The 208,009-nt window shown below is 42.1% G+C and overlaps 7 protein-coding genes, 2 long non-coding RNA genes and 2 gene segments (V, D, J or C); 6 read left to right on the forward strand and 5 right to left on the reverse strand.

Annotated features, from left to right (window-relative positions):
- Nucleotides 1-8,462: 8,462 nt before the first annotated feature.
- LOC139436021 (Ig lambda-1 chain C region-like) lies at nt 8,463-10,986 on the reverse strand. The segment is given in 3 exon segments: nt 8,463-9,011; nt 10,459-10,584; nt 10,896-10,986. A coding segment is annotated over 1 exon segment (315 nt).
- Nucleotides 10,987-20,421: 9,435 nt separating this feature from the next.
- LOC117467761 (Ig lambda-2 chain C region-like) lies at nt 20,422-21,937 on the reverse strand. The segment is given in 2 exon segments: nt 20,422-21,012; nt 21,375-21,937. Coding segments are annotated over 2 exon segments (324 nt in total).
- Nucleotides 21,938-37,919: 15,982 nt separating this feature from the next.
- Nucleotides 37,920-194,694, reverse strand: LOC117467748 (immunoglobulin lambda-1 light chain-like). Of its 5 annotated transcripts, none has more exons than XM_071207157.1 (4): nt 194,545-194,694; nt 194,129-194,452; nt 39,915-39,950; nt 37,920-38,468 (listed from the first exon to the last, which is right to left on the reverse strand). In XM_071207157.1, exons 1-4 carry the CDS (start codon nt 194,618-194,620, stop codon nt 38,146-38,148), a joined length of 759 nt encoding a protein of 252 aa, XP_071063258.1. In that variant the 5' UTR covers nt 194,621-194,694; the 3' UTR covers nt 37,920-38,145. The 5 variants fall into 5 exon arrangements, with proteins under 5 accessions (XP_071063258.1, XP_071063259.1, XP_071063260.1 ...); XM_071207158.1 differs by lacking the exons at nt 194,129-194,452; nt 194,545-194,694 and adding exons at nt 179,250-179,555; nt 179,648-179,887; XM_071207159.1 differs by lacking the exons at nt 194,129-194,452; nt 194,545-194,694 and adding exons at nt 179,246-179,555; nt 179,648-179,887 and having other exon boundaries at nt 39,915-39,946.
- tspan37 (tetraspanin 37) lies at nt 45,873-51,466 on the forward strand. Its single transcript, XM_034111596.1, has 7 exons — nt 45,873-46,079; nt 48,462-48,653; nt 49,162-49,236; nt 49,348-49,446; nt 49,862-50,011; nt 50,087-50,170; nt 50,796-51,466. The coding sequence occupies exons 1-7, from the start codon at nt 46,017-46,019 to the stop codon at nt 50,877-50,879; spliced, it is 747 nt and encodes a 248-aa protein (XP_033967487.1). The 5' UTR covers nt 45,873-46,016; the 3' UTR covers nt 50,880-51,466.
- On the reverse strand, nt 50,788-57,202 carry LOC139436022 (uncharacterized). Its single transcript, XR_011645233.1, has 2 exons — nt 57,123-57,202; nt 50,788-53,357 (listed from the first exon to the last, which is right to left on the reverse strand). It is a non-coding gene; the product is annotated as an uncharacterized lncRNA (long non-coding RNA).
- On the forward strand, nt 53,270-62,471 carry elavl1a (ELAV like RNA binding protein 1a). Of its 3 annotated transcripts, none has more exons than XM_034111591.2 (7): nt 53,270-53,360; nt 54,681-54,740; nt 57,126-57,318; nt 57,783-57,886; nt 58,387-58,549; nt 58,653-58,878; nt 60,995-62,471. In XM_034111591.2, exons 2-7 carry the CDS (start codon nt 54,705-54,707, stop codon nt 61,317-61,319), a joined length of 1,047 nt encoding a protein of 348 aa, XP_033967482.1. In that variant the 5' UTR covers nt 53,270-53,360; nt 54,681-54,704; the 3' UTR covers nt 61,320-62,471. The 3 variants fall into 3 exon arrangements, with proteins under 3 accessions (XP_033967482.1, XP_033967483.1, XP_033967484.1); XM_034111592.2 differs by having other exon boundaries at nt 57,138-57,318; XM_034111593.2 differs by lacking the exons at nt 53,270-53,360; nt 54,681-54,740; nt 57,783-57,886 and having other exon boundaries at nt 57,229-57,318.
- Nucleotides 64,863-91,924, reverse strand: slc1a8b (solute carrier family 1 member 8b). The gene is made up of 11 exons (XM_034111584.1): nt 91,757-91,924; nt 88,358-88,437; nt 77,309-77,524; nt 74,038-74,080; nt 73,733-73,946; nt 72,610-72,709; nt 71,167-71,400; nt 68,097-68,291; nt 66,817-66,951; nt 65,479-65,632; nt 64,863-65,119 (listed from the first exon to the last, which is right to left on the reverse strand). Exons 1-11 carry the CDS (start codon nt 91,922-91,924, stop codon nt 64,973-64,975), a joined length of 1,686 nt encoding a protein of 561 aa, XP_033967475.1. The 3' UTR covers nt 64,863-64,972.
- On the forward strand, nt 119,147-120,935 carry LOC117467744 (amelogenin, X isoform-like). The gene is made up of 6 exons (XM_071207240.1): nt 119,147-119,566; nt 119,677-119,814; nt 119,899-120,017; nt 120,388-120,749; nt 120,802-120,866; nt 120,919-120,935. The coding sequence occupies exons 1-6, from the start codon at nt 119,287-119,289 to the stop codon at nt 120,933-120,935; spliced, it is 981 nt and encodes a 326-aa protein (XP_071063341.1). The 5' UTR covers nt 119,147-119,286.
- LOC139436073 (uncharacterized) lies at nt 120,996-121,842 on the forward strand. The gene is made up of 2 exons (XR_011645285.1): nt 120,996-121,154; nt 121,272-121,842. It is a non-coding gene; the product is annotated as an uncharacterized lncRNA (long non-coding RNA).
- On the forward strand, nt 140,922-142,779 carry LOC139436072 (uncharacterized). Its single transcript, XM_071207258.1, has 3 exons — nt 140,922-141,328; nt 141,439-141,576; nt 141,661-142,779. Exons 1-3 carry the CDS (start codon nt 141,049-141,051, stop codon nt 142,122-142,124), a joined length of 882 nt encoding a protein of 293 aa, XP_071063359.1. The 5' UTR covers nt 140,922-141,048; the 3' UTR covers nt 142,125-142,779.
- On the forward strand, nt 152,560-155,026 carry LOC117467742 (uncharacterized). The gene is made up of 4 exons (XM_034111582.1): nt 152,560-152,995; nt 153,106-153,243; nt 153,328-153,446; nt 153,824-155,026. Exons 1-4 carry the CDS (start codon nt 152,701-152,703, stop codon nt 154,997-154,999), a joined length of 1,728 nt encoding a protein of 575 aa, XP_033967473.1. The 5' UTR covers nt 152,560-152,700; the 3' UTR covers nt 155,000-155,026.
- Nucleotides 194,695-208,009: the final 13,315 nt, after the last annotated feature.

Consider the following 208,009-nt stretch of genomic DNA (forward strand, 5'->3'; position numbering starts at 1 on the left):
TTTTAAATATTGACATATAATAAAATAAATGGAAATATATACACCAAATATTTAATATAAATACCTTGTGTGTGTATAGCTATTGCTTATCTGATTAATGTTTATTTTCATATGAAAGTCCATGATTATAAGTATGCAGTATCAATACTACATCTTTGATGTTTATAAAAACCAAACCGTTTGAAAATCGGTTGAAAATTGGCAAGCTATGGTTATTTAAATAGTAAACCATAATGTTATGAATGAGAGCACTGCCTGTAGCAAGATGGCGGCCAAGTGGCAACGCCGGTCTCCATTGGCCAGCAGCGCGTGTGAGCCATCTAGTGTATATATATATATCTAGGTCTGGATTGCTTCTGAGGAGGGGGCGGAAGTGTCCCCCCTAATGTAACCCAGATGTCACCGCTCACCTGCCAAAGGTTCCACCTTGCGCTACTTACTCGTACTGCTTCTCAAACAGTACAGATAACAGTGTTGGGAAGTTCACTTTCTACATGAACTAGTTCAGTTCACAGTTCACAAATTTTAAAAGAACTAGTTCAGTTCATAGTTCATAGTTCAAAATGTTGAACTAAAGTTCATGGTTTCAAAAATGAACTAATTTATAGTTTATAGTTCTTTTTTCAATACGTTGCTGCGAGCTATATTCTCCTGTACGATGTTAATGGGATTTGGGTGGTAGTGGATCTGTTTTGGCTCTCTTTTTTATTCGCCACTCACACATACCGTGAAAGGCTAGTCGTGTGCTTATTCTCAATGTGCCGTTTAAGGTTTGTTGTCGACGCCGTCGATTACGGACTTGCTTTTTCCAAACCGGGCGGACACAGTTTACAGGCAAACGTTTGATTTTTCCGTCTGAGTCAGTACTGACTTTAACGTAAAACTCGTTTAAATGCTCATACGCCGACGCCGGAGAGCAGGGGTGGGAACCTTTTTCCTCTCATGGCCATTTCAATTTTTACAATATCCTCAGAGGCCGTACAAGTTATTGACCTCTGCTTAAAAAAACTAAATCACAGCGCATTCATTTCATTCTGTGCAAAGAAAAAGCAACCTCTTAATCCAGATATCTCACCATGACTCGCGTATGCATGCACTGCAGGGTGTGGCGTGCTCCCCTGGGAAGATTTTTTTTAAATGTTGAAGTTAAACATCTGGTGCACTTGAGAGCAACATTAGGAGATCTATGGACACATCTCTCAACACCCAAACACAACTGTAAACAGATTTTTCTTTTAATTTATGGATATTTGACAAATCACTCCCCTTTCAAACTGTATTCTTCTTTATTAATAACTGTCATATAGTATTTATACCTACTTTATACTTATTCTCTTATTTTTTTTTATAACTATAATGATCATATAAGATGCGCGCCTTTACCTCACTGGTTGTAGAAAAAGCTTCTTATATTCGTTAGCATAGCTAGCTAACCAGATGCTAATGATAACAACACAGTTATTGGACTGTCTGATCAGTATGACAGATGAGCAGATCGCCACTGGGCTTTCAACTAAAGACACAGACACGCAGAAACTGCGGCATGTGTATGGATTTATCCGTACTGCAATTTCTGAAGTGCTGGAGTGGCTTTCTGGTGCTCTCCGTCAGAACTGCACCCCTGTCAGTCGAGACATATACCACGTGATGACACGTTAGGCTCGTGTTGTGTTCAAGGACCCTGACCTTGGCCAGGAAAAATAGGCACTCGCTTGTTTAATTTTTTGCGGTCTAGATTTCTTTAATTTTTTTTTTTTTGCGTGTGTTTATAAATTACCTCGAGGGCCGTACCAAATTGTTCTCGCGGGCCGTATACGGCCCGGAGGCCGGAGATTCCCCACCCCTACCATAGAGTCTCAATCTGAGCAAGTGCTGCTCCAGCTGCTCTCGGCTTCGTCCATACTAATTCATTCATTCATTCAATGCTCGCCGGTTCCGCGGCTCCACATTGTTTGTTGTGAGGAGTCTGATATATTAATATATTTATATTTTAGTGCGACAGCCAGGGGTGACAGGCGCGTACGCGTCACAGGCAGCTTGCTGTTGCCAGATTGGGTGGTTTTCCGCATTATTTTGAAGCCTGTTTACTGTGTGTTTTAACTGGGATTTCGGCTGAAAGGCATATAACTGGCACACTTTTGAACGCCGTTATATAATACAGTGCTGAGAATGAACGCACTTTTGAACGCCGTTTACAGCGCTGAGAATGAACGCGTTCTCAATTACGTTCATCTAGCGGAAATACAGTACGTTCAGTTCACGTTCGCCCAAAATATGAACGCGTTCATGAACGATCGTTCATTGAACGCGTTCAGGTACATCACTGACAGTAAACCATAAAATGATATGAATGTCACCAAAATAAATACAGATAATGTTCAGTTTCAAATTCACTATTTGTTTTGTTTTAAGATTAAAAGTTTTAAAAAAGAAAGAAATGTTCAAATTAGATATGAATATTCAAGAGGTCTTTAAAAATCACACTGATCCTCAAAAGTTCATAAAAGCTGATGAATATTCCAAAATATTCTGAACTTGCCACAATCATCCACAATTCATGAAATGCTCATAGTCATGAAAAGTTCATGAAATACTCATGCACACTTTTTGGGATTTTAATTAATGTTGTGATTGGCTGGATCATGAAAAGTTCATAAATTGCTCATAAAAGTCTGTCATGAGCTAAACAGGAACTTTATATGAATGAACAATGTTCATAAACATTTCATGAACTGCTCTTTAAAATGGTTCATGAGCATTTTAAAGAATTTTGGTTCATGACATGACAAGTGAACATATAATGAGTTGTTCATGAATGTTTCATGAGTGCTCATGAACAGCTCATAAAGTCATGAACTCCATCTCGCAGGGGTAGTGAGGACTCGAGCAGCGGCGTTCTGAATCAGCTGCAGCTTTCTAATAGATTTTTTAGTGAGACCTGTGAAGACACCATTGCAGTAGTCGAGTCTACTGAAGATAAAGGCATGGACAAGTTTTTCCAAATCCTGCTGTGACATTAGTCTTTTAATCCTAGATACATTCTTTAGGTGATAGTAGGCTGATTTAGTAACTGTTTTAATGTGACTGTTGAAACTCAGGTCAGAGTCCATGACTACACCTAGATTTCTGGCTTTATCTGTTGTTTTGAACATTGCACACTGAAGCTCAGCGCTAACTTTTATACGTTCTGACTTGGCTCCAAAAACCATTACCTCAGTTTTATCTTTGTTTAATTAGAGAAAGTTCTGACACATCCAGTCATTGATTTGTTCAATGCACTTACTCAGTGTTTGAATTGGAGCATAGTCTCCTGGTGAAATTGTTACGTACATTTGTGTGTCATCTGCATAGCTATGGTAACTTATTTAGTTGTTCTTCATTATCTGAGCCAGTGGTAGCATGTAGATGTTAAAGAGAAGAGGCCCCAAGATGGAGCCTTGAGGAACCCCACATGTCATATTTGTCAACTCAGATGTGTATTTACCTTTAGAAACAAAGTTGTTTCTATCCTTTAAGTAGGATTCAAACCAATTTAGAACTGTTTCCGAAAGTCCCACCCAGTTTTCCAGTCGGTCTAGTAATATGCTGTGGTCAACAGTGTCAAACGCAGCACTGAGATCTAGTGAAACTAACAGTAAGAACGTGTAACGTGTAAGAACGTGTAACGTTGCTGCCTTCTTGGCCAGGTCAGCATTGTAAATGAGATTTGTCTCAATGTTTTCATCTAGTTAAATAAAGGTTAAATAAATTAAAACAATGTGTTATAAAGCCATGGAAAGAGATGCTCGATGCAACTTAGAGACAAAATGAGCAAAGAGAGAGGAGAAAATAGACGCAACAAGTCCACAAAGAAATGCAAAATGATGAGAAAGAGGCATGGCGCCACAAAGAAGTGCTAAATTACTTCATAAAGATGCAAAACAACTACAAAGAGACCCAGACAGACTCTAGATTGTTATACAGGCCGACTGCAAAGCGATAAAGACTCACAAGACAACTTTGCTCCGATGAAGAAGGGACTTTTATGTCACTGTATCTCAGATTCTGTGCATGATGTGAAAGATTCAAATGTCTTTACCTACTCCTATGTCAACACAAGAGGGCAGCATTGTTGTTTTTTTCATGCAGATGTAACACAGACAACTCTCAGAGAAGATTTGTTGGGCTTGATGCACAATTATCCAGTTTTTAAATAAGGTTACAGCTGGTACTGGTAGTCTACATCCAGGGTGAGATACTGATTTGAGTCTACAGAGAGTGCATTAACCAGCCTTTACAGAAATAGGGTTAGTTTAGTTTAATGTTCAAACTGTTCTTCATATAAAATATTTTGCATTCAGTAGCTATGTTTTATTTCTCTGTCTCTGAGCTGTAGTGGATTAGAAATGAAAGTCACTCCCACCACCAAGAGCTGAAGATGCATGAAGTGACTGCTGTATGGGAGCTAATGTGGGCCTCATTGAGTCATCCAAGAAACTCCCTCGTATGAAACAGCGTACGATGCTGAGCTGTGACCTGACCTGAGGTTCTGATACGCACCACCGGCACAGATGCACAGAAACTACATGAGCCCCAGTCAGAGGGGAAGTGAAACTCAAATGTTCCCCTTTCCTAACCCAGATGTTCAATTATATACATTTAATTGATTTATTTAAAACAAGGGACAGTGTACATTAATCAACATATTAAAAACATGTAAAAGTACTCGAATTAGCCAAAAGGCTAGTTTTCATCGATAGTCCCTTTGCCAGATGGTGATAGACATCCTAAAAGCAATAATAAAAATACCACAACATTGTTATACCATTGTACACATTTACAATAGATTACATCACTGAATACAGATAGAAGCAAGTTATGATAATAAATAAATAAAACATTTACAATACACACTCATACACACACCTACACCCACACATCAGTGCTGACACTGTTGATTATTAATGAGCCACTTTTTAACACTGTGCTTGAATGTGTAGTAGGATGAGGATTCTCTTATTGGTTGTGGTATTGAATTCCATTGATGGGATGCGTGGAATGAAAAGACAGCCTGGCTGAATGCGCTTTTCCTAAATGGGATGGTGCAGTCTCCCCTAGCCGCACCTCTAGTAACCCTGGTTGAGGTGGACTTTAGGCTGATAAAGCCAGCCAGAGGAGGAGGAGCCAACCCACGAGTGATCTTATAAACTAAGCAGATGTTTTTGTAAACTATGAGATTTTCCCAGCTGAACAGATTATACTTTTTAACTATGTGACAATGATGATACCGGAATGGCTTTTTGTCTAGTGTTTTGAGTGCTTGTTTATACAGCGATTCCAGTGGTTTTAGAGCTGTAGAGTGTGCATTAGACCAGCTGATGAGACAGTAGTTGATGTGGGAGAGGACCATTGAGTGAAAGTATAGCTTAGCTGCTGCAAATGATAGGAAGTTTCTAATGTATCTGTAATTTGACAGATTGAACTTTACTTTATTGCAGACCTTTTTGATATGGGTTTTGAAATTGAGGTTTGTGTCAATATGTACTCCTAAGTACTTGTACTCTGAGACAACCTGAAGTCTCCTCCCAGAAAAGAAAACATCTTGTTCTGTTATAATGCTGTGGCCCTTGGAGAAGAACATACACACTGTCTTTGAGACATTTGGTTGCAAACAATTATTGTTAAGCCAGGATGTAATATTCTTCAACACATCAGTGACCTTGGTAGCAGCCTCTTCTGCGGTTTTGCCATGAGTAAAAACAACTGTATCATCAGCATACATTAATACATCACAATCTCCACACACAGAAGGCAGATAATTTATGTACATACTAAACAGGATTGGGCCCAATATAGAGCCCTGCGGTACTCCAGTTGACAAACATAGTGCACTAGACTTATGGTTCTCAATTTGAACACATTGGGAGCGGGATGAAAGATACGAATGAAAGAGGTTGGTGAATTCTATAGAAAAATGTAAGTTGAATATTTTTTGCAATAGGATGTTGTGGTTAACAATGTCAAAAGCTTTCCGTAAGTCAAGGAACACGAACCCCACAACCCCACGCCTGTCCATTGATGCCTTAACTTTCTCCATGAAGAAGCATGTTGCTGTTTCTGTTGAGTGATTAGCTCTGAATCCAAATTGCATTGGATGCAGTGGAAAGGAGCTGTTGTTAAGATGATTGATGATTTGTTTGAAAATCAATTTCTCAAATACCTTGGATACTATGGGTAAGATACTGATGGGCCTATAGTTGGATGTCATGAGAGGGTCCCCACATGGTCACTCAGAAAAAAGGGCATCTCTGATGAGAGATTAATGTAAAACAGGGTCTACAGTGTGACACTATGTGACTAGTACTGTGTTGCACATTTATTAACCAGGCAATACATTACAATGCATAGATCAGGGCTGTCTTGTACATTTTTAATTGGCCCTCATCGAATTCTAAAAGTATAGTGGAATATGGCCCACACCTGAAACTTCAGCTTGTCTTATATTATACTTCTTAAATATATATGTTGACATATATTACATAGTAGTATTCATGTATTAATAAGCCCACTTTTCAAATACATTTAAGTTGAAAACATTTTCTAACAAATCTTACTTGATAAAAAAAAGCCCAATAACTTATTTGCATAACAAGCTTGAAATATATACTTCATATTTCCCTTATCTTAAGCAATCTGAGGCTTCTGTTTTAAGGAATGAGCTGCCAACACTTGTTATAACAAAATAAATGAAACCCTATCGAGAGCTGTGCGCTTTTTTTCTTAAATCATATTCAGGTAACAAACATGATTTACCTACATTTGATTGATTTAACTTGTAACTTAACTTATGAGGCAGAATACCTCACCTCTAGTGAGTGGCCCAGCCCTTTGTATGTGTGTCTCTGTGTGGCCCCTCATTGAGGTAACATCATCCAGTCTTGACAGACCTGTTAGATATTAGATGTCTCTGTTGCATGGCATGCTGTGTCTCTATTCAGTGGGTTTGATAACAAGAAGGGACATCCTCGAGAATCAAACACTCAGTGGATATTGAGTTCAATGCAGATCGATTTGCCAGCGGGGGAACTGTTAAACTGTTCATGAGATACTTCAGAAAGAAGTGGAAACAAGGAAAGATGTTTGCAGAGAAAAGAAAGTACCTCGAAGAGCATTACCCTCACATTTCAGAGTGACTCTGAATGACCAAATGATGTTCAAGAGATGTTAAACCGTAACTAAAACTCACCTCAACTGCATTTTGGTTCCTCGAGGACAGGTGTCTGTGTGACGTGTGACATGTCATTTGCATGATTGTAATGCTTCACTGCTCCTCACAGCTTTAAGGTCTTGTGTCACGGAGAGTCTGAACCGTGTTCCTGCACTCATCCTGAGAACTGGAGATCATGTTGTCAGTAGCTCTGCTTGTCATGTTGGGCTTTCTGTGTCAGGGTGAGAGACTTTGAACATGTATCGTCTGAAATGATAGGAGTAATGAATGTGTGGTTCAATGTGTGTCTTTTCTTTTCATGTTTGCATCCAATGTGCTTTGTCTTTAACTCTTTCTGTTATCATTTAAACTGCTGCTCCATGTTGTTGGTTATCTAACATTTCACTTCTCGTTTCAGAGTCTTCTGCCAACAAGTTCCTGACTCAGACGGACACATCCAAGACTGCTAGTCCTGGAGGGACTGTGACCATCAGCGCTACAGGGAGCTCAGATATTGAAGATGATCTCAGTTGGTATCTTCAGAAACCTGGACAGGCTCCTAAACTTCTTATATACTCAGCATCATCTCTGTTCTCTGGGACTGAGCCTAGATTCAGTGGTACTAGATCTGGTGCTCAGTACACTTTGACCATCAGTAACGTCAAGGATGTTGATGCAGGAGATTACTATTGTCTTGGTGCTCATGGTGGTGGCGTGTTCACACAGTGATTTAGAGCCGTACAAAAACCTCCTTCAGTCTGAAGCAAAGCGTCCTGCTGCAGCTGCAGAGGTGAAGAGACTGAGAGGAGGAGAACTGGTCCAGTGAACACAAGAGTCATCAAGCAGAACCACCATGAATCCAAATAAAGCTGACACACACTCACAGACACTCTTCAACACCCTGTTTAAACTATATTAATGTCACCCTGAACACTGAGCTGACAGGAACTTCACCAAACACTAACTCCATATTCACACTATGTTGAAAAATAAATACTTAAAAATCTAAATATAAACTCTCAGCTCAGATTAAAGGCTGATCTTATTTATGAGCCATAAACTTTCTGTCTCACTAAAAATCAAGTTCACATTTGGATCAAATTCTTAATCACGATAAAACAGTGCAGTAACTTTCCTTCACCACCTCGTCAATTTCATTGCCAATTAAAAAATAACTATCCAAAGCTTTATCTTGTTCTGCTGATAGAAGTGCAGAATGTTATAAAACCTTTTAATGTCTTACTAATTTAAATAAAACAGCAAACACTTCATCATGTTATTTATCAGAGAAAGCTTTATTAGGAACATCCTGAATCATCAACATGACAGTTACTAAGCACACTCTCATCTCTGCTGAGCTTCACACATCACTCTCTCAGTTGCTGCTGTCCAACACTTTACAGCAGTTTGTTCTCGGCCACACAAAGCTTCACTTCCTCTACACACATTACAGCTCCTGATGATCAGAGCAGCATGTGTTCTCCTGGGCTCCAGCGGCCCCTCTAGCCCCCACACTGGCTCCTGTGGAGGGACTGGGTCTGGCTGTGGGCATGATGGAGGACCTTGCAGGAGTACAGCTCTCCTGACACCCAGCGCTCCTGGCTCAGGCTCAGGCTGCTGCTGCTGCTGTAGCGTCCGCTCTTCTCCTCCTCCGAGCTGCTCAGGACCCCCTCTGTCACCTGTGTGCCGTCCACCTCCCAGCTCACCACGGCTCCCTGAGGAGAGTAGCCGGTCAGCAGGCAGGCCAGCGTGAGCGAGCCCCCAGAGAGCTGCTCAGAGGAGGAGGGGGCCAGCAGAGAGACGGAGGGCCTGAGCATGGAGCCCGCTGCAGGGGAGAGAGACACAAGGAGCAGATGAACTTCCAGTGAGGGACAGACGCTGTGAGACAGAGTCCATACAGGACACATTCAAACATTCAGAGGCTTTACTGTCATATGCACAGTAGCTGCAGGGAATCAGAACCAGAGTCAGAATGCCTTTAGTAGTCCCTCAGAGGGGACATTCACGCTGTCACAGCAGAAAAGAGCCAGAGACAGCTTCATGTTACGGAGAAGCATGCATACAAAAGTACTCAAGTAAAACAAGTTATAATATAATAAAAAATACAATAAAAAGTTACACAATTTACAAAATACACATCCTGTAACAGTTCTGAGGATTTAGCAGCCAGGTACATATTGCACATATTGCACATATTGCACATATTGCACATGTTGCACATGTTGCACATGTTGCACATAGGCGATGTAGATAAGGCAATGAAAAGCCCAAGGCTCCTCCAACAATGCAACGTACAAATATGTAGGACATAAAACAATAAAACATATTTTAAAAACATTGAAATAGTGCCAGAACAAACAGGATGAGGAAGGAAATGAGGGTTGAATAAATAAAATAAAATGTTAAACTTGATGTTTGGAGTCAGAGTGTTATTCTGTAGCTCTCGTCAGAACAAGAATTATACATTGAAGGCACAGGACAGAGAAACTGGGGTCAGCTGTGAGCATGAGCTGTGATCACAAGAGGAGCTGAGGCCTGGGAGAACACGAGGGGTTCATTCATCAAATCAAACGGTGAGACTTGATATCATTCTGGCATTTAAAATAATGACTCTTCTTCTTTGGCGCTCATCAAAACTCCTGAAGAGCTACATGAAGGTAAGCAACGTGATGAAGGCGTTCATGGAATGATCATTATGTGAAAAGCTTTCTCTCTGCTTCACAATGTTTCAGAATGAATAACTAATCTCTGCAATCATTTACTGTTCAGAAAAACAAAAAGTAACATCTCATACAGTTGAAGACTTTGCATCTGTTTGTTTCACTTCCTTTGAACTCTTTTAAACTGACGGGCTGTGAACGCACCCTGCAGCGACTCTGAACGTACAGAAACACACTTTAACGTGTTTTAACGGATCCTCAGCAGATTTGATATGAAACACTTGTTGAATGTTAAAATATATAAAAATGAAAAATCACAATTAGATGTTACGACAGAGCAGCTGTTCTTTGGTCAACTGTGAGCTAAAAGTGTTTTTATATCTTATTAAAAAAGAAAAGTAAAACGTACATATAATTCACCGTAACATCTTCTTCAATATTAAATAAAAGTAACTTTGCTTAATGTTTTTAAATTCTTCAGACAAGCTTTAGAGATGTAAAAAAATATCAACATAATGTAAATTATCCAAAATAATGTCTTGATTTATCAAATTCTGATTCAAAAGTAAATGTAATGTTTTCTGTTAGAAAATACAAATCTCTGGTACTTACAGTGAACGATGAGTTTGGTTCCTCCACCAAAAGTCCACCACAGTGATACAAACTCATTGAGTGGCCGTACAAAAACCTCCTGCACTGTCAGCAAGCATGTATCAGTGAGAAAGCTCCCTGATCTCACTGATAACAGAGACACACATACAGGTTTCAAATCAACAAAGCTTTTCTAAAGATATGGATTACATCTCTGGAAGAATTAAGATGATTTATGTCATTTCTCATCACTTTTCTACACCTGCCAGAGAAACCATTACAGTCTTCTACACAACTAACTTTGTCAGTTTCATATTAGTTTCTACACGGTTAAATGAACACGAGGCTTTTCAATAATAGTTATTAACAAATGTATTTGAAACAGAACTGAAACATGTTATTTATCTACAGTGAATCTCTGCATGTATGTTAATGTCAGACAGACAGACATATCATACCAACCACAGTGGACACAAACTCAAATCCTCATCTCCACTCCTGATATAAATATGTTCTTCCATTCAGATGATAGACGGTGTAAATCCAGACAGTGTTCCTCCTGGTTTCGTGTCCCACGTTGCCTTCAGTGTGCTGAGAGCAGAGACATCATTTCCATAGAGAGGAGGCTTTGCATGGTCAGCTGATCCTCCAGTGAACTGAGAAGGTTTATAGTCCTGTGAGTTCAACACTGCAGGACTCACATGTGTCAGTCAGCAGAAAGCACCATGACTCTCATCACCATCCTCATCTGGACGCTGGCCTGCTGCTGTTTCACAGGTTCATTCACTCAGCAACATTTCAAACATCATGTGCTGCCTTTCCTCTCCTTTCTTTCTGCTGACAAATCAATGATCTGTTTCTGTGTGCAGGATGCAGCGGTCAGACTGTGACTGTGACTCAGCCTGCAGTCGAGACGTCTGCTCCAGGATCCACCGTCACTCTCACCTGTACAACCAGCACAGATGTTTACGTAGATGATGATGATGGTGATCAGGGTATGTTCTGGTATCAACAGAAATCTGGACAGTCTCCAAAGCTCCTGATAAGATATGTGAGCACACTTGAATCAGGAACAGAACCTCGGTTTAGTGGCAGTGGAAGCGGCTCTGACTTCTCTATGACCATCACTGGACTGAAGGCTGAAGATGCAGCAGTTTATTACTGTCAGAGTTACCACAGTGGTAACGTGTTCACACAGTGATTTGTCGTCGTACAAAAACCTCCCTCAGTCAGACTGCAGAGACTCTGAGCTGTTACAGCAGGAACCACCTGCAGCTGCTGAAGAGGAAGAGACTGACACAGCCCACTGAACTCAGAGCTGACAGGAACCCACCCAGCACTACTCACTTCTTATTCTTAAATACACATATGTTAATGGATTAATGAGATTAAACCCAGTCCAAAACACATTATATGTAAAAGCAGCATTACACACAAACCTTATTGTGATCTCTGCTTCCCCGAATTAAAACAACAAACGCTCTTCAGCTTTCCCCCACATGTCTCCACTCGGTGTGCTTCACAGCAGGAGCATCTCTGGCCTCTCTGGAGTTATTATTTCATCATTATTATAAAGATCCTGATTCAAAATGACAAAGATCAATCTAATGAAGTCTTTAAAATGTTAAACGGTGGCTGATTAAAACCCTCTTATTCACATCAATCAATGAACTTATCCATTAGTTAACCTCAAATTCACCTCTTAGTTAAAAACTTCAGGTTTTCTAACAAACAGTTTCATTGAAGTTTCTGAAATGTTTTTTTGTTCCATTATTGAAACCAAAAACAGCAGGAACATCCAAGAGACGTTGAGTTTGAACATGATTTGACCCCTGACCCCCCCTGAGACCACCAGTGCAAAGCAGAGGCTTTAGGACGAGCAGACGTACATCACAATCAGAATGAAGTTTATTACCGGATACTTTGACACATACAAGGAATTAGCTTTGGTGTCCGGTGGTACGAACATAAACAATCTAAGAAAATAAGTTGCCATCGTAGGTAAAAAATATAAAGATAATTAAAAGAAGTATTTACTATTACGACACATTTAAATTTAAAAGACCTTAAAAGCTAAAAAACGAAAAACACTTAGGGACAATTAATATATGACAATATATGGCAAACTACAGTGAATTATATTTAAAGTGGAGGGCTGTGCAGACATGTGTAAAATGCAGTCAGAGTTGAGCACGAACATGGCTCTCAGACTTAAGAAAGAAAAAAGAACAATATGTTGTTCACATGATGTGCATTAATGTAACTCTGTGTGACTGACGAAGCCACACACAGTCTACTATTCAACATACTTATTAGTGCGAATGCTGTTCAACTATTGTTCTTCAAATCTTTATTCTTCCGCATCTTATTATTGTGCTTTCTTCCTGTACTGTATGTTCCTGCCTGTGGACATGACATAAGCTGCTCACAACCAATTGCCCCTTGCGGGGTTAATACAGTTGTTGATTGATTATTTCAACCAGATTTCGCCGTCTAACTACTTCAGCATACTTTCAGCTACAGAGACCATTCAAATATTAAAATGTTCAGCTCCTTCAGGACATTTTGTGCTTTGAAGTATCTTGCTTTTCACATCTATACTTTTTAAAATATACTGCTTTTTAAACTTTTATTTTTACAATGTAACCCAATGGGAGTATCCTTCAAATCCTCTACACCGTGTTTAAAATTCTGCTCCTTCAGCATACTTTCAGCTACAGACTTCATTCCTACTTTGAAACGGTCACAACACATTCAGCTATTACATTTGCATTCAGCTTTTTGATATCTTTTAGAGTTTTTGACTCATCAACAATTAAGTTTTGGTAAATGTTCAGGCCGTTGTAGATTATATAATGGTTGTCTATGGGATGGACTCTTGGGGATGGGCTAGAGAGCGTGACATCATCACTTAGAGCGTAGAGGGTGGTGCAGCTGCCTGGTTTGGCACCCCCACTATAACTTTGTCAAGGGTGGTCTTACTCCCACCAAAACCACACTGGTGTTTGCTGTCCCCCTCTAGTTTGTGCACACTAAAGCATTTTACTCTGGGCTCAGCAGGTGAGAAACTAAAGAGGGGCTTCCACATGTGGCAGACCAGGTGTTGGTGCTGCCAGATTTGGCACTTCCACTATAAATGTGTCCAAGATAGTTGTACTGTCACCAAAATCCCACCGGTGTTGGTTCTTTACATCTTATCTGAGAAGGTTTTTCATCTTCTGTCTAATGTTATGTTGGTGTCTCGTTTCGGTCATAACGCCATTTGCTGGTTTCAGAGTTATCTAACCGACCGTAGTCAATGCGTCAGGTTGGGTAGTACTGTCTCTGAGCCTGTCACCTTGGAGAAGGGAGTTCCACAGGGCTCTATTTTGGGGCCCTTGCTCTTTTTAAACAATATTTGTAATCAGATGCAATTTTCTACCTATCATATCTATGCTGATGACCAGTGGCGAACCGTGTCTATCACAACTGGACCTTCTGTAGACACACACACCCCCGCCGCACCCCCCTCCCTCCCCGGCGTTATAGTGTCCGTCTTTTCACTGAATTGTCGTCTTGAAAACGGTACTCACAACAATTCCGCAACAACTTCATCTTCACCTGTTGCACTTGCCATTTCAACGTTGAAAACAATAAAACGGCATGAATTGCTTCGTCGCATTCATCTAGATCCTCTGTCTCGAGCCAGTTAAGTACCGGGCCTTCTAGAATACCCTGGAACTGAGGGGAACTCTGAAAGAATACGCTCATTGGCTACAAATCAATATATGATTGGTTGATCAAACTGTCAGTCCAAATGTACGCTCTCATTCAGTGCAACGGCCAGGGCATTCTATCAAGGATGTTGAATACCTTGGTTGAAGGATATTCTACCCAGAGACCCAGAACAAGATCTGATTGGTTGCTTTCTTTTCTAACGCAAAACCACTGAAATGCGTAGTGCATGGTCCGAGAAGGACAAACAAATCAACGTAACACTGTAATATTACAGATCAACAACACAGATACGATTCTCATTTATTAAATTGTATTAAATTGCATTACATTTTATTAAATTGTATTTATATAATCAAATCAATTTTTTATTTTTTTATCTGAGTGTTCCAGGGTATTCTCTGAACACCTTGAAGGCCCTGACGGTTCGCCACTGCTGATTACACTATTGTATACTCATGTGCTCCTTGTCTGGATATGGCATGCGCTTCTTGATTTTAAACTGCTATTGAATGGTAAGAAAACCAAAGCAATGCTTTTTGCGTCCTCAGCGTCCTCTTGCCTCTCCATTGACACCCTTGCTGCCGTCTCTGTTGAGTTTGTCGACACATACAAATATCTGGGCTTTTGGTTGGACAGAAATCTAAACTTTAAACACCACATTGAAGTTCTAACTAAGAAATTGAAATTCACTCTTGGCTTCCTTTACAGACTAAAACGTTGTTTTTCAACTTCTTCCCGTAAAAGGTTGGTCTCTGGCTTATTCCTGTCCCAGCTTGACTACGGTGATACAATCTATAGATTTGCCTGTCCCACTGTTTTGGCCAAACTTGACCCACTCTACCATGCTGCACTGCGATACATATCAAATGCACCCTATAGGACTCATCATTGCACACTGTATAGCCTGGATGTTCCTCATTTAGTATGCGTAGGATGCAGCATTGGTTTGTATTATTGTATAAAGCCATTTTAGGTAAGCTTCCACTGTACATATGTGCCAGATTTGCTCCAGTTTGTGACTCTTTCAACCTCAGACCCAGTGCCTGGATACGGTTCCAGGTTCCTGTCGTGCGGAATGAGGCTGGAAAAAGGAGTCTTTTTTATTATGGTCTTTGGTCTTTGAATGACCTTCAATCAAGCCTCACACTGAGGACACTTGTCCCTATAGCCTGTTTTAAATTGAAGTTGTCTGAGGTCCTTACCACCAGCTGCTCTTGCAGTAATAAGTGTACCTTTCTTACTTACCTTTCTTACCTTTCTTAAATTAAAACAATTTGTTATAAAGCCATGGAAAGAGATGCACAATGCAACTTAGAGACAAAATGACCAAAGAGAGAGGAGAAAATAGACGCATCAAGTCCACAAAGAAATGCAAAATGATGAGAAAGAGGCATGGCGCCACAAAGAAGTGCTAAATTACTTCATAAAGAGTCAAAACAACTACAAAGAGACACAGACAGATTCTAGATTGTTATACAGGGCGACTGCAAAGCGATAAAGACTCACAAGATAACTTTGCTCCGATGAAGAAGGGACTTTTATGTCACTGTATCTCAGATTCTGTGCATGATGTGAAAGATTCAAATGTCTCTACATACTCCTATGTCGACACAAGAGGGCAGCATTGTTGTTTTTCATGCAGATGTGACACAGACAACTGTCAGAGAAGATTTGTTGGGCTTGATGCACAATTATCCAGTTTTTAAATAAGGTTATTGCTGTTTTTACTGCTGGTACTGGTAGCCTACATCCAGGCTGAGATACTGATTTGAGTCTAAGAGTGCATTAACCAGCCTTTACAGAAATAGGGTTGGTTTAGTTTAATGTTCAAAATGTTCTTCATATCAAATAGTTTGCATTCAGTAGCTATGTTTTATTTCTCTGTCTCTGAGCTGTCGTGGATTTGAAATGAAAGTCACTCCCACCACCAAGAGCTGAAGATGCATGAAGTGACTGCTGTATGGGAGCTAATGTGGGCCTCATAGAGTCATACAAGAAACTCCCTCGAATGAAACAGCGTACGATGCTGAGCCTGACCTGACCTGAGGTTCTGATACGCACCACCGGCACAGACGCACAGAAACTACATGAGCCCCAGTCAGAGGGGAAGTGAAACTCAAATGTTCCCCTTTCCTAATCCAGATGTTCAATTATATACATGGTCACTAAGAAAAAAAGGGCATCTCTGATGAGAGATTAATGTAAAACAGGGTCTACAGTGTGACACTATGTGACTAGTACTGTGTTGCACATTTATTAACCAGGCAATACATTACAATGCAGAGATCAGGGGTGTCTTGTACATTTTAATTGGCCCTCATCGAATTCTAAAAGTATAATGGAATATGGCCCACACCTGAAACTTCAGCTTGTCTTATATTATACTTCTTAAATATATATGTTGACATATATTATGTATATATATATATAATATATATATAAATATATATTATGTTATAGTATTCATGTGGTAATAAGCCCACTTTTCAAATTTAAGTTGAAAGCATTTTCTAACAAATCTTACTTGATAAAAAGCCCAATAACTTATTTGCATAACAAGCTTGGGTAACACTTTATTTTGATAGTCCATATTTAACACTCTATAAGTCATCAGTTGACATTTAGTAGCATGTCAACAGCGTATTAACCAATATTCAACCTTACTATCTGTATATTGTGTCAACATCTTCAAAATTGACAATCAACTCAAAATCAATCTGTCAGTTGAAAGTCAACAGGGTCATGTGACTATCTGTTGATAATCTGTTGAGTCAAGATGTCAACTAAAGATTACATTAAGCTTTAGTTGATGATCAACAGATAAGCAACTTTAGAGTTTAGTTGACTATCTGTTGATCGTCAACTAAACTAGAGTTGACTATCAGTATACTTTTAGTAGGCATTCTCCACTAAGCGTTTGTAGGCATGTGTTAGGACTATCCAATTAAAGTGAAACACAGTTGAGAACAGTAGAAAGTCTCTAACCTATCAACAGAACACATACATTCATCCACTAATTATATGCAACAGACATGGGAATAAAGCGAAATGTTTTGCACAACTGATCACAAACTTTATTTATTCATTATGTATACGTAATGTTTGAGTTAGAAACACCTGTTCCTGTTTGATTTGACTAATATATAAGAAATACAGAAGCCTAATGCATTCACTTGAGAAAAAAAGGTTTTTCACAAGAACTCACAATCTACAGATAGTAAGGTTGAATATCGGTTAATAAGCTGTTGCAAAAAACATGTTGACAGTCAACAGACACTTTTTGTAAAATCTATAGATCAACGCTTGAGATGTACCTTATATTCTACTGGCAGTTAAATGCATGTTACTTGTCTGTTGAAACAGTGCTGTTGAATGTCAACTGATGACTTGTAGAGTGTTAACTATGGACTATCAAAATAAAGTGTTACCCAAGCTTGAAATATATACTTGATATTTCCCCTTATCTTAAGCAATCTGAGGCTTCTGTTTTAAGGAATGAGCTGTCAACACTTGTTATAACAAAATAAATGAAACTCTATGGAGAGCTGTGCGCTTTTTTTCTTAAACCATATTCAGGTAACAAACATGATTTACCTACATTTGATTGATTTAACTTGTAACTTAACTTATGAGGCAGAATACCTCACCTCTAGTGAGTGGCCCAGCCCTTTGTATGTGTGTCTCTGTGTGGCCCCTCATTGAGGTAACATCATCCAGTCTTGACTGACCTGTTAGATATTAGATGTCTCTGTTGCATGGCATGCTGTGTCTCTATTCAGTGGGTTTGATAACAAGAAGGGACATCCTAGAGAATCAAACACTCAGTGGATATTGAGTTCAATGCAGATCGATTTGCCAGCGGGGGAACTGTTAAACTGTTCATGAGATACTTCAGAAAGAAGAGGAAACAAGGAAAGATGTTTGCAGAGAAAAGAAAGTACCTAGAAGAGCATTACCCTCACATTTCAGAGTGACTCTGAATGACCAAATGATGTTCAAGAGATGTTACACCGTAACTAAAACTCACCTCAACTGCATTTTGGTTCCTCGAGGACAGGTGTCTGTGTGACGTGTGACATGTCATTTGCATGATTGTAATGCTTCACTGCTCCTCACAGCTTTAAGGTCTTGTGTCACGGAGAGTCTGAACCGTGTTCCTGCACTCATCCTGAGAACTGGAGATCATGTTGTCAGTAGCTCTGCTTGTCATGTTGGGCTTTCTGTGTCAGGGTGAGAGACTTTGAAAATGTATCGTCTGAAATGATAGGAGTAATGAATGTGTGGTTCAATGTGTGTCTTTTCTTTTCATGTTTGCATCCAATGTGCTTTGTCTTTAACTCTTTCTGTTATCATTTAAACTGCTGCTCCATGTTGTTGGTTATCTAACATTTCACTTCTCGTTTCAGAGTCTTCTGCCAACAAGTTCCTGACTCAGACTGACACATCCAAGACTGCTAGTCCTGGAGGGACTGTGACCATCAGCGCTACAGGGAGCTCAGATATTGGTGCTGATCTCAGTTGGTATCTTCAGAAACCTGGACAGGCTCCTAAACTTCTTATATACTCATCATCAACTCTGTTCTCTGGGACTGAGCCTAGATTCAGTGGTACTAGATCTGGTGCTCAGTACACTTTGACCATCAGTAACGTCAAGGATGTTGATGCAGGAGATTACTATTGTCTTGGTGATCATGGTGGTGGCACGTTCACACAGTGATTTAGAGCCGTACAAAAACCCCCTTCAGTCTGAAGCAAAGCGTCCTGCTGCAGCTGCAGAGGTGAAGAGACTGAGAGGAGGAGAACTGGTCCAGTGAACACAAGAGTCATCAAGCAGAACCACCATGAATCCAAATAAAGCTGACACACACTCACAGACACTCTTCAACACCCTGTTTAAACTATATTAATGTCATTACATTCAGTCTCTTTATGAGTGAGCTGGGAAAGTTAGATTCTTGTTGAACTATAGCCACTGATATCAACATATATTAACAGTAACTTTATGAATGGCTGTACAAAACAATTAATGATATTACCTCAGTCCAAACATACGCAACACCATTTAAATCATTTGAAGTAGTAAACAGACAATGTTGTTGTTTACACTCCACTGTGTATTTTAACAGATTGAGTATTTAAAAAACTCAATCTATTAAAATGTATTGAGAGAGTAAAGCTTAAAACAGTACTGATTATGCACAACATTTTCCATAACAAAATGCCTCCTAACATTCAAAAGCAGCTCCAAACCACAGTCAGGAAATACCCAGCTAGGCACCCTGACTGGTTGTGCAGCAAGCCCTGTAGAACAACCATCAAGTCACAGCTGATCCATAAAGGAGTTAGAACGTGCAATGGACTTCACCCAGACCTTTCAACTATCACTTGTCATCAACAGTTCAAAACATTTAATTTTTTAATTCTATTTAGAGATTTCTCCAGCTAACAAATATTGGGTATTCCCGGAATCCTTTTTTACTTTTTATTATTATTATTTTTTTAGAACTAACACCTTCTCAGTTTGTTTATTTATTTAATATGGTCGACATGACTTTACATTTAGTGTGTCCATCTTATTTCTTTTCATCGTTATGGGGTTGAATTATTATTTCAGCCCTGGACATTGCCTTGCAATATTTGTATTGGTGTATATGAGTGCATGTGATGTGTGTACTTATACACTTGAACATGTGTATATGTTGTGTAAGTGTGAACATATGAATGTAAACAAAGTCACTTGAAAATAAGTGTTCATAATATTTATATGCATATATTATATATTAATTTGCCTAGTACATGTGTACATATGTATATATTTATTTATAGTATTTTCATTTTCAAAAATGGAAGTTTGACATGTGCAGAAAATGACCCTATAGTTTTTCTTATATATATGCATTTATTGTTTTCTTACCCTAACTTTTATTTATTTTTTCTCCAGTTGTCTTTAGTTTTCTTTATTTCTTTGTACTCCTTCATTTCTATAGGTTTTTGACGCAATAATGCCAATGTTATATTAGGATGATTCACAGGAGACCTTCTTCCCATAAGCTATGCTTCAGCCCTCCCGCTTCTACTAATTGTGTTCATCTTTGTGTGTTGGAATTATAATTCTTTTTTTTGTATGAATTTAGTAGAATAAAAGAATAAAAAAAACTGTCCCACAATCATAAATTATATCAATATAATACGAGGTTTCATACTGAAGGTATTAATACATCTGTCTCACAATGAACATATGAATTAAAGAAATACAAAGACACGGTCTGATTTTAATCAACATTTTTATTTAATGATGGTTTAAAGCTCACGCCACATTTGAGATGAATGATGAGTTTCTGTTGGAGTGAAACAAATGAAATCCAGTTGAATTGTGAGCTGATGAACAAACAGGAGAATATGCAGGAAGTGAGGATTAGAGAGCAACACTAAAAACTGAACAGAGACAGCAGCAACATGTGAGCAGAGGAGATGTGTGTCTTCATGAAGATCTCTAGCAAAGCAGCTGCTTCCTCTCCAGACAGGAAGTGACGCTCTACTCCGAGCAGCGGGCAGGGTCCAGGCTTTGAGTGACAGTGCTCTGTCCACTCAGACTGGCCTCACAGCTCACTGAGCACGCCCCCCTCCAGCGCTCTGCAGAGAGGCTCAGGGTGCTGCTCCAGCTGTAGCGGCCGTCGCTCCCCAGGACCTCCGGGCTGTGGGACCCCTCTGAGGAGCTGCTGCTGTCCCCCAGCTTCCAGCCCAGCTTCCAGGCGGAGGGGAAGCCCCCGCTGGCCAGACACACCACGGTGGCACTGCCCTGCTGCAGCTCCTCTTTGGAGGGGGGGAGGACGCTCAGGGTGGGCTGCTGCACACCCACTGCAGCAGGGAGGGAGGGGGGAGGAAAAGGGAGGAATTAGAGTGAACACTTGATTATAAGGTCCTTTTTTGATGTTGTCATTTAGCTGCTGTCAAACCCTTGAGTCATACTTTACGATACCAGTCACCTCTGTGGAAACATTGGTATCACTGCCTTTTTTTATTTACATTTGAGTGTTGTACGTCTTTTAAAAATGGACCTTGAGTCTCTTCAATAAAGATGATGATGATGATGATGATGATGATGATGATGATGATGATGAGGAAAAGTAAAACTTGTGTTTTCTTTTGAAAGAACATCCATAACATTCATCTGTTTGCAACGTACACATTATTTATATATTAAATCATATTCCAATTACTTGTATCTAACTCTCCTTGCTCTCTTGTATCTGTGTTATTGTGCTGCTCTGTTGGAGGAGCCTGTGACCTCAGATGCTCATTGAAGTATCCGCACTGGAGCTATGTACACATGACAAGAAAAGCCTTGAATCCTTGAATCCTTATATTTCATCAAATGAAACAGAACAAGTTGTGCTGCTGTTACTCTCACAAATCACTCAGGATCAGACCCCCACGTGATTCAAGTGAATGACTGACTTTGTGTAAAGTGTGCAAGCTAAAGATTCATTGATAATAATGATTGAATATCTTCACATGTGTGATGTTCTTTAAACTGACGGAGCTGAACGTCTCAAGTGAAAACAGTTCAAACATTTATCATCTGTCTCTTTCACTTCCTTTTCACTGCATGTCAAATCAATGAACCGTGAACACGACGACAAGCTGCATTAACTGATACAATCACAAGTTTAACATGAATCCGTATTTAACTTGAATTCAACAAAATAGTTGATATTTTAATAGACAATAGATAAATAATGTAAATAAATACAATATTGTGAACTACAAATGTAAAACTGAATGTGGCGGAGACGTCACGCTTTAACAAATCTTAATGAATACAAAAATTGATATAAATTTGTTATGATAATAAAATATAATATAGAAAATAAACAAGTTATTTGCGTTAAAAAATGTATTTGTACGAAACGAACAATTGATATAGAAGTCTGCAAAGGTTCCTTTCCGATTACAAGAGGAGCTTAATAAAAAAATATAACAATGGAATCTAAGAAAATGTGAAGTTGAGTCTCATTTAATAATGAATGAAAGTTATATATTTGCTATAAGTTGTATACAATACAAATCTCTGGTACTTACAGTGAACGATGAGTTTGGTTCCTCCACCAAAAGTCAACCACAGTGACACAAACTCATTGAGTGGCCGTACAAAAACCTCCTGCACTGTCAGCAAGCATGTATCAGTGAGAAAGCTCCCTGATCTCACTGATAACAGAGACACACATACAGGTTTCAAATCAACAAAGCTTTTCTAAAGATATGGATTACATCTCTGGAAGAATTAAGATGATTTATGTCATTTCTCATCACTTTTCTACACCTGCTATAGAAACCATTACAGTCTTCTACACAACTAACTTTGTCAGTTTTATATTAGTTTCTACACGGTTAAATGAACACGAGGCTTTTCAATAATAGTTATTAACAAATGTATTTGAAACATAACTGAAACATGTTATTTATCTACAGTGAATCTCTGCATGTATGTTAATGTCAGACAAACAGACATATCATACCAACCACAGTGGACACAAACTCAAATCCTCATCTCCACTCCTGATATAAATATGTTCTTCCATTCAGATGATAGACGGTGTAAATCCAGACAGTGTTCCTCCTAGTTTCGTGTCCCACGTTGCCTTCAGTGTGCTGAGAGCAGAGACATCATTTCCATAGAGAGGAGGCTTTGCATGGTCAGCTGATCCTCCAGTGAACTGAGAAGGTTTATAGTCCTGTGAGTTCAACACTGCAGGACTCACATGTGTCAGTCAGCAGAAAGCACCATGACTCTCATCACCATCCTCATCTGGACGCTGGCCTGCTGCTGTTTCACAGGTTCATTCACTCAGCAACATTTCAAACATCATGTGCTGCCTTTCCTCTCCTTTCTTTCTGCTGAGAAATCAATGATCTGTTTCTGTGTGCAGGATGCAGCGGTCAGACTGTGACTGTGACTCAGCCTGCAGTCGAGACGTCTGCTCCAGGATCCACCGTCACTCTCACCTGTACAACCAGCACAGATATTCCTAATGTTTATTGTATGTTCTGGTATCAACAGAAATCTGGACAGCCTCCAAAGCTCCTGATAAGATATGTGAGCACACGTGAATCAGGAACAGAACCTCGGTTTAGTGGCAGTGGAAGCAAATCTGACTTCTCTATGACCATCACTGGACTGAAGGCTGAAGATGCAGCAGTTTATTACTGTCAGAGTTACCACTACATCAACAGTGCTAATGTGTTCACACAGTGATTTGTCGTCGTACAAAAACCTCCCTCAGTCAGACTGCAGAGACTCTGAGCTGTTACAGCAGGAACCACCTGCAGCTGCTGAAGAGGAAGAGACTGACACAGCCCACTGAACTCAGAGCTGACAGGAACCCACCCAGCACTACTCACTTCTTATTCTTAAATACACATATGTTAATGGATTAATGAGATTAAACCCAGTCCAAAACACATTCTATGTAAAAGCAGCATTACACACAAACCTTATTGTGATCTCTGCTTCCCCGAATTAAAACAACAAACGCTCTTTAGCTTTCCCCCACATGTCTCCACTCGGTGTGCTTCACAGCAGGAGCATCTCTGGCCTCTCTGCAGTTATTATTTAATCATTATTATAAAGATCCTGATTCAAAATGACAAAGATCAATCTAATGAAGTCTTTAAAATGTTAAACGGTGGCTGATTAAAACCCTCTTATTCACATCAATCAATGAACTTATCCATTAGTTAACCTCAAATTCACCTCTTAGTTAAAAACTTCAGGTTTTCTAACAAACAGTTTCATTGAAGTTTCTGAAATGTTTTTTGTTCCATTATTGAAACCAAAAACAGCAGGAACATCCAAGAGACGTTGAGTTTGAACATGATTTGACCCCTGACCCCCCCTGAGACCACCAGTGCAAAGCAGAGGCTTTAGGACGAGCAGACGTACATCACAATCAGAATGAAGTTTATTACCAGATACTTTGACAATACAAGGAATTAGCTTTGGTGTCCGGTGGTACGAACATAAACAATCCAAGAAGACAAGTTGCCATCGTAGGTAAAAAATATAAAGATAATTAAAAGAAGTAATTACACCAAATTTAAATTTAAAAGACCTGAAAAGCTAAAACACTAAAACACTTAGGACAATTAATATATGACAATATATGGCAAACTACAGTGAATTATATTTAAAGTGGAGGGCTGTGCAGACATGTGTAAAATGCAGTCAGAGTTGAGCACGAACATGGCTCTCAGAATTAAGAAAGAAGAAAGAACAAGATGTTGTTCACATGATGTGCAATAATGTAACTCTGTGTGACTGACGAAGCCACACACAGTCTACTATTCAACATACTTATTAGTGCGAATGCTGTTCAACTATTGTTCTTCAAATCTTTATTCTTCCGCATCTTATTATTGTGCTTTCTTCCCGTATGTTCCTGCCTGTGGACATGACATAAGCTGCTCACAACCAATTGCCCCTTGCGGGGTTAATACAGTTGTTGATTGATTATTTCAACCAGATTTCGCCGTCTAACTACTTCAGCATACTTTCAGCTACAGAGACCATTCAAATATTACAATGTCCAGCTCCTTCAGGACATTTGTGCTATGACCTTTCTTGTTTTTGACATTTATACTTTTAAACAATATACCGCTTTTTAAACTTTTATTTTTACAATGTAACCCAATGGGAGTATCCTTCAAATCCTCTTTTACCTACACCGTGTTTAAAATGCTGCTCCTTCAGCATACTTTCAGCTACAGACTTCATTCCAACTTTGAAACGGTCACAACACATTCAGCTATTACATTTGTATTCAGCTTTTTGATATCTTTTAGAGTTTCTCACTCATCAACGTTTAAGTTTTATATAATGGTTGTCTATGGGATGGACTCTTCAGGGCTAGAGTGCGTGACATCCTCACTTAGAGCGTAGAGGGTGGTGCAGCTGCCTGGTTTGGCCCCCCCCCACTATAACTATGTCCAAGATAGTCGTACTGTCACCAAAATCACACTGGTGTTTGTTTTTTCCATCTTATCGGAGAAGGATAATATGGAAACCTCATATTTGAATCGGCAGACTTCTAGAACAATTTGAAATAAGCAATAATCTTATGGACTTGATTCTTGATTTTTTTTAACCAATAGGACACAAAGAGTGTGCGTGAATGGGACCTTATCTGATCAAGTCAGCTCCTCCACTGGCTCCCCACAAGGATGTATCCTTTCGCCACTATTATTTATACTTAACACTAATATGTGTCAAAGTAGGTGGGAAAATAGGACTATTTAAAGTATACAGATGACTCTGTAATTGTTAGTGGGCTCCAGGACAATGAGACCAGCCACGGCCCTGTCTTTGACGACTTTGTCAGGTGGTGTGAGGAGTCCTATCTACAACTGAACATAAGCAAAACCAAGGACATGATCATTGATTTTAGAAGACATCCCCACATACAAGAAGTCTTAACAATCGCGAATCAGAAAGTAGAATTAGTGCAATCATACAAATATCTGGGGACAATTATTGACTCAAAATTGAGCTCTGATCCAAAATGTGAAGCTGTGTGAAAAAGGGGGCACCAGCGTTTGTCACATTGACAAAACCATGATGATTGTTGGGGAAATATTTTCCAAGGTCCATGATTTTCACCCAGTTTATCAGTTCAAACTGTCCTGACTGAGCACACGCACCTGTAACCTTGGCTGCTGTGCCCTCAGTGTTTTGTCTCCCTGTTCCTGCCTGTTGGCGTCAGCTGATAGAGGTGTTATGATTCTCTCTTGTTATGCACAATGTTGATTATTCTCTCTGAACTAGCTAAATACATGGGTCTGTGACTTGTGATGTGAATCCTCCGGCCGAACCTCCTAAATAAACCATCAGTGTTTGACATCAACGCTCCTGCTCTTCCGGTGTCTCTTTCCTGAGTCGGTGACTCCCACTGCATTGGTACACAGAAGTTTCCCTTACAATGATCATATTTTATCGTGCTTTTATCGAGTCGATTCTGTCTTTTTCATTAATGTCATGGTTTGGTAACCTGACTTTAAAGAGCAGAAACTCTCTGAGTCAGATCATAAAGTGGTCCAGCAGACAGATTGGTGAGCCACAGCTAAACCTGGAGACCCTGTACCTCAGGCAGTTACAGAGGTTATCCAGCTCCATATTAGACGATGACTCCCACCCTCTGCACTCAGAATTTAAGCTTCTTCCTTTGGGTTAATTGTCCCAAAGAGTAGAACGAAGCGGTATAAAAACAGTTTTATCCCAGCAGCTTTTGCACAAATTAACACATCATAGGAGTGTCACACAGATGCCAATTTATGTATTTAATTTTGAATTTTGAATGTCCATGTTTGCCCGAGACACGGGCCGAGGAGGTGGAGTTGCAGCAATCTTTGACTCAAGTTTACTTATCAATACTAAACCAAAATTAAATTATACCTCCTATCTGTTCGTGCTATAGCCAAATTTAAGGAAGAGATTCCACCAATACTTAACTCGATAGCATGTCTGCATGTAGGGGAGGAAACTTATACACAATGTACACCAACCCAAATTGATCATGTTGTTGATAGTGCTACAGATGCGCTGCGAATACAATTAGACTCTGTTGCTCCTTTGAAAAAGAAGAAAATAAAACAACACAGATTAGCTCCATGGCATAATGCCGAAACCCGCAAAATAAAGCAAAAGTCGAGACAACTTGAAAGGATATGGCGTTCCACTAAACTTGAAAAATCTCGTTTAATTTGGCATATTGCTCTCAATGAATATAAGAAAGCACTGCGTAAAGCGAGAGCAGCCTACTACTCTTCATTAATAGATGAGAATAATGCACGATTTCTTTTCAGCACTGTAGCCAGGCTGATAGAGAGCCACGGCTCGATTGAACCTTCTATTCCCATAGCACTCAGTAGTAATGATTTTATGTGCTTTTTTAACGATAAAATTGTAACTCTTAGAAACAAAATTAATTACCTCTTGCCTTTGACCAGTATAGTGTTATCAACAGCTCCCGGAAACGTAAGTTCTAATATTACACTAGATAGTAAACTAGAATGCTTTTCAGCCATAGATAGCTCAAAGATTCTTGAGAAAGCAGTCGCAAAACAGCTGTGTGATTACTTAAAAAACAATGATTTATTTGAAGATTTTCAGTCTGGCTTTAGAACACATCATAGCACAGAGAAAGTTCTGGTTAAAGTCACAAATGACATTCTAATAGCCTCTGACAAGGGACTTGTCTCTATTCTTGTTTTGCTCGATCTCATTGCTGCATTTGATACTATCGATCATGATATCTTATTGCAAAGACTAGAGCACTTAGTTGGCATACAGGGAACTGCTTTAGGCTGGTTTAGGTCCTATCTATCTGAATGCTCTTAGTTTGTATGTGTCAATGATGAATCTTCCACGCAAACCAAAGTTAGCCATGGAGTGCCACAGGGCTCAGTGCTCGGACCTATTTTGTTCACATTATATATGCTTCCGTTAGGCAATATTATAAGGAATAATTCTGTAAATTGTCATTGTTATGCGGATGATACTCAACTATATTTATCCATCAAGCCTGATGAAATTAATCATCTAAATAAAATTCAAGACTGCCTCAAGGACTTAAAAACGTGGATGACCTTACATTTTTTGATGTTAAACACGACCAAAACTGAAGTTATTGTACTTGGCCCGAAGAATCTACGAAACAAATTATCTAAAGATATACTAACTATGGATGGCATTAATTTGGCCTCCAGTGAGACTGTAAGGAATCTTGGTGTTATATTTGATAAGGATGTATCCTTTAACGCCCACATAAAATCAATTTCAAGGACCGCCTACTTCCATCTACGTAACATTGCAAAAATCAGGCATATCTTGCCTCAAAACGATGCAGAGAAACTAGTCCATGTATTTGTTACTTCAAGGCTGGATTATTGTAACTCCTTATTATCAGGGTGTACCAAGAAGTCAGTCAAGTCGCTTCAGCTGATTCAAAATGCTGCAGCTCGTGTACTAACCAGAGTTAGGAAAAGGGACCACATTACTCCTGTTCTGGCTGCCTTACACTGGCTCCCTATAGAACACAGGATAGAATTTAAAATTCTTCTTCTCGCCTACAAAGCCCTTAATGGGCAGGCGCCATCTTACCTTAAAGAATTCATTATACCCTACTGTCCTATTAGGGCATTGCGTTCCAAGAATGCAGGGTTGTTAGTTGTTCCTAGAGTCTCTAAAAGTACAATGGGAGCCAGAGCCTTTTCTTATCAAGCTCCACATTTGTGGAATCAGCTTCCAGTTTGTGTTCGGGCGGCAGACACCATATCCGTTTTTAAGAGTGCGCTTAAGACCTTCCTTTTTGATAAAGATTATAGTTAGGGCTGATTAGATTCAGCCCCTAGTTTTGCTGATATAGGCTTAGTTTGTCGGGGGACATCTTACTTCTTCCTTCTCTCTGTCTATACCTGTGTACTCTCATGTTCCGATTAACCCAGCTTCCCCAAATGTCTTTCTTTTTGGTGTCTATATACGCTGGGATCCGGAGTCATGGATGATCCTGCGGTCCTGTGTCCTACATTGCGAGCCCTGGATCTTGAGTCGTGGCTGTGGTCCTGGATCATAGGTCCTGGATGGATATCCTCGTGGATTCATCTTCCTATTATACACACATGCATTTCCAAACATTTGGACTACCTATGTTGCAAATGTATTATCTTTTCAATTTACACACGGCATCTATTGCACGTCTGTCCGTCCTGGGAGAGGGATCCCTCCTCTGTTGCTCTCCCTGAGGTTTCTCCTATTTATCCCTTTAAAACTGTGGGTTTTCTTCGGAAGTTTTTGCTTGTACGATGTGAGGGTCTAAGGAAAGAGGCTGTCATATTGTCATACTGATATTTTGTACAAACTGTGAAGTCCACTGAGACAAATGTAACATTTGTGATATTGGGCTAAATAAATAAACATTGATTGATTGATTGATAGAGTTTGTACTTGTGTTTTTCTTATTAAATGTTTTTGAAATATTTTGAGATTTGACGGAGCAGGGTGTACTTGTTATTTATCCTTTTATTATAGATATGTCTGTTGTTTGTGTTTGTTTTTAGAGTGTGTCAGGATGGATCCCTTGTCAAATAAGGAACCTGAACCTGAACCTGAACCCGAAGGTTTTTCATCTTCTGCCTAATGTTATGTTGGTGTCTCATTTCGGTCATAACGCCATTTGATGGTTTCAGAATTATCTAACCGACCGTACTCAATGCGTCAGGTTGGGTAGTACTGTCTCTGAGCCTTTCATCTTGGAGAAGGGAGTTCCACAGGGCTCTATTTTGGGGCCCTTGCTCTTTTTAAACAATATTTGTAATCAGATGCAATTTTCTACATATGTATGCTGATGACCAGTGGCGAACCGTGTCTATCACAACTGGACCTTCTGTAGACACACACACCCCCGCCGCCACACCCTCCCTCCCCCCGGCGTTATAGTGTCCGTCTTTTCACTGAATTGTCGTCTTGAAAACGGTACTCACCACAATTCCGCAACAACTTCATCTTCACCTGTTGCACTTGCCATTTCGACGTTAAAAACAATAAAACGGCATGAATTGCTTCGTCGCATTCATCTAGATCCTCTGTCTCGAGCCAGTTAACTAGCGGGCCTTCTAGAATACCCTGGAACCGAGGGGAACTGTAACGGAGGTGATCTCTGGGCCCATCGATCTCGGCCTCCGTTACGGGTAATATAGCACTAAAAACATTGCATGGGAATATATGTAATTTATGTAACTAGTTTGTCTGTCTCTGTTTCCTGGTTTCATGTTAAAAGTGTTCCCCTTCCCTCCCCCATGTCTGTGGCTGTTGATTGTGTGCACCTGGTGCCCTGTGTTGTCTCCTCCCCCCCCCCCCCCACCTGTGTCGAATTGCTGATTAGTGTGTGTATTTAGGGTCTGTTGCCCTGTCTGTTTGGAGGCTGGTAGTGTGTGTGAGATCCCGGTGGCTACAGGCTGTGCCCACATGAACAGCAGCAGGATTGAGGCTGTGTGTATTGTGTTCATGCTGTAATAAATGCCCAGACCGGGTTATATTTGGGATGTGCTGCCTCTGCCTCCTTGCTTGGTCTGGGCTGCTCAATTGTCAGCTTCACAGGAACTCTGAAAGAATTCGCCCATTGGCTACAAATCAATATATGATTGGTTGATCAAACTGTCAGTCCAAACGTACGCTCTCATTCAGTGCAACGGCCAGGGCATTCTATCAAGGATGTAGAATACCTTGGTTGAAGGATATTCTATCCAGAGACCCAGAACAAGATCTGATTGGTTGCTTTCTTTTCTAACACAAAACCACTGAAATACGTAGTGCATGGTCCGAGAAGGACAAACAAATCAACGTAACACTGTAATATTACAGATCAACAACACAGATACGATTCTCATTTATTCATTTTATTAAATTGTATTACATTTTATTAAATTGTATTAAATTGTATTTATATAATCAAATCAATTTTTTGTTTGTTTTATCTGAGTGTTCCAGGGTACTCTCTGAATACCTTGAAGGCCCTGACGGTTCACCACTGCTGATTACACTATTATATACTCATGTGCTCCTTCTCTGGATATGGCCGTTTCCAATTTAAAATCTGTTTGTATCACGCTGCAGCATGCACTTCTTGATTCTAAACTGCTATTGAATGGTAAGAAAACCAAAGCAATGCTTTTTGCTCCCAAGTCAGCGTCCTCTTGCCTCTCCATTGACACCCTTGCTGTTGTCTCTGTTGAGTTTGTCGACACAAACAAATATCTGGGCTTTTGGTTCGACAGAAATCTAAACTTTAAACACCACATTGAAGTTCTAACTAAGAAATTGAAATTCACTCTTGGCTTCCTTTACAGACTTAAATGTTGTTTTCAACTTCTTCCCATAAAAGGTTGGTCTCTGGCTTATTCCTGTCCCAGCTTGACTACAGTGATACAATCTATAGATTTGCCTGTCCCACTGTTTTGGCCAAACTTGACCCACTCTACCATGCTGCACTGCAGGGGCGGACTGGCCATCGGGACGAATCCCGATGGGCCGGTACTGAAGTGGGCCGGTCGGACGATGTGGGCCGGCCGGTAACCAGCAGGGCTCGACATTAAATGGCCCGCTGGCCCGGAAGCACTATTTAGACACCCCGGGCCAGCATAACGTACTTTACACTTGCCCGCTCGGGCCACTAAAAATATAAAAATTGTCTTGTGGTATTGGTATTTTGACTAGCAATTTAGTTAAATTGTTTCGTTTATCAAAGCTACAATATAGCGTTCCGTGAGCCGGTTGTCGTTGTTGTTGGGTGAAAAGCAAACAGCTGTTTGCTCCGGAGCGCAGCAGGAGCAGGCTCCGGTGAGCGGGAGCGCGCTGCTTCACTACAGACTATCGCGCCACCTAACCATTTGCCAAATGTTTTTAATACCAGCCGTAACCGGCCAAGCGCCGTGCAAAAAACAATCTTCAAATAAAAGAAAGTCACCGGAGGAGTTAAAGGAGAGTGACAGGGAGCATGAGAAGAAGAGGGAGAGGAAGTTTCAGCCAGCTTGATCGATGGAGTTGGCTGCAGTGACGCGTCCTAAAACCCTTTTATAATCTATCGATTATATTTATGATTCGAAAATTATAAAAGTAGGGTAGACATGTGGAGATTATCCGGCTGAACAAAACGTGCATTTATCAAACGGGTTTGTTTTCCACTGACCTTATTTCCAGCTATTTTCCAAAACCCTTGTCGAGGGAACCAGCAGCTTACTTCCTGGTTCTAGGACGCGTCACTGCACCTCTCAATATGATGCCAATATAAACAAGGTCTTCTGTCGGCTCTGTACATCAATGCCGACCTATGCTGACAAGTAAGTGAAGAGTAGACAATATAAAGGTATTGGCAAAATGTCCCAGCAGTTTAGGAGAATGAAGGTTCTAATCAAATCTATTACATAGTCATTACATGTCTAACTCCTAATGACAGGAAGGCAGAAAGTGCATTATACAAATAATAATAATAGCAGACATTTTTTAACAATGACCACAATATCATTATTTTAATAAACCAAATATGAACAATTGAGGAAAATGAGGAAGAACTGATGATTAAAATGTTGTAGTACAAGTAGTAATGTAGTTAGTGCATACATTACTATTGCAACAAATGTGTTAATTTTAGAGCCGGGACTCGATTAAAAAAAGTAATCTAATTAATTAGAGGCTTTGTAATTAATTAATCAAAATTAATCGCATTTTTAATCAAATATACATATTTGACCTTTTTTTTTTTTTTGACATTTTGATTTTTGCAGGTCTTAGATGCTGTCTGGTGCATTCTCTAGACTGAATTATAAGATGAACCACCACAATATTATATTGTACAATTTCAATTTTATTCTTCATTTCACTTGTTTGTTTGTTCTTGTTTGTGTTTGCTCGCTTGCATGCCCTGCATAGCTATAAGAAATACTTAAGTTGTTGGTCAAAACACTTTCCATCTGATGAAGGCAAATGCCTTCCCAGATGGAAAAAAGTAGAAAACATTACATTCAGTTATAACTGCCAAAACAAACATTATTTACACTATTATGGCCCCTGTTAAAAATGTTTGTAATGTTAACTACTGTAAATTGGTCGAACGAATGCCTCCTCATCCGGAAGCTGACCGAGCAGACCCGAGCAGCAGTGGAGAGGAGCCGAGCGCATCCGCGAAGCACACGTCAGAGTTCCCGTTAGCCGGCACATCTAAATATCTTCGGTCAAAATAATTTCCCTTTAGAGCAATACCGCTTCAGTTGCGCCACTTATGTGACAGACAAGAAGAGTATGTGACAGACAAGAATAGTCAACTCTAATGTCTAACACGTAATGTGGAGAAAGAGATGTCCTGGATGGGTTGATTGTGCGTTGATCTGTTGGTAATGCCTCGGGGTTCCGGTGGGCATGTAAACAAATGCATAATGCTGCGCTATACTTTGTGGCCTCATCCAGTTGCATAGCGACACTTATTGTGTAGTTGTCTTTTAATAAGCAGGTAGTCATATCATTAGCTAGAACTAGCTGGATCTGATCGATATGGACATTAAACGCGAGTGAAGTCTATTCTGACGGGAGAGAGAGATCAGCTGCTGCTGACGAGTCGAGACTCGACACGCAGCTCTGCATAACCACATGCAGCGGTGAGCGGAACAAAACACACACTTCAGGTTAGAATATCACACGTAGCTATTTTAATTACCTCTCAAACTACCTAAACGAGTTATAGATATGTTTAGTTGTACTGTCGGGTCACTCATTACTGGATCCGCGAGCTGCATGATACTGGCATAATAGATTGCCCGATCGGGCAACCAGCAGGTGAGGCTTCATTGCCCGAGCTAAATACTAGATGGCCCCGGGCCATCGGGCAGTCCTTAATGTCGAGCCCTGAGTGCAATCCAGTGAGCTGGTTATTTTCTCAGACGTGGACTTACTTATCCTGGCCCTGAAACCAGTCATCTGGTTGAGTGTGGGTTGGGTCAGGGTGTGGTTCCTTGCACTCGGAGTCGGGCTAACGTCCACGCTAGCTGCTACATGCTTTGCATTTAGGTGATACTTTAGGCTTGATGTGCTGCGGTGATATGCAAATTCCTTTTTGCATAATTTGCACACAACCGTGCTCTTGTCGACGCTTCCATCCGTCCGTTTTTTAAAACAAAATTTCCCATCCACGGGGCCGACCAAAGCGGTCTCATCAGCTTGTTCGTTCATGTTTGACTATTGTTCACCGTGGTTTGTTGTTGTTTGAAGTCCCATGCTGAAGTCATGAACGTTAGTTGGTGCTCCAGTATAATCGGTACGCCTGAAACTCATCCAGTGAGAAACGTTCCGCTGTGCAAAAATAAGTGCGATTAAAATGCGTTAATTTTTTTAACGCGTTAATTTTTGTGTAATTAATTAATCTTAATTAACGCGTTAAAGTCCCGGCCCTAGTTAATTTTCTTCATTATTAGTAGATTTTTTTTTGGACGAATGCTCTGGGCCAGTGGTTACAATGGTGGGGCCAGTGATAATACAAGTCCACCGGCCCGGAGGTAGACATTATTTACCCTTAATGTCTACCGCTAGTAAATTGTCTACCCCCCCCAGTCCCCCCGACAATTTACTAGCGGTATTTACTAGCGGTATTTACTTGCGGTACCGCGGTGGGCCGGCGGTACCGAAGTGGGCCGGTCGAGAGTCCCGGGCTGATTTGTAGTCCCAGTCCGCCCCTGCTGCACTGTGATACATATCAAATGCACCCTATAGGACTCATCATTGCACACCGTATAGCCTAACTGGATGGTCCTCACTTATTATGGGTAGGATACAGCATTGGTATGTATTATTGTATAAAGCCATTTTAGGTAAGCTTCCACTGTATATATGTGCCAGATTTGCTCCAGTTTGCGAGTCTTACAACCTCAGATCCAGTGCCTGGATACGGGTCCAGGTTCCTGCCGTGCGGACTGAGGCTGGAAAAAGGAGTATTTTTTATTATGGTCTTTGGTCTTGGAATGACCTTCAATCAAGCCTCACACTGAGGGCACTTGTCCCTATAGCCTGTTTTAAATTGAAGTTGTCTGAGGTCCTTACCACCAGCTGCCCTTGCAGTAATAAGTGTACCTTTCTTACTTACCTTTCTTACCTTTCTTAAATTAAAACAATTTGTTATAAAGCCATGGAAAGAGATGCACAATGCAACTTAGAGACAAAATGACCAAAGAGAGAGGAGAAAATAGACGCATCAAGTCCACAAAGAAATGCAAAATAAAGAGGCAAAACAACTACAAAGAGACCCAGACAGACTCTAGATTGTTATACAGGGCGACTGCAAAGCGATAAAGACTCACAAGATAACTTTGCTCCGATGAAGAAGGGACTTTTATGTCACTGTATCTCAGATTCTGTGCATGATGTGAAAGATTCAAATGTCTCTACATACTCCTATGTCGACACAAGAGGACAGCATTGTTGTTTTTTTCATGCAGATGTAACACAGACAACTGTCAGAGAAGATTTGTTGGGCTTGATGCACAATTATCCAGTTTTTAAATAAGGTTATTGCTGTTTTTACTGCTGGTACTGGTAGCCTACATCCAGGCTGAGATACTGATTTGAGTCTAAGAGTGCATTAACCAGCCTTTACAGAAATAGGGTTGGTTTAGTTTAATGTTCAAAATGTTCTTCATATCAAATAGTTTGCATTCAGTAGCTATGTTTTATTTCTCTGTCTCTGAGCTGTAGTGGATTTGAAATGAAAGTCACTCCCACCACCAAGAGCTGAAGATGCATGAAGTGACTGCTGTATGGGAGCTAATGTCGGCCTCATATAGTCATACAAGAAACTCCCTCGTATGAAACAGCGTACGATGCTGAGCCTGACCTGACCTGAGGTTCTGATACGCACCACCGGCACAGACGCACAGAAACTACATGAGCCCCAGTCAGAGGGGAAGTGAAACTCAAATGTTGCCCTTTCCTAATCCAGATGTTCAATTATATACATGGTCACTCAGAAAAAAAAAGCCATCTCTGATGAGAGATTAATGTAAAACAGGATCTACAGTGTGACACTATGTGACTAGTACTGTGTTGCACATTTATTAACCAGGCAATACAATACAATGCAGAGATCTGGGGTGTCTTGTACATTTTAATTGGCCTTCAGCGAATTCTAAAAGTATAATGGAATATGGCCCACACCTGAAACTTCAGTTTGTCTTATATTATACTTCTTAAATATATATGTTGACATATATTATGTATATACTGTATATATATATAAATATATATTCATGTATTAATAAGCCCACTTTTCAAATTTAAGTTGAAAGCATTTTCTAACTAATCTCACTTGATAAAAAAAGCCCAATAACTTATTTGCATAACAAGCTTGAAATATATACTTAATATTTCCCCTTATCTTAAGCAATCTGAGGCTTCTGTTTTAAGGAATGAGCTGCCAACACTTGTTATAACAAAATAAATGAAACCCTATGGAGAGCTGTGCGCTTTTTTTCTTAATTCATATTCAGGTAACAAACATGATTTACCTACATTTGATTGATTTAACTTGTAACTTAACTTATGAGGCAGAATACCTCACCTCTAGTGAGTGGCCCAGCCCTTTGTATGTGTTTCTCTGTGTGGCCCCTCATTGAGGTAACATCAACCAGTCTTGACAGACCTGTTAGATATTAGATGTCTCTGTTGCATGGCATGCTGTGTCTCTATTCAGTGGGTTTGATAACAAGAAGGGACATCCTCGAGAATCAAACACTCAGTGGATATTGAGTTCAATGCAGATCGATTTGCCAGCGGGGGAACTGTTAAACTGTTCATGAGATACTTCAGAAAGAAGTGGAAACAAGGAAAGATGTTTGCAGAGAAAAGAAAGTACCTCGAAGAGCATTACCCTCACATTTCAGAGTGACTCTGAATGACCAAATGATGTTCAAGAGATGTTACACCGTAACTAAAACTCACCTCAACTGCATTTTGGTTCCTCGAGGACAGGTGTCTGTGTGACGTGTGACATGTCATTTGCATGATTGTAATGCTTCACTGCTCCTCACAGCTTTAAGGTCTTGTGTCACGGAGAGTCTGAACCGTGTTCCTGCACTCATCCTGAGAACTGGAGATCATGTTGTCAGTAGCTCTGCTTGTCATGTTGGGCTTTCTGTGTCAGGGTGAGAGACTTTGAACATGTATCGTCTGAAATGATAGGAGTAATGTATGTGTGGTTCAATGTGTGTCTTTTCTTTTCATGTTTGCATCCAATGTGCTTTGTCTTTAACTCTTTCTGTTATCATTTAAACTGCTGCTCCATGTTGTTGGTTATCTAACATTTCACTTCTCGTTTCAGAGTCTTCTGCCAACAAGTTCCTGACTCAGACGGACACATCCAAGACTGCTAGTCCTGGAGGGACTGTGACCATCAGCGCTACAGGGAGCTCAGATATTGGTGCTGATCTCAGTTGGTATCTTCAGAAACCTGGACAGGCTCCTAAACTTCTTATATACTCAGCATCATCTCTGTTCTCTGGGACTGAGCCTAGATTCAGTGGTACTAGATCTGGTGCTCAGTACACTTTGACCATCAGTAACGTCAAGGATGTTGATGCAGGAGATTACTATTGTCTTGGTGATCATGGTGGTGGCGTGTTCACACAGTGATTTAGAGCCGTACAAAAACCCCCTTCAGTCTGAAGCAAAGCGTCCTGCTGCAGCTGCAGAGGTGAAGAGACTGAGAGGAGGAGAACTGGTCCAGTGAACACAAGAGTCATCAAGCAGAACCACCATGAACCCAAATAAAGCTGACACACACTCACAGACACTCTTCAACACCCTGTTTAAACTATATTAATGTCACCCTGAACACTGAGCTGACAGGAACTTCACCAAACACTAACTCCATATTCACACTATGTTGAAAAATAAATACTTAAAAATCTAAATATCTACTCTCAGCTCAGATTAAAGGCTGATCTTATTTATGAGCCATAAACTTTCTGCCTCACTAAAAATCAGGTTCACATTTGGATCAAATTCTTAATCACGATAAAACAGTGCAGTAACTTTCCTTCACCACCTCGTCAATTTCATTGCCAATTAAACAATAACTATCCAAAGCTTTATCTTGTTCTGCTGATAGAAGTGCAGAATGTTATAAAACCTTTTAATGTCTTACTAATTTAAATAAAACAGCAAACACTTCATCATGTTATTTATCAGAGAAAGCTTTATTAGGAACATCCTGAATCATCAACATGACAGTTACTAAGCACACTCTCATCTCTGCTGAGCTTCACACATCACTCTCTCAGTTGCTGCTGTCCAACACTTTACAGCAGTTTGTTCTCGGCCACACAAAGCTTCACTTCCTCTACACACATTACAGCTCCTGATGATCAGAGCAGCATGTGTTCTCCTGGGCTCCAGCGGCCCCTCTAGCCCCCACACTGGCTCCTGTGGAGGGACTGGGTCTGGCTGTGGGCATGATGGAGGACCTTGCAGGAGTACAGCTCTCCTGACACCCAGCGCTCCTGGCTCAGGCTCAGGCTGCTGCTGCTGCTGTAGCGTCCGCTCTTCTCCTCCTCCGAGCTGCTCAGGACCCCCTCTGTCACCTGTGTGCCGTCCACCTCCCAGCTCACCACGGCTCCCTGAGGAGAGTAGCCGGTCAGCAGGCAGGCCAGCGTGAGCGAGCCCCCAGAGAGCTGCTCAGAGGAGGAGGGGGCCAGCAGAGAGACGGAGGGCCTGAGCATGGAGCCCGCTGCAGGGGAGAGAGACACAAGGAGCAGATGAACTTCCAGTGAGGGACAGACGCTGTGAGACAGAGTCCATACAGGACACATTCAAACATTCAGAGGCTTTACTGTCATATGCACAGTAGCTGCAGGGAATCAGAACCAGAGTCAGAATGCCTTTAGTAGTCCCTCAGAGGGGACATTCACGCTGTCACAGCAGAAAAGAGCCAGAGACAGCTTCATGTTACGGAGAAGCATGCATACAAAAGTACTCAAGTAAAACAAGTTATAATATAATAAAAAATACAATAAAAAGTTACACAATTTACAAAATACACATCCTGTAACAGTTCTGAGGATTTAGCAGCCAGGTACATATTGCACATATTGCACATATTGCACATATTGCACATATTGCACATGTTGCACATGTGGCACATAGGCGATGTAGATAAGGCAATGAAAAGCCCAAGGCTCCTCCAACAATGCAACGTACAAATACGTAGGACATAAAACAATAAAACATATTTTAAAAACATTGAAATAGTGCCAGAACAAACAGGATGAGGAAGGAAATGAGGGTTTAATAAATAAAATAAAATGTTAAACTTGATGTTTGGAGTCAGAGTGTTATTCTGTAGCTCTCGTCAGAACAAGAATTATACATTGAAGGCACAGGACAGAGAAACTGGGGTCAGCTGTGAGCATGAGCTGTGATCACAAGAGGAGCTGAGGCATGGAGAACACGAGGGGTTCATTCATCAAATCAAACGGTGAGACTTGATATCATTCTGGCATTTAAAATAATGACTCTTCTTCTTTGGCGCTCATCAAAACTCCTGAAGAGCTACATGAAGGTCAGCAACGTGATGAAGGCGTTCATGGAATGATCGTTATGTGAAAAGCTTTCTCTCTGCTTCACAATGTTTCAGAATGAATAACTAATCTCTGCAATCATTTACTGTTCAGAAAAACAAAAAGTAACATCTCATACAGTTGAAGACTTTGCATCTGTTTGTTTCACTTCCTTTGAACTCTTTTAAACTGACGGGCTGTGAACGCACCCTGCAGCGACTCTGAACGTACAGAAACACACTTTAACGTGTTTTAACGGATCCTCAGCAGATTTGATATGAAACACTTGTTGAATGTTAAAATATATAAAAATGAAAAATCACAATTAGATGTTACGACAGAGCAGCTGTTCTTTGGTCAACTGTGAGCTAAAAGTGTTTTTATATCTTATTAAAAAAGAAAAGTAAAACGTACATATAATTCACCGTAACATCTTCTTCAATATTAAATAAAACTAACTTTGCTTAATGTTTTTAAATTCTTCAGACAAGCTTTAGAGATGTAAAAAAATATCAACATAATGTAAATTATCCAAAATAATGTCTTGATTTATCAAATTCTGATTCAAAAGTAAATGTAATGTTTTCTGTTAGAAAATACAAATCTCTGGTACTTACAGTGAACGATGAGTTTGGTTCCTCCACCAAAAGTCCACCACAGTGATACAAACTCATTGAGTGGCCGTACAAAAACCTCCTGCACTGTCAGCAAGCATGTATCAGTGAGAAAGCTCCCTGATCTCACTGATAACAGAGACACACATACAGGTTTCAAATCAACAAAGCTTTTCTAAAGATATGGATTACATCTCTGGAAGAATTAAGATGATTTATGTCATTTCTCATCACTTTTCTACACCTGCCAGAGAAGCCATTACAGTCTTCTACACAACTAACTTTGTCAGTTTTATATTAGTTTCTACACGGTTAAATGAACACGAGGCTTTTCAATAATAGTTATTAACAAATGTATTTGAAACAGAACTGAAACATGTTATTTATCTACAGTGAATCTCTGCATGTATGTTAATGTCAGACAGACAGACATATCATACCAACCACAGTGGACACAAACTCAAATCCTCATCTCCACTCCTGATATAAATATGTTCTTCCATTCAGATGATAGACGGTGTAAATCCAGACAGTGTTCCTCCTGGTTTCGTGTCCCACGTTGCCTTCAGTGTGCTGAGAGCAGAGACATCATTTCCATAGAGAGGAGGCTTTGCATGGTCAGCTGATCCTCCAGTGAACTGAGAAGGTTTATAGTCCTGTGAGTTCAACACTGCAGGACTCACATGTGTCAGTCAGCAGAAAGCACCATGACTCTCATCACCATCCTCATCTGGACGCTGGCCTGCTGCTGTTTCACAGGTTCATTCACTCAGCAACATTTCAAACATCATGTGCTGCCTTTCCTCTCCTTTCTTTCTGCTGAGAAATCAATGATCTGTTTCTGTGTGCAGGATGCAGCGGTCAGACTGTGACTGTGACTCAGCCTGCAGTCGAGACGTCTGCTCCAGGATCCACCGTCACTCTCACCTGTACAACCAGCACAGATGTTTATCCCAACTGCGGTGGTAGTGGTCATGCATGTATGTTCTGGTATCAACAGAAATCTGGACAGTCTCCAAAGCTCCTGATAAAACTTGTGAGCACACGAGAATCAGGAACAGAACCTCGGTTTAGTGGCAGTGGAAGCGGCTCTGACTTCTCTATGACCATCACTGGACTGAAGGCTGAAGATGCAGCAGTTTATTACTGTCAGAGTATCCACTACATCAACAGAGCAGACGTGTTCACACAGTGATTTGTCGTCGTACAAAAACCTCCCTCAGTCAGACTGCAGAGACTCTGAGCTGTTACAGCAGGAACCACCTGCAGCTGCTGAAGAGGAAGAGACTGACACAGCCCACTGAACTCAGAGCTGACAGGAACCCACCCAGCACTACTCACTTCTTATTCTTAAATATACATAATCTTACTACTCATTGAGATTAAACCCAGTTAAAAAACACATTTGATGTAAAAACAGCATTTCACACAAACCATATTATGATCTCTGCTTCTCTCTCCAAAGTATTATTTTAACTATTTACATTTAGGAGCAAGGCAGTTTAGTTTTTCTCAGCAGTTGGGGCTCCATTATCCCCCTGACCTCAGATCAGAGTGATATGATCTCTGTCTCCATCAGTGTTGCAATTCCTAATTCAGAAAATCACGTTTTTTTAAAGTTATTTCTTTATTTTGAAACCACCTACCCCAAAGCCAATCACAGTGTTGGTCTCATTACTGAGCTGAAAACAAATTAGCTTTTAACTCTCAAGCCATAGTGTTCAGACGAGCTATGGACTGTCCTTGCTACCAATTGACCGATCCCAAATGTTTTTTATACATTTCAAGACAATCTTTCTTTTATGGCAGCCATAAATAACCCAGAAACATTTGTCCACATGTCCCCAGGCAACACGTTCTCACTCCCAACCCGTCACATATTGACGGACGGTCAGGGCCCCTCCCCGTCACTCTATTACGTACAGGGTACCCCTTGAGACTCCGTTTTCAACGGGCAGGGCGTCCCATTAGGCGCATTCACACTGCGGTACTTTTCCCACAAAGGTTCATGCGAACTTAGTTCATGATCGCGTTCACACCAAAAAGAGCCGGTACTAAAATTAGTTCATGCGAACCTTTTTACCCCCTCGAAAGTCCCTGCGAGCGGCTCTTTTTTCTTTTGTGAGAAAAGAGCTATATTTCTGATTGGCTGGGCGGATTGCAAACCACGCCCCGTAAAACTCCCAAAAAGTGTTGTGAAGCCGCCATTTTATTATCCTCGCATTAGCATTATTAGCATTAGCATTAGCATTATTAGCATTAGCATTATTAGCATTAGCCCAGCGCAGAAACGCAGAGAGACTCACTTATGGCAACACAAAATAAAACATGGGAGTGGTGGAGATGAGGAGGTGTCGGCGTTCTGGCGATTTACTCGGAAGGCTTCAGTAGAAGCTGCTGGGACTCCCAGCAGCTTCTACTGAAGCCAGTCCCCAACTCCGGGGACTTTGGGCGGCAGTATACGCCATGAAGTGGTTTGCGGCCTGCCAGTAAACCTAAAGCAGAAGAAGAAGAAGTGACGTCAGCGGCTTAATTTGCCTAATCCTCCCCCGGGGACTTTTCCCGGTGTGAACGCGATCTGTACTTAGTTCATGAGAACTAAAGAGTTCGCATGAACCTTTGTGGGAAATGTACCACAGTGTGACTTTCATAGACCTCCCATTGTGTTGATAATAGACGCCATGAGAACGCTCCCCGGCAAATGCTACCCTGACGGTCGGTTGTTATTGTTAACACTTAAATAAATAAAGAAGAATGTGTATAAATAACTCATTATACCCTACTGTCCTACTAGGGCATTGCGTTCCAAGAATGCAGGGTTGTTGGTTGTTCCTAGAGTCTCTAAAAGTACAATGGGAGCCAGAGCCTTTTCTTATCAAGCTCCACATTTGTGGAATCAGCTTCCAGTTTGTGTTCGGGCGGCAGACACCCTATCCGTTTTTAAGAGTGGGCTTAAGACCTTCTTTTTTGATAAAGCTTATAGTTAGGGCTGATTAGATTCAGCCCCTAGTTTTGCTGATATAGGCTTAGTTTGTCGGGGGACATCTTCCTTCTTCCTTCTCTCTGTCTGTACCTGTGTACTCTCATGTTCCGATTAACCCAGCTTCCCCACAGGTCTTTCTTTTTGGTCTCTATACGCCGGGATCCGGAGTCATGGATGATCCTGCGGTCCTGTGTCCTGGATCGCGAGCGCTGGATCTTGAGTCGTGGCTGTGGTCCTGGATCATCGGTCCTGGATGGATATCCTCGTGGATTCATCTTCCTATTATACACACATGCATTTCCAAACATCTGGACTACCTATGTTGCAAATGTATTATCTTTTCAATTTACACACGGCATCTATTGCACGTCTGTCCGTCCTGGGAGAGGGATCCCTCCTCTGTTGCTCTCCCTGAGGTTTCTCCCATTTTTACCTTGAAACTGGGTTTTCTTCGGAAGTTTTTCCTTGTACGATGTGAGGGTCTAAGGACAGAGGGTGTCGTATTGTCATACTGATATTCTGTACACACTGTGAAGACCACTGAGACAAATGTAACATTTGTGATATTGGGCTATATAAATAAACATTGATTGATTGATTGATTAAATGTTCAAATGTAAAACAATTAAAATGCAAATCACAATTAGATGTTATGACATAGCAGCTGTTCTTTGGTAAATTATGAGCTAAAAATGTGTTTATATCTCATTAAAAAATGTAATTAAAACGTACATATAATTCACCGTAACATCTTCTTTAATATTAAATAAAACTAACTTCGCTTAATGTTTTTCAGTTCTTCAGACAAGCTTTATTTATGTAAAAAGATATCAACATACTGTAATGTATATTATCCAAAATAATGTCTTGATTTATCAAATTCTGATGCAAAAGTAAATGTAATGTTTTATGTGTTAGAAAATACAAATCTCTGGTACTTACAGTGAACGATGAGTTTGGTTCCTCATTCCTTGAACTCAGAGCTGACAGGAACTAAGCACTAAAACACACTGACACTAAAACAATCAGCACAATGACATGTGTTCTGGTTATTATAAACCTTCCTAAGACTTCTAAAATCTAATGGAATTTAAATTGCATAATGCTGAAACTCCCAATGATGCGTATTGTTATGGATCCTTTTGAAAAGCACTGTACAAAAGTATTGCTTCTACATCCACTATATTATACATTACTTATATATGTTTGACCTCACACATGATTATAAAATAATAGATCAAAAAATAAAGTAGTTAAATTGGCATGACCAGTTAAATCATCACTTAAAAACTAATATCATTGTAAATAACATTAAGTACTAGAAACATATAGACTTTCACATAGGTATGTTGTATGTAATACTTTCAATATTAAAGGCAGAGGTGGGAATTAACTCAGTACATTTACTTAAGTAGTGCATTTAAGTACACTTTTGAGATATGTGTACTTTACTTGAGTGTTTCAATTTTTTGATACATTGCACTTCTACTCCACTACAATTCAGAGGTATATGGTGTACTTTTACTCCACTATATGTATTTAATACCTTTAGTTGCTTTACAGATTTGGATGAATGATTAACTGTTAAATCTTTAGTTCCACCTGGAGTAAATCCACAAGCTACCCTGCAGTATACAAAGTCCTTCAAACTAGCTGCACCTTTACCAGCTTTGAGAACACTTTAAAGATCAATCATTATAAAACACATCATATATATTATTCTGAAATGGACCAATCTGCACAACGACTACTTTTAGTACATTAACTATATTTTCATGCTAATACTTTTGTACTTTTACTTGAGTAACATTTTTAATGCAGGACTTGTTCTTGTAACATAGTATTCCTACACTCTGGTACTTCTACTTTTACTTATGTACAATATCTGAGTATTTCTACTTTTACTCAAGTACAAGATCTGAGTACTTCTACTTTTACTCAAGCACAAGATCTGAGTACTTCGACTTTTACTCAAGCACAAGATCTGAGTACTTCTACTTTTACTCAAGCACAATATCTGAGTACTTCTACTTTTACTCAAGCACAAGATCTGAGTACTTCTACTTTTACTCAAGCACAAGATCTGAGTACTTCTACTTTCACTCAAGAACAAGATCTGAGTACTTCTACTTTTACTCAAGCACAAGATCTGAGTACTTCTACTTTTACTCAAGCACAAGATCTGAGTACTTCTACTTTTACTCAAGCACAAGATCTGAGTACTTCTACTTTTACTCAAGCACAATATCTGAGTACTTCTACTTTTACTCAAGCACAAGATCTGAGTACTTCTACTTTTACTCAAGTACAATGTCTGAGTACTTCTACTTTTACTCAAGTACAAGATCTGAGTACTTCTACTTTTACTCAAGTACAAGATCTGAGTACTTCTACTTTCACTCAAGAACAAGATCTGAGTACTTCTACGTTTACTCAAGCACAAGATCTGAGTACTTCTACTTTTACTCAAGCACAAGATCTGAGTACTTCTACTTTTACTCAAGTACAAGATCTGAGTACTTCTACTTTCACTCAAGAACAAGATCTGAGTACTTCTACGTTTACTCAAGCACAAGATCTGAGTACTTCTACTTTTACTCAAGCACAAGATCTGAGTACTTCTACTTTTACTCAAGTACAAGATCTGAGTACTTCTACTTTTACTCAAGTACAAGATCTCTGATTAAAGGCCATGTTCTTGTGGCCATCTCTCTTTTGGTAGTTATTTCGCTTAAATCCACAAGAGGGCAGTGCTGATCATAGGTAGCAACACCCTTGTAAATAACCACTCTGTTGCATGCATCCAAAAGCTTGCCTAAAAGCAGGATATGCAAACCGCGCATACAGTAGCCCACTAAACACAACTCATTAAGCAGAATTGCACATTTAAGAATAATTAATGTAACCGTGGAGTAGATTTACTAAGTAGCAGGAAATACAAAAAAAGCAGAAATGTCGTATTCAATAGTTCTTTGGGGAAGTTGATCTTTGAAACAGGAAAATCACGAGCACCCAACCCTCCCCCTCTTCGCGAGTCACGACTGATTGTATTTTCTGTTCCTGCATCTGTTGCATGTTGTGTCGGATAATGCGCAGTCACTTCTCTCCTTAAAAGTCTGAAAATGAGCGATCAGAGAAAAAACGCGTTAAAAACAATACTCCAGCTGACGTGCCAACTTTTCTGGGTATGTAAGACTCGTTTGTGTTTCCTGTCGATACATATTGCCAATGATCACATCAGCTTGACGCAATTATTGCTGAAGTAATGTTCGTCTTTTTGGGATAAAGCAAAGAGAAGTCTCCTCTGTGTTTAAATAAGACTCACATGTCACATGATACGACTGTGTGTGTGTGTGTGTGTGTGTGTGTGTGTGTGTGTGTGTGTGTGTGTGTGTGTGTGTGTGTGTGTGCAGGGGCGGACTGGGGGGGGAAAGTGACCCGGGGATTAATTGACAGACAGGCCCACTTAATGCGCGGCATGTATCGGCCGGCCGGCGACGAAAGTATGTTACTTATGGGCCGGGAAGATTTTTTTTTAAATGTTGAAGTTAAATGCATCAATTTGGTCCATTTTGAGAGCAAAATTAGGGACTAAATCTATGGCAGTCAGTAGAGGCTTGGACTGTGAGCCGCAGGGTCGCCGGTTCAAGTCCCCGACCAGACCTATTTGGAGTGTGGACTTCTACTTGGAGAGGTCCCAGTTCACCTCCTGCCCTGCCGTGGTGCCCTTGAGCAAGGCACCAGACAAGGCTGTACCTTTAGTAACACACACAGCACCGGCCCACCGGGGAAACTCCCGGTATTCCCAATGGCCAGTCCGCCCCTGGGGTGGGGGGGGTGGGTGTGTGTGTGTGTGTGTGTGTGTGTGTGTGTGTTTGTTTACAGGAAATAAGTAGGAGTGTGTATGTACTCATTTATTTTCATTTGACCTTAAACACCTATTTTGTATAAACTACTTTAGGCATTCCATTACATACCTGGAAGTGTATTTTCGGCTATGTTTAGGTTTTCTGTTTTTATCATTTCCATATTGTTTTCATTTTCTTATTGACATGTTACTGAGTCATATTGTAATAATTCAATAAGGTTATGTGCTGACTAACTGTGTTTTTGCTAAATTAGTTATTTTCAAGTAGAGTTTTAAGTCTTACAATTTCCCTCTTTCTGTTTTACTTTCCTTTTGGCTAAAGTATTATGCAGAACAATGAGATGTTTTAAGAGACTATAAATATTCCATTACATTTATAACCAGCTTTAATGGCCAAGTACACATACATACTTTGTATAAAAATCTAATTTCTCTTTAACCTTTGAGAGCGTACAGGTGTTGATATACAGTAGAGTAGGGGTGTTCAAACTACGGCCCGGGGGCCAAATGCGGCCCGCGGACCATTTTGAATCGGCCTCAGCAAATTAAAAAAGTTTAATGGAATACGGCCCACAAATGAAACGTGTGCTTGTCTTATATTATACTTCTTAAATATGAATGTAAAAATATATTACACAGTAGTATTCATGTGTTAATACGACCACTTTTCAAATAAATTCGGTCAATTAAAGTTGGAAACATTTTCTAACATTGATACGTTGAACGTTGATAAGAAAAAAGCCCAATGACTTATTTACATAACAAGCTTGAAAAAACCCTTCCTATTTCTCCTTATTATAATCAATCTGAGGCTTCTGTTTTAAAGGTCCCATGTCATGGCCATTTCTACTGATCATAATTCCATTGTTGAGGTCTACTAAAATAGATTTATATTGTGCAATGTTCCAAACTCACATGTTTCTCATACAGCATCTCTGTATAGTCTGTGTATTCACTCTCTGTTGGAGCTCCTGCCCCCCCCCTCCCTATGAGCCCAGTGGCCGTCTGCGAGACAGCGAAACCCAGCTCGAAACCAGCCCGAACACACACACACACACACACACACACACACACACACACACACACACACACACACACACACACACACACACACACACACACACACACACACACACACACACACACACACACACACACACACACACACAGCCTCGCCGCGAACCCGCCGTCTCAGGGAGGAGAAATTGGCGGAGCTGCAGCTGAGAAAAGATTGAGTGTGTGTGTGTGTGTGAGGAAGTCCGCGGATTGGTCCATTTGGGTATGGGCACGTCACTGTACCCAGGAATAAAAAGAGAAATGTCCAACGAGGCGTTCTGGGGCAGCATAGACAGGTCTTTTCTGTGTTAGAGTTTTACTCACTACAGGGTGTACTTTGAGGGTGTTGACTCTGCAGACCGTTTACATGCAGAAAAACCTACATAACACAAGGGGACGGGTAAGAACCGGAAAAGCATAACATGGGACCTTTAAGGGCTGAGCTGCCAACACTCACAAGCATCATTTACCTGCATTTGATAGATTTGGCTAACTTATAACTGAACTTATGACGTAATATACCTCTAGTGAGTGGCCCAGCCCTTCGTATATTTTTCTCTATGTGGCCCTCGGTGAAAAAGGTTTGGATACCCCTGATATAGAGCAAATGTATGTAGAAATATTGTGTCTGTTCCTTCACCAGGTGGTGGGGTTGGTGGTGGGCATGGGCGGGGTCTACCTGCTGATGAAGTACAAGCAGAGCAGCGTATTTCTCTCTCAAAGCCACTTCCCCCTGCCCGCTTACCTCGCTCTTGCCAGCGCTGTGTTGATACTCGTCTGCGGGGGCCTCGGCTCCTGGCTGAGCATCAGAGATTCCATCTTTCTGCAGGGACTGGTAGGTAGAGGTGTGTGGTGTGTGTGTGTGTGTGTGTGTGTGTGTGTGTGTGTGTGTGTGTGTGTGTGTGTGTGTGTGTGTGTGTGTGTGTGTGTGTGTGTGTGTGTGTGTGTGTGTGTGTGTGTGTGTGTGTGTGTGTGTGTGTGTGTGTGTGTGTGTGTGTGTGTGTGTGTGTGTGTGTGTGTGTGTGTGTGTGTCCTAGCATTACTATACTTGTAAATCTTTTTACACAGTCACTTATGGGGACAAATTGGAGGTCCCCATAAGGGGGATCATTAATTTTAGGGTGAATACTTGGTTAGGGTTAGGCATGTGTTGGTTAAGGTTAGGATAAGTCTCCAGGAAATGCATGTAAGTCAATGTAATGTCCCCTGAATTGATGTATACATGGTGTGTGTGTGTGTGGTGTGTGTGTGTGTGTGTGTGTGTGTGTGTGTGTGTGTGTGTGTGTGTGTGCGTGTGTGTGTGTGTCGGTGTTCCAACTGTACCTAATACAGTTTTTCTCCAGTTTGTTTATCTGCTAGTGTTGGTCTTTTGTCTGGAAAATACGGCTTCAGCGTTGGCTTTTTTTCACACTACAAAGGTATAAAAGTTACACAATGCACTGAACAGCTGTTCTCTCATGACACTGCAGATCATTCTGGCTAAATGCATGTTTATGTTTTCTTCTGTGTCTTCTGTTGTTTTTGTTTAGCTGGAGTCAGAGTTAACTCCTCTCAGTGGAGTGTTTCATAACTACACAGGCAGCGGCCATGACCCTGACTCTCAGGCTGTGGATGCTACACAAGCAGAGGTGTGTTCAGTCAAACTCATGTCAGCTGCTACATGTGAGCATCTAATACCCCAAGCATGTGTACAATGTGTAATATTGATGTATCACGCCACTGATCTACTTTTTAAATCATCCAAAGCAGAAGCGTGTATATTTATCGTACGAATAACCCAACTTACCTTCATGGCAATTTGGTAATGTGTTGTTATTTTTCATTAAAATTAATATTCCGTGTTAAAAGGCGTACGGTTGGGAGGATTTGTCATGCTTGACATGCGTCTTCATGAAAGTTGGTCCTCATTTGCTCGATCTCAATTCCTTTCCAAAAACGGATCTATCACAAATGTTTTTTCCAAACTAAACACATCACAATAACTCCAGTTTAGAAGACCTATTTTGGAAGTGATGGGGTGTTGTGTTGACCGATTCCCATTAGTTGCAGTGCTGTGGAGTGCATGGCTACAGGGACTGGCTGGAAACCTCCTGGTTTAACAGCACCGGAGGACTCGTTCCTCACAGCTGTTGTAACTCTACTTTCACCTCCTGCAATGGCGCTGTGGACCAACCGTGGCAGCTATACACACAGGTATTAACTCAGAAAACATCCGAACAATCCAGCAGGAATGTCTGTACACTCTTTTCAAATGTGTATCTCTTTCAGGGCTGCCAGGTGAAGCTAGAGAAGAGTTTACAGTTTGTGCTGAGATTTATCATCTGGGGCTCCCCGATTGTTTTTTTCGTGGAGGTGAGAAAGACTGCATTACATTTTTCCGCCTATTTATTGTGACTATACTTGATATTGAATGCACCCTGATTGGAAAACATCACACAGCATTATGGTAAATGTACTGTACTTATAAAGCAGTCTTTTCGACCCCTCCAAAGCGCTTTATATACTACGAGTCATTCACCCATTCACACCTCATTCATGCACTTGCTTTCGGGAAGCTAACACACACTCACACACCGTCGGTCACCAGGAGCAACTCAGGGTTCAGTATCTTGCCCAAGGATACAACCAACAACCTTCTGGTTCAAAGACGACCGCACTCCCTCACAGCCACGGTCGCCAATTAACATTAACATGCCTTATACAGTTGTTTGGGAGCATTTACAGCATATACTGAGCCATGGCTACAACTAACGATTATTTTCACTATTCATGAACCTGACAAATATGTTCTGGTTGTGTCTCTGACAAATCGACATCACAGTTTTCATAGCCGAAGTTGACTGCAGTCTTTCTACTTCATTTAAATATTTCATTGAGAAAAATGTGTCTGCTAGGTTTAAGAAGTTAATCGTTGAGCATTGTTTAAGTTGGCTGCTAACCTGAGCATCAACATGTGTTCTTTCCTCCCATCATGCAGGTTGTGTTGTTTCTGACGATGACACAGCTGATGACTCAGACTGACCAAACCGTCATGGAATATAGAATACTAGGCAAAAACTAAAGTCACCGTTACAGATGGGACTGCTTTGTACTTTGCACAAAAACTATCTAACTACATTATGTCATAGTCTAATGTTTGAATTATTGTAGATTGTGATTGTAAAGGATTTTCCCTGAAGCATGAGCTCTCCTCTGCCACACCACTTCTCACAGCTTTACTCCACTACATGTGACATCAAAGTAATGCATTTGTTGTGTAATGAATATGGATATTTCTGAAACCAAAAAGATGACTTTAGCTCAGGACAGACCCCTTTTTGCCTGTGCCTGAATTGTTTTCAAACACTCCGGTATAGCTTTGTTGAACGAATATAAGTAACATAATAAGTGACATAATGGATCGGATAATAAAGCAATATTTTGTTGTTTCCACGGTTCATGATCGTTGGTGTTTAAGCACTTTTTGACTGCTGCTGTTTTTAATAGCCATGATTAATTTCTAAGGAGAAAATCAACTGAAGCTTTGGTTAGCTTGAACAGTGCTGTGGATCACACTTGCACTTTATTATCTGAATACTAATATTTGTTCGACACACATTTCGTGTCTTGTTCTGCACACTGAGTGTCTCAATAAATATGTGCACATCATTTTTTGTCTTGCTCATTAAATCCAATATTTAAAGAAACATTTAAATTGTAACTCGTCCATGGCAAGAAATGTGCTCATGATTGATGAGTGTGATGACGACAGAAATCACCTTAAAGTATTGGTTGAACATGATTTATATAATATGAGCTTTACAAGTCTGTGTACCTTAGTTTGAAAAAAAACAAATAATAACAGACTTGTCTTAAAGGGGGGTAGGTAAGTTTCAGAAACCGGCTCGAGATACACTTTTTGTTATATTCCATGGAATGCTCTTAACATCCCGATAGCAATGAATATCTGAAGTGCTTTGACAAAAAATCCATAAAAAAATGTCATCTGTAGAAGCCGTGATACTGTAAAAAGTACAACCAATTGGATGGCCTACCTGCCTGTCAGCCTCCCATCGGGGCACACACTTATCTCGTGCCCTCATTGGTCATGTGCGCGTTCGTGTGTGTTGGAGGAGGGGCTCTGTAAGGCAGTGGCAGATTTTCTCCGGTTGTGTATTTTCAAATTCTAGCGATCTCGAGCCGGTTTCTCAAACTTACCTACCCCACCTTTAAAACATCAGAATCAGAATCAAGTTTTTTGCCAGGTACGTTTAGACATACAAAGAATTTGCTTTGGTGTCTGGTGGTGTGAACATAATCTAAGATACATACTCGTCTTTACAGTAAAGAATTGAAGTTAGTCTATTTTATTAATGTTCATGTTATACTAAGTCTGTTGCAAAACATTGTTAAACGCCTGGTATAGATTTCCAAAGTCAGTGGGACGAAAATAAATAAATAAATTTAATATCACTGTTTTGGTGGGATTCGTAACCTAAATTGACTATTTTATTTATTTTTGACTAAAAAGAAAATAAGCATCCTATCATTTCAAAAAGCTTTATTGGCATGACCATAATGACATACAGTATTGCCAAAGCTTTTTCCATACATGTACATATCATAGACTGGTACATATACATACATTTTGAACATGAACTACAAAATGTATTAAAAAAAACAGTGAAGGTGAGTTTTGATTATTGTGCAGGATAATTATGAGAATACATGTATATAATACATCAATAAGACAATAATAATACAACCATGAACTGTGTATTTGTTCTTATTACAACAAAATAACAATCCTATCTCAAATATGTATGTTTATTCAACTGATCAACATTTTTACCTTGTTGTTGTGATTAAGAATTACTTATATAATAGTATTTTTAATTGTATTATCCATGTGTGAACTCTTCTCTGTACTCTCCTGTATTTCCCTCGTACTCTGTTGTTGCTTTAACTCCTGAATTTAAGGGTATCAATAAAGTTCCATGTTATGTTATCACAACGTAAGCCACTGTTCATTTAGATCTGTAAAGTGCCTCCATAAACATGAATCTGTTTGCATTGTGCTACTTATTTTTCTATATATCATATTCCATTTATGTACAGACTTTTCTTGCACTATTTCTATTTTATTTGTATTTACTTGCACATCTTACAACAATCTCTTGCACTATTTTATTTCTATTCTGTTATTTCTTGTCTATTGTGTTGTATTTGTTTTATCTCCTATATATATTCATGTTGCATTGGTGGAGGAGCCTGGGACTTAAGTGTATCATTGGCATATCTACACTGTAGCTTCTGTGCACATGACAATAAAGCCTTGAATCTTGAATGTTGATTGATGTTGACAGTCTGGATGTTGTTGACCACGCTTCTTCTGCAGGGGCGTGGCGGGACGTGAGTGGGCGTGGTGGGCTTTGTAACGTAGCTGCTGTTTCTTCCTCCGTTTCTTCTTCTCCACTATTGACTTGGAGGGAAGTGAACGTCGCAAAGAAAAGGACTAAATAGAAGAAAGAAGCAGATACAACAACATTACCCCCAAAAGCTGGTAATGCTAAAATCTTGATACATGTTTTGCACCTGTATTTTTTAATCTTTCGCTGTGTTTTTGTGAGTCAAATGCCAATGAGTGGCATGCAGCTCTGAGGGCCGATGCTAAGCTAATGTTAGCCTCCGTGGCCTGTTAGCAGCAGGCCGCTGGGGTTTAAGCGCGGGGACACACGCACATTCATCCGCGTTCTCCAAAATAGGGCCACGGTGCTTTACGTTAGCTTACCGGCTAGACACAGCCACGACAAACATACACTTTACCTCCCATTAAGTCTATCTGTTTCGTATATATTTAGTAACATTATAACATTGTGTCGTGTTGTTGTCGAACCTGAGTGGACACATGTTTCTCAGAGGAGGGAGTGAGCGTGCAGCTGGTTAGCTGCTAATCAGGCCTGTGCACGTTTCCGAGTAGAAGACCCTTCAGCTGTAACAAATAATAAGAAATGCACGATCAAAACGTGTTCTATGCATGCAGAAGACATCCGTAGGCCACGTGGTTTGTATTTGTAGTGTCAGTCGTTATTATGGCCAAAGCTGTGACGTTCACGTGAAGGAAATGTCGCCCGTTTGCAGCAATGGAGAATATTATCCGGTTTTCTGACAGCTCCAGCTGCTGCCCATGCTCAGGTTACACAACGTCATGCTAGAGTAAGGTTGCTCATTGAAAAAAAAGCAGGTCAAGTTGTGAAACATCAGCTGATATTTCCACTATACTAAGCAGAATATTTGACATCCAAACCCTCATAGTACATCTTCAACCTGACACGCCTCTTTCCCTGGATGTGAAACACAAATGCTTGCAAACCTATTTTCCATTTGGCCTGGCCAGTGACTTAATAAAATCAGTATGGTTGATTCCTTGGAGACCAATTATATTTACTTTTGTATTCTCCTTAAAATGAGCTCTAACTGCAGATCCAGACATGTCTGCTTTTCTCCACAATGATCAGAGTTTGTAAAGTCCCCATCCGTTATGTTCACCTTGATCACAGTGTGGCAATGATTTACAGTCCTAAAACTGGTCGAATGGAACGGCAAATACAGAGGCGGATGTACCCTGCTTTTGCAATGTGAGCGGACAGATCCAACACATTGTTTTGATACAGTTAGTTGTACATCAAATACAAAAGTGTCTTCCACGTACACTTCGCAACACCCAGGAAACGATGTAAGCATGCAGTACTGTTACTCGTTTTAATTAATCAGAAAATCCCTCCCTCAAGAGTTCACAACCTTGTAGAACTTAATGTTGTGATTTTAGAACATCAACTTTGCTCACTTCCACGTTGATCGAGTTGTTTGATTTTGTCTTTAGCCTCTGGAGCAGTGAAGTGTCTTCATGGCAGTTCGTAGAGGACACATAAAGTACATGAAAGTGAGTATACACTGCAGTATGTGACATTAGGACTGGACAATATGACCAACACTGTTATCCCACTTTTTTTATATTGGTCAATATACATTAGTATGTTTTACGAGTATATAGCTTAGGGAAAGAACAGTGAACGTTCACATCTCACTGAAACATGGACTGTCCTGTCCTGAAGGATGTTTCGACTGTCAACGGGGATGTCTTTTAGTTTTCTGGAACTAATGACTGATCATTGAAATGAGATAACATTAAGAGAAATGGCAGGCCAGCTGCCACCAGCTTTGCCCATGTTTACTGGTTTATTACAGGACGCTCATTCATCCTCCCGCCTGGTGTGTCTAACCCACCAGAATACACAATCGCAGCCCTTCTCTTTCATGAATGGACCTCTGTCAGGTTGACCGCTAGCTGGGCTTCCTTTTCAGGCCCATTCCATTTCAGATCCCAGCCAATGTGTCTGCAGAACCGACAGCAGAAGCAACTTTCCAAAAGTATTATGAAGTCATGTTATCAGACTGGACTGCAGACTGACATGTGACTGAGATCATCTGGGGTTAAAAAGCTTTCAAATGTAAAACGTATGCACTGCATTCCCTTGTTTAAACTTCAAGGAGGCTTAGTGTTAACCGCAGACTTGCAGCTGAGATCCTGTCACATGCCTTTGTAATATCATCAGTTACCATTGTGTGGCCTTTAAAGCTTCAACCCTAGGTTTTCTCCTGCGTTAAAAACTGTAATTACACGGCATCCACGGTTTTCCACCGCAAAAATGCTTTGGACAAGTTGGTCACAGCGGGGAGATGCACACATTGCAGCTGTAAAGTACTGCTGACTTATACTCTCTCCCTCTCAACCGCACTTGCTAGCGTTACACACACATCCTATGCGCAGCGTATGCATTAAACAAGTCTGCTAATTGTATAACACACACGTTTTTATATCACATCTAAAAAATGAATTTGAATCTGGAATACTCAGAAGAACCATGAGGATTTGGCAAATTAAACTAATGAAGGTTTTATAAAATAGTGTCGTGCAAGTGAAGTATTTAAAGGAAAGAACAAAAAGAAATGTGTTTTTATTTCAAAGACAAAGAATGCAAAGATGTATTACGATTAGGGGTGTAACGGTATTCGTCCCGTACCGTCACGGTTCGGACGTCACGGTTCGGACGTCACGGTTCGGCACATGCAGTCACACGGCGAATATGCCTTTTTTTGCGAGTGGGAAAAAAGTCTGTCACTCAGGGCAGTATTACACTATATATAATCCAGGGGGCGGTGTTGCGCCTAAAAGCCAGCCGTCCGTAAATAACAAATGAAGAACAAGAACACAACAAAACGAACACAATACATGAAGAAGAACAGTTAGCTACGGCGAGTTCACACAACACACAGGAGCTAGAAGACCCACCTGCTTCTTTTAAATCAGGTGTGTGGGAACATTTCGGGTTCCCTGTGGACTACAACAATGATGTTGTGGATCGGACGAGGGCGGTGTGTCGGCGTTGTTCGACAGCTAGTGACAGCTAGTGGTAACACGTCAAACATGCTCAATCACATCCGAGTCAGTCTCAGTCCCCAGCGAGAGGGTTTTCTCGACGGCAGGTGCCATAGTTACCGCCAACAGATCTGCCCTCACTACTGACAACGTAGACAAACTCATCTTTTTGAAGAAAACCTTGAAAATAGAGTAAAGCTTGAGTACCTTTATTTAGGCATAATGGCCTCACACACTCACAAGTTAATTACACATGTTAGACATTGCTCCTAAAGGTACAGATTTTATTTTATATTTATGTTGTATTTATTTTATATTTTGACATCAGGAGATGTCATACAGTTCTGTATTGCCTTTTATTGATTGTGATTGAAACACTTTCTTATTATTTATTTTAATATTTTCAAGACATTCTTTTTAGTTGTTCAGCTTATTTAACCTTTTTGTTTGACATCAGCCATTATAAATAATATGGCCATCTGAATGTGTGTGTTACTGTTTGTATTTGTTTTTAACTGTGTAATACAGTTAATGATTCCAAATGTTAGAGTTCCTTATTTTCATAACAAAACTTGCACGACTGCTAAAAATAAATAACAGCAAACAAAAATTATGCATTTGGGACTTTTTTTTGCTTTTCCTTGTTATACCGAAACCGTACCGAACCGTGAGCCCCAAACCGAGGTACGAACCGAACCGTGACTTCTGTGAACCGTTACACCCCTAATTACGATTGCTGTACGTCTCAGTTTAAAAGCAGGGTACTGTGAAAGTTGGTCGACTTGTTTTACTGGTTTTACCATGGAGTAATTCCCAGCTACGGGTTTCAGCTCTAGTTCTGCGTACCTTGTGTACTTACCTCGTTCTGTTTTTGTTGCGCCCCACCTGGACGATCTGCAGGAGGCGTTTGACATGTCGAACGGTTACGAAGAGCACATGGGAGGGGACGAGGGGAAGGACTCCAAGACCAACCTGATCGTGAACTACCTGCCTCAGAGCATGTCGCAGGACGAGCTGCGGAGCCTCTTCAGCAGCATCGGAGAGGTGGAGTCCGCCAAGCTGATTCGAGACAAAGTCGCAGGTATGCTACTCTCTGAAGTGATAAGACCTGTGACAGACCAGAGGGACGCTTAACCGCAAGTTAAAAAAGAAGGAAATAGATATGGTTACAACCTCTCCATATGGCAGTGGTGGCTCAGCGTTATCACTTAAAGAAAATATTGGCCCATGACTCAATTTATCGGCAGGATATCCACCAAACGCCTGATTTCTGACTCCTGGCTTTTTATTATGCAATATTAAAAAAATCAAAACATTTATTTTCTGTTAGCGTTGGGAAGTAGTTTTCTCATTTATTTCCCCACCATATAGGCTTGTTTTATTTATTCCAACCAGTCCTGTAGACAGTCTCTTTGTTTGTTTCAACTACCATGCAATGTTAAGATTTGTTTTTGTTTTTAAATATTTCTTTGTTTGCAGACTTTTTTTTAAAACTATACAACGTTTTTTTGTTTTGTTTTATTGTTTTCCTTTTTTTTTCTCTAGGCCACAGTTTAGGGTACGGATTTGTTAACTATCTTAACCCTAGTGATGCAGACAGAGCTATCAGTACACTGAACGGACTAAGGCTACAGTCCAAAACTATCAAGGTAACGTGCAATAAGGTGTTCTACAATTGTCAAACCAAAGATGTCATGTCATGTAACTCCTGTGGCTCCCGTGCTGTCCGCTAACTAGCTAGAACATGTCAGTGCGAGGAGGTGATTCTGCTTTTACAGCTCACTTACTGCCCTACCCGACATGTCCGATACCTTTTGATTTTATTTGACACTTCTGACAATTCAATGTATTTAATTCCTTTAAAAATAACATTTTTTTTTGTTGCCGTAATGTTTTGTTATGCTTTTCATTTTTTTCTCAGAGTGAAGATACCTAAAACCGCTGCACAGATTATTGTATTTTCTACTAGAATAGTTTTGAAAAAACCTTGAATTAGTTTTATTTAAAAAATACAGATAATTGCCGCTGTGAATCCCGAGAAATCGCTTAAATGTTATTAGATTTGTATATCATCGTACTTCACTAGTTTTTTTTTGTTCGTGTGTAACAGTGGCGTTTTAATCTGGAAATTGTTGCTTCCTGTTGCTAGGTTTCATACGCACGGCCCAGCTCTGACACCATTAAGGATGCCAACCTGTACATCAGCGGCCTGCCGAAGGCCATGACCCAGAAGGACGTGGAGGACATGTTTTCACGCTTTGGACACATCATTAACTCTCGTGTGCTTGTGGACCAGGCCACAGGCACGACAGGTGAATAAACTCCTTACTTTTCCAACTCTTCTCAGTAACATAAAGCGCCTCGATTGGCTGTCAGTCAGAATAGACGGTCACCGCCCCGCTCTCCTGTTCCCAGGCGCTTCCCGCGGGGTGGCTTTCATCCGGTTTGACAAGCGGGCGGAGGCAGAGGAAGCTGTCAAAACTCTGAATGGGCAAAAACCACCCGGAGCCGCTGAGCCAATCACGGTGAAGTTTGCCGCCAACCCGAACCAGGTGAAGAACACGCAGATCATCTCTCAGCTCTACCACAACCAGTCCCGGCGCTTCGGGGGGCCCGTGCACCACCAGGCGCAGCGCTTCAGGTGAGAGAAGTTGTTCATGTTTGCATACTCTCAGTACATGATGGCTGCCATTGCTCTGTTTGTATATTAATGTCAGACTGAGCTGAGCAATTGATGATCGCTTAAAGGTCACCGATTGTGCAAAATACACTTCTTCATGTCTCTTCTACATCAACATGTGTCCCCTCTTCTTCATGTCTCTTCTACATCAACATGTGTCCCCTCTTCTTCATGTCTCTTCTACATCAACATGTGTCCCCTCTTCTTCATGTCTCTTCTACATCAACATGTGTCCCCTCTTCTCCATGTCTCTTCTACATCAACATGTGTCCCCTCTTCTTCATGTCTCTTCTACATCAACATGTGTCCCCTCTTCTTCATGTCTCTTCTACATCAACATGTGTCCCCTCTTCTTCATGTCTCTTCTACATCAACATGTGTCCCCTCTTCTTCCTGTCTCCTCTACATCAACATGTGTCCCCCTCTTCCTCATGTCTCTTCTACATCAACATGTGTCCCCTCTTCTTCATGTCTCTTCTACATCAACATGTGTCCCCTCTTCTTCATGTCTCTTCTACATCAACATGTGTCCCCTCTTCTTCATGTCTCTTCTACATCAACATGTGTCCCCTCTTCTTCATGTCTCTTCTACATCAACATGTGTCCCCTCTTCTTCATGTCTCTTCTACATCAACATGTGTCCCCTCTTCTTCATGTCTCTTCTACATCAACATGTGTCCCCTCTTCTCCATGTCTCTTCTACATCAACATGTGTCCCCTCTTCTTCATGTCTCTTCTACATCAACATGTGTCCCCTCTTCTTCCTGTCTCCTCTACATCAACATGTGTCCCCTCTTCCTCATGTCTCTTCTACATCAACATGTGTCCCCTCTTCTTCATGTCTCTTCTACATCAACATGTGTCCCCTCTTCTTCATGTCTCTTCTACATCAACATGTGTCCCCTCTTCTTCATGTCTCTTCTACATCAACATGTGTCCCCTCTTCTTCCTGTCTCCTCTACATCAACATGTGTCCCCTCTTCCTCATGTCTCTTCTACATCAACATGTGTCCCCTCTTCTTCATGTCTCTTCTACATAAACATGTGTCCCCTCTTCTTCATGTCTCTTCTACATCAACATGTGTCCCCTCTTCTTCATGTCTCTTCTACATCAACACGTGTCCCCTCTTCTGCATGTCTCTTCTACATCAACATGTGTCCCCTCTTCTTCATGTCTCTTCTACATCAACATGTGTCCCCTCTTCTCCATGTCTCTTCTACATCAACATGTGTCCCCTCTTCTTCATGTCTCTTCTACATCAACATGTGTCCCCTCTTCTTCATGTCTCTTCTACATCAACATGTGTCCCCTCTTCTCCATGTCTCTTCTACATCAACATGTGTCCCCTCTTCTTCATGTCTCTTCTACATCAACATGTGTCCCCTCTTCTCCATGTCTCTTCTACATCACATGTGTCCCCTCTTCTCCATGTCTCTTCTACATCAACATGTGTCCCCTCTTCTTCATGTCTCTTCTACATCAACATGTGTCCCCTCTGTGGAAAGAGACTCTGAAAGTTTCAGGAACAAAGATTCTCTCTCTTTTTGATCCATTTCTATAAAAACCTGTCTGAAAATGAGCTGATCAGATTTTGTCCACTTTGTGATGTCATAACGATGTGTTGTCTTGTGTAACCATTAGCCAATCAGCAACAAGGTAACCCCTCCCCCCACCTTATCACCTGAATCTCCTCTAGAGCTCCATTGAGTTCTTTCTAGCCAAATCTCTCTCAGAGGGGCGTGGGGAGGGGCTCCTTGTTTTCATCTAAAGTAACAGACAGAGAATCAGCACTTTGGAAACAGGGCTGAAACAGAGGGGATTATGGGTAATGCTGCAATGATCTGTTTGGTGTTTCAGCCAATCAGAGACAGGCTCTGGATATATCTGAGAGCTATAATATATTGATGAAAAACAGTATAATAGGGGAGCTTTAACACCAGCAGAGACTTCAGTCCTGTCGTATAGCAGGAGAGCCCATGCTGTTTGCATAAACGGGTCATTATATAATTAAACAGTCTCTTTGAGTTCAGAGTCATTGTTGAAGCCACAAGTCCTCTAAACTCTCCTGTGTTCCAGGTTTTCTCCCATGGGCGTTGATCACATGAGCGGCGTGGGGAACGTCAATGTGCCCGGGAACTCCAACTCCGGCTGGTGCATTTTCATCTACAACCTGGGCCAGGACGCCGACGAGAGCATCCTCTGGCAGATGTTCGGCCCGTTCGGCGCCGTCACCAACGTCAAGGTGATCCGAGACTTCAACACCAACAAGTGCAAGGGCTTCGGCTTCGTCACCATGTCCAACTACGAGGAGGCGGCCATGGCCATCGCCAGCCTGAACGGCTACCGGCTCGGAGACAAGATGCTGCAAGTGTCCTTTAAGACCAGCAAGGGCCACAAGTAAAGAGAGCGGGACAATCGGGTGTAGAGGAGAGATGGAGGAGACCTGCAGAGAGCAGAAGTACGCATTTTCAAAGTCTGGCACATCCCTTTGGTTTTTAGTGTATTCAGAGATGTTCACTCTTCTGCACCTTTGTACTTGTCTGAAAGAGTGTTGAGGCTTTTGTTTCTCATCTTTTTATACTCATGCTAGAGGCTTGAGAGACACTCGGTAGTTTTAATGTTTAGTGGGGGGGTGGAGAGGGTCAAATCCCATGATTCCCCCGGATAACTTTTTGAAAATTATCTAAAAATACTGTCCGTATCTGTTGCATGTTTAACTGTGGGGACTAGATAAAGGAGGCCGGCTAATGGTTCTGAGCACTGCACAAAAAAATAAGGAAGGTCGCACAAATCGTTCTCAAAGTGTTGACATGTTTGTGGATGAAAAAAAAAAATGCGGCGGACATTTTCCTTGCCAGTGGTTGTTTTGGAAAAGTAGTGCTGTGTTCTGGATCCTCGTCATAAGTAGAGCTCGAAGCCTTAAACGATCATCCAGTGGAGACTCAGACCTGCAGCGCTGCTCACCGTCTCACTGAGTCAATCTAAGAGCAAAGCACTTTTAACTTCTCTGCTTTCGGTTACTTTGAATATCAGTCTTTTTGATGTTAACCCAGGACTCATCCTCCAACCATTTGAAAACACGACTAACTCTGTAGGGAAATGTTTCTGTTGTTGTTATCCCCGTGTAAAGTGTCTTTTTAATATAAGTTGCATTTCAGGAGAAACCTGTTGAATATGAACCCAATGAGATGAGATGAGAATAAGATGGACCAAAGGCAGGGAGAGATTTGATCCCTTTACTGCAGACAAACCAGTTTAAGGTAGATTTATACCTTGTGTCGATGTTTGTTTTGAAAAGGTACTATGGTATATCTGACGGAGCAACATCACTTTGTCTCTATGCCGTTTTGTTTTTTTATTTTTATTCTAAAGGCAACGTTTTCTTATCTGTTAGCAACTTGTTTTAGCCAGTGCTCATCTCAAGTTTGAAGAGAAATGAATGGCCTTTTGTTAATTATCTCATTTTTTGATTTGCTTTCTTTTTCTTCCTTTATTTTGTTTTGGTAGTTTCACTTTGAACATAAACCATTAAATTTTATTTCTTTTTGCCGAAGGTTTGGTTTGTTTTCTTTTTTTAAATTAACCTTTTTTTTAAAAAAGATTTGGTTTGAATTTTGTTTCTATTATTTTTCGCGTACCAAATCTGCAGTGTTTGATAAAAGCTGTTACAGAAAGTGTTTCCTCTGGAGGCTTTGGCACCTCCGAGACGGCCTAAAAAAACATGGACCAATGTAAGTTGCTAAAAAATATGATGTTACCTGTACACAGACACTTGAAGGAAAGTCCTAAAGGCATTTCATGAAGCAACTTTGATATAAATTGCCGTTTAAACCACTGAATAATAACACAATCTGTAACTGTAAGCTGTCCTTTTGCATTTCAGTGAGTTCTACAAGACAATGGGGAAATGTACATTAAGATACATTTGATTGGTTAGCTTGAGGAATAGATATCGAACGCCACTGATGCACAACAGAACTAGTTTCACTTTCAATCGTCCAGTATGTGTAGTGTGCATTAGAAACACTTATATCATGCATTTAGCTGCATATCAAAGCTCCTCTTTAAATAATGTAGATCTTGGATTTTTAGCTTGTCTTGTTCTTTAAGGATGTTCAACCGTTTCCATTGGTACTGTAATTGTGTTTCATTTGACCCCAAGGTGAACATTGGAGCCACTTGGTGACGGTTACAGTACACTAAAGGAGTCACCTTGAAACCTTTTTCATTAATAATTCCCCTGACACTTAATTTAATGTGTGCACAATCTGAGGAGTATTCCCATAACAAGCTTCAGATTTCACTCTTAAAAGTGCTTTTTTAAATGTCATGTTATTTGTGTGTCACAATCCTTAACTTTGTGCAATATTTCGTGACTTGCTCAAAGCACTTAATAGAAAGTTGATGTAGTCTTGGGCTGTCGTCGTTTTTTTATCATTTCTTTTTTTCTACTGACGTTTGTTACTGCTTAGTTTTTTCAGCAGTTTTAGTTGGAATTGCATAATTCATGCAAGTACATTTGTTGTAGGGGCAGTCTGAATAAACTGCGATCCGCCTTAATTTATAAGTGGGAATGGTGTATCTTACACCAGAGGAGGCGCACATATTTATTTGACAACGTATGTGGTCATACTTGTTACTTATTCAACTGTTTGACTGGATTTGTTTGTTTTCTTGGTTTTAAGGGCACTACGTTGAAGTCCATTTAATGTCTTCTAACATTGGATCATTTCAATAAAAACATGGTGGCTTTTCAGAATTGAAAACAAAGTCTGTCTGGAACCTTATTTCAAATGTGTTGCAAGTGGTTTTCTTGACCAAATTATGCACAGTTGGACTTTAATTGTATTTCCTGTTTCTCATCAGCATGGCCCCTCATAGTTACCTTCTGGGACCAGATGGGGGAGACATGTCTCTACTTCAACCGACTCTACCATCAACACTGAGTGCACATTCTGCAGCATTTCACAAGGTGTCATCGCTGCTTTCTCCTCACCTCATAAGAACACTACTGAACACATTGGTTTGAAAGAAAGTGGAGAATGAAATGGTTGTGTACTTCCGGTTTTATTAAAAAAAAAACAGAAAATTAAAAGCATTGGTATAAAAAAACACGTGATCTCACTAGGCTGATGTACATATTGTTTTACATTAAAGGTGGGGTAGGTAAGTTTCAGAAGCCGGCTCGAGATCGCTAGAATTTGAAAATACACAACCGGTGAAAATCTGCCACTTCCTTACAGAGCCCCTCCCCCAACACACACGAACGCGCACATGACCAATGAGGGCACGAGATAAGTTTGTGCCCCGATGGAAGGCTGACAGGCAGGTAGGCCATCCAATCGACTAAACGGATTGGTCGTACTTTTTACAGTATTACGGCTTCTACAGATGAAATTTTTTTATGGATTTTTTGTCAAAGCACTTAAGATATTCATTGCTATCGGGATGTTAAGAGCATTCCATGGAATATAACAAAAAGTGTATCTTGAGCCGGTTTCTGAAACTTACCTACCCCACCTTTAATGTTGCTTTAAAATCTATCTATCAATACCATGTCTAACATAAAGGTTCACTTCAATGACAAACATTTGCTCAGTTTTTGTTTACTTTCAAGTCTTTCGAGCTCTCAGAATTATTGTCAAAACTGAGATCATGTTAAGGCAACTTACAACCTTGATCAAACTTCATTAGGACAGGCCTACCGTGAATGTCTAACTGTTACTGACACTAATACCCATTAAATGTATGTTGCCACCCAATATCCTGCCTACTGGTGCGTTAGGAGTGGTTACGTTTAAACATGACTTCATACATTTGTTCCGTTTCAAAACTGAATGGAAAACAATATATCAAGTATTAAAGGTTTTTTTTGTTTTCGGCATGGCACAGGCAAAATCCATTAAAGCCGCTAAACCCCGACACCTCATTACTCAAACGTTGGTTCCATTCAGAAGGGAAACCGACCAGGATGTTGATAGTTCCTTTGATCCAACGAGGTGAACTTGTGCTTCAGAAGGCAGTATCCCTGGCTGTCCGTGCTGTGAACGTGTGTCAGACGTGGTAGAGGTTGTAGCAGGCCACCGGTCTCTCCAGCACCGTCTCGCCCTCCACATCGTACACGTAGTCGCAGCGGTGTGAGAGCAGAGGAGAGTCAGACATCGCCACGCTCTGATTACCAAAGGAGATTATTGTGTCTCTCTGAGGAGAAAAAGTCACACGCAATACAGTTAGTTAACATGGTGGACGAAGACATTTTGAAATACATGAAAAAAGGTATATTGACTAAATCAGTTTAAAAGGAAAAAAGCCAACCACACACAACGTGTGTAAACTCAGTGTGCAGACATTGTTTGTATATTTCCTACAGGTGTCCATCTAGGACAGGGGGTCTAAACCTTTTTCACCGAGGGCCACATACAGAAAAATATATAAATATGCTGCTGTAACGCAAACATTTCCCACATTGGGATCAATAAAGTACTTCTTATCTTCAAGTTGTCAGAGGTTTAAAATCTTCACAAGCACTTGTTTTAAACTAATGTAAGTGTTCCTCTCACCCGGATGGAGCCGCCTCCGTTGCTGGGATTAGGAGTGGGATCAGGGATGGCAACGATACTAGCTGCTCTCTCAAAATCCTTCTTACATAAATGACACATAATCCCCGCAGCTAAGGCATCGCCGAGAACATTGATCATCGTCCTGAACCGATCACTGAGAACGAGAGACAACAACAGTTTGCACATCGTCCCAAAATCATCATAATAATATAATAATAATACACTTTATTTGTATAGCACCTGTCATGCACAAATCAGCCCAAAGTGCTTTACAGAGCACATAACAACAATATTAAAATGATTAAAGAACAAGATAACACAGCTACAGTGATCCCCGTGAATTAAAGCTGACAAGAAGTTAAAATAAAAGCAAAACAGTAAATACAGTAAAACATGGACAATGATATTAGTGACAATTGAAAGTTAACCCAAATTAAAAGCCATATTAAAAAGATATGTTTTTAATTAGCTTTTAAACATTTCAAGAGAGTTTGCTGTTCCACTAAGAACATCTACTTTAAGGCCCGGTCGGGCTCTGTTCATATTCAGTGTGCATCAGGGTTTCCGTTAGCCGGTAATTACCGGTTTTTAGCTGGTCAAATTTATTAAAAACCGGTAAATTCAAAACCTGACGGTCAACATGTCTGGTAATAATTAGGGAGGCTCCGATAGATCGGCCGCCGGTCATTATCGGCCGATATTCACTCTTAATAGTTTGATCGGTGCTCTCTATAAAGGCCGATCAGGAGAGCTGGATCTGATCGATATGGACATAAACGCGAGTGAAGTATAACCGGACGCGAGAGAGAGATCAGATCAGCTGCTGAGTCAGACAGAGACACGCAGCTCTGCATGAGCACCTGAAGCCCCGCCCTCTGTTTAGCGGGCTGCAGGAGCTGCATGAGAAACTGACGGGCTGTCAGGAGAGAGAGAGAGAGGGAAAAGAGAGGATCCGTTTCTCCCGTGTTATTATTCAAATGTAATGTAAACTTTTGAATAATGTACGTTATCTACTACAAGTAGTTTGTTTGAATGTAATAATTATGTTGTTTGTTGTTTGTGGAATCATTTATTGAAAAATGTATCTGAATTTTTCGATCTGTTACGATTATAAACTGAAGCAATATAAAAATGAGCCCGTGAACTGAGTTTTAAACTGAAGCATATCTGCTCATAGTCCGGTAATTACATGCTAACGGAAACTCTGCTACACAACTATTATTATTATTGAAATATGACCGGTAAGTTTCAAATTAGTCCGGTAAAATAAATTCTGCCCGGACATTTGACCGGCGAGAAAAAATCCTAGCGGAAACCCTGGTGTGCATTAGTACTCACAGGACCCAATCAATGGCCACGATCAGCGAGATGTCGGCAGGCGGCAACCCCACAGAGGTCAAGACAATCACCATGGTAACCAGACCGGCTTGAGGTATCCCAGCCGCACCGATACTGGCTGCTGTTGCCGTGATACTGAAGAGACAACAGTAGTGTGTAAAGTAAATTCACCCAGCTTTATTTGTACTTGTACTTTACTTGAGTATTTCCATGTATTATTACTTTAAAACTTCTTCTCCACTACAATTCAGAGGTGAATATTATACCTTTTACTCCTCTACATTTATTTTAACACTCAGAGTTACATTGTGCATTTAAAAACATGCTGATGTGGTATAATGCAGTACTGCACTACTTATCTACGCAATATTTCTAAATGTAGTCCACATTGACAAACTACACTGCTAAAATGCACTTACATGTATGAAAACAATGCTAATATGATAACCATACTAATATAATACTGTGAAAATATCTATTCTGCATAATGAGTTATTTTACTTGATATTTGAAGTTATGCGGTACTCTGTACTGTTCTGTACTTTATATCATTCTCAAATGGGCCTTTGTGCAGAATGAGTACTTTTTGATACTTTTGGGTCTGTACACACACACACACACACACACACACACACACACACACACACACCACACACACACACACACACACACACACACACACACACACACACACACACACACACACACACACACACACACACACACACACACACACACACACACACACACACACACACACACACACACACACACACACACACACACACCTACACTTACACACACACACACACACACACCTACACTTACACACACCTACACACACAAAAATATTGGTCTTCACTATAAGTAATGGGTTTTCTTTAGGCGGAGACAGGAATTTACATTTTTTTTCTATGTTCCATCTGAATTTACTCTGACACAGAAAAATCTATATTGATTCTGACACTTCTACATCCAACTCACAGATGTAACCTTGCTTTGACAACAACAACTATTCATATAAACCTTTTAGAAGTGAAGTTATAGTCATTTGTTCTGGGAATGTAATTTTCGAGCCTGAAACCTGAAAAACAGGCTCGGGGTTTAACAGGTTAAGTAACATTTTGAAATCAGTTTTAGTGGAGTATTTTGAGACCATGGTATTTGTACTTTGGTAAAGCATCTGAGTACTTCTTCCAGCACTGTGAGTAAGGGATTACAATCTAATTAGTTCTCGACACAACCGATGGGAGGATAATGAGCTCAGTGCTTCTTCTCACCTAATAGTGACCAGCTGGCCAAAGTCCAAGTCATACTCATTGACCTGAGCGATAAAGATGGCCGCCACTGCCTCGTACAGCGCCGTACCGTCCATGTTGATGGTGGCTCCCACCGGCAGCACGAAGCGAGCGATCTGCCGGTCCACACCACAGTTCTCCAGGAGACACTTCATGGTGATGGGCAATGTGGCAGAGCTGCAGAGAATCACAAACATACCATATGATACCATACGATATACTTTATTGTCCCCAAAGGACATTTGTTCTGGACTCCATCCTGCTGTTCCGCATACATGTACATATACACATATAATAAACATTAAAATACATGCACATATCATCACTCATCACTAACACAATACACAGACGCACATACTGACAATGGCGCCCTATTGCACAACCCTCATGGCCAACATTTAAAGGTCACCTATTATGCAAAATCCTCCTCTTCATGTCTCTTCTACATCAACATGTGTCCCCTCTTCTTCATGTCTCTTCTACATCAACATGTGTCCCCTCTTCTTCATGTCTCTTCTACATCAACATGTGTCCCCTCTTCTTCATGTCTCTTCTACATCAACATGTGTCCCCTCTTCTTCATGTCGCTTCTACATCAACATGTGTCCCCTCTTCTTCATGTCGCTTCTACATCAAAATGTGTCCCCTCTTCTTCATGTCTCTTCTACATCAACATGTGTCCCCTCTGTGTAAAGAGACTCTGAAAGTTTCAGGAACAAAGATTCTCTCTCTTTTTGATCAATTTCTATAAAAACCTGTCTGAAAATGAGCTGATCAGATTTTGGCCACTTTGTGATGTCATAAGGTTTTTTGGGCTAATGTAACCATTAGCCAATCAGTAACCAAGGTAACCCCCCACCCCCATCTTATCACCTGAATCTCCTCCGAGAGCACCATTGAGTTATTTGTAACCAAATATCTCTCAGAGGGGCGTGGGGAGGGGCTCCTTATTTTCATCTAAAGTAACAGACAGAGAATCAGCACTTTGGAAACAGGGCTGAAACAGAGGGGATTATGGGTAATGCTGCAATGATCTTCAGAGACATGTTTGTATCTAAGAGCTGTAATATATTGATGAAAAACAGTATAATAGGGGACCTTTAATGGACATAGGCAGGGATTAGTGGTTCAGCTTTGGGAACCCTGAATCTTCCACCAAATGGTAGGAGCTGGACTTCTGGGTGGAGTTTGTGAGTGGGATCAGACTTTTTTTTTGTGCCTGTCTAATAATGGACTGCTCATATATGTTTTGGAGAGATGGATGTTTTTTGACCCCCATAATAGTACCAGGGAAGCAATCTGTGACTTAGTGAAGTTACCATATGAGCAACCAGAACTTATGGTGCGTATTTTGTACTATTTATTAAAAACAACCTTACCCTTTGATAGGGTTTGGGACCCGTTTACTCAACTGTTAGGGAATGTTAATGTGTCAAACATGCTAAGAAATAACAATGGGAATCCATGAGAGCGATCTGGTTGAACGGAAAAGTAAAGTAAACTGCTGTGACTATGTACACTTTTTAGGATAATGTTGCTACTGCCCAATTTTTTTTGTTTTTATTTTATTTCATTTCATTTAATGTCTTGTATTTTTTATTATATATTTCAATTACATTTTTTTTAAATGATGTCCTGTCTTGTCTTTGCCTCTGTTTTTCCCATTTTGTATGCAAGGCAAGGCAAGGCAAGGCAAGGCAAGGCAAGGCAAGGCAAGGCAAGGCAAGGCAAGGCAAGGCAAGGCAAGGCAAGGCAAGGCAAGGCAAGGCAAGGCAAGGCAAGGCAAGGCTAGGCAAGTTTATTTATATAGCACCTTTCAACACAAGGCAATTCAAAGTGCTTTACAAAAAATGAAAGACATTAAGCATTAAAAAAGAAAAGCTAATAAAATAAACATTAAAAGAAAAAATACATAGATAAAAGTTACAGTGCAGTTTAAGATATGAATAGTTCAATTAAAAGCAGCGACAAAAAGAAAAGTCTTCAGCCTGGATTTAAAAGTAGTCAGAGTTGCAGCGGACCTGCAGGTTTCTGGGAGTTTGTTCCAGATATTTGGAGCATAATAACTGAACGCTGCTTTACCATGTTTAGTTCTGACTCTGGGGACAGAAAGCTGACCAGTCCCTGAAGACCTGAGAGATCTGGATGGTTCATAATTTAGCAGGAGGTCAGTAATGTATTTTGGGCCTAAACCATTCAGTGCTTTATAAACCAGCAGCAATATTTTGAAATCTATTCTTTGACACACAGGTGTAAAGACTTCAGAACAGGAGTGATGTGATCCACTTTCTTAGTGTTAGTGAGGATTAGAGCAGCGGCGTTCTGAATCAGCTGCAGCTTTCTAATAGATTTTTTAGTGAGACCTGTGAAGACACCATTGCAGTAGTCAAGTCTACTGACGATAAAGGCATGGACAAGTTTTTCCAAATCCTGCTGTGACATTAGTCTTTTAATCCTAGATATATTCTTTAGGTGATAGTAGGCTGATTTAGTAACTGTTTTAATGTGACTGTTGAAACTCAAGTCAGAGTCCATGACTACACCTAGATTTCTGGCTTTATCTGTTGTTTTGAACATTGCAGGCTGAAGCTCAGCGCTAACTTTTATACGTTCTGACTTGGCTCCAAAAACCATAACCTCAGTTTTATCTTTGTTTAATTGGAGAAAGTTCTGACACATCCAGTCATTGATTTGTTCAATGCACTTACTCAGTGTTTGAATTGGAGCATAGTCTCCTGGTGAAATTGTTACGTACATTTGTGTGTCATCTACATAGCTATGGTAACTTATTTTGTTGTTTTTCATTATCTGAGCCAGTGGTAGCATGTAGATGTTAAAGAGAAGAGGCCCCAAGATGGAGCCTTGAGGAACCCCACATGTCATATTTGTCAACTCAGATGTGTATTTACCTATAGAAACAAAGTTGTTTCTGTCCTTTAAGTAGGATTCAAACCAATTTAGAACTGTTTCCGAAAGTCCCACCATGTAAGTATGTGTAAGGTATGGCGTGTCTTGTAACTATGTTGTTCAAAAGAAAGAAAAACAACCTTACCTGGATGACGTGGCCAGTGCAATGACGAGAGCCTGCAGCAGCCCTCTGATGTAGGCGAAGGGGTTTTTTCTGGTGAAGAAGAAGTAGAAGAGAGGCAGCAGGATGAGGCCGTGCACGAACAAACCGGAGAGCACCGTGATGAAGTACATGCCCAACTTCTCCCCCAGATGGGCCGGGTCCTGCATGTCCAGGATCTTCCCCGCCACGAGGAACACGATGCCGAAGGGGAAGTACCTGCAAGAAGGTGAGATTATAATCATGAAGAAAAAGTGGAAGTGCATTAAACTTCCATTGTTTTAAATGAGCAGCAGGGAGTTATTCCACTAGTTCCACAAAACAAGTCCGATTGTGTAAAAGCCTACGAGGAAATGATAGGCCATATCACCTGACTAATTACCTCAGTTTACTGAATACGTTTATGGTCTCAATCGCTAATATATTTACTTCCGCAATGTGCTCACTTACACGTTACCATATGTTTGGTTACTTTATACTTCAACATTAACATTGTATATTATACAATTATATAAAAAGGCTACAGAAGGCCAAAGCAGGGGGCTATTCGTCTGGTTGCAAAAAAGGCGTCTGATTGTATAAAACTAAATTTGACTTCTCACTTATTGCCTCAGAAGACATTTAAAAAGGTTTATGGCCTCAATGATCAGTTTCAAGTCCTCTTCAAAACATAATTTTCTTTAAATGATGATCCTATTTAGACTAAAATAGATGATAATCGGGATCTGCTTTAGGCATGCCTTGTGATTGACAGGTTGCTTACACAGAGTAGGTTGCTTACACAGAGTAGGCTATGTATTTTCTATTTTCTATTTTTTAACCCTTTCACAGTGCTTTTTCGGTTGATATAAGTTACTCTAGTATTTCGGTGGCTTTACAATGTTGGCGTTTGCATGTCATTTATTCCACTCTATTGTGTCACGTCTGGTTCCAAAAAGCCAAGATGCCAAATTCAAGTTTTCAAAGCTTCTGTTCACAAACCAATGGGTGAATCAACGGTGGCTACGTCCACTTCTCAAATACCATCCATGGCAGAACCTCAAGACTAACACATCCTGCTTTTGCAACACGTATTATGTATGATCATGATATTTCCAATTCCCCTGTGCACAAAACCAGGCCATTGAGGAGATGTATATTGACTTATAGTGTCTGACCCTATCAGCTCGCTAATATTCTGAATGGGAGAAAGTGGACCCTCCAGCTCCTGTGAAAAGCAGGAAGCACTCTTCCATGAGCTGCGGTGAGACTTATTTTTAGACATGATCTGTTTGTCTTTACATTTACACGACACGTGTGTGTGTGTGTGTGTGTGTGTGTGTGTGTGTGTGTGTGTGTATGTGTGTGTGTGTGTGTGTGTGTGTGTGTGTGTGTGTGTGTGTGTGTGTGTGAGAGAGAGAGAGAGAGAGAGAGAGAGAACAGACGTACCACATCGCAGCATTGATAATCTTCATGACGCACTCGTTGACGCACTGGCACACGTTGACCAACGGAGCTCCGCGTTCTCCCATCTTCCCGAGCAGAAGACCTGAGACAACACAGCACATTTGGTATCATTGTCTTACAATTAAACCCTAAAAAGGGTTTATAACTACATCATTAATGGTTTATAAATAATTAACCAATGTTTTATAGATCAGATAAATTACCAACTTTGGCTGGTTATCATGTCGACAATCGAAAATGTAAGTTAGTCCTTAACTGAACATCTTTTTCAGCACTGAACTGACTTAAGTAATAATATGTTTTGGTTACTTTATACTTACTTCCAGATTAAGATTTGACATTAAACAATAAATACATTGACTGCTTTATACTTATTCTCCTATAGTTTTTAGTGAGAAATTGTGTACCTTTTTATTTCACTTCATTAATCAAACAGCTGATATCACTTTCCATTTAAAGATTAAATGTGAAATAAGAAAAAAACGAGTGCCCAAAGAAATACAAGTGTCCAATATTTCACAGAAATAGTATTTCGATTAGAAAATAAAGTAAAACTAAACAGGTCGTACAGCAGCACTAACCCTCTCCCTCCGAAAAGGACTGCACAACAACCAATGTATATAAAGTTATTTAAACTTCCCAGACCACATTAGCAAAAGGCTACTGAGATAGCATCTGGAAAAATATTATTATACAGGGGCCATTTGTCTGCATTATTAGTACATTTATTTTGAAACTCTCAGTACATTTTTCCAATATTACCTCTGTGCGTGTACTCTTTAAACCTCGGCAAGGGTACAAATATAATAAGCCTGTTTCCATCAAAATGAAAGAGCTAAATGTGTCGTAAACCACGGCCAAAGGGGTTTTCAAATCCTAACCAAAAGTTGCAATTGCTTATATTGTACTGAATGCAATAATGACTCATAACCAGGGGCGGACTGGCCATCGGGACGTGAATCATCATTGAAGCCATTCCTTACATTTTATAAACTCTTTAAAGAGCTTGACCTTAAAAAAAAAACAGTACCATTGTGATTTTACTTAAATAAATCAGGTTTTTGAGATGTTTTCTGTGGTATTCTCAGCTGTGTGATTGTCTTACCCATGGTGGCGGAGAAGATGACGATCCCCAGCACGTTCATGCCCTTGCTTGTACTCGGGACGATTTTGTACTTGAGGTCTGGCGCAGGTGTGATCTCCAGAAAGACCGGGTGTCCGAGTTGAGGGTTGTGGTAGTCGGGCATGACATACACAAAGTTGGCCTGAGATTCTTTGATATCCGAGTTCTGTACAATAGGTACCAGGTCCGTTCGGTACTGGAGTGTGGATGAAACAACCACAGAGGATTGTTAACATGTGACATTGACGTTAAAGTGCAACTCAAAATGTATCTTGTCCTCCACTCACCTGCTGAAAAGTGGCTTCAATTAGATTTGACGGGATCATGTTTCTATAAAAGATAATATACAGACAAATATATCACGTCATGTCTGTATTGGAATATACAGTATGGCTAGTGTATACTTCTTTTCATTTGACAAACTATTATTAGATACAAATATATAATGAATCATCCCTCTTGATGTTGAATATCTATGATTGAGATATCACCACAGCAATGGTTAGGAATTAGTTGTAGGGCCGCTATTCATTTGAAATGGATACAGGAAGTGTTTGACTCACTAAAACAAGGACGCTTCATTCAAATAATTACCAAATATACCAAGACATTTGAAATAACCTTTTAAAGACTCAGAGACCGTTTCCTCCCACAGGCCATCGAATGTTAAACACCTGAACTTTTGAAAGAACATCCATAACATTCAACTGGTTGTAACTTATTATATATATATATATATATCAATATCCCAATTACTGTACATAGACTATTCTGGACTATTTCTATTATATTATATTTTATTTGTATTTACTTGCACTATTATCTGTGTTGCACTGTTGGAGGAGCCTGTGACCTAAGCATAACTACACGGTAGCTACTGTATGTACATATCACTAGTAAAAGCCTTGAATCTTGAATCTTAAACCTTTTAAATCTGACCTTTCTTTCTACATGGATCATTTTATTTACACAACACAAAAGCCTTCACGTGGTGTAAGGTACATGGGGACAGCATCCTGAGAAGTATGTATTAAAACAGCATACGTCAATGACACTGAACCCAGGAAGAAAGCTCGTCAAAGACGTAAGAGGACTGAAACGTACACCTGACCTTTGGCTTACAGCATCAGATACACACCAGCCACAGCTCACTAATAATACTCAGGTTTAAGAAGGAGGTATTAGTCGACCTTTGACTTGAATGGACATGCAGTAAGCCTGAGGACACACGCCAGACTGAAGTCTCTGTCTTACACAGCGTAACACGGCACAAGGACCTTCTGCGAAAGTGCTGGATTAACAGATAAACACAATTAAGTGTCTCCCTATTCTTAGCCGACCCGCCTCGTAAGAGTTCCACTGCACTTGTGTCACAAGGACATTGTTCTTCCTTCTTTATCAATTGAATGTCGAGAAGTCTCCCCATTTTCACAAAAAGGTCTAGATTCAGATAGTGATTGATGTAATCAATTGTTATAATTTATTTCTAATTTGCTTCTATTTGATTTGTTTTCATTTAAACGTAATGTCCCAATAAACCACATTTTTAGATAGATATTATCGATATTATACGGATTAGGTTATTATATTTCAGGACCATTTCATGATTTCTGGCGTCACATTGTTTTGTTGCGAGTGCTTTATTTTCAGCTACCATGATTCGAAACTGATCCTTTTATATTTTGCAATTAGGGAGCTTCCTGTTCGTGAGGAAGCGAAGGGTCAGAACTGGGTCTGTATTGGATTTAATTGGTCTGTACTGGTTTCGCAAATCCTCACCCGAGAAGACAAAACTAACAAGATGGAGTGGAAAATCTGGATTTTCCTGTAAAGCCCCTTACCAAGAGGGGGATTATGTCCGTCTAATGCAGTGGTTCTCAAAGTGGGGGGCGAGGCATGACAGGGGGCGCGAGAGACCAGGAGAAAAAATGGTTACTAAAAAAAATAAATTATAATCATATTTTGAAAAATGATTGATTCGAAAATAATATGATACAGTACATTACTATTACGTCTGGGTCTCTGTGTTTCATTAAAGCTCGGCTCTGTGTATATGTGGAACGAGCCATTTTGTGTGCGTGTGCGAGCGAGAGAGAGAGCGCACCGGTACCGGAGATCGTTGTTGTTAGCTTCTGGTGCTAGCGAGCTACGCTAACGGATATAAGGACTTTTTTCAACAACAAAGTGGAGGAGAGTCCTCTCCTGTCAGACTGAGAGACTCAGTGAGCTAAAGGACTCTCAGTGTTATCTCAGTGGGTCTCAAACGTTTTGGTCACCATTAATGTAAACAATTATTTCCGAGGCACACGTTTATATGATCATTATAGTTATAAAAAAATAAGAGAATAAATGAAAAACAGGTATGAAATACTATATGACAGTAAAACAAGAATTAAGTTTAAAAGGGAGTGATTTGTAAAATATCCATAAAGAAAAAGTAAATCTGTTTACAGTTCTGTTTCAAATGGGTGTTGAGAGATGTATCCATAGATCTCTTCATTTTGCTCTCAAAGTGCACCAGATTGATGCTTTTAAATTCAATATTTAAAAATCTTCCCGGGAGAGCATGCCCCCCGGATATGTGAGGTCCACACACCACCTATAAAAATAGTACTTTACCCCTGCTTACACCTATATGCCGTGAGCTGATTATCGAGCCTTCATTGTAACAGTCGCGGGTACACTGTGTATATGCTTGGGGATTGTTGTAGTACATTAATGGGAAACCCTAAATGTTTGAGCACCCTCTATGAAACGTCAAGCTAAAAGAAATCCCTGGCGCCGCCACTGAGCCTGACTATTTGTGTTGGGGGGGCCTGGCTTTTTTTTTCTCCAAAGGGGGGGCCTGACAGAAAAAGTTTGAGAACCACTGGTCTAATGGATGAAGTGAAGGTGGGCAATAGGTTTCCAGCCTTCACATCTTCTCCAAAAATAGCAGAGCCCTCAAGTATGTCACTCTGTTCTCTATGTTTCGGAAATCAGCTTAGGAACATGCAACAAATGGGAGGGAATATTTTTGACAGATTGCTGCACAGTCCTACAATCTGCTCTCATGAAATGCTAACGAGGAAGAACATATTCGAAGAGACGTTCTTACGTTTTTAGCCACGCGAGCAGCCGGTTAGTCTTTAGGGTCTCTAATGTGGACCAGACTGAGATACCTCAACACCTATTTTAAGGATTGCCATAAGTATTGTGCACATATTCATCGTGCTAAAAGGATAACTTTGAATTCTTTTTTCACCAAAGTTTATGTAGAGATTGTTTATTTTTCCACTGTTACCTTGTCATTGTGTGCACGTTAGCATGCTGGCGTTAGCATTCAGCTCATAACATTTGATGTGTCTAAATACAGCCTCACAGATTTCCTCACATGGCTGTAAAACGTTGTTCCTAATAGAGGAGCCATATTAAATCATGTCAGAGGTCAGGTACAGAGCAGCATGTAGAGCGGGTAGGGAATTGTGGATTAAAGGCAGGTCAATGTTTTCGAATGACAGCATTTCCAGCACAATGTTCACTTGGTCAAAAAGAGAGATTATGTCTTTAAATCTTTACCTGATGAGGTCCAACAGAGCATCAGCAGAGGTCATAACAGGCCCTGAATGTGAATGGTGGCCATCTTTTTCTGTGCCCGTGCCCGGGTGAATGACGAGGACTAGCACGATGCCGACGATGACGGCGATGAAGGTCGTCCACAGGTAGTAGGTGATGGTCAGGAAACCCAGCCGACCGCTGGCCTTGGTGTCCATGGCTGACAGGCCGGACATAAGACTGGGTAGTAAATCAGAATGTCTCTTATTAACATAAAACTGTAAAGCGCTTATTTCTCTTAAAGGTCCTCTATTGGACTGTTTTTCATCAATATAGTATAGGTCTCAGATATAAATACAATTAGGGTGGTTCTTAAAATTGATAGTTGGAAAGTCTAAGCTCCAACCCCCAGAATTAATTATATTAGTCAAGAAAACTCTCCTGGTGAATTTTTGTTCTCAATCTGATAACATTAACCCCTCCCTCAGGGGTAAAGGTTGTCAGATTGAGGAAAACAATTCACCAGGAGAGTTTTCTTGACTATCATAAAAAATATGATCAGAAATATGATCAGCTCATTTTTATAGAAATGGATCAGGACAAAAAGAGAGAGAATCTTTTTTCCTGAAACTTTCAGAGTCTCTTTCCACAGAGGGGACACATGTTGATGTAGAAGAGACATGAAGAAGAGGGGACACATGTTGATGTAGAAGAGACATGAAGAAGAGGGGACACATGTTGATGTAGAAGAGACATGAAGAAGAGGGGACACATGTTGATGTAGAAGAGACGTGAAGAAGAGGGGACACATGTTGATGTAGAAGAGACGTGAAGAAGAGGGGACACATGTTGATGAAGAAGAGACATGAAGAAGAGGGGACACATGTTGATGTAGAAGAGACATGAAGAAGAGGGGACACGTGTTGATGTAGAAGAGACATGGAGAAGAGGGGACACGTGTTGATGTAGAAGAGACATGGAGAAGAGGGGACATGTGTTGATGTAGAAGAGACATGGAGAAGAGGGGACACGTGTTGATATAGAAGAGACATGAAGAAGAGGGGACACGTGTTGATGTAGAAGAGACATGAAGAAGAGGGGACACGTGTTGATGTAGAAGAGACATGAAGAAGAGGGGACACGTGTTTGATGTAGAAGAGACATGAAGAAGAGGGGACACGTGTTGATGTAGAAGAGACATGAAGAAGAGGGGACACGTGTTGATGTAGAAGAGACATGAAGAAGAGGGGACACGTGTTGATGTAGAAGAGACATGAAGAAGAGGGGACACGTGTTGATGTAGAAGAGACATGAAGAAGAGGGGACACGTGTTGATGTAGAAGAGACATGGAGAAGAGGGGACACGTGTTGATGTAGAAGAGACATGGAGAAGAGGGGACACGTGTTGATGTAGAAGAGACATGGAGAAGAGGGACACGTGTTGATGTAGAAGAGACATGAAGAAGAGGGGACACGTGTTGATGTAGAAGAGACATGAAGAAGAGGGGACACGTGTTGATGTAGAAGAGACATGAAGAAGAGGGGACACGTGTTGATGTAGAAGAGACATGAAGAAGAGGGGACACGTGTTGATGTAGAAGAGACATGAAGAAGAGGGGACACATGTTGATGTAGAAGAGACATGAAGAAGAGGGGACACATGTTGATGTAGAAGAGACATGAAGAAGAGGGGACACATGTTGATGTAGAAGAGACATGAAGAAGAGGGGACACATGTTGATGTAGAAGAGACATGGAGAAGAGGGGACACATGTTGATGTAGAAGAGACATGAAGAAGAGGGGACACATGTTGATGTAGAAAAGACATGGAGAAGAGGGGACACATGTTGATGTAGAAGAGACATGAAGAAGAGGGGACACATGTTGATGTAGAAGAGACATGAAGAAGAGGGGGACACATGTTGATGTAGAAGAGACATAAAGAAGAGGGGGACACATGTTGATGTAGAAGAGACATGAAGAAGAGGGGACACATGTTGATCTAGAAGAGACATGAAGAATAGGGGACACATGTTGATGTAGAAGAGACATGGAGAAGAGGGGACACATGTTGATGTAGAAGAGACATGGAGAAGAGGGGACACATGTTGATGTAGAAGAGACAGGAAGAAGAGGGGACACATGTTGATGTAGAAGAGACATGAAGAAGAGGGGACACATGTTGATGTAGAAGAGACATGAAGAAGTGGATTTTGCATAATAGGTGACTTTAACTCAATGTAAAACTATGAATGTATGAGTTGTATGCATTTGGTTTGTCTTCAGTATTTCAAAAACAGTGAATGGATGAGTGTGTTTCTATCTGTCTATCGTTGCAATAGAAAATTACATGATCAATACATTTGATCACTGAAAGTATTGAACATTTGCTGGTTGGAGGGTCACACAGGTTTGATCTCTCAAGGTGGTCACTGCATGTAAGTGTGGTTCTTGTTGATGCGCGAGATCAACCAAAACACATTCGTCAGCTGGTAAAAATGTAATGAGTCTTGAAACTTGATATTTTGCATATTTTCTCAAGGTACGATGAGTAACATTTCCCTAAAAAGCTATAATAAATAATCCTTCTCTATCATCACTTATCACCTGCTAGAAGTGAGTGGCAGAGTCTGCAGTGAACCTGCTTCTAGCTGTGTCTTTTTATGTTGTATTCGGGACGTTTCTTGGCGCCAACCTCGATAAAAAAGCAACACGGTGGCCAGTTCATAGCCACGTGACGTGCACAGTCCCGAAGAAACGTAAATATAGCGAGGTGAAAACAGCAAACCCTCCAATAAACTGATTTCACCTGGGTGAACCCTTATTTAGTCGGAGAAAAGGGGCCAACTGTGTTGGTTTCCTGCCCATTTAGTGACTTGTAATGGTTGTTATTCATATAATAATATAAATTATATTTATATAGCCCTTTTCTACAACTCAAAGATGCTTACAGTATGAGGGGAGGGTGGACAAACAAGGACAGGCAACAACATAAAATAAACAGAGAAGGCAGTGGAGAGGAAGTTGATTGAGAGGGGGAGGGGGCTTATGGGTAGACAGAGTTGAAGAGATGGACTTTGAAGCGGGACTGAAAGTCTGTGCTCTGCTAATAGTGCATATATTCTTATTTTGCAGTATTATGCTTTAATGATACTCGTTGTTTTTGTTTAACATGGTTTCGCTTTTTAGGTTCAGCTTAGATGTAGACATTTTAAGATTGTGGATTTCTCATGTTAAAAACATATTTATTTTAATTGAACAGAGATCTTTTCCAGTTATACTTGTATCTATCTCTTTTTGTTCTTAAAGAACAGAACTACAGGTACAAACATTAATATTCCAATTATTATTAAACAAAACAATACATACAATAAAGTGTAGATATAACCTGAGCGTTTCTGTTTAGAACATTTCAAAATATTACTTATATAAAGTGGTTAAACTTTATTCTACAGATGCAATAATAAAAAGAGCCGTTATAATAAATGTTCACAATTGGTTAGACAAGTTTAACGTACCACCTTTAATGCACTGCAGCTGTTTGCAGTCATATTTGACCTGAGGTGAGGACTTACACACAGGGGAGGACTTTTCTTACCTGGGAGGTGATGAGCGGCAGAATCAACATCTTTAACATCCTCATCAGGAGTTCTCCGGGGAAGGAAAAGTAGATCTTAGCCTGTGTGAGAGAGAAACACCTGTAGCAAACCACATTTCTAAAACAGCAAGGACCATATAACTTTAATTTACATTGAAATCAATCACCGGAGTTTAACTCATATGTTAAGATCTGTTCAAGACTCAATAATCAATAATATACCTAATAACATGCTTAGAAATCTCAGAGCAGCTGTTCCTTTGTGACAATTTGTTGTGTGTGTTTCACATATTTGTCTTTTGCTCAGAATAATTCAATGCTGTGTGTTTTGCCAGCTCCCAACAGTGACAGTGTCGAGCAGACTGGACACTAATCATTCATGTCTTCGCCAAAACACATACGCTTTAGATCAGCTACATAACACAATGTTACGATCACATGTAGCTTTGAAACAGACATTTAAACATTTCTACATGATCTGATGAGAGAAATGAAATCATAAATAGAAAACATTCTTTAAAACTGCATGACTGTTTTTTGAGGCCATTAGTAAAAACTAGAGAATGCAATTCCTGAAGAAATTGCTAGTGGGAATGCTTTATGCTGAAAAGCTGACACTGAACTGCTATGCTGAAATGTAATGTGTAGAAGAAAGTGAAGAATTTAGATTTAAAATGATACATGAACTCTGGGGGCTTGAATGTGTGATGAGAGAAGAAAAGAAAGTAAAAGGCTTGGAAAAGCAGCAGAATAGTTGAACTGCAAACTATTGAACTAAACTTGATGGCGAATGATCTGTCGCCAAGGCAACGGTATTTGATGACACCCCATAATACGCTTAGATATGTTGATGCCTGCATCGTTAGGCTTGCAAAATTCCGGGAATTTTCAAAGATGGAAACTTCCATGGGAATTAACGGGAATAAAACTGGACATTTTCTAAATTGAAGGTTGGCTCTTCATAGGGAACTTAAATATAGTTGGGAAAGTGTATTTTAGGCATAAATCTTGACTAAAACAAACAGATGCCATTCAAGTACACTTGAATATCCATGCCATAGCACACTGCTTACTGCATGGCTTTGAGACCACACGAAGGTTCGCAACAGGCTCACAAATATGAGAGTGGAAAAACTGGTTGGCATTCGGGCAAACCGAAGACTCTTGAGCCTGACACAGAGCCATTCTCAACCAGCTGGGACAGTGACACTGAAGAGCCCGTTGACTGCAAGGGTTTAGCAAAAAATGCAGAGGATCGCTTGAAGGAAGATTTGCATGTTTAATGGGACTTTTTGGGGATTTTCGGATGGGGGTGCATTTTTGTTCATTTTTTAATGAGTGGTGTTGGGGGGGATGAGTAATATTTAACTCAACATTCCTGTTTCGTTCTTCAATGAAACAAATAATTGTTCAATAAAATAATTAAAACTTGTTCTGTTCTACTTAAAAAAATAAATACAAATCTGTTGAAATGTCATGTTTTTTGTTTAATTTTGCATCGAATATTTCCAAAATTCCCCAGCTTGACTTCCCATGGAAACTTTCCCGAAATTTACCGGAAATGTTCCGCCCCTTTGCAACCCTAATCGTTACTAAACCTGTGAAGTTTTGGGCTGTTTGGAGCATTTTCACTGAAGTTATGAGAAACCCGTGTTTCATGGCGAGCATTGTGTTGCCATGGCAACATTTGAAGAAATCTCAAAACTGTCCCGTAGATGTCTTCACGGCTAGCACTTTTTGACAATTTTCATAGGAGCAATATCGTGTTTTATTGCAAGGGATGCGTTTCCATGGCAACAGCTTTTGAGGAAATCTCCCTAATGGCACATAGACATGTTGAGGGCTGGACCATTAACTGTCATCTGAAGTCTGGTGGTGTTTTGACCATTTTCATATCAGTTACGACAACATCGTGTTTTTGGAGAGGGATGCATTTCCATGGAAACAGCCTATGGTGAGATCTCAGATTTGGCGTAGAGCTGTTGAGGCATGGACCGGTGATATACAAGCGCAGTTTGGGGGACGATCGGACAGTGTCCATTGGAGTTACAGCGACATCTTGTTTTATGGCGAGGGATGCTTTCCATGGAAACGGCATATGATGACACACCATAATTGACGTACAGCTGTTGAGGGCAGGACCATTAACCATTATCTGAAGTCTGCTGCTCTGAGCATGTCAGTTGGTGATGACATCATCGTGTTCAATGACACAGGTGTTTATATTTGAGCTAACGATGTGTCCAGAGATCAAAGGTTTCCATGGTCACTTCATGCCCTCAAGAGGCATTTTGTTTAATTATTTTTGCTTAATTTTATTTTATTTTTCAAGCTACGAGATGTTTTCCTACGTTTCTCATGAAAGATTATCTCAGGAATGTAGGGTTTGGGAATTATGGCAGGTTTAAAAGAAAATCTGAAGTCAAAATGAAATCTGTCCTCCACTCTATCTGTGACATCACGCACTCTAAAATCTGAAGAAGGCCTCTTTGCCAAAGTCTGAACAATGTTTAATATTTCTAAAACTATGAATCAGATTTAAAAGTTGTTTAACACGAATAATGTCAGACAGATGTGTAACATGTTAAAGTTGGAATGAGGTTTCTGAGTGAAAGTATGAAGGAACAGTTAGCAGTTGAAGTTGCATGAAGATTGTTCAAGTCTGAAGAGTTTCTCCATTGACTTCCATGTTAAAAATTTGATGAATTATGGAATGTAACTCTGGAATTATGAAAGTTATGAATAAGAAAAGTAATAGCCATCGATTCCCGACCGAGCTGAATGTTTTGATGTTCGAACGGAGTTTCTGCGATGTGGAATGTGGGAGAAGAAGAGGCGCAAAATAACCCGGCGGAATAATAAAGAATTTCATGCGTAGCAGATAGTGGGAATGCTGTCAGCAACCACCAACCAGCTAAATTGTTAGCTGTTAACATTTAACAGCTAACAATGTAGCTGTTAAATATTCTGGTTTGTTTATCAGCTAGTTTCTTAAACTCTTTTGCTTTCTGTCTGGTGCTGAGCAGGTGGTGTGCAATATATTTTAGAAACCTCCAAGATAAAAACAGCTACACATATTGTAACACTTCACAAATACAATGCTCAGGTGACCCAATGTTGATCTAAATCTATTATTATTGCATCTTTAACTATATGCAATTCTTCCAACACCTTCCCTGTTATACCTGCTGTTCTGCGTCTATCTGCTTTCACTCACACTCTTACATAACATGCTTTCAAAAGATAAGTGAGCCGAGCAGACTGGCTGTTGCTTCACACCCTGAATGTTGAGTGATACAACCATCGCACCATATTACACCAAGGTAATGATATGCAATGGTAGTCAGAAAGATCCACTGCCTAATTTCTATTTATCTATTTATCCATACCTGTGTGGACAGGTTATATGTCCTGAGGACAAATCCAAGCACGCAGCCCGTCACTACGGCGAACACAGAGAGGGTCAGAAGGCCATTCCTCTTGCAGTAGTCCTTCACAAACGCCCTGACTTTAGCTGAAATCATTGCTTTCAGAAACTTTTTCAACCATTCCATCATCTTTCAGGCTCGGCCCGTATCCCAGCAGGCCCTCACCTCCACCCTGAGTGACTGCCGGTATCCGAATTCCCTGATGGAGTGAGGTAGATCAATATGTAACCCCAGATCTGCGGCGGAGGACAACCAGGGGGATCTGATCAAATGTGGATCCTGTCTCACTCTGGGGAGCTCATCCAGACTGAGAGGAAGTGTTAACTGAGTCATTCGTGGCGAAGCTTTGTCTAAAAGGATTATCCCTATGAGCGGGTAGGGAATTGTGGATTAAAGGCAGGTCAATGTTTCGAATGACAGCATTTCCAGCACAATGTTCACTTGGTCAAAAAGAGAGATTATGTCTTTAAATCTTTACCTGATGAGGTCCAACAGAGCATCAGCAGAGGTCATAACAGGCCCTGAATGTGAATGGTGGCCATCTTTTCTGTGCCCGTGCCCGGGTGAATGACGAGGACTAGCACGATGCGACGATGACGGCGATGAAGGTCGTCCACAGGTAGTAGGTGATGGTCAGGAAACCCAGCCGACCGCTGGCCTTGGTGTCCATGGCTGACAGGCCGGACATAAGACTGGGTAGTAAATCAGAATGTCTCTTATTAACATAAAACTGTAAAGCGCTTATTTCTCTTAAAGGTCCTCTATTGGACTGTTTTTCATCAATATAGTATAGGTCTCAGATATAAATACAATTAGGGTGGTTCTTAAAATTGATAGTTGGAAAGTCTAAGCTCCAACCCCCAGAATTAATTATATTAGTCAAAAAACTCTCCTGGTGAATTTTTGTTCTCAATCTGATAACATTAACCCCTCCCTCAGGGGTAAAGGTTGTCAGATTGAGGAAAACAATTCACCAGAGAGTTTTTCTTGACTATCATAAAAATATGATCAGAAATGATCAGCTCATTTTTATAGAAATGGATCAGGACAAAAAGAAGAGAATCTTTTTCTGAAACTTTCAGAGTCTCTTTCCACAGAGGGGACACATGTTGATGTAGAAAGACATGAAGAAGAGGGGACACATGTTGATGTAAAGAGACATGAAGAAGAGGGGACACATGTTGATGTAGAAGAGACATGAAGAAGAGGGGACACATGTTGATGTAGAAGAGACGTGAAGAAGAGGGGACACATGTTGATGTAGAAGAAGTCGTGAAGGAAGAGGGGACACATGTTGATGAAGAAGAGACATGAAGAAGAGGGGACCACATGTTGATGTAGAAGAGACATGAAGAAGGGGACACGTGTTGTGTAGAAGAGACATGGAGAAGAGGGGACTACGTGTTGATGTAGAAGAGACATGGAGAGAGGGGACATGTGTTGATGTAGGAAGAGACATGGAGAAGAGGGGACACGTGTTGATATAGAAGAGACATGAAGAAGAGGGGACACGTGTTGATGTGAAGAAGAGACAGAGAAGAAGAGGGGACACGTGTTGATGTAGAAGAGGACATGAAGAAGAGAGGGGACACGTGTGATGTAGAAGAGACATGAAGAAGAGGGGACACGTGTTGATTGTAGAAGAGACATGAAGAAGAGGGGACACGTGTTGATGTAGAAGAGACATGAAGAAGAGGGGACACGTGTTGATGTAGAAGAGACATGAAGAAGAGGGGACACGTGTTGATGTAGAAGAGACATGAAGAAGAGGGGACACGTGTTGATGTAGAAGAGACATGGAGAAGAGGGGACACGTGTTGATGTAGAAGAGACATGGAGAAGAGGGGACACGTGTTGATGTAGAAGAGACATGGAGAAGAGGGGACACGTGTTGATGTAGAAGAGACATGAAGAAGAGGGGACACGTGTTTATGTAGAAGAGACATGAAGAAGAGGGGACACGTGTTGATGTAGAAGAGACATGAAGAAGAGGGACACGTGTTGATGTAGAAGAGACATGAAGAAGAGGGGACACGTGTTGAGTGTAGAAGAGACATGAAGAAGAGGGGACCACATGTTGATGTAGAAGAGACATGAAGAAGAGGGGACACATGTTGATGTAGAAGAGACATGAAGAAGAGGGGACACATGTGATGTAGAAGAGACATGAAGAAGAGGGGACACATGTTGATGTAGAAGAGACATGGAGAGAGGGGACACATGTTGATGTAGAAGAGACATGAAGAAGAGGGGACACATGTTGATGTAGAAAAGACATGGAGAAGAGGGGACACATGTTGATGTAGAAGAGACATGAAGAAGAGGGGACACATGTTGATGTAGAAGAGACATGAAGAAGAGGGGACACATGTTGATGTAGAAGAGACATAAAGAAGAGGGGACACATGTTGATGTAGAAGAGACATGAAGAAGAGGGGACACATGTTGATCTAGAAGAGACATGAAGAATAGGGGACACATGTTGATGTAGAAGAGACATGGAGAAGAGGGGACACATGTTGATGTAGAAGAGACATGGAGAAGAGGGGACACATGTTGATGTAGAAGAGACAGGAAGAAGAGGGGACACATGTTGATGTAGAAGAGACATGAAGAAGAGGGGACACATGTTGATGTAGAAGAGACATGAAGAAGTGGATTTTGCATAATAGGTGACTTTAACTCAATGTAAAACTATGAATGTATGAGTTGTATGCATTTGGTTTGTCTTCAGTATTTCAAAAACAGTGAATGGATGAGTGTGTTTCTATCTGTCTATCGTTGCAATAGAAAATTACATGATCAATACATTTGATCACTGAAAGTATTGAACATTTGCTGGTTGGAGGGTCACACAGGTTTGATCTCTCAAGGTGGTCACTGCATGTAAGTGTGGTTCTTGTTGATGCGCGAGATCAACCAAAACACATTCGTCAGCTGGTAAAAATGTAATGAGTCTTGAAACTTGATATTTTGCATATTTTCTCAAGGTACGATGAGTAACATTTCCCTAAAAAGCTATAATAAATAATCCTTCTCTATCATCACTTATCACCTGCTAGAAGTGAGTGGCAGAGTCTGCAGTGAACCTGCTTTCTAGCTGTGTCTTTTTATGTTGTATTCGGACGTTTCTTGGCGCCAACCTCGATAAAAAAGCAACACGGTGGCCAGTTCATAGCCACGTGACGTGCACAGTCCCGAAGAAACGTAAATATAGCGAGGTGAAAACAGCAAACCCTCCAATAAACTGATTTCACCTGGTGAACCCTTATTTAGTCGGAGAAAAGGGGCCAACTGTGTTGTTTCCTGCCCATTTAGTGACTTGTAATGGTTGTTATTCATAATAATAATAATAAATTATATTTATATAGCCCTTTTCTACAACTCAAAGATGCTTTACAGTATGAGGGAGGGTGGACAAACAAGGACAGGCAACAACATAAAATAAACAGAGAAGGCAGTGGAGAGGAAGTTGATTGAGAGGGGGGAGGGGGGCTTATGGGTAGACAGAGTTGAAGAGATGGACTTTGAAGCGGGACTGAAAGTCTGTGCTCTGCTAATAGTGCATATATTCTTATTTTGCAGTATTATGCTTTAATGATACTCGTTGTTTTTGTTTAACATGGTTTCGCTTTTTAGGTTCAGCTTAGATGTAGACATTTTAAGATTGTGGATTTCTCATGTTAAAACATATTTATTTTAATTGAACAGAGATCTTTTCCAGTTATACTTGTATCTATCTCTTTTTGTTCTTAAAGAACAGAACTACAGGTACAAACATTAATATTCCAATTATTATTAAACAAAACAATACATACAATAAAGTGTAGATATAACCTGAGCGTTTCTGTTTAGAACATTTCAAAATATTACTTATATAAAGTGGTTAAACTTTATTCTACAGATGCAATAATAAAAAGAGCCGTTATAATAAATGTTCACAATTGGTTAGACAAGTTTAACGTACCACCTTTAATGCACTGCAGCTGTTTGCAGTCATATTTGACCTGAGTGAGGACTTACACACAGGGGAGGACTTTTCTTACCTGGAGGTGATGAGCGGCAGAATCAACATCTTTAACATCCTCATCAGGAGTTCTCCGGGGAAGGAAAAGTAGATCTTAGCCTGTGTGAGAGAGAAACACCTGTAGCAAACCACATTTCTAAAACAGCAAGGACCATATAACTTTAATTTACATTGAAATCAATCACCGGAGTTTAACTCATATGTTAAGATCTGTTCAAAGACTCAATAATCAATAATATACCTAATAACATGCTTAGAAATCTCAGAGCAGCTGTTCCTTTGTTACAATTTGTTGTGTGTGTTTCACATATTTGTCTTTTGCTCAGAATAATTCAATGCTGTGTGTTTTGCCAGCTCCCACAGTGACAGTGTCGAGCAGACTGGACACTAATCATTCATGTCTTCGCCAAAACACATACGCTTTTAGATCAGCTTACATAACACAATGTTACGATCACATGTAGCTTTGAAACAGACATTTAAACATTTCTACATGATCTGATGAGAGAAATGAAATCATAAATAGAAAACATTCTTTAAAACTGCATGACTGTTTTTTGAGGCCATTAGTAAAAACTAGAGAATGCAATTCCTGAAGAAATTGCTAGTGGGAATGCTTTATGCTGAAAAGCTGACACTGAACTGCTATGCTGAAATGTAATGTGTAAGAAGAAAGTGAAGAATTTAGATTTAAATGATACATGAACTCTGGGGGCTTGAATGTGTGATGAGAGAAGAAAAGAAAGTAAAAAGGCTTGGAAAAGCAGCAGAATATTTGAACTGCAAACTATTGAACTAACTTGATGGCGAATGATCTGTCGCCAAGGCAACGGTATTTGATGACACCCCATAATACGCTTAGATATGTTGATGCCTGCATCGTTAGGCTTGCAAAATTCCGGGAATTTTCAAAGATGGAAACTTTCCATGGGAATTAACGGGAATAAACTGGACATTTTCTAAATTGAAGGTTGGCTCTTCATAGGGAACTTAAATATAGTTGGGGAAAGTGTATTTTAGCATAATCTTGACTAAAACAAACAGATGCCATTCAAGTACACTTGAATATCCATGCCATAGCACACTGCTTACTGCATGGCTTTGAGACCACACGAAGGTTCGCAACAGGCTCACAAATATGAGAGTGGAAAAACTGGTTGGCATTCGGGCAAACCGAAGACTCTTTGAGCCTGACACAGAGCCATTCTCAACCAAGCTGGACAGTGACACTGAAGAGCCCGTTGACTGCAAGGGTTTAGCAAAAATGCAGAGGATCGCTTGAAGGAAGATTTGCATGTTTAATGGGACTTTTTGGGGATTTTCGGATGGGGGTGCATTTTTGTTCATTTTTTAATGAGTGGTGTTGGGGGGGATGAGTAATATTTAACTCAACATTCCTGTTTTCGTTCTTCAATGAAACAAATAATTGTTCAATAAAATAATTAAAACTTGTTCTGTTCTACTTAAAAAAATAAATACAAATCTGTTGAAATGTCATGTTTTTTGTTTAATTTTGCATCGAATATTTCCAAAATTCCCCAGCTTGACTTCCCATGGAAACTTTCCCGAAATTTACCGGAAATGTTCCGCCCCTTTGCAACCCTAATCGTTACTAAACCTGTGAAGTTTTGGGCTGTTTGGAGCATTTTCACTGAAGTTATGAGAAACCCGTGTTTCATGGCGAGCATTGTGTTGCCATGGCAACATTTGAAGAAATCTCAAAACTGTCCCGTAGATGTCTTCACGGCTAGCACTTTTTGACAATTTTCATAGGAGCAATATCGTGTTTTATTGCAAGGGATGCGTTTCCATGGCAACAGCTTTTGAGGAAATCTCCCTAATGGCACATAGACATGTTGAGGGCTGGACCATTAACTGTCATCTGAAGTCTGGTGGTGTTTTGACCATTTTCATATCAGTTACGACAACATCGTGTTTTTTGGAGAGGGATGCATTTCCATGGAAACAGCCTATGGTGAGATCTCAGATTTGGCGTAGAGCTGTTGAGGCATGGACCGGTGATATACAAGCGCAGTTTGGGGGACGATCGGACAGTGTCCATTGGAGTTACAGCGACATCTTGTTTTATGGCGAGGGATGCTTTTCCATGGAAACGGCATATGATGACACACCATAATTGACGTACAGCTGTTGAGGGCAGGACCATTAACCATTATCTGAAGTCTGCTGCTCTGAGCATGTCAGTTGGTGATGACATCATCGTGTTCAATGACACAGGTGTTTATATTTGAGCTAACGATGTGTCCAGAGATCAAAGGTTTCCATGGTCACTTCATGCCCTCAAGAGGCATTTTGTTTAATTATTTTTGCTTAATTTTATTTTATTTTTCAAGCTACGAGATGTTTTCCTACGTTTCTCATGAAAGATTATGTCTCAGGAATGTAGGGTTTGGGAATTATGGCAGGTTTAAAAGAAAATCTGAAGTCAAAATGAAATCTGTCCTCCACTCTATCTGTGACATCACGCACTCTAAAATCTGAAGAAGGCCTCTTTGCCAAAGTCTGAACAATGTTTAATATTTCTAAAACTATGAATCAGATTTAAAAGTTGTTTAACACGAATAATGTCAGACAGATGTGTAACATGTTAAAGTTGGAATGAGGTTTCTGAGTGAAAGTATGAAGGAACAGTTAGCAGTTGAAGTTGCATGAAGATTGTTCAAGTCTGAAGAGTTTCTCCATTGACTTCCATGTTAAAAATTTGATGAATTATGGAATGTAACTCTGGAATTATGAAAGTTATGAATAAGAAAAGTAATAGCCATCGATTCCCGACCGAGCTGAATGTTTTGATGTTCGAACGGAGTTTCTGCGATGTGGAATGTGGGAGAAGAAGAGGCGCAAAATAACCCGGCGGAATAATAAAGAATTTCATGCGTAGCAGATAGTGGGAATGCTGTATCAGCCAACCACCAACCAGCTAAATTGTTAGCTGTTAACATTTAACAGCTAACAATGTAGCTGTTAAATATTCTGGTTTGTTTATCAGCTAGTTTCTTAAACTCTTTTGCTTTCTGTCTGGTGCTGAGCAGGTGGTGTGCAATATATTTTAGAAACCTCCAAGATAAAAACAGCTACACATATTGTAACACTTCACAAATACAAGTGCTCAGGTGACCCAATGTTGATCTAAATCTATTTATTATTGCATCTTTAACTATATGCAATTCTTCCAACACCTTCCCTGTTATACCTGCTGTTCTGCGTCTATCTGCTTTCACTCACACTCTTACATAACATGCTTTCAAAAGATAAGTGAGCCGAGCAGACTGGCTGTTGCTTCACACCCTGAATGTTGAGTGATACAACCATCGCACCATATTACACCAAGGTAATGATATGCAATGGTAGTCAGAAAGATCCACTGCCTAATTTCTATTTATCTATTTATCCATACCTGTGTGGACAGGTTATATGTCCTGAGGACAAATCCAAGCACGCAGCCCGTCACTACGGCGAACACAGAGAGGGTCAGAAGGCCATTCCTCTTGCAGTAGTCCTTCACAAACGCTCTGACTTTAGCTGAAATCATTGCTTTCAGAAACTTTTTCAACCATTCCATCATCTTTCAGGCTCGGCCCGTATCCCAGCAGGCCCTCACCTCCACCCTGAGTGACTGCCGGTATCCGAATTCCCTGATGGAGTGAGGTAGATCAATATGTAACCCACAGGATCTGCGGCGGAGGACAACCAGGGGGATCTGATCAAATGTGGATCCTGTCTCACTCTGGGGAGCTCATCCAGACTGAGAGAGGAAGTGTTAACTGAGTCATTCGTGGCGAAGCTTTGTCTAAAAGGATTATCCCTATCCTATGCCAACAGAAGCTCCTCCACTGCGACGCAGGCTTATTCAATGGGCTCAGCACTGTTTAGCTTCCACACTTATAGCTTATTATGAGTTATTACCGCCTACCCGTTATTACTACCCGCCTACAAATCACCCCAATCATTAAGCAGTGACTTGCATTAATATGGCATATGGCATTTGCTGGCATGTTTTTTTTACTTCCACCAACAAAAGTATGCTTTGGGTTCATTACACCTCCAAGCATGTTTTAATGTAGGCCTATGACAAATAAAAAAACATGGCAATGTTGAAACAGCTTTTTTTGAAACATGGAATTCCCGCCTAAAAAGGAAAAACTCTGAAAATGAGCCAAAAGCATTTATTTTTATTTCTAGCTTAATAATGAGAAATTGTGGATTGGGCCCTGCCCCGCCAAACGCTAACGTGATATCCTGCTGCAGTTTACTTTTGATTCATTAAAGAAAACAGCAGAGATTCAGCCTCTTAATGTCCACTCCATTAGGAGTCTGTTGTGCAGCAAAATCCCATTAATGCAATTGGCTTTATTTCAAGCATCAGCAAAATTGTAAAACAACTTTCTAGAGCCAGACTTAATTATGCCAAGTGCCAAGTCAGCATATACTGTAGGTCAGATATTTTAGGGACAAAAGCATGTTTTCAATGCAAAGGAGACTTACTCAAAATATATTTATAAGGAATATAAAATAAGATAAAAGCTTATAGTTTTGATGTCTTGATGCTTCCTAAGGACAGAATAATGCTGGGTTTGACTCTCTGCTATGAGCGAGGAGTTGCACTGTGCGGGCAGGATTACCAGAGGGCAGAAGCCGGAGGTAAGACACCAGCATCATTCCTTCAAGTTCAGGACATGTGCTGCCACTTTGATCTTACTATGAGGTTAGGATGTGTCGTCTGCTCGGGGATCAGGGCGTGGCACTGAGGGCCTTTATGTCAGAGCTTGGCATCTTAATTGGCATGTTATGTCTTATTGGCCCAGAGAAGCAGCCTTAAATGAAGTTTAAACCTGCAGGTCGACGAGGAGAGAGCACTCTCTTTGCACTGCTATGAGACAAATTATTCCTGGCACGCTAACATGGTCTACATATTTGCTCTTATATCAGCAGAATCAAATCTCTAAAAGGTGGAATCAGATGTATTAATGAGTGGCAGTAAGAGATAGGAATCGTAGAATAAGGAAGATATAACACTGTGGGATATAATTTCACAGAAATCATGTCATGCCATTGTTATAAACTGCCCTATTTATTTCTGTCTCCTCTGGCGTGTTGTTTGCATGTCATGTTAAATCTGTGGTCGAGCTGCGCCTGCACAGCGTTCTTGCTGACCTGGGAACAGATCCAAGAGTTTTCTCTCTTAGACAATGTCTGCCAACGTCACCTGAAACTGATCCAATAACATTAATCCTTGACTTGAACAATAGTTCCACACAGAAATCATTAAAGCGGCTATAGTCAATTGTTTTTATAATAAAAAAAGATTCAGATGTCAATATCAGAGGGGTTGCTGAAACGGATTCATTTACGGGAAAGTTTGGGCGTTCAGTCGTTCAGTTAAAGAGGCCCTGTTCTGCTTATTTTCAGGTTTCAAAATAATATGTAGTGTCTCTACTGGGACATGTCTCCATGCTTTAATGTTCAGAAAGCTCTTTATTTTTCTCATACTGCCTGTGCTGCACCACCTCTTTTCACCCTCTGTCTGAAACCAGAGCCCAGTCTGCTCTGATTGGTTAGCTGTCTGGCTCCGTTGTGATTGGTCAACCACTTAGAGATGTCCCGCCCCTTAGCCTATCACGTACAATGTGTTGGAGCTCCTGCCAACAGAAGTGCGAGTGTTACATAGTAATGTGACTTACAGGGCCACTTTAAACTAATCAGATGTTGTCACATTCTCCATGAGTCATCATCTAGTTTCAGTGAAACATTAAAACTGTTTCTTTCTCTACTGCTGTCAGTTGTTATTTACATGCAGAACGTAACCCTCCTACCTTCCGATCTCATCACATGCAGTGCAGATACGCTTCCTTCCACTAAGCTCATCAGCTCTCTGTGTGTCGACACTCCAATGAGGGAACATCCCTGTCTTGCCATCGCTAACCCACTTAAGTGATGTTGTCTTAAAGGTCGGGTAGGTAATTTTGGAGAAACCAGCTGGAGTGCGCAAGAATTTGAGAATACACAGCCGGAAGAAATCTGCCACTTCCTCACAGAGCCCCTCCTCCAATACACGAACGCGCACATGACCAATGAGGGCACGAGATAAGTTTGTGCACGAGATGGAAGGCTGACAGGCAGGAAGGCCGTCCAGTTACTTTAGCCGGGCCGGCTCAGATGATTGGTCGTGCTTTTTACAGCGCTACGGCTTCCACAGATGATTTTTTGTCAAAGCACTTAAGATATTCATTGCTATCGGGATGTTAAGACTGCTAAATATTCCTCTAAAATGTACTGATGCACAGTCAAGTAAACTACAAGTAGTCTGCCTCATATATGTGTTCTGCGCTTCAGTGAATGTACTTTGTTTTTATTCTGGAAGAATGTCGTTTCAAAGTTTTTACTAAGGCTTCTTGGTATTTACATCTGAAAATGAAACATGCAAATACTAGTTTCAAAATGTGTGAGCACAGAAGAGATATATAGTTAATCTAGAACATTTCAAAGTCATTACATATTTTATAAGCACTTTTACTAAATCTATCACAATAAGTCAGAAAGACATATATTATTGTATATGTTTTTTTTAGTGCTGAGTTCCTGTCAGCTCTGAGTTCAGTGGGCTGTGTCAGTCCTGCTGTTTTTGGTTTCAATAATGGAACAAAAAAACATTTCAGAAACGTCAATGAAATTGTTAGAAAACCTGAAGTTTTTAACAAAGATGTGAATTTGAGGTTAACTAATGGATAAGTTCATTGATTGATGTGAATAAGAGGGTTTTAATCAGCCACCGTTTAACATTTTAAAGACTTCATTAGATTGATCTTTGTCATTTTGAATCAGGATCTTTATAATAATGACTAAATAATAACTCCAGAGAGGCCAGAGATGCTCCTGCTGTGAAGCACACCGAGTGGAGACATGTGGGGCAAAGCTAAAGAGCGTTTGTTGTTTTAATTCGGGGAAGCAGAGATCACAATAAGGTGTGTGTAATGCTGCTTTTACATATAATGTGTTTTGGACTGGGTTTAATCTCATTAACCCATTAACATATGTGTATTTAAGAATAAGAAGTGAATAGTGCTGGGTGGGTTCCTGTCAGCTCTGAGTTCAGTGGGCTGTGTCAGTCTCTTCCTCTTCAGCAGCTGCAGGTGGTTCCTTCTGTAACAGCTCAGAGTCTCTGCAGTCTGACTGAGGGAGGTTTTTGTACGACGACAAATCACTGTGTGAACTGCCAAGCACTGTTTATGTAGTGGGCACTCTGACAGTAATAAACTGCTGCATCTTCAGCCTTCAGTCCAGTGATGGTCATAGAGAAGTCAGAGCCGCTTCCACTGCCACTAAACCGAGGTTCTGTTCCTGATTCTCGTGTGCTCACTAGTTTTATCAGGAGCTTTGGAGGCTGTCCAGATTTCTGTTGATACCAGGACATACAATCCTTACCACCGCAGTTGGGATAAACATCTGTGCTGGTTTTACAGGTGAGAGCGACGGTGGATCCTGGGGCAGACGTCTGGACTGCAGGCTGAGTCACAGTCACAGTCTGACCGCTGCATCCTGCACACAGAAACAGATCATTGATTTCTCAGCAGAAAGAAAGGAGAGGAAAGGCAGAACATGATGTTTGAAATGTTGCTGAGTGAATGAACCTGTGAAACAGCAGCAGGCCAGCGTCCAGATGAGGATGGTGATGAGAGTCATGGTGCTTTCTGCTGACTGACACATGTGAGTCCTGCAGTGTTGAACTCACAGGACTATAAACCTTCTCAGTTCACTGGAGGATCAGCTGACCATGCAAAGCCTCCTCTCTATGGAAATGATGTCTCTGCTCTCAGCACACTGAAGGCAACGTGGGACACGAAACCAGGAGGAACACTGTCTGGATTTACACCGTCTATCATCTGAATGGAAGAACATATTTATATCAGGAGTGGAGATGAGGATTTGAGTTTGTGTCCACTGTGGTTGGTATGATATGTCTGTCTGTCTGACATTAACATACATGCAGAGATTCACTGTAGATAAATAACATGTTTCAGTTCTATTTCAAATACATTTGTTAATAACTATTATTGAAAAGCCTCGTGTTCATTAAGCTCCTCTTGTAATCTGAAAGGAACCTTTGCAGACTTCTATATCAATTGTTCGTTTCGTACAAATACATTTTTTAACGCAAATAACTTGTTTATTTTCTATATTATATTTATTATCATAACAACTTTATATCAATGTTTGTATTTATTAAGATTTGTTAAAGCGTGACATCTCCGCCACATTCAGTTTTACATTTGTAGTTCATAATATTGTATTTATTTACATTATTTATCTGTTGTCTATTAAAATATCAACTATTTTGTTGAGTTCAAGTTAAATACGGATTCATGTTAAACTTGTGATTGTATCAGTTAATGCAGCTTGTCGTCGTGTTCACGGTTCATTGATTTGACATGCAGTGAAAAGGAAGTGAAAGAGACAGATGATAAATGTTTGAACTGTTTTCACTTGAGACGTTCAGCTCCGTCAGTTTAAAGAACATCACACATGTGAAGATATTCAATCATTATTATCAATGAATCTTTAGCTTGCACACTTTACACAAAGTCAGTCATTCACTTGAATCACGTGGGGGTCTGATCCTGAGTGATTTATGAGAGTAACAGCAGCACAACTTGTTCTGTTTCATTTGATGAAATATAAGGATTCAAGGATTCAAGGCTTTTCTTGTCATGTGTACATAGCTCCAGTGCGGATACTTCAATGAGCATCTGAGGTCACAGGCTCCTCCAACAGAGCAGCACAATAACACAGAGCAAGGAGAGTTAGATACAAGTAATTGGAATATGATATAATAGATAAATAATGTGTAAGTTGCAAACAGATGAATGTTATGGATGTTCTTTTAAAAGAAAACACACGTTTTACTTTTCCTCATCATCATCATCTTTATTGAAGAGACTCAAGGTCCATTTTTAAAAGACGTACAACACTCAAATGTAAATTAAAAAAGGCAGTGATACCAATGTTTCCACAGAGGTGACTGGTATCGTAAAGTACTGACTCAAGGGTTTGACAGCAGCAAAATGACAACATCAAAAAAGGACCTTATAATCAAGTGTTCACTCTAATTCCTCCCTTTTCCTCCCCCCTCCCTCCCTGCTGCAGTGGGTGTGCAGCAGCCCACCCTGAGCGTCCTCCCCCCCTCCAGAGAGGAGCTGCAGCAGGGCAGTGCCACCGTGGTGTGTCTGGCCAGCGGGGGCTTCCCCTCCGCCTGGAAGCTGGGGGACAGCAGCAGCTCCTCAGGGGGGTCCCACAGCCCGGAGGTCCTGGGGAGCGACGGCCGCTACAGCTGGAGCAGCACCCTGAGCCTCTCTGCAGAGCGCTAGAGGGGGGCGTGCTCAGTGAGCTGTGAGGCCAGTCTGAGTGGACAGAGCCCTGTCACTCAAAGCCTAGACCCTGCCCGCTGCTCGGAGTAGAGCGTCACTTCCTGTCTGGAGAGGAAGCAGCTGCTTTGCTAGAGATCTTCATGAAGACACACATCTCCTCTGCTCACATGTTGCTGCTGTCTCTGTTCAGTTTTTAGTGTTGCTCTCTAATCCTCACTTCCTGCATATTCTCCTGTTTGTTCATCAGCTCACAATTCAACTGGATTTCATTTGTTTCACTCCAACAGAAACTCATCATTCATCTCAAATGTGGTGTGAGCTTTAAACCATCATTAAATAAAAATGTTGATTAAAATGAGACCGTGTCTTTGTATTTCTTTAATTCATATGTTCATTGTGAGACAGATGTATTAATACCTTCAGTATGAAACCTCGTATTATATTGATATAATTCATGACTTTGGGACAGTTTTTTTTATTCTTTTATTCTACTAAATTCATACAAAAAAAAGAATTATAATTCAAACACACAAAGATGAACAAAATCAGTAGAAGCGGGAGGGCTGAAGCATAGCTTATGGGAAGAAGGTATCCTGTGAATCATCCTAATATAACATTGGCATTATTGCGACAAATACCTATAGAAATGAAGGAGTACAAAGAAATAAAGAAAACTAAAGACAACTGGAGAAAAAATAAATAAAAGTTAGGGTAAGAAAACAATAAATGCATATATATAAGAAAAACTATGAGGGTCATTTTCTGTCAAAACTTCCATTTTTGAAAATGAAAATACTATAAATATATATATATATGTACACATGTACTTGGCAAAGGAATAATGATAATAATAATATATGCATATACATATTATTATTAACACTTATTTTCAAGTGACTTTTTTTACATTCATATGTTCACACTTACACAATATATAAACATGTTCAAGTGTATAAGTACACAAATGCACTCATATACCAATACAAATATTGCAAGGAAATTTCCACGGCTGAAATAATAATTCAACCCCATAACGATGAAAAGAAATAAGTAGGACACAATAAATGTAAAGTCATGTCGACCATATTAAATAAATAAACAAACTGAGAAGGTGTTAGTTCTAAAAAAATAATAATAATAAAAAGGAAAAAAAGGATTCCGGGAATACCCAATATTTGTTAGCTGTAGAAATCTCTGAATAGAATAAAAAAATTAAATGTTTTGAACTGTTGATGACAAGTGGTAGTTGAAAGGTCTGGGTGAAGTCCATTGCACGTTCTAACTCCGTTTATGGATCAGCTGTGACTTGATGGTTGTTCTACAGGGCTTGCTGCACAACCAGTCAGGATGCCAAGCTGGGTATTTCCTGACTGTGGTTTGGAGCTGCTTTTGAATGTTAGGAGGCATTTTGTTATGGAAAATGTTGTGCATAATCAGTACTGTTTTAAGCTTTACTATGTCAATACATTTTAATAGATTGAGTTTTTTAAATACTCAATCTATTAAAATATACAGTGGAGTGTAAACAACAACATTGTGTGTTTACAGTACTTCAAATGATTTAAATTGTGTTGCGTATGTTTGGACTGCGGTAATATCATTAATTGTTTTGTACAGCCATTCATAAAGTTACTGTTAAATATATGTTGATATCAGTGGCTATAGTTCAACAAGAATCTAACTTTCCCAGCTCACTCATAAAGAGACTGAATGTAATGACATTAATATAGTTTAAACAGGGTGTTGAAGAGTGTCTGTGAGTGTGTTTCAGCTTTATTTGGATTCATGGTGGTTCTGCTTGATGACTCTTGTGTTCACTGGACCAGTTCTCCTCCTCTCAGTCTCTTCACCTCTGCAGCTGCAGCAGGACGCTTTACTTCAGACTGAAGGAGGTTTTTGTACGGCTCTAAATCACTGTGTGAACGTGCCATCACCATGGTTGCCCAGCCAATAGTAATCTCCTGCATCAACATCCTTAACGTTACTGATGGTCAAAGTGTAGTGAGCACCAGATCTAGTACCACTGAATCTAGGCTCAGTTCTAGATAACATAGATGATGCTGAGTATATAAGAAGTTTAGGAGCCTGTCCAGGTTTCTGAAGATACCAACTGAGATCAGCACGAATATCTGAGCTCCCTGTAGCGCTGATGGTCACAGTCCCTCCAGGACTAGCAGACTTGGATGTGTCCGTTTGAGTCAGGAACTTGTTGGCAGAAGACTCTGAAATGAGAAGTGAAATGTTAGATAACCAACAACATGGAGCAGCAGTTTAAATGTTAACGTGTTAATGATGAATCTTCCACGCAAACCAAAGTTAGCCATGGAGTGCCACAGGGCTCAGTGCTCGGACCTATTTTGTTCACATTATATATGCTTCCGTTAGGTAATATTATAAGGAATCATTCTGTAAACTTTCATTGTTATGCGGATGATACTCAACTATATTTATCAATCAAGCCTGATGAAATTAATCATCTAAATAAAATTCAAGACTGCCTCAAGGACGTGGATGACCTTAAACTTTTTGATGTTAAACACGACCAAAACTGAAGTTATTGTACTTGGCCCGAAGAATCTACGAAACAAATTATCTAAAGATATACTAACTATGGATGGCATTAATTTGGCCTCCAGTGAGACTGTAAGGAATCTTGGTGTTATATTTGATCAGGATTTATCTTTTAACGCCCACATAAAATCAATTTCAAGGACCGCCTACTTCCATCTACGTAACATTGCAAAAATCAGGCATATCTTGCCTCAAAACGATGCAGAGAAACTAGTCCATGCATTTGTTACTTCTAGGCTGGATTATTGTAACTCTTTATTATCAGGGAGTACCAAGAAGTCAGTCAAGTCGCTTCAGCTGATTCAAAATGCTGCAGCTCGTGTACTAACCAGAGTTAGGAAAAGGGACCACATTACTCCTGTTCTGGCTGCCTTACACTGGCTCCCTATAGAATACAGGATAGAAAATTCTTCTTCTCGCATACAAAGCCCTTAATGTGCAGGCGCCATCTTACCTTAAAGAACTCATTATACCCTACTGTCCTACTAGGGCATTGCGTTCCAAGAATGCAGGGTTGTTGGTTGTTCCTAGAGTCTCTAAAAGTACAATGGGAGCCAGAGCCTTTTCTTATCAAGCTCCACATTTGTGGAATCAGCTTCCAGTTTGTGTTCGGGCGGCAGACACCCTATCCGTTTTTAAGAGTGCGCTTAAGACCTTCCTTTTTGATAAAGCTTATAGTTAGGGCTGATTAGATTCAGCCCCTAGTTTTGCTGATATAGGCTTAGTTTGTCGGGGGACATCTTACTTCTTCCTTCTCTCTGTCTATACCTGTGTACTCTCATGTTCCGATTAACCCTTGATTGAAGGTCATTCCAAGATCAAGGACCATAATAAAAAAGACTCCTTTTTCCAGCCTCAGTCCGCACGACAGGAACCTGGAACCATATCCAGGCACTGGATCTGAGGTTAAGACTCACAAACTGGAGCAAATCTGGCACATATGTACAGTGGAAGCTTTCCTAAAATGGCTTTATACAATAATACAAACCAATGCTGCATCCTACCCATACTAAGTGAGGACCATCCAGTTAGGCTATACAGTGTGCAATGATGAGTCCTATAGGGTGCATTTGAAATGTATTGCAGTACAGCATGGTAGAGTGGGTCAAGTTTGGCCAAAACAGTGGGACCGGCAAATCTATAGATTGTATCACTATAGTCCAGCTGGGACAGGAATACGCCAGAGAACAACCTTTTACGGGAACAAGTTGAAAAACAACATTTAAGTCTATAAAGGAAGCCAAGAGTGAATTTCAATTTCTGAGTTAGAACTTCAATGTGGTGTTTAAAGTTTAGATTTCTGTCCAACCAAAAGCCCAGATATTTGTATGTATCAACAAACTCAACAGAGACAACAGCAAGGGTGTCAATGGGGAGGCAAGAGGACGCTGACAAAGCAAAAAGCATTGCTTTGGTTTTCTTACCGTTCAATAGCACTTTAGAATCAAGAAGTGCATGCTGCAGCGTGATACAATCAGATTTTAAATTGGAAACGGCCATCACCAGAGAAGGAGCACATGAGTATACAATAGTGTCATCAGCATAAATATGATATAGAAAATTGCATCTGATTACAAATATTGTTTACGTATAATAAAAAGAGCAAGGGCCCCAAAATAGAGCCCTGTGGAACTCCCTTCTCCAAGATGAAAGGCTCAGAGACAGTACTACACAACCTGACGCATTGAGTACGGTCGGATAGATAATTCTGAAACCAGCAAATGGCGTTATGACCGAAATGAGACACCAACATAACATTAGGCAGAATATGAAAAACCTTCGGGTTCAGGTTCAGGTTCAGGTTCCTTATTTGAAAAGGGATCCATCCTGACACACTCTAAAAACAAACACAAACAACAGACATATCTATAATAAAAGGATAAATAACAAGTACACCCTGCTCCGTCAAATCTCAAAATATTTCAAAAACATTTGATAAGAAAAAAACAAGTACAAACTCTATCAATCAATCAATCAATGTTTATTTAGTTAGCCCAATATCACAAATGTTACATTTGTCTCAGTGGACTTCACAGTTTGTACAAAATATCAGTATGACAATATGACACCCTCTTTCCTTAGAACCTCACATCGTACAAGCAAAAACTTCCGAAGAAAACCCACAGTTTTAAAGGGATAAATAGGAGAAACCTCAGGGAGAGCAACAGAGGAGGGATCCCTCTCCCAGGACGGACAGACGTGCAATAGATGCCGTGTGTAAATTGAAAAGATAATACATTTGCAACATAGGTAGTCCAAATGTTTGGAAATGCATGTGTTGCATGTGTGTTTGCATGTGTGTGGAAGATGAATCCATGAGGATATCCATCCAGGACCTATGATCCAGGACCACAGCCACGACTCAAGATCCAGGGCTCGCAATGTAGGGCACAGGACCGCAGGATCATCCATGACTCCGGATCCCAGCGTATATAGACACCAAAAAGAAAGACATTTGGGGAAGCTGGGTTAATCGGAATATGAGAGTACACAGGTATAGACAGAGAGAAGGAAGAAGTAAGATGTCCCCCGACAAACTAAGCCTATATCAGCAAAACTACTGACAGCCTACTACCAGGTAAATACACACTTCTACTTGTATAAAACTGACCTTTGTACGATGAATACTTCATAAAATACTGCAGATCCTTTATCTCACCTCTTTCTAATCTATTCTACACACATACAAGTATTTAACTGAAGTTAACAGTGTTGTTGATACAGAGTTGGAGTTTATTCACACGTCACACTAATGTTTAAGAAACATTGAACAGTGCTGCCACATATGACACAGGAAAAAACTCTGAACCCTTTCTTTGCCATTATTTAAAAATAGTGTTGCTACAAAAGTATAAATTAGTCTTACTAATAAGACAACTCAGATATGAAGCTACACAGGAATCTGATGCAACAGTGCAATAAAAAAGACAAAATTAATAGAATCAAACCCTTTTTTTTGTTGCATTTTAGTAGATTATAAAAATAAATGCCTTTTAAAATAGGATGCAAGCAACACTAGTTTCTTAACCTGAATAGACTATAATCAATTTAAGTTTGCATTCTTATACCATGTTGTACAATAATTAGAATGAATAAGTTCAAACAAACTCAAACTTACAGCTGATTAATAACGGTATCTAACTTGAGTTTTTATCATATCAAAAACCTGTTGAAATGCTACTGTTATTTTTATTACGCATCGGCAGCCTCCAGGAATGCTTCTTTCACAACTTTGCCGTCTTTGAAAGACTTCATGTGTTTCGCAATAACGTGACTGACACGATAAGATGCTCTGGTAGCAGCCTTGCTCTTGTTGTTGGGCCTGGTGAAAATGGACTGCTGTGCATTTAGCTGTCCTTTCAGGCCCCTCCCCTTTTGGGAGCATAGGGCAGAATCAGGAGGGAATTCCGTCTTGTAGCGTTTGTGCACTGTTTTGAAATGTCGCTCCTAAATTACCCTTCTTCGATAAAGCCACACTCGCATTGCAGATGAGACAGATGGACTTTGAATTGGAATAGATCTATACAAACATAAACATCCTCCCACTCGGAGTGAAAATTATATATGTTTTGCTTCTGCCATAATTGCGGTCTTGTGTGTGTGCGGACTGTCACTTCTGTTGACACGGACAACGTTAGCAAACTAGTGCCCACTGCGGACCAGCCACGCCCCGACACACGCCGGCCAATCACAAAGCTTTGATGCATTCAAGTGCATTATTCTGGCACAGGAAGATTATGTTATAGGACATTAACGATAAAACAGAATATTGTTGTTCTATTTTTAGACACATCTCGCGATCGACTGGGAATCTCCCCGCGATCGACCGGTCGATCGCGATCGACTGGTTGGGCACCCCTGCCCTAGAGGGACAGTAGGGTATAATGAGTTCTTTAAGGTAAGATGGCGCCTGCCCATTAAGGGCTTTGTAGGCGAGAAGAAGAATTTTAAATTATATCCTGTGTTCTATAGGGAGCCAGTGTAAGGCAGCCAGAACAGGAGTAATGTGGTCCCTTTTCCTAACTCTGGTTAGTACACGAGCTGCAGCATTTTGAATCAGCTGAAGCGACTTGACTGACTTCTTGGTACACCCTGATAATAAGGAGTTACAATAATCCAGCCTTGAATTAACAAATGCATGGACTAGTTTCTCTGCATCGTTTTAAGGCAAGATATGCCTGATTTTTGCAATGTTACGTAGATGGAAGTAGGCGGTCCTTGAAATTGATTTTATGTGGGCGTTAAAGGATAAATCCTGATCAAATATAACACCAAGATTCCTTACAGTCTCACTGGAGGCCAAATTAATGCCATCCATAGTTAGTATATCTTTAGATAATTTGTTTCGTAGATTCTTCGGGCCAAGTACAATAACTTCAGTTTTGGTCGTGTTTAACATAAAAAAATGTAAGGTCATCCACGTTTTTCAGTCCTTGAGGCAGTCTTGAATTTTATTTAGATGATTAATTTCATCAGGCTTGATGGATAAATATAGTTGAGTATCATCCGCATAACAATGACAATTTACAGAATAATTCCTTATAATATTGCCTAATGGAAGCATATATAATGTGAACAAAATAGGTCCGAGCACTGAGCCCTGTGGTACTCCATGGCTAACTTTGGTTTGCGTGGAAGATTCATCATTGACACGTACAAACTAAGAGCGTTCAGATAGATAGGACCTAAACCAGCCTAAAGCAGTTCCCTGTATGCCAACTAATTGCTCTAGTCTTTGCAATAAGATATCATGATCGATAGTATCAAATGCAGCACTGAGATCGAGCAAAACAAGAATAGAGACAAGTCCCTTGTCAGAGGCTATTAGAATGTCATTTGTGACTTTAACCAGAACTTTCTCTGTGCTATGATGTGTTCTAAAGCCAGACTGAAAATCTTCAAATAAATCATTGTTTTTAAGTAATCACACAGCTGTTTTGCGACTGCTTTCTCAAGAATTTTTGAGAGGAACGGAAGATTAGAAATAGGTCTAGTTGGCTAAAACCTCTGGATCGAGGTTGTGCTTTTTAAGAAGCGGTTTTATCACTGCTACTTTGAATGATTGTGGAACATAGCTTCATCATAAAGACATATTCATAATATTTAATAAAGAAGCGCTAATTAATGGAAAAACTTCCTTCAACAGCTTAGTTGGAATTGGGTCTAACATGCACGTTGATGGTTTAGAAGAGAGAATCATTGAATTTAACTGTTCAAGGTTTATGGCTGAAAAGCATTCTAGTTTACTATCTAGTGTAATATTAGAACTTACGTTTCCGGGAGCTGTTGATAACACTATACTGGTCAAAGGCAAGAGGTCATTAATTTTGTTTCTAAGAGTAACAAGTTTATCGTTAAAAAAGCACATAAAATCATTACTACTGAGTGCTATGGGAATAGAAGGCTCAATAGAGAACCGCAGTGACGCGTCCTAAACCCCGGATGTAAACTCCTTCCGGTTCCTTCGTCAAAAACGCAATGCAATTTCTCCATAGGATTTTGGAAAATAGCTCGAAATAAGGTCTGTGGTTGACACACATTTAAGAGACGGATCACGTTTTGTTCAGCCGGATAATATCCACATGTCTACCCTACTTTTATAATTTTGAAATCATAAATCTAGTCGCCAGAAGCAAAATGCTAACGTTATGCTATAAACGAACTACAAGCCAGTCCAGCAGCAGGGTCGCACGACTTCAACGTCACGCCAACTTAAGATCGTTTCAACTGACTTTCGCGCGCTTGCATATTTTAACAAAGCTTTTCATTTGAGCCACACTGAATTTCATTAGAAGTCATGGCTGTGTCAATTGCCAGTCTGATATCATATTACAAAGATGACAAGAAGAGTGTAGATAGAGGAGAGAACCACTACAAGTCAGGACACGTACAGCAGTGCAGCCTAGATGAAGGTGTGCTTACCGGTGTTGTCAGGGCCAGCATGAGAGACAAGGTTTATAGAGTGTCGGTGAGTAGTGATAGCAAGAGTACCGTTAACCTAGAGTTAATTTATTCACATTAGTGACATTAATTCCCATCAACACATCCATTTTATGTGTCACATGAAATCTTTATTACAAATATTACACACCAGAAAACACAGAAATATCCATGAAATAAACATACAGTTTATATATATATTATATTTATATATATTTATATAAACAATTAAAGGGATAATTGGGAAGGCATTACAAATGTAAATATATTTTAAATAATAAAACAATCCCATCACCACAGGTATCTACAGGAGAAGAGGGAATTCTCTCCACAAAATGTGAATGCCCACGTGGAGAATGGAAATGCAGTCATGCAGCTGCATTAGCCATCTTTGCCATCCACAATTTCAGCTGCACTGACACCCCCTGTCAGTGGAAGAAGCCAAAGGCAGCTAAATGTACACATTCAGTGGAGGAGCTATTTCCTCCAACCAATAAGTCATTCAACCCGCTGACAAGAGAGCCCACCTCCGCAGATCGTGACTGGCTGAGGGACAGACTCGGGGGCAGGTTCTCAGGAATGTCTTGGCTTCTCTCCCCCGAGCCAGAAGAGGAACACTACAGCTTGGAAACACTTACTGTTCCTGAAATTATCAAATCTGTTGGGCATCAGGGACGTGAGGCAATTGTGGGAAGCATGGCATTGTCTGAGGAGCAACAGAGGGCAATTCAGGTGGCTACCACTGGTCAGCGAACCAACCCAAACTGGCATATTTTCAGGAAAGGAAGGTTGACTGCCAGCAACTTTGGAGCTGTCCTGAGGTCAAAACGTGTGACTGCTTCCCTTATTGCCAGGGTGCTAGGGCAACAACAGGCCCTGGATGGTGTTTTGTCTGTACACTGGGGGACTATGAATGAATGTGAGGGCGTCAGGGCATTCACCACTGCAACCCAGATGCAGGTCCATGAGTCAGGTTTGTGGCTCTCCCAATCAGGAGTGTTGGGGGCATCTCCAGATGGTCTGGTAGGGTCTTCCGCTGTGCTGGAGGTAAAGTATCCCTACGGAGCCAGGGAAATGACAATTAGTGAAGCATTGCAAATCAAGGGCTTCTGTGTCAGTAAGGAGGGAGAAACATTCAGCCTGCGTGAGGAGCATCCTTACTGGCACCAAGTGCAAGGTCAGCTTCACCTCACTGCAAGAGAGACTTGCTACTTTGTGGTCTGGACTACGAAAGACAGTGTCATCATTCCGATAGCCCGAGATGACAATTGGCAGCCTAACCTGTTGGCTCTCGAGGACTTTTTCAAGGCCCACATGCTTCCAAAGCTGGCACTGCCGGAATAATCACCTTTATCACTGTTGTGGTTATTTTCTGAAAAAGACAGAAAAACAAAAAGGCATATTAATTGACTTGTTCTGAGTTCAGAGAGCACTGTTGTTAAAATTAAATTTTTTTTTTTAGAGAAAACTCATCTTCAGGATGTTATGGTTCCCCTTTGAAGATCTTTCTTGTAGCTGCTGCGATCCTTGTTTGAGTTGTTCATATGTTCGATGAAAAAGATCATTAAATCTATCATTTTCAAATATAGTAATTTTAAGAAATTGTGAATCGTTTTTAATTTACATTTACTCACCTTTGCAATGTTGTGGTTGTTAGAGTGTTAGGTTTCTGACTACAGAGAATAACATATTTACAAAATAATATTTCTTAATAAAAAAAGGCAGTCCATGCAGAAAACTATTGTGGTTTCTTGATTCAAGCCTGCCTCTGAATCCCAAACCACAAACCATTCTTTGGAGTAACGTTTTTGATAAAGAAAGACAAAAAACAGAGCCTACCCGAGAGGCCAGACTTCAAGGTAAAAAGACAGTTTAAAGATTTATATTTGCAGATATTATCAGCACATCTGAGTCAAATTAATGTGTATTAAACAGAACCTAAATAAAAGAAATAAAATGCACCCAGTTTAAAAGACATTGTTTGAGTTTAATGATGAACTCAAAATGTAAAACAAAGTATGAAACATGTTTCTGGATTGATTAAACAGCAGATTCTAAATAAAAGAAATAAAATGCACCCAATGAAAAGACAGTTTGAGTGTAATGATGAACTCAAAATGTAAAACAAAGTATAATAATAATATACATTTGATTTATATAGCGCTTTTCTACAACTCAAAGATGCCTTACATTATGAGGGAGGGTAGAGAAACAAGGACAGGCAAACAAATAAATATAGTAAAATAAAATAAACAGAAAAGTCAGTCAAGAGGTTTTGATTGAGAGGGGGGAGGGGGGCTTACAGAGTTGAAAAGATGTGTATGAAACACATGTGTTTACATGTGAAAAGACACTATTTTTCTGCCACCTCTTTTATGAGAGGACGTTGGAAGTTCACTCGTGCGCAATATACCTGCACCAGTTTATCTGCGAAGTGCCTCAGGTGAGATGGAATGAACTTTAGGATCCTAAATTCTTTCAAACGAGCATTTGCTCTCTCGACGTGAATCCTATTTTGTGCGATAAGCTTTGTAGCCTGTGCTTCACTGTGTGTCAGTTGGCCATGACAGAGGAATGGGGGAATGTTGACAGTGACTCCTTTAGGAAGAATGTTCTGGATTAAGAATCCCTTGTTAGCCAATATCAGATCTCCAGGTTTGAAATGCTGAAGAACACCAGAATCCCGTACTATCTCTTTGTCACTTGTTGATCCTGGGTATAGTTTGCTGCAGTATGTGATCACAGCATTTGGTGCTACCCCGAGCAGTAGTTTGAAGGAGTGCATGCCACGGTAAGCAGAGTAGGTCTCTTTCTGGATATCCATTTGCTTGGGGATAGCAATTTTGATGTCCGTACAATCCACTATCATTCTGCAGTTTTGGATGTGCCGAAATGAAGAAGGCAAGCTGGTTTTATTTTTCTCCCGGCTGGGAACAGTACTCATTATATCCTTAAAAAGTAATTTATGGAGAACCTCTATAAATGTTACTATCACATTTCTGACAGTGCTTTCACCGCAGTGAAAGAGTGCAGCCAGATGAAGGTGTGTGTAATTATGACGCAGTTTCATGAGGGTCATGAAAACTTGGTCTTCAAGACTCAGTGATTTGGGGAACCAACCTTCTGGGTATGTAATGGAACCCTCAAAACGAGCAACATACTCACACACAGCACTGAATGTGTCTCTATCTGGCAATCCTGTCTCCATCCGAAGAACCTTTTCACTCAGCTGAGAGGCAGAATACTTGTCACGGCAGTAACTCTGCTTTGCCTTGGACTCCTCTAGCTGGATCTCTAGCTGCATTATGTGTCTTTGCTGAGATTGAAGTTTTTCTTCTACCGTGGTTGCTTGCTCCTCTGCATTCTCAGATAGTGGTTGAGGATCTTCATTAGCAGCCGCCTGTGTTGATGGACCTGCTTCGTCCTCAGTCATTAGACACGCAGCTCCTTCCTCCATTCCATCAATTATCCCACTCAGACAGTAGGAATGCTCTTCTACATTCTGTGCTTCAAATGAAACAGGCCTTTTTCTCTTTTGTAAAGGAAAATGACAGCTGCAGATGCGGGAACAGGCATTGGGCTTCCTGTCAGCTCGTCTGTTGGGAAGATATAAAATATTAGTTTCATGGAAGTCACACCGTCACATATAAGAGCATTAAGACATACAGTACATATGTCACAGTCTTAAGGAGAACCCAAATGCAGCACTCGAGAAACCAAGGAGAATTGGTAATATCCTTTATTGGAGATTCCACTGGATCGGAGGAATACCAACCGGGCAGTATAACGCACCGGAGGACAGCGGGCAGAAGGTGAGTCAGGGACAGGCAGAGGGTCAGGGAGTAAGCGAGGCGGTCAGCGTGGATACAGGCAGGGTCGGATAACAGGCCAGGCAGGATAGTCGAGGGACAGGCAGGATCAGGAAACAGGCAGAGCAGGCAGGTCGGGGACAGGCAGGGTCGGAACCGGGTAGGCAATCTAGTGTTGAACGCGGGAGAGACAAGCATGAGGCAAAGTACAATCTGGCAAAGAGTGTGTGTCAGGTGCGAGTTTAAATACTGGCAGAAGCTAATGGGTGCAGAAGAGAAATAGAGTGAGTTAACGAGTGGGTGTGGAAAACAGGTGAGACAGGTGAATGGAAAACTACTGGTGAATGATGGAGCAGACTATGACAGAACCCCCCCCTTAATGGACGGCTCCTGACGTCCCTAAATGCTAATCTACAGATGAAGGTGGGAGGTGGGATTAGTACTCATCTGAAAAAGTTCTTTCCGCCTCCCTCTCCTGCCCCCTGTGGGAATCTGCATCCTCATCAGAAGCCTGCCCCTCGCTGTCCTCCTCTGACGAGCTGACGGTAAGAGGAGAGACTCTCCCTGTGTCTCTGCCCGTCAACGTGACGGTCTTAGACGGTTGCTCGGGATTACGCCGATGGAACTCCCTGATGAGCCGGGGGTCCAACACCTGACGAGCTGGAACCCAACACCTCTCCTCAGGGCCGTAACCCTTCCAGTCCACCAGGTACTGGACTCCTCTTCCTCTGCGACGGGAACGAAGAAGTCGTCGGAGAGTGTACGTAGGCCCGCCGTCAATCATCCGGGGGGGTGGTGGGGGAGGGATCGCAGGAACCAAGGCACTCTCTCGGACAGGTTTGATCCTGGAAACGTGGAAGGTGGGATGGATCCGCAGAGTCCGAGGCAGTCTTAGCCTTACTGCTGCGGGATTGATTATTCTGACAATCTCAAACGGTCCAATGAATTTAGGTGCAAGTTTCTTTGAATCCACCCGTAAAGGAATATCCCGGGAGGAAAGCCATACCTTTTGGCCCACCTGGTAGACAGGTGCTTCAGAACGTCGGCGGTTGGCAGAGGAGGCGTACCGGTTGGCCAAACAGACGAGAGTTCTCCGGGCTTGATTCCAGGTCTGTCGACAACGACGGATGAAAGCCTGGACGGACGGACAGGTAACCTCCCTCTCCAGGGCCGGAAACAGAGGGGGTTGAAGCCCGTAAGCACACTGAAATGGGGACAGCTTGGTGGCCGAACTGACCAGAGTGTTGTGGGCGTACTCGACCCAGAGCAGCTGTTTAGCCCAGGCCGCTGGGTTCTTGGAGACTATACATCGTAAGGTTGTCTCCATCTCCTGGTTCTTTCTTTCTGTCTGACCGTTGGACTGCGGATGGAAACCGGATGACAGACTGACCGTGGCCCCAAGGAGCGTGCAGAATTCCCTCCAGAACACCGAGGAAAATTGAGGACCACGATCGGAAACCACATCAGTAGGCAGCCCATGGAGCCGGAACACATGGAGCAGGACCAGCTCTGCCGTCTCTTTAGCTGAGGGGAGCTTGGGTATCGGCACAAAATGAGCCATCTTACTGAATCGGTCTACCACCGTCAAGATGGCAGTGTGTCCGTTGGACGGTGGCAGACCAGTAACAAAGTCCAAAGAAATGTGAGACCAGGGGCGATGAGGGATAGGCAGAGGTCGTAGGAGACCAGCAGGAGCTTGGTGAGAAGACTTGTTCTGATTGCAAACGGGGCAGGCATTAACAAATTCCCTGGTGTCCTCCTTAAGTGTTGCCCACCAGAACCTTTGCTGGACTACCTCCCATGTGCGTTGGATCCCAGGATGGCAGGTGAGTCTGGAGTTATGAGCCAACTGGAGAACATCAGACCTCAACGTCTGCGGAACGAACAGGCGGTTCGGAGGACAGGCACTGGGTCCCGGCTGGTCCTGCTGGGCAGCCTTGACCCTCTCCTCCACCTCCCAGATGAGGGCGGCGACGAGCTGAGAAGTCGGAAGGATGGTGTCCAAGCCCCTGGGAATGTTACCTCCCTCTCCAAACTGACGAGAAAGAGCGTCAGCCTTAATGTTCCGAGAACCAGGGCGGTAGGAGAGGGAGAAATTGAACCGAGTGAAGAAAAGGGCCCATCTAGCCTGTCGGGAATTCAGTCTGCGGGCCGACCGGATGTACTCCAAATTCTTGTGGTCGGTCCACACCAGGAAAGGTTGACTGGTCCCCTCGAGCCAGTGACGCCACTCCTCCAGAGCCAACTTCACTGCTAGCAGCTCCCGGTTTTCCACATCATAATTCCTTTCCGCTGGAGTCAAACGCTTTGAAAAGAAAGCACAGGGATGGAGTTTTTGGCTGTCCATTGCTCGCTGAGACAGGATGGCTCCCACCCCCATATCAGAAGCATCCACCTCCAAAACAAACTGTCTTACAGGATCGGGTACTCGGAGGATGGGGCCGGAGGTGAACCTCGCCTTAAGGTTCTGGAATGCCTCCTCAGCCGAGGAGGACCACTGGAACATGACCTTAGAGGAGGTCAGGGCTGTGAGAGGAGCGGCCAAGGTACTGTATCCACGAATGAACCTCCGGTAGAAGTTGGCGAACCCAAGGAACTGTTGTAGCCGCTTCCGGGAATCTGGAACCGGCCAGGAAGTGACTGCATCAACCTTGGCAGGATCCATCTCGATGCTCCCTTGTCCCACGATGTATCCCAGAAAAGAGACAGAGGATGTGTGAAACTCGCACTTCTCCGTTTTAACAAACAGCGAGTTCTCGAGTAATCTCCTGAGAACCGCCTGGACGTGGTGCACGTGTTCTTTCAGTGTCTTGGAAAAGATCAGGATGTCATCCAAGTAAACAAACACGTGTCGGTCCAACATGTCTCGGAGCACATCATTTACCAACGCCTGGAATACTGCAGGGGCGTTGGTAAGCCCAAAAGGCATGACTAGGTACTCGTAGTGCCCCGAGGTGGTGTTGAAGGCGGTCTTCCACTCATCCCCCTCGCGAATACGTACCAAGTGGTACGCGTTACGCAAGTCCAGCTTCGTGAATATGGTTGCTCCCTGCAACAACTCAAATGCAGAAGAGATAAGAGGCAGTGGGTATCGATTCTTGATTGTAATGTTATTAAGACCCCGAAAGTCGATACAGGGCCTTAGGGTCTTGTCTTTCTTCTCTACAAAGAAGAACCCTGCGCCAGCAGGTGATGAGGACGGGCGAATAATCCCAGCCGCCAGAGCGTCATTGATATAAGTCTCCATGGAAACTCTTTCCGGAGCAGACAGGGAGTACAATCGACCCCTGGGAGGGCTGGTGCCGGGATGCAGGTCGATGGCACAGTCGTAGGGCCGGTGTGGTGGTAGGGAAGTAGCCCTCGACTTGCTGAATACTTCCTTGAAGTCCAGATATTCCGGTGGAACTCCTGTAACATCCAGAACTTGGCTGGGGTTCCCCGAGCGTTGAGGCGCGGCAGCCTGTTTCAGACAGATCTGATGACAAGAGGGGCTCCATCCCAAAATGGCTCCCGTCTCCCAGTCAATGTTAGGGTTGTGGCGGCGGAGCCATGGGTAACCCAGGATAAGCGGGATATGTGGAGACCGGAGAACATGAAACTGAATAGTCTCGTGATGGTTCCCAGACAGGAGCATGTGAACGGGGACAGTCTGATGAGTCACTGTCCCCAGCAGGTGACCGTCTAAGGCGTTGGCTGGAACTGGGCGAGATAAGGGAACCCGGTCTATACCCAACTGCAGCATAAGCTCTTCATCCATAATACTCGCGTCCGAACCAGAGTCAATAAAAACTGCAAGAGCCTGAGAGCTATCCGGCAATAGCAACCTGGCGTGGCTCAATGGTCTCTGAGTGGGAACAAATCCAGGGGTTTGGCTCACCAGTATGTTCCCCATTACTGCTGAGCCTTGCCTTTTACCGGGCAGTGAGAAACGAAATGGCCGGCCCGGCCGCAGTAGAGACACAGGTTACGACGTCTGCGATGCTCACGTTCCTCCAAAGTGAGGTTGGTGCGACCCACCTGCATGGGCTCATCCCCCCCTGGTTGCGGCTCTGGAGTGAGGTGAGGAGTCGCAGCCAAACTCGGACGTCGGGGCGCCCAGGCATGTTGAACTTCCGCCGATCGTCGCTCCCGTCTCCGTGTCTGGATGCGCCGATCCATGCGGGAAGTCAGTTCAATCAACCCATCCAGTGAATTGGGCAAATCAAACGACACAAGCTCATCTTTGATGTAATCCGCCAACCCACGCAGATAGGCGTCACACTGGGCTGCAGAATTCCAGTTGCTGAGGCGGCTCCGGGTGCGAAACTCAATGGCATAATCCACTATAGATCCATTACCCTGGCTCAGGTTCAATAGTCCTCCTGTAGCGTCTGGACCCACAGACACGGGTCCAAACACCTTGCGCAGCTGCGCAGAAAAAGCGGGGAACGAAGAGCAGGCGGGTGTTTGTTGCTCCCATTCCGCTGTGCCCCACAGTCGGGCTTTCCCAGTCAAATGATTGACCGTGAACGCCACACGAGCAGCTTCAGAAGCGAAAGTGTGTGGCTGCAGTGCAAACAGGATAGAACAGTTCGTAAGAAACGGGCTGCAGCCCTCCGGTTCCCCGGCGTAGCGCTCCGGAGTTCCCACCCGAGGCTCCGGGGTAAATCCCATCAGAGGTGATGCAGAAGCGGGTGTCGACAGCATAGGAAGAGGCGCTGGAGCAGCCACTCCTGCCACTAGCTGCTGCACAGTAGCCGTTAGCTGCTGTAGCTGCGCAGCTAAATAGGTTAGCGTCTGGTCATGTGAAGATGTAGCATGATGAGCCTCGGTGGCCAGGGCGGCTATCGAGGCTTCCTGCCTCTGGAGAGCGTCCTCAACTCTCTCGAAACGGTCTCTTGGTGAAGAGGAGTGCGCTGGGTCCATGTTCTGGCCAGATTGTTCTGTCACAGTCTTAAGGAGAACCCAAATGCAGCACTCGAGAAACCAAGGAGAATTGGTAATATCCTTTATTGGAGATTCCACTGGATCAGAGGAATACCAACCGGGCAGTATAACGCACCGGAGGACAGCGGGCAGAAGGTGAGTCAGGGACAGGCAGAGGGTCAGGGAGTAAGCGAGGCGGTCAGCGTGGATACAGGCAGGGTCGGATAACAGGCCAGGCAGGATAGTCGAGGGACAGGCAGGATCAGGAAACAGGCAGAGCAGGCAGGTCGGGGACAGGCAGGGTCGGAACCGGGTAGGCAATCTAGTGTTGAACGCGGGAGAGACAAGCATGAGGCAAAGTACAATCTGGCAAAGAGTGTGTGTCAGGTGCGAGTTTAAATACTGGCAGAAGCTAATGGGTGCAGAAGAGAAAGAGAGTGAGTTAACGAGTGGGTGTGGAAAACAGGTGAGACAGGTGAATGGAAAACTACTGGTGAATGATGGAGCAGACTATGACAACATAGGCTAAAACAAAACATCTAAAGATATAACCTTGCACTTTGATAAGTCTCGTGAACATTTTCACTATTTTGACATTTGTATAGATCAAAATTGAACTAAAAGAAATAAATGGTAGATTAATCCATATTGAAAATAGGTGTCAGCTGCTACACTAATTATAATAGTTTGATTTCTTAATTAAGATAAGATATTACTGTATTGATCCCAATTTGGGAAATGTTTGTGTTGCAGCAGCATAACAAGAAAAACTAAATATAAGTTGTTATTATATATACAAAAGTATGTGAGGGATGGAATATTAAATTGAATATAAATGTAAAATGTACATGTGATTTTACGTCCAAGAGAAGCTATGGAGCAGAGAGTTCTCTGCCAGACAGAGGTGATTTGTTATTAGTTCAATATGTCAAACTGATTTCCCTGACTACAATCTTTAGTTACATGGTGAAACGTTATGCTGCTTGTACTAATTAGACCTATCATATAAGCCACACAGGTTTTAATAGGATGTATTCATTATCTTTACTTATGTTGCGGTCTTTTCATCAGCGCCATGTCTAAAACGGCCATGCAGTCACTACCCATCATTTACATTTCACTGTGACATGGACAAAAATGTAATGTCAGCTTACCTCATGGCACGAATCCAGACTCTCCTTTTGAAAACATTGGCTGGGAAACGAAAGAACGAGCACGTTTCATGCGAAGACCTGTGGCTGCAACCCGGAGCAAAGCAACAAACCATTGCGTAGCTAGTAGCGCTAGCCTTAGCTAACGTTAGCTAACGAAACAAACTGCCGAGTAAACTTGGAAAACACTGGTAATTAATTATTCTATAATTTGTAAAACTACGGTGTTCAAAAAAAAATACAGATTCTAATGGTCAGATATACAGATACTACAGATACTAGAGATAGGCAGGTACTTGCTTTCAAGCAGAACACGGGGGAACACAAAGTTAGCTGGAGTGTTTACATGTTCGGCGTAATGACGTACAACGGCCTCGACCATTTCTGTAGTCCTATTCAGCCACTCGGTAACGACCATTGTTTTTCAGACACGTAAACTCACCAGTGGGGTCACTGCTGATGTATTTAATGTCGTAGAACAAAACGTGATTTATCTCTTAAATTTGTGTCAACCACAGACCTTATTTCGAGCTATTTTCCAAAACCCTATGGAGAAAATACATTGCTTTTTTGACGAAGGAACCGGAAGTGCTAAAAATGCTAACTTACTTCCGGGTTTTAGGACGCGTCACTGCGGTTCTCTCTCGAGCTGTGGCTCTCTGTCAGCCTGGCTACAGTGCTGAAAACAAATCTTGCATTATTCTTATTCTCATCTATTAATGAAGAGTAGTAGGCTGCTCTCGCTTTACGCAGTGCTTTCTTATATTCATTGAGAGCAATATGCCAAATTAAACGAGATTTTTCAAGTTTAGTGGAACGCCATATCCTTTCAAGTTGTCTCGACTTTTGCTTTATTTTGCGGGTTTCGGCATTATGCCATGGAGCTAATCTGTGTTGTTTTATTTTCTTCTTTTTCAAAGGAGCAACAGAGTCTAATTTTATTTGCAGCGCATCTGTAGCACTATCAACAACATGATCAATTTGGGGTGGTGTACATTTTGTATAACTTTCCTCCCTTACATGCAGACATGCTATCGAGTTAAGTATTGGTGGAATCTCTTCCTTAAATTTGGCTATAGCACTAACAGATAGGTTTCTGCTGCAGGAGCTTTTGACTAATGCTTTGTAGTCTAGTAACAGTACTTCAAAAGTTACTAAGAAATGGTCGGATAAAGCAGGATTATGCGGTTCGACTAATAGTTGCTCAATTTCAATACCATAAGTCAGAACAAGGTCGAGAGTGTGATTAGAGTGTGAGCAGAGTTGTGTTACTTCTATGAAATGGTTGGCCATCAACAATTATATTAGCCATGCCCAAATAAATACTGTATTGTTATGTGTCTATCATTCTTGTGACTTCATTTTGCTTCAGCTGCTGCTGGTAGTCCCTAAAACCAACCAAGGTGTTTGCGAGACAGCGTAGACAGAGGCTTTTTTGTATTTGGAAGAACACTTTTTGTCATCTCTGTAGGTTGAACAGTTTGTATATTGAGCCTTCTCAGCGGTAGCCCCAAGCTCTGGAACGACCTACCCCCCATTTCAAATTGTCGCCCACCCTCCAAACTTTTAAGGCTCACCTAAAGACCCACCTCTTTTCCCTCGCTTTCGAGTCAGTCTGAGCTATGTTTTATCGATTGTTATGCTTTTATTGTATGTCCATACCCTGTATGTACTGTGTATTAATTCTTATGTGTGCCTTTCATCTATTATTATATTTTATTATAATGTTATGTTTGGTGTGAAGCACATTGGTAAACCCTCTGTTTTTCAAATGTGCTATACAAATAAAGTGGGTTGGATTGGATTTGTAATAGTTGGTTTGCCTTTGAACCCAACGGTGCTAGTGAACTGTGAGCGCGGAACCTCACAGCGGCGGAGAAACTGTGGAGCGCTTACACCAATAGCGCCTCTTAAGCGCATAAAGGTGCGCCGCATTTGCGCTTCAATATCATGCAATCTACCCACACTACCTTTGCGATCGACATATTTGGTAGTGATGTTATGTATTGCGCCGAGGCTTCGGAGCGTGTGTCGAGTAATCCCCGAAGCTTGTTGTGAAGCATGTACCGAGGCTTGTATTGTTTTGGGCCAGTGACGTCACCGATGACAAACGAAGCCTCGCTGCCTGTCGATACCACGTGACTGCTTCAGGAAGCGATTCAGATCAGTTGAACCGTTGAACCACAACGCTCATAATACCCATGGATGTATACTAAGAACCATATTACCCCTACTGTACCCGGGCCCGGTGACACGATGGAATCAAGAGAGCTCAGACCCTCACTCATATAGAGGTCGGAACATGTCATAAGTAGGCTATAAATAGATACAAGCATAAATAAATGTAGGAATAAAAACATCAATAAATACAGGAATACATATCTTACAGTGTTTTCAAGGAGATTCAGCGTGTGTGCTGTTTATAAAAGCTACAGCTAAATGAGATAATGTAGTTAATAAATGTATTCTTTGATATGGTTTAGCCTTTCTCAGGCTACAACATGGTTAAGTTTACGAATATTATTAAGGAATATAAATCCCTCTTTGCAATGTTTACCAGCCTCCTTAGGATTTTCAATCACAATCATTAAACTGTAATAAATACAATATTGCTAACATGAAAATATGATTTTATGTTCGTTATTTAGAGTTATTCTAAGGCTTTACTCATTGGGAACTCGGTATGATAGAGCACACTGTTGAGATGTCCAATCTGCCTGTTTTACACACTTTGACCAACAGGGGGGTTTGTGTTCAAATGAAGCCCATGATGAAGCCTCATGAGATGAACCCTTTTGCGAACCAATTGGCTGGAAAGCTTCAAAGCTTCATAAGGCTTCATCTCGCCATCACTAGTATTTGGCACCCCTGATCTACATGATCAATATACAGGGCTTACTTAGTAGACGTTAGACAAGTTTTAACGAGGTCCACCTGTTGCAAGCTCATTGAACACAGGTGCAAGCATTAGCTGAGGCTGCCTTGTTGATTGGCTGCCTGGTGATAATATGTGTCAGTATTAAAGCCCTGTCTCATGCTTCATTGCTCTCCACCCGCAGTGAGTTTGATTTTACAGAATGGGAATCCTATGAGCACCTATCACAGCTGTATTGCTTGTCACAGCACCTGCTGATGCTCAAATAGTTGTGGCAAAGAAAGTTATCTCATCTCCTCACATTACCAGCAGTCATGTGCAAGAGAAAAGGCGCTGGTGTTTACCTGGCTGCAGCTGTTATTCTGACGTGTTATTTTGCGCAAACTTTAGACTGTTATCGTCTGAAGAAAACAGAAAGACGAGATGGGAGAAAAGATGCCGATACAACAAATGGGTTCCGAGAGGGGACAATTGTTTTTGGGAGAGCTTTTGAAAAAGGGTCAGGACTTGATTCTCAAGTCACAGACGGGACCAATAAGTCATCCTCAAACGCTTATGAGGAGGATGAAGGTGCTTATCAAGCAGACGCTGCAGGTAAAGATATTTTGATTATGTATTGAAGGGTTTGTTATTTTGCTTGAATTGTTTTACGTCTCTTTAAAGTACAAACTATTTTAAAATATGTATATTATATTCGCCTTCAGGCTGGATGAGCCCAACACAAGTTGCCAGTCCCAAAGACTCATCATGGAAGAGCATGTCGCCCTCACTGCAGTGTGGTTCGGGCCAGTTGAAGTTCAGAGCGGTGGAACCAGGAGCATCGCAATTTGCAGTAGAACAAGGTAAATTAATAGCCATAATATCCTAAATGTAGACTTGATTTATCTCTACCAATGATATAAACACTGAACCTTTTTACCCCACAGGAAATGCACCTCCAATGCCTCTGTCCCAGGTCCCGTCTACCTGTGGCTACAGCATGCAGAGGAACTCGCATGCATTTGTCATGTTGGTTCCCTATGATGGCTGCAACATGGTTCAAGAGGTAATGTGAAACTGATTTAAAGAGTGAGGAAGTGAGTTTAAAAAAAAGATGGCTAGTGCTGTGAATTGTTATAGTCATGAATGGTTTAACGAGAGCCAAAACAATTAAATGTTTAATCTGCATCATATTGATCTCAAGCAAAAATGTGTTTTCAGCTTTTCAAATGCGAGTTGTTTTTCGCTTGCTTTCAAATGTACTGATTAACTATGTTTTTTGGATGGGGACCGACATTCAAATATGTTGCATCATGATGATCTATTCAGAAGATATATAACATGAGATTCATCTTTTGCCTTGTACAGTCGGATTGTAACATTGACAGGTTTGTGTGATTCCTTTCTGTTTCTAATTGTATGTTTTTCTCCCAAAGGGTGGAAGTTATGTACTCCCGATGCGTTGGCAAGGAATTCCAGTATCTCTCTGGTGTTCCAAACCTGCCTCAACTCCTGCTTCCAAAACGACTTCCCCCAATTCCCCTGTAGCTCAGATGCCTCAATACCCTCAGAATCCTCAATTCCCTGTGATGCCTCAGATGCCTCAAACCCCTGAGATGCCTCAAACCCCTGAGATGCCTCAAACCCCTGAGAGGCCACAAACCCCTGAAAGGCCTCAGAGGCCTCAATACCCTCAATATCCTCAGATGCTGCAAAATCCTCAATTCCCTCAGAGGCCTCAATTCCCTCAGAGGCCTCAATACCCTCAGATGCCTCAATTCCCTGAGATGCCTCAGATGCCTCAAACCCCTGAGATGCCTCAAACCCCTGAGATGCCTCAAACCCCTGAGATGCCTCAAACCCCTGAGAGGCCACAAACCCCTGAGAGGCCACAAACCCCTGAAAGGCCTCAGAGGCCTCAATACCCTCAATATCCTCAGATGCCGCAAAATCCTCAATTCCCTCAGATGCTTCAATACCCTGAGAGGCCTCAAAACCCTGAGAGGCCTCAATTCCCTCAGGGGCCTCAGCTCCCTCAGATGCCTCAATTCCCTCAGATGCCTCAGATGCCTCAGTTCCCTCAGATGCCTCAGTTCCCTCAGATGCCTCAGATGCCTCAGTTCCCTCAGATTCCTCAATTCCCTCATATTCCTCAATTCCCCGAGATGCCTCAATTCCCTGAGATAACACAAACCCCTGAGAGGCCTCAATACCCTCAGATGCCTCAATACCCTCAGATGCCTCAATACCCTCAGATTCCTCAATTCCCTGAGAGGCCACAAACCCCTGAGAGGCCACACACCCCTGAGAGGCCTCAGAGGCCTCAATACCCTCAATATCCTCAGATGCTGCAAAATCCTCAATTCCCTCAGATGCTTCAATTCCCTCAAAACCCTGAGCTGCCTCAATTCCCTCAAAACCCTGAGCTGCCTCAATTCCCTCAAACCCCTGAGAAGCCTCAAACCCCTGAGAAGCCTCAAACCCCTGAGAAGCCTCAAACCCCTGAGAAGCCTCAAACCCATGAGAAGCCTCAAAACCCTCAGATGCCGTTTCCACAATATATGCCTATGTATCCTGCCTTTAATCCTCTCTATCCTCCCAAATATCAAGCTACAAAGCCAAAACCTACTGCGGCGACAACTAAACCAAAGGCTAAAAATCCCTCATTGCAGCTTCCACCATCTATGCCTTACTATCATCTTTACCCTATGACCCCTCCCTATTCCCAATATCCAGCCACTCCAGCTACCACTGTGAAACCAGATTGCCCGCCCACTCCGGCACCCCATCCTCCTCTTCATCCCCATGTCCACTTGCCCATACCAATGCTGCCTCCTTTTCCTCCTCCACGCTACCATACTTAAACAGTTCTAATAAAAGTTTTGAACAGAGATGCTTTATAGTTTGTGCTTTTGTTAACCTTCAACTACCCAAGAGGCTTTTTATTCCAGGCTCTTCAAGAAGTCTAATTTGGTTTGTGAATGAGTGAACAGTCCATATCGAGAAATGACATTTCATTTAAACAGAAAAATTGTGCGGACAAATTAACTTAAAGTGCACACTTTAAATTCCTACATTTATAAATGTAATTAATGTTTGGCATTTGAAGTGTTGTCATAGTGTGGCTTTGTGTCCGCATGGTGACATCATTGCTCAACCATTTCTTAGTAGGTTTTGAATTGGAACATTTTGTGTTCACACTAGCTTTCCTTGTGTGAACAAGCTTTAAAATGGTTGTTTTTTTGAAAACGTATTTCAGTCAATGGTAAAGTTCCATCATGTCATTTCCTAAAATACGTAAAATAATTCTGTGTGAGGGATGCTGGCTTCACTCATTACATACACCAACTCTGAAATGAAGCATTTTCTACTTTGGGCAGTTCTGCAAAACATTGAACCTTCAGCATTTGTCTCTTTTTGGTTTTGTAAACAAGCATTACTAAATGTTTGGTCAATCACTAGGTCATAAGTGTTCAAACTACACATGTAGATGTTATATTATAAAAGTAGAATGAAAGTATGAAATGTCAACAATGATAGAAGCAAAACCTTTAATCATACAGGGTGTCCTTAACACCTGTGTATTGTGTATTTCAAATTATGGATCTGACCATGAAACGACATCTCTGGTCAAAGTCAGGCTGGGACACTGATACATGTTCACCATCCCGTTACCGTCCGATTGACTTTCCTTTATGTGAAAATAAATGTTGTCTTCTAAATAAGGGAAATCATTGTTATACATATTGTGTGTCAATGTAGATTAACAAATCAAAATAGTCAGACTCTTCGCTTGCATTCATTGGTTTGTTATCGAAATCAAACGGTATGATATACAAAATTATGAAGAACCAAGAATCGGGGGATATTTTTATCAATCAATGTTTATTTATATAGCCCAATATCACAAATGTTACATTTGTCTCAGTGGACTTCACAGTTTGTACAGAATATCAGTATGACAATACGACACCCTCTGTCCTTAGACCCTCACATCGTACAAGGAAAAACTTCCGGAGAAAACCCACAGTTTAAAGGGAAAAATGGGAGAAACCTCAGGGAGAGCAACAGAGGAGGGATCCCTCTCCCAGGATGGACAGACGTGTAATAGATGCCGTGTGTAAATTGAAAAGATAATACATTTGCAACATAGGTATTCCAAATGTTTGGAAATAAATGTGTGTATAATAGGAAGATGAATCCACGAGGATATCCATCCAGGACCTATGATCCAGGACCACAGCCACGACTCAAGATCCAGGGCTCGCGATCCAGGACACAGGACCGCAGGATCATCCATGACTCCGGATCCCAGCGTATATAGCCACCAAAAAGAAAGACATTTGGGGAAGCTGGGTTAATCGGAACATGAGAGTACACAGGTATAGACAGAGAGAATGAAGAAGTAAGATGTCTCCCGACAAACTAAGCCTATATCAGCAAAACTAGGGGCTGAATCTAATCAGCCCTAACTATAAGCTTTATCAAAAGAGAAGGTCTTAAGCGCACTCTTAAAAACGGATAGGGTATCTGCCGCCCGAACACAAACTGGAAGCTGATTCCACAAATGTGGAGCTTGATAAGAAAATGCTCTGGCTCCCATTGTACTTTTAGAGACTCTCGGAACAACCAACAACCCTGCATTCTTGGAACGCAATGCCCTAGTAGGACAGTAGGGTATAATGAGTTCTTTAAGGTAAGATGGCGCCTGCCCATTAAGGGCTTTGTAGGCAAGAAGAAGAATTTTTAATTATATCCTGTGTTCTATAGGGAGCCAGTGTAAGGCAGCCAGAACAGGAGTAATGTGGTCCCTTTTCCTAACTCTGGTTAGTACACGAGCTGCAGCATTTTTGAATCAGCTGAAGCGATTTGACTGACTTCTTGGTACACCCTGATAATAAGGAGTTACAATAATCCAGCCTTGAAGTAACAAATGCATGTGACTAGTTTCTCTGCATTGTTTTGAGGCAAGATATGCCTGATTTTTGCAAAGTTACGTAGATGGAAGTAGGCGGTCCTTGAAATTGATTTTATGTGGGCGTTAAAGGATAAATCCTGATCAAATATAACACCAAGATTCCTTACAGTCTCACTGGAGGCCAAATTAATGCCATCCATAGTTAGTATATCTTTAGATAATTTATTTCGTAGATTCTTCGGGCCAAGTACAATAACTTCAGTTTTGGTCGTGTTTAACATCAAAAAATGTAAGGTCATCCAAGTTTTTAAGTCCTTGAGGCAGTCTTGAATTTTATTTCGATGATTAATTTCATCAGGCTTGATGGCTAAATATAGTTGAGTATGCAGCATCTGATATTTAAGAAGTGTGTTACATTTGAAATGGCAGAAAGTCTTGTTGCAATTTCCAGATATTAAAAGAGGTCCCTTGAGTTTCTCTGGTAATTATCAATAGTAGCAGTTCAGTGAATACTGTTCAAACAATACTTGTGTTTGTGTTTTATATTGATTTCTCTGTTTTATCCTTTCATAAAGGTGAGGACTAAAATGGCTCTAAACAAAGGGCTGTTTAGAGTAAACAGGGTTGTATTGCCCTGTGGGGGAGGTGTAGGCATGCAGGACAGGGTGCTAGGTGGGGGAGAGTATATTCTGCTTAAGATCTCTAGCATGTCATGTTTCAGGGAAGTCTACATATCTTGAATAGTATATGTGTGGGTTTAATTACTTTGTATTCTGTGTAACCAGAAGTTGGAGATATGAGGGGGGTGTGTGGAGGCTGAGTAAACTCCACCCCTTCCTGTTTCTGTTGGTATGAAACCCTATTTAGCTTTTTGTTCTGCCTCTCTCTTCTCGCGCCGCCCGGACCGGAAGGTCGTGGCAGCCCGTGAACAAGGGCCAGGAGTAGGCATACTCCTGACATTACGCATATGATATGATATGGCTTTGTATGGTAATGTATTGATTGTATTGCATTGTTATATTACCATTAAAATAGATTATTGTTTTTAACGGATACTTGTATGTTCTGGATTCCTTCCTGTATGATAACCAGCTTGTTAGGGACGCGCGGAGATTTGGAAAGCGGACCAGTTGTCCCTCAAAATCTCTATCAAATGGTGACCCGACGTGCCTGGTAAACAAAGCTGTGGAAGAATCCGGACGACCGGAATGGGTCGGGAACAAACGCTTTCAAACATCTCAGACAATCAGCAGGGCCCTGCAAAACAAGACAAAAGGTACCAGACGCCTGTTAAGAAAATCAACTGTCTGTAATTGGATATACTACAAATTTAGGATTGTCTGTTGGCGTTTCACTGTGTTTTTGAAGTTTAAATGGAATATAAAATGCATATTTTACTATGTTAGGAAAGTTATATACAACACCTGAACGTTGATCGCAAGGTAGACAGAAAGTCCGGCGTAACGTAAATAGAGCAGTTTGGCGTGGACCTCAGGTATACTTATTCCTGAGTGGCGTGGAAACGGTGCAGTTTGTGGGTTGCGAGGTTATATTCCTGCACGACAAAACCTGGAAACTCGATATTTTAGATCGGGTCGCCATTTAAAACTGGGGTTAAATAACAGACCAAGGCTGAAAGCTAAAAGCCTAAAAGTCTGTTATATGTTGAATCGGGGACAGAGAACGCAAACCTCACCGAAATTGTGACGGGACCGGCTCTCGTTTCCCTTTGTCTGTAAACTTAATTTGAAAAGATAACGTGTGATAAAGGGCTCGCTAAGACCTGGGTTTATGCCCCATGGAATGGTCACATTCTTTATGGGTGTCGAAGCGAGGTCTTGTTTGTCTGTTGAAATAAACATCACATTATCAAGCTGGACAAACTGTACGGGGAATAAATCTGTGTGATTTTTACCTAAAATACCTGTGTGAGCGATTATCTGTGGAACTCAGACAATGCACTCAGAAGAGTGAAGCTCATTTGTGCTCTGCTGCTGCCAACTAGTGGCTGAAAGGGGGTTACACACCCTGGAAATGTTTTACAAGGGAAGCACGTTAATAGTAACAACGACAATAGCCCAGTATATTAATACAAGTGAACACATATTAATTAAGTCAGATAAATAAAAGCGAAGTGAATATGGAACATAAGAATGGTTAAGACAATTCTGAAATTCCAGGGAGTTACCGGGAGCAATGGGAACAGATTAAGAGATTGATTTTAAGTGGAATCAAACAGGGGGCTAAAGAAAAGGCTTGTATATTTAAATAAATAAGAAACATTGCATTGTGAATTTCGTACTATTCGTCATTAACTGATCATTTTACTCAAATATATTTCAGAGGAACTTAATTGCATACAGTAACGTTGAGGGAAAGTAGAAAGTAGTTTGCTGAGTATATGTAGTACATGCAGGTTAAAGTTTGATTCAAATTGAATATAATAGTGGATTATTCCACCTGCATTACATATAGAAAGATGAGAATTTGTTAAACATTAGATAACAAACTCACTGTAAGAAATATATATTGTAATGTTATTTAGGAGTTGTATTGATCTGTTTCTTGATTGTTCTGTCTGTTGGTTGTCATTGTTGATTAGTAAAGACCTTGTTTTATGTTGGTAAATGTTTTGGTATACCAATAGTTTGTTGTTAGTTGTTGAAAGAAGCCCCCCTTCTCTTGAAAAGGCTGAGAGCTCCAGCCGGAGCCAGTATTTGTACTTTCGGATTCTGTAGAAGAGTAGACCCTTTGTTTCAATCAGAAAAAGAGCAAGCTATTCATCACAATTGTATTTTTAGGTTATGAATAAAACAAAAAGTAGTAGCCTAAGTGATAAGCAGAAGGGTTTTTGAACGCTTGTCAGTCAGAAGGAATCTATTAATGTTTATATGACAGGGTTGCTTATGCCCGCTTCGGTTTTCAATGTGCGCCATCACGTTAAAACAGAGGATTGGTGGCATTTTCAGTTCATTGCTTGATTCCACACGCCTTTCCCCCTCCTTGTCTCTTTCATGACTTTAGTTAATGCATTAGAACGATTGTTATCGTAACTTTCCGTGTTTCTAGAAGTCAAACTCACTGTTCATATTACGGTGTATATTTCCGGAACGGCCTTTGGCTTTTTTTGCTGTTGCTGTTCGCCAGAGATGCCTTCACAATAAAACAGTAATTAGCTTAACAATATATTTAACATATATTACGTCCTTAAATATTGATTTTAGTTCATTACAGTTTTCAAATACGGCGCGGATTGAATACAGTTATTTGTGTATTCTGTAACCTCACCATGCTTGTAACACAACTTAGATAAACAATTTGAAAATGAATAGAATTAACCAAGTAGATAAAAGATTAGTATAGTGATTAAGGAGGGTGTCTTTGTTTTGCCTATTAACTTAGAACTGAAGTAATACAGAATAGGCAGACTACTATCATTAGTTTGTTTTAACATTCACATGTTTCAGCATTCCTGACCTCAGCTGTTTTATTTTGTAACCCGTTGGGAGAGAGATTTAAATTGAGTTTTTCCCAGTAGCTGAATGTGATTACAGCAGCATTGGATAGTTCTGCACCACCTTTTGGGTTCTCTGAATCAGTGTGTTGGTGAAGAGTTGCTCACTGCGAACAGAAGAAGTGTGCAAAGAACGCATCTCTGAGGAGATATTGACATTATGCTTGTGCCTCGTTGTCAAGGCAACAGTGGTGTGAAGAGGTACTGCGGTTTTGGGGGATTTCTGCCGTACAGAGGACAACGTGTGTCTGCCAAGTGATTCCTTCCCTCATCTCAAAGCCAGGGAGAGTTTCCTTGGAGCCCACTGACCAGGGCCGGTCCTAGATTTGTTTGGGGACCCTGCCACTGACTACAGCTGCATCACTGACTGTGCTCATTATGACAAGATCTTGAGACATGCTTGTCTCAGATTGTTCTGGAGGAATGATGCAATGATTTTACAGCATAATTGTGCAAGAGTTTCCCAGGGGGTGGTGTAGAAACTTTAATGCTTAGTGTTTAGATAAGAGGCTGTTTGTTCAAATGATGGTCTGATTGCCTTATCTTTTCTTACAGTGCAGACGCTTTTCTGCTTGCTCCTGCCTCTGCTTACTTTTTATGCTGATTTTCCTATTCTTATTCTCTGAAAACTTCGAGCAGCGGCTCCTGGACATTAACCGATCACTGAGACAGTTCATCTTCGTAAATAGACGGAGGTTTTCAGCCATATTTCAACATTTTTACGACGACCCCAGTCTTACAGTAGCGTGGCCTAGCAACAGCTAAAGCCTGGTAGGCTACTGCATGCTATTTAGCTTAAGCTAGTTGGTAGAAAAATGCCTCCGTTCTCTACAGATGACTTCCACAAACTTCTACAGAAGATAGTTGTGCTGGAAATGAAAATGCAACGGTTGGAAGTTAACGTGGAAGTGAATGGACTATGTTGTGGGAATGACACCACTTTACCAGTGTTGCAAAATAGTGGAAAAGGGTATGCTAACTCACAGCTAGTTAGCAGCTACAAGGATTCCAAGGAACAGGAGGGCTGTGTACCGGGTAATAAATCTACAAGTGGTAGTCCTCCCTGGAACTCTCTGGGTGCAAAGCCGAAGAGTAAATCATTTCCATGGGATTTGGGAGGACGGATAACAGGCAGAGCCCAACACTCAGAAATAGGTGATGCGACCGGCTGGCCTGCATTGTTATCACCCAGGAAGAGTGCCTCTTCAACCCCTAAACAGCAGTGGACAGCTGCTAAAGGGAGAATTACAAAAAATCCTCCTAAACCACCAAGTGTGCCAATCCAGAACAGATACGCTCCGCTGACCGAGAGCCGGAGATCTCTTTCTGATGACCTGGATAACCCGTCCTCTTCACACAGCAGGGTAAGGACCAATAGCTACTCCAAAAGTAAAAGACTAGAGGGAAAGCTAACGACTGGGCCTGAAACTCTGATTGTGGGTGACTCTGCTATAAGAGATGTAAAAGGTCTGTGTAGTAAGAACAACATCAAAGTACTCTGTTTTCCCAAGGATACGGTCTTTGACTTGGCTGAGAAGATCCTGCATATTGGGGCTGAACATCCGACTGTGAAGAATGTGGTTCTGCACATTGGAACAAATGATGTTGTGAAACAAGAGTCAGAAGTGCTGAAAAAAGACTTTAAATGTCTGTTGGAAACTGCCAGCTCTCTAAATGCAGAGGTGTTCATCAGTGGCCCTCTACCGCCAGTCAGAAGAGGAGTGGAGAGATTCAGCAGATTGTTTGCACTGAACACCTGGCTTTCAACTGTCTGTACTGACCATTCTGTGCATTTTATTGACAATTTTAACTTTTTCTGGGATCGCAGACATCTTTTCAAGGCAAATGGAGTTTGCCTGAACAAGTCAGGAGTGGAATTGTTTATCTCTAACATATTCAACTGCCTGCGTCATCAATCTGTTCCCTCTGCCAAGGACAAGTGGCAAGAGGAATCAAAACAGGAGATAGACACAACACATCGCGCAGAAAACCCTGAAGAAGTATCACTGCACCCGCCTGAGGAATGTTCTGATTATGGGAGACATATGAGACACACGGAGGAGTCCCCACCGCCCGTCACCCCCCCCCCCCCCTATCAACGCCTTTGGGGATACTCCGTTCACCCTTTCACCCACGCCCACCATCCTGGAGATCGTTGAACACATGAAGGAGATACAGAGGGCTGGCACCGATTCCTTCCTGGATTTCAAAGACCAAACTAAGGCGTTACGCAGGGCTGGCAGCATGTCCTTTACCCCCGCCCCTCAACGACGCCCACCAAAATCACCGAAGCAGAGATGCGCACCATCTCTCCCGGCTTCATCACCATGCCTACCACAATCATCCAAACCAAAACAATCTGCAAACTGATATCTGCTGGGTCCACGCTCAAGGGCGTATGGCACTCTCAACTCTTTCCAGGACATGCCAGGGCCCTGCCTGCCAGTAGCTTTGCCGATATCTGTGTTGATAGGTAATAGATTAAGAGCGGTAAATCATCTTAGATACAGGAAGCGCTCAAACATTTGTGTGAGTTTATCTAATTTAGCAGTGATTCCATGTCAGCCACAGCTTGTTACAAAAAACATGACTGATAGTGTGTTTAACAAACTTAAACTAGCTTTATTAAATGTCAGGTCTTTGGCAGGAAAAACATTTTTAATCAATGATTTTATCACTGAGCACAATCTTGATTTTATGTTTTTAACAGAAACTTGGATTGAACAAAATAACAGTGCAGCTGTTCTTATCGAATCAACCCCTCCCAACTTTAGTTTTATGAGTCAGGAAAGAATGCATAAGAAAGGGGGTGGAGTTGCTATTCTGTTCAATGATTCCCTTCAATGCAGGAAGACATCGTATGGAAACTTTGATTCTTTTGAATATGTGGCCCTTCAGCTGAAATGCTCCTCTCGAGCTCTGTTCCTAAATATCTATAGGCCACCCAAATACAGTGCAAGTTTTTTTTGATGACTTTACTGAACTGCTGTCTATAGTGTGTATTGAATTTGACCGTCTAGTCATTGTTGGTGATTTTAACATCCATGTTGACAACCCCCAGGACAGAGGGGCTAAAGAACTGTTTTGTGTTCTTGATAGCTATGGACTGACTCAGCATGTGACGGAGCCCACGCACAATAAGGGGCACACTCTGGACTTAATTATCTCAAAGGGTCTGAATATCTCTAAGGTTGTGGTGACTGATGTTGCGCTCTCTGACCATTCCTGTGTTTTCTTTGAGAGCTCTATTTCTGTTCACACAAGTGTTCAAAAAGAGGTAACCACAAAGCGATATTTAACTGAAAATACTAGGGAAATGTTTACTCAGAATTTTTCTTCCACACTTGCCCCTGCTAACATCTCAGTAGATGAGCTAGTAGATCATTTTAATTCAAAAATTAAAAATGTTATAGATGCCATTGCTCCAATTAAGGTAAAGGAAGTGACTGGGAAGAAAATATCTCCATGGAGAAAGGCCATGACCGTTAAAACAGAAAAAAGAGAATGTCGAAAAGCTGAACGCAGGTGGCGAAAAACAAATCTCCAGGTTCACTTTGAAATTTATAAAGAGAGACTTGGCCTTTATAATTTGGAATTGAAAAACGCACGACAATCATTCTTCTCTGACATCATTACCAAAAACAAAAACAACGCACGTGCCTTGTTTGCTACCGTCGACAGACTAACTAACCCCCCAGTGTCAGTAGCCTCTGAATTTCTAACCACCAGGGCGTGCAATGATTTTGCCTCCTTTTTCACTGACAAAATTCAGAAAATCAGACAAGCAGTCAGTGCCTCTGCATCAGGAACAGCAAATGTGCTGTCTCTGTGTCCACTTAACATCAATTCAGACATCATGACACAATTCCATCAGATTAATGATAAAAACCTAGAGGACATTATACAACTTCTGAAGTCCTCCTCCTGCTGCCTTGATATTATTCCAATAGGATTTTTCAAATATGTTTTGCCTTGCATGGCCTCAGAACTACTTCATATAGTAAACAAATCTCTTCACTCAGGTATTTTTCCACAGGCCCTGAAAACTGCAGTCATTAAACCGCTCTTAAAAAAGAATAATCTAGATGCTTCAGTAATGAACAATTACAGGCCCATATCAAACCTGCCATTTCTAGGTAAGATCATTGAAAAAGTTGTTTTTCAACAGTTGAGTAATTTCTTGCATTTAAATGGTTGTTTCGATGTGTTCCAGTCAGGCTTTCGTCCAAACCACAGCACTGAGACTGCTCTTGTAAAGGTCTTTAACGACATCCACTTAAACACAGACAGTGGCAGAACTTCAGTGTTAGTATTATTAGATCTCAGTGCTGCGTTTGACACTGTTGACCACAGCATATTACTAGACCGACTGGAAAACTGGGTGGGACTTTCGGAAACAGTTCTAAATTGGTTTAAATCCTACTTAAAGGATAGAAACAACTTTGTTTCTATAGGTAAATACACATCTGAGTTGACAAATATGACATGTGGGGTTCCTCAAGGCTCCATCTTGGGGCCTCTTCTCTTTAACATCTACATGCTACCACTGGCTCAGATAATGAAGAACAACACAATAAGTTACCATAGCTATGCAGATGACACACAAATGTACGTAACAATTTCACCAGGAGACTATGCTCCAATTCAAACACTGAGTAAGTGCATTGAACAAATCAATGACTGGATGTGTCAGAACTTTCTCCAATTAAACAAAGATAAAACTGAGGTAATGGTCTTTGGAGCCAAGGCAGAACGTTTAAAAGTTAGCGCTGAGCTTCAGTCTGCAATGTTCAAACCAACAGATAAAGCCAGGAATCTAGGTGTAGTCATGGACTCTGACCTGAGTTTCAACAGTCACATTAAAACAGTTACTAAATCAGCCTACTATCACCTAAAGAATATATCTAGGATTAAAAGACTAATGTCACAGCAGGATTTGGAAAAACTTGTCCATGCCTTTATCTTCAGTAGACTCGACTACTGCAATGGTGTCTTCACAGGTCTCACTAAAAAATCTATTAGAAAGCTGCAGCTGATTCAGAACGCCGCTGCTCGAGTCCTCACTAACACTAAGAAAGTGGACCACATCACTCCTGTTCTGAAGTCTTTACACTGGCTTCCTGTGTGTCAAAGAATAGTATTCAAAATATTGATGCTGGTTTATAAAGCACTGAATGGTTTAGGCCCAAAATACATTACTGACCTCCTGCTAAACTATGAACCATCCAGATCTCTCAGGTCTTCAGGGACTGGTCAGCTTACTGTCCCCAGAGTCAGAACTAAACATGGTAAAGCAGCGTTCAGTTATTATGCTCCAAATATCTGGAACAAACTCCCAGAAACCTGCAGGTCCGCTGCAACTCTTACTACTTTTAAATCCAGGCTGAAGACTTTTCTTTTTGTCGCTGCTTTTAATTGAACTTTTCATATCTTAAACTGCACTGTAACTTTTATCCATGTACTTTTTCTAAACGTAATTAAACTCCATGACATTTATGAGAGGGACTGCTCGAAAGCAGAGATATTTGGAATATCTGGCATCGACGGATGAAAAATAGTGTTTTGGTAACACGGAGTGTTTTGGTAACACTTTAAAGACTTTGTTATGGAAGCAAAGCAGGGGAGGGGGTGTGTACAGCCTCCTGAGGGTCCGATTGTGGATGTCATGCGAGCAAAATATGGTGAAGAAAGTCTGTCTAAATTAAATCATATTTTAGACTGCACTGTAACTTTTATCCATGTATTTTTCCTTAATGTTTATTTTATTAGCACTGTAACTTTTATCCATGTACTTTTTCTTGTAATGTTTAATTGAACTATTCATATTTTAGACTGCACTGTAACTTTTATCCATGTATTTTTCCTTAATGTTTATTTTATTAGCTTTTCTTTTTTAATGCTTAATGTCTTTCATTTCTTTTTTGTAAAGCACTTTGAATTACCCTGCGTCGAAAAGTGCTATATAAATAAACTTGCCTTGCCTTGCCTTGCCTTGCCTTGCCTTGGAATGCTGAAAAGATTAAAGTTGAATATTCTTGGTTAGCAAACAAGACATCTGATTATTATGTCACACATAATAATCTTGTTATAGAAACTAGCTATGGGTAAAACGTGTGGTTGTTGTACCATTGTTATCATGAACAAAAGATAAATAAGGAAATAGTATCTTCTTAAAGATGAATGGATTTCATATCCTAGAGGGAATTAGTTATTGTGAATACTCCACAAGGTATCTACTAATGTATTGTAAAGAACTTGAATTGACTTGATAAATAAGTGAAGATAAGAAGATGTATTAACCATAAATTAATCAATTGGTAAATTAAAAATAGCGGTAAAGAGGAAAACTATTAAAGTGAAGTGAAAAATCATTCTAAAACACACTGATAGAAAAAGGGGGGGGCATGATGGAAGTATGCACTAGACTTTAAGTAGTGGGTGTTTTGGAGTTAGGAGTACAGAGTAGAACCATATTATTCAATCTTTTCATCATGTTTACAAATTATTCTTTTAGAGTTTTTATTCATGTGTGAATTTGGTAGTGTTTTAATTTATTACAGTATTGATCAGTTCAAAGGGAGAGTTTTAGTAACAGCTCTATAAGATCAGACAAATATTTATTTATATAGGTCATGTTGAAGGGAAAGCTGGTTCTAAACAAAATATAGTATTTCAATTTGAGGTACTGGTTGCACCATTGTGGCACAGTTATTACCATAGGAGGGCTTTCGGATGGACATACGAAATGCCTTCTGTTTTTAAATCCTTGATAAAGTAGGGAGTAATTGTTGCTTGTTCGGACACCCAGGGTTCCACACACTGTTAAAGAGGGTAACATTGTTCTTTAAGTGCACCAGAATTAAAGATAAATTAATATAATGAGTTATGGAATACATAACAGAGCTTTACAGATCCTAGTAATGTTTTGACACAAGATAATAGTGATGTACACAAGTTTCTGAAATAGATCTATTAGTCATTTTAATACTAATTAGGTGTAAATGAATTGCAGTAGTAGTAGTAGTACTCTAAGGAAGTGACATTTTTTTTGGAGATATCTTGAACATTATAGTTGTAATTGTGAATTAATAAATGATGGCGCTCCATATATACAGAGTTTTATAGACGGAGGATGCTGGCCTGTGCTGGAACATCTCTGCAGAGCACGACACATGGCCAAAAAGACTGAGACCAACTGACCTTTGACCCTGACCGACAGGGTAACTTGGGAAGGCACTGTCAATGACTGACTCTGAGGTGAACCTGACCAAACTTGACTTTACAACCTGACAGTGTGAGTGAGTGTATGTCTGCATCTGATCAGTGCAATTGCATGATTTAAAACAATGACTAATCAAGCATGTTTTTGGACTAACACATTATTTTTGTGTGATAATAATGTGTGAAATGAGAGGTTTCCTAACATTCCACAAAAGGGGAAACCGCACATGTGACCCATTTCTAATCTGCTTGATGATATTTCACACAGTTTGCAGAATGTGAAACTCAAACTAAAACATGAAGATTCTGTTTCTTTTAGGACTGAATGATGGAGAGAAACACTTCATTTCACTGAAGTGTTTACTGTGGAAATGATGGATGTACATTTGGGAAACATGTTTGGTATTGTCTTATAATCCATTATGACCTGAAGGTTTTCTTCGCATACAGGATTTTGTTTACACATGTGTTAATGTGTAAAAAAGGGGGAGTGTAAACTTCACAATGTACATTTTTCATTTAGGGACTGAAAGGAACCTGCTGCCCCAACTCGATTGTTCAATCTGACCATTGATTGACAGTTTTAGAATTGACCTGCTCCATATTTGGGGATAACACACTGTTTGATGAATGTTGACATGTCTCTAATATTGATTGAGTTATAGCAGGTAACACAGATAAAGAATCAGTGGCCAAGGGGCTACTGTGAGAGATGTAAGTCCAGAATGGAATACTGAAGAAGCTGACCTGTGAGTAATGTTTCAACTAATGTTTCAACAGGTATTAAAGTAACTGAGGTTTGAAATGTAGAAAGAACATATTTACAGTTAAAGCTAAAACATAGTAATGTAATGAGACACAATGTAATGTAGACAACATCATGTAACTAGTCTGGTAAAGAAGTAAGAGCCATAGACTTTATTGTTTAGGTCATTATGGGGATATACATTTCATCTACATATATAATAGAAAGACATTTGATGACAGTTTGTTGGAATTCTGTATTCATTTTTTCAGCGGGATAATATCTAAGCACTGACGGGTAGAAGCAGTATCACCAGGAAGCCATTCACTTTGTTAGTATTGTGATTTTGGTTGTTTTTGAATCCATAACATTAGTGTGTTTCTTTACCAGAAACATTAGCAGTTCAAATCATATTTAGATTTTTAATGGGATCTCAAGGATTTCATTTAAAAATAAACACAGATGCTTGTCAGAAATTCAGAGCTATTGAAATATGTTATTTAGTTTACCTAAAGATGTTGGGGTTCTTATTTAGTTGGCACAGTCCAAGTATTAAGATTCTGAAGCTGCACAATTAATTTAGAAAACCTGTTCACAGACGTCTGTTGTTTTAAGACACCCCACCAACAGGCTCCAAGTTGCCTACGCATTGGTGGGTCAAACAGCCGAGGGCCCCAGAGCCCGGAGTATAGGCTTGAGGGATTTGTATCAGATTTCTCCACACAGGTTGTTGACGCCAAAAGGGGGACCCGAGACGCAGGAGGCTGAAGGTCATCAGGACAAAGTGGATCAACCCCAGGCTCTCCGGCCCCGACCGAGTGACCCAGCGGATCTCTCAGGCCGTCCGCATAGGAGGAAAGGGGGTCAGCTCGTACCACGGGAGCCAGTGTGTGGCGGGGAAACCACCTGCTAGGACCAGGGAAATCATCAAGACGGATCTGGGTCTCGTCATGGAGGTCGACACGGATGCTGTCATCAGCGGACTGGAGGAGAAGGACCTCGAGGACATCCATGCAGCAGACGACTTGGAAGCGGCTGGCAGTGGGGTGGGGGACTTGTCGAGGCAGCAGAGGAGTCTACTTCTCTCTGATCAGTTCCACCCGTGAAGGGAAAGCCGCATCTCCCCCTCCCTATCAGCTGTCGTTGTGGGCTATTCCTTTGGGGGGGGGGGGCGGGCAGACGGGCTGATGATTCACCATCAGGAGACTGCTTCTTAGCACTCAGCTGCCCCCTCATGGTTCCTTCACTGCCATGGGAAGTGATGTTCTGTTCCTTCACGATTTCAAGTACTTTGGATCTCAGTTTCTGATGGATTTATACGATATTGGGGAACAGACACAGTAGATATGTTTCAAGTGCCTTGTGTAAGTTGCACTCTTTTAAAAGAGTGCAAAAGGGGGATTGCAGCATCTGATATTTAAGAAGTGTGTTACATTTGAAATGGCAGAAAGTCTTGTTGCAATTTCCAGATATTAAAAGAGGTCCCTTGAGTTTCTCTGGTAATTATCAATAGTAGCAGTTAAGTGAATACTGTTCAAACAATACTTGTGTTTTATATTGATTTCTCTGTTTTATCCTTTCATAGAGGTGAGGACTAAAATGGCTCTAAACAAAGGGCTGTTTAGAGTAAACAGGGTTTTATTGCCCTGTGGGGGAGGTGTAGGCATGCAGGACAGGGTGCTAGGTGGGGGAGAGTATATTCTGCTTAAGATCTCTAGCATGTCATGTTTCAGGGAAGTCTACATATCTTGAATAGTATATGTGTGGGTTTAATTACTTTGTATTCTGTGTAACCAGAAGTTGGAGATATGAGAGATGAAATATTTGTGTTATCTTAAATATCCTTTAAGACACATCTGAGGTCTCTGGAATGTGGGAGGGGGGGGGGGGTGTGTGTGTGTGTGGAGGCTGAGTAAACTCCACCCCTTCCTGTTTCTGTTGGTATGAAAGCCTATTCAGCTTTTTGTTCTACCTCTCTCTTCTCGCGCCGCCCGGACCGGAAGGTCGTGGCAGCCCGTGAACAAGGGCCAGGAGTAGGCATACTCCTGACATTACGCATATGATATGATATGGCTTTGTATGGTAATGTATTGATTGTATTGCATTGTTATATTACCATTAAAATAGATTATTGTTTTTAACGGATACTTGTATGTTCTGGATTCCTTCCTGTATGATAACCAGCTTGTTAGGGACGCGCGGAGATTTGGAAAGCGGACCAGTTGTCCCTCAAAATCTCTATCAAGTATCATCCGCATAACAATGACAATTTACAGAATTATTCCTTATAATATTGCCTAACGGAAGCATATATAATGTGAACAAAATAGGTCCGAGCACTGAGCCCTGTGGCACTCCATGGCTAACTTTGGTTTGCGTGGAAGATTCATCGTTGACACGTACAAACTGAGAGCGTTCAGATAGATAGGACCTAAACCAGCCTAAAGCAGTTCCCTGTATGCCAACTAAGTGCTCTAGTCTTTGCAATAAGATATCATGATCGATAGTATCAAATGCAGCACTGAGATCGAGCAAAACAAGAATAGAGACAAGTCCCTTGTCAGAAGCTATTAGAATGTCATTTGTGACTTTAACCAGAACTTTCTCTGTGCTATGATGTGTTCTAAAGCCAGACTGAAAATCTTCAAATAAATCATTGTTTTTAAGTAATCACACAGCTGTTTTGCGACTGCTTTCTCAAGAATTTTTGAGAGGAACGGAAGATTAGAAATAGGTCTAGTTGGCTAAAACCTCTGGATCGAGGTTGTGCTTTTTAAGAAGCGGTTTTATCACTGCTACTTTGAATGATTGTGGAACATAGCTTCATCATAAAGACATATTCATAATATTTAATAAAGAAGCGCTAATTAATGGAAAAACTTCCTTCAACAGCTTAGTTGGAATTGGGTCTAACATGCACGTTGATGGTTTAGAAGAGAGAATCATTGAATTTAACTGTTCAAGGTTTATGGCTGACAAGCATTCTAGTTTACTATCTAGTGTAATATTAGAACTTACGTTTCCGGGAGCTGTTGATAACACTATACTGGTCAAAGGCAAGAGGTCATTAATTTTGTTTCTAAGAGTAACAAGTTTATCATTAAAAAAGCACATAAAATCATTACTACTGAGTGCTATGGAAATAGAAGGCTCAATCGAGCTGTGGCTCTCTGTCAGCCTGGCTACAGTGCTGAAAACAAATCTTGCATTATTCTTATTCTCATCTATTAATGAAGAGTAGTAGGCTGCTCTCGCTTTACGCAGTGCTTTCTTATATTCATTGAGAGCAATATGCCAAATTAAACGAGATTTTTCAAGTTTAGTGGAACGCCATATCCTTTCAAGTTGTCTCGACTTTTGCTTTATTTTGCGGGTTTCGGAATTATGCCATGGAGCTAATCTGTGTTGTTTTATTTTCTTCTTTTTCAAAGGAGCAACAGAGTCTAATTTTATTTGCAGCGCATCTGTAGCACTATCAACAACATGATCAATTTGGGGTGGTGTACATTTTGTATAACTTTCCTCCCTTACATGCAGACATGCTATCGAGTTAAGTATTGGTGGAATATCTTCCTTAAATTTGGCTATAGCACTAACAGATAGGTTTCTGCTGCAGGAGCTTTTGACTAATGCTTTGTAGTCTAGTAACAGTACTTCAAAAGTTACTAAGAAATGGTTGGATAAAGCAGGATTATGCGGTTCGACTAATAGTTGCTCAATTTCAATACCATAAGTCAGAACAAGGTCGAGAGTGTGATTAGAGTGTGAGCAGAGTTGTGTTACTTCTATGAAATGGTTGGCCATCAACAATTATATTAGCCATGCCCAAATAAATACTGTATTGTTATGTGTCTATCATTCTTGTGACTTCATTTTGCTTCAGCTGCTGCTGGTAGTCCCTAAAACCAACCAAGGTGTTTGCGAGACAGCGTAGACAGAGGCTTTTTTGTATTTGGAAGAACACTTTTTGTCATCTCTGTAGGTTGAACAGTTTGTATATCGAGCCTTCTCAGCGGTAGCCCCAAGCTCTGGAACGACCTACCCCCCATTTCAAATTGTCGCCCACCCTCCAAACTTTTAAGGCTCACCTAAAGACCCACCTCTTTTCCCTCGCTTTCGAGTCAGTCTGAGCTATGTTTTATCGATTGTTATGCTTTTATTGTATGTCCATAGCCTGTATGTACTGTGTATTAATTCTTATGTGTGCCTTTCATCTATTATTATATTTTATTATAATGTTATGTTTGGTGTGAAGCACATTGGTAAACCCGCTGTTTTTCAAATGTGCTATACAAATAAAGTGGGTTGGATTGGATTTGTAATAGTTGGTTTGCCTTTGAACCCAACGGTGCTAGTGAACTGTGAGCGCGGAACCTCACAGCGGCGGAGAAACTGTGGAGCGCTTACACCAATAGCGCCTCTTAAGCGCATAAAGGTGCGCCGCATTTGCGCTTCAATATCATGCAATCTACCCACACTACCTTTGCGATCGACATATTTGGTAGTGATGTTATGTATTGCGCCGAGGCTTCGGAGCGTGTGTCGAGTAATCCCCGAAGCTTGTTGTGAAGCATGTACCGAGGCTTGTATTGTTTTGGGCCAGTGACGTCACCGATGACAAACGAAGCCTCGCTGCCTGTCGATACCACGTGACTGCTTCAGGAAGCGATTCAGATCAGTTGAACCGTTGAACCACAACGCTCATAATACCCATGGATGTATACTAAGAACCATATTACCCCTACTGTACCCGGGCCCGGTGACACGATGGAATCAAGAGAGCTCAGACCCTCACTCATATAGAGGTCGGAACATGTCATAAGTAGGCTATAAATAGATACAAGCATAAATAAATGTAGGAATAAAAACATCAATAAATACAGGAATACATATCTTACAGTGTTTTCAAGGAGATTCAGCGTGTGTGCTGTTTATAAAAGCTACAGCAAAATGAGATAATGTAGTTAATAAATGTATTCTTTGATATGGTTTAGCCTTTCTCAGGCTACAACATGGTTAAGTTTACGAATATTATTAAGGAATATAAATCCCTCTTTGCAATGTTTACCAGCCTCCTTAGGATTTTCAATCACAATCATTAAACTGTAATAAATACAATATTGCTAACATGAAAATATGATTTTATGTTCGTTATTTAGAGTTATTCTAAGGCTTTACTCATTGGGAACTCGGTATGATAGAGCACACTGTTGAGATGTCCAATCTGCCTGTTTTACACACTTTGACCAACAGGGGGGTTTGTGTTCAAATGAAGCCCATGATGAAGCCTCATGAGATGAACCCTTTTGCGAACCAATTGGCTGGAAAGCTTCAAAGCTTCATAAGGCTTCATCTCGCCATCACTAGTATTTGGCACCCCTGATCTACATGATCAATATACAGGGCTTACTTAGTAGACGTTAGACAAGTTTTAACGAGGTCCACCTGTTGCAAGCTCATTGAACACAGGTGCAAGCATTAGCTGAGGCTGCCTTGTTGATTGGCTGCCTGGTGATAATATGTGTCAGTATTAAAGCCCTGTCTCATGCTTCATTGCTAAGTGCTCTCCACCCGCAGTGAGTTTGATATGGGAATCCTATGAGCACCTATCACAGCTGTATTGGTTGTCACAGCACCTGCTGATGCTCAAATAGTTGTGGCAAAGAAAGTTATCTCATCTCCTCACATTACCAGCAGTCATGTGCAAGAGAAAAGGCGCTGGTGTTTACCTGGCTGCAGCTGTTATTCTGACGTGTTATTTTGCGCAAACTTTAGACTGTTATCGTCTGAAGAAAACAGAAAGACGAGATGGGAGAAAAGATGCCGATACAACAAATGGGTTCCGAGAGGGGACAATTGTTTTTGGGAGAGCTTTTGAAAAAGGGTCAGGACTTGATTCTCAAGTCACAGACGGGACCAATAAGTCATCCTCAAACGCTTATGAGGAGGATGAAGGTGCTTATCAAGCAGACGCTGCAGGTAAAGATATTTTGATTATGTATTGAAGGGTTTGTTATTTTGCTTGAATTGTTTTACGTCTCTTTAAAGTACAAACTATTTTAAAATATGTATATTATATTCGCCTTCAGGCTGGATGAGCCCAACACAAGTTGCCAGTCTCAAAGACTCATCATGGAAGAGCATGTCGCCCTCACTGCAGTGTGGTTCGGGCCAGTTGAAGTTCAGAGCGGTGGAACCAGGAGCATCACAATTTGCAGTAGAACAAGGTAAATTAATAGCCATAATATCCTAAATGTAGACTTGATTTATCTCTACCAATGGTATAAACACTGAACCTTTTTACCCCACAGGAAATGCACCTCCAATGCCTCTGTCCCAGGTCCCGTCTACCTGTGGCTACAGCATGCGTTGGCAAGGAATTCCAGTATCTCTCTGGTGTTCCAAACCTGCCTCAACTCCTGCTTCCAAAACGACTTCCCCCAATTCCCCTGTCGCTCAGATGCCTCAATTCCCTGTGATGCCTCAATTCCCTGTGATGCCTCAATTCCCTGTGATGCCTGAGATGCCTCAATTGCCTGAGATGCCTCAAACCCCTGAGATGCCTCAAACCCCTGAGATGCCTCAAACCCCCGAGAGGCCACAAACCCCTGAAAGGCCTCAGAGGCCTCAATACCCTCAATATCCTCAGATGCAGCAAAATCCTCAATTCCCTCAGATGCTTCAATACCCTCAGAGGCCTCAATACCCTCAATACCCTCAGATGCCTCAATACCCTCAGATGCCTCAATACCCTCAGATTCCTCAATACCCCTGAGAGGCCACAAACCCCTGAGAGGCCACACACCCCTGAGAGGCCTCAGAGGCCTCAATACCCTCAATATCCTCAGATGCCGCAAAATCCTCAATTCCCTCAGATGCTTCAATTCCCTCAAAACCCTGAGACGCCTCAATTCCCTCAAAACCCTGAGCTGCCTCAATTCCCTCAAAACCCTGATATGCCTCAAAACCATGAGAAGCCTCAAAACCCTGAGAAGCCTCAAACCCCTGAGAAGCCTCAAACCCCTGAGAAGCCTCAAACCCCTGAGAAGCCTCAAACCCCTGAGAAGCCTCAAAACACTCAGATGCCGTTTCCACAATATATGCCTATGTATCCTGCCTTTAATCCTCTGTATCCTCCCAAATATCAAGCTACAAAGCCAAAACCTACTGCGGCGACAACTAAACCAAAGGCTAAAAATCCCTCATTGCAGCTTCCACCATCTATGCCTTACTATCATCTTTACCCTATGACCCCTCCCTATTCCCAATATCCAGCCACTCCAGCTACCACTGTGAAACCAGATTGCCCGCCCACTCCGGCACCCCATCCTCCTCGTCATCCCCATGTCCACTTGCCCATACCAATGCTGCCTCCTTTTCCTCCTCCACGCTACCATACTTAAACAGTTCTAATAAAAGTTTTGAACAGAGATGCTTTATAGTTTGTGCTTTTGTTAACCTTCAACTACCCAAGAGGCTTTTTATTCCAGGCTCTTCAAGAAGTCTAATTTGGTTTGTGAATGAGTGAACAGTCCATATCGAGAAATGACATTTCATTTAAACAGAAAAATTGTGCGGACAAATTAACTTAAAGTGCACACTTTAAATTCCTACATTTATAAATGTAATTAATGTTTGGCATTTGAAGTGTTGTCATAGTGTGGCTTTGTGTCCGCATGGTGACATCATTGCTCAACCATTTCTTAGTAGGTTTTGAATTGGAACATTTTGTGTTCACACTAGCTTTCCTTGTGTGAACAAGCTTTAAAATGGTTGTTTTTTTGAAAACGTATTTCAGTCAATGGTAAAGTTCCATCATGTCATTTCCTAAAATACGTAAAATAATTCTGTGTGAGGGATGCTGGCTTCACTCATTACATACACCAACTCTGAAATCAAGCATTTTCTACTTTGGGCAGTTCTGCAAAACATTGAACCTTCAGCATTTGTCTCTTTTTGGTTTTGTAAACGAGCATTACTAAATGTTTGGTCAATCACTAGGTCATAAGTGTTCAAACTACACATGTAGATGTTATATTATAAAAGTAGTATGAAATGTCAACAATGATAGAAGCAAAACCTTTAATCATAGTGTGTCCTTAACACCTGTGTATTGTGTATTTCAAATTATGGATCTGACCATGAAACGACATCTCTGGTCAAAGTCAGGCTGGGACACTGATACATGTTCACCATCCCGTTACCGTCCGATTGACTTTCCTTTATGTGAAAATAAATATGTTGTCTTCTAAATAAGGGAAATCATTGTTATACATATAATTGTGTGTCAATGTAGATTAACAAATCAAAATAGTCAGACTCTTCGCTTGCATTCATTGGTTTGTTATCGAAATCAAACGGTATGATATACAAAATTATGAAGAACCAAGAATCGGGGGATATTTTTATCAATCAATGTTTATTTATATAGCCCAATATCACAAATGTTACATTTGTCTCAGTGGACTTCACAGTTTGTACAGAATATCAGTATGACAATACGACACCCTCTGTCCTTAGACCCTCACATCGTACAAGGAAAAACTTCCGGAGAAAACCCACAGTTTAAAGGGAAAAATGGGAGAAACCTCAGGGAGAGCAACAGAGGAGGGATCCCTCTCCCAGGATGGACAGACGTGTAATAGATGCCGTGTGTAAATTGAAAAGATAATACATTTGCAACATAGGTATTCCAAATGTTTGGAAATAAATGTGTGTATAATAGCAAGATGAATCCACGAGGATATCCATCCAGGACCTATGATCCAGGACCACAGCCACGACTCAAGATCCAGGGCTCGCGATCCAGGACACAGGACCGCAGGATCATCCATGACTCCGGATCCCAGCGTATATAGACACCAAAAAGAAAGACATTTGGGGAAGCTGGGTTAATCGGAACATGAGAGTACACAGGTATAGACAGAGAGAATGAAGAAGTAAGATGTCTCCCGACAAACTAAGCCTATATCAGCAAAACTAGGGGCTGAATCTAATCAGCCCTAACTATAAGCTTTATCAAAAAAGAAGGTCTTAAGCGCACTCTTAAAAACGGATAGGGTATCTGCCGCCCGAACACAAACTGGAAGCTGATTCCACAAATGTGGAGCTTGATAAGAAAATGCTCTGGCTCCCATTGTACTTTTAGAGACTCTCGGAACAACCAACAACCCTGCATTCTTGGAACGCAATGCCCTAGTAGGACAGTAGGGTATAATGAGTTCTTTAAGGTAAGATGGCGCCTGCCCATTAAGGGCTTTGTAGGCAAGAAGAAGATTTTTTAATTATATCCTGTGTTCTATAGGGAGCCAGTGTAAGGCAGCCAGAACAGGAGTAATGTGGTCCCTTTTCCTAACTCTGGTTAGTACACGAGCTGCAGCATTTTTGAATCAGCTGAAGCGATTTGACTGACTTCTTGGTACACCCTGATAATAAGGAGTTACAATAATCCAGCCTTGAAGTAACAAATGCATGTGACTAGTTTCTCTGCATCGTTTTGAGGCAAGATATGCCTGATTTTTGCAAAGTTACGTAGATGGAAGTAGGCGGTCCTTGAAATTGATTTTATGTGGGCGTTAAAGGATAAATCCTGATCAAATATAACACCAAGATTCCTTACAGTCTCACTGGAGGCCAAATTAATGCCATCCATAGTTAGTATATCTTTAGATAATTTGTTTCGTAGATTCTTCGGGCCAAGTACAATAACTTCAGTTTTGGTCGTGTTTAACATCAAAAAATGTAAGGTCATCCAAGTTTTTAAGTCCTTGAGGCAGTCTTGAATTTTATTTCGATGATTAATTTCATCAGGCTTGATGGCTAAATATAGTTGAGTATGCAGCATCTGATATTTAAGAGGGAATTAGTTATTGTGAATACTCCACAAGGTATCTACTAATGTATTGTAAAGAACTTGAATTGACTTGATAAATAAGTGAAGATAAGAAGATGTATTAACCATAAATTAATCAATTGGTAAATTAAAAATAGCGGTAAAGAGGAAAACTATTAAAGTGAAGTGAAAAATCATTCTAAAACACACTGATAGAAAAAGGGGGGGGCATGATGGAAGTATGCACTAGACTTTAAGTAGTGGGTGTTTTGGAGTTAGGAGTACAGAGTAGAACCATATTATTCAATCTTTTCATCATGTTTACAAATTATTCTTTTAGAGTTTTTATTCATGTGTGAATTTGGTAGTGTTTTAATTTATTACAGTATTGATCAGTTCAAAGGGAGAGTTTTAGTAACAGCTCTATAAGATCAGACAAATATTTATTTATATAGGTCATGTTGAAGGGAAAGCTGGTTCTAAACAAAATATAGTATTTCAATTTGAGGTACTGGTTGCACCATTGTGGCACAGTTATTACCATAGGAGGGCTTTCGGATGGACATACGAAATGCCTTCTGTTTTTAAATCCTTGATAAAGTAGGGAGTAATTGTTGCTTGTTCGGACACCCAGGGTTCCACGCACTGTTAAAGAGGGTAACATTGTTCTTTAAGTGCACCAGAATTAAAGATAAATTAATATAATGAGTTATGGAATACATAACAGAGCTTTACAGATCCTAGTAATGTTTTGACACAAGATAATAGTGATGTACACAAGTTTCTGAAATAGATCTATTAGTCATTTTAATACTAATTAGGTGTAAATGAATTGCAGTAGTAGTAGTAGTAGTACTCTAAGGAAGTGACATTTTTTTTGGAGATATCTTGAACATTATAGTTGTAATTGTGAATTAATAAATGATGGCGCTCCATATATACAGAGTTTTATAGACGGAGGATGCTGGCCTGTGCTGGAACATCTCTGCAGAGCACGACACATGGCCAAAAAGACTGAGACCAACTGACCTTTGACCCTGACCGACAGGGTAACTTGGGAAGGCACTGTCAATGACTGACTCTGAGGTGAACCTGACCAAACTTGACTTTACAACCTGACAGTGTGAGTGAGTGTATGTCTGCATCTGATCAGTGCAATTGCATGATTTAAAACAATGACTAATCAAGCATGTTTTTGGACTAACACATTATTTTTGTGTGATAATAATGTGTGAAATGAGAGGTTTCCTAACATTCCACAAAAGGGGAAACCGCACATGTGACCCATTTCTAATATGCTTGATGATATTTCACACAGTTTGCAGAATGTGAAACTCAAACTAAAACATGAAGATTCTGTTTCTTTTAGGACTGAATGATGGAGAGAAACACTTCATTTCACTGAAGTGTTTACTGTGGAAATGATGGATGTACATTTGGGAAACATGTTTGGTATTGTCTTATAATCCATTATGACCTGAAGGTTTTCTTCGCATACAGGATTTTGTTTACACATGTGTTAATGTGTAAAAAAGGGGGAGTGTAAACTTCACAATGTACATTTTTCATTTAGGGACTGAAAGGAACCTGCTGCCCCAACTCGATTGTTCAATCTGACCATTGATTGACAGTTTTAGAATTGACCTGCTCCATATTTTGGGATAACACACTGTTTGATGAATGTTGACATGTCTCTAATATTGATTGAGTTATAGCAGGTAACACAGATAAAGAATCAGTGGCCAAGGGGCTACTGTGAGAGATGTAAGTCCAGAATGGAATACTGAAGAAGCTGACCTGTGAGTAATGTTTCAACTAATGTTTCAACAGGTATTAAAGTAACTGAGGTTTGAAATGTAGAAAGAACATATTTACAGTTAAAGCTAAAACATAGTAATGTAATGAGACACAATGTAATTTAGACAACATCATGTAACTAGTCTGGTAAAGAAGTAAGAGCCATAGACTTTATTGTTTAGGTCATTATGGGGATATACATTTCATCTACATATATAATAGAAAGACATTTGATGACAGTTTGTTGGAATTCTGTATTCATTTTTTCAGCGGGATAATATCTAAGCACTGACGGGTAGAAGCAGTATCACCAGGAAGCCATTCACTTTGTTAGTATTGTGATTTTGGTTGTTTTTGAATCCATAACATTAGTGTGTTTCTTTACCAGAAACATTAGCAGTTCAAATCATATTTAGATTTTTAATGGGATCTCAAGGATTTCATTTAAAAATAAACACAGATGCTTGTCAGAAATTCAGAGCTATTGAAATATGTTATTTAGTTTACCTAAAGATGTTGGGGTTCTTATTTAGTTGGCACAGTCCAAGTATTAAGATTCTGAAGCTGCACAATTAATTTAGAAAACCTGTTCACAGACGTCTGTTGTTTTAAGACACCCCACCAACAGGCTCCAAGTTGCCTACGCATTGGTGGGTCAAACAGCCGAGGGCCCCAGAGCCCGGAGTATAGGCTTGAGGGATTTGTATCAGATTTCTCCACACAGGTTGTTGACGCCAAAAGGGGGACCCGAGACGCAGGAGGCTGAAGGTCATCAGGACAAAGTGGATCAACCCCAGGCTCTCCGGCCCCGACCGAGTGACCCAGCGGATCTCTCAGGCCGTCCGCATAGGAGGAAAGGGGGTCAGCTCGTACCACGGGAGCCAGTGTGTGGCGGGGAAACCACCTGCTAGGACCAGGGGACGACATCAAGACGGATCTGGGTCTCGTCATGGAGGTCGACACGGATGCTGTCATCAGCGGACTGGAGGAGAAGGACCTCGAGGACATCCATGCAGCAGACGACTTGGAAGCGGCTGGCAGTGGGGTGGGGGACTTGTCGAGGCAGCAGAGGAGTCTACTTCTCTCTGATCAGTTCCACCCGTGAAGGGAAAGCCGCATCTCCCCCTCCCTATCAGCTGTCGTTGTGGGCTATTCCTTTGGGGGGGGGGGGGGGGCAGACGGGCTGATGATTCACCATCAGGAGACTGCTTCTTAGCACTCAGCTGCCCCCTCATGGTTCCTTCACTGCCATGGGAAGTGATGTTCTGTTCCTTCACGATTTCAAGTACTTTGGATCTCAGTTTCTGATGGATTTATACGATATTGGGGAACAGACACAGTAGATATGTTTCAAGTGCCTTGTGTAAGTTGCACTCTTTTAAAAGAGTGCAAAAGGGGGATTGCAGCATCTGATATTTAAGAAGTGTGTTACATTTGAAATGGCAGAAAGTCTTGTTGCAATTTCCAGATATTAAAAGAGGTCCCTTGAGTTTCTCTGGTAATTATCAATAGTAGCAGTTAAGTGAATACTGTTCAAACAATACTTGTGTTTGTGTTTTATATTGATTTCTCTGTTTTATCCTTTCATAGAGGTGAGGACTAAAATGGCTCTAAACAAAGGGCTGTTTAGAGTAAACAGGTTTTATTGCCCTGTGGGGGAGGTGTAGGCATGCAGGACAGGGTGCTAGGTGGGGGAGAGTATATTCTGCTTAAGATCTCTAGCATGTCATGTTTCAGGGAAGTCTACATATCTTGAATAGTATATGTGTGGGTTTAATTACTTTGTATTCTGTGTAACCAGAAGTTGGAGATATGAGAGATGAAATATTTGTGTTATCTTAAATATCCTTTAAGACAAATCTGAGGTCTCTGGAATGTGGGGGGGGGGGGGGGGTGTGTGTGTGGAGTAAACTCCACCCCTTCCTGTTTCTGTTGGTATGAAAGCCTATTCAGCTTTTTGTTCTACCTCTCTCTTCTCGCGCCGCCCGGACCGGAAGGTCGTGGCAGCCCGTGAACAAGGGCCAGGAGTAGGCATACTCCTGACATTACGCATATGATATGATATGGCTTTGTATGGTAATGTATTGATTGTATTGCATTGTTATATTACCATTAAAATAGATTATTGTTTTTAACGGATACTTGTATGTTCTGGATTCCTTCCTGTATGATAACCAGCTTGTTAGGGACGCGCGGAGATTTGGAAAGCGGACCAGTTGTCCCTCAAAATCTCTATCAAGTATCATCCGCATAACAATGACAATTTACAGAATTATTCCTTATAATATTGCCTAACGGAAGCATATATAATGTGAACAAAATAGGTCCGAGCACTGAGCCCTGTGGCACTCCATGGCTAACTTTGGTTTGCGTGGAAGATTCATCGTTGACACGTACAAACTGAGAGCGTTCAGATAGATAGGACCTAAACCAGCCTAAAGCAGTTCCCTGTATGCCAACTAAGTGCTCTAGTCTTTGCAATAGGATATCATGGTCGATAGTATCAAATGCAGTACTGAGATCGAGCAAAACAAGAATAGAGACAAGTCCCTTGTCAGAGGCTATTAGAATGTCATTTGTGACTTTAACCAGAACTTTCTCTGTGCTATGATGTGTTCTAAAGCCAGACTGAAAATCTTCAAATAAATCATTGTATTTAAGTAATCACACAGCTGTTTTGCGACTGCTTTCTCAAGAATGTTTGAGAGGAACGGAAGATTAGAAATAGGTCTAGTTGGCTAAAACCTCTGGATCGAGGTTGTGCTTTTTAAGAAGCGGTTTTATCACTGCTACTTTGAATGATTGTGGAACATAGCTTCATCATAAAGACATATTCATAATATTTAATAAAGAAGCGCTAATTAATGGAAAAACTTCCTTCAACAGCTTATTTGGAATTGGGTCTAACATGCACGTTGATGGTTTAGAAGAGAGAATCATTGAATTTAACTGTTCAAGGTTTATGGCTGAAAAGCATTCTAGTTTACTATCTAGTCTAATATTAGAACTTACGTTTCCGGGAGCTGTTGATAACACTATACTGGTCAAAGGCAACAGGTCATTAATTTTGTTTCTAAGAGTAACAAGTTTATCATTAAAAAAGCACATAAAATCATTACTACTGAGTGCTATGGAAATAGAAGGCTCAATCGAGCTGTGGCTCTCTGTCAGCCTGGCTACAGTGATGAAAACAAATCTTGCATTATTCTTATTCTCATCTATTAATGAAGAGTAGTAGGCTGCTCTCGCTTTACGCAGTGCTTTCTTATATTCATTGAGAGCAATATGCCAAATTAAACGAGATTTTTCAAGTTTAGTGGAACGCCATAATTATCCTTTCAAGTTGTCTCGACTTTTGCTTTATTTTGCGGGTTTCGGCATTATGCCATGGAGCTAATCTGTGTTGTTTTATTTTCTTCTTTTTCAAAGGAGCAACAGAGTCTAATTTTATTTGCAGCGCATCTGTAGCACTATCAACAACATGATCAATTTGGGGTGGTGTACATTTTGTATAAGTTTCCTCCCTTACATGCAGACATGCTATCGAGTTAAGTATTGGTGGAATATCTTCCTTAAATGTGGCTATAGCACTAACAGATAGGTTTCTGCTGCAGGAGCTTTTGACTAATGCTTTGTAGTCTAGTAACAGTACTTCAAAAGTTACTAAGAAATGGTCGGATAAAGCAGGATTATGCGGTTCGACTAATAGTTGCTCAATTTCAATACCATAAGTCAGAACAACGTCGAGAGTGTGATTAGAGTGTGAGCAGAGTTGTGTTACTTCTATGAAATGTTTGGCCATCAACAATTATTTTAGCCATGTCCAAATAAATACTGTATTGTTATGTGTCTATCATTCTTGTGACTTCATTTTGCTTCAGCTGCTGCTGGTAGTCCCTAAAACCAACCAAGGTGTTTGCGAGACAGCGTCGACAGAGGCTTTTTTGTATTTGGAACAACACTTTTTGTCATCTCTGTAGGTTGAACAGTTTGTATATCGAGCCTTCTCAGCGGTAGCCCCCAGGCTCTGGAATGACCTACCCCCCATTTCAAATTGTCGCCCACCCTCCAAACTTTTAAGGCTCACCTAAAGACCCACCTCTTTTCCCTCGCTTTTGAGTCAGTCTGAGCTATGTTTTATCGATTTTTATGCTTTTATTGTATGTCCATAGCCTGTATGTACTGTGTATTATTTCTTATGTGTGCCTTTCATCTATTATTATATTTTATTATAATGTTATGTTTGGTGTGAAGCACATTGGTAAACCCACTGTTTTTCAAATGTGCTATACAAATAAAGTGGGTTGGATTGGATTTGTAATAGTTGGTTTGCCTTTGAACCCAACGGTGCTAGTGAACTGTGAGCGCGGAACCTCACAGCGGCGGAGAAACTGTGGAGCGCTTACACCAATAGTGCCTCTTAAGCGCATAAAGGTGCACCGCATTTGCGCTTCAATGTCATGCAATCTACCCACACTACCTTTGCGATCGACATATTTGGTAGTGATGTTATGTATTGCGTCAGGCTTCGGAGCGTGTGTCGAGTAATCCCCGAAGCTTTTTGTGAAGCATGTACCGAGGCTTGTATTGTTTTGGGCCAGTGACGTCACCGATGACAAACGAAGCCTCGCTGCCTGTCGATACCACGTGACTGCTTCAGGAAGCGATTCAGATCAGTTGAACCGTTGAACCACAACGCTCATAATACCCATGGATGTATACTAAGAACCATATTACCCCTCCTGTACCCGGGCCCGGTGACACGATGGAATCAAGAGAGCTCAGACCCTCACTCATATAGAGGTCGGAACATGTCATAAGTAGGCTATAAATAGATACAAGCATAAATAAATGTAGGAATAAAAACATCAATAAATACAGGAATACATATCTTACAGTGTTTTCAAGGAGATTCAGCATGTGTGCTGTTTATAAAAGCTACAGCTAAATGAGATAATGTAGTTAATAAATGTATTCTTTGATATGGTTTAGCCTTTCTCAGGCTACAACATGGTTAAGTTTACGAATATTATTAAGGAATATAAATCCCTCTTTGCAATGTTTACCAGCCTCCTTAGGATTTTCAATCACAATCATTAAACTGTAATAAATACAATATTGCTAACATGAAAATATGATTTTATGTTCGTTATTTAGAGTTATTCTAAGGCTTTACTCATTGGGAAGTCAGTATGAGATAGATCACACTGTTGAGATGTCCAATCTGCCTGTTTTACACACTTTCACCAACAGGGGGGTTTGTGTTCAAATGAAGCCCATGATGAAGCCTCATGAGATGAACCCTTTTGCGAACCAATTGGCTGGAAAGCTTCAAAGCTTCAAAGCTTCATAAGGCTTCATCTCACCATCACTAGTATTTGGCACCCCTGATCTACATGATCAATATACAGGGCTTACTTTGTAGACGTTAGACACGTTTTAACGAGGCCCAACTGTTGCAAGCTAATTGAACACAGGTGCAAGCATTAGCTGAGGCGGCACCTGCCTTGTTGATTGGCTGCCTGGTGGTAATATGTGTCAGTATTTAAAGCCCTGTCTCATGCTTCATTGCCAAGTGCTCTCCACCCGCAGTGAGTTTGATTTTACAGAATGGGAATCCTATGAGCACCTATCACAGCTGTATTGGTTGTCACAGCACCTGCTGATGCTCAAATAGTTGTGGCAAAGAAAGTTATCTCATCTCCTCACATTACCAGCAGTCATGTGCAACAGGATGATACGCAAGAGAAAAGGCGCTGGTGTTTACCTGGCTGCAGCTGTTATTCTGATGTGTTATTTTGCGCGAACTATAGACTGTTATCGTCTGAAGAAAACAGAAAGACGAGATGGGAGAAAAGATGCCGATACAACAAATGGGTTCCGAGAGGGGACAATTGTTTTCGGGAGAGCTTTTGAAAAAGGGTTAGGACTTGATTCTCAAGTCACAGACGGGTCCAATAAGTCATCCTCAAACGCTTATGAAGAGGATGAAGGTGCTTATCAAGCAGACGCTGCAGGTAAAAATATTTTGATTATGTATTGAAGGGTTTGTTATTTTGCTTGAATTGTTTTGCATCTCTTTAAAGTACAAACTATTTTAAAATATGTATATTATATTCGCCTTCAGGCTGGATGAGCCCAACACAAGTCGCCAGTCCCAAAGACTCATCATGGAAGAGCATGTCGCCCTCACTGCAGTGTGGTTCGGGCCAGTTGAAGTTCAGAGCGGTGGAACCAGGAGCATCACAATTTGCAGTAGAACAAGGTAAATTAATAGCCATAATATCATAAATGTAGTCTTGATTTATCTCTACCAATGATATAAACACTGAACCTTTTTACCCCACAGGAAATGCACCTCCAATGCCTCTGTCCCAGGTCCCGTCTACCTGTGGCTACAGCATGCAGAGGAACTTGCATGCATTTGTCATGTTGGTTCCCTATGATGGCTGCAACATGGTTCAAGAGGTAATGTGAAACTGATTTAAAGAGTGAGGAAGTGAGTTTTAAAAAACGATGGCTAGTGCTGTGAATTGTTATAGTCATGAATGGTTTAACGAGAGCCAAACAAATTAAATGTTTAATCTGCATCATATTGATCTCAAGCAAAAATGTGTTTTCAGCTTTTCAAATGCGAGTTGTTTTTCGCTTGCTTTCAAATGTACTGATTAACTATGTTTTTTGGATGGGGACCAACATTCAAATATGTTGCATCATGATGATCTATTCAGAATATATAGCATGAGATTAATCTTTTGCCTTGTACAGTCGGATTGTAACATTGTTACAACAACATTGTTTGTGTGATTCCTTGCTGTTTCTAATTGTATGTTTTTCTCCCAAAGGGTGGAAGTTATGTACTCCCGATGCGTTGGAAAGGAATTCCAGTATCTCTCTGGTGTTCCAAACCTGCCTCAACTCCTGCTTCCAAAACTACTTCCCCCAATTCCCCTGTAGCTCAGATGCCTCAATACCCTCAGATGCCTCAATTCCCTGATATACCTCAGATGCCACAATTCCCTGAGATGCCACAATTCCCTGAGATGCCACAATTCCCTGAGATGCCACAAAACCCTCAATACCCTCAATATCGTCAGATGCCGCAAAATCCTCAATTCCCTCAGATGCTTCAATTCCCTCAGATGCCACAAAACCCTGAGATGCCACAAAACCCTGAGATGCCACAAAACCCTGAGAGGCCACAAAACCCTCAATACCCTCAATTCCCTCAATTCCCTCAATACCCTCAGGGGCCTCAATTCCCTCAGGGGCCTCAGCTCCCTCAGATTCCTCACACCCCTGAGAGGCCACACACCCCTGAGAGGCCTCAATACCCTCAGATGCCTCAATACCCTCGGATTCCTCAATTCCCTGAAATGCCTCAAACCCCTGAGAGGCCACACACCCCTGAGAGGCCTCAGAGGCCTCAATACCCTCAATACCCTCAATATCCTCAGATGCTTCAATTTCCTCAAAACCCTGAGATGCCTCAATTCCATCAAAACCCTGAGCTGCCTCAATTCCCTCAAACCCCTGAGAAGCCTCAAACCCCTGAGAAGCCTCAAACCCCTGAGAAGCCTCAAACCCCTGAGAAGCCTCAAACCCCTGAGAAGCCTCAAACCCCTGAGAAGCCTCAAACCCCTGAGAAGCCTCAAACCCCTGAGAAGCCTCAAACCCCTGAGAAGCCTCAAAACCCTCAGATGCCGTTTCCACAATATATGCCTATGTATCCTGCCTTTAATCCTCTTTATCCTCCCAAATATCAAGCTACAAAGCCAAAACCTACTGCGGCGACAACTAAACCAAAGGCTAAAAATCCCTCATTGCAGCTTCCACCATCTATGCCTTACTATCATCTTTACCCTATGACCCCTCCCTATCCCCAATATCCAGCCACTCCAGCTACCACTGTGAAACCAGATTGCCCGCCCACTCCGGCACCCCATCCTCTTTTTCATCCCCATGTTCAGTTGCCCATACCAATGCTGCCTCCTTTTCCTCCTCCACGCTACCATACTTAAACAGTTCTAATAAAAGTTTTGAACAGAGATGCTTTATAGTTTGTGCTTTTGTTAACCTTCAACTACCCAAGAGGCTTTTTATTCCAGGCTCTTCAAGAAGTCTAATTTGGTTTGTGAATGAGTGAACAGTCCATATCGAGAAATGACATTTCATTTAAACAGAAAAATTGTGCTGACAAATTAACTTAAAGTGCACACTTTAAATTCCTACAATTATAAATGTAATTAATGATTGGCATTTGAAGTGTTGTCATAGTGTGGCTTTGTGTCCGCATGCTAACATCATTGCTCAACCATTTCTTAGTAGGTTTTGAATTGGAACATTTTGTGTTCACACTAGCTTTCCTTGTGTGAACAAGCTTTAAAATGGTTGTTTTTTTTTAAATTTATTTCAGTCAATGGTAAAGTTCCATTATGTCATTTCCTAAAATACGTAAAATAATTCTGTGTGAGGGATGCTGGCTTCACTCATTACATACACCAACTCTGAAATGAAGCATTTTCTACTTTGGGCAGTTCTGCAAAACATTGAACCTTCAGCATTTGTCTCTTTTTGGTTTTGTAAACGAGCATTACTAAATGTTTGGTCAAACACTAGGTCATAAGTGTTCAAACTACACATGTAGATGTTATATTATAACAGTAGCCTTCATACAACTAAAAATGACGTAATGGGTGAGATCCATAACTATTCAAGTGAAATGTCAATGATAGAAGCAAAACCTTTAATCATAGTGTGTCCTTAACACCTGTGTATTGTGTATTTCAAATTATGGATCTGACCATGAAACGACATCTCTGGTCCAAGTCAGGCTGGGACACTGATGCATGTTCACCATCCCGTTACCGTCCGATTGACTTTCCTTGATGTGAAGATAAATATGTTGTCTTCTAAATAAGGGAAAGCATTGTTATACATATTGTGTGTCAATGTAGATTAACAAATCAAAATAGTCAGACTCTTCGCTTGCATTCATTGGTTTGTTATTGAAATCAAACGGTATGATATACAAAATTATAAAGAACCAAGAATCGGGGGGATATTTTTATCAATCAATGTTTATTTATATAGCTCAATATCACAAATGTTACATTTGTCTCAGTGGACTTCACAGTTTGTACAGAATATCAGTATGACAATACGACACCCTCTGTCCTTAGACCCTCACATCGTACAAGGAAAAACTTCCGGAGAAAACTCACAGTTTAAAGGGAAAAATGGGAGAAACCTCAGGGAGAGCAACAGAGGAGGGATCCCTCTCCCAGGACGGACAGACGTGCAATAGATGCCATGTGTAAATTGAAAAGATAATACATTTGCAACATAGGTAGTCCAAATGTTTGGAAATGAATGTGTGTATAATAGGAAGATGAATCCACGAGGATATCCATCCAGGACCTATGATCCCGGACCACAGCCATGACACAAGATCCAGGGCTCGCGATCCAGGACACAGGACCGCAGGATCATCCATGACTCCGGATCCCATCATATATAGACACCAAAAAGAAAGACATTTGGGGAAGCTGGGTTAATCGGAACATGAGTACACAGGTATAGACAGAGAGAAGGAAGAAGTAAGATGTCCCCCGACAAACTAAGCCTATATCAGCAAAACTAGGGGCTGAATCTAATCAGCCCTAACTATAAGCTTTATCAAAAATGAAGGTCTTAAGCGCACTCTTAAAAACGGATAGGGTGTCTGCCGCCCGAACACAAACTGGAAGCTGATTCCACAAATGTGGAGCTTGATAAGAAAAGGCTCTGGCTCAATTGTACTTTTAGAGACTCTCGGAACAACCAACAACCCTGCATTCTTGGAACGCAATGCCCTAGTAGGACAGTAGGGTATAATGAGTTCTTTAAGGTAAGATGGCGCCTGCCCATTAAGGGCTTTGTAGGCGAGAAGAAGAATTTTAAATTATATCCTGTGTTCTATAGGGAGCCAGTGTAAGGCAGCCAGAACAGGAGTAATGTGGTCCCTTTTCCTAACTCTGGTTAGTACACGAGCTGCAGCATTTTGAATCAGCTGAAGCGACTTGACTGACTTCTTGGTACACCCTGATAATAAGGAGTTACAATTATCCAGCCTTGAAGTAACAAATGCATGGACTAGTTTCTCTGCATCGTTTTGAGGCAAGATATGCCTGATTTTTGCAATGTTACGTAGATGGAAGTAGGCGGTCCTTGAAATTGATTTTATGTGGGCGTTAAAGGATACATCCTTATCAAATATAACACCAAGATTCCTTACAGTCTCACTGGAGGCCAAATTAATGCCATCCATAGTTAGTATATCTTTAGATAATTTGTTTCGTAGATTCTTCGGTCCAAGTACAATAACTTCAGTTTTGGTCGTGTTTAACATCAAAAAATGTAAGGTCATCCACGTTTTTAAGTCCTTGAGGCAGTCTTGAATTTTATTTCGATGATTAATTTCATCAGGCTTGATTGATAAATATAGTTGAGTATCATCCGCATAAAAATGAGGGTTTACAGAATTATTCCTTATAATATTGCCTAACGGAAGCATATATACATCGAGGTTGTGCTTTTTAAGAAGCGGTTTTATCACTGCTACTTTGAATGATTGTGGAACATAGCCTGATAATAAAGACATATTCATAGAAGAGAGAATCATTTAATTTAACTGTTCAAGGTTTATGGCTGAAAAGCATTCTAGTTTACTATCTAGTGTAATATTAGAACTTACGTTTCCGGGAGCTATTGATAACACTATACTGGTCAAAGGCAAGAGGTCATTAATTTTGTTTCTAAGAGTTACAATTTTATCGTTAAAAAAGCACATAAAATCATTACTACTGAGTGCTATAGGAATAGAAGGCTCAACCGAGCTGTGGCTCTCTGTCAGCCTGGCTACAGTGCTGAAAAGAAATATTGCATTATTCTTATTCTCATCTATTAATGAAGAGTAGTAGGCTGCTCTCGCTTTACGCAGTGCTTTCTTATATTCATTGAGAGCAATATGCCAAATTAAACGAGATTTTTCAAGTTTAGTGGAACGCCATATCCTTTCAAGTTGTCTCGACTTTTGCTTTATTTTGCGGGTTTCGGCATTATGCCATGGAGCTAATCTGTGTTGTTTTATTTTCTTCTTTTTCAAAGGAGCAACAGAGTCTAATTGTATTCGCAGCGCATCTGTAGCACTATCAACAACATGATCAATTTGGGGTGGTGTACATTTTGTATAAGTTTCCTCCCCTACATGCAGACATGCTATCGAGTTAAGTATTGGTGGAATCTCTTCCTTACATTTGGCTATAGCACTAACAGATAGGTTTCTGCTGCAGGAGCTTTTGACTAATGCTTTGTAGTCTGGTAACAGTACTTCAGAAGTTACTAAGAAATGGTCGGATAAAGCAGGATTATGCGGTTCGACTAATAGTTGCTCAATTTCAATACCATAAGTCAGGACAAGGCCGAGAGTGTGATTATAGCAGTGGGTTGGTTTATTTACACTCTGACAAAAACCAACATAATCTAATATAGAGTTAATTGCAACAGTAAGGCTATTTTTATCATCGTCAACATGAATATTAAAGTCACCTACGATAATTACTTTATCTGTTTTAAGTACCAAAGTTGATACAAACTCAGAGAATTCTGATAAGAATTCTGAATAAGGACCTGGTGCACGGTACACTGTAACAAATAAGATTGCCTGCAAAGTTTTCCAGGTCGAATGCGTAAGACTAAAAACGAGACTTTCAAAGGAGGTATAATTTAATTTTGGTTTAGTATTGATAAGTAAACTTGAGTCAAAGATTTCTGCAACTCCACTTACTCGGCCCGTGCCTCGGGCAAACATGGACATTCAAAATTCAAAATTAAATACATAAATTGGCAACTGTGTGACATTCCTATGATGTGTTAATTTGTGCAAAAACTGCTGGGATAAAACTGTTTTTATACCGCTTCGTTCTACTCTTTGGGACAATTAACCCAAAGGAAGAAGCTTAAAGAGCCTGTGACACCATCCCAACAACTGTTGTGCAATGAAATATTGGGCTACTAGTAATCTCGAACCGTCAGTTTAAAAAAGAAAAAGCGATACCGTTCCGTTAAATATCAATAATTTCGAACATCGCGGGAAATTCCTTCGACTCATTTTGAAGTTTTGGGGGAAGCCGGAAGTGACGTCAATGCGGGAACGCTTCGAGAGCCAAACACGGACAAAGTGTGTTGTTATGCGTAGAAATGGTGAATTACTGAGATTAGGCACGTTAATAACGTTTTAATGAAGTTGACTACAGTATATTCATATTCGTCAGTGCTTTCATGTCAATTCGGCGACATAAACATAAATGATCGTGGTGAAGATGATGATTACATTAGGATTAGAAATCGGGAGTGAGAGCTGCTGAATTTCGCGAGGCTCAGCGAGGCGAGGCTCCCCCCGTTGACAGTTACGTGGGCTGGGTGCAGTGGCGGACTGGCTATCGGGACGAATCCCGATGGGCCGGTACCGAAGTGGGCCGGTCGGATAAGTAACTAGCACATCCTCCATAGGCGTCGCGTGAGGCTCAGGTTTGAGAAGGCTAAATAACTTCTTTTACCTGACGCTGCCCGGCTCCGGCGTCTATAGAAAAGAGATCAACTCAGTGTGCGGAGTTTAAATCTCTCAAGTCATATTACAGGATAAACTGCCGTATCCAGAGAAGACGCCGACGTGTCGCACTTATCATTCATATTACATCATCAATCAGATCATCGATCATATAATATCATAATATATCATATATTTCCTTATCTGAGTCAGCTTCTCCAGCCTCATCTGGCCGTGCAACACTCGCAGTGTCACAGACTGTATGCAGAAGTATTATTTAACACATTATGTTGACGAAACACTCGAGACAAATGTAACTAAAGTCAGATCCACTCGTGTCTTAGACGTGAACGCGCTCTCAGCTGGAGAGAGAAACCCTGGCTTGATTTACCGAGTTGATAACCAGCGTCGTAGGACCCGCCGCCCCTGACATCCCCCACTCCCCCGGTTGACAATTTACTAGCGGTACCGAAGTGGGCCGGTCGAGAGTCCCGGGATGATTTGTAGTCCCATTCCACCACTGGCTACATGACCATATGATCGCCCATATTGACGCACCTCATTCCTAAACTTAGAAGATACAACATAAACCGATCCTTCAGCCTCATATGAGCTCTCAGACACGTTCAACATTAACCTGTCATCGCTGTCTGAGTTTGCTGCTGTGTGCACCGTCGTGCGTTTACATCTGACTGTATATATATAAAGGTTTACATGCAGATGCTGGGATCCTGGACGGTGCAGCTGGAGCGCTGTGCCCGCAATGACGTCACCCATCATTTGGCGGGACTTGAAGAATCCGCGAGAAGATCCAGAAAATTGTCAACATTGAAGGCAGATTAATGGTTATCAAAGTACAAATATCCAAAATCAGTTCAGTAACGGTTTTCAAGGGGACAATATGTACTCAAATTGATGGGTTTGGATGATGGGGGAAAACCGTGTCACAGGCTCTTTAAATTCTGAGTGCAAAGGGTGGGAGTCAAGATGGACTTTTATTAATCCCTCGTGGGGAAATTGTTTCTCTGCATTTGACCCATCCTGTGTTAGGAGCAGTGTGCTGCCATTTTGAACGGTGTGGGGAACGGTGCCTTGCTCAGGGACACCTCGGTAGCACTTGGTCTTGCCGGGACTTGAACTGGTGACCTTCCAGTTGCCAAGCCAAGTCCCTATCGACTTCGCCACCACCGGAAAGACAGAATCGACTCGATAAAAGCACGATAAAATATGATCATTGTAAGTGAAACTTCTGTGTACCAATGCAGTGGGAGTCACCGACTCAGGAAAGAGACACCGGAAGAGCAGGAGCGTTGATGTCAAACACTGATGGTTTATTTAGGAGGTTCGGCCGGAGGATTCACATCACAAGTCACAGACCCATGTAGTTAGCTAGTTCAGAGAGAATAATCAACATTGTGCATAACAAGAGAGAATCATAACACCTCTATCAGCTGACGCCAACAGGCAGGAACAGGGAGACAAAACACTGAGGGCACAGCAGCCAAGGTTACAGGTGCGTGTGCTCAGTCAGGACAGTTTGAACTGATAAACTGGGTCAAAGTCATGGACCTTGGAAAATATTTCCCCAACAATCATCATGGTTTTGTCAATGTTAAATAGGACAGTTTCCTAAGACAGTACAAACGCTGGTGCCCCCTTTTTCACACAGCTTCACATTTTGGATCAGAGCTCAATTTTGAGTCAATAATTGTCCCCAGATATTTGTTTGATTGCACAAATTCGCGATTGTTAAGACTTCATGTATGTGGGGATGTCTTCTAAAATCAATGATCATGTCCTTGGTTTTGCTTATGTTCAGTTGTAGATAGGACTCCTCACACCACCTGACAAAGTCGTCAAAGACAGAGCCGTGGCTGGTCTCATTGTCCTGGAGCCCACTAACAATTACAGAGTCATCTGTATACTTTAAATAGTCCTATTTTCCCACCTACTTTGACACATATTAGTGTTAAGTATAAATAATAGTGGCGAAAGGATACATCCTTGTGGGGAGTCAGTGGAGGAGCTGACTTGATCAGATAAGGTCCCATTCAAGTCCATAAGATTATTGCTTATTTCAAATTGTTCTAGAAGTCTGCCAATTAAAATATGAGGTTTCCATATTATCCTTCTCCGATAAGATGGAAAAAACAAACACCAGTGTGAATTTGGTGACAGTACGACTATCTTGGCGAAATCTGGTTGAAATAATCAATCAATCAACAACTGTATTAACCCCGCAAGGGGCAATTGGTTGTGAGCAGCTTATGTCATGTACACAGGCAGGAACATACGGGAAGAAAGCACAATAATAAGATGCGGAAGAATAAAGATTTGAAGAACAATAGTTGAACAGCATTCGCACTAATAAGTATGTCGAATAGTAGACTGTGTGTGGCTTCGTCAGTCACACAGAGTTACATTATTGCACATCATGTGAACAACATCTTGTTCTTTTTCCTTTCTTAATTCTGAGAGCCATGTTCGTGCTCAACTCTGACTACATTTTACACATGTCTGCACAGCCCTCCACTTTAAATATAATTCACTGTCGTTTGCCATATATTATCATATATTCATCGTCCTAAGTGTTTTAGTTTTTTAGCTTTTCAGGTCTTTTAAATTTAAATTTGGTGTAAATACTTCTTTTAATTATCTTTATATTTTGTATTATGGCAACTTATTTTCTTGGATTGTTTATGTTCGTACCACCGGACACCAAAGCTAATTCCTTGTATGTGTCAAAGTATCTGGTAATAAACTTGATTCTGATTGTGATGTACGTCTGCTCGTCCTAAAGCCTCTGCTTTGCACTGGTGGTCTCAGGGGGGGTCAGGGGTCAAATCATGTTCAAACTCAACGTCTCTTGGATGTTCCTGCTGTTTTTGGTTTCAATAATGGAACAAAAAAACATTTCAGAAACTTCAATGAAACTGTTTGTTAGAAAACCTGAAGTTTTTAACTAAGATGTGAATTTGAGGTTAACTAATGGATAAGTTCATTGATTGATGTGAATAAGAGGGTTTTAATCAGCCACCGTTTAACATTTTAAAGACTTCATTAGATTGATCTTTGTCATTTGAATCAGGATCTTTATAATAATGATGAAATAATAACTCCAGAGGCCAGAGATGCTCCTGCTGTGAAGCACACCGAGTGGAGACATGTGGGGGAAAGCTAAAGAGCGTTTGTTGTTTTAATTCGGGGAAGCAGAGATCACAATAAGGTTTGTGTGTAATGCTGCTTTTACATAGAATGTGTTTTGGACTGGGTTTAATCTCATTATCCATTAACATATGTGTATTTACAACCCTGTCTCCTAAAAATTACGTTCCCACAGAACTAAACTGCATTCTCAATTACGTTTAGCTAGAAACGTATTTTCTCCCACGTTACGTTTGTTATGAACGTATCTCAAATACGTTTATTTTCTACATATCTTCTAGAAACATATTTTCTCCCACGTTACATTTCTTATGAACGTATCTTAAATACGTTTATTTTCTACATATCTTCTAGAAACATATTTTCTCCCACGTTACATTTCTTATGAACGTATCTTAAATACGTTTATTTTCTACATATCTTCTAGAAACATATTTTCTTCCACGTTACATTTCTTATGAACGTATCTTAAATACGTTTATTTTCTACATATCTTTGCCATTTATTGTCTTGTTTGTAATGATGATAATAGTCATTTATAAATATCATTTTAGAGCACACATTTGAAATCGAGAATCGGGCTCGATATATGGTTAAATTAAAATCAGTAGGCGAGGCTGTAATTTCGCCAGCTGTTACTCTCATGAGCGAGGCAGAACATAATAGTTTGATCATACCAAAAAGCTGCTGCGTCGTTCATTGCACCTCAAACATTAAAACAAATCCAGAGTTACGTGTTTCTGTACTTCCTCTAAGAAGAAAGGACAGTAAAAGAAGATCTCTGTGGCTTCAGGCTTGATCGCCGTTCAAATGACAGCGTTCGTTTCCCCAAAAGTGGGCGGGGCTGTAAAGTGAAGTAGATTTTACTCTCATCTATTATTCAAAACCATTCTATTTATTCTAACGTAAATTACATGCCAGTGTTTTGTCTTTTTATTTATTTGTTTTTATTTTAAATCGTATAATGTCAGACTTTTTTTCCGTCTGTGAGGAAAAGAAATGGGGCTCAGAGCCTCAAAATACTGAAATCTGTATTTTTTAAAATCTTTTCCTTCTAATTTATTATTCTTTTCTAAATAACACACTGTTATTTACTCAACAATAACACACAATTATCCTTGTTTTTATTTATTCATTTAATTCTATAATCTTGGGCTTTTTAGCCGTAAATAAAGTCACCGGAAACAGACGGGACATTTTGAGAGATACACACCACAAACCCACTAAACTGATTACCCAAGATCCTAAGCTTGAAGCTTGTTGATTGGATGTTTTAGCCGCAATGCACGCTGGGATATGGTGTTAATAAGATATGATATCCGACAACGAAAAATAAAATAATACCTAATTCAGAGTGTGCTTGCTTTTCTCTTTGGAAGTCATCACATAAAGGCATTGTAATACACGGTTCGGCTGAATTAAATATTACAGATCTGCCGTAGTTCTTTATTTATAGAGAGAGACAAACAGGAGAACTGCTGCCAAAACTGAATACTTGACGTGGATCATAAATATATCAACAATTAAACAACATCTTCAATTTCTTTTCACAAAATACGTCTCCTTGCAGTATCAATAGTAATTCGGCTGACTTTTATATTTGATCCAATTGGTATATAGGTTATATTTACACCATAACGGTGCACAGCTGATAGAAAAGGACTTGTAGTTTTTAAAGATATTACTGATTTTCTTTGAATATCAGAATGTAAATACTGAGTTGAGAGAATAGTCAGGGGATTTGGGTGATGGGAGACACATCTATGGAATCACAATTTCAATAGCTTACCATTAAATGACGTATAGCCTATGCCTTTCTGTCTGTGATGTTTTACAAATCAGATATTAATGTGAAGAAGTAAAACAAGAGAAATAGTATAGCAATATCCTGTAAAATTATGTAAAAACATGAATAAAACCACACATCTTCAGATGTTATACATAAGTGTCTACACTAATAATACAAAGTTATTATTAATATGATGTGTGTACCTTGTGTGCACGGCCTACTGGTTAAAGCATGTTATTGAATTATTTTTGTTGAATAATCTTATTTGATTAAAACAATATTAAGAGTACATACTTTCATAGGGGGAAAGTAGAAGGTCAATGATAGAAATATAGAATATAAAAAGTCAAGAAGATACTAAGTGATCTCTACAATAAAACAGTTTAGTGCCGGATGTACACAGATATTAATAGGAGGATGTGCAAAACAGAAAAACGAATTAACCTTTATTAACACATTAAAGAGGTTAAGGTCTTCTTTTAAACAAGAAAAAAGCTTTGGGGGTATCTATCTACAGATAAATATTAAGCCTGACAAAGTACTTAACGTCTAAAATATTGCTTTCCTGCAATGTTAACTATGTTGAAGCACTTATTTTAACTGATATTATACACATTAATTATACTCTTATGTATGTAGATAGAATAAGAAATGTGCAGAATATGACAGTTTAATGGTGGAGGTATACAGTACACACATATTGATAGATGTCTTGTAATGCGCTGTTGAGGAACCTGCGACCCAAGTTGTGTATAAGATCAATACACCTTAGAAAATCTTGAAATCTTGAAAGGGATGTGCAAAATAGCCATTATACAGTTTTTAATTAACTATTAGTAGAGAATAACGAGTAATGAATATACTTTATAAAGATCTGCAGATAAATATTTAGTCTTCTCAAGCACCAACTATCAAATATCTCTCCTGATTGTTGGCACTTGACAATCACCTTCCCTGAATTGTACTCAGGTGTAACTAAAGTCTGCTTTAAGGGTTGTTTATATTCCACATCATTAATCAGAATCTGCAAAGTAACTAAACTAAATGTAGTGGAGTAAAAATACCAGGTTAACCTCTGAATTGTAGTGGAGTAGAATAACAAAGTAACAATGAGCTGTCGTGTGGGTATATATTAATGCTGCCCATTATGGATACAAGCGATTTTCACCCATTTAGTAATTACATGTTTTAAATGTGTACACACCAATGTGTTTCCTATCGCCTAAACCTCCAGGGCTGTACACAGTTTAATACTGTCAACTTCTAAATTTGGGAAACACGTCTTTTAAAACTACAATTCCCAGTAGAGACGTGCCATAGAGAACATGTTGCGAAACACAATAGCCAGCATGTGTAGTTCTGGTGGGGCGTTCGAGTCCAGTTTTGAATAGTCTGCCGTGGTTTCGTTCCATTTCAAAGAGCTTGACGCTCGGCGTAACCTTGGCGCAACATCACGGGGTTTGTCAACGGGACTGTAGTCCCAAACGATAGCTGGGGATTATGGGTAGTGTAGTGTCTTCGGCCATCCTAAATCTCGAAATGTCCCGTCTGTTTCTGGTGACTTTATTTACGGCTAAAAAGCCCAAGATTATAGAATTAAACGAATAAATAAAAACAAGGATAATTGTGTGTTATTTAGAAAAGAATAACAAATTAGAAGGAAGAGATTTTAAAAATACAGATTTCAGTATTTTGAATCTCAAAACCCCATTTCTTTTCCTCAAAGACGACAAAAAAAGTCCGACATTATACGATTTACAATAAAAACAAATAAATAAAAAGATAAAACACTGGCATGTAATTTACGTTAGAATAAATAGAATGGTTTTGAATAATAGATGAGAGTAAATCTACTTCACTTTACAGCCCCGCCCACTTTTGGGGAAACTATAGGTTACTTACGTAACACCAGGTCTCAGAGTAACATGAAGTGAGATGTCTCACTATGGGATGCGCCTCATCGCGGAGAACAGAAGCATCAATCTCATTACGCCAATCCTGATTGGCCGGTGATTCTTGACGTCAACGTCAGGGGAAATCACCCCCTATAAGTAGCCTGCGCCACGACGCATGCGTCATTCAAAATAAGCACCTCTTCTCGCTTCACCATAGCAAGGAGGCCGTCTGGTGAGACATCTCACTTCATGTTACTCTGAGAACTGGGGTTACGTAAGTAACCTATAGTTCTCATTCATAACACTCCGTTCGATGTCTCACTATGGGATATTGTAGCTCCCGTATTGCCAGACGAGCTTATCTCGAAGATCACCGATCAACCAGAATTTAACAGGTGGAGTCCCGACTCAACAAGGTGCCCAGCACTGCTCGGGCCACGCTTGGAGCGGAGACGTCTAGCCTGTAAAAGCGGACAAAAGTGAGTGGCGAAGACCAGCTTGCCGCCGCACAGATATCCTGGATGGAAACACCCTTGAACAAAGCCCAGGATGTAGCCAGGCCCCGAGTCGAGTGAGCCCGCAGACCCGAAGGTGCTTGCAGATTCTGACTCGTATAGGCCAAAGCAATCGCCTCCACGATCCAGTGGGATAGTCGTTGCTTAGTAACAGGCTTACCCTTGTGAGGTTTAGACCAGGACACGAAGAGTTGGTCATTAAGACGAAGCTCTTTTGATCTGTCCATATATGTGTGCAAAGCCCGGACTGGACACAATAAATCCTACTGCTGCTCCCCGGAGGAAACCAGCTGCGGAGGAAATGCCTCAATGTCAATCGGGGTACACGAACCAACCACCTTTGGTGTAAAGGCAGGGTTGGGTTTCAACAACACTCTCGTTTGCCCTGGGGCGAACTGAGTGCATGAGGGATGTACAGACAGTGCATGGATATCTCTGACCCGTTTAGCGGATGCCAGGGCCAGTAACAGCACTGTCTTGAGTGACAGATGTTTCATGTCAGCTCCTTCCAGGGGTTCAAATGGGGTCATTTTGAGCCCATTTAAAACCACTACCAGGTCCCATAAGGGCACCAGCGACCTGGAGACAGGGAGGAGCCTGCGCGCTCCCTTCATAAAACGGCAAACCAAAGGATGTTGGCTAGCCGTCTTACCCTCAAAGCCCCCCACATGGCATGCAGCAATAGCAGCCAGGTACACCTTGATCGTGGAAAAAGCTCTGTGTTTATCGATCAAGTCCTGTAGGAATGATAAAATCACCCCGACAGGACATTGAAAAGAGATGTGTCCTTCTTGAAGGCACCACTCCTCAAACACCCTCCACTTACAGTCGTAAAGAGACCTGGTGGAGGAAGCTCTCGCACTCTGAATAGTGTTTATCACCTTCTGAGGGAGTCCCACTGTATTCAGATTGTACCACTCACGGGTCAGGCCCATAGTGCCCCGTGCTCTGGGCGTGGGTGAAGGATCGCCCCCCCCGCCTGAGACAATCTGTCCCTGCGTGGGGGGGGCTGCCATGGCTGCCCGCACAACAGCTGATATATCCCCGCCAGCCCGTATATTGCGGGCTAGGGTGGAAACATCAGAGTACGTGTGTGGCGTTGCTCTTTCACTCTGGCCGGAGTTAAGGGGAACAGAACCAGGGGTGGGAACGTGTACAGAGGACCTGGAGGTCAATCGTGTACGAGTGCGTCCCCGCCTAACGGTGCGTTTAAATCGTGCATTAAAGAGAACAGCTGTCATTGAGCATGTTCTCCCCTTGCGAACAGATTTAACGCGGCTCCGCCATAACGCACCCACAGCGGACTCTCGATCCTTGGATGAGGAGTCCAGTCTGCATAGAGTGGTGCACCTTTTGACAGTAATTATGTCACTAGGTGCATAACACCCGGTACTCGTGTCGTTCTCAGAGAGAGGAGACGTCTGCCGCTCCAAGGGATCAGTTTGTGTGCCAGTGTGTGTGACTGGAGACAACGCAAACTCGTGTTGTCTATCCTCACGGGGACATGAAGTCCTCTGAGAGAAGGCAGGAAGCATTTTTGGGTGGGGAACACCGCTAAAAGCTCCGGGTAATTTACGCGTGCCCGCTGGAAGTCTCTGTTCTAGAAACCTCTCACCGGGCGACCTTCGTAAGTCCCCTGTCAGCCCGTCTGACCTGTGTCCGTGGTGACCACCTTCCGTGAAAGGACTGCACCCGTAGGCGCGTCCCGCACTGGAAAAGTCAGGTGTAGTGCCACTACGCATTTTATAATCACCAAAACTCTCCGTAAGCCCGTGGCGTTCGGGGTTTAGTTTTATTATGAGGCCCATGTTGAGCGGGTTCTTTACGAGGACATTCTCCTCCGTAATCTGACTCCGCTCGGTGGGCTTTATAGATAAAACCCTTCTTTCTGGGAGAGAGAGAACTCTTCTCTCCAGAATGTGGGTTGACTCTCTCTGGGTTTGTGAAAACAGATCAATTATAACTGTTTTGAGAAGCCCAGGCAGACATCGTGAGTATCTCCTGCTGTATGCTCCTTAGAGCCAGCTGGGATGTCACTCTTATGGCTCCGACCGGCACTGCGCATGTGCGTGACGGAGGTGCCTTTTCAGCTCCAGCCGGTACTGCGCATGTGTGTGCCGGTGGTGCCCTCACGGCTCCAGTCGGCACTGCGCCTGCGCGTGCCGGTGCTGCCCTTAAAGCCCTGGCCGGCACTGCGCATGCGTGTGGCGGTGGCTTCACGGACCCGTCAATAATCCGTCCTTTGAGAGATGCCGTAGCTGCTCTTGAAAGGGGAAGGATTGACGGGCCGTTCTTTACAGCTCTAGCCGGCACTGCGTACGCATGTGGCGGTAGTGCCCTTAAAGCCCCAACCGGCACTGCGCATGCGCGTGGCGGTGGTGCCTTCACAGACCCGTTTATTATCCGCCTTTTGAGAGAGGCCGTAGCTGCTCTCAGAAGGGGATTTATGGTTAACGGACTGTTTATTGTCTTTCTTTTCATTTTTTTAGGCTGCGCCCTTGGCCGGAGCCTGGATGCGTCAGCGGAAAATGGTTTATTCAGACAATAACGATGTGACATGTGTCTTGTGCGGACTTGAGGATGGCGTTGAGGCATCTCTCGAGGCGGCGGGGACACATTTAGAGCCAGGGAAGGAACTTCCAGCTCCGTCACGGAGGGGAGAAGGAGGGGCTGTCAGGCCGCTCGCTTCTTCTTCCTCGCCTGCTGGCCGAAATTCTGGGTCGGCTGTGCCTGGGCTACAGCCGGAGCCGGAGATTTTCTAGACCAACTCGCCCTCGTCTCCTGCCTGGGCTGGGGACTCGGCGGGCTGCGCCCTCTGCTGTCCCGGTACTTTGAACCCAGCAGAGCGCGGTGCAGCGTGGGCGAAGGGCCGCCGTTGCAAAGGCCGCGGCTGGACCCTTCGAGGGAGACAAAGGTGGAGAGCCTCATCTTCCTTCTTTTTCGACTCGCACTTCCTTTGCATGGAAGCGAGAGCGGAGCCGAAAATCCCCTCGGGAACGATGGGCATGTCAAGCACATCTTCCTTTTCCCGGTCTGGGAGGTTGGTGAGGTTGAGCCATCTAGCTCTTTCCTGCACCACCATGATCCCCATTACCTTGCCCGTGGCCTGGACGGCGCAGCGTTGGACACGGAGACAAATGTCTGTGACCGCGGCTATCTCGTCCAGAGTGGCCGGTCCAGGATTGCTCGACATATCCTCACAGAGCTCCGCTTGGTATGCGGTTAGCATCGAGGAAACGTTCAGAGCCCTGGCGGACAACGCTGCGGCTCTGTAGGCCCGTTCCGTCATGGTAGACTGGAATCGGTCCGTTTTTGCTGGCAGCGTGGGGTTCCTGCTTGGCGGCTGGCCCATCCTCGGTAGGAGGTGGGCTGCCACCAGTGGTTCCATAGGTGGTATGTGGAGCAGGCCGAGCCTCTCCATACCGTCACAGTCAAGGGAGGAGGCACCCTGGATTGGGGCCTTGTTGCTAAAGGGCCGGTCTCTCCACGAGACCGACACCTCATCCAACATCTCCGGGAAGACCAGGAGGAGTTGCCTCTTTGCCCTCGTTGTTTGGGAAAAAAGTTTTCCCTCGTAACGGGACCTGGAGGTCTCCTTGGCCACTTCGGGCCATGGAATGTCTAGTTTGGCCGCAGCGCGCTGACACACGGCTTGTAGGTCCATACTGAGACAGGGCGAAGCTGGTGTGCTGTCGCCCGGGGGAGCAGCCATCGCTCCCGGCTTTGCAGCCTGAGTCGATGACATGAAGATGTCGTCTTCCTGCTCATCCGAGTCAGACAGGAGGAACTCAGAGGTGTACTCTTCGTCCTCCATGCAGTCTAACTCCAGGACATCTTCCGCGGGTGAAACCGTGGTGAGGTCCAGCCGGGAGCCCCAGCTTGGTATAGCGTGGGGCCCCGTTCCCACGTTTCTTGCCGCCACCGGATCTCGGCCTGATATGGCGCGGGATTCCGGTTCTGCGGGTGCCACTGTCGGTGAGCCCCAGACCGCGGTGAGGGGCTCCATCTCTGCGGCAGACGTCCCCGTGTCTTGATTGCCGGTCGGCGGATCAGTGGACATGAGGGGGTCCCGTCCCGACAGGTTAACTTGTTGCGCTAACCTTCGGTGGAGGCTCTTCACGGTGAGGCGGGCACAATGTCCGCACGAGCCGGGGTTGTCGATGGCCTCCTGGGCGTGTTCCAGCCCGAGGCAGGACGAACAGATCTGGTGTGAGTGTGTGCCTGACACTTTCAACCCGCAACCGCAGCGCCGAGCCTCCGAGTTCCTGACTCCTCTGGTGTGAGGGGGAGAGGCATCCATCTTGTTCGCCGTGAGGCGTGGAGAGGGTCCGCTCATGACAGGTACGTTCGAGAATTCTTTTTTACCGATCTGTCCTTAATCCGGGGGAAAAAAGGACAGCGTGGGTCTTTACCTATTACCTGGTATGGTAATATTCCTGTAATCCTTTTCTCCTCCGTGGAAGAGAGAAGAAAAAAGTGTCCTTGCTACCGTGGTGTCGGTAGTGAGGGAAAAAACACAAGTTAGCAACTGGTGTGTTGCTAACTTGAAGTCAAAACCTTACTTAACTCCAGAGGAAGAACGCTGTCATTTGAACGGCGATCAAGCCTGAAGCCACAGAGCTCTTCTGTTACTGTCCTTTCTTCTTAGAGGAAGTACAGAAACACGTAACTCTGGATTTGTTTTAATGTTTGAGGTGCAATAAACGACACAGCAGCTTCTTGGCATGATCAAACTATTATGTTCTGCCTCGCTCATGAGAGTAACAGCTGGCGAAATTACAGCCTCGCCTACTGATTTTAATTTAACCATATATCGAGCCCGATTCTCGATTTCAAATGTGTGCTCTAAAATGATATTTATAAATAACTATTATCATTATTACAAACAAGACAATAAATGGCAAAGATATGTAGAAAATAAACGTATTTGAAATACGTTCATAACAAACGTAACGTGGGAGAAAATATGTTTCTAGCTAAACGTAATTGAGAATGCAGTTTAGTTCTGTGGGAACGTAATTTTTAGGAGACAGGGTTGGTATTTAAGAATCTCTACAATAAAACAGTTTAGTGCCGGATGTACACAGATATTAATAGGAGGATGTGCAAAACAGAAAAACGAATTAACCTTTATTAACACATTAAAGAGGTTAAGGTCTTCTTTTAAACAAGAAAAAAGCTTTGGGGGTATCTATCTACAGATAAATATTAAGCCTGACAAAGTACTTAACGTCTAAAATATTGCTTTCCTGCAATGTTAACTATGTTGAAGCACTTATTTTAACTGATATTATACACATTAATTATACTCTTATGTATGTAGATAGAATAAGAAATGTGCAGAATATGACAGTTTAATGGTGGAGGTATACAGTACACACATATTGATAGATGTCTTGTAATGCGCTGTTGAGGAACCTGCTACCCAAGTTGTGTATAAGATCAATACACCTTAGAAAATCTTGAAATCTTGAAAGGGATGTGCAAAATAGCCATTATACAGTTTTTAATTAACTATTAGTAGAGAATAACGAGTAATGAATATACTTTATAAAGATCTGCAGATAAATATTTAGTCTTCTCAAGCACCAACTATCAAATATCTCTCCTGATTGTTGGCACTTGACAATCACCTTCCCTGAATTGTACTCAGGTGTAACTAAAGTCTGCTTTAAGGGTTGTTTATATTACACATCATTAATCAGAATCTGCAAAGTAACTAAACTAAATGTAGTGGAGTAAAAATACCAGGTTAACCTCTGAATTGTAGTGGAGTAGAATAACAAAGTAACAATGAGCTGTCGTGTGGGTATATATTAATGCTGCCCATTATGGATACAAGCGATTTTCACCCATTTAGTAATTACATGTTTTAAATGTGTACACACCAATGTGTTTCCTATCGCCTAAACCTCCAGGGCTGTACACAGTTTAATACTGTCAACTTCTAAATTTGGGAAACACGTCTTTTAAAACTACAATTCCCAGTAGAGACGTGCCATAGAGAACATGTTGCGAAACACAATAGCCAGCATGTGTAGTTCTGGTGGGGCGTTCGAGTCCAGTTTTGAATAGTCTGCCGTGGTTTCGTTCCATTTCAAAGAGCTTGACGCTCGGCGTAACCTTGGCGCAACATCACGGGGTTTGTCAACGGGACTGTAGTCCCAAACGATAGCTGGGGATTATGGGTAGTGTAGTGTCTTCGGCCATCCTAAATCTCGAAATGTCCCGTCTGTTTCTGGTGACTTTATTTACGGCTAAAAAGCCCAAGATTATAGAATTAAACGAATAAATAAAAACAAGGATAATTGTGTGTTATTTAGAAAAGAATAACAAATTAGAAGGAAGAGATTTTAAAAATACAGATTTCAGTATTTTGAATCTCAAAACCCCATTTCTTTTCCTCAAAGACGACAAAAAAAGTCCGACATTATACGATTTACAATAAAAACAAATAAATAAAAAGATAAAACACTGGCATGTAATTTACGTTAGAATAAATAGAATGGTTTTGAATAATAGATGAGAGTAAATCTACTTCACTTTACAGCCCCGCCCACTTTTGGGGAAACTATAGGTTACTTACGTAACACCAGGTCTCAGAGTAACATGAAGTGAGATGTCTCACTATGGGATGCGCCTCATCGCGGAGAACAGAAGCATCAATCTCATTACGCCAATCCTGATTGGCCGGTGATTCTTGACGTCAACGTCAGGGGAAATCACCCCCTATAAGTAGCCTGCGCCACGACGCATGCGTCATTCAAAATAAGCACCTCTTCTCGCTTCACCATAGCAAGGAGGCCGTCTGGTGAGACATCTCACTTCATGTTACTCTGAGAACTGGGGTTACGTAAGTAACCTATAGTTCTCATTCATAACACTCCATTCGATGTCTCACTATGGGATATTGTAGCTCCCGTATTGCCAGACGAGCTTATCTCGAAGATCACCGATCAACCAGAATTTAACAGGTGGAGTCCCGACTCAACAAGGTGCCCAGCACTGCTCGGGCCACGCTTGGAGCGGAGACGTCTAGCCTGTAAAAGCGGACAAAAGTGAGTGGCGAAGACCAGCTTGCCGCCGCACAGATATCCTGGATGGAAACACCCTTGAACAAAGCCCAGGATGTAGCCAGGCCCCGAGTCGAGTGAGCCCGCAGACCCGAAGGTGCTTGCAGATTCTGACTCGTATAGGCCAAAGCAATCGCCTCCACGATCCAGTGGGATAGTCGTTGCTTAGTAACAGGCTTACCCTTGTGAGGTTTAGACCAGGACACGAAGAGTTGGTCATTAAGACGAAGCTCTTTTGATCTGTCCATATATGTGTGCAAAGCCCGGACTGGACACAATAAATCCTACTGCTGCTCCCCGGAGGAAACCAGCTGCGGAGGAAATGCCTCAATGTCAATCGGGGTACACGAACCAACCACCTTTGGTGTAAAGGCAGGGTTGGGTTTCAACAACACTCTCGTTTGCCCTGGGGCGAACTGAGTGCATGAGGGATGTACAGACAGTGCATGGATATCTCTGACCCGTTTAGCGGATGCCAGGGCCAGTAACAGCACTGTCTTGAGTGACAGATGTTTCATGTCAGCTCCTTCCAGGGGTTTCAAATGGGGTCATTTTGAGCCCATTTAAAACCACTACCAGGTCCCATAAGGGCACCAGCGACCTGGAGACAGGGAGGAGCCTGCGCGCTCCCTTCATAAAACGGCAAACCAAAGGATGTTGGCTAGCCGTCTTACCCTCAAAGCCCCGCACATGGCATGCAGCAATAGCAGCCAGGTACACCTTGATCGTGGAAAAAGCTCTGTGTTTATCGATCAAGTCCTGTAGGAATGATAAAATCACCCCGACAGGACATTGAAAAGAGATGTGTCCTTCTTGAAGGCACCACTCCTCAAACACCCTCCACTTACAGTCGTAAAGAGACCTGGTGGAGGAAGCTCTCGCACTCTGAATAGTGTTTATCACCTTCTGAGGGAGTCCCACTGTATTCAGATTGTACCACTCACGGGTCAGGCCCATAGTGCCCCGTGCTCTGGGCGTGGGTGAAGGATCGCCCCCCCCCGCCTGAGACAATCTGTCCCTGCGTGGTGGGGGCTGCCATGGCTGCCCGCACAACAGCTGATATATCCCCGCCAGCCCGTATATTGCGGGCTAGGGTGGAAACATCAGAGTACGTGTGTGGCGTTGCTCTTTCACTCTGGCCGGAGTTAAGGGGAACAGAACCAGGGGGTGGGAACGTGTACAGAGGACCCGGAGGTCAATCGTGTACGAGTGCGTCCCCGCCTAACGGTGCGTTTTAAATCGTGCATTAAAGAGAACAGCTGTCATTGAGCATGTTCTCCCCTTGCGAACAGATTTAACGCGGCTCCGCCATAACGCACCCACAGCGGACTCTCGATCCTTGGATGAGGAGTCCAGTCTGTATAGAGTGGTGCACCTTTTGACAGTAATTATGTCACTAGGTGCATAACACCCGGTACTCGTGTCGTTCTCAGAGAGAGGAGACGTCTGCCGCTCCAAGGGATCAGTTTGTGTGCCAGTGTGTGTGACTGGAGACAACGCAAACTCGTGTTGTCTATCCTCACGGGGACATGAAGTCCTCTGAGAGAAGGCAGGAAGCATTTTTGGGTGGGGAACACCGCTAAAAGCTCCGGGTAATTTACGCGTGCCCGCTGGAAGTCTCTGTTCTAGAAACCTCTCACCGGGCGACCTTCGTAAGTCCCCTGTCAGCCCGTCTGACCTGTGTCCGTGGTGACCACCTTCCGTGAAAGGACTGCACCCGTAGGCGCGTCCCGCACTGGAAAAGTCAGGTGTAGTGCCACTACGCATTTTATAATCACCAAAACTCTCCGTAAGCCGTGGCGTTCGGGGTTTAGTTTTATTATGAGGCCCATGTTGAGCGGGTTCTTTACGAGGACATTCTCCTCCGTAATCTGACTTCCGCTCGGTGGGCTTTATAGATAAAACCCTTCTTTCTGGAGAGAGAGAGAACTCTTCTCTCCAGAATGTGGGTTGACTCTCTCTGGGTTTGTGAAAAACAGATCAATTATAACTGTTTTTGAGAAGCCCAGGCAGACATCGTGAGTATCTCCTGCTGTATGCTCCTTAGAGCCAGCTGGGATGTCACTCTTATGGCTCCGACCGGCACTGCGCATGTGCGTGACGGAGGTTGCCTTTTCAAGCTCCAGCCGGTACTGCGCATGTGTGTGTGCCGGTGGTGCCCTCACGGCTCCAGTCGGCACCTGCGCCTGCGCGTGCCGGTGCTGCCCTTAAAGCCCTGGCCGGCACTGCGCATGCGTGTGGCGGTGGCTTCACGGACCCGTCAATAATCCGTCCTTTGAGAGATGCCGTAGCTGCTCTTGAAAGGGGAAGGATTGACGGGCCGTTCTTTACAGCTCTAGCCGGCACTGCGTACGCATGTGGCGGTAGTGCCCTTAAAGCCCCAACCGGCACTGCGCATGCGCGTGGCGGTGGTGCCTTCACAGACCCGTTTATTATCCGCCTTTTGAGAGAGGCCGTAGCTGCTCTCAGAAGGGGATTTATGGTTAACGGACTGTTTATTGTCTTTCTTTTCATTTTTTTAGGCTGCGCCCTTGGCGGAGCCTGGATGCGTCAGCGGAAAATGGTTTTTCAGACAATAACGATGTGACATGTGTCTTGTGCGGACTTGAGGATGGCGTTGAGGCATCTCTCGAGGCGGCGGGGACACATTTAGAGCCAGGGAAGGAACTTCCAGCTCCGTCACGGAGGGAGAAGGAGGGGCTGTTCAGGCCGCTCGCTTCTTCTTCCTCGCCTGCTGGGCCGAAATTCTGGGTCGGCTGTGCCTGGGCTACAGCCGGAGCCGGAGATTTTCTAGACCAACTCGCCCTCGTCTCCTGCCTGGGCTGGGGACTCTGCGGGCTGCGCCCTCTGCTGTCCCGGTACTTTGAACCCAGCAGAGCGCGGTGCAGCGTGGGCGAAGGGCCGCCGTTGCAAAGGCCGCGGCTGGACCCTTCGAGGGAGACAAAGGTGGAGAGCCTCATCTTCCTTCTTTTCGACTCGCACTTTCCTTTGCATGGAAGCGAGAGCGGAGCCGAAAATCCCCTCTGGGAACGATGGGCATGTCAAGCACATCTTCCTTTTCCCGGTCTGGGAGGTTGGTGAGGTTGAGCCATCTAGCTCTTTCCGCCACCACCATGATCCCCATTACCTTGCCGTGGCCTGGACCGGCGCAGCGTTGGACACGGAGACAAATGTCGTGACCGCGGCTATCTCGTCCAGAGTGGCCGTCCAGGATTGCTCGACATATCCTCACAGAGCTCCGCTTGGTATGCGGTTAGCATCGAGGGAAAGGTTCAGAGCCCTGGCGGACAACGCTGCGGCTCTGTAGGCCCGTTCCGTCATGGTAGACTGGAATCGGTCCGTTTTTGCTTGGCAGCGTGGGGTATCCTGCTTGGCGGCTGGCCCATCCTCGGTAGGAGTGGGCTGCCACCAGTGGTTCCATAGGTGGTAATGGGAGCAGGCCGAGCCTCTCCATACCGTCACAGTCAAGGGAGGAGGCACCCTGGATTGGGGCCTTGTTTGCTAAAGGGCCGGTCTCTCCCACGAGACCGACACCTCATCCAACATCTCCGGAAGACCAGGAGGAGTTGCCTCTTTGCCCTCGTTGTTTGGGAAAAAAGTTTTCCCTCGTAACGGGACCTGGAGGTCTCCTTGGCCACTTCGGGCCATGGAATGTCTAGTTTGGCCGCAGCGCGCTGACACACGGCTTGTAGGTCCATACTGAGACAGGGCGAAGCTGGTGTGCTGTCGCCCGGGGGAGCAGCCATCGCTCCCGGCTTTGCAGCCTGAGTCGATGACATGAAGATGTCGTCTTCCTGCTCATCCGAGTCAGACAGGAGGAACTCAGAGGTGTACTCTTCGTCCTCCATGCAGTCTAACTCCAGGACATCTTCCGCGGGTGAAACCGTGGTGAGGTCCAGCCGGGAGCCCCAGCTTGGTATAGCGTGGGGCCCCGTTCCCACGTTTCTTGCCGCCACCGGATCTCGGCCTGATATGGCGCGGGATTCCGGTTCTGCGGGTGCCACTGTCGGTGAGCCCCAGACCGCGGTGAGGGGCTCCATCTCTGCGGCAGACGTCCCCGTGTCTTGATTGCCGGTCGGCGGATCAGTGGACATGAGGGGGTCCCGTCCCGACAGGTTAACTTGTTGCGCTAACCTTCGGTGGAGGCTCTTCACGGTGAGGCGGGCACAATGTCCGCACGAGCCGGGGTTGTCGATGGCCTCCTGGGCGTGTTCCAGCCCGAGGCAGGACGAACAGATCTGGTGTGAGTGTGTGCCTGACACTTTCAACCCGCAACCGCAGCGCCGAGCCTCCGAGTTCCTGACTCCTCTGGTGTGAGGGGGAGAGGCATCCATCTTGTTCGCCGTGAGGCGTGGAGAGGGTCCGCTCATGACAGGTACGTTCGAGAATTCTTTTTTACCGATCTGTCCTTAATCCGGGGGAAAAAAGGACAGCGTGGGTCTTTACCTATTACCTGGTATGGTAATATTCCTGTAATCCTTTTCTCCTCCGTGGAAGAGAGAAGAAAAAAGTGTCCTTGCTACCGTGGTGTCGGTAGTGAGGGAAAAAACACAAGTTAGCAACTGGTGTGTTGCTAACTTGAAGTCAAAACCTTACTTAACTCCAGAGGAAGAACGCTGTCATTTGAACGGCGATCAAGCCTGAAGCCACAGAGCTCTTCTGTTACTGTCCTTTCTTCTTAGAGGAAGTACAGAAACACGTAACTCTGGATTTGTTTTAATGTTTGAGGTGCAATAAACGACACAGCAGCTTCTTGGCATGATCAAACTATTATGTTCTGCCTCGCTCATGAGAGTAACAGCTGGCGAAATTACAGCCTCGCCTACTGATTTTAATTTAACCATATATCGAGCCCGATTCTCGATTTCAAATGTGTGCTCTAAAATGATATTTATAAATAACTATTATCATTATTACAAACAAGACAATAAATGGCAAAGATATGTAGAAAATAAACGTATTTGAAATACGTTCATAACAAACGTAACGTGGGAGAAAATATGTTTCTAGCTAAACGTAATTGAGAATGCAGTTTAGTTCTGTGGGAACGTAATTTTTAGGAGACAGGGGTGTATTTAAGAATAAGAAGTGAGTAGTGCTGGGTGGGTTCCTGTCAGCTCTGAGTTCAGTGGGCTGTGTCAGTCTCTTCCTCTTCAGCAGCTGCAGGTGGTTCCTGCTGTAACAGCTCAGAGTCTCTGCAGTCTGACTGAGGGAGGTTTTTGTACGACGACAAATCACTGTGTGAACACTGGGCCACTGTGGTAACTCTGACAGTAATAAACTGCTGCATCTTCAGCCTTCAGTCCAGTGATGGTCATAGAGAAGTCAGATTTGCTTCCACTGCCACTAAACCGAGGTTCTGTTCCTGATTCACGTGTGCTCGTATATCTTATCAGGAGCTTTGGAGGCTGTCCAGATTTCTGTTGATACCAGGACATACAATAAACATTAGGAATATCTGTGCTGGTTTTACAGGTGAGAGCGACGGTGGATCCTGGAGCAGACGTCTCGACTGCAGGCTGAGTCACAGTCACAGTCTGACCGCTGCATCCTGCACACAGAAACAGATCATTGATTTGTCAGCAGAAAGAAAGGAGAGGAAAGGCAGCACATGATGTTTGAAATGTTGCTGAGTGAATGAACCTGTGAAACAGCAGCAGGCCAGCGTCCAGATGAGGATGGTGATGAGAGTCATGGTGCTTTCTGCTGACTGACACATGTGAGTCCTGCAGTGTTGAACTCACAGGACTATAAACCTTCTCAGTTCACTGGAGGATCAGCTGACCATGCAAAGCCTCCTCTCTATGGAAATGATGTCTCTGCTCTCAGCACACTGAAGGCAACGTGGGACACGAAACCAGGAGGAACACTGTCTGGATTCACACCGTCTATCATCTGAATGGAAGAACATATTTGCATGATATGTCTGTTTGTCTGACATTAACATACATACAGAGATTTCATGAAACTGTGAGGAGCAGTGAAGCATTCAAATCATGCAAAATAACATTTAAGAAAGGCAAACAGACACCTGTCCTTGTGAAACAGAGAGAGAGATGGAGGTAGAATAGTAGAGGCTACATCTCCCTGTGGACTCATTAAAAACATGTAGTCACTTTCTGTTCCTCAACTCTCTGCTGTTTCTGTCTGTGCAAAGTTTCCGACGGACATTTGTTCTTTTAATAGATAAAGGCTGCCCTCTGCTGGCTAACCAGGTTTCAACAACTTCATATTGACATGAAAATGAATTTGTACTTGTCCCTTAGCTCTTTTCATGATCATGTTAGTCCTAATCAGAGGTGGGAAGAAGTGGAGTACAAATACTTCGTTATACTGAAGTAGATTTTTCTGGTATCAGTACTTTACTCCACTACTTATTTTTCTGACGACTTTTTACTTTTACTTCTTACATTTTGAACACAAATACCTGTACTTTCTACTTCTTACATTTTCAAAACAGGCTGGTTACTTTAGTTTGAATGTGTGTTTGGTGGCGTGATCATTATTATTTAGAGCCATTGCGTGCCTATTGATTTGAACACGATCCGTGTATCCATCACTTCCTGGGCTTCTCTAAAGAAGAGGGACCAATGGAAACGTGGTCATGTTGCCGGTGTTCAGCATGGAAACATTCATTAGCTAACAATGACATTATTGTTCTCTTAATATAAATTTGGGAAACACGTCTTTGAAACTACAATTCCCAGTAGAGACTGCCATAGAGACATGTTGCGAACACAATAGCCAGCATGTGTAGTTCTGGTGGGGCGTTCGAGTCCAGTTTTGAATAGTCTGCCGTGGTTTCGTTCCATTTCAAAGAGCTTGACGCTCGGCGTAACCTTGGCGCAACATCACGGGGTTTGTCAACGGGACTGTAGTCCCAAACGATAGCTGGGGATTATGGGTAGTGTAGTGTCTTCGGCCATCCTAAATCTCGAAATGTCCCGTCTGTTTCTGGTGACTTTATTTACGGCTAAAAAGCCCAAGATTATAGAATTAAACGAATAAATAAAAACAAGGATAATTGTGTGTTATTTAGAAAGAAAACAATTAGAAGGAAGAGATTTTAAAAATACAGATTTCAGTATTTTGAATCTCAAAACCCCATTTCTTTTCCTCAAAGACGACAAAAAAGTCCGACATTATACGATTTACAATAAAAACAAATAAATAAAAGATAAAACACTGGCATGTAATTTACGTTAGAATAAATAGAATGGTTTTGAATAATAGATGAGAGTAAATCTACTTCACTTTACAGCCCCGCCCACTTTTGGGGAAACTATAGGTTACTTACGTAACACCAGGTCTCAGAGTAACATGAAGTGAGATGTCTCACTATGGGATGCGCCTCATCGCGGAGAACAGAAGCATCAATCTCATTACGCCAATCCTGATTGGCCGGTGATTCTTGACGTCAACGTCAGGGGAAATCACCCCCTATAAGTAGCCTGCGCCACGACGCATGCGTCATTCAAAATAAGCACCTCTTCTCGCTTCACCATAGCAAGGAGGCCGTCTGGTGAGACATCTCACTTCATGTTACTCTGAGAACTGGGGTTACGTAAGTAACCTATAGTTCTCATTCATAACACTCCGTTCGATGTCTCACTATGGGATATTGTAAGCTCCCGTATTGCCAGGACTGGAGCTTAGTCTCGAAGATCACCGATAAACCAGAATTTAACAGGTGGAGTCCGCGACTCAACAAGGTGCCCAGCACTTGCTCGGGCCACCTGCTTGGAAAGGCGGAGACCGTCTAGCCTGTAAAGCGGACAAAAGTGAGTGGCGAAGACCAGCTTGCCGCCGCACAGATATCCTGGATGGAAACACCCTTGAAACAAAGCCCAGGATGTAGCCAGGCCCCGAGTCGAGTGAGCCGCAGACCCGAAGGTGCTTGCAGATTCTGCTCGTATAGGACCAAAGCAATCGCCTCCACGATCCAGTGGGATAGTCGTTGCTTAGTAACAGGCTTACCCTTGTGAGGTTTAGACCAGGACACGAAGAGTTGGTCATTAAGACGAAGCTCTTTTGATCTGTCCATATATGTGTGCAAAGCCCGGACTGGACACAATAAATCCTACTGCTGCTCCCCGGAGGAAACCAGCTGCGGAGGAAATGCCTCAATGTCAATCGGGGTACACGAACCAACCACCTTTGGTGTAAAGGCAGGGTTGGGTTTTCAACAACACTCTCGTTTGCCCTGGGGCGAACTGAGTGCATGAGGGATGTACAGACAGTGCATGGATATCTCTGACCCGTTTAGCGGATGCCAGGGCCAGTAACAGCACTGTCTTGAGTGACAGATGTTTCATGTCAGCTCCTTCCAGGGGTTCAAATGGGGTCATTTTGAGCCCATTTAAAACCACTACCAGGTCCCATAAGGGCACCAGCGACCTGGAGACAGGGAGGAGCCTGCGCGCTCCCTTCATAAAACGGCAAACCAAAGGATGTTGGCTAGCCGTCTTACCCTCAAAGCCCCCCACATGGCATGCAGCAATAGCAGCCAGGTACACCTTGATCGTGGAAAAAGCTCTGTGTTTATCGATCAAGTCCTGTAGGAATGATAAAATCACCCCGACAGGACATTGAAAAGAGATGTGTCCTTCTTGAAGGCACCACTCCTCAAACACCCTCCACTTACAGTCGTAAAGAGACCTGGTGGAGGAAGCTCTCGCACTCTGAATAGTGTTTATCACCTTCTGAGGGAGTCCCACTGTATTCAGATTGTACCACTCACGGGTCAGGCCCATAGTGCCCCGTGCTCTGGGCGTGGGTGAAGGATCGCCCCCCCCGCCTGAGACAATCTGTCCCTGCGTGGTGGGGGCTGCCATGGCTGCCCGCACAACAGCTGATATATCCCCGCCAGCCCGTATATTGCGGGCTAGGGTGGAAACATCAGAGTACGTGTGTGGCGTTGCTCTTTCACTCTGGCCGGAGTTAAGGGGAACAGAACCAGGGGTGGGAACGTGTACAGAGGACCTGGAGGTCAATCGTGTACGAGTGCGTCCCCGCCTAACGGTGCGTTTAAATCGTGCATTAAAGAGAACAGCTGTCATTGAGCATGTTCTCCCCTTGCGAACAGATTTAACGCGGCTCCGCCATAACGCACCCACAGCGGACTCTCGATCCTTGGATGAGGAGTCCAGTCTGCATAGAGTGGTGCACCTTTTGACAGTAATTATGTCACTAGGTGCATAACACCCGGTACTCGTGTCGTTCTCAGAGAGAGGAGACGTCTGCCGCTCCAAGGGATCAGTTTGTGTGCCAGTGTGTGTGACTGGAGACAACGCAAACTCGTGTTGTCTATCCTCACGGGGACATGAAGTCCTCTGAGAGAAGGCAGGAAGCATTTTTGGGTGGGGAACACCGCTAAAAGCTCCGGGTAATTTACGCGTGCCCGCTGGAAGTCTCTGTTCTAGAAACCTCTCACCGGGCGACCTTCGTAAGTCCCCTGTCAGCCCGTCTGACCTGTGTCCGTGGTGACCACCTTCCGTGAAAGGACGCACCCTGTCAGAGCGCGTCCCTGCACTGGAAAAGTCAGGTGTAGTGCCACTACGCATTTTATAATCACCAAAACTCTCCGTAAGCCGTGGCGTTCGGGGTTTAGTTTTATTATGAGGACCCATGTTGAGCGGGTTCTTACGAGGACATTCTCCTCCGTAATCTGACTCCGCTCGGTGGGCTTTATAGATAAAACCTTCTTTCTGGGAGAGAGAGAACTCTTCTCTCCAGAATGTGGGTTGACTCTCTCTGGGTTTGTGAAAACAGATCAATTATAACTGTTTTGAGAAGCCAGGCAGACAATCGTGAGTATCTCCTGCTGTATGCTCCTTAGAGCCAGCTGGGATGTCACTCTTATGGCTCCGACCGGCACTGCGCATGTGCGTGACGGAGGTGCCTTTTCAGCCCCAGCCGGTACTGCGCATGTGTGTGCCGGTGGTGCCCTCACGGCTCCAGTCGGCACTGCGCCTGCGCGTGCCGGTGCTGCCCTTAAAGCCCTGGCCGGCACTGCGCATGCGTGTGGCGGTGGCTTCACGGACCCGTCAATAATCCGTCCTTTGAGAGATGCCGTAGCTGCTCTTGAAAGGGGAAGGATTGACGGGCCGTTCTTTACAGCTCTAGCCGGCACTGCGTACGCATGTGGCGGTAGTGCCCTTAAAGCCCCAACCGGCACTGCGCATGCGCGTGGCGGTGGTGCCTTCACAGACCCGTTTATTATCCGCCTTTTGAGAGAGGCCGTAGCTGCTCTCAGAAGGGATTTATGGTTAACGGACTGTTTATTGTCTTTCTTTTCATTTTTTAGGCTGCGCCCTTGGCCGGAGCCTGGATGCGTCAGCGGAAAATGGTTTATTCAGACAATAACGATGTGACATGTGTCTTGTGCGGACTTGAGGATGGCGTTGAGGCATCTCTCGAGGCGGCGGGGACACATTTAGAGCCAGGAAGGAACTTCCAGCTCCGTCACGGAGGGGAGAAGGAGGGGCTGTCAGGCCCGCTCGCTTCTTCTTCCTCGCCTGCTGGCCGAAATTCTGGGTCGGCTGTGCCTGGGCTACAGCCGGAGCCGGAGATTTTCTAGACCAACTCGCCCTCGTCTCCTGCCTGGGCTGGGGACTCGGCGGGCTGCGCCCTCTGCTGTCCCGGGTACTTTGAACCCAGCAGAGCGCGGTGCAGCGTGGGCGAAGGGCCGCCGTTGCAAAGGCCGCGGCTGGACCCTTCGAGGGAGACAAAGGTGGAGAGCCTCATCTTCCTTCTTTTTCGACTCGCACTTCCTTTGCATGGAAGCGAGAGCGAGCCGAAAATCCCCTCGGGAACGATGGGCATGTCAAGCACATCTTCCTTTTCCCGGTCTGGGAGGTTGGTGAGGTTGAGCCATCTAGCTCTTTCCTGCACCACCATGATCCCCATACCTTGCCCGTGGCCTGGACGCGCAGCGTTGGACACGGAGACAAATGTCTGTGACCGCGGCTATCTCGTCCAGAGGTGGCCGGTCCAGGATTGCTCGACATATCCTCACAGAGCTCCGCTTGGTATGCGGTTAGCATCGAGGAAACGTTCAGAGCCCTGGCGGACAACGCTGCGGCTCTGTAGGCCCGTTCCGTCATGGTAGACTGGAATCGGTCCGTTTTTGCTGGCAGCGTGGGGTTCCTGCTTGGCGGCTGGCCCATCCTCGGTAGGAGGTGGGCTGCCACCAGTGGTTCCATAGGTGGTATGTGGAGCAGGCCGAGCCTCTCCATACCGTCACAGTCAAGGGAGGAGGCACCCTGGATTGGGGCCTTGTTGCTAAAGGGCCGGTCTCTCCACGAGACCGACACCTCATCCAACATCTCCGGGAAGACCAGGAGGAGTTGCCTCTTTGCCCTCGTTGTTTGGGAAAAAAGTTTTCCCTCGTAACGGGACCTGGAGGTCTCCTTGGCCACTTCGGGCCATGGAATGTCTAGTTTGGCCGCAGCGCGCTGACACACGGCTTGTAGGTCCATACTGAGACAGGGCGAAGCTGGTGTGCTGTCGCCCGGGGGAGCAGCCATCGCTCCCGGCTTTGCAGCCTGAGTCGATGACATGAAGATGTCGTCTTCCTGCTCATCCGAGTCAGACAGGAGGAACTCAGAGGTGTACTCTTCGTCCTCCATGCAGTCTAACTCCAGGACATCTTCCGCGGGTGAAACCGTGGTGAGGTCCAGCCGGGAGCCCCAGCTTGGTATAGCGTGGGGCCCCGTTCCCACGTTTCTTGCCGCCACCGGATCTCGGCCTGATATGGCGCGGGATTCCGGTTCTGCGGGGTGCCACTGTCGGTGAGCCCCAGACCGCGGTGAGGGGCTCCATCTCTGCGGCAGACGTCCCCGTGTCTTGATTGCCGGTCGGCGGATCAGTGGACATGAGGGGGTCCCGTCCCGACAGGTTAACTTGTTGCGCTAACCTTCGGTGGAGGCTCTTCACGGTGAGGCGGGCACAATGTCCGCACGAGCCGGGGTTGTCGATGGCCTCCTGGGCGTGTTCCAGCCCGAGGCAGGACGAACAGATCTGGTGTGAGTGTGTGCCTGACACTTTCAACCCGCAACCGCAGCGCCGAGCCTCCGAGTTCCTGACTCCTCTGGTGTGAGGGGGAGAGGCATCCATCTTGTTCGCCGTGAGGCGTGGAGAGGGTCCGCTCATGACAGGTACGTTCGAGAATTCTTTTTTACCGATCTGTCCTTAATCCGGGGGAAAAAAGGACAGCGTGGGTCTTTACCTATTACCTGGTATGGTAATATTCCTGTAATCCTTTTCTCCTCCGTGGAAGAGAGAAGAAAAAAGTGTCCTTGCTACCGTGGGTGTCGGTAGTGAGGGAAAAAACACAAGTTAGCAACTGGTGTGTTGCTAACTTGAAGTCAAAACCTTACTTAACTCCAGAGGAAGAACGCTGTCATTTGAACGGCGATCAAGCCTGAAGCCACAGAGCTCTTCTGTTACTGTCCTTTCTTCTTAGAGGAAGTACAGAAACACGTAACTCTGGATTTGTTTTAATGTTTGAGGTGCAATAAACGACACAGCAGCTTCTTGGCATGATCAAACTATTATGTTCTGCCTCGCTCATGAGAGTAACAGCTGGCGAAATTACAGCCTCGCCTACTGATTTTAATTTAACCATATATCGAGCCCGATTCTCGATTTCAAATGTGTGCTCTAAAATGATATTTATAAATAACTATTATCATTATTACAAACAAGACAATAAATGGCAAAGATATGTAGAAAATAAACGTATTTGAAATACGTTCATAACAAACGTAACGTGGGAGAAAATATGTTTCTAGCTAAACGTAATTGAGAATGCAGTTTAGTTCTGTGGGAACGTAATTTTTAGGAGACAGGGTTGGTATTTAAGAATCTCTACAATAAAACAGTTTAGTGCCGGATGTACACAGATATTAATAGGAGGATGTGCAAAACAGAAAAACGAATTAACCTTTATTAACACATTAAAGAGGTTAAGGTCTTCTTTTAAACAAGAAAAAAGCTTTGGGGGTATCTATCTACAGATAAATATTAAGCCTGACAAAGTACTTAACGTCTAAAATATTGCTTTCCTGCAATGTTAACTATGTTGAAGCACTTATTTTAACTGATATTATACACATTAATTATACTCTTATGTATGTAGATAGAATAAGAAATGTGCAGAATATGACAGTTTAATGGTGGAGGTATACAGTACACACATATTGATAGATGTCTTGTAATGCGCTGTTGAGGAACCTGCTACCCAAGTTGTGTATAAGATCAATACACCTTAGAAAATCTTGAAATCTTGAAAGGGATGTGCAAAATAGCCATTATACAGTTTTTAATTAACTATTAGTAGAGAATAACGAGTAATGAATATACTTTATAAAGATCTGCAGATAAATATTTAGTCTTCTCAAGCACCAACTATCAAATATCTCTCCTGATTGTTGGCACTTGACAATCACCTTCCCTGAATTGTACTCAGGTGTAACTAAAGTCTGCTTTAAGGGTTGTTTATATTACACATCATTAATCAGAATCTGCAAAGTAACTAAACTAAATGTAGTGGAGTAAAAATACCAGGTTAACCTCTGAATTGTAGTGGAGTAGAATAACAAAGTAACAATGAGCTGTCGTGTGGGTATATATTAATGCTGCCCATTATGGATACAAGCGATTTTCACCCATTTAGTAATTACATGTTTTAAATGTGTACACACCAATGTGTTTCCTATCGCCTAAACCTCCAGGGCTGTACACAGTTTAATACTGTCAACTTCTAAATTTGGGAAACACGTCTTTTAAAACTACAATTCCCAGTAGAGACGTGCCATAGAGAACATGTTGCGAAACACAATAGCCAGCATGTGTAGTTCTGGTGGGGCGTTCGAGTCCAGTTTTGAATAGTCTGCCGTGGTTTCGTTCCATTTCAAAGAGCTTGACGCTCGGCGTAACCTTGGCGCAACATCACGGGGTTTGTCAACGGGACTGTAGTCCCAAACGATAGCTGGGGATTATGGGTAGTGTAGTGTCTTCGGCCATCCTAAATCTCGAAATGTCCCGTCTGTTTCTGGTGACTTTATTTACGGCTAAAAAGCCCAAGATTATAGAATTAAACGAATAAATAAAAACAAGGATAATTGTGTGTTATTTAGAAAAGAATAACAAATTAGAAGGAAGAGATTTTAAAAATACAGATTTCAGTATTTTGAATCTCAAAACCCCATTTCTTTTCCTCAAAGACGACAAAAAAAGTCCGACATTATACGATTTACAATAAAAACAAATAAATAAAAAGATAAAACACTGGCATGTAATTTACGTTAGAATAAATAGAATGGTTTTGAATAATAGATGAGAGTAAATCTACTTCACTTTACAGCCCCGCCCACTTTTGGGGAAACTATAGGTTACTTACGTAACACCAGGTCTCAGAGTAACATGAAGTGAGATGTCTCACTATGGGATGCGCCTCATCGCGGAGAACAGAAGCATCAATCTCATTACGCCAATCCTGATTGGCCGGTGATTCTTGACGTCAACGTCAGGGGAAATCACCCCCTATAAGTAGCCTGCGCCACGACGCATGCGTCATTCAAAATAAGCACCTCTTCTCGCTTCACCATAGCAAGGAGGCCGTCTGGTGAGACATCTCACTTCATGTTACTCTGAGAACTGGGGTTACGTAAGTAACCTATAGTTCTCATTCATAACACTCCATTCGATGTCTCACTATGGGATATTGTAGCTCCCGTATTGCCAGACGAGCTTATCTCGAAGATCACCGATCAACCAGAATTTAACAGGTGGAGTCCCGACTCAACAAGGTGCCCAGCACTGCTCGGGCCACGCTTGGAGCGGAGACGTCTAGCCTGTAAAAGCGGACAAAAGTGAGTGGCGAAGACCAGCTTGCCGCCGCACAGATATCCTGGATGGAAACACCCTTGAACAAAGCCCAGGATGTAGCCAGGCCCCGAGTCGAGTGAGCCCGCAGACCCGAAGGTGCTTGCAGATTCTGACTCGTATAGGCCAAAGCAATCGCCTCCACGATCCAGTGGGATAGTCGTTGCTTAGTAACAGGCTTACCCTTGTGAGGTTTAGACCAGGACACGAAGAGTTGGTCATTAAGACGAAGCTCTTTTGATCTGTCCATATATGTGTGCAAAGCCCGGACTGGACACAATAAATCCTACTGCTGCTCCCCGGAGGAAACCAGCTGCGGAGGAAATGCCTCAATGTCAATCGGGGTACACGAACCAACCACCTTTGGTGTAAAGGCAGGGTTGGGTTTCAACAACACTCTCGTTTGCCCTGGGGCGAACTGAGTGCATGAGGGATGTACAGACAGTGCATGGATATCTCTGACCCGTTTAGCGGATGCCAGGGCCAGTAACAGCACTGTCTTGAGTGACAGATGTTTCATGTCAGCTCCTTCCAGGGGTTCAAATGGGGTCATTTTGAGCCCATTTAAAACCACTACCAGGTCCCATAAGGGCACCAGCGACCTGGAGACAGGGAGGAGCCTGCGCGCTCCCTTCATAAAACGGCAAACCAAAGGATGTTGGCTAGCCGTCTTACCCTCAAAGCCCCGCACATGGCATGCAGCAATAGCAGCCAGGTACACCTTGATCGTGGAAAAAGCTCTGTGTTTATCGATCAAGTCCTGTAGGAATGATAAAATCACCCCGACAGGACATTGAAAAGAGATGTGTCCTTCTTGAAGGCACCACTCCTCAAACACCCTCCACTTACAGTCGTAAAGAGACCTGGTGGAGGAAGCTCTCGCACTCTGAATAGTGTTTATCACCTTCTGAGGGAGTCCCACTGTATTCAGATTGTACCACTCACGGGTCAGGCCCATAGTGCCCCGTGCTCTGGGCGTGGGTGAAGGATCGCCCCCCCCGCCTGAGACAATCTGTCCCTGCGTGGTGGGGGCTGCCATGGCTGCCCGCACAACAGCTGATATATCCCCGCCAGCCCGTATATTGCGGGCTAGGGTGGAAACATCAGAGTACGTGTGTGGCGTTGCTCTTTCACTCTGGCCGGAGTTAAGGGGAACAGAACCAGGGGTGGGAACGTGTACAGAGGACCCGGAGGTCAATCGTGTACGAGTGCGTCCCCGCCTAACGGTGCGTTTAAATCGTGCATTAAAGAGAACAGCTGTCATTGAGCATGTTCTCCCCTTGCGAACAGATTTAACGCGGCTCCGCCATAACGCACCCACAGCGGACTCTCGATCCTTGGATGAGGAGTCCAGTCTGCATAGAGTGGTGCACCTTTTGACAGTAATTATGTCACTAGGTGCATAACACCCGGTACTCGTGTCGTTCTCAGAGAGAGGAGACGTCTGCCGCTCCAAGGGATCAGTTTGTGTGCCAGTGTGTGTGACTGGAGACAACGCAAACTCGTGTTGTCTATCCTCACGGGGACATGAAGTCCTCTGAGAGAAGGCAGGAAGCATTTTTGGGTGGGGAACACCGCTAAAAGCTCCGGGTAATTTACGCGTGCCCGCTGGAAGTCTCTGTTCTAGAAACCTCTCACCGGGCGACCTTCGTAAGTCCCCTGTCAGCCCGTCTGACCTGTGTCCGTGGTGACCACCTTCCGTGAAAGGACTGCACCCGTAGGCGCGTCCCGCACTGGAAAAGTCAGGTGTAGTGCCACTACGCATTTTATAATCACCAAAACTCTCCGTAAGCCGTGGCGTTCGGGGTTTAGTTTTATTATGAGGCCCATGTTGAGCGGGTTCTTTACGAGGACATTCTCCTCCGTAATCTGACTCCGCTCGGTGGGCTTTATAGATAAAACCCTTCTTTCTGGGAGAGAGAGAACTCTTCTCTCCAGAATGTGGGTTGACTCTCTCTGGGTTTGTGAAAACAGATCAATTATAACTGTTTTGAGAAGCCCAGGCAGACATCGTGAGTATCTCCTGCTGTATGCTCCTTAGAGCCAGCTGGGATGTCACTCTTATGGCTCCGACCGGCACTGCGCATGTGCGTGACGGAGGTGCCTTTTCAGCTCCAGCCGGTACTGCGCATGTGTGTGCCGGTGGTGCCCTCACGGCTCCAGTCGGCACTGCGCCTGCGCGTGCCGGTGCTGCCCTTAAAGCCCTGGCCGGCACTGCGCATGCGTGTGGCGGTGGCTTCACGGACCCGTCAATAATCCGTCCTTTGAGAGATGCCGTAGCTGCTCTTGAAAGGGGAAGGATTGACGGGCCGTTCTTTACAGCTCTAGCCGGCACTGCGTACGCATGTGGCGGTAGTGCCCTTAAAGCCCCAACCGGCACTGCGCATGCGCGTGGCGGTGGTGCCTTCACAGACCCGTTTATTATCCGCCTTTTGAGAGAGGCCGTAGCTGCTCTCAGAAGGGGATTTATGGTTAACGGACTGTTTATTGTCTTTCTTTTCATTTTTTTAGGCTGCGCCCTTGGCCGGAGCCTGGATGCGTCAGCGGAAAATGGTTTATTCAGACAATAACGATGTGACATGTGTCTTGTGCGGACTTGAGGATGGCGTTGAGGCATCTCTCGAGGCGGCGGGGACACATTTAGAGCCAGGGAAGGAACTTCCAGCTCCGTCACGGAGGGGAGAAGGAGGGGCTGTCAGGCCGCTCGCTTCTTCTTCCTCGCCTGCTGGCCGAAATTCTGGGTCGGCTGTGCCTGGGCTACAGCCGGAGCCGGAGATTTTCTAGACCAACTCGCCCTCGTCTCCTGCCTGGGCTGGGGACTCGGCGGGCTGCGCCCTCTGCTGTCCCGGTACTTTGAACCCAGCAGAGCGCGGTGCAGCGTGGGCGAAGGGCCGCCGTTGCAAAGGCCGCGGCTGGACCCTTCGAGGGAGACAAAGGTGGAGAGCCTCATCTTCCTTCTTTTTCGACTCGCACTTCCTTTGCATGGAAGCGAGAGCGGAGCCGAAAATCCCCTCGGGAACGATGGGCATGTCAAGCACATCTTCCTTTTCCCGGTCTGGGAGGTTGGTGAGGTTGAGCCATCTAGCTCTTTCCTGCACCACCATGATCCCCATTACCTTGCCCGTGGCCTGGACGGCGCAGCGTTGGACACGGAGACAAATGTCTGTGACCGCGGCTATCTCGTCCAGAGTGGCCGGTCCAGGATTGCTCGACATATCCTCACAGAGCTCCGCTTGGTATGCGGTTAGCATCGAGGAAACGTTCAGAGCCCTGGCGGACAACGCTGCGGCTCTGTAGGCCCGTTCCGTCATGGTAGACTGGAATCGGTCCGTTTTTGCTGGCAGCGTGGGGTTCCTGCTTGGCGGCTGGCCCATCCTCGGTAGGAGGTGGGCTGCCACCAGTGGTTCCATAGGTGGTATGTGGAGCAGGCCGAGCCTCTCCATACCGTCACAGTCAAGGGAGGAGGCACCCTGGATTGGGGCCTTGTTGCTAAAGGGCCGGTCTCTCCACGAGACCGACACCTCATCCAACATCTCCGGGAAGACCAGGAGGAGTTGCCTCTTTGCCCTCGTTGTTTGGGAAAAAAGTTTTCCCTCGTAACGGGACCTGGAGGTCTCCTTGGCCACTTCGGGCCATGGAATGTCTAGTTTGGCCGCAGCGCGCTGACACACGGCTTGTAGGTCCATACTGAGACAGGGCGAAGCTGGTGTGCTGTCGCCCGGGGGAGCAGCCATCGCTCCCGGCTTTGCAGCCTGAGTCGATGACATGAAGATGTCGTCTTCCTGCTCATCCGAGTCAGACAGGAGGAACTCAGAGGTGTACTCTTCGTCCTCCATGCAGTCTAACTCCAGGACATCTTCCGCGGGTGAAACCGTGGTGAGGTCCAGCCGGGAGCCCCAGCTTGGTATAGCGTGGGGCCCCGTTCCCACGTTTCTTGCCGCCACCGGATCTCGGCCTGATATGGCGCGGGATTCCGGTTCTGCGGGTGCCACTGTCGGTGAGCCCCAGACCGCGGTGAGGGGCTCCATCTCTGCGGCAGACGTCCCCGTGTCTTGATTGCCGGTCGGCGGATCAGTGGACATGAGGGGGTCCCGTCCCGACAGGTTAACTTGTTGCGCTAACCTTCGGTGGAGGCTCTTCACGGTGAGGCGGGCACAATGTCCGCACGAGCCGGGGTTGTCGATGGCCTCCTGGGCGTGTTCCAGCCCGAGGCAGGACGAACAGATCTGGTGTGAGTGTGTGCCTGACACTTTCAACCCGCAACCGCAGCGCCGAGCCTCCGAGTTCCTGACTCCTCTGGTGTGAGGGGGAGAGGCATCCATCTTGTTCGCCGTGAGGCGTGGAGAGGGTCCGCTCATGACAGGTACGTTCGAGAATTCTTTTTTTACCGATCTGTCCTTAATCCGGGGGAAAAAAGGACAGCGTGGGTCTTTACCTATTACCTGGTATGGTAATATTCCTGTAATCCTTTTCTCCTCCGTGGAAGAGAGAAGAAAAAAGTGTCCTTGCTACCGTGGTGTCGGTAGTGAGGGAAAAAACACAAGTTAGCAACTGGTGTGTTGCTAACTTGAAGTCAAAACCTTACTTAACTCCAGAGGAAGAACGCTGTCATTTGAACGGCGATCAAGCCTGAAGCCACAGAGCTCTTCTGTTACTGTCCTTTCTTCTTAGAGGAAGTACAGAAACACGTAACTCTGGATTTGTTTTAATGTTTGAGGTGCAATAAACGACACAGCAGCTTCTTGGCATGATCAAACTATTATGTTCTGCCTCGCTCATGAGAGTAACAGCTGGCGAAATTACAGCCTCGCCTACTGATTTTAATTTAACCATATATCGAGCCCGATTCTCGATTTCAAATGTGTGCTCTAAAATGATATTTATAAATAACTATTATCATTATTACAAACAAGACAATAAATGGCAAAGATATGTAGAAAATAAACGTATTTGAAATACGTTCATAACAAACGTAACGTGGGAGAAAATATGTTTCTAGCTAAACGTAATTGAGAATGCAGTTTAGTTCTGTGGGAACGTAATTTTTAGGAGACAGGGTTGGTATTTAAGAATACGAAGTGAGTAGTGCTGGGTGGGTTTCTGTCAGCTCTGAGTTCAGTGGGCTGTGTCAGTCTCTTCCTCTTCAGCAGCTGCAGGTGGTTCCTGCTGTAACAGCTCAGAGTCTCTGCAGTCTGACTGAGGGAGGTTTTTGTACGACGACAAATCACTGTGTGAACTGCCAAGCACTGTTGATGTAGTGGGCACTCTGACAGTAATAAACTGCTGCATCTTCAGCCTTCAGTCCAGGGATGGTCATAGAGAAGTCAGAGCCGCTTCCACTGCCACTAAACCGAGCTTCTGTTCCTGATTCAAGTATTCTCGCATATCTTATCAGGAGCTTTGGAGGCTGTCCAGATTTCTGTTGATACCAGAACATAAATTGACCACTGCCATCTACGTAAACATTTGTGCTGGTTCTACAGGCGAGAGTGACGGTGGATCCTGGAGCAGACGTCTCGACTGCAGGCTGAGTCACAGTCACAGTCTGACCGCTGCATCCTGCACACAGAAACAGATCATTGATTTGTCAGCAGAAAGAAAGGAGAGGAAAGGCAGCACATGATGTTTGAAATGTTGCTGAGTGAATGAACCTGTGAAACAGCAGCAGGCCAGCGTCCAGATGAGGATGGTGATGAGAGTCATGGTGCTTTCTGCTGACTGACACATGTGAGTCCTGCAGTGTTGAACTCACAGGACTATAAACCTTCTCAGTTCACTGGAGGATCAGCTGACCATGCAAAGCCTCCTCTATGGAAATGATGTCTCTGCTCTCAGCACACTGAAGGCAACGTGGGACACGAAACCAGGAGGAACACTGTCTGGATTTACACCGTCTATCATCTGAATGGAAGAACATATTTGTATGATATGTCTGTTTGTTTGACATTAACATACATACAGAGATTTCATGAAACTGTGAGGAGCAGTGAAGCATTCAAATCATGCAAAATAACATTTAAGAAAGGCAAACAGACACCTGTCCTTGTGAAACAGAGAGAGAGATGGAGGTAGAATAGTAGAGGCTACATCTCCCTGTGGACTCATTAAGAACATGTAGTAACTTTCTGTTCCTCAACTCCCTGCTGTTTCTGTCTGTGCAAAGTTTCCGGGACATTTGTTCTTTTAATAGATAAAGGCTGCCCTCTGCTGGCTAACCAGGTTTCAACAACTTCATATTGACATGAAAATGAATTTGTACTTGTCCCTTTGCTCTTTTCAATATCATCACTTTGTTAGTCCTAATCAGAGGTGGGAAGTAGCGGAGTACAAATATTTTGTTACCTTACTTGAGTACATTTTTCTGGTATCAGTACTTTACTCCACCAATTATTTTTCGGACGACTTTTTACTTTTACTTCTTACATTTGTAACACAAATACCTCTACTTTCTACTTCTCTCATTTTCCAAACAGCTGGTTCCTTTAGTTTGAATGTGTGTTTGGGGGCGTGATCATTATTCTTTAGAGTCATTGCGTGCCTATTGATTTGAACACGATCCGTGTATCCATCACTTCCTGGTCTTCTCTAAAGAAGAGGGACCAATGGAAACGTGGTCATGTTGCCGTTGTTCAGCATGGAAACATTCATTAGCTAACAATGACATTATTGTTCTCTTAATATAAAGGGAGGTCAGGTACTCTTTAAAACAGCTGCTAGTTATGAGTACTTTTTACTTAAGTACATTTCAAAGCTCATACTTCTTTACTTTTACTTGAGTAAAGAAGTTTAGTCAGTACTTCTACTTTTACCAGAGTATTTTTTAACACGAGTATCTGTACTTCTACTTGAGTAAAGGATGTGTGTACTTTTGCCATCTCTGGTCCTAATGCCTCTGCTTTGACACCTGTGTACTCAGGGGAGGTCAGGGGTTAAATCATGTTCAAACTAAACATCTCTTGGATGTTCCTGTTGCAGATCAAATATGATTAAGTGTCCCCTATGGTGGCCCAATTTGTTAGAAAACCTAACAAACTGCACTTTTATCATATAAATTCACAAATGAATATTGATGCACTTCAGTATAACAAGTCATTATTGTTAGCTCCACCTTCACAGCTGCACATTTAAAATGATGGACTTGTTATTGGATCTCTTATTAAAATCCAGTGACACCCTTCTCCATGATAAGTTGGCTTGCGTACTTTAAGTTTATCGACGGTACTTCTTCCCATAAAATCCCATGAAATGTACCAAATGATTACGATTATTTTGACTTAATATATACTAATATTTCTGACACTATTTTGACTTAGTATGTCATTATTTTTTTAGATACTAAGTCATTATTTGGAAATAGTTAGGCCTACTTATAAAAATTACTTAAAGATCCTCTTTTGTTTTCGTCTCAGTGACGGAAATAGTCTTCCATTCAAAATAATGAATAACTAAGTCAAATATTGACAACATTTCTCATTATTTTTGAAGTGCCAAATCAGTATTTTGAGTAGTTTCTCCTATTGCTTCCTCTTATTTTTCTCTCTCTTTGGCAGAAATAGGTATGGGCATCCATAATATAGGGAGGCCAAATCAGAAATGGGAGAAAGTTATACTAGTATACTGACTTACAGGATGTGTCTTTTCCCTCTCTATATGGCAGAAATGGGCCTCTAGTCTCAGAAAACCTTTTCTCCTTTATTTATTCAAGAACGTGAACTATTTATTAATACAAACAAGTTGAAATCAGGGGGTAGACATATAAAGTATTACAAATAAAACATACAATAAATAAAGGAAACATTTAGTTTCACATATCAGATTAAATATTCATTAATAATGTTTTTAACAGTGCTACCACAATGTTTTAATTATTGGTCATATATTGTGAGCCGGTTTCCAGCTCACAGTTAACCGTTGTTTAATCACCTGCTGCAGTCAAACTCAGCAGAGCTCTGTGATTGGTCAGCGGTCAGTCAGACTCCTCCCCCTCTGCCATCGCAACTCAGCAGTCAGCCATCCAGCGGCAAGTTTTCGGGCAATTCACCCACTACACTCAAGGTTGGTAAAATAACCCCTCGTTTTCTATCACAAATCAATCATCGACTCGTATAACATTTGCTGTGTGTCTGTGTTGTTTGTGTCAGGAAAAAGCCCGAAAATGAGTCAGTTTAAGGAGCGCTTCGTGACTCTGCTCCATGAGAAGAACTTTGTGACAGACCAGTTGGCGACGTTGGAACAAAAAACGGGATTGAAAAGAGAGTATATCACCGTGGGTAAGTTAAAGTCTCAAAAAGAAAGCCAAACTCAACCAGTCAGTTTTTCTGTTTGTACTTCCAAAGAAAGTAAATACCGAACTTGCTTAGGGGCTCCACGTTCCCCATCCATAACAACAAGCTAGTTGAGCTAATGTTTTGCCACTTTATTTGGTTTGGCATTACAACTGAAACCGGTTTTGGTCACACTGTTCAGTACTTTTCAGTGTGGTTTTCATATCCTGTGGCACTGTTAGCTGGCTCATTGTCAGAGGTGGTTGAGATACTTTATTTAAGTATTTCCAATGTATGCTACCTTGTTCTTCTACCCCACTTCTATACAGAGGTAAATAGTGTACTTTAACTCCACTACATTTCCCTTGAACCTTTAGTTACTTCACAGATTTGGATGAATGATGTGAAATATCAGACTTTAGTTCCACCTGGAGTAAATTCACAAGCTACCCTGCAGTATACAAAATAATCACCTTTACCAGCTTTGATAACACTTTAATGATCAATCATTATAAAACATATCATATATATTATTCTGAAATGGACCAATCTGCACAATAACTACTTTTACTTTTGGTACTTTAAGTATATTTTGATGGCAATACTTTTACTTGAGTAACATTTTGAATGCAGGACTTTTACTGTAACAGAGTATTCCTACATTCTGGTACTTCTACTTTTACTCAAGTACAATATCTGAGTATTTCCACTTCTACTCAAGTACAAGATCTTAGTCCTTCTCCCACCTCTGCTTTTCAGTGTGGTTTTTCATATCCTCTAGCACTGTTAGCTGGCTCATTTTATTGGCCTTCTCATGCTCGAATACCAAAGTTCATCCAGCTCAGACATGACAAGATTAGAGTTTGTATAATCCTCTTTACACATCCCTATTTCAGTGTATTGCTGTTGAAATTAACAGCTTGTAATATCCCACCAGCAGCTGGTCCCAGGGGTATTTTTATCACGTCCTGAAATATCCAGTGCAATGCAAAGATGGCAGGACATTCTAGCATTACTGGTGGTTTTCATCTGCAGTCTGCTCTTAGTTTTAAGAGGTTGTGTTTTGACTAAACTCTGTTGACAGTAGAATTCAATACCAGGCCAAACACTTCAACATTTTTGCATACAATGCCACATGATAACAGGAAGCGTGAGAGCCAGGGTGACCTACATTCAAGCCACTAAACACAGCATAGATATGCATTTAAAAAAACAACATTTTAAGGTCCCAATGCCATGGTATGGATGTTTAATGCTGTTCCCACCTGGATCACAAGCATGTTTATAAAAGCCCCTGCAAATGGCATTCATTTAAATATGCTGCTTTTCCCTGTTTTACAAAATTCTAAATTGAAGTTTGACGTTTGTCGTGTTGGTTGTACAAATTAGGAAATAGTGATAGAATGTGTTGCTATTGCCATTTGAAAACCATTTGATTATAAAAGTAATCATAAGTTTGAGAAATATTTTTAAACGACAGCTCACATATCTTTGGGGTTTCTCTACTGCATGTTTTTGATGCTTATCGGTCAATACTGATGTTTCAGAGATAAGCTAATATGAGTTGATATGTTACTCCTGCCTTACTGAATATGACTGTTCAGGAGGTTCAGTTGGTGTCCCAGGGGGTCCGCGGGGTCTTAGAAAGTATTAAAAGTTGATAAATCAATTTAGCGGAAATGAAGGCTATTCGAAAGTATTAAACGGCATTTTCCAAGGTGTTACATTTTGTAGCTTGTTTTCAGTAAGTACCGTACTTTTCGGACTATAAGCCGCGACTTTTTTCCCCATTTTTTTTTTGTACAGCTAACGGCCACCAGGTACAATTAACCACCTTTAACCCTATGGACTCTATGACCGGTCCGCGCCCGCCACCTTTAAGTGGCGGGATCCAGCAGGAAAAGCTGGAGGCCGGAAAAGAGTGAGACAGGTAGCGCACCAAAGTAAAAGTGGAACCGAGAGACAGAACGAGAGCAAGACAGACGGACAATTTAGCTGCTGCGGCTTATATGCAGGTGCGCTTTATAGTCCAACAAGTACGGTATATAAATTGTCCAAAGAGGTTGTGTTCTACAGTCTGCCTGAATGTAGTCATGGCGTAGGTGTGTAGTGTGATTCTGTAGTTTATTGATGGCATCCCGTTGGGTTTGACGTCATCTGAACAGGACGTCGCACGCTTACTGCTTGATAGCACGAAGGTCCGTTTACGCCGGTTGTTAAGCAACATCGTTATGGGGAAATGCAAGTTTGTATCCAAATGGTTGGAAGATAAGGAGGAAGAACAATCTATACTGTATATAGTCAATGTGAGGTAAAGTGTGTCGCCAAGGTAACCGGTTAGAACTCCAAGTGTCGATGAGGTCTTAAAATGTATGGAAAGGGTCTTAAAAAAGGTCTTAAAAGGTTTTACATCTGACTTCAGGATTCCTGCATACACCCTGTGTGCGTTAAAGCTCAGTCAGATCTGCATTTCAATACTTCCATGTTTTTGTAGCTCACGCACACACATCACCAAACTGGCTTTCAAAACAAATACTGCAGATTGTTTTGCAAATATCACTCAACTCGACTCAGAGGTAGGAGCAGACAGAGCGGCTAAATTACACTTTGAGCAATACTATTTGCAGTACTAACTTATTAGACATTTCATAATTTGGCCATTGTAGTCGAATGTGTTCTTTAATAATGGGTTACATACAGGAATATGTTGTTTCCTGTTGCCTCACCGTAATGTTATGTTGCACTTTGCCTTTGCATGTCAGTCGAACAGAGTGACAGAGCGCTGTGCCTTAAACCCTACACTGATTAGCTCAGAAACGTCTCGAGTTCATGCTGTCTCTTGGGACACTCTGAAGTGAGAGGACTAATGTGCTCACTCGAGTAGAAATGCCTCATATGCAGCCAAACTCATGGAGTGAGATTTGTCATCTGCAAAAAGCTACAGCGTAGTTGTTGGCATTACACATCTTAAAGCTCCCCTATTACACTGTTTTCCATCAATATATTACAGGCCTCAGACATATACAAAACATGTCTCTGAAGTGTTTGGCTCCAAACACCAAACAGATCATTGCAGCATTACCCATAATCCCCTCTGTTTCAGCCCTGTTTCCAAAGTGCTGATTCTCTGTCTGTTACTTTAGATGAAAACAAGGAGCCCCTCCCCACGCCCCTCTGAGAGAGATTTGGTTACAAAGAACTCAATGGTGCTCTAGGAGGAGATTCAGGTGATAAGGAAAAAGAAGAAATACGGCACAGTAGATGAAAGTATATTCTAGTCATGTAAATACAAATATGTTAATTATAGACAGATGTATTTGGTATAAACATAAGTGTGACTCAGTCTAATGATCTCTGAGACCTTGTTTGTTAGCTTCATGTTCAATTTCCTCCTCTCACCCGCTGTACTCCTAACAATGCGTTTTTGTGATGGTTTGATGCCAAGAGGAACTGGACTTTAGGCCGAATTATAGCTCCTGCGGCTCTAATGAGCAGCGTGAGTCACGCAGGATTACACAACGGTTTCATGGCTTTTGTTCCTTTTTGATTTTTGGTGTTTCCACAAAAAGAACATGTGTTTTCCATCAAGGCTGTACAATGTAGGTCAGGTCACATGGCAGCATTGTTCTTTTTCTTTGTGCAGTACAGAAGTTGGAGAGTCTCATGGACCCCTAATAGCAGTTTTTCATCATTCATATTATGTACATATTTACAGGGTTCCCGCGGGGTCTTAAAAAATCTTAAGTTTAATAATCAGAATTTAAGGCTTTAAAAAATCTTAAATATGATCAAAAAAATAAGAAAAGTCTTAATTATGATTGAAAAGGTCTTAAAAATGATCGTATTTGAAAGGTAGGCTACTTCTGTGTTGCGATCACGTCTAAATGTGTTTTGGGGGAAATGTCCGGGCTGCAAAGTAACCAGTACGGTAATAGCCCTTCAGTTCCCCCCAACAATTTGTATTGAAATAAATCAACATGGAACCACGAACAACAACATCGGGGGACCTCCGGGCGACGTTTGGGTCAACTTTAAAAGCGGAGGTGCGGTGGACGCTAAATACCGTAGATAAACACCAATCCTACAACAGCAACGATGAAAGGTTGTAGCCAAGGCAGCAGAGCTCAGACGATAGCTCTTGTCTCAAACACACACACGCACACTGTTACGGTACGTCCACACAGCAGCTTTTCAAAAATCTTGGAGCTGGGCGTGTCTGACAGCTTGGGGATTTTTTGCGAGCAATGCGACCAACAACCAATCACATGAATCTCCCGCCCCCGACATACAAAGCAAAAAACCCCGGGGATTTTATGCGAGCAATATATATATATATATATATATATATATAAACTTCCCAAACAGGCGAAAACCTACCAGTTTCACCCACTGTCTCTGCCACCTCCCTCCATGCCTGGTTCCTCCGGTTAGTATCCCGTTAATAGTTCTGGTCGTAAAGAACCGGGTGATTTGCTACCGTAATTTCTCGTTTGGAATATGAGGAAATGAACTGCGGTCTGGTTCTCCCTGCGTACACGCGGTTTGATTGGCTAGCGCTTCTACTGTCAGATTTGCATAAACGTGTTTGATTGGCTGGCGCTTCCAGCTCAGCTTCAAAAGTTGAACATTGCTCAACTTTGGAATCCTGGAAATCTTCGCTTTGCTCCCCCACAATGCAGTTCGGCGAAGGCAAAGTGACGTCATCCTCATTCAAAGTCAATGGGCAGAGAAGCGTTGGAAGCGGTGGACGATTCGTCTAAAGCTGCTGTGTGGACGTACCGTTACGGCCGTTGGCTCCCCAGTGCATTTAACCCTCGTAATGTCCTCCCGATTACTATGCACTTATTGCACCTTGAGGTTCCCAGGATGCCATTGGCTGTCCCGTCTACGCTTCCGGAGAGGTGATTGGACCGACGTCCTCCAATCACTGCACACCTCCAGCATGCAACTTCCGGGGGAGGACTACAAAACGCTGTGAACATTCAGGAGGCTCTGTCGCGACGCCTCTCGCAACTGTCTTAACGTTGTTAACTGTGTACCTTGTGTGGTCGTGTTATCATTATTGTGATTAGTGGTGTTTGTGTTAGGATAGCCTTACGCTGAACTGTTGTCCTACACCTCTGTGTTTTGTTACAGTCTGCTTTTGTTGGTAGGTTTTGTTTGTAAACCTTTATTCTTATTTGATCAGGCTCCCTTTGTTGGAGTCCTCTTTTTGTTTGCTCTTTAGCTGAACCTGCGCCCTTTTGGCCACTTGTGTTTGTGCCCGGCTGTTCGTCTACCTTTTTGTTCACCTGTTGTATAAATAGACACTTATAACTTTACTAATTCCATACTGGTGTCAGAGTTCCCGTTAGAATATTTTTTCGCCGGTCAAAATGTCCGTTAAAGTTTAAATCTTCCGGACACAATTAGAAAAGTGCCGGTCAAAGGTCTTCTTTGTTATTTATTGAGCTTTAAAACAAATTGATATGATTCGATATTAAACAAACTAATTATACAAGATTAACTACATTATTCAAAAGTGAACAGTAACTTATAACACGGGAATAATAAACGGAGCGCTCTCCCTCTCCTGACAGCCCGTCAGTACCATGCAGTTCGCGGATCAGTAATGAGTGACCCGACAGTAAAACTAAACTTATCTATAAGTAGTTGAGGTAGTTTGAGAGGTCATTAAAATAGCTACGTGTAACGGTATCCGTATTCGTCCCGTACCGTCACGGTTCGGACGTCACGGTTCGGCACATGCGAATACACGGCGAATACGCCTTTTTTTTACGAGTGGGAAAAAAGTCTGTCACTCAGGGCAGTATTACACTATATATACTCCAGGGGGCGGTATTGCGCCTAAAAGCCAGCCGCCCGTAAATAACAAATGAAGAACAAGAACAAAACACAACAAAACGAACATAATACATGAAGAAGAACAGTTATGACGCGTTCACACAACACACAGGAGTTAGAAGACCCACCTGCTTCTTTTAAATCAGCTGTATGGGAACATTTTGGGTTCCCTGTGGACTACAACAATGATGGGGTGCGAGTTGTGGATCGGACGAGGACAGTGTGTCGGCGTTGTTCGACAGCGGTGCGGTATGCTAGTGGTAACACGTCAAACATGCTCAATCACATCCGAGTCAGTCTCAGTCCCCAGCGAGAGGGTTTTCTCGACGGCAGGTGACATAGTTACCGCCAACAGATCTGCCCTCACTACTGACAACGTAGACAAACTCATCTTTCTGAAGAACAACTTGAACATAGAGTAAAGCTTGAGTACCTATATTTAGGCATAATGGCCTCACACACTCACAAGTTAATTACACATGTTAGACATTGCTCCTAAAGGTACAGATTTTATTTTTGTTTTATATTTTGACATCAGGAGATGTTATACAGTTCTGTATTGCCTTTTATTGATTGTGATTCAAACACTTTCTTGTGATTTATTTTTAATATTTTCAAGACATTCTTTTTAGTTGTACATTTAACCTTTTTGTTTGACATCAGCCAATATAAATAATATGGCCATCTGAGTGTTACTGTTTATGGTTTGTTTTTAACTGTGTAATACAGTTAATGATTCCAAATGTTAGAGTACCTTATTTTCATACCAAAACGTGCACTACTGTTAAAAATAAATAACAGCAAAAAAAAATTATGCATTTGGGACTTTTTTTTGCTTTTCCTTGTTGTACCGAACCCGTACCGATCCGTGAGCCCCAAACCGAGGTATGAACCGAACCGTGACTTCTGTGAACCGTTACACCCCTAGCTACGTGTGATTTTCTAACCTGAAGTGTGTGTTTTGTTCCGCTCACACTGCATGTGATCATGCTGCGTGTCGACTCGTCAGCAGCAGCTGATCCCGTCAGATTAGACTTCACTCGCGTTTATGTCCATATCGATCAGATCCAGCTAGTTCTAGCTAATGATATGACTACCTGCTTATTAAAAGACACCTAAACAATAAGCGTCGCTATGCAACCGGGTGAAGCTGCAGAAGTATAGCGCAGCATTATGCATTTGTTTACATGCCCACCGGAACCCCGAGGCATTACCAACAGATCAACGCACAATCAACCCATACAGGACATCTCTTTCTCCACATTAAGTGTTAGAATTACACATACTCTTTGTGTCTGATGCGGTATTGCGCTAAGGGGAATATATATTTTGACCGGAGAGATTTAGATTTGCCAGTCTTCAGCATATTTTACCGGTCGTAGTCCGGTAATTACCGGCTAACGGGAACTCTGACTGGTGTATGTTAATCTCCTCTACCCTAGAGGGGGGGGCGTAACACACACACACACACACACACCATGTATACATCACTTCAGGGGACATTACATTGACTTACATGCATTTCCTGGAGACTTATCCTAACCTTAACCACAACCAACACATGCCTAACCCTAACCAAGTCCCCTTATGAGGACCTCCATTTTGTCCCCATAAGGCAAGCCAGTCCCCACTCGTATCTGTGTAAACAGATGTTGGTCCCCACAAGGATAGTAATGCTAGGTCACACACACACACACACACACACACACACACACACACACACACACACACTTTTAGTCTAACACGCTAACAGTTCTGTGTGCTGTTATGTTCAGTCATCGTTGAACGTGAATACATTTACTAATTATGGGACGTATTTCTTCTTTCATAGCAATTTTCCTTCATACTTTCTTGCTGTGAAATTGGTCTTAAATTCTATTCAAAGTGGTCTTAAAAAGTCTTAAATTTGAGTTGGTGAAACCTGCAGGAACCCTGTATTTAAATAAGTCGGTTGTACACTTCCCTACACAACGCGTTGCTGTGCAGAGTCTCTCTGGGGTCCTCCCTTTCATCCAGTTCCTCCTGTTCTCCCCTCATTAGAGATAGATAAGCAGACTCGGAATTGCACGGACATTTGTTTTATGAGCTGGAACAAACAAATGAGATGTAAAGCAGCCGATGATGAGAGCGGTATCAAAGGCCTTAAGTGCTCTCAATGCTGTGTGACTTTATTATGCCTCTGGGATTGCTCATGGTTGGATTGTATATCAGCAGATGAGTTTTGCACACATTTGAATGATATATGGGTAGACGTCATTCCTCTCGTCTTGTTTTCCTCATCATAAATCAAATGTAATGGAAGGAGGCTAAAATGGCTGCAGTGTATTTGCTTTGAAGTCAGTGTCTCGCCGCCAGCTAACCAACAAGCTGTTTGAGCTTTAGGGGGATTAAGCTTTGCAGCTTGCTTTTGTTAACAGTAGTCAAATCACACGGAGCTGACATCCTGGAAAACATTTTGGTAAGTTTGTATGTAAAGTAAAACATCCGATATACAAAATGGCCACTTTATTAGACAACACTGTACAATGTATAGCGCTGCCTTTTTTTATGAAGTTTATAATCCTTTGTTTTTGTTAAAATTGGTGTTTAAAGGTGGGGTAGGTAAGTTTGAGAAACCGGCTCGAGATACACTTGTTGTTATATTCCATGGAATGCTCTTAACATCCGATAGCAATGAATATCTGAAGTGCTTTGACAAAAAATCCATAAAAAAATGTCATCTGTGGAAGCCGTAATACTGTAAAAAGTACAACCAATCCGTTTAGCGATTGCCGCCCTGTCTGTCAGCCTTCCATCTCGTGCACGCACAAATGTATCTCGTGCCCTCATTGGGCGTGCCCTCATTGGGCGTGCCGTCATTGGGCGTGCCGTCATTGGGCGTGCCCTCGTTGGGCGTGCATTGCAGCAGTACTTCAACGACTCGCCAGCAACAGGCGGCCACTTTCACCAGACTGCTGACGTCATGTGCGCGTTCATGTGTGTTGGAGGCGGTGCTCTGTCAGGAAGTCTGAAGGAAGGGGCGGATTCTTTTCGGCTGTGTACTTTCACATTTTAGTGCACTCGAGCCGGTTTCTGAAACGTACCTACCCCACCTTTAAGTGTAAACGCTCTGGTGTATTATTAAGGTGGTCGTTAGAAGGTGGTGTTTAGTACATCACTGTGTTACATTGAGGTGTGGTTTCTAAAAATTGCCCTCACCGTGTTCACAAATGTATCATTTAACTAACACCTCTATGATGGCGTCTACAAGCCTTAAACTAGGACTGGATTAGTGTTCATCGTAGATTAATTGCTTGGGTTAAAACATGTAAGAAAATTGCCCTTTTTCAAGAGCCTAAGGTGACATCTTTCAGCCGACCACAATCCCAAATATACTCAGTTTACGCTCTTATTTGGTAAAGAAAAGCATTACATCTTCATATCCGAGAAGCTGGAGCATTGTCGAATGAAAAAAGTGATGGCAGATTAATTGACGATCAATCAATCAACCCGGCATTTCAACTTTCAGCTCGCAGCACAGCAGCAATAATACAAATGTGAAGAAGTGGAAAACAACTGGCCTTTGTGGAATGTCTCTCTCACGTGTTTAAGGTCAATATGCCAAGCTGTTTCACATGACTGTGTGAACTTATCAACTGACTGCATTTAATATCGGTGTTTGTCTTGTGGTAGTGCTCCTCCTAATCCTGGTGCTGTGCGGTCCTGACATCCTGCTATGAGGCACACCTTGTTGGCGTGTTTGTAAAGTAACTGTATCCCCCTCTCGTCTTTCTCCCCCTGCAGGTGCTCTGAGTTTGGTCGGGCTGTATCTGCTGTTTGGATTTGGAGCCTCACTGCTCTGCAACCTGATTGGATTCGCCTATCCAGCATATTTCTCGTATGTATAATAATAATACGTTATTATAGCCCCTTTCACAGAAATAGAATTCACAAGTAAGAACAAAAGTTACAATTAAGACCACAGAAACATGAATGGGGCGAAGTCTGCGAGCTAGTTCAGGCAGTCAACTCGAGCACCAATGATACATTACCACGTGACGCACCTCGTCCCTCTGACAACCAACCAAACACATTCTCCTAAACAAACATGGCGCTCTATTTAAGCTGCCAGTCTTCCTGCCTCTGCCTCGCTGTGCTGCTGCTGCTGCTGTGTTCACTTGCTACTGCTGCGTTCATGTTCCTGCTGCTGTGTTTCATGTTGCTGCTGCTCGCCTGCCCCCCCAGCTCCACCCCAGCTTCCACCTGTAGTAGGGCTGCTCGATTATGGCAAAAATCATAATCTGGATTATTTGGGTTAATAATTGATATCACGATTATTAAAAACGATTATCCATTTACTTTGAAAACATCCATTTATTGAAAGAAACGGTTGATTACCCTGAATTTTATAATTCAACTGAAAAACCAATAAAAAAATATATTATTATTAAAAAAAAATAAAAATAAAAAAAATAAAAAATAAAAAGTTTTATTTCGATTATGTTGTTTTCATAATCGTTGCAAGCCAAAATCGTAATTGCGATTAAAATACGATTAATTGAACAGCCCTAACCTGTAGGCTCGGGGATAGTTATTTAATCGTCACTCAATGTTCTATGTACATCCGTGGAGTGATGAGGCCCAAGCCTCAAACTATATGCTGCTTCTAATAAACATATTAGGAAACACGTGAGTTGTCTGACTGAAATACAATACAAGGTCAACATAAAACCAAAACACAGACCACGTGGAGTCCTGAAAGGAACAAACATAAGAACAGAACACATCGCACACATTTCAAAGGGAAATAAAAGCCAGTGTAAAAAGATAGTTCTTCAGTAGTTTTTTTAAAAGCTTCTACAGAGACTGCAGAGCGATGAAAGGATGGAGAAGGTCACACATATATTCCAGTGCATTTCCACGCAGGGCTCTACTGTATATGTAATTGTTAATTTGTAAATTCAACATGTACATTTTCCACTTTCTTGTTTATTTCTTGTCTTTTCATTTGTATTGTCTTTGTATGCTG

The sequence above is a fragment of the Pseudochaenichthys georgianus genome, chromosome 22 (assembly GCF_902827115.2).
Source record: "Pseudochaenichthys georgianus chromosome 22, fPseGeo1.2, whole genome shotgun sequence".
NCBI lineage: Eukaryota > Metazoa > Chordata > Actinopteri > Perciformes > Channichthyidae > Pseudochaenichthys > Pseudochaenichthys georgianus.

Coding starts and splice junctions, on each gene's coding strand:
- tspan37 (XM_034111596.1), top strand. CDS start 46,017: ATGAGCGATCAGAGAAAAAACGCGTTAAAAACAATACTCCAGCTGACG. Junction 50,012..50,086: donor CGTGGCAGCTATACACACAG/GTATTAACTCAG, acceptor TATCTCTTTCAG/GGCTGCCAGGTGAAGCTAGA. Junction 50,171..50,795: donor CGATTGTTTTTTTCGTGGAG/GTGAGAAAGACT, acceptor CCCATCATGCAG/GTTGTGTTGTTTCTGACGAT.
- elavl1a (XM_034111591.2), top strand. CDS start 54,705: ATGGCAGTTCGTAGAGGACACATAAAGTACATGAAA. Junction 57,319..57,782: donor GATTCGAGACAAAGTCGCAG/GTATGCTACTCT, acceptor TTTTTTCTCTAG/GCCACAGTTTAGGGTACGGA. Junction 58,550..58,652: donor CCAGGCCACAGGCACGACAG/GTGAATAAACTC, acceptor TCCTGTTCCCAG/GCGCTTCCCGCGGGGTGGCT.
- slc1a8b (XM_034111584.1), bottom strand. CDS start 91,924: ATGATGGAATGGTTGAAAAAGTTTCTGAAAGCAATGATTTCAGCTAAA. Junction 88,438..91,756: donor CATATAACCTGTCCACACAG/GTATGGATAAAT, acceptor TCTCTCACACAG/GCTAAGATCTACTTTTCCTT. Junction 77,525..88,357: donor CTGCCGCTCATCACCTCCAG/GTAAGAAAAGTC, acceptor TTTACTACCCAG/TCTTATGTCCGGCCTGTCAG.
- LOC117467748 (XM_071207155.1), bottom strand. CDS start 96,063: ATGTGTCAGTCAGCAGAAAGCACCATGACTCTCATCACCATCCTCATC. Junction 95,896..95,987: donor GGCCTGCTGCTGTTTCACAG/GTTCATTCACTC, acceptor TTCTGTGTGCAG/GATGCAGCGGTCAGACTGTG. Junction 38,469..39,914: donor AACCAAACTCATCGTTCACT/GTAAGTACCAGA, acceptor TCTCCCCTGCAG/CGGGCTCCATGCTCAGGCCC.
- LOC117467744 (XM_071207240.1), top strand. CDS start 119,287: ATGTGCAAGAGAAAAGGCGCTGGTGTTTACCTGGCTGCAGCTGTTATT. Junction 119,567..119,676: donor TTATCAAGCAGACGCTGCAG/GTAAAGATATTT, acceptor ATTCGCCTTCAG/GCTGGATGAGCCCAACACAA. Junction 119,815..119,898: donor GCAATTTGCAGTAGAACAAG/GTAAATTAATAG, acceptor TTTACCCCACAG/GAAATGCACCTCCAATGCCT.
- LOC139436072 (XM_071207258.1), top strand. CDS start 141,049: ATGTGCAAGAGAAAAGGCGCTGGTGTTTACCTGGCTGCAGCTGTTATT. Junction 141,329..141,438: donor TTATCAAGCAGACGCTGCAG/GTAAAGATATTT, acceptor ATTCGCCTTCAG/GCTGGATGAGCCCAACACAA. Junction 141,577..141,660: donor ACAATTTGCAGTAGAACAAG/GTAAATTAATAG, acceptor TTTACCCCACAG/GAAATGCACCTCCAATGCCT.
- LOC117467742 (XM_034111582.1), top strand. CDS start 152,701: ATGTGCAACAGGATGATACGCAAGAGAAAAGGCGCTGGTGTTTACCTG. Junction 152,996..153,105: donor TTATCAAGCAGACGCTGCAG/GTAAAAATATTT, acceptor ATTCGCCTTCAG/GCTGGATGAGCCCAACACAA. Junction 153,447..153,823: donor GCTGCAACATGGTTCAAGAG/GTAATGTGAAAC, acceptor TTTCTCCCAAAG/GGTGGAAGTTATGTACTCCC.